Source organism: Scaptodrosophila lebanonensis, unplaced genomic scaffold (genome assembly GCF_003285725.1).
Source record: "Scaptodrosophila lebanonensis strain 11010-0011.00,11010-0021.00 unplaced genomic scaffold, SlebRS2 tig00001415-arrow-pilon, whole genome shotgun sequence".
Taxonomy (NCBI): domain Eukaryota; kingdom Metazoa; phylum Arthropoda; class Insecta; order Diptera; family Drosophilidae; genus Scaptodrosophila; species Scaptodrosophila lebanonensis.
The window spans coordinates 9,209,714-9,488,408 of NW_022060742.1; the positions used below are offsets into that span (position 1 = coordinate 9,209,714).

Below are 278,695 nucleotides of genomic sequence, written 5' to 3' on the forward strand. Positions count from 1 at the left end.
TAAATTTTTTATTTAGAATTGGATTAGAACTGGATTTTAAAATGGCTGCAACATTGAGAACTACTAAAAGAAGAAAATAATAATACTTGTAATATATTTGCCTAATATTTTTAATTTATAATTAATTATAGAAAACGTTGATATAAGGATTCTGAAGAAATAAAAAAGAATTTCAAATTTTATTTAAAAAACATTGAGTATATTATATTTGAAAGGTATATTTACAATTTAGAAACCTTAAATATATCGGTACAAGCAAACTTTTTATGAAGCAAAAATCTCTTTATGCATGATTGACTTTGAGTTGTGTGTTTACTATTAAATATTTAAAAACTGCTTAAATGGCTCAATTTTCTAAACACAATGACCATGGTTAATCATGTTGTAACCATTTAAATATATCTTTAAAGCACACATAAAGCCCCTATTTCTACATCAGTTGTTCACAGTTGGAACTTCTAAGCCAAAGTGAAATCATGCAACAATTGCAATCGTTGTGGCTGATGCTAATAGTATTGCTGTGGGTACAGGAATGTAACGGAAATTCCTTTAAGATTTCCAAAATACAGTGCAAAAGTTTTAATTTATCATTCTCCCAATTCAAAAAGTGTGAAATAAATCACGTAGGTGTCGCACGGACGGAGCTAAGCGTTCATGTGGCTTTGCTCTCTGAAAAACCTGTTGATGACGTCTCAGTAAGTATTATTAAATTGGAATTTGGTTGTTTCCCTTAACTTATTCATTGCAGGTAAGCCTCAGCTTTTTAAAAATTGCAAAAGCCTATCGCATAATAATGCTTAACGAGACGGTGGACTTTTGTGCCTTTTTAAATAATCCAAAGTCTCATAAATTGATTCACATAACGTTCGCCCCCATGATATCAGCTTCCAACGTAAATCATAGCTGTCCTTTTCAGGTATTTTTGTAATAAGCTCAAAGCATTTTTGTCTTTAATACCTTTTTTTTTAGCACGATATTATAGTTGATCGATATATTATTGATGACAACACCCTGAGCGCAATACCGGCTCCAAATGGTGCTTATATTTTCGATTTAAAAGTTGCTGCTTTCAAAATATGGCGTGCCCAAGTTAAAGTTTACGGAAATAAAGTCGATAAACTTTAATCTTTATTGTATGAAAAATAATGTATTCAAACAATTTTGCAAAAATTAAAGTTTAATAAATACGTTGCTTGCATGAGATTTTCAAATTTTAAATGTTCATATCTAGCCCGCCAACACACCCACATCCCAGTGTTGCCCATACGTTAAAAATTGTTTATGTTTAAGACTACCGAACGGCTCTACCCTCTAGTGGTAGCACTGGCACAGCTCATTTAATTTATCGATATGTCGTAAATAAACAGAGCGCATTGTGGCTTGCATGTAAAATATACTGTGACTAACTTTTATTATTAAGATTTTTATTTTGCTATATATTTGTATTGCCAAAAAAAGGTGTTTGTTTATTAGAAACGACCAATAACCACCGTTTCATGAATACTTACATATTCTTACTTTTCTGACTTCTTAACAACAATTAAAGTAAATTGAGAATGAATACAGTTTGATTCCCAACTGGTGTTTCTACCTGTTACTTCTTAAACCTAGTCACAGTTGGAAATATATCACAATAAAATACTAGTGAATAAGTCACAAAACGTATATGCCGTTCATCTCTATCGCCAACGCTCCTTCTTTCTGCGTAAAACATCAAAACCGAAGGTACGATAATTTTGTAGCTGCGAATAATTTTGAAAATATGCATAATTAGAAGCAAATTAATATGACAATTAGCTTGCAATCGGAGCAGAAAAATGCGGACCACAATATAGACCTCGCATTTATTTGGCAACTGTATTTTTTTTATAAAGTTTTCATTTGCGCAAGTTTCTTGTAAAATTCCACACGTGTAGACTAAATGCATGTAGACCTAACCTCAAAGTTTTGCATGCGGAAATTTAACATACGCTATGCACTCTATTAAATTAAGTGGTGAATTATTAAATTAAATGAGCGCTTTATGTGCACCTTACAGTGATCGGTTAAATTGTGGGAATCATGGTTAACGGCCGCATACCTTCGGTCTTTTCGAAGACCTACGTGACGCCACGTCGCCCTTATGAAAAGGCACGCTTGGATCAGGAGTTGAAGATCATCGGCGAGTATGGTCTGCGCAACAAGCGTGAGGTTTGGCGCGTGAAGTTGTCTCTGGCCAAAATCCGCAAGGCTGCGCGTGAGCTGCTCACTTTGGATGAGAAGGATGAGAAGCGTCTTTTCCAGGGTAAGTTTTAAGTCAAAACCACTGCTACATGCCTATCCTGATGAATTGCTTTTAAAAAATATTCTGACACTTCTTGTCTGAAAAGCCTTGACGTGAACAACTGCACACTGAGACACAACGTCAACTATACTTTAGTTCGCATAGATTTCAATGCTTTAGTAACATTCGCGTTTGATGTGTTTTTCAGGTAATGCCCTGTTGCGTCGTCTAGTCCGTATTGGTGTCTTGGACGAATCTCGCATGAAGCTCGATTACGTGCTTGGCTTAAAAATCGAAGATTTCTTGGAGCGCCGTCTGCAGACGCAGGTGTTCAAGCTAGGATTGGCCAAGTCCATTCATCATGCGCGTGTATTGATACGCCAACGTCACATTCGGTAAATATCGCATTGGCAGTGGCGTCTTCAACGATGCCCAAGGCAAATTCCAAAGAGTTCTCTGTATATATTGTTCAGTAAGACCACTTGAGAGTCGAACAAGCAATTCGTTCTGCTTGTACCGGCTCTCAACGTCTTGTGGTAGAATTGATTTCCCCTATAAATCACTCTAACCATAACGCAAAATTGCGTCGCGTAAGTTACACTGAACCTATTTTGTATTGCAGTCTGTATTGAGACTAAAGTGGCTTTGACTAATTATATTATTTATTTCATTTCGCTTTAGTGTACGCAAGCAGGTGGTCAACATTCCATCGTTTGTTGTGCGTCTGGACTCGCAGAAGCACATTGACTTCTCACTGAAATCGCCCTTCGGTGGCGGCCGTCCTGGACGCGTCAAGAGGAAGAACCTGAAGAAGAACCAAGGTGGTAGCGGCGGCGGTGGTGGCGCCGAAGAGGAGGAAGACTAAGAAGTAACTCCAAACTGCAGTTAAATAAAAGCTGTAAAAGCCACTTATGTATAAAAACAAAAGTTCTTAATTTTACAAAATATATTTGTGTAAAATTATCAAACATGCGCCTTTTATTTAAACTAAGCATAAAAGATAATTTATATGCAGTCCGTTCATGGAGGGTGGAGTGCGTACCAGCTGTTTTCGCCGTGCTGCAAAGTACATATCTGTCTTTAACAGCTGTAACCGTGTAGTGTTGCAAAATGCGTGGGTGTAATTTCAAAAATTGATTTGCTTACTTAATGCATAATCAAAGTAGACTTGCGTGTTGAAATAAGAAGTAGATTTAGAAAAGTCAATTTAATATAAATAATATAGAACACTCAGCAGATGATAGAGGAAAAGGGCAGCAAAAGGAAAAGTAGTTGGAAATTCGCCGCTCGCTGTTGCATTTGCCGGCATTCGTTGTAATCAGTCTCTGAGCGGCTTCCGACGAGTGCAGGTGCAGCTGTGGGTGCCTGTGTTGTTTTGGTTTATACTGGTTGGCATTCCAAATTGCAACGCGCTACGAGAACAATTTGTCGACATTTAAATTAAGCTTTAAATTGTGCACTTGCAAGATGCCGAAAGGCGTGGATAAGGTCAAAGTGAATGTAAAGGAGCGCGTTGACGATGACAGCTGCGATCTGAGTTTGTCGGAGCTAAGCGAAATACCAGTGCGTGACATTGTAAGTACGCTAATTGCATTGATTGCAATGCATAACTAATTAACAGCAATGGCAATAACTCCTGGCACAAACAATCCACCAACCACCCACCGCTCAATCCCAGCATTGCACAAACTTGTCTGGCAAATGTCTAGCCTGTGTCTATCTCGCTTGCGCAAACAACTCTTGTCCTGAGTCTCACCGTTGTTGTGCAGTTGTTGTTGGCTGGCTTGCAATTAACGCTGCCGCTGTGGCTGATGTGTTTGCTTGCTTGCTGCATTGCATTTACACATCAGAGAACTTGCAGCAGTGGCAATGGCAACGAAGGACTTGCACACACACACAAACATTAGCAAACATACATACATATGCTTGTTTGTTTGTGGTTGTTTGGGTAAGGAATATGCAGCCAAAAATGCTCGAGGGTTGATTTTTGGCCAGCACCACCATCACACACCCCACACTGTTGCCACCACCCCTCCTCAATGAGTTATTATGCCACCATCAGTAACTGGCGCGGTCACTGGCACGAACCGAACTTTAAGGCAATGCCGAAAAATAAGATTTTGAAAACAGTCGGTTTCCAGGCATTTGGGGGTTTCTTCTTCCTGCTTCCTGCTTAATGTGCAACTCATGCTCAGTTTTTCATTTGCAGGCTTCGTTCAAGCGCATTACCACTTTGGATTTGTCCAGCAATCGTCTCGTGACGCTCGGCGTGAGTACAACCCTCTCCTGTTATTATGTATAAGGGAGCGTTAATATATGAATTTTGTTTTATATTTTTACAGCACAACTTTACCACACTCACACGGCTTGCTAAGCTCGATCTGAGCAAGAATCAAATACGCTTTCTGCCCGAGGACTTTGGGCAGCTGGAACATTTGCGTCATTTGGACTTGTACGACAATCGTTTGGAGCATTTGCCAATAAGTTTTGGACGTTTGCGACGATTACGATATTTAGACTTGAAAGGAAATCCGTTAGCGCCCGCCTGGGAGAAAATAGTAGGACGCTGCTCCACGCTCAAGGATTGCCACCAGGCAGCAAAGAATACAGTAAGCCCAAAACACTATAATCATTTTTCATATTTTCTGAAATTAGTCCAGAACTAATTATATAAATATGTAGGGGTTGAATTTGGCAGAAAATTTTAGTGTAGTGGTTAATTCTATCGGTGCAAAAATAGAAGATTGAAGGTGTCAATTGATAGTTTTAACAATTTTAATGAGAGCCTATACAAATAGAAAATAAAGAAAAGAAAAAAAAGCAATAATAGTAGATTTTTCGATGGTCTTCAAACTTAATATTTCCCAATGAATATTTATGGATGGTCAATTCTTTTTTTTTTTTGCTAACAGAAGGACACTTTATATTCTGCTTCTTAAACAACGCTTTGTCTACAAAAGACCCATCATATCTTTACCTAAGTTTTATGTTTTAAAATCTACAGACTATATGTACTACTCAATTGGAGTTATCAAATCGTTTTTGTTTTTATAGAATAATTGTTTTTGTTCAATAAAACCCAAGCAATTAGGAGTTTTATTATGAAACCATACATTCAAAAAAACATTAAAAACCTACAATTGTTTTACCTATATTGTATACACTTCAAAATTTTTTCCTTCCAGGTCAGTGTTTGTGCAAACCTCAAACCCGAATTCATTGAACGCGAACGCTTAGCCCACGAACGTCAACAGAACGCAGCACAAATGGCAGGAGGCGGCGATGGGAGCAATTCCTCAGCGTCCCAGTCAACCCAGGCAAATGGTGCAGCGGCGAAAAAGGGGGCTGGCAAGCAGAGCAAAAAATCTAAATCAAAGAAATCCAACAACAGTACAGATAATGAGCTCACAATCAAACCAGTATTAACATCCACTAAGCCGACCACCCAGAAATCGAATCAGAAACGCAAGACCCACAATGTGAATTGGTTCGGGAAACTCAATGGGGCTGCAATGTTCTCACTGGTGGCCTTCCTACTGTTGTTCATCGTAAACGTGCTGCTCATCTATATGATTATGTTTAAGAATCCTGATATCGCGGAGAAACTCGTAGAGTTCATACCCCCACAATACCGCGATTGGATACTTACCAAGACGGAAATCTTTCGACTACGAGTCACCGATTGGATCTCTGAGTTTCGCACGCCGCCCGAGGAGCACTGACGATTCATTTATTTGAAGCCATAGAGCGCTGGGCTTCAAATAAATAAAAACACTAACAACAAAATAACCAACAAAATCGGATTGAAAGCGCGTGTGTGAAAAGAGATGATAATAAGAGAGAAAGTTTTCGGAAATGTGTACACCTCAACAAGTTATACGAGTGCGACTTTGATTTATACTGCCATATATATATTTTGTTAGACACTAAGCATTTACGTCCATATATTGGTGTAGCAAGGATTCAACAATTTTTTACCACACACACACACACAAACAGAGTCAACAATCACACACCTGCTGAACAACAACAATAACAACTACTACTAGTACTACAATTGTCAATACTATGAAGAAGTCAACTACACTCAATCAATCAATCACTAATTCTATCAAAACTCGACTACAATAGGCTCAAAACTCAACTCAATAGTAACTGAAATGCAGTTCAAAACTGCATCGGCTAATATATGTATAGAAACTATAGACACAGTCACACACCAAACCTCACACACACACTCGCACATATACACACATACACAGTTAAGCCCAGGGTCTTATTAGAATGTTTGAAAAAAGTCAATCGATCAATCGAAAACATTCTGTAAGCATTTCTTGTGCAATCTTGATTCTGTTTCAAATACAATTTATTTGTTTTGCAAAGGTTATAATATTTATACGAATAGGTAAATTATTTTGACAACGTTTGGGGTCAACTGCGTTTATTTATGATTCTATGCAGACAGATTTGAAATCTCATGTGTATAAGTTTAGAAACAGTAACAGAATAAGTTTAAGAAAGTCTTCACCAATTTATTTATTGCTGTACATTTGAATACAAAATGTGGTTTCACATAATTTTAGCACATATATATATAGCAACACCAATTGCATTAAAAATTACTTGTATATGTAATTTTTAAAATGTATAAACAAATACCATATTTGAACATTTTTGGAATAAAGTTTTACAATATAATGAAACAATCCGCTTTGGATCTTAAACGGATAAATATGTGGCAATGGGTGTTGGGAATAATAAAATTCTTTCAATCATTAGTTTTAGTTATGAGATGAAGAAATTATACCAACATCTGTTTTAAATAAATTAATGGTAAGTTCAATAGAGTTTTAAAACTGTATTTAAATAAATTCTTTTTTTAGTGACCTGTGCTGCTACTACTTTCTCAAAAAAATTTCAAAAATTTGAAAAACAAGTATTTATTATTTTACGATATTACCAATTTCATATTATCTGTAAATATAAATATGCGAAGTTAATATCGGACACCTTATTTTTCCGCTTATACGAGTATTTTAAAATATTCGACCATAAGTTCAACCCTCTTTAAAAACGTATTTTTGATAAAATCTTAAACTCGATCTTAAATGCAATGCCAATTAATACGTTTTAGTACTTCAAAATATTCTTGATTTTGTTGATGAAAACTTGTTCATATTTAAGCACTTATATAATAAATATCCATCCTTTAATAAGCGTTTGAATGCTTCGCTTACACTAGATATCCATTCAATATACTTGAATGCTTAATTTCTATGTTCTATGCACTGCTTATTCGTATATGTATGTACTATACTCATTTTAGTTCTGAGATGGTTATTTATGTATAGTAAATATGTTTTATATTTTCAAACACATTTACTGTCTTCATTTACATTTGAAGCCTGGGCACTTTATACAAGTAGTCAGGACGATTTACAAAACAAATAAAGTGGATGAAATATGCGCCAGCTTATTAATATTCAAATTGCCCGCATATCATTTTTTTGGGTATGTTATAACATAACTGGCTTATCGGCAAAACAAGCCCGTATTGCTGCCCAGTGAAGATCATGGGTACATACATACATACATACACATGTATACGAATAAGTAAAACGTACGATAAGTGCATCAAAACATGCCATATGGCTCTCTCGCAAATATTATTTACACGACTGGAAGGCGGCATAGTTAAATGAATGAATTGAAGTGTTTTGCTTCCAATAGGAGCTGCAGCCACAGTTAGTCGCTTTCTATGTACAAATGTGTTTCCCGCTTCAGTTGACTGGCGATCGCAGAACAGAGCAAACGGGGCGGCTGTATCGGATGTGAAGCTCACGAAATGGGAGCGACAATGAATTACCGGCGCATTATTTGTGAATTTATTTTAGTACTGATCGCTATTAAGGCCTGCCCGTCTGCGGCGCAAGGTCCACGCAAACGCTACGAACCCAATTGGGAGAGTCTTGATCAGCGACCACTTCCGAAGTGGTATGATGAAGCGAAAGTTGGAATTTTTCTGCACTGGGGGGTGTACTCAGTGCCCAGTTTTGGCTCGGAATGGTTCTGGACGGATTGGTTAAGTGAGTTTTGAATGGGCATGGCATAATTGCATCTTGTATTGCTAATGGTTGGTGTTGTTCCATTTACAGATTTGCGGTATCCCCAGTATATAGATTTTATGCAACGTAATTATAAACCCAATTTCACTTATCAGGAATTTGCAGCTGAATTCACAGCGGAGCTATTCAATGCCACACAATGGGCGTTGCTTTTCAGAGATAGCGGTGCAAGGTATGTACAAAGATTAAGTAGATCATATAAATACCTGATATGTATATACATATGGGTTTATACGTACGCAGATATGTGGTATTGACAAGCAAGCATCACGACGGCTTCACGCTCTGGCCCTCCAAGTACAGCTTTGGCTGGAATGCCATGGATGTGGGTCCCAAACGGGATATAATAAGTAAATATATTTCTTTAAATTTGAAGGACCCTACTGTATAATTCCCTAATCAATATTTGTAGAGGAACTCGCCAGTGCCATACGCAGCAATACGAATATTAAGTTTGGCTTATATTATTCACTCTTTGAGTGGTTTAATCGCATGTGGACCGATGATAAGTTACATTTGCTGATGCAGAAACATTTTGTGGACTATAAAGTGAGACCAGAACAAATCGATCTGGTAGAACAATATCTGCCCGAGATCATTTGGTCGGATGGGGATTGGGAAGCACCGTCCAAGTACTGGAAGTCCGAGGAGTTCATCGCTTGGCTCTACAACGACAGTCCCGTACGCGAGACTGTCGTTACAAATGATCGCTGGGGTTTTGGTACTGCCTGCATGCATGGGGATTTCTATAACTGCGCAGATCGTTTTAATCCGGGCGTACTTCAGGCTCACAAATGGGAGAATGCTTTCACCTTGGACCGCAAAAGCTGGGGGCAGCGTTACGACGTAACTCTGGCAGATTTTATGAGCTCCAAGGAGGTAATTAAAGGTGAGAGACCCTGCTCACAATTAGAAACATTATATCTATTTACAACTTTAATTAGAAATCGTCACCACTGTCAGCTGTAATGGTAACGTTTTGATCAATGTTGGACCCACTAAATATGGCACTATATTGCCGATTTTTGAGGAGCGCTTGCGCGATATGGGTCGCTGGCTGAAAACAAACGGCGAGGGTATTTATGGCAGCGCACCCTGGATCTATCAGAATGATACAGTAACTCCGAATGTCTGGTACACGCGTCAACTGGAATCTCAAAATGGCGGCATTACTATCTATGCATTTATTTTGGACTATCCGTATGACACAAATGAAATCGATCTCTATCCGCTCGGCAAGGATATTCATTTTTTCAACCATGTCATACTAAGCGGCTTGGATATAGCAACGTCGACCAAACCGTTAAATGAACAGACCACTCAGGTGGTTATGCTAGGCATGGAGGACACAACAATCGCGGTAACTTTATACATATAAGCATTTTCAATTTCACTTTGATATTATAATTATATTTTTCCCATTTGTAGTGGACATCGAGTGAAAACAAATTGCACATTGTTTTTCCTCCGAAGCATCATATAGATAGGCGCGGATTGGAATACGCCTGGGCGTTCAAAATAAACATAAGGTGACTTTATTTATAATATACCAGTAATTATCCATAATACTTATACAAGTATATTTTTATAAAGCATTTAAACTCGAATGTGTTATTAAAATCGCTTTTACCAATTTAAGTAAAGTCCACATATTAATTTATCAGAATATATGGGGTGCTTATGTTGAGGATTTATTTAAGCAACCTGGTTATCCCATCTAGATAGCTGAAAAAAGTATAGCAGATAGTGTATAGTACACACATATTTTCATACAAAAAGTTAATCGCAATTAATGCGAATTATTAAAGCAATGCATAATAACGAGACTTGGTTAAAAAGTTCATCTGTCTGAGAAAATGCAAGCTTTCTAATAGCTTATTATAATGCCAATATTTCATGAAATTTCCTATATATATGAACTATAAATCATTAAGGTTGCAGTCTACCTTTTCAATTAAAAATATGATATTAATAACCTAAAAACCATTCCAATTCGAGAAAAACTCCTAAAAAGCACCCTGTTTTTAAGGCCCTTAACGTTCCCATTTCCATACATTTGAATGGTATTCGTTTTATTTGATAAACGTAAGTATTTTATATAATAATGCGGCTTATCAATATGTTTGTGAGCTTAACTTAGCCTTATGAATTGATGTTAACCAGAACGTGCAATCATTCGCGAATAACAAAATAGATAAGATAGCAATATATTGATAATTGAAGGATTTGTGTTTGTCTTGTGCCGTTTGATTATTGTTTTCGATATAGTTTAACCAATATTCAAATAATCAGTCAAAGGTCTTGTATCTATTATCTATACATTTTATTAAACTGGGCTTAACTTGCCAGGTGTTGATTTATATATTTTGTATATATCCTTCTTAAAGGTATTATAGCTTTAGTCTGACGCTTGTAAAGGTAGATAAAATATCTTAACCAACCTTTCAATAATTAACAAATGAGCCTTACATTCTCTATGTGGGAGTTCCACGAACTAACACTTTATAGTTGAAATACTACTAATTTCGTATTCATACGACACTTCCACAGCTATGTCATTATGCCGATAAATAGTGATTTGCCAAATAGCTCGTTCGCATGTCACCTTTAATTGATTGTGACTTGCAATAAAGATTCTGCTTTGTACACCGTTATATTCATTATTTTTTTTACTCTACATTGTTGGTCAATGTTTCATACTTATCAACGCTTATTCTAGTTGTACTTCAGTAAAAGATTTTCATTTAACTTATTCGAAAATCAGTCTTTATTGGGCTCTACGTGATCCTCAATAATATCACTAAGCTGAAGTCATAGTTCACGTTTTTGCTGTCTATCTGACGACCAAGACGGGTGGCCATTTTTGTTGTAAAGTGTATTGTGGATTCATCGTAGAAAACATTTTGGATAATTTATTATTATCTATGAGAATTTCATCATAATGAGTAATATGTATAGTAGTTGTGATATGTACATATATTGTGGTGCAAATTAAAAAAAATTAGTGACGTAGATGTGTTTTCAACTTGGAATTGAAATCAGTCGTTAAAAATGCAATTCATGATGACTTCAATAAAACCTAGAAACCAAATGTATTATGTATTTTAAAAAATAAAATAAAATATCTCCGTGCTTGTTTTTAGTTAAGTGGATGAGTTTTCAAAATATTTAATCAATGAAATGTATATATTTTAGCCTATTAAAAAAAATAGAATAGAATACAATGTTGAGTAGCACTTTTTATCTGATGCAATGTTGGCAATATCTTATCATAGCGCAACGTTTGAAGGATGTTACGCGATATTGTCGCGTGTCGTATGTCGTTCGTCGATTCTGGCTTCTAATTTAGAGTTTCATGTTTCCGTTTCAGATACTTAGAAAGTTATACATACATACATCGTACATAAGAATCTGCAGCGCGGCCGGCAAATCGCTGATGACGCCACGAGGCAGTATTTCGTCAGCCAAAACCGGCCCTTGCCCTTTTAAAGTTTTATTCTCTTTTTTTAAGGTTAGAGTAGAGTAGTTAGAGATGCTATTCAGCAATATACATATCCTTCGCACACCTTGTGAGTTGTCCTTTGTCTTGATTATTGTGAGTGCGAGAGTGCTGCATACCCAGTGGTGAATTAAGCAGCGTCCACAACGTTGTTTGTGAAGTAACTTGAATTTGAATATGAGGTGCACTCTCTCACTGCCCCTCTCTCTCTCGCTCTCGCTCTCTTGCCTTACGAGTTTTTGCTTGTTCATCACTCAATTGGCGGTTTGAGATTGTTCGCTGCTTCTGCGCACAGAACTTCATGTATTTTCATACCCTGCACCGGTTGGGTGAAAGAGTATGCTAAAACATCTAAACGCCATGTAAATGTGATGTCCGTTCATATACGCATCGCTATACAATATGTTCCAACAAGTTTATCATTATTAATTGTCACCTTGTATTTTCCATTAAGTCTTAGCATAATCTGAAATCACATTAAAATAGCTGCACTATATCATATACATAGGTGGCATTAGAACGATTGGTACAAAGAAATTACTTTCTGTTAACTCTTGTGGATAAGGAAGCGGGTCAGGGCAAACAAGAGTCGGGCTGTCGCGTTCGTTCTGTTTTGCTTTCAGCCGCCTTAGAACATGTGCTATCGATTCAGCCGTTACTTTCAAGCACCGCTCTTTAAATTTGGCGCGCGCGCTCTTTCTGTGCACTTCTCTCTCTGCACATAGTGACTTTTGTATTTAAGGCGCGCGATTCAACGTTGACAGTTTCAGTTGCTGAAAGTTCTCATGCCGCGCGGTTCGGCATAATTTTGTTTTGAAACCTTGTGCGTTGGTGGCCAGCAGTGCTACCTTTTTTCTACTCGTTTGGCATATTTAGAACGTGTGCAGTGTGCGGTGTTTTTACATACAAGAGAATTACTGAACATAAAAAAGTATAAAAAAAACCGAACGCGCAAAATCCAAAAAGTGCTACTACGCAAAGCAATTAAAAATAACATTTTGTGTAAATTTGTGTCAGCAATACAACAAACAGATAATCACAAACACAAGTGAACAGAAGTAAGCGAGAAATTCTATACACATAGCATAAGAACAGAACAGAAAAAAAATGAAGGCAAAATGTCAAGCACATGGCACATTTTGGCTGCCTCAAAATAGAAACGATTGCATGGGAGCGACTCTGGGGTACGCATGTTATGTATTCGACTGTTGCATGATGATGGATGTGAAGGAAAATAAAATCGAAATGAAATGAAACAAGAGAGAACGCTACAGTCGAGCAAGCCCGACAGTGTAATACCCTGTACCCAGGTTAACTTGCGTCACTGAGTTATATGCGCCCATAGCAGCAGCAAAAAGAGGAAGAAGAAGAGCGAACTTGTTGCTGCAGTTTGTGGGGGTTGTACTGTAGAGAATTTGTTTCGCTAATAACTTTTCTCAGAATTGACCGAATTGGATAAAATTTTGAACAACAATAGACAATTATATATAAATTATGTGCGCAAAGTTTGGTTGAGGTAGCATTTTAAATGTGGACGCTATTGACGAAATTCTGTAGCGGGGGAAGGGGGGGAAAATTCCAAAAAATAAAATAAACTCGTCCTTACTCGGACCTAGGAGAATCTGGATGCCAACTTTGGTTATTCCAGCTTTTATAGTTTCCGAGATCCTTGCGTTCATCCAGACGGACGGACAGACGGACAGACGGACAGACGGACGGACATGTCTAGATCGATTTCTCTCGTCATGCTGATCAAGAATATATATACTTTATGGGGTCGGAGATGCTTCCTTCTGTATGTTACATACTTTGCACAAACCTAATATACCCTTTTTACCCTACGGGTACAGGGTATAAAAACAAATCTGAAAATTGTCTAATTAACGATGAATATTTGAAAATTACAAATTACACGAGCGTGCCTCACAAAAATTGATTCTGTACTTATGTATGTATATACATACATTCTACATATATGAATATATGCATATGTATATCAGGACAGGTGGTATCTGCTTTTCCGAATTTGGCGCAACAATTTGTTGTAAGCGAGTACAAGTCCAAGTGCACTCAAACTGCCAACTCTTTGGCAGCGACATGAGCAACAGCAGCAGTACAATAACAAAGGCTTAGTGTCAATTATATTGCTTAAAAGAGAAATAAAAAACAATGGGCAAAATTATATTTTTAAACCCTTAAAGCCGCACAAATGTCAAGACATTTTACCATAACAGACCAGCAACCTTCGCAGATGTTATGTGTTTTACACGTGTAACAGCAACAGCAGCAGCAGCGGCAGCGACGCCGACTGCATCGGCTTGTCTTCGTCTTCCTCCTGGGCTCTGCTCACCTACCTGCCGCCCGGCAGCGCAGCTACCGTTATATGCATTTCCTAGTACGCAAATGTTGTTGCCACTACAGATGTTGTTGTGGCTGTTGCTGCTGCTTTATTATTTACACTCTGTTGAGTAACAGCGGCTTCTTTGAGTCTTGCCCTGTAAAATAACAGCAACTTGTAACCTTTTCACAATTTTCAGTTTTCTTTGACTTTTGCACTACCAATTTGTTTGCTTATATAAGGCATTAACAATTTTCATCGGAAGTCATGAATAAAAATTTTCTTGCAAAATGCGTGCACGCTTTCGAAACCGTCCAACAATTAGTTACGACAAAAACAAAATCATGAGCTTTGTTTTGGTATGTGTTGTTGGCTTTGCTGTTTGTTGTTGTTCAATAGTTCAATGGCTCACGCTTTGATTAGACTTGTTAATATGCCACGTTTTTCTTGACTTTTCTATTTGGTTGTTGTTGTGCCTGCCTTCCAGTGCCTTGTCAATTTCTGATACGTAATTTGACTTTAATTAAGCACTGTTTTTGGACTTCTTTGGTCTTCCAAGGGAAAGTTTAAGACCGACCAACAATGCAGCCAAATTGGCGTTGTTATTGTTGTATTGGCACACCCACGACATCGACTACCAACGCGGAATGTGCGTCAATGCTGCAATTGGCACATCAAATACGAATAAAAACAAAAACAGAAACACAAACTCCTGCCCACACAATAAAGGCTGAGTCATCATCTAATGGTGGGTTGCTCGTTGGATAACAGGCATCAAGGACATTGCATGCAACTACAAGAAAAGCCAAATAATCCACAAATCGACGCTCATATACACTTTCGAAAAATTAATTCCAGTTCAGCTGTAAACTTGTAGTATATTCACCAAATTGGTGGAGTCTAATTTTAGAAACGTTAATTAACATATGTATGTATATTAAACATAAAACTCGCACCAACTCTTATCATTTGTTGTATTCCTTGGAAATATTTTCAATTACGCTCTTCTGTGAGCATAACAAAATGAATGGCCATCGAATGGCAAAGCTCTCAGGCAATAAATAAATAGAGTCCATTTGACTGACATTTTCCATTTTAGGTGTGCTAAACTATTACTCTTCTCACTTCTCCTGGCCCACAATTCTCACCACATTTTGTCAATGTCGACGCTTTGGTTATTGATTTTTGTTGTTGTTGTGCATAATTAACATAAAGAAATGGTAAAAGGAAACAACAACAAACATCCACTAACCCCACAACAGTCACAGACGAGCGGCTTAAGGCGTGCACTTTGGACATATCGTTCTAGTATACAACAGTTCTTTTCCTATGGTTTGTCTTCATATGCTTTGGTTGCTTGTTCGCTAATTTGTGGCCGTACACCAAGTTAGTTATTGACTAACGTCCCATATACTTGTATGTGTTGGTGTGTATTTGTTTGTGGCAATTGCTATGACCAATGGCATTAAATTTCCGTTAGTCAAGCATTACTGTAGTGCTCATTTCTTTCATTATCAGCACAAGTTCAACCATGACATTGGACTTGAAGTGACCTGATAATCTTCCACATATGTACATATATATACTCGTATAAGTACTAAAAACCTATTTTAAAAACATTCCACTCATTGTCTATGGACGCGCACTTCAACGCAACTAAGGAAGAGAATCAGTAAATAAATGAAAGAAGCATCATATTAGTTTGTTTTTGTTCTGAACGATTTGGATGCGTTTCTATATAAAGTGGTACTTAACTTTATATATGCAGAAGCAAATGAATGAAAGATTGAAAAGGAATCAAGGCAAATGAACGGTTGTTTTTTTCGGGATGTCTATCGTACTATACATAGGATTTGGGGACTTGGTTCCGATAGAGGTCCCTTTAAATAAAAACAAATTTAAATCCGTACCTGGTCTCCCCAGAGCCAATATCAGTTAATAATTGAAAATGTTTAATTTTTTGTCAAATATTCTAATTTAGTTTAATTTTTAGAGCTCTCACTAATTTTTTTTTTTGGCATTTTAAGCTGTTACTGATTAGTTGACACTTTTACGTTATTTAACATTTCATTTTATTAATATTTTGTTATTCCCTAACTTTTTGACCTTGTATTCCTTTCCCACCATTAGGCAACTAATGTACTATGCAGTTCTTATCAGCTAATGCTACGGCGCCTTAACTTATACAACACATAATTTGTTTACCTTTTTCGTTGCTTCTTTTGTTCCTGTTGTCTAGCAATTATAATTAGAGGAAAATTGTCTGTCATTTCGTGTATTGCCTTTGTATACAACAAACACGCAAAGTACATGTATAGTAGGCAATGTTATAAAAGCGCTCTGAAAGCCCAGCACGTGCCATTCGAAAATGATAATGATAGGCGTTGGACGCGTACCCTAAAGGTCCCATAGTAAGAAGCTTACTACTTATAAAGTTGCATTATTTGTAGCAGTAGCGTGATAGCAGTGTGAAGCAAATTCCGCCTATTTTTGTAATACTTAGCTGACGTCAATAATACTAAGAAATTTATACTGTCTAATACGAGATCATTGCGGGGCACTTACGCAAATTTGAACTGTCTATAAAAACAGCTGCTTCAACATTAATAATTATTATTTAGAATGGACTTTAAACAAATATACGACTTATATACATACGTCATTCATTTGTGATTAGAAATCATTTACAAATCAACTTGAACTGAAGTGTCAAAATCATTCAAAAGATACACTAGAAATCAAAAAAATAATCTATTATATTTTATAAACTTGGTCCACATTTAAATATTTTAAAGCTCCGCTGCAGCTATTTTCTGTTCTCATAAAAAAATCCGGTAAACAGATAATATAATTCTAATGTAATTTTTGATTATTTCGAATGAAACACTTTTTTATACGTTTTTAAAATAATTGCATTTTTTAAGATGGACTGATAAGCATTTCTACAATTGCGTGAGAGCTATGTTTTTAGTTTCCTGCAGCCTCAAATTAAAATTTTTCAGTGATATCTCTTTGCTACTGTATTGCTTTTTCTATCTGATTTCTTTTATAAATACATAAGAGTGTCTGCTACATTTCCTGTTTTTATTATCAGCACTTTTTCTTAGCGACATTGGAAATGTGATATGTTCAATAACATATACAATCATGTCATGGTCTGAAATCTAACCCAAACGAAGGTTTTGGATGTTTCCAATACTTGTATGTTATGACGGCAGCGTTTTCTTTTCTTTTCGAAGCTGACTCAGCAAACGGATACCCCTATAGTTTTATCCAACGACATGAATTCCTAGAACTTGGATGATGAAATTTTGGCCTGCCTTATGCTCACCATGAGTCTAATTATAAATACTCCCCATTTCTACAAATATAAATAGTGCTATTCAAAGAATTTTTATGACGATACAAAATACTTCTGAAATGCTTGTATTGTAATATGATTTGTTTTCATGTTTGTGTAAAATGGGGGAAATGCTTTGATAAGAAAAGTTAATAGTGGTTGTGGTTGATAAAACATTTAACATTGTTGGGTAAGGTTGCTAAATTACACACATTTTTATAATATATTTATGTATGTATATAAAAGTACCAAATTGTTGATAACAAAAAATTTACCCACGTGTGTGCCTTTGAGGTTTTTCCAAAAAGAGCAACTAAAAGTGGAAAAAAAAAAGAAATGCAAATATAAAAAGCTATTAAAATGTTAATTAACTGCACTGCAAATCAAAAGGAACGATTTTTCACTCAAAATTTGAAAAATATTTGTTATTTAAATAGTATTCTTATGTTAATAGGAATTGTAATATAGTTCCTAATTATTTTTCAATTGTTATACTCATATATATATACATATATATACAGCGGGATTTAGTCAATATCTTACTTAGAACTATGTATATACTGCATACATACTGTAAATACTATTTCGTAAAGCTTTGGAGATTGCGAATTTAAAAGAAAATTAGGCAAAAAGCAACCAGAAGCCGACAATGTTCAAAACATTGCTCTTGAAGCGCAATTTATAAGTATCTTGGAAAAATTATGAACCTAAAACCAATTGGTCCTAGTATGTTTCTATGTAATACATATTTCATATCCAATTTCGGGAAAGAGACTTTCAATTCACATAAAATATGTGATATGTTTTAATATCCAGATTTTAGGGGGCCCCAGTTCGTAGGGTTTTCCCACCACCTATTGACGGGTCTGGAAATATAAAGGCTTACTAATTTCAGCGAACTGTCACGCTAATGAGAGGCTTTTTTTAATTGTGGAGTCTTTTCTTAAATTACGAATTTATTTTCAGTGTATTTCACAAACTACATTTTTTGCACGAGCCAAAGTTAATTTCGCAAAACACGTGGTGCCGCAAACGACTTGTTGGGATTGGGCGCCATTGGGTGGCTTGTTCGCGTTGGTGTTGTTGTTGTTGCTGCTGTTGTTGTTGTTGTTGTTGCTGCAATTGTTTATTCGAACTCTCTCGCTGACGTCGGCAGAGCATGCGCTCGATAACGAGGCGGTCTGAAGGATGCTGCGCTGAATACGAATCGGCTCACCACTTCTGTATGAATGAGAATACTTGTATAGTACATGTGTAGATATGTTTATGCATAGGTATGTGTAGGTGTTTATGTATATTTGCCAGACATGTATGACGTCACATTTGCATCGTGATGTGCTGGGTGTAAAAAGAAATCAAACCAAACAACCGCCTGTTAGTTTTTGTTTATACATAAACGGCACGACCAGGAACGTGTTTGGATATGGAAGCCGTGACTCAAGAGCGCCTGTCTGGTTGCCTTGCCTGCCGGTCTCCCTAATGGGTATGATGTGGAAATGGCGCACCAGTTTAAATACAATGTATAGATTTTCTCTTTTGCCGGCATAAATACATATAGTTTATACTTTTTCTATTTATTTTCCGTTTATTTCTGCAGAATCTTCTCTACGTATTTTATTGTCAAACATTTTTCGTTTTTCAAGGTTGCGCTGTTGTGACAAATTAATGAATGGTACCTATATCTACATAATTATGTATGTAGGTATTTCTTTTTGGGATAGTGGGTCGGTCGGTTGACAAGCTATTTAAACATAGTATTGTGAGCAATATTTGTCTAACAAATAACAAAAACAGAAACCTGACTCACTGTACAAAGATCTATTAAACACTATTGTTTTGAAAAAAAAATGGCAACATGTTAAGGAGGTCATATTTTGAAAGAAAAAACTTAACGCTAAAGAATATTATCGAGCATAGGGATTGGCAAAAAGCGAATTTAATAGATGAACGTAAAATTTATAAACTATAATTTATCAATTAGATATGATGCTTTAAAAAACCTTTAGACGGACTAAAAGGAATGGTGGATGAGCTACCAGTTGGAAAATAGGTTTGCCTATTATTAAGGTATTGCGTTGAATAATTGTCAGATGTTTGTGATTGAGGCAGGATCCAAAATAGTGTGACCTCAACGATGGCTTATTATTTTTGAAAACTCACGTCAATTTAGCTCCTTAAACTTACAGAAAGTTGTTTTGTGATGTTGCTATATATCTAGATCGGATTTTGATTTGAAAGAACTTTTTCCACTAAAGAATTCTCTCATAAATAACGCCAAAGTCACGATTTAATTTAATCTTAAAGTAAAATATTTCTAGAAATCAAATTAAATAAATAAAACAATTCTTACGGTGCAAGCTCCCACCAACAAATATTAATATTGTTCTAACGCTTTCGGTACACACAGCTGAAAAATGTCTAAACTCACGCACAGCAACAGATGCCAAGAATATTTTGTGCGGTTCAAGGCAGCAATTAAAGAATCTAGATGGTGAAACGTACAAATTTCAAAGATACAACTGCCGGTGATGCAATATAATTCGAAGATTTCTTAACCGATAGTTTATTTCTCGGTACTTTTTTCAGCCTTGTCACACACGCAATAAACCACAACGAGGTTCCTCCTATACTTTCCGAACTATTATCAGCCGTTCAATTATCTGTTCATTTATCTAAAAAATGTTTGTGTTCTTTTTTGGCGCAACTTTTCATTACCAGCTATAACCGGTACTCTGACAATGTATACCATAAGGGCCGGCGGCAAATTGGGAAACTACAGAACTTGCGCATAAAAATAACTACACAAAAAAATACTTTATATAGTATCTAGAACATCAACCGGTGCTATATAACAGGGACTGCCAAAAACAAAACTGTGCCAATATGTATAGACTTTTCTGCGGTGCAGCGTCAGTGGGTGAAGGTTCTTTCGTTTTTATTATTTTGCCAAAAATACCATATAGTATAGGCTCTAACTAGGCTGTTTCTGTCAACTCGCACAACTCATTTCATTCATTCATGCATGTTTTTACGAATATGGGCGACACGATTTGATAAAACCTTATACATACTATACATACTTTGTAAGAGCGTCCCTCTCACAATTCTTATCTTATCTTGATAGCAGAGCATGCGTGATTTTATGAGTATGACGTTGGTATTTTTTGCATTTAGGACTTAACGAGTGCCAGCTTAACAACTTACTGCATTTATGGTCTGTTAATATAAACTTGAAACTACAGGGTAGGGATTTCAAGTAATTGATATTAAAGCTATCTTTATTAAATAAAATGTGATTATTTTCTAAAGTAGGGCTTTATTGTACTAAATCTGAAGATTGAGATTAACCTATTAAGGAGATTGAGATTAACTGATTTAAAGAGATTGAGATGAAAAGACTGAAGATCGTAATATTCTTGCAAAGACCACTCCTTAGCTCTCGCTAAGGGTTTCTATTTCACTTGATTGTTCTCTAATAAGTTGAGATAAGATTAAAATCCAGATGACATGAAAATGTAAGCGTGTGGTTGACTTAAAATTAAAGTACATATACTAGTAGTCATGGGTAAAGTTTTAGATATTCCCCATAATGAATAAAGTCGATCGAAAATTGCCAAAACGTTATACTTTTTTACCGTTGCTATGGGGTTGTAGGAAATCATATTTTATTCATAATCGTCTCTAGTTTAATCTTCATTTTTTAAATCTGTAATAACATTGTGGCGGATGGATTATAAAAAAAATATATTTCGAAGCGAGTTTTATTGGCTCTGAAGATTGGCTAGTTACACTATCTTACTTTTAGAAATTTCTGGAAGATTTTTCAAAACGTTGAGATGTCGGTCTTAATTTCCATCAACTCAAGCTTGTTTCCTCATCATCTGACTTCAGTTTATACCAGGTCGAAGCTCTAAATCGGGAGCTATTTCTACAATAAACTTCTCAGATATTCCGCACCTTTACGAGCTCCACCACACTGCAAGTTAATAATGAATACAATAAAATTGCCGGTAACCAACTGCTCGGTTCTTACATTGCCTTAAGCTATAAGTTTTGCCACTTGATACATTGTTATACAATTTTTAACAAAGCTTTTGGCATTAAAGTTGAATGAACCTTGTCTATAGAATGTGCACAAGTAAGCGAAAACTGGCCAAAATAAAGCTGTCGCCGCTCAACAATTAATTAAGAACACACAAAATTGACTACGCAAGCGTCTTGGAGCTGAAAATGAATGTAAATGGGCCAGACTTGGTATCAAATATTTCATTTCTCTTGACACTTTCTGCGCAATTTAACCCTCGGGCTGGCCTCGTTGGTTGCCTCTTGCTGGGCACATCATCTTTGCATTTAATTTTCACTTATTTAAAAATTAAATTGTTATCTATTTTTAGCCAAAACAAAGAACCGGTTTGCAAATGCGTCAGTGCGAAAAAGAAATGAGCCACGTTAATACTCACACGCCCACAACGACGATACATGTGACAGCTTTTTACTTGTAGCCTCGCCAGCTCTCGTGACAAAATTGTAGCGTACACAAACAAAAATCAATAATAATATAACACATTGACATTGACTTGGAAATTGTATAAATTAGCACCTTAAATACATGGGAGTACTTGTATATATAGCAATGACGTCACGAGGTAAAGCATTATGCCCAGCGAGCATGACTATGTCGAAATAAAAACACAGATGTACATGTATAATGCTTTCAATTGTCAAAAGTTCATCCAAATACTTCAAAGGTCGTTGATAGCGCGATATTTTTTCCTCTGTCCATTGAGTATGCGTGCCTGAGGGCCCAAAAAATAAAACTCATTTCAAAAGTTTGGAATTGTTGGACTCACTATTCGCAGCATTCTCTTTCAATTTGTCAGCGACACGACGACTGAAAATAAATTGAAATTAAACATAATTCACGTACTAATTGAACAATCGAAAAATCTCAAATCTGCTACAGCATTTATTTCAATAAATTAAATAAAATTGAATCGAAAGAGAGGCGTACAAAAAAATTAGACGTCGAAACCAAATGCTCAGAACTTCAAAGCAAAGCTTGAAAACTTGTGACAATCAGCTATCAGGGCATGGAGTCTAAACCAAGAATCAAGATCAATCAAACTGTCTGTTGATTCAATCAAAACTCATTTTGTTAAATTTTCACTATACGAGAATGAACATAGGTACCCAGAGGAATTCACAAAAAAATTTCCCTTAATATCAACTACTTGTTGCGAAATAAAAGTGATTCGTTTTTTGCACACAGGAAGCAGAGTTTCAATGTGAAGGACTTAAAGGAAGAATGTGTTACTTTTCTTCGAAGAAATCGAAAAAAAAGTGCTAAAACTTGCCAATAAAAATGTTTGAATCTGTGCTATATGGGTTGTTATCAGCATGGCAAAAGAAAACGAAGAACGAAACCGGAAATATTTCGGTAATAATTTTTCTTAGAATTGACAAAGTTTATTTACGTATGAAAACTTTATTTTGTGAACTTTTGGAATAGTGGAGTGAAAAGACAAAACCAAAGAAGGGGAAAAGATAGAAAGTAAATAAATAAACTTGTGTTGCCTGAAGATTAGGAGAGTCTACGTACCAAAAAAAAAGAAGCTCAGTCGTTTTCAAAATTTAGGCGCTTATCTAGACAGATAAAAGGAGAAAATGCTATTTATTTATACTTTATGTGGTAAGAGAGAATTCTTTCTTGCTTTGCACCGACCTAATATACTCTTCTTACTGTTCAAGAGTAAGCTTAAATGTCGAATTTATAAACTACAGTCAAGTTCTAAACAAAGGTCTTTTAAAGCCAAGCCCCTCTAACAACAAAAGCCCACTTAGCGATTCTTGTGTATCTTTAAACTTTCACAACATTTTTAAAACACAACTTTAATATATTGAATAAAACTAATTCTGAGCGTGTTCTTTTAATCTGTTGTCTTTCTCTTAAAAACATTGCAATGGCAAATCATATGTGAGTATTTGGATTAACATTTTTATGAAATACAGAAGCTTTTCGATTTATTGAAATCGCACATGCAATGGTTATGTTTATTTTTAAAGCACTACAAAACACGCTTTAAATATGAAGAACGCTTAACTATTTAACAAAAGAAAATTATACGTAAATTAGTTTTCTTTATATACTTTTTATAATCACAATTTTGAGCAAATTTGGCAGTTATGTTGCGATTTCGCACTTATTGTTTATTTCTGAGCACTAAAAGCACTTTTGTTTCATTTTTTCTTCAATAATTACAAAACTAACGCAACAATTTTAATTTGCCTTTATTTGCAGGTTTCTGGGCCTTTTTTCACTTCAATTATCGGACGTTTGACTTGATACTTACAAAATGGTCAACATAGTGGTAAGCATATAATGTGAAATATTGATAAACTCGGTCAAATACTAATACTATTATTCCTTATATAGGACAGCGGCGCTAAGCATGCGCCACAGGAAATGGAACAATTCTTGCCTGGCGATGGAGGCAAAAAGTGAGTACGGGGCGCGCAATTAAATGCAGACTTATATTAAAATAAATTAAGCAACACGATACCATAATATTTCGCATGTTTGCCAATTAAATGCTAGAGTTAAACTCAAATTAGCCAGCGATGCCGCCAACGACAATTGACTCGATTATCTATCTGGCTGGGCATGACACAAGTTTTGTCAGACACAGCCCTAGCTTATGTCATCCATGGGCAGAGATTTAAAGTTCAGAGAGAATTGCTCACAATTTTTAAATTGTATGAGTAGGTGGTTTTTTATTTTTTGAAATGCAACAAAAAGAGCTATAAACGTCATACTCATTATCATGAGGCCAAATGGGATCACAATGCTGAGCCAGACGATTTATATACACAGCTATATTTTACAGGAAAGACTTGAATGGCAGGCTTAGTTTCCAGGCAAAATACCAAGTAATTTTTACGTGCACATTTTGATAATATATAAATAAATAAACAAACAACTTTATAACCTTGTAATAATCATGGGCACTGTATAATTATGGCAGACTTACTAGACTAGCGAAACTACGACGCAGCAAAATAAATGAAAACATTTTCTATCGAATTACATGTATATTTCAAAATAGAAGATACGACCTGACAATACACTATGTATCTAATCATTTCGCAGCTTTATTTGTTACTACCGTTTTATAATAATTTTGAGATGAAGTTGTATTAAAAAATGTAATTTCTCTTGACTTCCTTTATCAATTCAACTTGTTTATTGTAATACAAAGAGTACAATGGTTTCTCAGTGGTCCTCATATAATTCTTATTATTCTCCTGTCTCCAGTCTATATATATTCTCTTACAATTTAATTCTTCGATTCTCCTTTCCTTTCAATACAAGTAAGTAGTAGCAGCAATGCTTCTGAACCATTCAAATGAATTGAGGAATATTTTTTCGAAGCCTCAAACACTTTTCAAACACTTTAGAATCGATCATATCAATAGCAGCTATTTAGTAAAAGTGAATTTTATTATAAGCTCTAACTCTATTTACTTATGAATATAGTTGTAAAGAGTCTGCACACAAAGTTTGAAAGATATAATAGCTTACCAGTATACAAGTAACAAGTTCATACAATAAGACAAACAAACTTGACAAACAATGTATTCACTGAGATGTTGATCAAATATATAATTAGTTGGTGGCTTTGTTTACACTCAATAATAGTTTAGACATGTGCGCATACTTCAAATGCACAAATATTTATATGCCCTAGTGCTGGTGGGAAAGGGGCATCTTTTCTATTTGTAACAACCTACACAAAGGTTCTCTCTTTGAAATATTTTGAAAAGCGCAACCGGCCTTCAACCTACACGGCATAAGGCACACGTATACGTAATATTTGCGGCTGTTCTGATGCGCATTTGTGATTAGGATGCGCCGCTTCTGCTGCTACCGCTCCGAATAGCAATGTTATTTAAATGCAAATATTTTTCTGTATATTGACGCTATAGCAAGTAAAAATGTGTAAACATTTATTGTAAATGAGGTAGCAATGCAGACTGTTGACTTTTTGAAAATTGAGTTGAAAAATAACATTTGAAATTGTATAGCAGCTAATAATAATTCTAAATGACTTGCCACTTTTGTCAAAGCGCTAGGACGGAAATTTGTTTACTGATAACTGAGCTAGATGTCAGCTCATTGTGCTGCCCTGCCACTAATGCCATGAGTGACAACGAACTAAATTTTTCAAATTGAGCCTATACTATATATAGATAGATAGAATGCTTAAACTTGAAATGAGTGTCTGGCCATAATGCTCGATTAGCTGCTACAGATAACCCAGTGTTAAGGTGGAGAATCGATTATGCACTGTACTTTGATATTCAATACAATATACAAGTATACATACATACTACATATACACAAATCAAGAAAAGCACAATCAAAAAACAATTGCAAATAATAAAGATGTTGTATAAGAATGTACAAATTGTGAGCATCACGAATTGCGAATGTTTCTTGAAGACAAATCTTCATTCCACATGTGCCCGCTCGCTCCAAATCTACTTCATAAGCAATTTTCGATATACATCAATTAATACATCATTTTCAAAAATGATTTTTTTCACTTGATTTATCTCACCTTTCTCAAAAATCTACATCTCCGAGCTACCAATTGTAAGGCGTTAAGTAAGGGTTAGGCAACAAATTTGCACATATCTATATTAGTAGAATTTTATGTAGCGATTTTCATCTGCCTTCAATGTAAAATCAGTAAAATATCTATGTATATGTACAAGTATACATACAAACACTCGAATTACAACAAACATCTTTGTAACTCACTTCAGAAGTCATTTTCATAAGAAAGGTACACCTTTTCCATCACTGTCTGTAGCTTACACTGATTACCACATTAGCGTTATTTTGGTCAATTATTTAACTATCTAATAATTACTTTTTCTTCTAAACTCAATTCAAAGAATTTAGTGAACGAAAATTCGCATATTTGTTCGGCGCAGATCGAACTTCTATAACTAAGCAAGAAACGCATTTGTTTTCTAGTAGAAGCTATCGCTCTCTCGGCAAGTCCGCTTCAAACTTCCATAAAAAATGAAGAAGAAAATGAAAATTGGAATAATTTCTCCATCCATCTCCTTCGTGATTGCCACAAACATTTCTTCAGAGAAACAAAGCTCTATTCACTGACTCGACTGGGCGGCTTAACTAAAACCACTTTTTAACACAGAATCGTAATGATATCGGGTGTATTCGTGAAATTACTTATAAGTATTCCCTCTCGTACTGCTGAATAGAATCATGGAACATGGAAATATATATACAACAAATGATGTACATACGTGAGAGGGTTACCAAAACATTAATACATGTATGTAGATGCTAGTTTGTGGGTCAGTTGTTTTTAAATTTATATTCCGATCGCTGTGAAGACACACCACCAAGGATTTTCCGACTCATTTAGGAGGCTGGCTTATACAGACTTATGCTTAATACAGAAATATAATTTTTGCTCGCTTCCAATATTGCGTTGCTTATGTGATCGATCTGTAATATTTATTGAGCTTCTTTAAATTTAGGTAGTACGAGTAATGCTATGAATTAATATTGATATTGTGACTAGGTTCCACCTAAAAGTATGCCACATCCGCACTGCAATCCATTTATTTTTTGCTGCATAAGCTCCCCGTATAGCTTATGCTTTTTCTGATGCAATAGGAACGATCATTCAAGTCAGTCTCATTTCTTGAGTCGCAACAGAAAGCAGAAAACAATTCAATCAATTGGCCAAAGCGATTTGTCTGCAAACGACTACCATCGTTTTCCAAATTCGGCAGCCGGTACGAGTACATACAAGTACCTACATATGTACATATGTACATATGTACAGCCGATCTTAGTCGTGTATCTGATAGAATGCACCTCGACAGCAGTTTTGGTGCGCCGCGCACTGGCACTTTGAATTACAAGTGTAGTATTATGAGACGGCATGCGCGGCGGACAGCCGGCGGTCAGTTAACGACTATAATTGCAGATGCAGCAATTCCGCTTATGAGAATTTCACTCGAAACGCATATAAGAAAATGTGGCATCAGGCTGGCGATTTTAGTTGGCAAACAACATTTGTGGCGGCAACATTTTCGAAGCACATTTAAAAAGAGTAGCAGACAGCGAAATGTGTGATTTAGAACCCGTAACTGTTGAGATGAGGTTGCATTCAGAACTTGAACAATTATTACTCGATTTTTGATACATTTTTTTTTTTTACTTTTTTCAGATACAAGATACAACCACGCAAGTCGGATGCTGAGCAGGCCTTGGCTGCCAATGACTTTGATCCGTTTGCGATGCGCGAAAATGAACATCCCACTACGTAAGTTTTGAACACACATTTCAACCACATCGAGTGCCATACGAAACTAATCGATTTCTCTTCTTTCTCTCCAATTAGCGACAATGAAACTTTGACGCATTTGCTGAAGGCCTCACTGGGCACGGGCATACTCTCAATGCCGATTGCTTTCATGTACTCGGGCATTATAATGGGCATTTTTGCGACCATCTTCACTGCTTTCATCTGCACACACTGCAGTTATGTTCTGGTGAGTGGAAATTCAATTATATTGATTACATAAATATTTACCGGAGTTGTGATAGTTCAGTTCGATTCACGCACTGCCCATAAAGGGGTTATGAAGCATCAAAACGCTTTTCGAAATTAAATAAAAGCGCTGTTTTAGAAAATAGTTGACTGCTTTGAAAGTAAAAAACAGCAAGTAATTTTCAATACTCCACAAAGTATATACGAGTATGCATGTAGCATGAACAATCCAACCCTATTTACACATTAAAAGAAAGGCGTTTCTTCTATCGGAAACCATATGTGTTAGAGAAACTCTCTAGTTTATCAGAAAACCAAAGGCTTCTGCTTAGTTTTCTTTTCTTCTTACGAACGAAGCAGTACCTTAAAAATTATAATACTGAAGTTTTTAAAGATATTATTATTTTTGTAGTATTTTTAGAACCCTACCCATCAATCGAAAAATAGTAAGTTAAACTTTTTCTTACTAAAATGCGAAAGGAGTTTTTGAAATCGACAAACCACCAAGAAGATCAATCCTATTTAGTTCAAAGCTATGTTTTTAAGAAAAAGAGTATAGATGTTGAAGTCCGTTTACATTTTCTGTATGAGACTAACTTTCTGAATACAAGTTTAATATTTTTCAAATGAAATAGATATTATTGTTTATAGAATTAAATCTAAAAACAAACTTTTAGTACCCTTTTAAAGAAATTTGATATTAAATTTTGAATTCAACACATCACATTTCATTAATAATGATGCCCAGTTAAAATAAGAATTTTAGGCAAAAATATAAATGTAAGCGAAACAAAGAAGCTTAAAACAAATTGAATACTTTGAAAGACAAATTCGAAATTATCTTTGAACTATTATAAGCTATGTCTCTAAGAAAAAGAGAATAGATTTTGAAGTCCGTTTACATTTTCTGTATGAAACTAACTTTCTGAATACAAGTTTAATATTTTTGAAATGAAATAGATATTATTGTTTATAGAATTAAATCTATAAACAAACTTTTAGTACCCTTTTAAAGAAATTTAATATTAAATTTATAATATATTAATAATGATGCCTAATTAAAATAAGAATTTTAGGCAAAAATATAAATGGAAGCGAAACAAAGAAACTTAAAAAAATTGAAAATATTATAAGCTATGTCTCAATTCAAAAAAATTGAATACTTTGTAAGACAAATTCGAAATTATCTTTAAGTTATTATTTCAAATGAATTTGAATATCTTTAAGGTTATCATTCTACAGCGTAGTGAACTGCAATTCGATATGTACTTATAAGTATATAGTAGATCTCTATCAATATTAATTTGTATTCCATACTTTGTTTTCAGGTCAAATGCGGTCACAAACTGTATTATAAAACGCGTCGCACAAAGATGAGCTTTGCCGAAATCGCTGAGGTTGCATTCCAGAAGGGCCCGAAATGGTGCCGCGGTTTTGCGCCCGTTGCTAAATTCTCGATACTCTTCGGCTTGTTCCTGACCTATTTCGGCACCTGCTCCGTCTACACTGTGATTGTGGCCAAGAATTTTGAGCAAGTGCTGGAACATTGGCTTGGCTACGAGGTCTCATTGCGTTTACTCATCATAGCACTGCTTATACCCCTGATCCTGATATCGTGGGTGCCGAACCTGAAGTATTTGGCGCCCGTTTCAATGGTCGCCAACGTATTCATGGGCTCTGGCCTGGGCATTACGTTTTACTATCTGGTCATGGATTTGCCGCCAATTCAGGAACGCGAATATGTCAACTTGTCCACACTGCCGGCCTTCTTCTCCATCACCATCTTCGCCATGGAGGCCATTGGAGTGGTGATGCCGTTGGAGAATAACATGAAGACGCCAAAGAACTTCCTTGGCATTTGCGGTGTTCTCAGCCAGGGTATGTCGGGTGTGACACTCATCTACATGCTGTTGGGCTTCCTCGGCTATATGCGCTATGGTGATGCGACCGGTGAGAGCATTACGCTCAATTTGCCCGTCCACGAGTGGCCCGCACAGGCGGTGAAGGTATTGATCGCTTTGGCTGTCTACTGCACCTTTGGTCTGCAGTTCTACGTATGCCTGGAAATTGTCTGGGATGCCATTAAGGACAGGTGCACCAAACGTCCCACTGTTGTCAACTATGTTCTGCGGTAAGTAAAATAATATGTTTTTAATAGACTGGTTTTCCCTGAACCCAAAGGAAACTTCTCCAAGTCTACGTTCTTATAGGCAGAAAAAGAAGAACAAGACTAAAATCACTCCAAAATCTTGAGAAAATTTAGTGCCAACGTATAAGGTATACAAACATATAATGTTTGGCTGGAATTAATTTTTTGAATAAATTTGTGTTAGAGATCGAAAACATCACATAAAATAAGTTGGCAAAATTTTGTTCATTTAGTTGTGGAATTCTTAAGCATGGACGAGACAAAACAAATCTTCAAAAATGAATGTTAGAAGAGCCTTAACTATCAACTTTTGCCTCATTTTGCGGATCAAGTATTGGAGTTCCTTCTATTAATTAAATGTCTTTCCTCAGATCAGATTACGCAGGGTACAGGGTATTCCAAAAATGTACAACTTTACACAATTTATTTGTTGCTAATTTAATTTCTTTTAAATTCTTTGAATAGCACTGTGCTCGTTACAGCCGCTGTGGTTCTAGCCGTATCGGTGCCTACTATAGCACCCTTTATGGGACTTATTGGTGCCTTTTGTTTCTCCATACTTGGACTCATCTTTCCAGTAAGTTTAAAGACTCCAAAAGGTGAAAATCATTATTAAACGACATTTGTTCTCCTTCTCACAGGTGATCATTGAACTCATTGTATGCATGGATACTGGTTTCGGTGCCTACAAGTGGGTTTTGTGGAAGAACGTTATTATCACAATCTGTGGCATTTTCGCTCTGGTCTTTGGCTCCCTCTCCGCCATCAAGGACATCATGAAAGTGTACAGCGATACGCCCGAATCGAAATAAGCGCAGAACACACAAAACCGGAAGAAGAAAACTAAAACAAGCAGTGCTATACCAAGGGATATATTTATTGTATACATACATATAAATACTATATAGAAATGTGTATACACGCGATAAATACTTTTTAGCGTAGTTTATAGCGCCGTGCAGCATGCACCACAAAACTTTTCCTAGCTTAGTTCAAATGAATCTAACTATGGTTAGATGTAAAACTGCGCGTCCTCCTTTCACACACACACACCCACACACAAACACACACACATACAAACATACACACACTTTGTATATTTCCTTTGCGCATGCATAAAATTGTATGTAAATGTTGTTTAGTGTAAGTTGAAAGAGAAACACACACCTCATAAACACTTTAAGGTTAACTAAATAATATGAGAGTGCCTACGACTTTAGCACAGCACCAATGCACGTTTCTAGCACGTTTTAGTACATTTTAGTACGCACTGTCAACCAAATTTTGAAGCACTAATATAATTAAATGCATGTACATACATGAATTGTACATGAATTTGTCTAAACTAGCTGTTAGTTTGCCAAATAGTAGAACAACGCAAATACTTTAGTTGGTTTTTAGTACATTTTTAGTACAATGCAATGCAAGGCGCTATGTTAATAGTTATCCATACATATACATACATAAATACAACATATATTAATATGTTTATAAAAAGAAGAAGCAAAAACATGTGTGATGAAAATGAGAATTTGTAAATGGAAAATAATTCCATTTAGCTCGTACGGTTTTGATTTCCCCTCCCATTCTCTCTGTTCTAAAAGAGTATTACAAGAGCCAAAATTGTAAACATTAAACAATTGTGTTTTTTTTTCTATTGTTTAATGCAAACTTCGCAACTGCATATAGTATATTTTTAGCATGTTTAGTTGTAAGCTTTCAAACTTTAAGCTTAAGGCGTTGCTATAACTAAGTACGAAACATTTTATTTATAATTTTGCAACGCTTTAGGTTACTCAATATAAATTTTTTATATAAAAAATTTAGTTGTTTTTTTAAAACATCCAATTAAACCGAAAATTATTAAAATGTGCGATATTCATACATACATACATATGTTATAAATATATAGTTTTATATAAAAACCACACATAGCCTATGTAGAAAGTTAATGAAAGTTAAAACAGAAAGGAAAATTAAGTGTGTAAAGCCCCAAAAAAGCCTAATTGAACGCAGATTTTTGCATTTAAACATCTGTACACTGAACTGCAACGAAACAGATTTATTTGTAAAAAAAAGTTGCTAAATAAAAGGTTTACTATTATATTGAGCGCCCGAGTTTGGTGCGTTGCGATACGTCAATTGAATGTAAAGAAAGCACAGCGATGGGAAAACATGAGTTGTATATATACCATATATGTATGTGTGTAAGTAATATATACTACATATATACACGATAAGCTGTTAAGTTGGCCAATGTATTTAGCAATGAAACTTGTCCATATTTCTTACACATATTGAGAAAAGCAAAGATTGATATAATTGTTTACTTTTTGGAAAACTGTTTAAATTACAACAAACCAAAAACAAAGTGAAAAAATATATAAATGTGTTTTATTCTAAAGTGTTCAGCATCGATTATGTACAGCATTTCCTCAGATTTGATTAGAAAAGTCCGTTTTGCACAACGAATTGGATGCAAATATTCTAAAACCTGTATTAACGAATGCGTTTTCAAATACAGCAATAAACTTTTTTGCAAATATTTTTGTTGAAAGAGCTGTGCATGAGCGTGCGTGATAGTGAAAGGTCCAAAAAGGTCATGCATTTTATGAATTGCCCAAAATTTCAGTGACGTTCTTCATGAAGATTCACAAAATCAATATAATTTCCAAAGTCTGTAAATTATTACGAAAACTAGACCACCAATACAAAATCGCTTTCGCAAAAGGGTATGTTCGTTGATAATGATATCAAATAATATATAATAAGAAAGTAATTTGATTATAACTCGGATAATGCTAAAAATAATAAAGTATAAAAATGTTGTTTTAAAAACTAAACATCGAAATTGAGTTCACCAAAACTTTCACTTAAGTAAAGATTATTCTGGAGCATCCTTCATTGCGCGAAAAAATTACTTTGGATTTGAAAAACTTATATATACTTGTATATATACAATGCAAATTGAAAAGGTGATCAAAATTAGGAAGGTAAAGGACTGTTAATGCCCCTTTCTCAACTAGAATAATCAAGATATCCTTTCTCGACACCCAGTACTGGAACTTACGTTTAAATAAAAGTATTTAAAATAACTTTTATTGAAATGGCACTTTCTTGTACTGCTAGATAAAATGCTAGAGGAAGGAAGAGAATTTAAAATCGTGAATGAAATTGTAAAACAAACACAAATTCATGCGCAGGCGTGACAGGCCATCACACAATCGGGAATGTGCCGAAAAATGTGGGTAAATGTGACTGCTTCTTTGTCGCTCATATAGCTCTATGGCTCGAATATATTTTGAGTAATATCTACGGCCTGATTATTGTCGAGTTAATAAAACATACAACATGTTTCAGTGAATCGTATTTCTTATAATTCAATCATTGTTTTGACACTAAGTCAAACAATATTTGACTGAATTGATAAGTGGGCATAATTTTATTAAAGCACAAGTATATAAGTACATGTGTAGATGAATTATGTTTTGCACTGCTAGGAAGGCTTTTGTTGGAAGCTACAAATCGAAAGCCGAGCTTTTGGGATACAGGAAGCTGGTGAAACCGAGTGTTAGATTGCTTTGTACCACACGTACATTGATGTCTTGGGGTCCCACACGCCTGACAATGCGTCCAAAATTTTGCCTTCCCTCCTTGAACGATTGCTCCGTAATGCTCTGAATATCACAGCTGCTGTCGACACCAATTGACCTTTCCATGGACTCTTCCACTGATTTGGGGGCATCTTCGTCGTTAAGTTCGTCACAGATCTTATGAAAGTACTGCTTGCGATTAATGAATCCCTTTGCAGGCAAACAAACAGACTTTTTCCCCATCATTCTTTTTTCATCATCCAAATTATTACTGATAATCTGACGGCAGAATCTTGGCAATGGTTCCTTAGCATTCTCCGAAGCGCTGACTCCTCTTCGACAATGACGTGTAATCCAATCCCTATCTTCGTGGCAGGTCACGTAAAAGTTTCTGGTAAATGGCGGAACGCGATTAGTAATATAGCCCGTTTTTGGATGAAAGATGCCCTCTTCTGCATCGTAGGTGCCGTTCTTGAGATGTCGTGATGTTGACTTTCCGGTAAAATAAGATGTGGGTCCTACCGGCTGCTGCCCATAACTCAATTCCCCGTGAAAGCGTCGATCGTAGTCAGACAGATATTTCCAGTCTTTACAGTTAAGATACCCGTTCTCGAAGGTGCCGTCCAAGTGCAAACCATCTTCGAACCACATATCCGCAACATTTTTCAGCTTGCCCTCAACAAACTCACCCTTTATCGAGAATCTATAGGGTGCTGCAAGTTTCAGTTGCCCATAACCATGGAACTTGCCGCGATGGAAATAGCCCCGATATTCGCTGCCATCTGGAAACCGATAGGTTCCAAAGCCATCCATCGTGTGCACCTTTTTATTCCAGGACCCTTCGTAGCTGCTGCGTGTCAGAAATCTATGTTGTGCGCCCTTATCAACCGGGCTTCGCCGAAAGAATGTTGAAGATGTGGGTGTCATAAGTATACTACGACTTCCAATGGTCGAGCCGATCACTGATGTCTGTGACCAGGGGTGCAATGTTATCATTTTTACTGTGTTTTATTGTGTTATAGTGTTATTAGAAACTCCTGACATCTGTATATTAAAATGATTTATCCCATAGTGACATCTATCGCCATGTTTTTCGTTATTAAGAATAGCATTTCTAAGCACCCAAATGCTGCCCAATATTCCCATTAGTGATCCCTGCCGAATACTAAAATTTATTTCAATTGGTTTTTATCTCAGCAAACAAACGAAGTTATCGTATAGGATTGTTTAGAAAGGGTGAAAACAAAATACAGTTTTAAAACCCCAAACTATCAAGGCCTTTGAACTTAACATCTGGTGGAGACCTGGATAAACAGGATACGCGTAATCAGTTGATCTTAAAGATAGGATAGTTGCATAGTCTGTTGCCAGAAGCATAAAGTCTCTGTCATGCCTAATTTCAGAGGACAGTATTACCATGACGATGAAGATGACGACTCTTGAAATGCGCGCCCTAGCCAGTCACTTTCGCCGGCAAAGCGGTATAATAAATATCTTGAAGAGTGGGACAAAGATGATAAAGATGATGAAGCATCTGGATGGAGTCAAATCTGTAGAAAAATAAGAAGACCAACAACCAAACTGAAACCATGTGTTAAGAGGCATTTCCAAAGGTAATGTGAACAAACGGTTATTTAATAAGTAAGTAGATAAGCCTCGTAGGCTGTTTAAAGTTTCAATGGCTTTCCGTTTTCACTATGCCACACAAGTCTAATGTAAGCTTTTTGTTCGTCTCTCCATCCGACCAACCAGATTCTTTAAACAAGCAGTTAAGCGTAATAAAATAACAATTATAACGTACTTGCATGACTTATTACAAACGTAAGAAGATAAACAAAATGATCATCATGCACTGTTAGATGAAAGGATCACGAGACAACGGCGTATAAAGAATTCTACTTAATCTGAACAAAAGCAACTCAAAAAGTCATATTATGCTGAGGGAATAAGATCGAAGTCGAACTTGAATAAAATGTTAAGTCATTATCAAGCATATTTGTAACGACTTTTGTGGTACAGCTGGTACTGAAATAGTATGGGTTAACAGGGGTTAACAGTTGAATGTAAAATGTAATATTTAATGTATAACTGTAATAATACTACTTATATATCATATATTAAATAGCTGCCCTCTGCCTTAAAGGGCGTTGAAATATAGGTATTTTTCTAAGAAAGTGACTTCACCTATTCATCAGAGGTATGATGGCTACGCTTTATTAGCACGGCCAATACTATATTGTGTCTGTGGCTGTTCATGTCAGCTGGCCGGGGGCCATGTTGCTCGATCACTGGAGGCATTACATACCCATTAATCAAAAACTGAACGGCAGCCCCTTGAACTTTCCCGTGTTGAAGCTTTAACATACATGATAAATGCCCTAAAGCTGTCAATGTCTGTCAGAAATGAATCAGAAAACAAAAAAGGGGGCCCGGGGCAAGCTCGTGTCATTTTTCGGAGTAATGCAAAACATATTGAAAATATGTATACCAATAGGCTGAGATCGTGCCATAATTGGCATTAAGTGCACACGCAGACAATTGCACGCACAAACGAATGCAAAGTTTAGGTGGAACGAGTTTGTATTGATTTTCAAATTGATTTGCAATAAGTGCGGCAGCAATTTCGATTTCATTTTCGTTTTCGTTTTCATTTTCGTTCATGGGCGTACTTAAGTAGTCAGCCACACACAAACAAACACAAACACGAGCACGAACACAATACAAAACCCGCAAAATGTTTGATTGCAAATTCAATCAAAGCACCAAATGAGTTTGCATTACAACCAATTGAACTTGCCTTTGAGCTCTGGGCCAATTAGGCAACCGCAATCGCAGTCGCAGTCGCAGTCAGAGTCGCAATCCCAGTCTCATTCACAATCGCTGCTGGCAATGATGCGCCCGCCACTTAACCCATCGCCGCCACACTTGTTACAATTGAGATCAGGCCAGACCACTCTGTCAATACTCGCTCAATACTTGTGTCGAGGTACTGCCTTGTCATTTCATGACAGCGGTTGTGACGAGCTAGTACATACAAGCTGGGACACAAACAACAACAAAAAAAGAAAGGAACGCTATCTTTGAATATCCGAACTTAACATGCTCTCGAAAAACTTGTCATCTCCCTTAAATGAAATGAAAGCAAATAGCTTTCTATCTATTTAAAAAATATATATCTAACAAATAGAAATAAAAAGCATCATTGTTTATTTCAATAATCAGCATATTTATTTATGTAAATATAGCCATATAACTATAAGAATATTTCGATTCTAAACGGATACTAAAACTAGACTAAATAATAACTAACTATATATACAAATAATTTAATTATAAAAGCAAAAAATTTAAGAATTATTAAAAATTTGTTGGGGAGAATCTAGCAGACAAATATAAACTAGTATAGCCTTTCACCCTTTGGGTGGGTACAGGCAATAAATATGATCCTAGTCGGATTGGTTTCAAAGGTTCTGACAGAAACTAATTTTAATGGAATTTTCTTAAGGAGGTCCCATTTGTGCTCAATGACAATATGTATCAAGATTGATCTAAACTAATACCGCCTAAAAGAGTAGAGACTTAATTTTTCGGGACAGATTTCCACAGAACCTCTCTTACTATGTAAACATACGTTTCAACAAACATTTATATTTTAAATTATGAAATGTGTTTTGGTATCGTTTTTAAGTCCGAAACTAATTACTTAAAAACTTTCACGTTTTATCATTTTTCATATTTAAGCTTAAATATTGAATTAGGTCTTACAATTTGAATGACAGAAAGCATATGATAAGAAATATTGAAACCCTTTCTTCGATCAATCGAATCATTTAATCTGTAGAAAGCTACAGAATGTTTTCACAGCAAGGTAAGTGTTTAGATGTTTCATAAAACATATTAACAGGAATTCGTCTATTTCAGAAAGGGGATAAGAAATCAATAAGATCTAAAAGAAACCTCATAAGTCAACTTGGATTAAGTGCCAGTTTTCGTGAGGGCTTGGTTATTAACATGATTATAAACCAAGTTGAAATTCCTTGATTTAAAAGAGTATTTAAAAAGGAAAGGCTTTGTACAATCGTGAGAATGTCTTTGGTCACATGCTGCTGGGCATTGTCGACTCAAACAAATCCTTGAGTTCACGAACTGAACTTTTCGATGCACTTTTTGAAAGCAGACGCGACGTGTCGACGGCGACGGCAACGGCAACGGCAACGGCAACTAACTGTAAATGGGTTCAAGGTGCACCCACAGGAATCTCAGAGCCAATTAGCGTACGACAAACGCAATCCCAGCCACAACTTGAGGCCTAACTTGAGGCTTGTGGTCAACTACATTTTACTAACAACGTTTAAGTTTGCTGCGATTTACAAGTACTTGCGCCAAAAATAAACAGAAAAACTAATTCAGCTGCCAAGTTGCTTTTGCCTACTGCTTGTTGTTGGTTTTGTTGTTGTTTTTGAAGTTGTGCCCAAGGTCGACGACGATTTAAAATAATTAATCTCGCTGGCAGTCTAGTCTTCTCAATGGATGCTGCTGCCTGCTTGCCACAACATCTTGTTTCCATTTGATTGAGTCAAGGTTGGTTTGTAAGACACACAAGCGCACACAAAATTTCTCAAAGAAGTCTTCCAACATTTGTGGTCGACTTGTAGTTTGTAATGTTTAACCATTGCGTAACGAACAAAGCCTACAACTCCACGCTATTCAATTCAACTCGACTCGACCCGACTCGAATCGGCATTGTGTCTGGCATTTGAATGGCCATCGTCGTACGTTCTTATCGCCGCCCAAGCCCCAACTATCTAGCTTTTAACTTTCACTAACAGACGAGCTACGCAATTGTTTTACATAAATACAAATAACTACGAGTGCTCAGACATTTTGTTACATATTTGACACGCACAAATCGATTTGCGTTTTATGCTTTATGACCAACGTACCCATGGGCGGAGCCGAGATCTCTTTCAAGGGGGTGAAGTTTTTTGCATCTTCAGACAATACAAGTATAGGTACAGGAGACTTCTAACCTATCTTGACACAGCATTACCTCTTTATATTCATTGATGATTTGCGATGAGTGGTTTATAAATATAGTAGCAGGTCTTACTCGACATTGATGGGCTTACAATTATAAGTTTATTTTAAAGATTATATTCCTCGTCCGACGCTGTCTAAAGTTTCTTAAGGTACTGTCAATAGAAAATTACTTTGGTATGTTCCGAAAGCTAGGGCATACATACTGTAACCATACACGTACTATTTACATACATATGTATATTGTGTGTATGTATGTAAATTTCTGAAAAATTGAATTTTAATATTTTCAAATTAAAATATGAAATTTCTGGTAAATTAAAAAAATATTGTGGGCGCCCTCCTCTGCGATTCTCATACCAAGTACCTAAGCGCTGGCAAATCAAGAATTAAATTGTGAAGTTTCTAAAAAATTAAATATTAGTGTTGTGAAATTAAATTGTAAAATTTCTGGTAAATTAAATAAAAATATTGTGGGCGCCCTCCTCTGCGATTCTCATACCAAGTACCTAAGCGCTGGCAAATCGAGAATTAAATTGTGAAGTTTCTAAAAAATTAAATAATAGTGTTTTGGAATTAAACTGCATTATTTCTGGTAAATTAAATAAAAATATTGTGGGCGCCCTCCTCTGCGATTCTCATACCAAGTACCTAAGCGCTGGCAAATCAAGAAATAAATAGTGAAATTTCTGAAAAATTAAATCATAATATTGAGGAATTAAATTGTAAAATCTCTGATAAATTAAAATATTGTGACCGCCGAACTAAATTGTGAAACTTCTGAAAAATTAAATAATAACATTGTTGAATTTATATTTCCATACATACTTATGTATATTTATTAGTAGATTAAAAGCTCTAAGGCTAAGATATTTGTTGAATTTACGCAACTGCAAAACATATAAAGGTGCATACATACATACTAACTAAGTTCTGGTTGCACTTAGAAGAGTTGTTGGGGAGGGACAACAGCGCGCATCTACCCTCTTCGCTACGTCCATGATCATACCCGACCCGACATCGCACTCCATGTTCAGTTGCCTGTCATTAACAAGACGCGAAAAAAATAAACCAAAAAAATTAAAATGCATTCGGAATTTTAAGTGCTCTTCTGCTTGCAGCCAATCATATTTTTCGTTTTTGCAACTACAGCAGCGTGGGAATAGTTTTCGAGCTGCTGAAACACATTTATGAATAGAAACACCATAATGGCGCTGTGCTACGAATTTTGAATATTGAATTGTGAATGAAAATTAAAAAGGCGAGGGAGTACGCAGTCGACCACTTATTAGAAACATATGAATTAGTTATTGTACATAGCGGGCGTGTTATGAAATAAAATGAACAAATGAGCTATTTAATTCGATAGACAGTTATATGGCATGATTAATGATTAAATATGATTACAGGTTCGAATGGTTGCCTCCTGCTGTTTCCAATTTCCCCTCACTTTAACGATCATTGGTGTATATAGTTCGCTGGATGGGCTGTCTTGGCAGATTTCAAATAACTTCTTCATAAATTCTGAAACAGTAATTCAGTAGCCAACGATTCGGCATGATCTTGAAAGTCAGGTTGTTATCAAGCCATCCTGTAAAATCTGCAACGATTTTGCCAACTTATCGATATTTCTGCAAATTGAATTGGAACTCAAAGCTTTCATCACTATCTGAATGGAAGAGACATTGAATTCCCGTTTAAAATCAATAAATTGGAGTACTATAGTATATTTTATTGGATAGAGAGGGGTGTAAGTAAGATGTAAAAATTAGTTCGTTTGTCTGATAAATAGTTAGTCAATAACTTCTCGGTAAAAGGAAAACATGGTTAGAAAATTTAAATTTTATTCTGGACGATGCCTTTACATGGATCTTTACCATAAAGCTCCATCCATCCATTAAAAAAAAATTATTTAAAAAGAAATCTCAATAAACGTCGAAGAGGATTGTAGTATTTAAATACTATTTGGATTCATCATATAATAATATTAGTTTCCTATAAATATTATAAAAGCCATCTTAATGTGATTTCATGTTATAATTTATTTTGAAAGAAGCCAGCTCCACAGAAAAACTTTTAGGCCAAATAATTTAATAAATAATTTATAATTTGTTTGAAATGCAACGCGAACTCCACAGCACTAATCTACAAAGAATTTCAAATTGTCCATAAATCTTATGATTTCTATATACTCTTATATTATCAGCCGGAAGGAAAAACTGTTTATCAAAATAAAAAACTTTACTTTCTTAGAGTAAATTGAGTTTATTGCTAATACTTCTCGGCTTGTACAGCCATTTAAAGCCTAGACATAGATATGGAAATAAATCAACCAGTTTGAAAGTTGTCGTCTGATACTATATACATACATATGTGTGCATGAAAATATTCCCAATTGATTTCACAATGAGCGTCTATCACTGAACAGAGTGTGCATAATACGTTCGGATCAAGCTTTTGAATCTTAAAATACTTTTTGCACAAGTAACAATGGAGTTGCAGTGAGGAAACAAACAGGTTACTACACCACGACATCGGTGGATTGTACATATCATTAGCTTTCAATTGTCTAAGCAGTTTTTTATTTATTTGTAAGCCTGTCATCAATCTATAAATCACGATGCTATTATCATCGAAGAAAACAGCATATGAAATCTTTCTTTCTTTGCGTTAATTTATTTCACCTTTTTATCATGTTGGGCTGTAGTTTCACAATTAAAATTAATACGTAAACTAATCAGGCATCTCAATTGAAATAATTCTACATAAGAAAAGGCAATTCCAACCTTTACTTTATGCATCTAAGTAATGCATAATTTGAAAAGAGTTATTTAGTTATTTCCAAAGAAGCTAAACAACCCGTACTTTTGGGTACCGCCTTCGCCCAGTTAACTGCCATGTTAAATTTGCTTTCAAAAGCATTTCAAGGCTCGCGCTTACACAACAACTTTTACAATAATAACTTTTCTAACAACACCAAAATTGAGCAAAATTTGATCTTCACTAAAGTGGAAATGAAACATAAATGATGATAATAACAAAAACAATCAATAAAAATAAAGCATTTAGGAAATGACGACTGAAGCGCAATCAACCACAAAAGTCAAAACAAATCGAAAAACATAAGGTCTGGTTGGAAACTGTGAAAAAACAAGTGAAATATTACATACACTCTAATACTTATTATGGTACTGCTTAATGCTTCTAATAATTATTTCATTTGGTGTTCATACTACATATTTAATGCAATTCTTCCAATTCTGCTTTTAAATATATTTGTATATGGTTTGTAAGAAACTTAATCTTGCATATGGATAAATCAAGACTACACGCTATGTGGGCGTCTGCAGCCTTAATGGTTCAAAAGTTCTCTGGGTTCATACAGACGGACGTGCCCATATCGACTTGTCTTATCATGTTGATTACATATATGAGTTCAGCCTGTTACATACATTGGGCGTTTTGACCTTTCTCACCCTTCGGGTACAGAGTAGGAAAAAGAAAGCCCTTTTTTTCAATCCATTCTATTTCAAAACTTCAACTGTAGTTGGCCCACTGCCGTCCAACTAATTCAAGTTTCTTATATTTAAAAAACATTTAAAGATTATATTAAAATGATGTAGTTTATGGAATGGTTTTTCAATTAAAATCAATTAGTAGGAGTACAAAAACTTTCTTTCGGACTTTCTTTTCATACCCATTCATAACCAGGCACATTTTTTGCAATTGTGGCTATAACTTAATGCCTCTCTACTTTTTTAGGCACTCGATCTTTTTTTATATTACAAACAATTTCTTTCCTTCACATTCCAATGACTTGGGAGAATAAATAAAAACTTAAAAACCCTAGAGCTTTTCACTTCAAGACGCTAGGGATTGTCAAATAAACAACCTAAGCCGCAATGCCCTTCCGCAAGGGCATTAAAAATACAGCACCACCAAATCCGTTCACTTTCAAAAGGTTTGCTACAAAAAATTGCCATGTCCGAAGCTATTGTAATTACAAGTATGGAATACACTACAGCAAAAAACAAGATGAACTCTAAGGTTGAAAGTTTCAACTCGAGCAGCAGCGCAATGCCCTAAAAAGCAGCAACGGGTCCAAGCCGTCAAAATCAATGATGAGGCACACCAGATGGAAGAAATTGCGGCATAAAACGACGCTGTCTATGTCCAACATGATTAATTAGGTAATTTGGCCAAAATGATTTTTCTTTCCGCCACCAAAACAAAACAAAATTAAAGACATTAAAGTAAAAAATAAATAGTAATATCAACTAATCTTGTGTTTAAGTTTAAAGCAATAACAAACACTTAGAGTTTCAAAAGCTGATGTGCCAGCTCCTGCTGTTGTTGTTTATCTACACAGTGAAAAAATCTACCTTATTTGCTGATCTGTGAACATATTTGATAACTGTATGGAAATATATAGTTAATATCTTTATTATTGCTTTCCAAGTATTCGCCATAAGAGCCTACGAACATACATAAGCCACCAATTGATCCTATCATCCATAACAGTCTAAGAGACCTTATGTTTGATGGACTCAATGGTGCCAGGAGAGCACAAAATCTAGAGAATATTAACTCGGAACCGCCACGCATTTCAGTCCCACAATGCCAAGGACTGGAACAATCTCACGCATACTGTCGCGACGATTTTCAAGCATAAGTTTCTTCACTTCATAGATTGGATGTTACAGATGAAAGTAAGCCATTGATGTCTTCACGTCCCATTAATCACTTTGTATCACTTGTAGACTGTACTTTGATCATACTTACGATTTCTCCTGAAGGCATTCTGCAACATTTCCCTACAACGAAACTAAACTATAAATATCTCACTTGCTAATTAAAACTACGAACTTCAATTCCATGAAATATTTTTATATTTTGTAAATTCATTTTATTTGCAATTTGTCTTAACCTAGACAATAAACAAATCCTATTAACATAAATTACTTAATTAACAGATTGTTTCAGCTCCAGTGAGACCAATCCGCATAATTCCATAAAATATGAAGTACAATTTTTAAACGGGACATCATGGATTTTTACAAAAATTGCACAACAAAGGAAATAAGACAATCAATTAAATAGTAAAGCCGTATGTATGTTTTCCTCTGTGTATGGCCTATGGCTTTTTGGCAAACAGTATTTATGCTTTATGGCCGTAAGATCGTGCTGGCTGTTTTGCTGCCGTTCGAAGCGATCACCACGTGACAGACAACAGTGTTGCAAAAAACGACGATCGCGAGTTGACGGAGCGTTGTCTCATCATCGGTGGCGCTGGCGCTGGCGTCGGCGTCGGAGTCAGTGTCGCTACTCATCCGACAGAGGGCTCAACAGACAGAGATCAGCGGGCTTTATGCATTTGCATTCATTATGTTGGCCACTGTCGACGGGCGAACAACGAAGTTGCGCACATATTTCAATACTCGAACCCATATTCAAAAAAACTATACACTCGCGCCTATTGTTGTTGGCAGGCGAACAAAATTGAACAAACCAACGGAAGACTTGAGACCATATTGTAACGCCACATTCGCAAATCTTTGGAGTTTGTCATCGTGTGTTGCAAAATCTGGTCGCGCGTCGCCCGCGACTCGAAAAATGTTTGAAATTTGTTTTTGTTTGCCATCGAATTGGTAACGTTTATTTGCCAAGAGCTAAGCAACACTTGTGAATGCCTCTCAATTGTTGTTGCCGATCGTGCTTTGTAATCAACTTGACCTTTCGCAGCTGTCGAATAACTGAAATTCTTGCCTCCAATTCAAATTGAAATTCAAAACAGTGCAACAGTGTTGTAAGCTGATCCGCAGCATCCAATGTGCTATAAAAAAAATAAAAATAAAAGCTAAAACGAATACCAATAAGAATATAAACCACCTGAAAGTGCAACAAACTGAATCAAGCATTGGCCATGTCCATGTCATCGTCATTTATGCGACACCTAATCGTGCCACTCTGTCTGATCGTCGCTCTCAGCTCCGCTGAAGACATATCCACCGCACAACGGCATCACAAGGTGCGTTCTTCAAATCTGATTAGGTGTGCTGTAAAATATTATAGAAATAATAGAAATAATGTAGAATGTTAGAAACATGCCATCCCTACTCTGGCATATCCTGTACCAACCGTTTTTTTCGCTAAAGTAATTCAACTACACTCACAAAGGATGTTTTCTAGAATTTAAGCAATCGCTTACAATTAAGGTCTAAGTTACGTTTTAAAAAATATTCTATTTTTAAGAAAAGTTTACTTTTTTGGATCACAGCATAAATTCCATGTTAAGTTACTTTCTTAAATTTCGAAAAAATTTGCTATTTTGGCTCCACGCTATACCAGGAAAAATGCATTTTCGTAGCTTTTAGAAAAGATTTGAAAAAATTGCTTATTTTTCCTTCCTTTCTAAAATTTAGAAAAATCATCTATTATGGCTCAATATTAAAAGGTGCCAGTTTTCTATTATTCTAGCTGCCCGTGACCCCCCTTTTCCGGGCTACACTAAGAAAAATGCATTTACTTGCATTTAGAAACGTTTTGAAAAACGTTCTTTTTTTGGAATTATTATTTATTAATTTACTTGCCAGCCTTACTTTCATATTTTTATAAACCTATTTTGTTCTATTTAGAAAAATCAAACTTTGTGTTGTGCGATTTCTAGTACATTGGATTTAGAAAGACAACTTTTAAATATTTATTTATTTTGCACAGAAGCACAGAAATAGTTTTTCTCGAGCTAAAATTGCACAGTCATTCAAAAGCATGACTTTTGTTGAAATCTTTTTATTACTCTTCTGTGAAATTGTCTTGTGTTTTTATTTGAAAATGCTTTACTTTTCTACCTAAGCGGCAACTTCGCTATCGAATTCAGTCTCAAGACTAGATATACTTGTATTCTAACAATTGTTGTCCTTGCTACAACGTGGTAGTCGTTTCAATTACTTGATGGTTATTGATGATTTCATTTCTGTCGGGCTGTGAAGAAATGCAAATAGTGTAACCATGGCCACCATACATTTCTATTTTTCTGAAAGTATTTCCAATTTTTAAAAATATTTTCGCAATTTCCAGTCAGCTTTCATAAAGAAGCCTTCTTTGTTGAATAAATGTTGTTGTTTTAAATGCTTCTATGGCAGTTATCAAATATGATATACAAGTAGTACACTAATAATAATAATTTTAACTAAGAAGAAAAAAATACATTTTTATTTAAGTTTTTTTATATACAAAACACCAGAAAGAGCAATTTTTTCCACCGATCGGCCCTATGATAGGCTATACTTTATGGTTTTTAATAAACTTGCTCTGCGTATATTTCGTTCCCCTTGCTGGTGAAGTTCAAACGGACGGACAATTGGACATATCTTTATCGATTCGTTTTGTCAGCACGCCTCATTCTACCCGTTACTTACATTTGAAGATTAGATTTTCTATTATTCCTTTAATATTTATTACCAACATAAAATTATTACCGCGTAGAAAAGTAACCAAGTAAAGTGATTTTTTATTAATGATCGTTACCACCGATAACAATTGCGACGCGCCATAAATTAATTAATTAATTGTTTCTATGCGCTCTACTTTTGAAGAAACGGCAAATTTATCGCGAACAAGTCTTGCCACATGCGGGTGGCAAAATACCAGACTCGGCCTTTCAAACGGATCGCCTCTTTTTGAATCGATTGCAAAAGGAGGGCATATCCGTGCCCGATGGCATTGTGCCAGAGACCCGCACACCCCAGGTAACCCAAACGACTCATTAACTAATAATCTATTAATATTGCGAGCCCATCTATCAGGTCTATCAATACTATAACAAGCCCATGCGTACGGTGTTCCACATAGCGCTCAGCTCCGATGGACGCTACACTGCCCGGGAGGGTCGCTTCCACTACCGCCAAGTGCCGACTGTGGAGACAACCTATCTGTATCCGCAGGCTGTGGGTCGGCCGCACGTTTTGGTGCCGCCCAAGCATGCGCTACCTGTCTACAATCAATTGCAGTTGCACAATCCGCTGCTCAATCAAGTGAAACTGCAATCGAAAAAAAGTTAGTATGATGGATCACAGTCGACTGACAAGTATTACTGAGACTCTTTCGCCCTATGCAGCGCCCAATTTCTTGGATCTGGCGCCCACAGTGGGCAAAAGCCATGCCACTAGCTCATTAAAGGCCGAATCCTATCAGAATGTGAATCTGTTGCACACGCCACTGTTGCCATTCAAGAAAACCCTCGGCGGCAGCCAGACCTATGTGGATAGTTATGGAACAACGCATGTAAGTTGCTGATGGCTCGCGATTTAGACAGATACAATATACAACCATTTAAAACTCTTCTCAAACTCCTCCCTTTCTACAGCTTTACAGCGAACTGGATCAATTGTTCAACAAATTCGATTTACAATCCACGGCGCAAAAATTGTATTAGTTTGATTAAGACTTGTTTATACTTATCATATGTGAAGTGTTGCACGTTTTAAATGCTTATGCCTTTAGTTTAGTATAATTCGTAGAATCCCACAAATCTGTTCAAAAACCCTGGCTGCCACACTCCACAAACAAACCATTCTTACTAACCAATTTTTTCTAATCGAGGACTCCAATAACGAAAGTTAAGCCAGTTTTATAGAGCTTCTCCGCGCCACTATTCTTCAAAATGGTGTGCAATTGAAGCCAATTGCAAGAAAGCCACTTAAAAGCAGAGCATTTTTATAAAGGTTTTAAAGAAGAACAGTACTTTAAGACGAAAATTATTTTTATCGCCGGCGTTATTGTCATCCAATAGGATTGATATATTTAGGTAATTTTCAGAGGCTTCTGCGACAAAGTTCTATCGAGCAATAATTGAATTGGGGATTATTGAAGAGAAGCATAATCATACACTAAATTATTGTTAATACCAGCCGCTTTTAATTTTTACAATATATAGTATGTATATTATTTATCTGCTTCCGCTGGCTTCCCTCTTAATGTTAATATCGACAATGCCCCGGCACAAGTTATTGGTTTTCCAATTGTGATCAATATTCGATGCATGCAATTTTCAGGCTTCCCTTTTTATCTTATAGAGCTGCGAATATATTGCATCCGAAAGTGTTAAGATATATTTGCTTTGGACAGCTAAGTATGTGACCAGTCACTACACTTTTGCAATAAAAGTGAAAAACTAGTTAAATGGTCGAAAAAAATAACCAAACTAACCCTACATCATACATACATTGGTTAAATACAAATACATTTTTTGTGAACATTTTCTCTAACATTCTAAGCAGTTAGATGAGCTATAAGCCCATTTTAGGTCGCACTTTATTTCATAAATTCCCTAGTCCTTAATCGCTTCTATTCCTAACCAAGCATCCACTGATAACACTGGAATTTGTTTTGCGAAAATATGCACAAAAGCAGCGGTCCCTAGTTTTAAAGTTTCTGGAAACTTTATTATAACTATGTATATTTGTAACACAAACAAACACATATGGCCGGTATATCTAATTTGCTATCGCTTTTAGCCTCTATGTTAAAGTTTCTGGAAACTTTATTATAACTATGTATATTTGTAACACAAACAAACACATATGTTCGGTATATCTAATTTGCTATCATAGTGAACCCCTGAAAATATTCCATAGTAGTGTGGCAACCCTATCCTATCAATCCACTCATTTGCCATTCCTTTGATCCAAATTAAACTGAATTGATCCCATCGCGATAATTGCTCCCAACCCACTAAGCGGTATCTCACATCCCTTCACTCCTATCCAAAACTCATGTGATCCCATCGCATTCCCAGTGATTTCGCCATTTGCTTACCACATTACCCAGCAATTGCATGTCGACTGACCATCCACTAACAATGCAACTCCTCAGCTGTCATTTCCCACTGACCAACCCCGAATTGCGAATTGCAATGGACGCGCCTTTGTATAATTTTAGTGTAATGTACATGCACAATATTTTAGCTACTTAAGCGTGAACAATTTGTATCTTACAAAATAAACCGTCTTGTACCACTTTCCCACAATCGAAGACACACACACACACACACATAGAGACACAGACATGCTGACGAACGGGCAAGAAAAACAAAGAAACACATGTATGATCCATATATCAACATTATGTTTAACATTTCAAATACTTGGAAACACAATACTGGCGAAACCAATTTGCCAAATTTGGTTAAAAAGCTTAGGAGAACAGCTTCCAACAATTGAAAGTTGCCTCCAAATCGTCGGCGTCGTCGTCGTCGTCGTCGTCACGCGACATGAAAGCGTAGCCAAAGACCAGGCCCGAAACTGAAACCGACCATGGTATCAACTAACGGTTAGTGGTACCCTTGAAAGCTCACACGATGGTCTGCACCGACGCGTCGATTGCCTCAAGTGGTGGCAGCTCGTGGGCTTGGAAAACTGCAACTCAGTGCGATTTTCAAACTCGAAGTGGACGGTTCTCTTCCCTGAATTGTTGGCTGGTAGGCGTAGAGCACGACGGAAATCTTAAGACCTCTCCAAATTGGGCGTTGAGTTGTTGTACTATTTAAACAAGATGTTTGAGCTGAACGCCGCTATATGCTATGCCTGGCTGTTGATGCTGCTGATTGGAGCAGCGGCAGCGATTGAAGTGCAGGTAAGTTAGATGCGATAATTATTACATCAAGAGCTGTAAGATGTGCTGCGGCCACGCAAAATCAAATCAAATAGATGCCATAGGCATGGAAATCTGTAATTATGCTGAGAAATCAATCAACACACAGCTCCAGAGCTTTGTGCGCATGCGCGGCTACACAGAGACATCACGAGCGAGCGACAACGAAAACGACAACGACGTCGACGTTCACTTTTGACCCAAAAATTGTAACATGCAATTGAGGCACAACTACAAAAAACGTAGACAGTGGCAGGCAGGCAGGCAGACAGGCAGGCAGGCGTTTAATTGTTTGCTAATAATGAGCGGCACCCAAACTGCTGCCAGTTTGGAGGCTGTGCAGATAACCGGTTCCGCTGCACCACATCCACATGTGTGGACGCGAGAGTGTCTGTCTCTGCGAGATTAGTTGCGCAATTGCGCAGCGTCATTTGAAACTTTAGTCTCCACTGTCCTCATCGAATTGCAGACATTCGGGCATCTGTTCCATCCACCACAACCGGAAGGGCATTTAGTGCCCAAGAAGGAGGAAAAACAGGATTTAAATAAAATACCTGGTGTGGCGGGCGTGGATTATCCCATTTATCACGAAGTCCCCCACACACAGTTCAGCTGCCACAATGTGCCCGCAGTGCCGGGCATGTATGCCAATGTCGAGACCGGCTGCCAGGCCTATCATGTCTGCCACGACGGCCGCGAAGGACACCAGGGTGCATCCTTTCTCTGCACAAATGGCACAATTTTCAATCAAAAGGAATTTGCATGCGATTGGTGGTACAATGTCAAGTGCGAGGAAGCCATCAGTCTCTATCAGTAAGTTTCCTTAAATGGCCCATTTGTTTTTATTTTCACTCATTATTTATTTTTTTCTCATCACTCAGCTTGAACGCCGATCCAGAACACAATCCGTATGTCCCAAAAAAGAAGCCAATACTGGAGGAGGAAGCGCATGGGCAGCATCACGACGCTGCTGGCTTTCTTATACATGCTTAAAATAACCGTCTTTACATTTTCCAAGTTTCCTTTTATTTAAGCACATGTTAAAAGTAATTCTCGTTACAAAAATATACGTTACAATTGATTTAATATACCCGTGCGTACTTGTATGTTAATTGTTTGTGCTTAGCACGATTATCTATATTACGTGAGTATACAAGTACTACATTGCAAGACCATGTTACGGTAAAAATATGTTGCTTAAACATTGAAAATCGCTTGTACTATATGTCAAAGCGTAGTATCATTAAAGTACTCTAGGTAGATATGAATCTAGTATGAAAAAAATTGCCCTGGAACGTCAAAAAATATTTATTTTATGTCGTCAATTGTACGTATTGAGCTTCATTTGAGTAAAACTTAAATTAAAAGCAGCGGTGAACCTTGAAGTAAAAGTTTATACTATCTAGTATCGACGATGAACAAAAGTAAAACAAACAACAATATTAGCAATATTTGACATTCATAAATACAAAATATGTATGTAGAGACCAAGAGTACTTGATTGTTCGAACATTAAGCAGCTAGTTGAATTAGATGTCGTATTAAAACTCATAGACATAAAATAAATAAAATATGTACATAAAGAACTATATGAATTTAAAAATTGATTTAATTATAAGGGTTTTGGGTATTCTTGCGAACCCTAAAAACCACAGCCGAGTGTCTACGTTAAAATCAATGAAAACGTTTGCTTAGTACAATTTTTTTTTTCTTCCTTTTCTTAGCAGTTACAAATAATAGCATATACAAAAAATTTTGGAATAATTGTGGAATCTAATCTAATCTCTATATTATCTGTGGAGCTATCGAAAATGCAGCATACTTTCTTGTTATTGGGGTAAAAATAGCTGTTTTAAATGAGGAAGAATTTGGAATATCAGAACCAACATTATCTTAGTAGTAGATCTGAGTAAAATGGGCGTAAAAATAATAAAATTAGCAGCACTGGTCAAAAGCCGTTATAATATTTGCACTTTATTCATACATTATTGTTATTGGTATATGAAATATGAATACATAATATATTTAATTATTTTTAACTTGTAATATATTAAAATAAATGTAATATTAATGATAAAGTAAAATACATTTAATTTCAAAAACAATAATAGTCAAAATTAATATATTGTTATAAATTTAGACCACGACCAGAAATTTTACAACACTTAACTTTTTTGAATTGGTAGCACTACGCATTAGAGTGGCCACAGATTTTGCTCACCTGCGTCACAAAACAATAAAGTTGCATCCAATATTTTCAACGTTTCAGTGCAATCAGTTCAATTCAAATATATACATGTTGAATTTATTAGATCTGCCCGATAATGTCCTCATGGATATATTCGAGCTATTGAGTTATGACGAGGTAGCCAAAAAGCGTGAGGTAAGACTTGTCTGATTACGATCTCATAATGCCAGTGACCTGAGTCAGTGTCTGGATGTTTCTAAAAATTAATAGGTATGTAGCCACTTCAACTACATTGGTCAGCGTGTGCTCAACGCAGGCTTCAACAAAATAATTCAGGAGCATGCCAAGCACTTCAAACGCATAAAGAGTATGCTACCTCGTCGGGAGTCAGAGCGACGGTGAGTGGAAAAAAGAGAAAATGAATTTTAGTGTACATATTACAGTTGCAGCAATCACTGCCTGGCGCGACACTCGGACATACTGACTTCCATTGAGACACGCATTTCAATGCTTACCATGACGTACTCCAAGTTCATTGATTTGGACATCTGCTGTTTCATCCCCGGTCGCGTTCTGGACGAGATAAGCAACATTTTGAAACTGCTGGCAACAACGTCACGGCAATTGCGCCCCCACGAAGTGTTGCAAGAACTGCGGGATATATCATCCATGGCCATTGAACATTTCGATGAAAAAATTGCGGTCAATTTCAAGATGGAGCATCGTTCCAAATTGTCAGAGTCGTCAGGCACGCGTGTGGTTGTATGTGGCGCTCTAGCGGACATCAGCTTCAGTGGCGTTAAACGTAGAACCTCCGTGGCAAGCAGCAACACTGCGACAAAAGAAATGCCTCTGTGTGGCAATGTACTCTGCATGAGCCAAAAGGCAGCTGCCTTTGTACAGCAAGCCCGCCTTCTGGCTAACGCCCAGCCCAACGCCAATCCGACTGCCAACGCCAACCAACCACCAAAACAAGACTATCTGTTTAAGCACATCAAAAAGCAATGCCAAAGACAGAAGAGTATAATGCTTAAAGTGCGTAGCTTGGAGAGTGCCCGCAGCCTTCAGGATCGTCGTCTGCAGGAGGCGCTCAGCACTATTACAGAGCTTAGCTCACAGGTGTCAGAATTAAAGAGACAAGTGGAGGATGTGATGGGCAGCAAACGTGGCCAATTATCGGTGACAGCAACAGGCAATAGTGGAGCGACCAAACGCCAAATCAACTCTACAGATTGCTTGCCGTCCGGGAAGAAACCGAAAGTCTAGTGCCCCCTGATGTAGTGAAGCTAGTAGCTTTTCAGTTACGTAATACTTATAGATAAGAACAATGCTTACAACTTTCATAATCACACCTAGTGCGTATAGAAAAATATTTAGGACAAATATGTTTAGGCTACTATTTCTATTGGCAGCTGTTCCTTAATTTCAATTACGGGAAAATTGTATTGTACAATAATTATATACATATATCGCAATAACCTTACATGTACATCTCTTAAAACATTCACACCTCTATCTTGACGGCTGTTGAATCTCTTTAGTGCTTGATTTTTTGTTGTATTCAGCAGTTTCTTTAAAAATTTTATGTTCTCGAACCTGTAGAAATCCCTTGTTTCTTAAATGAGCTACAAATATATTGAATTATAGGACATGATCTAAGATTTGCTTAAATGGGACTAGACTAGAAAGATAGTTATTGAAATAAATACATAATTATGTGTAAAAGTATTTAAATATATAAAAATATATATATATACCATGGAAACAACCTTAATAAAAACTTTAAAATGATTGTAAAAACTGCCCAATGTTTTGTAAAAATTGTAAATCGTGCACAGCTAATATTTCGAGTTAAGATTTATTGTTGCACTTGTTACTTAAATATGGTATTACAACTATATAAATACATTGAACATATAATATAAAAGTGATTTCCTCATTTTATTGACTCTAAGCCTTTTGCTGATGGATTTGGATGTGATTGTGGTTGGGAGCAGATAATGAAAGTGTTAAGCGAACTACTAGTGATAACTTTTCTTTGACAATTGCTACTGTGGGTGGTTTTCCAACTACATTCCGACAGATTCACAGCTTGTTTTAAAAAATGCGCATATAAACTTTTCCATATAGTAACTTTGAAAGTTAGTCTAGCAACTACCTTTTCAATATACTCTCACATCAATAAACTTCCTATTGTAATGCAAATACAACTTCATCATTACGTTTAATTGGCATCGTATTATTGACATTCATACTTTTTCAAATCATTTGCCCATGTCAGCTTAGCTCGAATCTAACAACTATTAAACGTTTTAAGTTTAGTATTTTATGCATCATTGCGTTTATGTCTAGTCTATAAAATGGTATAAGAAATTGCAACTTGTGTTATAGTTAGCCTTGTGTGTGTCAACTGAGACTGAGGGATTTAGTTTTTTGGGCTTTTTTTTTCTTGACTTAATCGAAGCTCTAACTACACATACACTACCACTAATTGTAAATTTGATTTCTTGTTTATATACAATAAGGGAAGAGAAAACAATAATATTAATAACGTAACAAAAATAAATGGAGAAAAAATGGAAAACAAAATTCATTGCATACGCGCGCTTGTTGCCTTCGCTTAAACATTAGACTAGCCTAATCGAAAACCTTGAAGAGAAAACATTGCCATAATACATTGAAGAAATGTTAATATGTACAATTTGCTGTATCCGTTGTCGTTTGCCGCTTAATAACGACGCCGACGATGCTACTTTTTCTTCACAGCCGTCACCGTTTGGCGCAGCTTTTGGTGAATCTTCTCCTGCAGCGTCCTTATAAGTTGCTGTATGTCATCAACATTGTACGCATAGATCAGTTTGCATTGCTTGGCCTGTATGTTGCCATTGTTGAGATTTTTCAGTGCATGTTGCAGACAGTAGACGTTGCCCTCCTCGGTCCGCACCATCGATATATACAAATTGGCGCGGCAGAGATCGCATTCGCTTTCGATTGACTTATACGGCGGCTGCTGTTGCTTCTTCGCCTTTTGACCTTTCTCCGATTGCACTTTTTCAGTGGATGTAACACCGGCAGCCTGTGCAATTATAAGAATATAGTAACAAATTTAGATAAAGATTTATTGCGATGATTATAGTATCTTTACTCACCCGCAGCTGTTCGCGAGCCGCCGACTCCTTCTCGCACACATCGTTCAGCATGGGCAGCATCTGCTGCAAGGTGTCCGAATTGACACGCTGATCGTAGCCCAGCGCGAACAGTAGTTGCTCCAATGAGAACATTGCTGGCTCACAGCTTTCGTGTATATCCTGCAAGATAAAACATAATTGAGCCAAAAATTCGAAATATTTTGTTAAACATCGTAGTAAAATTAACGATATGAACCCACACAAAAGATGACCCCATTTGTTATACAATTTAATTATAAGAAAGATATCTATGCATAAAATATGTTGAAGCTAACAAGCTTAAAAATTATTGTTTAATACTTTTAAATACAAAAATTCAATACTTAAAAACAAATTTGTCTACTAACGCTATTGTCAGACCGATATTTTGGTGTCAAATTATTGACCCACAAATTTGAAATACGAATTCTAAACTTGAATATAGACATCTGCTATAACAAACTTCTTTGGCATTGAATTTTAATACTAATATAATTGTCGGAATTGAATGTATTATAAATAAATATCAAATGATACTCATACTGTATGTCTATTTGTAAGTGTTCTTCCTATAGTTATTTATTCCTATATTAGTTTATTTATTTATATTTATTTTGCGTATCAACTCACCCTGAAATCGTCCTTAGCCAGATCCAACCACGACATTGTAGCAAAGTATACACTCTCGGATACTACATAGCCGGTTGCCAGACTAGATGTGTAGGCTCGTGGAAAGACCACAATAAACTCGCCGGGCTTCTGTTCGATGCGACACAATGAGACTCCCCGATCCGTAAGCATATGTGGCGGAACCATCACCGTGTCACAGGGCAGCCAGATAGTCTTATTTTGACAATGCGTCGGAATTAACGAAGTAAGGGCCGCTCGGAAGTTAGCGCTCTGGTCGTCGGGTATGCCATACCACAACTTAGAGGCGCCCGTATGCAGATATTCGATCCAGGAGAGACCATGCGGATCGCGATACCAACAGCAGGCAGAGAAGAGCATTCCCACATGAAGCGTGGGGACTGTTACGCCCATCACCGGTCCAAGAGATCGCAGCACAGAACTGGCATTATTAGTTAGTACTTTAAGGTTCCACGGATGACGCGCATAATTCGAGCCCTTGCCTTTGGGTCCGGGACTAGGGAAGCCATAGCCCCAGCCTGAAGAATCGATAGAACCAGAATGGACACACACATGACTGTCACGGACGGCAACATGGCGCCAAAACTCCGCCTCCACTTCGTTAACGGTGGGATCTGTGTTCTTGAACCACAGGGCCATGGTGTTTCGAGCGATACGAAAGAATTGGCTAAGGGGCATACTGCGTCCCTTCACAATGCACTCCATGGATACACCATCGATCTCCTCTTCGGACTCCTCATCCTCGTCAGAAGAAACATCATCTTCCTCATTCGATACACTCTCCGTGTTGACAAAACGATCCGCGTTCCGTCGCGCACGCGCCTCCCGTTTGGCCCAATCGGCCTCGACCTCATCGAAGAGCTTCTGACGCTCGGCAGGCGAGAGCGTATCATATGGCAGCAGGTACTTGCAGTATATATCATCTAGTTTGGTGACCCGATCCTGCGCCAACTTCGGTATGCACATTTCTTCAGCGACACGCGCCCATTTCTTCTTCTCGATCACCTCCTTGAGACCGCCGAGCTCCTGTACCGTGTGATAGAGTCGCGGCAGATCGACCTCCATGCCGCCAATCCAGGGCGGATGATTCATTACGATGCTCTGCGTGGCCAAATACTTTTTGATCGCACTTAGTTCCTTCGCACTGGGGCCCCAACGATGCAACATTTTGTGCACATATTGATTGTAGGCAGTGAAACGCATCTCATCCGAGATCCGGCACTCCGGTTTAAATGTAGCCGGCGGTACGATCTTACAGATGCCAAAACGTGCCGCAATAGGGGTTATGCGTTCAATGAACTCTATCGGATCGGCAAATTCTTTCTCTGTTGGTCGGAAAATGGGCGCTTCCACCATTTGTGTTGGATCATCGTGTCGGGGAAAAGCCGTATTATTGGCCATCTTGATGGGTGTGTCATCCTTGTACTTCTTGGCTATCGCCGCTGCCGTGGAGCTCGCTTGTGCCGCTGTACGAGATTTGGCGGAGCCGGAGAAGAGGGAGGAATTGGAGTTAACACGAACCAGACTGGTATTTCCACCTGCAGCTGCCGCCGATGTGCTGGGAAGCTCCGGTTTCCGACCCGTTGGTGCGCTCTTTAGACTATTGGAGGCGGACCCACCGACGGATTTCTTGCCACTACCCGCAGTCACATCATTGGTGGCGGCATTGAGTAGAGTCTTTACCAGCTCGTTAGTGTTAAGCGCCTCAGGTAACGGCTTGGAATTAGTATCCATTTGCGCTTTGGTGACAAGCGTCGCTTGCATTACCACCTTCTGATTAGGTCCGTCGGGTCCCTCGCGTCCCAGTTTGACGGCAACACCTTGTATGCCTCCATCGCCATTGCCTCCCACTCCCGCACCTTGTAGTGGTATATAGAATGTGGCACCCTCGGCATCGGAGTCGCCAGCAGCTGCCTCATTTTTGGTCACCTCTGACTGCACCTGTTTCTTAGCTCCACGTCCGCTCGCCTTGCCTTTATTCTCACCTCCTCCCACCTTGAGCAACTTACAGTTTTCGGTGGGACTCAGTGTCAGTTGCACTGCTGTGGCAGCTGCGGCAGCAGCCGCTCGTTTTTTCGTAGGCGAACGCTCGCTAAGCGCATTTGGTACCGATGCTGGTGGCGCCGCCGGATTAGTTTCTGGGAGGTTCTTGCGACGATTAGTTGTGGGCTTGGGAGCAGTTGCAGTCTCCTCTTCTTTGCCGAAGGCATACACGGAATCAGATGCTGCTGCTCCACGTTTTTGAGAAGCTGCCGTTGTGATGGCGTTTGCTGTCGCCTGTTGTTTAGCCGCTTCCTGAGCCTGTGCCTTGGTTTGTGCCTTTTGATTGTAAACGGGTGTGCGCTTTGGAGTAGCTGGCGTTGTTGTTTGCTTTTGGGTTGCGTTCGCCGAGAAGGCAGCGCTGGTGGGTGTCACAACCGCAGCGGTTGCGTTCTTCTTGTTTTGCCGATTTTGCTTAACTGGTGGGGGCGTTGCAGGAGTGGGCGTCACAGCGCCACGTTTACCCGCTACCTGCAGAGACTGTTGTGATTGTTGTTGGTGCTGCTGGTTCTTGGTATTGTTGTCTTTGGCGGACGTCGCCGCAGCTGTTGATGTCGTCGCAGTTGTCTTGCTTGCATCTTTGGCTTTCTTATCGGCCAGCGTCGCTGTCAGCTTCTTATCTGTCGCTGCGGCAGAGTTTGTTGTTGTAGTTGTTGTTGGTTCATGTACTGCCGCATTGGATTTTTGTGTGAGATTAACAGGCGTTGCTGCCTTATCGTAATCCAAATCATCTTTGGACTCCTCCTCTTTACGGCCCGGGGCCGCGACCACAGGCGTGGCCTTCAAAGAAGGTCCCTTGGCGGACCATGCGCTCTCACTCTTGCCCAGCTCTCGTGTATTCTTCGACGAGGAACTGAAAGTAGTGCTCTCCTTGTCGTCTCGAGTTGGTGGAGGCGTTGTCGATTGATTCGGCCTTAAGCTATCGTCGAAATCATCATCGAGATCGTCTTGTATTTCATCCGGATTAGAAGAGCATTCTATGAGCCACTTTTGTATTTGTTCATGGGTCATATTTACTTTGGCTTTGCGTCGCTCCTTGCTCGATAGCTGATCCCCAAAATAATTCTCTGTGGGCACCACTGGACCTAGAACGGGCTTGTGTATAGAGCCACATTTTCCCAGCGTACACTTTGTGTTGTCAGGGCCAGAGCTCTGGGCCAGACTTACACTGGCAATGCCAAAGATTTTACCGGACTCCTCTTTGCTGGGCATGAGATTAGCGGCCAAAATACTGCCAATGGCATCCTTAAGCGGGTCGGCACTGGTGGTGGTGACGGGTGTGTTATTGTTGCCGCTATGGGCGGGCGGTGGTGTGGGCACCGTTGCCATCGCGGAAGCCACTGCCGCCGCCGCTGCTGCTGATGTAGACGCTGTAGCCACGGTGGTCGTCGGTGGTGGTGGCGCAGTCGGCAACACACTACTCGTCGAATTGGACATGCTGAGATTGACGCTGCTGACCTGTGGCGAGACTTGACTTAGCACCGCCGGCGATAGAGGCGGTGGTAATGCACTTTTAGAGGTAAGTGCGGGATTCGCAATGGTACCGCTTCCTGTGGTAGCCACCACCGGTGTGGGCAAGCTAGTCAAGCCACGACCCGCATCGAATTTTACGGGGGAGGGTGACGGAAACGAGTTGTTGGCACGGGGCAGGGCGCTTCGCTCGTATTTGGGCGTTAGAAAATTTGGATTTATTTTGGGGCATTGGTAGGCCTCAATGGGTGGTGGATACGTAGTAGGTGGCGTCTGATATTTGAGGGGCGACTGTTGTTGTGATTGTATTGTTGCTGACGTTGTTGTGGCTGCAGGTGGTTTCGCAGAGCCACTGCTTCCAGGAAACTGGTGTGCCGGCGTCGGTGGCGGACGCACATAAGGCGTGTGGTAGTGCGGTGATGCCTGTGGCAAATACGAAGTCGTCTTCTGGAAACCAGACACACCGCCGCCGACGGTGGCCCCAAGAGCGGTGCCTGGTAGGGCATAAGTTGCGGGCACATTAAGAATTTTCGATGTGGGCACCGGTGACTTCTTCTCCATGGGCTTGATAGCTGCCGGTGGTGTAGAGGTGCTGACCAATGGTACAGGTGCATAGCTAGGTGGCGATATGGAATTAGCACTGACGGGCAGTGCAAGTGGGCCAAATTGTGACGGTTTTGCTGTTAATGGCAACATCGTCAACTGTGTAGCTCCTGGCGACGTAGTTGTGGTTGGATTGAGGGCAGGCATAGTTGCTGTTGTTGTTGCTGCTGTAGTTGTGCTCGGTTGTGCTGTTGTTGTTGTTGCTGATGATGATGCCTTAGGCAGCAACAGCTTTGTCGTATCTTGCGCTACATTGCCCGTAGCCTGTTTTTCAACACTTCCACTTTTGGGAGGCACCACTTTAATGGCCAATGGCTCATCATCGGAATCGCTGAAACTCTTCTCCAATTTTCGTTTGGTTTCGTTCAGCTCTTCGTTTATAAGAAAGTCTTCCTCCTCATCGGAATCGACTTTCTGCTGTTCGGACTTTGCTTTCGCCTTCCCCTGCTCCGATTGTTGCTGATGCTGTTGCACTGCATTTGTGGCTATTTTAGCAAGAGCGCCTTTCTTCACCAACATTCCTTCTATTTCACGTTTGGGTGGAGGCACCACGGCATTTTTTGTTTGCTTTGGGGGTCGTCCACGGCGTGGAGGTGTGGGTTTCTCTTCAGGCGCTGACGTTGTTACGGGTGTTGGCAGTTCTGGTGTGACAACTCTTACGGTCGATTGTGCAGGTATAGTTAATTCTGCTGCTGATGGTGAGGATTGTGGTGCGGTCAGCGGTGGTTTGGGTGACGGTTTGCGTGCATTCTTCGCTGCCGTTGGCCCCGTCGACGCCTCAGGCACGATCAACTTTCCCGATGCCGCATTCTTTTTAATCTCCTTCTCCATTTTTTCCATTTCCTTTACATTAGGAATGTCGGGAAAACTGCTGAGCGATAGATCATCGTCTTCATCATCGGCCAGTTGCAGTTTGTGGCCAATGATGCCCATGTAAATAGCCGCCGCTTCCTTGGTCTTGCGCGAAGGTCTCTGCGACCTTTGCGGTGGACTTGGAGAGCGCGCTTTCTCTGTGACTTCCGCCTTTCCTTTCGTCTTTCGAGGCTGTCGCGTATTTGGCGCATTTGCGGCTTTCTTGGGTGAAGGCGGTGCTAATTCTTCCTGCTCAGTTAAACTATCGTCAGCTTTTTTCTTTACCGTCTTGCCGCGCTTGGTAACAGGTGTGACAACTGGAGCTTTACCCTTAACCTCAACAGTCTTCTCCACTGTCTCTAGCGCTGCCTTTGCGTTTGGCGTTTCCACTTTCAGCTCAGGAACAGCTACCTCTTCTATTAATAGCGGCTGCTTTTTTCCCGCTGATTTACGACCACGTGTTGTTGTTGCCGCGGTCCCCTTCTTGGGACTGTTGCCCTTGCCACCTTTTTTTAGTTTAATGGCTTTGGCCAGCGGTTGCTCATCGTCGGAGGAGAAATCGAAGACGTTTAAGCTGTTCTTACCTTTTCCATCCTCACCACCATCGGCACCCGGACCAGTGCCTCCGTTTTCCAGGTGCTGTTTCGCATCTTTGGCATAAATACTGGAGTTAGTCTTCTCCTTTGTCTCCTTGGCATTCTTTGCCGCGTCATCAATCTTGGCATCCTTCTTTACAGCTGTTTTCTTCTCTAGTTCTTTGGGTGGTTCCGTTGGTACCTCCACTGATTTTGGGCTATCATCATGTGGCGGCACCTTGACAGGCTCAAAAAAAGCACGCTGTCGCGTCATTCGTCCCGAAGATTCAGGCGAAGGTATAAAAATGGGTGATTCACGTTGCCGCACACGCTTAACAGGCGCCTTATCCTTTTCCTTAACCTTTTCTGTTGCAGAATCGGTTGCTGCTGCTTCAGCAGTTTTCTTAGATGCTGGTCTGCCACGTTTGCCCGCCGATTTGCCCGCATCGCTGTCCTTTGAGGGCGTCTCCGATTTACGCAATGCCAAGGCTGCAGTTTTGATCATAGCTCCAAGCTTGGGATCTGCATTGACTTCTTCGCCTCCATTTCGTGAACTGGCATCATGCGCTGAGAAGTATTCATCTTCATCTTCTTCGTCATCATCTTCCCCACCATCTTCCTCAGCCTCCTCCTCGTCAGTTTCACCATCTACCATTGGTTTGCTCTCCTTAGTTGCCGCACGATTCGAACGTCGCTTTGTCTCCACGGAGGTATTGCACTTATTCTGGGTGGCCAATTTGTTGCCACTGCGTCGTCCACCTCGTCGATTTCCTTCGGTCACAACCTCGGCACGTTTACGAACAGCACCCGCAAGTATCGGAGGCATTGGTCTATCACTTTCTGGTTGTTCTGTGGTAGCGATTTTCGCAGGCGCCAACTGGTCCGACATGGTGGTCTTTGTTGCGACTGCTATTGCTATCGTGGGCTTTTCTGGCTCTAGAACCTTGCTGGCGACTACTTCCGCCTTACTGGTACTCTCTCCTCCCTTTGCCGGACGCCCGCGTTTCTTTTTGCTATTGGCAGCCGCTCTGCTATTGTTCTTTTTGTTACTATTGTTGTTACTGCTGCCTGTTGTGCTATCGGTTTCTTTGGATTTTCCCTGATTCAAATAGTCCAAATGGGGCGGCAGCGCTGGGGTGCCACGAAAACAGAGGAACGTTAAAAAATCTTGAGGCTTGGGACACTTATTAGGCAGTATCTCAATGGGTGGTTGGGTCTCTGCCGTCGATGTACTCGGCCCGCCTGCCGTCGTGGCAGAACTGCTGGCTGAGTTGAGGGCAGAACTGTAAGCACTGGAGGATGTGGGCGCGCTCTGACCCTGGGCGAATTTACGTTGTGCCTGCACCTTTGTTCTGAAAAGCAGTTAAAAAAAGGGAATTCAATTTTTAATAGAAATTTGATATGAAATATGCATAATAATATTAATTTGACAAATACATAGGCACGCTCACAAACAAAGTATTGCATTTTCAAGTACCTGCACACACACACATACACGTATATAAAGCTAGTGCCCCAAACAAATACGAAACACCCCTTTTGCCAGCAACGCCACGACGCTTGCTTATACAACTGAGCCCCCACCACCTGATCCCCCTTCCATATTTAAATGACGACGCTTGTGCGCGTCACATCTTTATTCAATTACACATATATGTACACACTTATATTTACGCTGATAAACTTCATTTTGCAAAAACAATTGAAACGTAGGTATACGCACTCAATTACACACAACACTAAAAGCACGCACATACACACACCCACAAACATTTACTCACCTTTTGGGCATTTCGGGTGATGACTCCACTGTCGCAGCTGCTGCCGCCGCCGACTGCTGCGTCGTCGTCGCTGACGACGCAGACGTTGGGGGCGGCGGGGTCTCTGTTTCCTTACGGCGACGCTTGTTGTCTTTCGAGACAACCATTTTGTTGCGAACTTTTCGCGCCTCTTTTCGCCCAATATTCACGTTTGCCTAATTTAAAATTGATTTATGCACGCACGTTTCTCAATCAATTATTTTCGCCTTCTCTGCAGTCTCTTTTATAGTTTCACCATTGCCACTTATTATATATAAGAACGCAATTGCAGTTGCGAATCTGCTGCCACTTTATTTCTACAACAAACACTGACACTGATTTTGTAGGTGCTGCTGCACGCAACTGAAATTGAATTTTCGCGTCATTTTTTCTTGGGCTTACATTGGCGTATTCTTTACAAAAATTACTCTAAAATACATATTATTGTCCTGGTGATATAATTCACATTATTCCACTATATTACAAAGGCTACAAATACACTAAATTTGTATTTTTGCGAAGGATTTTTCATTCTAGCTTGCACTTGCACATATTTTTTCTCCCCTGTAATGGCGGATAGAGATGAGGGATGTTAAACTATCGGTTACTTTGTCTCCAAGTCACAGCTCTGACAAATTTCATAAGCGCAATGTACCAGCTGTACATTCAAAATACTTGACATTGTCAAATCAAAAGCTAGGTTTTGAAAGTTTTATTATCATTGCTACTAGGTTTAAATGGAAAAATTAGAGTATATTAGCAATGGTTTTTAAATGCACCGTTTGTATCTTTTAGAATATGTGAGGAATACTTACAACAACGAAATACATGTTATTAAATTGGTACTCGATTAGCTGACATGGTATTTGTGAAGGTCTTGTAATAATTTATTTAATACCTTGGAAATACAATTCCCATATACAAATCACAAGATAGCTTGTATTTATGATAACGGACAGAATAATCTCAAATACAGGCAAATAAATAATATGGTGGCAGGGCTAAGCAAACAAACCAAAATTGACCAGATCAGAACAGAATAGTACCTAGGTGGCAGCACTCAACGCCTTGTGAGTTGACAAAAATTTATATCGGCAGTTTTTGTGGTTAAATTAGCCAATAAAGAGATAAATAGAAGGGTAAAAGAGCTGTACAACATGAGTGAAGGTGCTGGCAATTGGTGTCTCATAGAGAGCGATCCGGGTGTGTTCACGGAGCTGATTCGTGAATTTGGTAAGCTTGGATCAACTGCCGCGCTTTTCTGACGCCGGCTTTGGGCCAAATTGTTAATTATTAAATTGCAATTTTTATATCTTTGTGCATACAGGGTGTGACGGAGCACAGGTTGAGGAAATCTGGAGTCTGGACAGTGAATCGTTTAAGAACCTCGAGCCGATTCATGGACTCATCTTTCTGTTTAAATGGGTACAAGAAGACGAGCCTACTGGCAAAGTGGTGCTGGACAAGGATAACATTTTTTTTGCCAAGCAAGTAATCAATAATGCTTGTGCCACTCAAGCGATTTTGAGTCTGCTGCTAAATTTGGAACACGAGGACATCAAGCTGGGTGACACGCTCACGAATTTCAAGGAGTTCTGTCAGTGCTTCGATCCGTATAACAAAGGACTAACGTTGAGCAACGCATCACAGATACGTACTGTGCACAATTCGTTTGCGAGGCAGACGCTTTTCGAGTTGGACATGAAGAACCACAACAAGGACGAGGATGTGTACCACTTTGTTGGCTATATGCCCATAGGGGGACGTCTGTACGAGTTGGATGGCCTCAAGGAGGGTCCCATTGATTTGGGCGAGATAAAGCCCGAACAGAATTGGATTGATGTGGTGCGTCCAATCATTGAGAAGCGCATGCAACGCTATAGTGAGGGCGAAATTCACTTTAATCTTATGGCGCTCATTTCGGATCGCCAACGCATCTATGAGCAACAAATTGAAAAATTGTTGAATCCAGACTCCAATGCCATGGAAACAGGAGAGGATCGCCAGACTGAAATCAATAATTTGCGCACTTACATACAGTATGAAAAGGAAAAGAAGAAGCGATACAAGGTGAGAGCACATCTTCTTTTACATATTTACCGCGAATCATTCACTAATTAATTCTGATTTGCTACAGTTGGAGAATATACGTCGCAAACACAATTACTTGCCCTTCATTGTGGAGTTGCTTAAAATGCTGGGCGAGACGGGTCAGTTGCTGCCCATTTATGAGAAGGCCAAACAACGTGCGCTGGAACGGGAACAAGCGCAGCGCAAAAGCAAGGATTCCAATTAGGGATAGATCACATAAATCCGTGCATTTGATAGCATACTCTATGGTACTCTGTCTGCATAAACGCGTTCTTCGTACGCTACCATTTGGGCAATTTAAAATTGCCGAAACATCATCTTATTGGATATTTTGATATATATTATATGTATATTAAGTAAGCAATCTTTGGCAAGACATCGTCTTTGTGTATCGCGTGTAGTTAAGTCGCTCCATTAAAAACTGCCTTGTATTGTACTTTTTTATACCTACAAACATATATTCCAATTATCAATCTTCAAATTGTTCGCCAACACGTATAAACGGTTAAACAAAATATATAGTAAAAATTTAAAACGAGAGAAGCAAATAAAATCAATTGCCAAAAAATAAAAGTAAAACCATCAGAGCTCTGCTTTAATATATAATATATTTGTTAGGGTATACATATATATATGTATATATGCATGTTGTATATATAATTTACAGTTTCTATATGTATATTTGATTTCTGCGTTCCATTTTAATGCCTTTTCAATTACTGTATATAGGAATATTTAGTTGTTAATCATCGTGTTCGTTATATGTATATATATATATGTTGATTTTGCTTGCCATAAATGTAAGTATGTATGTACTACATATGTATGTATGTATATGTGTATATTTTGCCAGCTTACAATCTAGTCTATACGCCAGTTTTGCATAGTAGGGAACATTTTTGTCATCTTTGGGAGGAGGTCTTTGATTTAGTTTTTTGAATTTTGGTGTTGCAATTGCGCTTAATTTTTAGACGATAGTATTTTAGAAAACAACTTGAAAATGTAGTTTCGAAACCGAAGTGCTTAGGCTAAAGCATACATATGTACTTTTCTAATTCATATGTGAGTAGTTTTTGTATGTTTACTGATGTGCTCAGAAAATAAGGGGAAATTAACATTACCAGAGAAGCTTAAACATGGATTAAATATTTTGTTGGAAGTCTTTTTCAATTGCTTTTAAAAGGTACAATATTTAAATCTTTTAGATTTGAAATCAGTGAGACATTGCTTTGAGAAATGTTTGCAAACATATTATTGCAATAAATTTGGAGAAACAGAAAAAAGAAAATTTATTTTAAATTCTTTCTCAATTGTTCTTAAAAAGTGCAATATTTGTTCTTGTTTTTAGTTGAAATGCATTAATTTCTGATTGCTACAAAATATATAAGAAATGTAAATAAATTCTGAGACAGTTAGATAAGAAATTTGATCCAAAAACAAAAATATTTAAAGAGTGATACTCTATTATATTTAAAATGGGTTATTTTTAAAATTAATTCAATATACAGGTACATAATAATAGTTCGTTAAAATAATGATCTAGCTTAAGTTAAAATTTTCAATAATTCCCATAATGATCGATATTTTTTCCGGCCCCTCGACTCAATTTAAAACAATGAAGTTAAATTTGAATTTTTTTTTAAATAAAATTAATTTTAATTGAGAATACATCACCAGAATTTGTGGAAGACGATTCTGCAGAGAACGTTTCTTTTCAAAAAATGAAATAAAAGACAAGAGCACTTCCTGTAGAAGACATTATCAAGATGAGTGGAAGACAAACATGCTGAGAATGTTTCTAAGGACTTTAATTGGTGAATGAAAGATAATAGAACTTCCATAGAGAAGGCATCATCAGAATGAATGGAAGACGAATCTGCTGAGAAAGTTTCTAAGGCTTCAATTTTTTTTCGAACACAACTGTAATGTTAGTGCTAGGCATTATGCGTATATATGTATGTATGTATGTATATATGTAGGGGTGTTTGACGTTCCTTAAACTAATTTGCATGCATTTGCATATTTAAATAATAGTTAATAATTCTGTTTTAAATTCCAAAGCTACTGCTGCTGCCTGCATTTAAATTTATAATTTTGTGTTAACATGTAGTCTAGTTTTACTAATTTATCCTTTTTTAAAAATTTAGCACTTAGTTTTCATTAATTCTTCATAATTTTGCTTAACAATTTTCTGTTTTATTTTTTTGCTTTTTTGCATAATTTTTCTTTTGAAGACACAACAGTTACTGGTCCAGTTCCAGGAAGTATATATGTATTTGTTTATATGTGTTTTAATTGCGGGTAGATCTTTAGCTTTGCCTTTTACCGTGGCACGAAACTGTACTGCACACTGGGAAGCGACAAATCGTTGCATACTTCGTTGCGCGCTGCCCCTGTGGCCGTTAAAGCGGCAAAAGCGTGGCGGGAAGTCGCTAACGAGTTGGGCTTTTGCTGCTGCTGCTGCTGCTGTTGTTGCTGCTGTTGCTGTACTTCGTAGTTGGGCTGCAATTCCCCACTGGACGCTGGTGTTCAATATACATATTTTGAATTTATCAATTCGATTCATGGTTAGCCAAAGGAATTTGTTTGTTTACCTGCCGCATGCAAACGATTATAGAGATTTTTGCGTTTCTTCTTCAAAATGGCATCCAAATTGTAACTCTCCATGCCCCCTCTGTAAGACAAAAGATAAATGTTGTTGTTTAGTTCAATTTTTATAAAAATCCGACGGGCATGGAAAAACCTATTCGTATGTATATATTTTCCTAGATCTCGAAAATTATAAGCACTTGAGCCTCCAAATATAAGCATGTTCTAAATCAATTGAAGGACATCTATTTATCAATTTCATTAATTTCAGTCTTAGGGATGTCGAACTATTCGTAAGTAAGTACTAAGTAGACTAAAGTGAAATAATGAGCGTTTTCCAATACATTAATTTTTATTATCTATAATTTATAAAGGCTACAACTGATTTGTCTGCGCATCAAATTCTTTCTCGTTTTCTCCCAATTATAAGTATTCCTTCTACATATCAAGATCAATGATCCGTGAATCGGAAAATCCTAAGAAGTTCTGTAACCCTCTGAATACCGTACTAATTATTTAAGATCAACACTTTTTTACACAAAAAACAAGATAGAACGCTACAGTCGAGCAAGCCCGACAGTAAAATAGCCTGTACTCTCCACAAAAAAAGAAAAATTAAAAAAAAAAAATTTAAAAAAAAATTAAATTATTAAAAACAATTAATGAATTAATTAATTAAATTAAATTAGAATATATGTTTATGTTTAGTTTTAACAGCATACATTTACATCACGTACGTGTTTATATGCGTGTATGTATGCAGCACAAAGTTGAACCAAAGCAGCAACAACAACAACAGCTGCGGGCAGCGCTGCCGACAGAGGCAGCGCATGAGCAGCGATTTTACTTATGGCTATAACTTTCTTCAGAATTGACCTATCATGATGAAATTTGGCACACGGACACATTAGTACTAACTGGATGTACCTACCAAAATTGATTTCAAAATTCCGAGAATTACGGAAGTTATAAGAAAAAACACGAATTGCGGGGGAGTGGGGGGGTGCATCGAAAAAAAACTCAAACTCGTACTTTCTCGGTCTTAGGAGAATATGGAAACCAAGTTTGGTTATTCTAGCTCTTATACTTTCTGAGATCCTTGCGTTCATACGGACAGACGGACAGACGGACAGACGGACAGACGGACGGACGGACAAGGCTATATCGACTCGGCTTCTCATCCTGATCAAGAATATATATACTTTGTGGGGTCTGCCACGCCTCCTTCTGTGTGTTACATACATGCGCACAAAACTAGTATAGCCTTTCACCCTTTGGGTACAGGCTATAAAAAGGGAACAAATTATTAAGCTGAATCCTAAATTGTGAAATGTATGTTTATTCTATTCAGTAGTGGTTTCAGTAAAAAAAAAAGGCTGCAAAGCCAGCAATAATGAAGGCTAAGAAAGATTTATCAACATATCTGTCTAAATATTTATTTGCTCTAATACAAACATATTATATTAGTATTATAGAATATTGCTTTTTTATGTCTTTCTTTCTTATATTTGAAAGCCCATCAATTTTATTAATATTTTTTCTTTTTTTTTTAGAAAAATTTTGAAATTTTTAATTGAATTACTTACTTTTCCAAACGACTGCCACTGCCAAGCAGCTCCTTGAATGCCACATATATCTTGTTTAGCGTCAAATTGGATAACCCCTGGCCCAGATATCGTACAAATTTAAGTTGTTCACATTTGGATAAAGCGCTCTCGTGGAAGTCCAAAAAGGGTCGATGATCGGATATCTGATATTCCTATGGGAGCAAAATAAAATCAAAAGTATGTGATTAGCCAAAGCAGTCCCGATGGAGAAACCCGCCGAGAGTCTTGTTCTCTAAATGCTCTAAGATGAAGTGCAATTTTGAACGAATTCTGAATGAATGCTTTAACAGCAAATGCATTCGATATTATATTATATATAGCCGATCATCAATTTCATAAGTCTTTTTTCGGGCCAATTGATTAAGAACAAAGCTCTACTGCTTAACCCATTCGCTCGTCAATCTGTTTCGTTTGGTTCCGTCGTTGGACGCCGACACTTTTGCTCACATTGCAAAACTTGATGAAGTTCTCGATGATTATGTACTTTTCATAATTGCTCAGACATTGCTGGCTACTACTCTGTATACCGAACTGTTTCAATAGCTCCTGCTTCTTCGGTGGCAGGCGGGTGATGTGAGTGCAGACGCCGTCCTCGATCCGGTGCGTCTCGTGCACATCGAAGTTCTCATAGATGATCAGCTGTTCGAGGGAACGTGGCGGCGGCGCCAACGGTGGCAGCGGCGGTGGCAACAGCGGCGCCATTGAACAACCATAACGTGGATCAATCGCCATCGGAGGGGGTGCGGCGGTCGCAGCGGCAGCGGCAACTGCGGTTGTCGTATAGTTATTGTTGTTGCTATGGTTGTTGCTGCTATTTAGGCTAGTCGAGTTGATGGTATTGTTGTTATTGTTGTTGGTGTTGTTGCTGTTACTGGAGCTATTGTTGCTGTTGTTACTGTTGCTGCTACTGCTGGCAAACTCGAGAGTGCCATCATTGGCTGCTGCCATATTCTTCAGATCTAAAAGAGAGCGAGTAATATATATATACATATAGATGCATATCTATGAGCTATTGGGGGTAGGAGAATAGAAGCCTTATCAGTCCACTGAGCTGGAAAGTTTTCAGGATCAAAGAATCTACGTCAGTATTGTTTTTCAATAACAATCAAGTTTTACCAACACCAGTCCCTTAAATGTTAATGATGAAAAATTATAAATTTTAATATTTAAAAATTTGATATATGGTCTTTTTTACACGATTTTTTTAGTAACCAATCTACCGTGTAAAAACAGAATTAGGTGTATTTAGCTAGTAACTCACAACTGAGCCCAAATTTTTTTTGGTTAAATTACGATTTTCTTAGCGCTTTTAAAATACTGTATACAGCTGAAGATCGTAAAAATTCTAGTTCACTAGATATTCTTTTTCTTACCAGAATATTAATTTTTGGACTATGTACACTTGCCTACACTTTTGGTGCCAGCCATTCACATAAAACTCTTTGGCAATTATATTATCCAAATTCATTATTGAAACTATTCGCCTCGGATGCATTTTTCTTCACAAAATGGATGAAGCACTTTTAGTTTTGAGAACGCACAGATCGGAGTATGTTAAACTCTATTTATTAGGTACTCATATTTTTGGGAAATATCTTGGGAAATATCTTGTAACCTATACCTGAAGTGTAATACGGATACGAGACTGCACAGTAAAATGGAAGCATATACAATCCCGTAAAGTATTTAAATATATTCCTAATTAGCACGACGGATCAAATTGCTTTATAAAAAAAGGCCTGGAATTCGGAAAAAGCTGAGCAGACATTGACCAAACTTGATGTGCATACTACTCTCCGAGTTTTTTTCATTCCATTTAAATAAGAAATTTAAAAACTGCGCCGCTCAGTTCTTCTATTGCAAGTCAGTTTCTGGGAGAAGATGGGGGGATAGCGCAAATGCAGCATTTGTCACAGACAGGCAGTAAATAAAACGCCAGAATTGTTTTTTTTTTTTTTGGTTTTTGTTTTTAAATCGCTTAATTACAGTTTCTTGCTATATATTTTGGAAACAATTTTGTTTTCTGCGTATATATATATATATATATTCGTGTATATATGTTAATATATATACACAAAATTAGGATTGGTTTTTAAATACAATTTATGTTCATCATTTGATCTTGGCTTACTAAAATATATAGTTGTATGTATGTATTTATATATATAATTACTATTAATTAGCATTTAATGTACGTGTATGCTTCTCTATTATGTATATGTGTATGTCCTATATTGTTTGTATATATATGTATACGTGTGTGTGTATGTGTGTGGGCATGTGTTTGTTTGCTAAATTGTAATAATCTCTTTTCAAGGAATAACATTCATTACATAATCGAATCGAAAGAAATCGATAAACATAAAATCAAAACAAAAAATGCACAAATTTGGTAAAAAGCTTGTATAAAAATTAGTCTAAGCGCAAAACTAGAAACATGAGACACAGATAAACCCAAAAAAGTAGTGAGTTAGTGAGTTAAATAAAATAATAATAGTAGAAATAGCATCCAATGGTCGATTGCAGCATCAAATGGGTCGATTATAAGTGTCAACAGGTGGCGCCACCGCTGCCATATTTGGCGCCACGCCGACGCCAATCTCACATGGACGGCGGCAAGGCATGTTGTGGTGGCGGTGCCGCTGTTGGTGTTGGCGATGACGCCACATAGCCACCGCCCCCACTAGCAGCACCACCCATGGCCAGGTGGTGCGCATGTGGATGGGCATGCGGATGCGATGGATGTGGTGGATGTGGGGGAGGAGGCGCATGCGGGAGGCCGTAGGCATGATGATGCACACCAGCATGGTGCGGATGGAGGCCGGGATGTTGATGCGATGGTGGCGGTCCTGGCGCATAGGCAAAATGATGTGGATGCGGATGTTGCTGTGGTTGCTGTGGCGGTTGCTGCTGCGGATGATGGCCAAAATGATGGGGCGGCGGTGGCGGCGGCTGCTGATGTTGTTGCTGTTGCTGCTGCTGTTGTAACACATTGCTGTTCCAGGATGCAGGCGACATGGGCGTGCCGCGCCCAGTCATATGCAGCGTCGGCCCAACGGATTGTTGTTGTATGTGCTGGTGTTGCATGTGTTGTGGTTGTTGTTGCTGTTGCTGTTGCAAGTGTGAGTGTTGCTGATGAGTTGCTGCTGCTGCTGCTGCCGCTGCTGCCGCTGTGGGCGTGGCTGGCCGGGGACCCGTGTTGGTTGTGGGTGTGAGTGTGCGCGGCGTTGACTGCGCCGCCTGCGTCGTGTGTAAATGTGTGCTGCTGTTGCCTGTTGCGTGTTGCATGATGTTGTTGCTGTTGCTGTTGCTATTGTTGTTATGTGGTGCTGCTGTTGCCACCCCCGCCACCAGCACCGGCATTGTTAGTGTTGTTGCGACAGGTGTTGGAGTTGGTGTGTGTTGTGTGATTGCTGTTGTTGTTGCTGTTGCTGCTGCTGCGTCTGGTGTTGTTATTGTTGTTGTTGTTGTATGTGTGGCTGTTGTCGCCGCCTCTGGCTCTTGTGTCTGTTTCACCGGTGTGCTTGTTGTTGATGTTGTTGTATTGTTGTTCTTGTTACTGTTGTTGGTATTTTCGCCTATGAACAAAGCGTATGCGTGAAAAAGAAAGAAAACACAAACAAATTGAAGTCGAAAATTAAAAATGATTTTTACAGAGAAAACGTTTTTTTTATTATTATTATTTTTAGTTTGCAATTTTGGAAAATAGGCAGCCAATTTATCAGTTTTTTAAAATTCATTTATTTATTTAGCATAGAGAACAACAAAAGTGCATATAATAAACATATATAGTACAATTATGTATGTATGTACGCTGGTATACATGTAAATAGAGCAGAAACAACCGAAACCGAAAATATGCAAAATAGACAAATTATAAGAAAAATCAAAATCATATATAGAGCACATTTGTCGGTGTATATTTTTAAAATTTAGCACGCTCTGCCATTCTATTTCTTGTCTTTCCATCTGCCTGTACTGCCTGTTGTTCTTGTTCTAGTTCTTGTTTTAATATTTCTTGCTGCATTTGCACTAATTTTGAAATTCTTGTCGGATTTGCTATTCAACTTACCAGCTGTTGTGTTGGCCAGGAAGCGCTTGGTTTTGTCAAGTATATAAGGCAGATTGTAGCCCTCTTTAGTATACCTGTAATGAAGATTGAATAGTTTTGGTTATACAAAATGGACATTGCATACTTCAGGGGGTCTCCAGTACTCACATTTCCGTGCGTTTGGTGCAAAACAGATTTTTAAAGTTGCTATAAATGCAAAATAGCGTAAACGTTGGCAATCCTTGGCCCAAATAACGTGCAAATTTAATTTGTTCTGGTTTGTTTAGGCCACTTTGATTTAACGACAGAAATGGGCGATGATCCTTGATTTCATATTCCTGGAAGGCAAGAAAACAAATTAGAGAAAATGTTGTTAAATAACTTGCTTACAAAAACGCAATTTACAATGAAATTTCTCCAAATTCAGCCCATAATAACTGATTTTGCTTTCCAAATACAAATTAATCATCAAAGTCAGATTATAGGCATTTTAAATTCAAAAGACATAAACTACTTTTCTTACGTCGAAGTAAATGTACGATTTTGAACATAAAACGTAAAAAATAGAACATTTAAAATTAAGAAGTGTTCATACTAGTTTAACAAAAAATATTTTAAAATCACATCTCGCAGTAATCTAAAACTTAAGTTTTAACCTCCGCTCTTTTTATTTATTCATTAAAAAAAAACAGCAGTTGAAAATAATAAAAAAAAAAAAAAACTAGAAGTGTTCTAAACCCTTACAATGCTTTTTAGCAAATCAAAAGTCAGAGTTCTAGGCACACTAATCTTTCTCAAAAGTTTGAAAACTTATCAGCTATGAACACCTTGGGAATATCGAAATAAATACGGGGAATACGAATAAATATTATTTTGTCTGTACAGCAATCAAAAGCTGCTTGAAAAATTAAATGTCAGCTAAATGTCGTTCGTATTCGCATGGCCAGTCACAGTCCCTCGATTTCCATAAACTCGTTCACATGTCCGCTTTGCAAGGCATTTCCTCAACACCACCGAATGCGCACACCTTGACCCCAACACACACCCCAATGTGTTTATGCAACAGACACAGACATATATATACACATATGTATACTCGCACCGTAATTTCCTAAACTTTTTAGGCTGTCATATTCATAATATTAACGTGCGTATGTAAATTCGAATATGTATACCTCAAGCTCATTTCCTTCGCATACACACATACCAGTATATAAACATATTTTGTACATATACATATGATAGCCCAGGGACCAACTATATGGTAGGTAACCACCCCACAAACATATATACACACTTACAAAAACTTTCCCCACTACTAATCAAAACTTATAATTCGTGTACAACGAAAAGTTTAAAACGAAAATTTCACAAAAGCCAAAAACTTGCCGTCCCAAGCTCTCTAAAGCACTCACATACAGTCACAAAAGATTGCGCCTAAAAGTATGCAGCATACCACAAACCAAACTAAACCCAAATCAACCTCGAACCACCCCCCACCCCACACACACACACACACAGACTTACAATGTATATTTTATAGTGTAAAAATATAAAATAAAGCAAAGAAGAAAGGCAAACCAGCAGCAGCAGCAACAACGACAAAAGCGGCGTAAAGTAAAACCAAATAGAAAAGCAAACAACATTTTCAATGAAGCCATTTTCCACAATGAGGCGACGAGCGGCGAAACGAGAGGAAGGATATGGGGTTCTGTGCACTCACACACACACTTTGCAAACCTCAAACCTCCCAAATGAAAAAGGGTTGCCATATTTATGTCCATGTTCATGTATGTGTGTTTCTGTCTGAGGGTGTGTATGTGCGAGTGGCTGTACGTGTGTATGTATGTTTAAAATAGGCGCAGCAGCTTGATGAACGCCAATGTGTGTTTGTGAGTCTGAGTGAGAGAGAACGAGAGCGGAAGAGAGAGAGAGAGAGTGGAGCATCGTAGTCATTCGGCCGCTTGGTTGCTCTTCGTCGCCACCAACATCGTTGGAACTTATCAACATCCTCATAATCAGCACGATGCCAACGTCGCTTGCCACCCACCCATAACTACTCCCCCCCCCCCCCCCCCCCCACTCGCATCCCACAATTCTAAACATACACATGACAACGTTGTCGAAATTGTTCTGTGCACATGTATTGGTATATTGGACGCTGTCGCTGCGCCCCTATGTCCGCCTTTCTCTATGGAAGTGATGTGTTTTTACGTATGTGTGTGTGCGTGCACATTTTGGGTTTTGATTATGTTAAAAATCAATAGAGCAAAAAGGAGTGACGACGTAAACGCAACAATCCAAAAAGGATTTCAAATGGATCTCGAGTCATTCACTTCAATAGTTGGAGGCAGTGGCTAAAGCCAAAATCTTCAAAACACTCACACTGAACGCAGAAGATGACTGTGTTGGGTTGAGTGTGAATTTATGATGAGAGCAACGAATGTGTTGGACAAAGAGGATAACGAAAGCAGCAACGGCATGCAGCAAAAACAATTCAACGCCTTTCGAAATGGTGACGGCAACCACAATGAGGCGTGCGCGTCGTCACCTGTCTAAGGCAACACCAATAACAACGACTGGTTCAGCTCATTAACAGCAGCAACAACAGCCTGCTGCTTCATGCACACAGTAAGTGAATGAGCGAGTGTTGGTAAATGTGCGAAATGTGTATGTGGGCGGAGGCTCCCATTGCCTGTCAACTAAAGTGTTGCCATTTGATTGTTTTGCTGTCCTCTCTGTCACACAAGCAAGTGTGTTATGGGTGTGTATGTGTGCGTATATTTATATCGCCACAAACGCTTAACAGTTTTTCATAGCCCCCAAAAAGAGGAAATACAAAAGGAAAAAAGGAAAATGCCAATGTGTTGCCGCAACAACGGCTCTTTTTTTCGAATGGCATTTTTGCAACTTATTGGCATGGCACACACACACACAGATCAGACCAGACATGTTTGTGCGTATCTGTGCGTGACGTAGCCTTGCGGCTCTCTGCGAGTGAATTTGAATGTGTGTCTGCGTGTGTGTGTGTTTATTTGTATGGCTGACTGTGGGTGGTTGTGTGTGTTGTGTGCTTATTGCGGTTGTTGTCTGTGGTGTGATGCGGTTTGTTGTTGTTTTTATTGAGACAAGTGTGAATTGTTTTTCTTTTCGTGTGCGTGTGCAGTAACAGCAACAACAACAATCACAACAACTAGAACAAGAATTGTATGTGTTGCGCTTTCTGATGTTGTTGTTGTTGTGTGTGTGTGCGTTTGTAAAATGATTTTTTGATTTTTGAGGGTTGCGTGTCTGCCATGCGGCGGCTGTTTGCGTGCATGGTTGTGTCTGTCCTCATGTCTGTGTTTGTGGGGTAACAATTTTCACACTTTCACTCTTTGACTTCAGTGTTGCGTGCGAGCGTGCGTGCGTTTAACAGGTTTTTAACAACAATTTAACTTCAGCGCGTGCTGCCCTGAAAAAAGGGTTGTCATCTAAATAAATGCCTGGATTCTGGCCCTCCAAGGCAGAACTTTTTGGTGTTCCCACTTGGTACACTGCCCATTCGTTGAGCAGCTAATTTATGTTTTTAATTAATGCAAAATGCGTGAGCACATACACATATTTCTACCTCGCATGTACAAATGTTGGTTGATTTGAAATATAATACCATACCTCCAACCTCACTTTATCATGCACAAATACACAAACACACATTCAACAAACACATTGGCCTAAGCACTAATGAGCCTTTTTAGAATAAACACCCGTCTGCCGCCGCGTCTCCTCCTGCGACAACCACAATAAACAAGCTAACCCACTATTCCACAATTTTGCCAAAAATCAGCATTTGCACACATATCCCAACCAGCTCCACTCCACCCATCCAGTTCCAATTTCAGTTCGAGTTCCCGCACCACCCAGCGCCCTCGACTATGCTATACACAACACACAATAATTTAATATGGCCCCAAAGGCGGCAAAAGGACGATGCACAAAAGCTAAATATTTTATGTGCGCATATACCAACATATAGTATGTATGTATATATTAGTATACTATACTATATATAATATTGTATGTACTACACATGTCTGATTATACAGTAAATATCGCTAAAGGGGCAACCTACTCGGTACCATTCCAACCAATCGTCCAAAGTTTCGTCTTACAAAACCCAAAGTTATCTTTTTGGAACTTGAAGATAAAAGTAACGAAAAATAATCAAAACATTGTAAATGTTCGGAATGTTTTAATTCTTATCCATAAAAATAAACTCAAAATATTAAGTACCATACCTCATATACATACATATATTAAAGTTTTTGTGTTAACAAGTATTGGCGACACATAAAAACTCAACTGCAAATAAAACCAAAGAATAATAAAACAGTAGAATGGGACTAGATTCTTTTGTTTATCATCGTTGCTTTTCAAGGCTCAGCAGAGCTGTATTCTTTTAGTATTATGTATATCTAGATACGTGATGGAAATAATATAATAACAACTGCAGAGTTTTATTTATTTGGAATTACAATGCTCTGAAGAATTATTGTGTCAGAAATTGTCACTTATGGCATTTTCAATATATATGTATGTATATTCTCTTTAACATTTTTCACCGCATACATATTACTGTACTGTTTATGTACATATGTACATACATATGTATGTTTGTATGTGCGTATAAAGTCATCATATGTGTATACACAGCAGTGTATGTATAGTATGTATGTAGTTAGGTATAGGACTTACATATATAATTTTAAAATTATAATCAACGTCCGTGTGTGTGTGCGCGCGTAAATTGTGCGAAGCCGAGACACACACACTCGTTACCTGCCTAACCAGCCAGCTACCCACCCAAGCTGTCCCTTAGCCGCCCAGCAGGAACTTAGCCCTCTCTTCTCCCCACAGACACATATGCACGTGCGTTTGTGTGATTCGCTGCATGCGCACTTAGTAGCCTTCAACGCAGCCAGGGGGCAGCGGCGTCATGGCCTCATGGACACTGGCATATACAAGCTTACAGAAATACATATGCACACACATACACGCAATCACATAGATGTGTCCATACAAACCATGCCGCACTCAAAACATACTCGCAAGTCGAATGTGTTGATAAAAACTTATACACACACACACAAGTATCGGGGGCTTCGAAAGGACAATCTACGTTTTGGCCAGGCAACCAACGGACAGTCATTCACTCAGTCAGGCGCTCGCTCAACCGTCCTGAAAGTAACTTGATGATTGTATGCCTGTAAGCTTACCCACATACTTATACACACATACATGCATGTGATGTAGGTGGGCTGGCATATAAAATTACTCAATAGCGTCCCCCATCATGGAGCATCGTGCCTCTTTTTTGGGGGTTGGATGCCGCACTCAAAACTAAAGCAATACTTGCCTTATAGTTTGAGTGTCGGCTATTTCTCAAGTAAGTTGTGAGCGAAAAGAGCGCACTAAGTGAGTGGGAGAGAGCAACAATTTTGAGTTAGAAGCTAAACGAAAGTTGTAGCTGTTTTTCGGGTGGCAGAGTAGGCGGGAAAACGCAGAAGGTACTAAAGAGAGCGAGAGAGGGGGTGTAAGTTCCAAGCTTTGTCGGCGTCTTAGAACTAAAATGTTGTAATAACACGGCAGCCGGGTAAGATGGGGGGGTGGGGGGGGGGGCGAAGAAGAGGAAGGGAGAGCCCAAAAGCGAATGTGCTAGCAAGTACAACAACAAGAACAAGTGGCATGTTAAAATAAGGTTAGTGCTGTTGTTGCCGTAGCTGTTGTTGCTGTATTATGCCATCAATGCCATTTTATACACACATATATACGTATTTACACACATACTTGTTTGTGAATGAGTATGAGGAGAGGTGGAGCGTCCAAGTATGTATGTCTGTGTATGTATGGGTTTGATAAAGCAGGGCGTAATGAGCATGTCTGTATGTAGATAACTGTGTTTGTAACGGTGTTGGGGGTGGACTCGGCATGGTGTTAAAAAGGCGCCAAATGTAATGCGACCGTATGTGTACCTCTGTGTGTGTGTGTCGAGAGTTCCTGGCATGTGTTGGTGTTTAGAATCACATACACATAGATTCCATACATACAGTCAGACTAACAGACAGACATACATACATTGTGCACACATGATTACAGTTGTATGCTGTATTTGTGGTCGTCGTTTTGTTGCCGTCCTCTGCCAACAGTGCAGCTGACGGCCACGTCGACGTCTCTGCTGCTGTTATTACAATTTATAATGACATTTCTATGTGTGTGTATGTGTTAGTGGGTGGGTGGAGTGGTTGGTTTGGGTATGGGAAAAGGCGCCTCCTATAATGGAGTGAGAAATGCGCTTCTGTAAAGGATATATGCATCTAGTTAGGGTGCATGTTTTGAAAATACTTATATGCATATATATACTTATGCACATACATATAGTTATAAGCCAATATTCAATTTTAATCAGCGTTTCCATTGCCAAATGTGAGCAATCACATATTTTTGGAAATCATTAGCATGACATAAAAAATCTTGTTCTAGAACACATTTAAAGAAACAAATATGCTATGTAATTCGAAAACATAGAATGTTATGTGGCAAAAAATTAGAGTTTTGGAAAATAGGATCTGGAAAAACCCGACATGGGTAATAGATCCATTCTATTTGAATTACCTAACATGCTTGAATCTTTAAAAATACAGAAAGCACACAGACAACAGAAAATTTTATGTACTACACCATACCCGCATTTAAAGTTTAAAGGGTATATTTCCATTTGCACGATGCGGAATTGGGGCGTGTTGAACATGAATTTTAGCACTTTTCGTGCCAAGCATTTTAGTTCCAATGTAAGCCTAACCCCCAATTAAGGTTTGCAAATAGTTTTTGCTAATGCAGACCATTTACATTAACTTTGAAAATTTGATCCGGTAAATTACAACCAATACTGCAATCCCCATTTTAGCCAACATTAAATAGAAATAAAAATGCATATCTAGATAGGTACATGCACACATTTCTACGTGTATGTATATGTACACATGTGTATACATACTATGCATACATATGTATGTATGTACATATATATATATATATACATATATACATATATATCAACGAGCATGTGCAAATATTTTAAATTCAAAATGGAAATGAGCAAACTGACGTCCAACTGCGCTGCGTTGAAATTTCCACAATTGCGCTCAACACAATACGCCCGAAATTTGATGCGCGCCATCCATTCACAACCCTAACCCCACCCATTGCGATACTGCCCATCAACACCATCATCATCATCAACAACATCAACATCATAGGAACTCACCTCGCAAAACTTGATGAAATTCTCCACCACAATCGATTTGTCCGTCAACGTCATTTGACCCGTGAAGCGTACGCCCAACTGCTTGAGCGTGTCCTTCTTCTTTGATGGCAGCTTATTCATGTGCTGGAAGATTCCCTCCTCGACCTTGTGTGAGGGATGCACATCGAAGTTCTCATTGATCACAAACGTGCCGAGTAACTTAGGTGCATGTGAGGATGATTGGGATGAGGAACTGGCCCCTGTGAGTAGTCCACCAAATTCGCCCGCACTTCCACAAGCTGCACCCTCCGACGATGTGTTCGAATTTGAGGCATTGAGCTGAGAACTAGGGAAGGCGAGCATTTCTAGCGAAGACTCATTGGAGTTGGAGGAACCGTTTGAGGTCATGTGCTGCAGATCAAATATTGTCTGTTTTGAGTCATGATCGAAGACATCCAGTGCCGAAGATGAGGTCTCGAGACTGTTGGAAGCACGCGAAACGGAAGAGAGCAGGGCAGCCACCTTGCGTGAGGTGGAGCGTGATTTCTGGGAGGTGCTCGTGTCCAGATCAATAAGACTACCGCTGGCCGTGCTGCTGGCTGCAGGCGATTGGCACTGACGGTTGCCGGCTGGCGACGAGGCGGGGGTTTTGCTGGTCTTATCCGTTGCATCTCTAGAGTCGGGCGTAAAGTCCGTGGAGTGGCGCAGATACTTTATGAACTCGAAGGAACCATCGAAATGTTGTGGCACACTGCCCGGTGTCGTTGGAGCGTGTCCATTTGGAGTAGCCACAGCTGTGGGCCACCGATTGCTTCCAAGTGGTGGCCCTGACTGTTGCGCTGCTGATGTCACAGCGGCGGCTGTTGCTGCCAAATTATGTTCATAATGTGAAGCGGTTGTGGGCGTGGGTGCAGCTTCACGTAGCTGCGCTTGTTGTGACTGAACGTCATAGCCTGTGAAGTCGCCGCCGCCATTGCTGTTGCCACCATTTGCCATATGCTGCGGCTGCTGCTGATGTGTGTGAGAATACTGTTGTAGTTGTTGTTGCTGCGACGTTTGCGCGCCTGCGCCGCAGCCAAACACTTGAAATTCTTCGAAATTTGTGCATTTCAGCTCGCCATTGCTCAAGTACTTGGAAAACTCTGAAGGATCGTTCAACGAGTTGAGGAAGAATGAGCTAAAGTTGCTCGATATGCAGGACATTTTGCTGGTAGTAATGGCGGTGCTGGCTTGTGCTTGATGGTGGTTGGTGTTCTACTAATACTGTTGCACTTATCTTAATATTATTTTAATTAATTTTTATAATTTTTGTTTCTTTATTTGTTTAAAGCTTTCCTTTGTCGTTTTAGTTAGTTTGAAGTCTGAGTTTTTCTTGTTTTACATGGCACATGAATTTTTCTCTCTTTTTTACTTCTTCTTTATGTTTGTTTATCTTTTTTTTATTCAGTTGTTGCTTTGAATTTATTTCCGCATCTAAATGTTAACACACAAGCTAACGGCATGTGTTCGCGCTCGCCTTTCAAAACTTTATCGAAACACACACTCGTACGAAATAAGCAGCGCAGCGCACACAAATTTTCACTTTACTTTTAGTTTTCCACCATTGGCGCGCCCCCGCCTTACGTTTTTCGTTCACTTGTTGTTGTTGCGTTCATATTTTATTACAATTTTCCACAAGCTATGTGCGCAGCACTCACAGACACGCACACACGTTCAAAAGTACATTACTTCTTGCACATGTGTGTGTATGCCAGTCAGTAGGTATGTGTGTATATAAATTTTTCTTCTTATTATAGCAAAGTGTAATTTATTATTCTTATTGCTCGCTGCTCGCGTTGCTGCGCCTTTCGCTCCTTGCTCGCCTACTAGCCGATACTGCTGTCTTCTGCCTCTGCCGCTAAGACGGCCTTTTCACCGTATGTGGTCGGCGGTCGGCTCTGTTGTTGTTACTGCTGTAGCTGTCTTGGCATGTACGTGTGTGTATGTTCAATTGCCTGCCTAGCCACCGCACTCTCAAACTATCGCCTGCTCTTTCACACACACACTGACACAAAAGACAACGATGATGAGATGATGACGACGACGTCGACGAAGGCAGCGTGTGTTGTATTAGTATTGCGCCCTGCAAATAGGCTTTTCAAACTGGTCCGCCTGCCTGTAAGTTGTCTTTTAGCTATTCTATTATATCTTTAAACTATGTTCTTCACGATTATCATAATTTTCACTTGTTTCCTTACATTTACTATCTAGAGCAACTTTTTTGTGGCAAATTTTCGCACATAGAAGAAACGGTTATTTCAACTCTGTCTTTGTATATTTATCAACAAATGCCGCCACCATTCAAGTACACACACATTTGTTGTTTGCTGTTGCCTAGCGGAAAAATCTTGTTATTTACTTTACATGCAACGCGACAACAGCAACATAACCGTACCGCACACGAATGAAAACTGAGCAAAAAACGGCAGTGTGCTGCTACGAAGTCGACGCTGCTGCCACTGCTGCTGACTGCTAGTTAATCTGTGCTTGCTCTCTCGCTCCCACTCACACATTCATAGCAGCCGTAGCGACGACGCTCTCTCATTGAGCGCGTTTATATCAATTTAGGTATGTGTGTGTATTTATGTATGCGTATGTGTGCGCGCTCCTTGTATTTGTAATCAAAATCATTTGGCGTTGTTGTTGTTGCAACTAGGAAACGTGTATTTCTTCCTGCGACAGGCTGGCTGTTTTGCTCTTTTTAACCCTTCCATATAAACCTGATTTAATCTTTGATTATAATGGTTGTACTCTTGTTGTTGTTGTTTCTCTCTCTGCTGCTGCTGCGCTCACTATTGCCGACGACGAGGATTATTGTAGCCGTAGCTGTAGCTGCTTTGCTATTTTAGAAAATTCCACTAAATTATCCGTTGCGGTGCCGACGGTCGACCGGCGCGCATTTTTTGTACAGGTAAAACAGTTCATTTGAACAGGGTTGCCAGATTACTGTGCGCCTCTAAGGACCACCTGGAATGTGCATAAAGGTAAAAATTTATTACTTGAACGCAGATATTTTAAATTTTATTTACGACTATTTCTGCGCGACAAATTGGTATAAGGGATCACTGGTGCACTGTCATAAAACGTAAACAGAGCCTGCTGCTTAAGGACTGTAGAATGCAGGTAGAAATGCTAGCAAGGCCATACAGATACCTGTACATGATATTTTCCACTACAACTGGCAACACTGGCCACTAAATAGGATAAGTGTGGTATCCCCAGCGACCCCCCGCCAGCACAAGCCCCATACACACAAATATATACTCGCATTGTTCCATGCACCACAGCCCACAGAAATACTTAATACTTAAGCCGAAATGACTTCTAGCCAAATTTATGACTATGTATGTACATACATTCAAAATTTTGTGCAAAGAATTTTTATAGTTTCTGTATGTACATTATATGCATATGTATGTACGTAGATACACATACAATATTTAACTATGTACATATATATCCGAATGCATAGCAGATAAAGGGAGCGCATACATGTGTACATATGTATGTATAAATATATAATTGCCCCTGCAGACGTTTTTAATTATAAATATAGCGCGCAAGGAAGTCATCAATTAGGCAAGTATTCATAGATCTGTATGTACAGTATTGTTATTGCAATTACCTTCTGACCAATGAGCTTCTATTTTCTTGTTCTATTTGGCACAATTTCCTTTTCCAGTCTTAACGCGCCCGTGTATTATTAATTTTTTCTCCAATCAAACACTTTACATTTTGACGCTCATTCATGCATACATAAAAGTGGGCTTGTGTGTGTATGTAATTTTTCAATTAATTTTAATTATAAACTTAATTAGGAAATCAATGAACGAACGAAAACACACAATTGGGGAAAAGTCGACTACGCCAACAAGTGCGAGCGAGCCCGAAAATGCATAACGAAAACACTGCGGCAACAAAAACAATGACAATTCTCGAGTGCGCCGCTCATACAACCAACCAACAACATAAAAACATTAACATGGGGAGATGACGACAGCGGCGGACACAAATGAACACGCGCCCCCTCAATGCAAGCACGGCTAAATTTAAAAAGCAACTGAGTTGAGGCAGCGATGAGAATTTATAACAGGCTTCTCATTCACAACCAAAGTTATAAGGTGGCAACGCCAATCACAAGCCAATCGAATGGCAAAAATTCCTCTGGAAGAAGAAGAATGGTAAAGCGTGCTGCAATGAAATTTGTCATCAATAAACAAATAAGTAGAGATTCCGGCCGGCTGGGACAATTGCTTATACAGCGGGGTGAGGGGGCAGGCCAACTGCAATTAAGGACGCCACTGTTAATGCAAACTACTAAAGGCGGTAGTATTCCATACCTAAGTGGCAATGTTTTTGAATACGTTAGCAAGGAGCAGCAACCGTTGCTTCTGCAGCTCACACTTTCCACCATGGATCAAATGGCTGAGTCGTTGTTGCAATATCCGAGTGGTTTAAGCGCATATGTAGGCTACCCCGGCTATCCGAATGTTTTACTGTTTCGTGATCCTTGCGAAACAACCCCCTCCGGTGGAAATGACCGCGATGTGGTGCCATTATATACGCGACATGGCAAGGGTTCGATAACAGCACAACGGTATATGGAGCTGATGGACAGCTTTGCCCCCGATTTATATCAGGGACTTTGCGATGCTGATACTAATGCGGATAGCTCAAAAAAACGCGTGCAAAAATCTGTTGATCGGACCGAGCGCTTCATGGACTACTGCTATGAACAGCACGGGAAGCTGGACCGTCTATCCAAATCAACACTGTTGGCGCCGATTGTGGGTGGCTATAGCACCTACGCTCGCACCCAGTCTATTAAGCATGCTAGGCAACAGCCTGCCAACAGTTTTGGCGGTTATGTGCTGGAAGGATTTCATACAAATGGACTGAGCGCCACCCATCTAGAAGCCAGTAAATTACTGCCCATTGTGAAGCATTGTGTAACAGAATTGGACGATGAAAAGCCACGCATGATGTGCGGTGCCTATACGCCGTTAATGATACTGGAACTGGTGCGTTTGGGTGTAGATATGTTTGATACATCGTATGCCTACTGTGCAGCCGTAAATTATAAGGCACTGACGTTTAACTTTGAGTTAAACGATGAAAACGGCTGCCCAAAGCAGACACCTTTTTTGGACATAACGGACGACACACTCAAGGAGGATTTCAGGCCATTGGTAGCCAATTGCAGCTGTTTGGCCTGCCAGAAGCATACGCGTGCCTATGTTCATCATCTCTACAAGACCAACGAGCTCCTGGGTCCCATATTGCTAATGGTGTAAGTAGTAGTAGAACTTGCAATATTTCTGAAAGTCCTGACGTTAATCTTGTTTTAATTTGCTTTCAGTCACAATCTGCATCATTATATGGCCTTCTTTGAGACAATTCACAAAAGCATGGCATCAGATAAACTGTCGGAGCTTGCAAAACTTCTAAATGCCGATTCAACTGCAGACTATTCCATAGCTAAGAATGTCAAAGTTATTAACAAAGCAGGCATGGGGAAAGGCTTTGTGTCTGCGACCAATTAAGTGTACACCGAAAATTAATGTAAATATAAATGTTTTGTATATTTATCCTTCAGTTTGTGTTTGCTTAAATGGTAAACGGTTGTTCCCAGATGAGTGCGGTAGGAGAGTTGTTGACTATAAACTTGACCTTCCCGTAAACGGATTTATAAGCATCGCCTGATATATCACGTACACGTTCTACAACCATCTTCTCCGTTAAACTCTGTAGCTTTGTGTCATCTGAAATTGAAAGCAAATTTTAAAGAATGGCTTGGCCTGTTGGCGAATGTGTTTTGCTTTAGGGTAAAACAAAACACATTTACTTTTAATTGTATGTTTAGATGTGTACATTCTTATATAGTACAAAATTGTAACACTTTCGTGTTTTGTAACTAAGAATACCTAATTATTATAAAGATTTCATTCGGAATCACGCCTCCTTTTACAAGAAAACAAAGATTTATTAAGTACTTACCACCTAATGGTATGTAGCCCGCCAGTTCACAGAAACCGACATTGAAGTGAGCCAAATCCTTAGTGACACAGAACTTGCTGCGTGCAAATACATATACCAAGACTTTGCCAGGCTTGTTTAAGTCACGACGATCATGCGTGATGAAAAGATTGTGTGGCAAGTTTTGGTCGCACATCCATTCTGTTAGTCGATGTATATTTTCCACCTTTTCCCTTACCAACGCCTTCGTGTCGTTTGAATTAAATACAAAACAAACCGCCTCTGTGGGCAGTTTGCTGCTTAAACGATACGTATAACCATCGGCCAGATGCTCCAGTTCCACCTTATCTATATACAAGTCCTGTGGCATGTGCACGAGATGATAGTGCAGATGATTAACTGAGGCCAGTGCGCCAGGACTATTGTAGCCTATACGTATGTTGCCATCGTTTATGTGACGCATAAAGGTGATGCAGAATAGTAAGCTCTCAGCAGTAATTTTTTGCACCAAGTTCTTCTTAACATCCGGACAAATTAACGTGTGATATTGAGTGATAGGACTCTTGTTAACAATCATATGCACTTGTCTGTCATTGTGTTCAATGATCATTAATTGCTCAATCGTATTGACTTTATTGAAGTTGAAGTGGGAAGGTTTAAATTTCGGATTCAGATTCTCAATGGTTTGGGGCAAACGACGTTTCATACTTCGATCCTTATTTAGCTGCAGGTATGCACTTGTGACATTATATGCATTTAAGAGTTCATCCAACTCACCTCAGCATAGAAATTGCATTTGCCCGAAAGAACACGAGCTTTGGTTGCATTCAGTTCATAGCTAAAGACACCGGGCATACTATGGAGTTGCATCCAAACCATTTTTAGCGAATCTAAATATTCCTGCGCCCTCTTTTCCAACGTCATTTTCTTATTGCGATTAAGAATTGCTCCTCTCAGCTGGCCGCGTCTTACCTTCTCGTCCTGGCATTTTGTGACGCCAACGAAAACAAATAACAGCTGAGTGGCAGTATTGCTAACGCGGCCATTGGTGATGTTCGCACACAGACAGCGTTTAAAGCTTGAGCCACATACTAGACCTACACTGTAATTTTGTTTAAAAATTTGTTTTAAAGTCCTAAAGAACATTTTGAAGGCCAAGAATGTAATGTGTACATTTTAAAATGGTTATATTTGTCAACCATATTTGAATATTTCCAATAGCTGACAGCTCTATAAGTTGTGCCAGCTGTTCATCATTGTTGTTGTTCCACTTCACGTTTATTAAAGAAAAAGGCGACATGAAATTGCGAGGCTCTTGCGAATCTTTTTGTCCAGAAACGGAGACAAAAATGTTAGTAACTTATAGACATCGTTTATATAATTGTTTTAATTGAATTGTATATGTGTATCCAGGCGTATCAAGGAAAAATTGCTTAACTTCTACGAATATAAGAACGGTCAAAAAAATGTTCCTGGCTTGCTTGTTAAAGAGTTTACACGCTCTGCCGCCGGCGTTGTGACTCCCAAGGTTAAGGACATGCGGACAGAGGAGTGTCTCGTGAGGACCGTTGAGTATTTGTTCAAAGAAATTTGTCTGGACAAGAGAAAACCCTTCCGATTTGCATACGATTTTATATTTGATCGACTGCGTGCCGTGCGCCAAGAAATTGTGATACAGGAGTTTGACAGCCGCCAATCTGTGCGCCTAATGGAACCGATGATAATGTTTTTGGCTTATAGCCTATATACTTTGAGTACCGAACCCATAGATAACTTTGATCCAAAGATCTGTCAGCAGCATTTACAAGAATGTTTAAAACGCGTGCTTTGCTGTTACGATGATCTTGAGAAGGATCCACAAACTGAAAGTCTGCGCAATCTTCAGCGCCGCTACTTCATCGAGGCATTGTATCAAATCTTCAATTTAGGTGTTTTCGAAGCTTTATCTCGGGGCCTGACATTGCCATTGCATGTACGCCAAGACGAAGTGTTTAAGTTAGCATTCAACATATCCATGGATTATCATCGGGGTCATCTTTATAGAGTGCTACAGAATATACCAACGCTTCCGCACATCATGTGCTCCTTGGCATCCCTGAAAATGCAGACATTAAGACGTCGCCTGTTGGCACTTTTCTCCCATGCCTACCACAATAAAGTGCTCACAGTTCCGGTTACATACCTAATACGTCTCCTTGTACTTAAATCACCCAATGTACTCTTTCAGCAGTGCCGGCAATACAACATTACTGTGAGCAAAGATCGTACGGCCGTGCTTTTTTATAAAAATGATTATAACGGCGACATAAATACGTTGAAATCTATGCATGAGTCTTTTGTAAACGCTAAATTAGAGCGCATCAATTTGCCTGAAGTGCTTCTGCTAAAAAAGTTTTAGAATGCCCTTGAATATATTAATATAATTAGTACATATGAACATACGTCCTACATTTGTATATATAAGTACATAGCTTAATGCCGCATTTTCATATATGTACATATATATTTGTAAATTTTTCATTAGTCTAAATATAAATACATATATAAACATACATGTATTATAATTTACATGCTTGGTCTAATGTTAGTAAGGGAGGCGAATGGATATATACATATTTAGCACTTATCCTGACCGGAGTTCTATATCTATATAGCTGCCATAGGAACTATTGCCCGATTATTATTTATTTGTTTCTAAATTCAAAACTGTTGTACGATCATGCTTAAACGAGTTAAACCAATATCTCATGAATGCCATAGTCGGTGAAAAGTCCCCATAGGCAGCCTCCAACATCACTACTATTTTTTCATTCAAAAATGATCGACTTAGAAATATGAACAAACAATTGAAATGCAATGAAGTTGTAAAAATTGAAACGTGTGATGAAAGTTTAATTTCCAATAAAACAAATATTGTATTGTTTATTTAGTTATTACTTGTTACTGGTTAATGTAATAACAAGTAATAGTTTAAATAAAATTATTTGAAGACATTAATGAAAGGAAATAAGTCGTGTATCATGAACAAATGTCGTTGTAATTGCAAAGCTTTTTTTGCGCGCAATAAATCGATTTTGAATTCACATAACTAATGTTAATTTGCAGCGCTCTTATTTAATGAAATAGCACGTTTCAGCCCTGGTGAGTAAGATGACAACCCTGCCAACCTTCTGTTGTAAACGCGGACCGCGACGAAATAAAAGCAGCTTGGTTTCGAATACTAGTTCTTATTAATAAATTAGCATTGAAACGCTAAAAATATTACAGCTAAGTCATGTCTGACGTCTATATTGTATCTGCAGCTCGCACCCCCATTGGTAAGTGTCATCGGTCAGTTAAAAGTCCACGCCCTAAAAAAAAATTCTTATACCTATGATATACATACATATGTAAACTTTCTCTTGACCAACAGGTAACTTTAACGGTACGCTTTCTAAATTGAAGGCATCCGACCTGGGTAGTATTGTCATTAAAGAGGTGATCAAACGAGCCAATCTCGATGAAGGCAGTGTTAATGAAGTCATTATGGGCCAGGTTCGTTCCCCAGCACTTGGTTTCTTATCAGGAAACATTCGAAAAGTTTATCGTGTGCTTGCATAAATGAAATTTGCTTAACTCATCATTATGTAAATGTAAGCTTTACACCCATTTTAGGCACTCACCGCGGGTCAGGGTCAGAACCCCGCTCGTCAAGCTGCGCTGAAAGCTGGCCTACCTATCGAAGTGCCTGCCTATGGCATCAACATGCTCTGCGGCTCCGGTCTGAAGTATGACTAAGACTTTTATTTAAAGTTCTTACAAATTAGCTAAATTTGTATAACTTCCAGAACCGTTGCCCTGGCCTATCAGTCAATACGTGCCGGCGATGCTAATATAATCATTGCTGGGGGCCAGGAGAGTATGTCGCTGGCCCCACACGTCATGCTATTACGTCAGGGCATTAAATTGGGACCAGGCACAATGTTGGATTCCATGGTGCATGATGGCCTCACTGATGCGATGGAGAACATTCATATGGGCATCACTGCTGAGAATCTGGCCGAAAAGTTTAACATAAGTCGTGCGGCGCAGGATGAATTCGCTGTTCTTTCACAACATCGTGCCGAGGCGGCTCAGAAAAAGGGCTTCTTCGACAGTGAGATTGTGCCAGTTGAGATAGTCGATCGAAAAGGCACTCAAATCTTCAGGAACGACGAGTTCATCAAGCCAGGAAGCACTGTCGATGCTTTGCAAAAGTTAAAACCTTACTTTAAGCAGGTTAGTCTGATCAGTCTTCTACCTTGACGAGTCATAGAATATGCTCGATATTGTTCTCAGGCTGGCACAGTAACCCCCGGTAATGCCTCTGGTGTGAATGATTCGGCGGCTGCTTTGCTGCTCATGTCTGGCGAAGAAGTCAGCAAACGAAATGCCAAGCCTCTAGCCAAAATTGTGGGCTGGACGCAAACGGGTATTGAGCCGAAAGTAATGGGCCTGGGCCCAGTGACGGCTGTGGAAGCGTTGGTATGTATTAATTTTCTAGAGTTTTCCTAAGATCTGCTCTACTTTTATATCCACTGTTATAGATAAAAAATCATCACGATCTTATTGATTTTATAGTAAAATTATTTCTAGTATATTCAAATATGCATATTTTGATATCTGATGTGTTATCTATCTGTCTATATATGTTGTCAGCGGTTTCTGGTTAGAAAGATATCTAGCTTAATCTCTTTAGATATGTTGATAGCATTAAAAATATAAATAGGCTAACCACCCTATTAAATCCTTTGAACAATAATTTTAATTAGTATATTCCCTGTTCTATCATTGTGTATCCCCCCTCAAAAACGTGTGTACCCTTCTCATTTCTAAGTCACACTAATTTATGAATTTTCACAGCTCAAGAAAATCGGTTGGACACGCGATGACGTCGATCTGTATGAGTTGAACGAGGCTTTTGCAGCACAATCGTTGGCGGTTTTGGAATGCCTTCAATTGGATAGCAATAAAGTGAACGTGCACGGCGGTGCTATTGCGCTCGGCCATCCAATTGGCGCGTCCGGGGCACGTGTGCTCGTCACATTGCTGTATGCGCTGGAGCGAACTGGCGGACGTCGTGGCATTGCCTCCCTATGTATTGGGGGAGGCATGGGCATTGCATTGGCTGTCGAGCGGGTTGTCTGATTAACCGCAATTGCCATTTATTGTTATACAAATATTTATTTCAACTTCTATGTACTTATTGCGGTTTCAATGCCGTGTGTGGTGGGTGTAATGTTCCAAATAAATGCAAACATATTTGTCTATTTATTGTCAAGTAAATGTGAATGTTATTGATTGGGATTTACACATATACATATGTATGTAGATGGATGTATGTATATAAGCTTTGCCTGTGCTCTATTTTTTCTTACAACCAATTTTCCAATCGACCCGTTTACTTTCTAAACTATAGTTTTGTTAAAGTATTATAAGTCTTATCCAAATTATAGGCCATGATTTAATTTTAGAATAATCTAATCAAAAAACAATCACTTAAGATACTTTTTCTATAAGTATGTAAAGTATGAGGTTTTTATTGTTGCGCTTAATTGAACGGATTTTAAATTCGGACGACGCCAACTGATGCGTTCGAGCACAATAACAGCAGAATGTCTTTCGATTTTTCATTGCATTACTTCAATTAGTAAATATCTGGTACATAGTACATAGTATTAAATGATAATCCTTATCTTGCTTTGCAGAGGTCACACCCCGTTCGATTGCATCGCATTTTCGAGTTCCTTGGGCTGTGTGGGATAGAATCCATCTTTGGACACAATCAACTTAGAGGTTGAACACTGAGCCATTATCTCCATGGAAGGCACACACAGCTGTGCATATTTTGTAATTAGGCCGGCCCAGAGTGTAGGTGTGTCTTTCATACAGAAATATGAGCCCCAGAATCGTGACCCCAGTGCCTCTGGATAGGGATAATTGTTGTGCGCAAGCAGCATCTCTTCCGCAATGGCTACGGCATCAAAATCGCGGTGCTTTACGGGTGTGTACACATCCTGTATAATGTTGTCGCCAAAGTAAATAGCACGTGCCGAGGCAGTGTCCTTGTTCAGCATCTTAGCTATCGTTTCATGCAGCTGATGCCAATTGCCTTGCGAGTAAATGTTGCCTTTTTGCAGTGTTGTCCCCAGACTAACTTCACTATTCGGTAGCTCTTGCAGAGCCGTCGCATCCACACGCATGAACGGGCGTTGCATGGTGAAGAAACCCGGTTTCTTGGCATACGTCCCTATAAAATCGAACATTTGCGGCCAATCTTTGCCAAACGCTTGGGTGGCCGTCAAATTGGCGAAGTCTATGTTGGAGCCGGTGAGCAGAAAGAGTTTCTTGCCAGCAGCACGCAATTCTTCTAACCAGCTTATCACCTTTCCACTCGTGGGTAACACAAAACGCTCGGGTTCGGCACGCATGGCTGTAAAATAGGCGCTCTTGCCATTGCTAAAGTTATCGCGACTATAATTGTGCATTAGGCCAGCAAGAAGATCCGGCCAGACAGTGTACCCATTCTGCTGTCTGCCGGTTTCCTGATCTACGAGGTCGACTGCTTGTGCAAAAACGAGCGCACTTGGCATATCGAAGTAATCGAGTAACGCTCGCATTTGATCAGCTGCCGGACCATTCCACGTAGAAAGTGGATCCTCATAAAAAGCCGTGGTCACATCCCATTTTCGATTGCATCCATAGGCATCCTCAATTTCTGCATCGCTGAGCAGGCGTGTGCCGTGTGTGGCTCGAAGTATGACTGCCTCATTGCTGAGCTTCAACACATTGCCTCTGGGACCATCCAATACCAGACCTTTTTGCAAAAAGTCCATATCCAGTGGCTGATCCAACAACGCGCGCGAATAGCCTTTTTCATCTACCAGATACTGCTTCAGCACATTGTACACTAGCACTGTCATCTCCTGAAGATTGTAGCGCAGTAGTGTGCCATCCAAATCGAAGCCAACAATACTGTAGTCGTTCAGTACTAGATGCTTGTCTGAGGAACCCATTATTGTGCTGGCCGAATAGCGCGAAAATTGCCTGTGAAGTGTTGTGTTTTTATGCCGACGCGCCAGCTGATAAGAACTATCTACATGTGCGACGGTTGCCAATTTCAATTTCGTTCCATTTCCACTTAAATTATTACATAAGAGTAAAACATCTGCCGTCCGCCTGAGCACTTTCACTGATGACAGCAGCGTCAAGGAGAGACTGCTATTTAGCACGGGAAAACCGAGAAGGCTTTGCATTTTGGTTATTCACTATCTATTGCACATTTTTACAATTGAATTTGTACTAATTAAAAGATAATTCTCTAATAAACATCTACATATTTGCACTGTTTCATGCAGGTGCCATAAAGAATGACTTTGTGTTGATTCGGTATGAGAGCGAACTAGCTCATAAGAATGTTTTATTTAAAAAATCGATAAGTCGATAACAGCAAGTCTATCTGCTGTGAAATAGAATCGCATTGTCTTATCATCACTAACGCCGCCATTGGAAAGCAAGCGGATTGAAAATTATTTGATAGTTGCAAAAATTTGACAAAAAGTGTGCTAAAACCTAAATAATCTGCAGAAAGGACTCAACCACGCTGCATGCCATCATGTCTGCGTGTATCGAGATTCCCTTGCAGGATACCGATGAGGTAAGATTCCTAAATATTCATATTTTCTGTTTGTGTGGCGCTTCCATAATAAAAGGAATTTTTCGCAGGTCATCGAAGTGGACCCGGATCAGTTGCCAGAATGCTCGGAGGTACTCAGCATTCTACTGCAGGAGCATGCTCCATTGCATGTGTGGGTTAATGTCGCGGTAAGCTATTAATTTAATATTTTACTTTGCCACATGGCCCTTGACTGGAAAATTTGCTTTTCCATGCATTTGCAGCTGGCATACTACAAGCAAAAGAAAACAGATGATTTTATTACTCTGTTGGACGCGGCCCGCGAGAAGGGCACCAAAAACTATCGGGACTTCGAAAAGGACCAAATGCGTGCGTTGGACATGCTGGCGGCACACTATGTCCAGGAGGCGTACCGGGAAAAGTCCAAGGATAAGAAGCGTGAGCTGTTCATGAAGGCCACCAATCTGTATACCAGCGCTGACAAGATCATTATGTACGATCAAAGCCATTTGCTGGGACGAGCCTACTTCTGCTTGCTTGAAGGCGATAAAATGGACCAGGCCGATGCCCAATTTAATTTTGTCCTGAACCAGTCGCCTTCCAACATACCCTCACTGCTGGGTAAGGCTTGCATTGCTTTCAATCGCAAGGATTATCGTGGCGCCATGGTATTCTACAAGAAGGCCTTACGCACAAATCCCAATTGTCCGGCAAACGTACGCATAGGCATGGCACATTGCTTCCTAAAGATGGGAAATCCGGAGAAGGCCAAGTTAGCATTCGAGCGCGCACTACAACTGGACCAGCAGTGCGTGGGTGCATTAATTGGTCTGGCGGTGCTGAAGCTGAATCAACTGGAGCCAGAGTCCAATAAGCTGGGAGTTCAAATGCTCTCCAAAGCTTACACCATCGACAATGCCAATCCAATGGTACTAAATCATTTGGCCAATCACTTCTTCTTTAAGAAGGACTATCAAAAGGTGCACCACCTGGCCCTGCATGCCTTTCACAACACCGAGAACGAAGCAATGCGTGCCGAGAGTTGTTACCAATTAGCGCGTAGCTTCCATGCACAAAGCGACTACGATCAGGCCTTTCAGTACTACTACCAATCAACGCAAATTGCGCCTGCCAATTTTGTACTGCCCCACTACGGACTGGGACAAATGTATATATATCGTGGAGATACGGAGAACGTAAGAATACTTAAATGGCTTAAATCGTAGCGTATTAACATATTTTTTTCGTTTCATTTTAGGCGGCGCAGTGCTTTGAGAAGGTGCTAAAGATACAGCCGGGAAATTATGAGACAATGAAGATCTTGGGCTCGCTCTATGCCCATTCCAATTCGCAGACCAAGCGGGACATGGCCAAAACGCATCTGAAAAAAGTCACCGAGCAGTTTCCAGAGGACATCGAAGCGTGGATTGAATTGGCGCAGATTTTGGAACAGAATGATTTACAGGCTTCACTTAATGCGTATGGAACAGCATCGAGTATATTGCGTGACAAGGCCAAGTATGAGATACCTGCGGAAATTCAAAATAATGTGGCCTCATTACACTATCGACTGGGAAATCTGAAAATGGCAAAAAGCACTTTGGAATCGGCTCTGTCGCACGCCATCTCGGAAATGGACAAGGATGTTAAATACTACGAGTCTATACAGGTAACCATGAAGTACAATTTGGCACGTCTGAACGAGGCCATGAGCAGCTACGATGTGGCCGACAAACTTTACAAGGATATCCTCAAGGAGCATCCCAACTATATTGACTGTTATTTGCGTTTGGGTTGCATGGCGCGTGATAAGGGCCTTATTTTTGTGGCATCCGATTTCTTCAAAGATGCACTCAACATTAATAATGATAACCCAGATGCGAGGTAACTACACTCCCTAAATAACTCCCATAACTTTTTTTTAATAATGCATGCAATTTTTTTATTAAAGATCATTGCTTGGTAACTTGCATTTGGCAAAAATGCAGTTTGCATTGGGACAGAAGAATTTTGAGACAATTTTGAAAAACCCGGCTACCTCTACTGATGCCTATTCGCTGATTGCTTTGGGCAACTTCTCTCTGCAGACGCTTCATCAGCCATCACGCGACAAGGAGAAGGAGCGCAAGCATCAGGAAAAAGCACTTGCCATCTACAAGCAGGTTCTACGCAATGATCCGCGCAACATTTGGGCCACAAATGGTATTGGTGCTGTTCTCGCCCACAAGGGCTGCGTCATTGAGGCACGCGATATATTCGCTCAGGTGCGTGAAGCCACCGCCGATTTCTGTGACGTTTGGCTGAACATTGCGCACGTTTATGTGGAACAAAAGCAATACATCAGTGCCATTCAGATGTACGAGAACTGCATGAAAAAGTTCTTCAAGCACAATAACGTCGAGGTCATGCAGTATTTGGCCCGTGCTTATTTACGCGCCAACAAGCTCGTCGAGGCCAAGGCAGTACTGCTGAAGGCACGACGTGTGGCACCTCAGGATACCGTGCTCTTATTCAACATTGCCGTGGTTCTATCCCGCCTAGCCATGGCCATACTTAAGGACGAAAAGTCCACACTGGAAGTGGTCCTGCAGGCGGTACATGAGCTGGAGTTAGCCCACAAGTGAGTATCACTAAATTAAGAGCGAACTCTATACGATGCTGACTTGGTTAAGTAAAAAAAATACCATCAAAGGTTCAAATTATATATAGCCAACCGTAGAATTGTTATGTTTGTAGTAAATAGTAATTCTTTCAATATCTGAAATTGTCTCCAACACAAACTCATATGAGCAACCAAACCAATAACTGAAACAATGCTGCGAAAAGTGTTTTACAAAACTTTTAACCTTTTTACCATTACAGGTACTTTCAATATCTGTCCGTGCACGGCGATAAGGCACGTTTCAACATCGAAGTGGCAGCCATTGAGGCCAATCAATGCCAGGATCTACTGTCACAGGCTCAGTATCATGTGGGTCGTGCACGTCGCATAGACGAGGAGGAGCGCTCGCTACGTCGAAAACAGGAGGAGGAACGCGAGGCATTCAAACTGAAACAGGCAGAACAACGAAAACGACGCGAAGAAGAGGCAAAAATGTCGCGCGACCAATTGTTGGCCAAGCGCCAGGAATATGTGGAGAAAACGAAAAATTTGCTAATTATTGCCGATGCTCCGACGGAAAAAGAACGCAAAAAGGGAAGCGGACGTCCACGCAAGGATGACTACTTATCGGGCAGTGATAGCGATGATGGACCTAGAGATGGCGCCGAACGACCACCCAAGAAGAAAAGCAAAGGCGAGCGCAAAAAGGGAAGTGGGCGGAAGCGAAAGGCGGATAAATATGAGAGCGAAAGCGATGAAGAGCGTCGTGGTGGTGACAATTCCAGCAAAAAGAAGAAAAAGAAGCAACAACCCATTAAGGAGTCCAAGGAGAAGCTGTCGGCTAAGCAGCGTCTCAAGATTGTGTCGAAGGAAACGATTTCAACAAGCGAATCTGAGAGCGAAGGCGGTGGCAAAAGAAGTCGCAGTCGTAGCCGTAGTCGAAGTGAGAGTGGCAGCAGGAAAAGTCGTAGCGGCAGTCGAAGCCGCAGCGAAAGCGGCAGTAGAAAAAGTCGGAGTCGTAGCCGCAGTGAAAGTGGCAGCAGGAAAAGCCGCAGTCGAAGCCGAAGTGAAAGCGGGAGCAGGAAAAGTCGTAGCCGCAGTCGCAGTGGTAGTGGATCTGGTAGTGATAGCGGTAGTGATCGTGGTCGAAAGCGCAATCGCAGTGGCAGCCGAAGTGGCAGTGGAAGCGATACCGGCACTAGAAAGAAACGCGCTAGAAATCGCATTGAGTCAGGTGGCGAATCGGACGGTTCAAGATCAAAATCTGGCTCTCGATCAAGATCGAAATCAAAATCTAGATCACACAGTAGATCCAAATCAAAATCCAGAAGTCGCAGCAGATCTAGGTCCGGATCAAGATCTCCGTCGGGTTCAAGGTCACGTTCGCCCACACGCAGCCGCTCCGCGACGCCAGCCAGCAATTAAGACATTCATTTTCTACGAGTCCCGAAAATTGGAACTTTTAATCATCTGCCAATTTTCGGGCTTCGTAGTAAATAACAACATTTTACGTTTAAACTTAACAATAAATATAAATTGTATATTTAGTTTTGTTCACAATTGAAGTCGCTTCATAGAGCGCTACTAAATAAAATGCTGTTTCGACAAACGAAAGCAATATTTATGGTGCAAGTTCAGGCAGGAGTTGTTACATTTTAGAGCAAGATTCTAGGCATACGCTGGCTACAGGGCCGTCAACGCAAATTCTGCTGTATCATGCCGCTGACGATCTCGGCCATGGGTCGGGAGTGCCGTAACACAAATGCATGGTCGATGCGTTGGGTGTCCAGCTGTGCATCCACATTGGGAAACAGTCGCTTCAGTTGCTCATAATATGAAACCGGCACCCAGCCGTCGGTGGTGCCATAATAAAATTTCAACAAGTGCAGATTATCTTCGATAATTTCACGTTGTAGGCCACGAACTCGAGACATTTCATCGTCCGCCAAGAAAACAACTTTCTCAGCCACTGACGCCTTGGAATATTTTAGGGCTGTGCCCACAAACTGTCTTGGTATTGCAAACATCCAAAAGTAGATTTGTATGAAGAAAAGACGTAGCCAGGCGGGCAAATGATTAAAGAATGTAAAGAACACGTATCCAAACACTGAATACAAAGGCATTGCTATTTTGGTAAATACCCAACCATTCGGTGACTCCATCATTTTCTCAACAGTCGGGAAGAGCATGTAACATTTCTTGACGCGATCCCGAATGCTGTTCTCGCGCAACAGCTGCAGTATCATCCAGGCACCAATTGAATGTCCAATCAAATGGATTTTAACATTGCGTGGTACATACTTTTCGATAAATTCGATTTTGTGCTTAATCTGGCCATCGAGGTTGAAAATTTCCTCGTTGCCACTCAGCTGAGGCACCTCTCGAATGCTGGACTCGGGTGGATCATCATGACCGGCATGGCCTGCAAAAAATACTTTTTGTAAACACGTCAGATTATAGAAATATTTGTTCCTTTATACCTATGACCCACACGGGTAGATTTGCACCACCCCCACCAAGTTTCTGTTGCAAAGTGCTCCCAAATTCTGTGTAAAATCCAGGCAGTCCAGGATTACCAGTTATGCAGACTACAATTTCATTGACATCGTTCAAGGACTCCTCGATCCAGCGACCCCACGTAAATATGTGTGTGGGTATGCCATTAATGTTAACATAGGCCTCCTGCATACTTGATGTCGTGGCAGTAGTGTTTGATTGTCGATTTGGTTATATTAAACGCGACCGGTTTTTGTGGTTATGCCAAGTTAAAACTAACGAATTCGCCGGTTTCCTTATTTTGAACCTCTAAATTCGTTATCTTTTATCATGCGTTCTGATTGCGTCTTAATTTTATGGTATTTTTTGTATTGCTTCAACACAAAAAACGGGTCAGAGTTCAGCTGTCCTGATATAAAGCAACAAACAGAAGCATGCCAACTTGCGAAAAACAACTTTCGTTTAAGAAAGCAGCATGAGCTTTGATAGTTCATTTAATTTGGCATGATATCGATATCGACTGTGTCATCGCAAATTTAATGACCAATTGTATTTAGCGGGAGGGGCAGCGAGTTGTTGTTTTAAATGCTGCCAAATTGCGTGGCATTTGTTGTTATTTTCATTTTTGGTTCCCCTTTTTTATAAACATAATGTCAGCTGTGAAGAAAATAAATTTCTGATAGGAGCTACATTGCTTTGAAGTGAGACCACGCAACCACGTCTTATTATTATCAGTACCCCCCCGCTGGCGCAAAGCCTCTGATAAAAAGAGTACGATAAACCCATAAAAGTGCCTGTATGCCTGCCTCTGAGCATGCATGTGTGTGCGTGTGCATACGCGTGTGTTCCATACAGTTTTAATAACAAAGCGAGAGTGAAAAGCGCAGCCCACAAAGAATGTGGCTGATTTAGCTTTCTCGAATATTCTCAGCAAATTGCCAGTTCAAAAATATCAAGTTGACTAAAATAACACACAAGCAAAGGCGCGACATCAACCATAAGCACACGCCAGTTAGCATGGATTTATATTGCTGGGGCAACACTGCCCATGGCCAACTCGGCCTTGGTGGAATAGAGGCCGAACAGGTACGATTTTGCAGGCACACTTTGATATGCTTGTTTTCATCACGAATCCTATATACATATTTGATCACAGATTTTAATACCGAGCCTAATACCTTGGAAGCCGGATGCAGCTGTGCAGCAAGTCGCCTGCGGCCATCGACACACTCTTTTCCTGACGGCCAACGGCAAGGTTTATGCCTGTGGCAACAATGACCACTCACAATTGGGTCATGATCGCCCCACCAAAAGGCCACGTATGATATCGTCATTTCGTATGTAGATTAATTTCCATTCTCTTCATCTTTGTGCTACAATAACTTCCATTCCCAACCACAAAAACACCTTCTACACTACACGCACGCACCCATCCATCACTAAAACTAACTATTGGTTCTTTTTCCACCCGCACAGCTGTGCGCCAGCTAGGATTCTCCCACAAACGCTCACTCACCATCACTATATTTTTGTTGCAGTCCTCATACCGGAGCTGGAGGACTATGTGGTCACTCAGATAGCGTGTGGCAGCCGGCACTCCATGGCCCTGACGGAATGGGGTCAGGTTCTCAGTTGGGGTGATAATGATTGCGGCCAGTTAGGTCAGGCTACCGATCAAGAGATTATAGAGCTACCCAAAATTGTGCGTTATCTGGTATCAAAGACAGTGGTGCAAATAGCTTGCGGCAACAACCATAGCCTGGCTCTCACGTGCTGTAAGTGGTGGCCAAATTACTTTTATAGCTTTGAATCTCTAACACAACTATTGACAATTTCAGGTGGCGAACTATACTCATGGGGCTCTAATATCTATGGGCAGCTGGGCGTGAAGTCACCCCAAGAATTAACACATTGCAATTATCCCATGAGATTAACCACACTGCTGGGCATACCGCTAGCCGCTGTTGCCTGCGGTGGCAATCACTCTTTTCTAATATCAAAGTCCAGTGCAGTCTTCGGCTGGGGACGCAACAACTGTGGCCAGCTGGGGCTCAACGATGAGATGAATCGCGCATATCCCACACAGCTAAAAACCCTGCGTACGTTAGCGGTGCGTTTTGTGGCCTGTGGAGATGAGTTCTCTGTGTTCCTAACCAATGAGGGTGGCGTTTTTACCTGTGGGGCCGGTGCCTATGGCCAGCTGGGTCATGGGTATAACTCCAACGAAATGCTGCCGCGCATGGTCGTCGAATTAATGGGCAGTACTATTACTCAAGTGGCATGTGGCAATCGGCACACACTAGCGTTAGTCCCATCCCGCGGTCGGGTGTATGGTTTTGGACTGGGCAGTTCTGGGCAGCTGGGAACACGCAGCACAAAAAGCATTTCACTGCCCCAAGTGGTAATTGGACCTTGGGTAAGTGTCCAAATAAAAAAACAAATTCGATTGTAATGAAAATAATGATTTGTCATTTTTTAGGTCTCACCTAGCGGTTCGGCCCTGCTGCAGTCAAACGATGCACAGATCTCTGTTGTGATAAAGCAAATCTTTTCAGGTGGCGATCAATCAGTCGTTACTACGACACTCTTTGTGGATAAAATTCCACCACTAGATTGTCGCGTTTATGAGTAAGTTAAACGATTGTTTTAATAAATGAAAAATTAATAATTAAATTGATTTGTACGCAGCGTAAAAACTCAAATACTCAAGCTTACGGCGGAAGCTACCAAGAAATGCGCTTCAATCAAACAGGATGGTGAAAGCGATTTGGATCTGTTGAGCTCAATGGAATTAATCTTTAAGAGTCAGTCCTGTTTGAACGGTTCGTTTCTGCTGGAGAATGACAAACACTTTAATTGCTCAGCGCGTAATCCTGGCTTGGATTTAAAAGCCGCTCAACAAGCTTTCGACAATTTACGGAATGTAGAGAACGACGGCATTAAACAAGTGGTACGTGCGCTTCCTTTCGTCTTTTATATAAATATAATCTAATATGAATTTTACAGATCTGGGACAACGTTAAGGATCTTTTGGGATCGCTTGTGGCTTCGCCGGCAGACGTGGAAAGCATGCGAATATATCTACTACTGCCATTGTACCACGAATTTGTCAATTCCAAGCATTATAAGACATTGCACGTACCCTTTATTAATGCCATATTCAACCTCACTGAGAATCCCAAAAAGGTGCTGAAGAAGTGGTGGAGTCTGACGCCGCTGGACTACTTCGAGCATATGGTTAACACATTTATGCATGTGGTCGTGCATATCGTAAGCTTTAAGCTTGGAATTGTGGTCAATCATAGTGCGGAAAGGCAACCCCGGGTGAGTAAACTGTAAAGATGTGGCCAGGAAGGCAATTAATGTGCATACGAATTGAGAAAAGTGATTGATGCTTAGGAATTCTTCACTAAAATACACAGTCCTGTTCCGGTTTCCGATTACATTTCAACAGTAATTCAAAATTTAAAACCGCATAATTCTATCGTTTTTTGAAAAGTGGAACAGTAAACAATAATTGATTATTTTAAATCTTATTTTCTAATTTCTGACCGCAACATAAGAAATTACTGCAATTGCCTTTATGTGATGACTGATTTGGTGATCATTGCAGCTGCTGCCCTACAATAATGACTTGCATATGGTGCTGCGCCTCCTCGACAAATTGGCTCGTATTAACAATGAGCGGGAGGAGCGCTTGAATTACCAGCTCTTTCACTGGACCGATCTGTCGGACTATATTGATGTACAGCAGGAGTATATACGCTGGATTATGACTGAGAGCGTGTGTGTGACTGAATTAAATTGTGGAGCAATCAATTAATGATGTTCTATTTACAGCCTCTTGAGTTCAATATTTGTAACTTTCCATTCCTGTTCGATGCGACCGTAAAAACTGCCCTACTCCAGGCTGATCAGGCACTACAAATGCACTCAGCAATGCAGAACGCGGCGTCAAATGTAAGCGCAAGTATTAAGCATAAATTCAAATTCAGTAACGAATGATTGATCTCTTTAGGCATTTTATAATATGCTGAATTTCGGCCTTTCTGTGTCTCAATTCCTTGTACTTAATGTAACGCGAGAGAATCTTGTGCAGGATTCGTTGAGTGAGTTGCAGCGCTATAGTCAAAGTGATCTCAAGAAGCCGCTTAAAGTACGTTCATAAGACATTTTGTTATCCTTGGTTATATAAAATCATTTGTTTAACAGATAAAATTTCATGGCGAGGAGGCGGAAGACGCTGGCGGCGTGCGCAAGGAGTTCTTCATGCTGCTGTTAAAGGATCTCATTGATCCCAAATATGGCATGTTTAAGGAGTTTGAGGATTCGCGCGTGCTATGGTTTGCGGATGTCACTTTCGAAACGAACAACATGTACTTCCTCATTGGTGTGCTTTGTGGTCTGGCAATCTATAACTTTACAATTATCAATTTGCCATTCCCGCTGGCCCTGTATAAAAAGTTGCTAAAGGAGCCAGTGGACCTGAGCGACCTTCGTGAACTTTCGCCATCTCTGGCCAACTCCATGCAGTCACTGCTTGACTACGATGGTGATGATTTCAAAGAGACATTTGACCTTACGTTCGAGATATCGCGAGATGTGTACGGTGAATCCGAAACCAAGTGCCTTAAACCAAACGGTGATAAAATTCCAGTTACGAAGGAAAATAGGTATAGTTTTCTTAATCAAATCATTACAATATTGTACCTATTTATTTTGTTTTCAATTTATTTTCAGACAAGAATTTGTTGATCTTTATGTGGATTTTGTTTTTAATAAATCCGTCGAATCGCAGTATGATGCATTTCACAAGGGCTTTATGAAAGTCTGTTCAGGTCGTGTGATGCAAATATTTCAGCCAGAGGAACTAATGGCTGTTGTTGTGGGCAACGAAGAGTATGACTGGCAGGCGCTAGAAGACAATTGCGAGTATAAGCACGGCTATACGTCAGGCGATGAAACGGTAGGCAGAAGTAATTCGAATAATTCAATCAAGCTAATGTATTGTAATTTCTTTTTAGATCAAATGGTTTTGGGAAGTATTTCACGATCTAACAGAGGCGGAAAAGAAAAAGTTCCTTTTGTACCTGACCGGAAGTGATCGAATACCCATACAGGGTATGAAGGCCATAAAGGTGAGTTGTCTTACAGACTGCATTGGGACTACTAGTCTTAAAAACTATATCTGTATCTATAGCTGATCATACAACCCACGACGGATGATCGCTTCCTGCCCGTGGCACACACATGTTTCAATATGCTTGACCTGCCGCGCTACAAAACCAAGGAACGCCTCAAGTTCAAGTTACAGCAGGCAATACAACAAACTCAGGGCTTTAGTCTTGTATGAAATTTGGTTTGGTTTATCAACCGTTTTGCAATCTCTTGCAAAAGACACAAACAAATGCAGGTATTTGAAAAATTGTAAAAATATTCTTACTGGATTCAATTGGATTTACTAATGTTGTAGAAGAAATTGAGCAAGGCAAAAAGAAACAAACATTGATTAAATCACATATGATGTGAATGTTTTAGGTATATACTAACATTGTTATGGCTTTAAAATTCTGTAACCTAAGTTATTTAAAAATTGTTTATAAAATTTGTTGTACAATATGTGTGGTTCATGCTAGGCCATATATCTAAAATAGGTTAAATTGATAAATAAATGCGATTGTATAAATTTGAAATTGGTCACCGGCGCTCCCCATTCACAATAGGTACGAACTGTTATCGATAAGCGATGGGGGACAAGTTGGCAGCGCTGCTGGCATTGTTTGGGTTTTGCAAACTTGATGGCGGCAAACACAGCCGTTAGTTAAGCTTTGACTTTTGCAAGGTGCGCTTTGAAGGCGATCGGCGGCACTCAAGTTCGATTTGAGTTGTATCTATAAGATACAAGAACTTAAAGACGCGTATTTAAATGCGGCACACGTGCAAGTGCCAAACATAAGTGAAACAGTGTTAGCCCCAAAAACAAATAAAATACACATACATACATATGTAAGAGTTTGAAACCATACCTTCGCACGCGCTAAAACGTTTACAAGTTTTTGGCTATAGTCCCACGCGTCTCTGCCGCCGTCAGCGCCAACGTCGGTGTGACAGCGCCGGGTCAAGTTAGCGGTACATTCGAAAAAGAAATTCAAACAGGTAGAGCACCAACACACATACACGCACACACACACACACACTAAGGCATACACATTGACAAAAACAGGTACATGAGGGGTAGGCAGTTAGTGAAATTAAGTTCGTACTTTTATTTATGCATTGATTGGCTTTCATTTGACGAATTTCTACTTTGCAATTGGGTCTTAACTTCTAATCGCAAGTGGCAAATGGCTTTGAATCGCGTGGTCGTCACATTTGTGATTGAGTGGATCGACCGTCGTCCATCCAATTAGACTATCTATTAGTTGCCAAACGGCATGCACGATTAAGCCAAGCACCGCGGCCAGATCCTTGTGCGAAACTCGACAACACAACGACAACAACAACAACTGCTACTACAAGAAAGATAACGACAGCAGTCAAAAGTAACAACATGCAGCGAAGACAATGCCAGCGCGTAGAAGATATCGCAGGCAAGAAACCAAAAAGCTGTTCTGCCGGTTTGCAGCTAACATCGAATATCGTGCCACCACTGCTTTCTTTCCTTTGCACGATTTGAACTTGGACACCGGCAGGCAAAAATCTGGTTTACACGTCTAATAAAGTGGCGTTTATGTCGACCATGTGTTGCTGTTGTTGTCGCTTTTGGTCTTGCAACACCTATGGGCGCAGCTCTCCTTTGCTACAATTACTCACTTATAAACATACTGGTTTGCATCCGTTCGCGACACACACCACACACCTTGACATTAGTTATATTAAACATGCCATTTCCGATGAGTTTATGATGGGCCTGCAGCAGCCAATGTCGGGGGGGACTTTCGAACGCCATACCAGACGGCGGGGCATTAGATATTGTCGCCTGTCACTTGTTTTATTCCACAATATATTTGTTTTATTGCCTTGGGCTTTTAATTTTGTTTGTCTAGCTTTACAGCAGGAACAAACACCACACTGGCAAACAAAGAGGGTCAACTTTCGTGCGTGCACGACCGCCGCCAACCTAACCCATAAAACCAGTCTGAAGCCCAACGCAAATTGTTTTCGGGCAGGTTTCAGACAAAGCCACCAAATATGTACCTAATATTTATACAAACATACATACATACGTACATACATATGTATGAGTGTCATACCCAACTATTTACATACTACTTACAGTTATTTAAGTTTTTATTATAGTTTTGTTTTTGCTGTTTTCTTCTTGCATTTAATTGTGCAGTCCCTGATGGGTGTTTTGCCTGATAAGCGAGTTTATTCTCCTGTCCAGCTGTGAATGACAAGGGGTGGGCATGTTAATAGCAATGGCAGAAAATTAAACCCTGAAGACACTACCTCACATATAATTACTTTAAAGTATAGTATGCCAAATGTTTCTGCAGATAGTTAGTGAAAATGTAGCTTCAGTTGGCACTGGCCAATCAAGGCTAAACATATCTGTCCACACTGACTGGCTTATCCTGTTAGATTTCTTTCTTTAAACAGACCAATAAAACAAAGATATCAAGTCGTTTTCGTTTGCTCCGAAGCTTTATGGCTTTCACTGTGCCTGGTTATTTGATTCTTGAAATTTATTCCATTTAATAGAATATTTCAGTAGAAAACAAATTTTTACTTTATTTATACTGAATCCAAAGAGAAGTCTCTGAAAGATTCAGACCGATAGCTCTTGAGCTATTTTAGGAATAATGGTTGAAAGGGACAGGCGGATGAATGAATGGACGAACAGCCAGTCTTTGCTTTATGCTGATCACATACCATTCTACCTTCTGGGTGTTACAAACTTACACACCCAAAACAATATGCGCATATAGTATAATGAACTTCTGGCCATATTTGAATAATAGTTTCCTGCTGTGGGGGCTTAAGTAAAGTGATCGTAAAGTCTTACCTCAATTCAAAAGAAAACAATTTCGTTTCTAATTCTACCCCCAACCTTTACTAATACGTTCAGTTTTATAAATATTTTGACGCAGACTATGGCTCTAAACTTCAACAAACTGTTCTCAGGCGTTTTAAGTAAAAATGATGTGGGAAATTCTTAAAGCCGTTCACAACTACAGCTCGATAGACGTAATGCGTTTGTTGTTTACTTGTATGTTTGTTTGTTTTCTCTTAAACATAAATTTCATTTTTCCTTTCGTTTGTTATACTTATGAAGAACGTGGCTAAGTAATAAGTTGAGACTCAAGTATCTAAGTACATATAGTACTTATATGAGAATCAAGCATATAGGAAAGCGATCCGCACTGCGTAGCTTTATTCAATGAACCCATCCAACGTCATCGGATTGCCTTCTAATTGAAAATGTATCAAGTTTCATAAACAACATAAAATATTTATTGCTATGGTGCTTTGCTCTATTGGTTTGACCCATTTTCTCAATACATATGTATGTACATATATATCATATATATTGAGCGAGTGTTGAAGGCAATAAGCAGCTTAGCTTTGGCAATTGCAACCAAATAATCGAATCATTTTCATAACATGTGTGCAATTCCAATAAGACAACACCCCACAGCTTTCAATGTATTGACAAACTCACGTCATTGCAGCCTTGATGAATGGAACCACTGGCAAGAAATACTCATACCAGCATGATTTGCCAAACATCAGCTGCTCAAATAGCTTACCAGCTCCCCAGCCAACTCAAGAGCCCCGAAACCCTGTGAAGCGTTGCCGTCGCTCAATGTCATTGCCTCATAGACAAAACAAAAAAAAAAGAAACATAATAAAACATAAAAAAGTTAAGCAAGTGAGCGCGGAGAATTTAAAGTGAAGTTCACAAAAGAAGCTAAGAAAAAAGAGACCAAAAAGAAAAGAAACCGATCTGTATTATAATCGCATTCGTCAGCCAACGGCTGAGTAATGGCGGTATTTCTTTAAGTGGAAGCCTCCGGGTATAAGTGATGTAATTTTTGCATAAAATATAGCTCCACACACACCTCCACACAAACTCACACCTCAAGTCCAATCTGTGGTATGATCCATGAGCAATGCGATAACACTGACCAAGCAAAAATAAAAAACCGAACACACAATAAAATGAAATTGCACGCGTTTTGGTTTTGTTAATTGTTGGTCTGAGACATTTTCATTATCAGCGTCATGTTCTCCTCTTTTTTTTGAACATACATAAGTCTTGCGGTTTTGTAAGAATGTTCAGCAGCGGGTTTTAGATACATATAGTACATATATTTATGTATTTTGTATATATTTACTTGAGCAGAAGTATTCCAAGAATCGCAAGAATTGGACACCCAGAAAAGATTTCGAAAGTGTGAAAGGGTATACGAAAAACTCTGTAATGTATGCAACGGGCTATAGCTGGAACGTCCGCTCATCTGTCATCTGTCTGGAGATCGTGAACTTTTAAACCAAAACAGCTAGATACGCTAAACTTGACTTGTTCTGTTTATACCCAGTAGAACTTTATATAGTTGCATTAGGAGCTACCGTTTCAAAAACCATTCATAGTAGAAGATGAGATTTTTAGAATGTCCCAAAATACTCTGAAGTCCCATCAATATATTATGATATTCTAAAGCTATTTAAAATTTGCAGTAGCTGGTACAGAAGCAATCCATTTTTGTAGCAGCAACTTCTTCGTTTTCCTGCTGATATTTTATTGATTATATATAGTATACATACTCTACATCGTCGATAAGACCGATTAATGTGCACACCACTTTTATTATCAAAAAATCCTTCTTTATAACGATAAACAGAAATCGGCTTGCTGCTTAATTTTTGTTTATACAGTTCCTATCAGTTAAAGGACTTTGGTGGGGTCGGGCTTAGGGTATAAAATAGCCGGAATGGCTAGGCCATCGCTCTAGTTTTGTTGATATAAACAGCTTTTGTTTTATGACCAACATTTCCAACTGTTATCTGTTCAATTTTGTTATCTAGCTCATGGGTTCAACTGAATGTTACTGATAGAGCATTTTTAAAATTGATGACCAAATTACAGGGTGGCCAAAAGAATGTCTTTCTTCACCTTAGATTACAAAAACCCATAAATCTTTTTGCATAACAAAACCCCTAAAGAAATATCATAGCACTGGATTTGCTTTATTACAAGAAAGAGAGATATTGCAAACAGTTTTTGATAAGATAATGACATGTTCATATAGCAATTAATGCGAATTTGCTGACTGGCTGAAAGACTGACATATAAGAATGAACAACAAAGTTGGGGTCAACGCGAAAACATTGTACCCTACAATAAAAGAAGTCGAAGAATTATTCCAATGAAAATTTCAATACAAACGAACAGAGCCGAAGAAAAGAAGGGAATACTAATGACTGTGATTGATGCTATGATTATGCCATTATATACCAGTGTTTTAGATTTACAAATTGAACAAAGCTGTAGTGAAACAAGTGATTGTGAGTCACAATTCATTTCAATGTCCATATGCCTCATTTAGAACTGTACCGAAATTCCCACTAGCCGACAAATCGCTCGCATTTTAATAAAAATCAACTACAACCACGTACAGAGTGTTTTGATTCGATTTCTTAGCTGCATTAATGCCGTCTTGGATTCATTTCTGAAGCGACAGTAGTACGTGCTGGTCGGGATCGCTTTTAAAATTGTGCAAACCATATAAGCCACAAAGAAACAAAAAAAAAAAAGAAGAAAAATCGGCGAGTGCTTAGTAAAGTATCAAGTAAGGGCTTTTCGTGGAACAGTGAAAGCGAAAGAAAATTGACAAGCGCTTTCATTAGCTCGAAACAACAACAACAACAATAACAGAAGTGCACGTCAAAGGTAAATTGCAATGAAAAGAAATTACGACAGTTTGCAAATTATGAATCGGGTTCCGTGTGTTCCGTGTTTGAATATTTGCCATAGGTGCGAACAAGAAGCTATAGGCAATACTATATGTACCCGTGTATACAAAATTCTTAACAACTTGAGTGGCTGAGTGACTTTTTTACATTTCTTTACTTTACGGGCAATGCGTCAGTCCTCACTGAGATCTGGAAAATGAGTCATCGAATAAAGTCGCTGGCCGGCCAAGACTCAGGCAAAGCAATCAAATATTTCCAGATTTTTGTTTGCTTTTGAGGTCTCGTTTTGAAAAGGCTGAATGAATGAGTGCGATACGGAATGCAAAAGCAAACTTTGGATATATGTATGTAGGTGTGATATATGTACATATGTGTACAGGCCTGGCATTGGCGGGGCGTTGAGCTCGCGTTCCTAAACTTTTGATCATAACCGGCGCACAGAATGATAAGCAGAATATGCGATAGCTTTTTTTCACATTTCTTTTTATTTCACATGCAGTCAGTCCGTCTGTAAATCGATCGATCGTTGGGCTCTCTAAACTCGAGCTAGGTTCAGGAGCTGGTAGAGAGGCACAGGGCCGGCGCTAGAAATACCTGAGGCACTGGGATTCGATTTTCCTTCGATGTAATTGTTGCCAGCACTTAGAAACCCGGACTGGGGGAAGCCTTGAGCACGTCCATCAATGGGAGGGGGAAAGTCAGTTGGGCCACCTTCCTGTTGTCCACCAGCCGAGGTGCGGAAGAATGGGTAGTAGGGATAGCCAGGATATCCGGAATAGCCGTGGTTTCCTCCATAGCCAGGGAGATCCCAGCCTGTGTTCCAGCCCCATCCATTACCCCAACCGTTGCCCCATTGATTGTATGGCCACTGATTGTAACCCCATGCGCCGTATGGCCACTGTGGACGTACTGGTGGCGGTGGTGGTGGGGGGTGTGGGTGCGGCCAAGGACGTGAAGGCCAGGGTTGGGATGGCCACGGCTGCCTGGGATGGTTGTACTCCTCTGTGGTTGGAAAGTAATAATGGTGTTGGTGTTCTTCTTTGGTTGGTTTGGATGCGGTCTGCGACTCTCCTGATCCCACCACAAATTTAATGCCACCCTTACCGATTGTTTTCAACAAATGCTCTTCAATGTTGCGGCTAGAGGGTACTGGATCGTCGGTGCCCCCATTCTTATCGCTGCGCCCTTGAATCAAACTGGCCTGTATAGGTGCCTTCTCCACAAAGGGATAGGCGGTCCCAATAGTGCCCAAAATCACTGAAAAATACCATCACCAAAAAACATTACAATCATAGCTTGAAGCTGTGGACTGCGCGCTGACTTACCCAACAGAAGTAAACCTCCTCGATAGTCCATCTTCATCTCTCGAATGAAGTTCTGATGCAACGACCAGACCTTTTATACCCAACATCGGACATTCTATTAATGCAGCTAGCCTGCATATTATTTCTGGTTTCTTATCTCATTTTTATGTTAATGTTTTTCTCATTAGAATTTTCTATCGGCTTTTCCTACGCATGCATTTTATGTTGCATCCATTGATTTCTCATGTCCCAATTCATTTGGTCCGAATCTGGAATCACATAAACCCGCCCTGCTTTATTATACTTCTTCTTTTCTCATAAAATTTTAATATCCATTACAAACGCAACACGACATATTGTAGCGTCTGCTTTTCCTCTTAGCTTGGTTTTTTGGTTCAGGTTGCATGCTGGTTTCGTTTGCCTAATACCTTTAATTTGCATATTAATACTGCTTGGGATCCGATGATGCCTTTGTTCGGGCCGAGCATCTTGTAGCGTCGCGCTCTCAAATTAGAATTCTCTTTGTTCTATGCAGTCAACGATCGCCCACGGTAGTCTAGGAGAAAGGTTATTCGAACCACTAACCGGGTTCAATAGCCCGCAATCGGCCTTTTGGATCATCTGCATGTCCGTCTCTAATTCTAAAAAATTACGTCATTTATATGCTTAACTATCAACGTTGTGTGTGTGTGTGTGTGTGTGTGTGTGTGTGTGTGTAAGAAATAGGCGAGTGAGTTGGTAAACATTGTGTCTGATGGAGTTCAGCAATCGACTCTTTGCTGAATCTTTCAAAAAGTTAGAGACCGCACTTGTAAGAAAACATATTTTATATTCAATATATTTTATTTGCTAAAGGACTCCTGAAAAAATGAAAATAGAGAAAACAAAAGTATTTTTTTAACGTACTTAGGAAACCTTAAGACTAAGGTGTTTATGTATAAACAAATTCTACACAATTCAGTGGACAAATATTTAATTGTTTAATACTGGAATAAAAGCGCTTGCATTCAAACTATTTTAGAAAACTTTCTATTCATTACAAAAAAAATAGTTATAAAATGTCTTTTTGAAAAAAGATAGAAGTAGGCTTCCCAGAACTCAAAGCTTCACTACTTAATAATAATAATAAAGCTATGAAATCTGGTGATTTTATTAAATAATCATTATTTCTAAAATCTAAACTGAATTCATACAATATTTTAAATGTTTCACCACACTTTGATTGTAAAATAATATAATTAATATCTATATATTTGATGTAATTTGCTGCATATTATTGTCCCATATAGCTAACAAATTATTGAATAGGTATCATGCTGGCCCAATAATAGTTATATATTAGTAACGACACAATATAATGAAATTTTCATCTTTATAATTAATTACAGTTAGTCTTAGCTGAATACTTTATGCTATTTTTGGTGTATTTACTTGTGATTTATGTTTATTTTACATTTTCCTCAGTTTAAGATTGTACAGATTGTTAAGAAATATGGATGTTTTTAGGTCATTTAGTATGGTAAAAAGTATTAATAAAGAGGCCAATCTACTTCTTTTTGAAGATCATAATATTGTGACACACTGTTACTTTCATCTGAGGTTCTTTGGTTTCCTATTGGTTGTTTTGTTTTTTCATTTATTCAAACTGAGGTGATATACATATTTGGTTTCCATAGCTTCTTGTGCTGGCTCTATAATGTATATTGTACCCCTACCAACAATTTCAAATCATATTTTAGATGAAAAATCCTGCAGACATTTACGGCCCCTCAGCCCCATTTTTCTACAGTTTCAAGTCATGTCCAATGCTAATAAAGTTAATTAAATTCAATAGCCGTTGATCTGTGTTAGAAGTAAAAAATAATGGAGATGACTAACTGACCAGACGACCAATTTCATCGGCTCTCAAGCTTGATATATTGATTGCGAGTGAGATTTGTGCCCACAATTCCTTATAAGCCAACTAAATAGTTAATGCGCAACGAAAGTTTTATGTTTGGCCATCAAAAGCAGCTTCAATTAAAGAGATTTTGTTTGCTGTCATGTCATAAAACGATTGGATAGGAGTCGAATTTCTACTTCCCGATGTCAATGACTTTAAAATAGAGTTGTGCTTCTCTAAGATTTTTTTTGTAGAGTAATCTTAATATTATTGAATTCAAAATTCGTTCCTTTTTCGCAAAACCTCACAAGCTAATGTGTCTTCTATGGGTTGTTTATAAGAATTCGTATTTTATTTAAAGCCTTTTCAATAAGCTAATCTTTAAATGAACTCTATAAATACATCCAAGTATCCAAGTACATTTTTCTCCTCTTCCTTTTTTGAGTTCATAAATTTGTACTTGAAAATGTACACAAATTTAAATTCTACTTCGCTATAAATAACATCTGGTTTTTTATTAATATTGTAATATTAATAGGTTGTTCTTCTATAAAAATGTAAGCACATATTCGTATTAAAAGAGTTTAGAAGTTTAGTGGTTTGTGGCTCCAAAGATATTTTGAAACATTTACGAATCAGTCGAACATTGGCTACTCTTTGTATGTCTTATAACTATATTTGACTTCTACACCTGCTATTAAACACCAGATGGTAATAACAAATAAACACTCGCTGTTTCTAATTATATCCATCCAAGATATTTGAATTGACCAACTGAACACTCAATACATATACAGATGCATAACCCTGTGTGGATCGTGAGTTCAGTCACGACACACATCTTCGCTGAGCAAAGAGTGTTGCATATTTTTGGGCGCAACTTTTTCATTTGTCCGTTCAGTTAATCTGTTATGCGTCGGTAAACTGAATACCACATCTGTACGTATTTGCTATTTTGATTCTGATGTTGAAGACGTGCAAATTACAAAACGCATTGCTGTCAAGTGATGTTCTTTTTCTCAACAAGACTCGAATATCGACAGCGCTATTACTATATTCTCGAGTAATGTTGGTATTTTCTTTGTGTGCCGACTCGCCTCGTTCTTGATGGCTCCAACATGCATTGTGTAATTAGCCAAACATGCGCTTTGTTTGTACATAGCATGGGACGTGTACATAGCGACGACGTGCATACATAGTATGTGTATAAATATGTCTGAGCTCATTTTCGGAATATGTACTTATAACGAACGCACAAAAACAAAAGCATATTGAACCATTGAGTAAATTGAATGTATTCACCAGTTGACATATTTAGCGAACTGATAACAGAACGCTAAGTGATGTGCAGATGCATGCGATGCGGTGTTCTCAGTTCTCTGCGAAACTGGCTCAGGCGCAGTCAATGGATCACACAATTCCGAGGTTTAGGTACATACATAGGTATACACGTAGGGCCTCTGAGTTGCTGGCTGATGTTTGGCTGAGTGCGTACTCAAGTTGGATCGAAAAAACCAAACCAAACACACTATCTAATCTGAGATATTGGCCCAGAGTGTGCGGAGAGCAGAGCACTAGTTGTTAATGGCTTATTATCGGTGACATACTCGTATATAGAGTGCCAATTGATATGCATTGATGGTTAAAACGTTTCGCCAAACCGTCGTTTCAGTTAGTATGTGAACGGAATTGCTTACGCGCGGAATATGTGCAAAAATTAGTTTAGTTTTTCAAAGTTCTCAAGTGTTTATAAAAGCAAGTAAAGGACAAGAAATTGAAGTACCTACAAGTGCAATTATGGCCAGGTATATACTGTGTGTGATACGAAACATATACCTATAATTACTGGTTGGGTATATCTGGAGCCCAATGTTTATAGCTAAAATATGTTAGTGGTATTATCAGCTTTAATTGAATGTGTTTCATTGACAATTGGTTGATTGCTGAAGTGTGGAACACACCTATCTACCTGATGTCTTACATCATGCACTAAAAATGGCACTGTTCATACATATACCTGCGACACGCCCAAAGAAACGGATTTTTCCGATATAATATACCCACCACTATGTACATGGAGTGCTTTTTTTAAATGGGATCTACTTTCTCGATTTTAATAATTAAAACACAAAGTCACGACACAGCATTGCGTAATCGTCATATATGGATTTACCATCATTCCGTTCTTATCAAACCAATAACAATAACACAACAACAACACCAACAATCAAGTACAATAAATACTAGACTCATAATATGCTGCTCTCCTTGCCAAACAAAATATGACCATTGCGATAAGGAACTATAAATTGTACCAAACCTTTATCGCCCCATCATTTATCCATTTGCCACGAATCTATAAATATCTGGAATTTTAGGCTGCCGGCCTATGATGATGCTTCATTTCTGCATTTTTCTAATATTCCAATTAGCAAGCCATATCTCTTCCGTTCAAAGTGCTCGCCAAACTCTCATTTCCGTACAATCGTCGCTGTAAATTAACTCGAAGTGGGTATAAGACTTACAAATATCTTATCAATTATGGCTCTATGTATGATTTGCAATAGCATATAGGATTATCGCCAGCGGGCCTAGTTACCAATGAGTGTTGGCCCATTGGAGACCTTAGCCCGATTAGGGTAAATGAGATAAGAATGGAAATAGTTTAATTGGAACTACATTTTATGGTTACCTATAGATCATTAATCGGGGAACCATATTGCAATTTACCAATGATATCGCAATTTCGTATACTGCATCTATAAAATTAATATATACGATTGAATTACTTTTTATTATCAGCAAAACATATACCAGAATGGAGACGGGTTTGTACGAGCGCGATCGCGCCGGCGTACAAGACTTTGTGCTGCTTGAGAACTACCAGAGTGAGGATGCGTTCATTGATAACCTTAAGAAGCGTTTCCAGGAGAACCTTATCTACGTAAGTTACAAGCCAATACCATTATAATATGTGTATTGTATTTAAAACAAAAAATTGAGATTGGCTTAAGGACCAAATAATATTCATTATATTTGTAAGATACAAATTTGATTTGATTTATGTCACGTGCAGAGTGCCAATAGGTATTAATATCGGTACCTAATCTTTACTTAAATGCTTTAAAACTTTCTCATACGTTTTTAATGAAAAAAAAGCTTTTTTACAACAGATCCTATACTTACCAAATCTAGGTATTTGTAGAATTCCATTCGAATGCTGTGAGTTATAAGACTGCTATCAAATGCCAGCTTATGTCACGTGCAGAGCTCTAATAGGTATACAGATCGGTACCTAATCTTTACTTTAATGCTTTAAATATTACTTTTTTAATGATAAAGACTAGGCTTTTTTTTACTTATAAAATGTATGTATTTGTGGTATTTCCATTCAAATGAAGACTGCCATCATCAAGCATAGATTGATATTTTTATGACATTCTGCGTTCTTTTCATTATAGACCTACATTGGTCAGGTGTTGATTTCGGTGAATCCCTACAAGCAACTGCCTATCTACTCTGATGAACACATCAAGGAGTACAGAAACAAACATCTGTATGAGATGCCACCACACGTGTAAGTATATTCTAACTCCTACAAGCTACTAAGGATTTTTCTATAAGTGTGCGCGCCGATTTGCAGATTTGCTGTGACGGACAATGCCTTCCGTTCGCTTATTGAGGAGAGTCGGGCTCAGTGTGTTCTCATCTCCGGTGAGAGTGGTTCGGGAAAGACGGAGGCCTCCAAGAAGGTTTTGCAATATATTGCCGCCTGTTCGGGTCACCAGACGACTGTGGAGGGCGTCAAGGATAGGCTGCTGAAGAGTAATCCTGTGCTGGAGGCTTTCGGCAATGCCAAGACGAATCGCAACGACAACTCCTCGCGTTTCGGCAAGTACATGGACATACAATTCGACTACACGGGTGCGCCAATCGGTGGTAATATCCTGAATTACTTGTTGGAGAAATCACGCGTGGTCGGCCAGAATGCCGGAGAGCGCAACTTCCATATCTTTTACCAACTTTTGGCGGGTGCCGACGATAAGCTGCTCCAGGAACTTAATCTGCAACGTAATCTGAACAACTATCGATATTTGAGTGATGGGGTAAGTAACACGCTAGAGAGATGAGAGTCAGAAACAGAGTTAACTGTTTGATTTAATAGGGCAAGGGTACGGTGGCAAGCATCGACGATGTGGAAAGCTTTAGGATTGTGCAGCAGGCCTTGGGCGTCATTGACTTCAGTCCGGAGGAGCAGCGTGAGATCTTTAGCATTATAGGCAGCATTCTGCATTTGGGCAATGTGAGTTTCAACGAAGTCGATGGCAATGCTGAGGTCGCCAAGCGCGATCTGGTGGTGACAGTATCACGTCTATTAGGGGTTAATGCCACCGAGCTGAACGCAGCACTGACACATCGCACAATTGATGCCCGTGGAGATGTGGTTACTTCACCACTTAATCATGACCTGGCCGTCTATGCACGCGACGCCCTCGCCAAGGCTGTCTACGACCGCCTATTCTCGTGGCTGGTGCAGCGCCTGAACATATCCCTGCAGGCGAAGGATACACGCGGAGCTCGCAACAAGGTTATGGGCATTTTGGATATCTATGGGTTTGAGATCTTCTCAAAGAATAACTTCGAGCAGTTCTGCATCAACTTTTGCAATGAAAAGCTGCAACAGCTTTTCATCGAACTGACCCTAAAGTCTGAGCAGGATGAGTATCGCCGCGAGGGCATTGAATGGATACCGGTGGAGTATTTCGACAACAAGGTCATCTGCAATTTGATTGAGGAGAAACACAAGGGTATTATCTCCATACTTGATGAAGAATGCTTGCGACCGGGTGATCCCACCGATTTGACCTTCCTCGAGAAACTGACCCACAAACTGGCCACTCATCATCATTATATTTGCCATGAGAAGGCACCCACTCAGGTGCAGAAGATCATGGGTCGTGATGAGTTCCGTCTGGTCCACTATGCTGGTGAGGTTACCTACAGCGTCAATGGTTTTCTGGACAAGAACAATGACTTGCTCTTCCGCGATCTCAAAGAGACGCTCAGCAAGGCCGGTAACAGTATAGTCCGTACATGTTTCCCGGAGCAGGAGTTGCGCAGCAAGAAACGCCCCGAGACGGCCGTAACGCAATTCAAGGCCTCTCTCAATAATTTGATGGATATACTGATGTGTAAAGAACCGTCTTACATTCGCTGCATTAAGCCAAACGATCTGCAAACCCCAGGCGTCTTCAAGGATGAATTGGTGCTGCATCAGGTCAAGTATCTGGGTCTGATGGAGAATCTGCGCGTGCGCCGTGCTGGCTTTGCCTATCGACGCACCTACGATTTGTTCCTACATCGCTACAAGTGTCTGAGCAAATCGACTTGGCCCAATTACAAGGGCTCTGGAGGCTCTAGGGAAGGCGTTAAGCTGCTGGTTAAGGATCTGGGCTATGGCCCCGAAGACTACCGCCTGGGTACAACCAAGCTTTTCATTCGTTGGCCACGCACATTGTTTGACACGGAGGATGCCTATCAGGCGAAGAAGCATGACGTTGCGGCTATTATACAAGCCCATTGGAAGGGTCTTGTTCAGCGTCGCAAGTATTTGAAGCTTCGGGAGCAAGTGATAAAGCTGCAATCCTATTGTCGTCGTGTGCTTGCCAAGCAGGCTGCTCAGCGGCGTCGTGAGGCAGCGGACAAGATTCGTGCCTTTATCAAAGGCTTTATTACACGCAACGATCCACCCAATGGGTTCAACGAAGATTTCATCGCTAATGCCAAGCGAATGTGGCTATTGCGTCTGGCAAAGGAGCTACCTAGCAAGGTTCTGGACAAGAGCTGGCCTCCAGCTCCCGGTCACTGCCAAGAGGCATCCAGCTACTTGCATCGCTTGCATCGTTTGCATTTGGCTCGCATCTATCGGTTAAAGTTGACGCCTCAAAAGAAGCGCCAATTTGAGCTAAAGGTGCTGGCCGAGAAGGTGTTTAAGGACAAGAAGAGCAACTACTCAGCCAGTGTACCAGCCTGGTTCCAGGAGGATCGCATACCCAAAGACCATATCCAGCGCGTCAACGATTTTGTAGCCAGCAATTTTGGCAGTGAACAGCTAAAATATCAGTCACCCTGCACTAAGTTCGATCGCCATGGCTACAAGTCCCGCGAACGTTTCATTCTGCTTAGCAATAAGGCTGTCTATGTCCTTGATGCAAAGACATACAAGCAGAAACATCGCCTGCCGCTGGAGAAGATCGACTTTACGCTGACCAATCACAATGATGACCTGATGGTGATACGAATTCCCCTCGATTTGAAGAAAGATAAGGGCGATTTGATTCTGATCATACCACATATCATTGAGTTTAGCACCTACATAATCGATACGGTCGGCACAGCCGACATTGTGGCCATTGTGGACAGAGATTCGTGAGTAGAATTTTTCGAATAGTCCCATCTTATATCTAATATCGTATATTACCTTCCAGGCTTGAGCACAATACAGTCAAAGGCAAAGGTGGCGTAATAGATATTCAGACGGGCTCTGAACCGGGAGTTATGCTCGATAAGAGCGGCCATCTTGTTATTGTAAGTGCATAATTAAAAGCGATTTCCCGTATCTCCTGTTAATTCTATACTCAATTTTCAGATTGCTGGTCAATAAAGGAATTTAATAGAGTTAAATACGACATGGCTTTAAATCAAACGACAATTGTTTTATTTTAATCGTGTAGTTTATATTGTATGTACTTACATAAATCTTTATTAATATGTATTGTTACCGAAACGAATTGTATAATTTTTTGACTTTATGTACTTATAACTGTGCTTGTTCCAATTAAACGTATTGCAATGTTTATATATTTTTTAAATACGTATATGAAAATAAACACATGAGAGTAGAGTTTAAACCATATAATCTTGGCCTTCATTTAAATTTGCGAATCACGAGAATGCGATAGCAAAACGGAAATGAGTTTAATTATACCACTTGGGGCGTGGCGAGTTTGTTTTGGCTTATGACATTTCAATTTAAAAATAACTGCTCCTCGATACTTTATCGATATGATTCGATTAATTGCATAGATAACGTACATTTTGTTGACAAGTTGGCAGTGTCGCGTTTTTGACGTTTCTCTACTCCTTGGCTGTCAAAAATCACTTCGGTCGGTCTCCAGAACTTTTACATAATCTTGCACCTTAAAATTCAGTGTAAATGTCGTTCAATTCCATTGTTTACAATATTTTGACTACATTTGGAACTCTGGCACTCATCCATATATCTTTCCTTTGCAGGAGAAGCATCATGTCGCTCACACAAATTGCGCGTAGCTGCGGTCGCCTGGCGGTGGCGATGAAAACAGTGCGGGTTGCAAGCGCAGTTGGCCAGACACAGTTGCGAATGCTGCACAGGATTGCTATGCCGGCCGTGAGCACTCAGCTCTGCCAGGTGAGAAAAGGAATTGTTTACAAATATAAGGAGGCTAATAGCAGGGAGAAATTATTGATTGCACCCTAACCTCATTAAAAACCTTTAAGCCCAGTGGCTGATAACAGCCATCAGCCATTGCTGTGTATGGTGGACTGTGGTTGGTGGACTGGTCAGCTCTTACTGCATGCGGCGCGCGGTATGGTGTGGTGTGGTACAGGCGATAATTTCACAGATAGTAGCATCACCATTGCTCGAAATATACATATGTATATATGTATGTATGTACATATGTAAATGTATATAGCAAAACAAGCTTATGTCTACAACCTCCAGCACAAAAAAATGTCATTAACTCCACATAATTGCAGAAGTCTTGCGTGGAAAATAAGATCACACAGCGTAATTATTCAGCTAAAAGTACCATTGAAGATATCAAGTGTCGTGTTTTGAAAGTCGTCTCCTCTTACGATAAAGTGACTGCTGACAAGGTAACGTAACCAGGACTCGATTGCACTAACTCGGTTTTTTGTTCTTTTCTTTTTTGGGCACTCGCTCCAGGACAGCAGATGTAGCTGGCAAACGCAATTGGTGCGCAAATACTCGGCGAAACCGCCATTGTCCCTGAAGCTCATCAACGAGCGTGTGTTGCTTGTGCTGAAGCTGTATGACAAGATCGATCCCAGCAAGGTAATGATCAAGCAATTGATGAGGTTAAGCAAATAGTCTAGGCGTAAACCAGAATTGCCTTTGCCAGTTGAATTAACCGATCGTACCCAAAAAAGAAAATGAGCCAAAACGCCTGACCATCTGCAGCTATAGTATATACATATCAATTATATTAATGGTGTGTTTTTCATAATTCTTTTCGACAGCTTAACGTGGACTCGCACTTTATTAATGATCTGGGTTTGGATTCCCTGGACCATGTCGAGGTTATTATGGCCATGGAGGATGAGTTCGGCTTTGAGATTCCAGATTCTGATGCAGAAAAACTGCTTAAACCTGCCGACATTATTAAATACGTCGCCGACAAGGAAGATGTGTATGAATAAATGTAAACCATGAAAAACATAACACTAATTTAAAGTAGAAGGGTCAAATTCAATTTGAACAATTGAAAATAAACATTTAACGTTAAACCAAAAAATTAAAAACAAAGCCTTTCAATAAGTTGTGATCGAGTCGGTAACTATCGATATTTCCAACGATAGATGTCAATGCAAGACTGATTGTCTATTACAATTCGAAATGGCTGAGGTGATTGATGAAATGTTGGCGGGCCTTGGTAATTATAGAGCGAGATATGATCCATTCAAGCTAATTTAATTCGTATCGCAGTCTCGCAGCGCGTAACAATGGACGGGCAAGTGGATAAGATCGGGGCTATCATGGAGAAATCCAACAAGACTCTTTTGCACATTGAATCGAAGACGGTAGCACAGTTATCCGCTTCCCAGTGCAGCTCTTCAAAAGCCCACAACGTTACGCCAGGTGTTGAACTATCATTGGTTAAAATACTGGAGAACTTTCAGCAGATGATGCAGCACAGCACTGAGCCCAACAAACGCATATACAGTGCGTTAGACGGCTGCTTGGCTTATCGGCAACGCGTTGAGAACTTGGGCAGCAGTGTGCGAAAATTGGTTGCACTACGCGATGGAATTAAACAGATGAAGATCGACCTGGATGAGTATCAGCAACAGCAAGAGGAGGGGGATAACGAATTGGAAGATGATATTGGCTACTAATGTAAATAAATTTTATTGAGCATCAAACAATTTTAGGGTTACACTATTAAAGAATGTCTATAGTCAGGCATTGTTGTAGCAGCCGATCTGCATCAGAGTATAGGTGAGCACCTCTATCAAGCTCTCCAGCCGTGCTATTGTATTGCCACCAGTGGCAATCTCATTGGGACTCTGAATATATAGACTGTTTTCACGCAGATAGTTCAGTTGCTGCATATTTTCGGCGATAGTTGTAAGCATGGCCTCCTCTTCGGTGGTAAAAGCATCCTGCGCATCACGCTCGGCTGGCATTAGCTTCTCCAGTTGCTGTGCAAATGTGCGCAATTCACCTACTTTTGCCAGATACGCATCCTGTGCCTTGTCTGCGCTAGTTGCCTCCTCATAAACACGGCGGAGCTTCTGCTGAAACTTTTTAAAGTCCATATAGACTTCGCTGGCACTTCGTTGCTCATCCGATCGCGTCAGGCAGAGTGATGCCGAAACATTTATTACACCGGCTGTACTAATGTCCACACTACTAGCATCAGGAGCTCCAGGTCCCTTCAAAATTGACGAATTTGTGCGTTGTAAATCTCGCTTTTTAGGCGCCTTTTGTAGATTAGTTGGGTACTCCTCGAATATTTTAAAAAGCTCAGCATAGTCCTCTACTGTTGACTGCTCTTTGGCTTCCTGCTTGTTGTTGCGAGATGCGATAGTCTGCATTTCTTCTTGCAACGACTCAAAGAACACCGTTGGCTTCATCACTGATTTTGTGAAGCAGATATCCTTTAAGCTTCGCGCATGATGTAAATATTTTTCATTCAATTTCGCTGCACATACGCTAAAATCTATGTTTCCGCCGTCATCCATACTTGGGCCTGCTCTAAATTACGAGCAATTTTTAAATGACGTGCACAACACATAGTTCCATGCAGAATAAATCGACTATCGATCAAAGATTATCGGATTTTTAAACAGTAGCTGTTTTGTTACAGTAATCTGTTTATTTAAAAAAACTAAGAATAATGAATGAATAATCAGACTTTTACACGCTTATGTTTATAAGACCTTATCGTTATCAGCCATACTCTGACTGGATTGTGAGCGAGAACTGGCCCTTGGGAACTGTGTTGGCATGATACCAAATGCGTGTGTCAACCAGCACTAAAATGGGGGAAAACACTAAATAAATTAACCAAAACATTAGGGTTTTAAGGTATTTTGTTATGTACCTGCATCCCCTGGCTCCACGTAGAAGGAAAATGATTGGCATTGATGATCGCACTCTGGCGCAGGCGCCAGGAACCAACTCTTATTACCCTGCAGTTGGGCTTGCCACATTAAACGAGGTATATAGTCAAGCTGAAATATGAGGATTTATTCGAGATTCACTTTCTTTAAGGGCTCATTACTTACATGCATAACAGCACCCTGTTCATATCCCATTAGGATGAAGTCCGAGTGCGGCATTTCAGCATCCACGGGCAAAAAGTGCGGACGCGGATACAGCTTACGGAGCTCGGCAAGCAGATCAGGATTGCAAACACTCCATCCTACAAACCAAGGTGCGCCTTCGCTTAGGTTTGCACGTTCTTTTGGCATGCGAAAGACATCATGCAGCGATTTGAGATCCGAATTAAAGTGCTGAAATGGGCAATTGGTATCCGAAGCGCCGGGAACACTGGCATACAGATCTTTCAGATAAGCATAGTTGAGTCGTCGTTTGGCTGGCCAGTGAGCCACGGATTGTTTCATTATAATGGGTAGAGACGAGTAAGCGTATGGTGTAAATTCCTCTCGCGTTAAATTGCGTAGAATTAGTGGGCCCTTAATGCCCTTGCAGAATTGGCAATCACTGATGGGACGAGTGGCTTCCCACACGAGATTGTTGTTGGGCAGAAAGCAACGCACGCCCAACAGAAATGAAATGGTCTCGTAAAATACGGGTGTTGCAATCATTATAAACAACATGATACCCAGCACATACCAAACCATATTCAGTCTATTGGGGTTGCGTTCCATGTCGCGAGCCTTACGATATGCCTCCTGCAGATCATGTCTGGACACCAAATTCGTACGCAATGCACCCAGGTGAAGCGAATCCAGCTTTTCCAGAAACTCTTCACCCAAACGTTCACGAACATTTTGCATGCGATTTCCCAGCGTCCCCATGGGACGTGTAAAAAACTAGAAGCCAACATGCACAAAAAAAAATTTGAATACACTTTGTTTATTTATTATCGTTGCTTACCAAAAACATACTACGCTGCTGGTTTACTATTGTTGTTCCGCAACAGCTGCCGATTGAACTCCAGTCAGCTGGCAGTGCTAGGTGGCGCTGCACCGATTTAGGCGATATCGAGTATTAGCTAATAGGCCTATCGAATATTTTACCACACATGCCATTGCAGCCAATGCCACTTAGCCTGTGCAGTTCTCTTTGCTCGGACGTAGTATCGGCCAGCGAAAATCCACTTGTTTTTTTCAATTGGATTCAGTACCGATTAGTACAAAGTCATCGTGACAATAATACAAAAATGTGTGTTCAATAGTGCATTTAAGTTTTCATTCATAGCCTAACTGTCCCAGCTGAAAACGTGCTCAACCAATTCCCTCAACCACATACTATATATCTCGTCTCTCTGTCCTCGCACTTTCACTAAACATACTTAAAGCACTTGGTCAGTATACAGGGTGCAACGCAACGAACAAATCTACGCAAATAAGACAAAGTTTATAGTTAAAAAACAAAAGAAAAAGTTGTGCAATAAGACGGAAAGATGTCAACGGCCCAGCAGGAAAAAGTCATACGTGTTGGTTCACGCAAAAGCGAGGTAAGGTCTAGCGAAAGGTTATATGAATGTACACATTTTCGATTTAAGTCAAGTACATTTTGCCTTCATTTGAATTTCAAGCAGATTTATTCACTGTTTTGAGTTTTGCTGTTGTGCTCGCATTTATGCAAGACTTGTTGCTCTCTGCTGCTTGCCAGTTGCTGTTGCCACCGCCACCGTCGTCGTTGATGTTGTTGTTATTGACGCTCATGCGTTGGTATTAGTGTTTTTTTGGTTAATGTTATACAATCACCGCCAAGCCCAGCGTTGTACAAAGATCGGCGTCCGTCGCACGCACTCTTGATCCGTTGTTGAACAAATGGCAGCGGATGTTGTTGCTACGGATGCGGGCAGAGGGGGCGGCATCAGCAACTTAAAGTTATACGTACAAAAGCGTGTCTTGCGGTGTAGACACCCGTAGTGTCAGCCGTCAGCCGTTTGATTAGTGGCTTTTTAATTACACCGTCAATGGGCCTAACACATAGTATATTTTTTTTACCTTTGCGCACGAAACCAGTTTCAAGGCCACACTCGTTCAGCGACATTTGCACGGCCAATTTACAAGTTGCAATAAATGTTCGATTCAGAACGTAATTTGGGGCGGTTGCTTCTTATTTAGTGTTAATTACTTTCAATGCCAAATTTTAAAACCAAACTTTATAATACTATATGCCCGGGAGTAAAAGCATAGCCGGATGTGACAAAGTCAATGTTTAAAGAGTTTTCTATGAAAATCGGTTTGTTTTTCTAAAGGTTGATAAATCATCCTTTTCAATACTGTTGTATTAGAAATTTCAATATAATAAATAGTTTTATAAAGTACTATTTAGGCGTTCATACAACCAAATAATAGAGTCCTCTCTGCTTTCCTTTTATATAGTTAGCCATGTTTTCAAATGAATTTATTCTGAAATTATTGACCACCTTTGCCATATATGTATATGTAAATACTTATGCATATTTATTCAAACGCTGTGCCAGCTCATTGGCTGTGTATTACTTTGCATTCAGCTGGTGTCACTCAAATTGCCGTTTCACTTAAATGTATAAATTAGAATTTGAGTTTGCATTGCAATATCCACACTCCACTCCTTGCCACTTAATTGCCTTAACAATTGAAGTATTTAAGCAATTATACATACTAATAACTAATTTGTTTATCGCAATTATCTTGCAGTTGGCGCTCATTCAAACCAAACATGTCATCGGACGATTGCAGAAGCTTTATCCAAAGCAAAAGTTCGAGATACGTAAGTGAAAGTTAACGTCATGCAGTTTTTTAATATAAACAAACTGAGAAATATGAGTACATACATATGTATGTATGAATGTACATACATACGTTGTATGCACTTCAATTCGCACATGTGCATACGACCTGAAAAAAATAAACAATTATTAAATGCACTGGACTACTTAGAGTTTTACCTAAGTCATGCTTCATATGACGATATGATTGCCCGTATCGGCATGACACACGACATTTTAGCGTACCGAATTCCCTATATCAGTAGACAGATAATGAAAACGCGTGCTGAAGATAGTATTAAATATAACCGAATGCAGCAAACAGTTTCCTCCGGGGTTAAATTTAATTAAAATGCAAACCCATGCGTATTTCACATTCATATATACATATACTCGTATCTATCTATAAGGCATACACATATACGCGTACATATGTACGTATAGTATACGAGTACATACATTTGTATACATTTTGGGTGAAATGATTGTGGCATGCCAAAGTTTCCAACTGATTACTGGCTATTGTTGTAGCTCTTTTCGTGCCTTTGCCAAACTTTGCTCAATGTCAATGTCTATTTGTTGTTTTAGCTGTTATTTTTATATCTTGTTGTTGCACGGATCGGAAAGAAAAAACTGAGCTTTAATCGTGTCAAATTCTGGGATTACACAGTCTGGCTACAATCGCAATTTCGCTTCTTCTTGTTGAAATCTCAGATGACTTAATAAGCTTGGTGGGTGAACTTTACTCTCAAGCATTAATACAAATAAATACGTACATACGATCAATGGAAAAACAAAAAAGGTCAAACAATTATTAAATATTATACTTATATTTATTATACATACATATATTATATTTGAGTTCAAGTAAGTCTTTGGATGGAAAGTGAATTAATTAAAATGCAGGGAGATGAATAGAAAAAATGTTATAAGAATCAATCAATAGCTAATGTTTAAAAATGGGTTTGACTGTAATAATATCTTTTACAAATAGAAAGTATTGGGATATTCCCAAATTCCACTTTCAATATCAGTAAATTGACTTCAATTTGTTATATTAATCAAATTAAGTATTTGTGACCGCTAATTCTGTTTGCAATTTGAATATAATTTTAATATTTTCGTTTTGTAATTCCTGTATACGCTACCAAAACATTTTTTATTCTGAACGTAATAACATCCTAGTATGTACATACGATTTTATATAGATATGCTGAAATATATTACCTATCCAGTATATAGGTATATATAGTAGGTAATACTATAAGAACGTTTGTGTGGAATGGTGTGTTACAAAATTCCAAGACAAAACACTTGCGATGATAAGCAAAATAGTTGACTCGACTTCATTAGCATTGCGTGCTGATAAAATGTTTGATATGAATATATGTATACTTGTATAGTGGTTCAAGTTAACGAAGAAAATGTGAGGGAGGCAGCGGAACTCGCGTGCTTGTTCCTCTAAATTGCTGCCATAAAGACTAGGGAAGTCTGTTTTTATTAGAACAATACACACAAACACTACCATTGTGAATCCGTCATTGTGAAAGATAATTGATTATATGTCACCCCTTCTATTCGCAGATACGATGTCCACCATTGGGGATCGCGTGCTGAATGTTTCACTGCCGAAGATAGGGGAGAAGAGCCTTTTTACCAGAGATCTGGAGGATGCATTGCGTAATGGTGGCGTTGACTTTGTGGTGCATTCGCTCAAGGATTTGCCTACTGCATTGCCAGTGGGCATGGCTGTAGGCGCAGTGTTAGAGCGTGAGGATGCTCGCGATGCGCTTGTCCTGCGGGAAAACTTTAAGGGTCACACAATTGGTACTCTTCCATCGGGTAGTGTGATTGGTGAGTTGTTATAATAATACTTGTGCTGCCTAAAGTAAAATGCAAAACTCTTTCAGGCACTTCCTCTTTGCGACGCACGGCACAAATACGCAGACAATATCCGCATCTGGTGGTGTGTGATATTCGAGGCAATCTGAATACGCGGCTAGCCAAACTGGATGCGCAAGATTCGAAATTCGCTGGCATTATACTGGCACAAGCTGGACTTGTGCGCATGGGTTGGATGAGTCGTATCAGCCAGGTGCTAGAGCCGACCGATCTGCTCTATGCTGTGGGCCAAGGGGCATTGGCCGTCGAGTGTCGCGCAAACGACACTCTAATACTGACCATGCTGCAAAAACTGATGTGCTTGTCCACCACTTGCCGGATTTTGGCAGAACGCAGCTTTCTGAAGACGCTGGGTGGCGGTTGTTCCGCTCCAGTGGCCGTTTGGAGCAATCTTAAGGGTGGACCCTTTAATGACAATGCAACGGAGGACATTGGGTTATCACTTACGGGTGCTGTTTGGAGTCTGGATGGTCGCATCGAAATTCGCGAGCATCTGGCGTGCGCCCTAAATGAGTCCCAACGACGAAAACGTGCTGCCGATGCAAATAATACGTCGAATGAAGAGGAGCTGCAGCAGCAGGAGAACAATGGCAATGCGAATGGAAATCACAACGGCAACGACAATAGTAACAGCTGCCACTCACCGCCGGCTGCAAAGCGTGCTCGCAATGGCGTTGGCGCCGGTTCTGGCTCGTCATCTAACTCGAATAGTCCCCGACAGCAAGGCAGTCCGCCGGTCATCAACGACGACGCTGATGTCGTCGGCTATAATATGGAGGCTCTGATTGAGCGGCACATTGATTTGGCGCGCAAATGTCCCGTCGTTGGTGCTGCCGACGGTAGTAATCTGGCTGGCGGTGATGGTGGTGGCGATGCGGACTCCAGCAATGCCAATACAGCTGCCCACTGCCCGCTCCAAATCGATGTGGGTCAGGATTTCATGGGCGAGTGTCCATTTGTTAATAAAGAGACGAAAGTCTCATATGCCATGGCAGGCAAATGCCCTGTCACGCACAACGCAGCCTTAGCGACAAATAGCAGCAGCGGCGATGAACCAGATCGGTCAGCAGTAATGGCAACAACAACAGCACCAGCAGCCGCATCAAAATGTCCGTTTGCTGATCTGCATCAGGGTAGTGGCATGGAATTTTCCAAAAGCAGCAATGAGAGTGGTGCGAGCACCAGTCACGGGAAATGTCCGTTTCTGCAGAAAACCGTGAAAATGTTTGACTATGCGGATGAGGAGCAGCCCCAGCCACAACAGCTCTCAATGTTAATCGAGGATGTGGACAATCTGTTCTGTGGCCTCTATCAGCACACCTGCCACAGTCGGGAGCTCTATGTACGAAGCAATAATCTGGGCCAGACTTTGGCCGAGGAATTGATCAAAAAGGGTGCCTTGGATGTTATGAAAGTTGCCCAAGCGGAGATCCACAGTAAAGCCTCCTGAGCGGCAGCACATGACAGAGTACTCCTGCGATCAGACAGGAGTCTCCTAGAGCTTTAAGTTTAGCTATCCTATTGCAATAAGTAGTAAAGTGTAATTAGAGAAACTGTTATCCTTGTTGTTATTACTCCATTCACCACTCTCCCACCCTTTTTGAATATGTTCCATATGTTACCTCATTTTTGTGCTTCCAATTTTTGGGTTAAGCTTCATTATAATTTTTGTATAGTGTTCAGGATTATGGAAACTGGTTCTTATAAACAATTTATAACTGAAAAATCGTGTTTTGTTGGAGGATATAATGAATGTTGGATATAATAAATGGACAATCAGCAGAAATGAGTAAGAAAATCATTTCTAGGAATGAGTTATGCTACAGCTAATACTGATTATCTTTGGTAGTTCTTTGAGTTCTTTACAGTAGGCAGTTGTTTCGCAATTGGGGCTTTGTAATGGATTTGATTCATAAGTAATAACAAATTAAATTATGATTAACTTCCAATTATTGAATGCACTTTATACATTTGGTTACAAAAAGAGGCAAAAATGTAAAATTTAATTTCATTGTTTTTATTGTTGAACAAATGGTTTTGTACCACGTGATACAAACAGAACTAAAACTTAAATCGGAACTAAAATAACAGAATTGGAAAATGCTTATAAAGCATAGTTTTTCTTGCTTCGTTATCAAGTTGTCAGAGCATTTAATTTATCTACGTGTATGCTTCAGATGTGATCGTGCTTCTTCACTAGGTGGCCGCTCAGATATTCGGAGCCTTCAAACACCTTCTTGCATTTCTGGACACCACAAGGTAAACCATTATCTGAATCACAGCTGAAGCTAAAGTGTGCGACATATTCGACCCTTGATTTGAAGAGCTTCTTGCAAATGGGACATTTGAGGATGTTGCTGTGCTTTTTCTGGACGTGCGAGTCAAGGCGAGAGCGCGAGTTCACTGTTTTGCCACAAATGGAGCAATCCGATTCCTCGACATCTGAACTCAGCAACTCCTTTTTATGAGGATTTACATGGACATTAACTTCATCGAACAAATCGACGACTGACGATTCAGAATATTTCTTCTCCTTTCTCTTTTTCTTGGATGGACTTCCGGGATACCCTTCATCAGCCTCTGGCTTAGTCAGATTTGTTTCGGGGGCTACTGGCGATTCGACTACTTTCTTCCACGAATTGCTAAGGTTGTTTTCATTTGGTTTCGCTGGTGATGCTTCAGTTTGGTCAATTCGCTTAATTATTTGTGTGAGTGAAGTATCCAGCTCCAGACTGTTCTCATTAGCTTTACGCTTTCTGGCCTTTTCTGTAGTAGGAATTGAATCAGCAACGCATGCATTAATTTCTTCTTGCGCTACATTGAAGGATGTCTTCGCAAGCTTCTGCTTTGGCACCTTGAAAAGAGCTTCTTTCGCTTCTGGTTCCTTCTTGCTGGATGAGGCCAATCGCATCTCCTCTACATCTGAGTTCATGGCTTCAATGACATCGGGGCTTTCGTATCCCTTTTCACCGTTTGCACTGGTATCAGGTGGGTCTGCTGCTGTAGCCATATGTTTTTTGGTGCAATGTTTCTTCAATTGTTGGTTCGTTGAAAACTTTGAATGGCACAATTCGCATACAAATAATTTTATGGCGGATATTTCATGAGCCGATTTCATGTGCTCTTTCATTGCTTTAACAGTCTTTAAATCCGAATCGCATATATCGCACTTGAATTCCAAGCCGCGTCGTGTTCTTTTGGAAGGGTTTGGAGTAGAGGAGTCGGTGCCATTGACAGCAAATGTATATTCAACAGTCTTTTCATTCTCATGCAGTTTTTCCTTAGTTGGACTCTTGACTGCCGCAGACTCCTTTTCCGGATGGGAATTTGTTGTACCAACTGGTGTTTTAACTATTTCTGGTTTGGCCACGTTGGTTTTTGTGAGTTCACTTTTATCGTGGGTAGCTAAATGCTTTTTTAATGCTTTTTCCTGTCCAAAACCTTTCAGACACACAGTGCATTCATGGACGCGAGTTCTTTTCTGACCGTGCTCCGCCATCAAATGCTTTTTCAAGGCCATTGAAACTTTGGTTTGGAATTCGCAGAGCTTACATTTGTAAAAAGAGGGTCTTTTAAACTTTATCGAGTTATCCTCTTTTTCAACAAACTCGTCCTCACTTTCAGTTTCGTCCATAATGAAAGCCTTTGTCGGGGCGAAGAGTTTGAAAACGGCAAGTTTTTTATTTTGGTTCTCTGATGTAATATTGAGGTTTTCCTTGGACGGTATAATCTTGACGCCATCCAGCAGACTTTCGTCGCATGCCACACGCTGATCTTCGGATTTGCTTTTGTCGGCAACACTTTTCGTCATTTTTTGCTTGGAAGGAGATTTTGGTGGCTGTTCCGCAGGAGATTTTGGTGGCTGTTCAGCGGAAGATTTTGTGGGCTGTTTAGCCGATTGTGATGACTGTTTAGTAAAAGATTTTGATGGCTGTTTTTTGAGACTAATGTTCAATATCTGGGTCCTCTCTACAACCATACTCTTTGATCTCATTTTTCTTGGTTTGAGCTTGGGCTTTGCTGCAGTATCAGTAACGACGTCAACTACTTCTGCAAGTGGTTGTTCAGCAGGAGATTTTGGTGGCTGTTCAGCAGAAGATTTTGTGGGCTGTTTAGCCGATTTTGATGGCTGTTTAGTAACAGATTTTGATGGCTGTTTTTTGAGACTAATGTCCAATATCGGGGTCCTCTCTACAACCATACTCTTTGATCTCATGTTTCTTGGTTTGAGCTTGGGCTTTGCTGCAGTATCAGTAACGACGTCAACTCCTTCTGGAAGCGGATTTTCTTTCGAGAATGTATTAACCAATTTCTGAAACTTTTCAATTAAAGTCGCAGTGCAGAGCAACGATGAGGTGCAGGGAGTGCATAGCTTAACAGGTATGGAGAGCGGTATCTGAAGTAATGTAAAATTTGTTAAACGCTATCTCTCACGTGTACATGCGCCTGTACTTACGCTTCGATGTGTTACAGTTTGAAGAATATCCAGCACTTTTCGGCCGCCAAACGCTTTCCGAGCCGAATACATTTGACTGGGTTTGACTGCATCTTGGCAATTGTCACAGTTGAGCTCTACCTTTTCGTCGGCGCCCATGTTTAATTAATAAATCATACAAATTTAGGCGCACAATATAATATTGGCAGCGGGCTTAAAATGATAAACGATGAAAACGATAGCACCGGCGTGGAAAGTGATCGAATAAATGAACTAGATCTTTTCAATAAACTACATATGCATGTGTTTAGTTGCCTTATGGTGTGGTGGGTTACAAAATTATCGATGCATGCACATAAAAGCAACTGCTTGAAAGGTCTTAGCGACATAAAATAATCAAAATTTGAAATATGCGATTATATTTAAAAATTTTTTCTTTTTGTAAAACTCAGAAATAAAAATTATACAAAACATTATATTAAAGTTCGATTGCCAGGAAAATAAAACAAAAATTATATATATGTATATATTGATCAACAAAAAACTTTTTATCTTTTCGTTACCAAGTTGTCAGAGCATTTAATTGATCTGCGAGTATGCTTCAGATGTAATCGTGCTTCTTCTCTAAGTGGCCACTCAGGTATTCAGCTCTGTGAAACACTTTCTTGCATATCTTGACACCACAAGGAAAACCTTTATCTGAATTACAGCTGAAACTAAAGTGTGAGACATATTCGACTGATTTGAAGAACTTTTTGCAATTGGGACATTTGAGGATGTTTTTGTGCTTTTTCTGGATGTGCGAGTCAAGGCGAGTCCGCGACTTCACTGTTTTTCCACAAATGGAGCACTCCATCTCCCCGACATCTGAATTCAACGACTCCTTTTTATGGGGCTTCACATCGATATTAACTTCGTCGGGCAAATCGACGACTGACGATTCAGAATATTTTTTCTCCTTTCTCTTTTTCTTGGATGGGCTTGCGGGCCCTTCATCGGCCTCTGGCTTATTCCGCTTTATTTTGGGGACTACTGGCGATTCGACCATTTTCTTCCACGAATTGCTAAGGTTGTTTTCATTTGGTTTCGATGGTGATGCTTCAGTTTGATCAATTTGCTCAATCCTTTGGGTGAGTGATGTATTCATATTCTCACTAGTTTTACGCTTGCTGGCCTTTTCTGTAGTAGCAATTGAATTGGCAACGCATGCATTAATTTCTTCTTGCGCTTCATTGAAGGATGTCTTCGCACGCTTCTGCTTTGGCACCTTGAAAAGAGCTTCTTTCGTTTCTGGTTCCTTCTTGCTGGATGAGGCCAATCGCATCTCCTCTACATCTGAGTTCATGGCTTCAATGACATCGGGGCTTTCGTATCCCTTTTCACCGTTTGCACTGGTATCAGGTGGGTCTGCTGCTGTAGCCATATGTTTTTTGGTGCAATGTTTCTTCAATTGTTGGTTCGTTGAAAACTTTGAATGGCACAATTCGCATACAAATAATTTTATGGCGGATATGTCATGAGCCGATTTCATGTGATCTTTCATTGCTTTGACAGACTTTAAATCCGAATCGCATATATCGCACTTGAATTCCAAGCCGCGTCCTGTTCTTTTGGAAGGGTTCGGAGTAGAGGAGTCGGTGCCATTGACAGCAAATGTATATTCAACAGTCTTTTCATGTTCATGCAGCTTTTCCTTTATTGGACTCTTGACTGCCGCAGACTCCTTTTCCGGATGGGAATTTGTGGTAGCAACTGGTGTTTTAACTATTTCTGGTTTGGCCACGTTGGTTCTCGTGAGTTCATTTTCATCGTGGGTAGCTAAATGCTTTTTTAATGATTTTTCCTGTCCAAAAGCTTTCGGGCACAGAGTGCATTCATGTACGCGAGGTCTTTTCTGACCGTGCTCCGCCATCAAATGCTTTTTCAAGACCCCTGGAACTTTGGTTTGGAATTCGCAGAGCTTACATTTGTAAAGAGAGGGTTTTTTATACTTTATCGAGTTATCCTCTTTTTCAACAAACTCGTCCTCACTTGCAGATTCGTTAACATTTATATCGTCGTTCGAAGCGTAGGGGTTAAGAACGGCGAGTTTTTTAATTTGGTTTTCTGATGTAATATTGAGGGTTTCCTTGGACGGTATAATCTTGATGCCATCTAGCTGACTTTCGTCGCACGTCACATGCTGATCTTCGGATTTGTTTTTATCTGCAACACTTTCCGACATTTTTTGCTTAGCAGGAGACTTTGGTGGCTGTTTTTTGAGACTAATGTCCAATATCGGGGTTCTCTCTACAACCATACTCTTTGATCTCATGTTTCTTGGTTTGACCTTGGGCTTTGCTGCAGCATCAGTAACGACGTCAACTCCTTCTGCAAGTGGATTTTCTTTCGAAAATGTATTAACCAATTTCTGAAACTTTTCAATTAAAGTCGCAGTGCAGAGCAACGATGAGGTGCAGGGAGCGCATAGCTTAACAGGTATGGAGAGCGGTATCTGAAGTAATGTAAAATTTGTTAAACGCTATCTCTCACGTGTACATGCGCCTGTACTTACGCTTCGATGTGTTACAGTTTGAAGAATATCCAGCACTTTTCGGCCGCCAAACGCTTTCCGGGCCGAATATATTTGACTGGGTTTGGCTGCATCTTGGCAATTGTCACAGTTGAGGTCTATCCTGTCGTCGGCGCCCATGTTTAATTTAAAAAATCATACAAATTTAGTCGCACAATAAAATATTAACAGCGTGCTTCAAAATGATAATCGATGAAAAAATGCTATCGTTTTTCGGCATGGAAAGTGATCGAATAAATGAACTAGATCTTTTGAATAATCTACATATGCATGTGTTTGGTTACCCACCACACCAAGGGTTTCAAAATTATCGATGCATGCACATAAAAGCAACTGCTTGAAAGGCCTTAGTGACATAAAATAATCAAAATTTACACTATGCACTATTATATTTAAATTTTTTTTTTTGTAAAACTCAGAAATAATAATTATACAAAACGTTGAATTAAAGTTCGATCGCCATAATACTTTTTGTATAATTTATAAGAATGAAACACCTAAAGGGGAGAATACTTGATGTTTGTAAAATTCCTGTAAAATAGAATAACCCTTTTACATACTTATGTACTATGTATATGCATATGTATATGCATATGTATATGAAAGACGTCTAATTTAATCAAATTGTTTGTCACAAATTGTTCGGTCTTATCGTTTTTTAGTTTCTCTGGCCTCTCACGAATCGAATTAACGCCCTATTTAGTGTGCGAGTCGTTGGACTTTTCGAGGCAGCGGTGAGCGTTATTTGCATTACGTACGGAATTTAGATAATTTTTTGAGTCGGACAGTATTTCAGAGTAATTACGTCCGAAACCTCAAGTTCGCACACATATTTTGCAATGAAGGTCAGTGGCATGTTTTCAGTGCCTAATACCTTTTTGTTATTTATCTGTATACAACAATTCGTTGATTGATTTCGTGCAAACACCAAGAATACACATTTGAAATCAATAATAATACAATTACGGTAGCTTGACTGAGTCAAATTGTTTTACCCCATTGCCAAAAAAGTATTAAAAATTTGCGAATGCATTTGAAACCAAACGAGCAAATTCCAATTTAATTTAAAAACAGAGTTTTCAAAATAATTTGTATGATGCTGAAGCGTTAGTGTATTGAATATTGCTTTAATTCTTTGAGAAATATTTTAATAAATCATTAGTTTTTAATACAAACGGTGGTTCATGAACTAGTAGTCGACCAAGGCTCATAAGAAATTTATTTAATAATTTTTATAAATCCAATTGATTTCCCATCTATGTATATTGAACACTTTATTTGGTTAAGGCTATCCCAAGGATTTCTTTTCCTAAAGTCTTGGTTCTGAGCTTGTATAAATTTTAAAACAATGTGTTTATATATTTCCTGACGGTAGCCTTCTGAAAATTCTACGATAAAGTACAATGTACAGTTCTAATATCTTATTTACCATATTTATGATCATATTTATTGAGATCAAATGGCAGAAGTTTAGGATTTAGGTTTTTAATCAATTTATAAATGTTTTCTTTTTAATATTAAGTATTTCAGATAGTATTATAAATCAATATGTTGAATTGCTTACACATATTAATTTATATGCTTATTATTAAATTACATCCAAGAATTAGTAATTAATATAAATTTTACTATTTTTGGCTTATGATTTCTTTTTGAATCAAATCTGATTTGATCGATAAAAGTACATAAATAAATTCAAAATTTGTATTTTGTATTTTATTTTTAGTAAAAATGAATAATATCAAGTACTTTAAGACCCCTCTGACTGAGAATTAAATGTATGTGATATACATATTAATATTTTCAAAACCTTGTACGTTTGCAACTACCTGTAAGAATAGACACTTAAGAAAAGATCCTTTGTATAATTTTGATCAAAAATATGTTTGGCTTAAGTCTAATTTACGTATAAATTGCTTCATTTGTACATGTTGAAAATTGTATGACAAACACAAGAATGCTAAATAAATAAACATTTAATTGAGAAACTAAACAAATTTTGACAAAAAATAGAAATCACAATAACTAGGCTTTATAACATTGATGAGGCAAGGGTATTAAGGTTTCGATGTGTTTTCTCAGGCATAAGTAAGTAGGTTTTTGTTTTATTTTTGTACATATTTATTTTTTCGCTTTGACAATTTGTGCAGAATTTTTTTAGTAGACGGTAATATTTGTTGCCGGTTTCTGCCGTTTCTTGAGCATTTGCCTTCAAATAATTGTTGTACTTGAACTCAGTTGCTTTTTTGCTTTTTTAGTATACTTACTCGATGTATGTATGTTTGTGTATGCGGCTGTAGTTATTGCCTGAAGTGTTACGCTCTTTGAGGCTCAAATTAGAAATTAATTCGTTTGGCCTGGCGTTCACTCAACGCTGACATATACAGGCCAAATGAATCAGATTGCCGGTTGGCCTTAACGCCTCACAACATTCCGTATACGCCCCGTGTGTTGCACCCGCAGTGCAAAGGAAAGATATCGCCGGGTGACGGCGCCTTTAATTTTAATTAGCTTTGCGATTTTTATCGTTTCATATGTACATCGGCTACCGGTGTGGCTGTAATTAAGGCATGGAATTATGCCCGACTTTATAAACTTGATTCGTTCAACTCGATCGGTAGCTCGTACGACAACAACAATATGACCTCCAGAGGTTCTTCTTGGTGTTGTTGCTTCTTCTGTTTCGGTTGTGGTTTCAGCTTTTTTGGGTGTCTTATTCTGTGGCTTGCATTGTGTTAAGCAGAATGAACTAAGCCAAGTTTTCCGACGACTAAGCATGGCTCGGACTGTGGGCTGTGAAATCTTCTAGGCAGTGGTCGCACTCGAAGGTCAAAAGAATTACACAATGGCTTCGCACTTGCCGATTGGATGGCGGACCGGCTAATTTTCGTTCATTCTGTTGGGGTTTCCATTCGTTCGCTATAAGCTCTTTTGTGCCATAATTGAGTTCATTATCATAATAACCCATTGACCAACTTAGCAAGCGTCGTCAGCCGACAGCCGAAAGCCAAGAGCCAGAATCCGTTTGGAGTGGTGGGTGTCGATCACCGTGTGCTAAATGGAGTGTCCAATTCTGGGTGTATGCTAATTAGCCTTAAAATAAATACCAATGTGGCCCACACCCAGCTTACTTTCGACTTCACTTCCAATTGGCAATTAGCTTTGTCAACAGCTGGCCATTTGATTTATTACACGCCTCCAGCAGCCAATGACTTCAAAGTTTAAACGCTCACCTTTAGCAATAAATTTTAATTAATACAATTAAACATTTAAGCAATTAATGGACATGTCATTTGTCCACACGTGGCGCACTTGACCCAACTTTTGTTTGTTGTTCTTTTTTTTTTTTGTAACAAGTTCTGATGTAAAAAGGTCAATAGGTATATTATTGTATTGGCATCGAAATGGTTAAGGTATTGGAGGAACAACATTTGATTTTGAATATTGGAGATTAAATACACTGATATAACACATTTAGGCTGAACTTTAACTTCATCTGTAATAATGCGTGTTATTTCAAATTCAATTGAGCTTAGGCCCGAGCCCCAAGAGACTTAGTACATACATAGCATAACTTTGATAATCTGGCAAATAAATTTAAAATGTAATTTTTATATGTTAAATCATTCACTTAACTCTAAGTATTTCATGTTTTTAATACTCCATATAAATAATGTTTAAAGGAAGTATTCCTTACTAGATGTTGAGGCTTTTTCTACATTGTTTTACAAGTATATTTACAATTCACGAAGTGACTTTCCATTCTTTGAAATTAATGATTTATGATAGGATAAATGATTTCTTAATTAAATCAACGCCAAATGGGTTGTATTCAGCACACTATACAGACTTTGTGGGCTCTACTGGACTATACTGTGGTACAACATTATGAATTGTTATTAGTATATAGATCTTAGGCACTAAAATATTTTCAAAAATTTGCTCAAAACAAAATTGTAATACAATTTAAATGTTAAAGTATGTTGAACACTGTTTCGGTTTAAATACAAATTGTCTGATGTCTCTGATTTTGGTCCGATTTTTAATTAGTGTTCTAATTTTCAATAAATGACCTTTAAGTGGTTTAAAAGCAAAATATGAAACGTTGAAAAGCTTTGAGTTTTATCTACTAAGTATATTACTATATCTACTGATATTATTACATATATATAATTTAAATATATTTCATGGTCATCTGTCTACCTTATTAACAAGTAGTTGTTGTAATATTTCAGAAGAGTTTGTTTGTCAGATTATTGGGCTATTAACTATTTAGCTAAGTAGAGGAACTCCTGTAGTTTTTTTAATTAAAACTATAATTATAACAAAACAAAAGTAAAAATAAAAAATTTCAATGGCTCAGTCACTTGTTAGATTGTTTGACCTAAAGGAGATGAAAAATCTACTCTCCACACGCAAGGCTCAGCTATATTTATGTGTGTACATCTATCTATCGGTATGTCTATTTATAGACACATAAGTATAAGTTCTGTATGATTGGGGCAGGAAGTTTTCATTTTCATTTTTGTTTTCGTCAGTTAGAAGTGAAGCAATAAAAAGTTATGATGGGCATTATACAATCAGTTTCTATGTAAACGCGTGTCATGCCATAAACACTGCGAGTCTTTGGCTTCCTACAGTTTTCAAAGTTGCGGAAGCTAATGACACAAACTAACAAATACTCGGAGACGTTCCTCTCCAACAGATAATTGTATGCTATTATGTCGAGCATTTAAAAATAAAGTCATAATCCGGCTTTGAGATTTATTTTTAAAAACATTCTAAAAATAAGTCAAAGATTATTGTTGTTAAGTCGATGGCATATATAAAGCAATGAAACGAAATTAGCAAAATGATTTCTATTTAATTGCATATTTTGGCCAATTTATAAAAGGTAGAATGATAAGTCAAATGAAAACATGTTTCTTTATAAGTATCTCAAGGATACTTGTTCTGTGTAGATGTTTTTTACGTTTGGGCGGCTGCTTCTTTTTATTTCGTCACTGGCCAAATGGAGACCTCTTTTCTCAACCACAGCCACAAACAGTTAAGTATCAATGATATCGATAGTATAACTTTTCTTAAAAATGTTTGATACTATTGTAATACTATAAATACAAACTAGAAATTTATGTATGTACGTATTTAAAACTAAATTAAGCCCAATACATCTAATATGAGATGAACGTAGGCCTCCGACAAAGCAAGCGATGCTTATACATATATCGAATTCAATACACCATTTTGGCAGATTTATTAGGTCAAAAATGTATATATTCGTGTATATGTTAAATTCAATACACCATTTCTGCAGATTTATTAGGCTAAAATCAATAGATATAGTTATCAGCAAAAACAACAGAACGTTGTTTGTATTCATCGTGTTCCCTTTTTAATGATTTTGAAAATGGAAACACTTTGCATCTCAACCATATCGCGTATAAACATCTATAGATTTGTGTTTCTATTTTCCATTTATTGTCACCTAATAAAAAATAAAAAATTGAAATTTAATAATTGAATGCGGAAGCTGAGAATAGAACTCGAAAACTTTTATAGATGAAACAGAACTACTTTGTAATGGGATTTAATTAATTTATTATCTGCATTAAAGACAATAAGCCGAAAACACTTTAAGCAGACAAAAGCTACAACAACAACAATAACAACATAACAAAGAGCACTTCAACACCATAACCAAAAGAATGAAGCATAGAAAAATAGAAATAAATAAAAGCACTCAGCAAAAAAATCAATACCCCTGATGTCGAAGCAGCCACTGTCAATAAATCGCATTAACAAATGAAAAGAACAATGGCGACAACAACATCAACAACAACAATTGTAACCAACAACAACAACACCATTCAATAATTGCCAGAGTCACTTCACAGCGATTAATGAAAAGCAACACAGCCACCACAGATAAGTGAAGCAAGTGGCGCAAACTCTAAAAAAGAAGAACAGAATAATTTTTATATTATATACTCGTATGTATGTACATGTAAGTGTGAGTTAATTACTGTACTATATGCATTGATTGTTCCGAGGCAAAGGCAACATCGCAGCTACTAATGGCAAAAATAATGACAATGCTCCGCAAGCGTTATACATAAATATTGGTATGTAATATGCTAAGTAATAGCTACACGCCACCAATAACAACAACAACAATAGTGGTAGCTATAATGGACACTGTTCATTGGGGCGTAGCTGATGGAGCCGTACACGCACTATTGTATGCAACAACAACAGAAACAACAATAGTCGCTTCTTTGGCCCGCTTCCGGGTCATGCCCGAAGGCGGTCATCAATGTGGCGTTAAGTGCCTGATTTTGATGCTAATCTGTGTTTTACATTTTGAACTTTATACACACACGCATACACTAGACAAAATAAGTATTTGGACAAAGCTCACAGCAGACTTTCCGATGAGATATAGATTTCAAATTTTGCACATAGCTAAAAATGCAAAGGGTCTCTTTAAATTGGAAATTCCTGTAATAAATTTCTTTAAATGTGCTCATAATATAAATCAATTTATGATATTTATCTTATCTTAATTAGACTTTGATTGCCCCATATTATGATCCAGTCTAAGCAAATTTAGAGAGTTTCAAATTCGCAAAATTTTTGTTCATTAATGACGCATATTATTTGGAAAAGTTCTTTACCGATTAGTCTAAAAATAACATTTCGCAATTTCTACGCCGATTATAACAAATATCGAGAAAAAATATTTTTACTAAACAGGTTTAGCAACGAAATAACGTTTTTTTGAAGTGAAATTTGTTTGATTTATAACTTATTGAAATATATTAATTAGTTAAAATATTAGGTGATAAAAAAAGGTAAGCATTTAGAAAAAAGGGCAACAAATTTGTTGATTAATTTTTGTGTTGTCGCAGTTAAAAAATAAACTTACTTAATAAGCAAGCGAATTATCATATTTCGTTGCTTATAAGAAGTGTTAGAATAATAGAATAAAGTTAAAATAGAAAAGAAGAGAAATGCTTGTATCTAATTACTAAATTTGATTTTTTGAATTTTTGTCAAAAGTAATTAACAAACAGAAACAAAAAATACATAACTAAGCGAGATCTGTTCACTCTTCTATTCTTTACATTTGATTCTAAAAAGGGCACGTGTTTTCAATGTGAAAGACTGGATATATTTCGGGACATATTTATTTCAGTGTTTCTGAATAGTTTTAATTACAACAATTTAATGCAAGAGTTAATTTAGAGTATGGTAAAAAAAATGATCGCTTTTAAATCTCCGTCCAAATGCTTCTCAATGTTCTGATTTGTGTTTAATTTGAGTTATTACGCCTAAAAAGTTCAGGGGCTCATGTGTAAATTACGTTGTTTTGTTATTTGTTTTTCTTATGTCATTCAATGACAAATTATTTGTAGTATTTCGCATTTTTCCCCGCACCCAACCACAGATCGCAGAGCTCCAAATCGTTGACCACCAATGCGGCAAAAGTGTGATTAATGATTTTGATTTTTGGCCTGATGCCAGCATCCAAAGATACCCACCACGAGAACTGGAATTAGTCTTAATTGATTCGAGCGCGTCGCTTACTGTCATCATTAAAGAACCTGAGCGCTAAAGTTGCCGCTAAACGTCGAACGTCGAACATCGAACACCGCACGCCGAACTTTGAACGCTGAAGGCAGAACGCCAAACGCCCGTTCCAGGCGTTTATTCTGTGTGCTTTGCTAATTTGCAGCATCTTTGGCGGCAGCTTGATCGAAGCGTTTGGTTCCGCATTGCTGGCCAGGCACAACGCTCAGATCATAAATCATCGGATGGCGCATGGCAAGTGACAGCGAAAGCTCCTTTCGCCTTTGCCAACGCTGCGTATGCGCAATCCCCTTGGAATGCCACAACATTTCTAAGTCTTTCAACTCTGTAGAGATACAACAATTGTAGCGAAAAACGTTACATAATGCTGCAAGTACGTTTTGTTGTTGTTAAATTTTTGAGCTACATTTGAATTCTTTTTTATTTCTGTCGCGCTTTAGAATTCCTAATGAGTTGTGGAACCTTCGGCAAGAAATAACAATAACAATAACTAGTTTTATTTTTAGAACAAAAGTATTTGCTGTTAACTAAAACTAATATTTGTCTAATGATAATGAAACATAAACAGAAACAACTACAACAATCTCAGCGGCTATAACAGAAGCACAATTACCTACATTTTGTGTGTTGCTTGTTGATTATATTGTTGTTATTGTAGTTATCGTTGCTGTTGTTGTTGTTGTTGTACGTACGTGCTATATCGCGGGAATGGGGAAGTTCAATGTCGCCTACTCAACGACAATTCTAAATGGCTACAGGAAGCAGCAACGAAATTGAATGAAGCTAACAAGAGAAACACTTAAAGTCTACATAGTCGAATGTGTAATACACTGTACAATCTTTTCGTTTCTTCCGTTTCGAAAATAACAATATTTTTAAATAGTCTGCCAAAATCGACATTTACAGACAAACATATTTTTTATTTATTTATTAATAAAGGAAAAAAACTTTTTCCGTATATTTATTTCTACATTAACTACAATATAATAATGGCAAAACATTTTAGTCATATGATGAGAAACTAGCACTGTTTCATATATGTATAATTCAATAATTTAAGAAAAATTATAATTATTGAAGAGTCACAAACTCCAGAGAGTTAAGTCTTGTCATCAATGCGGATTTGACATTTTTAAAAAGAGAAAGTCATCTCTTTAAGCCTCTAAGGAAACTATATAACACTGTTGAGTGTTCAATTTAAACAAAAAATTAAAAATAAAATGTGTATTAAGAAAATTAATTGTGTTTGTCATTAATGTGACTTGACGACTGACTTTTTGGGGATTGTGCTAAATCGGCCACAAAATATCCGAAGATTCTAATTTTAAAGGAGCTGTTTATAAAAAAAAATGTTTGTTTCATATCTGCGCAAGGAAGACAATCATTCGACATCCACACATATGTAGTATATGAGATTTTGGATGAACATTGTCTGTCTAATAGATAATATATTACGCCTTTCATCCAAGGGCGTACGCAGCTTTTACCAAAGAGGGTCCAACAAAATTAAAATTTTGATTAAAGAATGCACGGTGCATTTAATTAATAAATTTATGCACATGATCAACGAAAAAACTTCAACAAATGTACCTCAGTTCCATTTTAAGACGAAATAGTGCGCCATAATAATGAACGTGTGGTCGACTTTATATAGCAACATTGCTTCTATCTGCTCCTTCATAGGTACAGCCATTATAAATTTTCTCAACGTCTTGCCGAATATATCGATTAAACATCGATAGGTCATTGTTGATTTTATGACACGATTGAGCGTTTCAAAGCACTCTTATCTTCCAGAAATCTACTTGTAAAAATATATAGCTATATCGCACTATTGGCTGTGTTTTGTTCTTATTTTATTCCATTATTAATTTTTGGGGCTTCAACTGTCAAATGAATTGGCATTGGGACAAGGCTAGAAAGTTATCGGACTTTGACAGAAAACAATCCATCATTTTATTTGAGAGCCTCAGTTGCTTTTTGCAATTAAAAGTGAAAATTTGAAATTTTCGTTCGTGAAAAACTAGATGTTATTATGTCGGCAGAAGCAGCGACATCCAAGTATAACACGGGCAGTGTGAAGAAGTCCCAAACTGGAATAATGAACTTCAAAAGCACGGAAAACGTTACGCAGTTTAACGGCATAATGACGACAGAAGAAGAGCGGGAATCCAGAATGCATTTGATGAAACGCGAGCATTGGGGGGACGAGCAGGAGGAGGACGGCGAAGAAGATCCAGAGGAAGTGAAACTGGCAAAGATAGCAAAAATGGTTTCTGAAAGAGATGAACAAATTGATTTCGAAGAACAGTCATCCCATTCGGAGGACGAAGAGCTTAATAAGGGGGCGTACGAAATAGTTAATTATGAGGAAACATTTCCAGCTGAAGAGGAAAAAATGGAATTTGACAGAGATGAGGAGTCGGATGTCAGCGGTAAAGAGTCTGACGATAGCGATGATTCATCGGACGATAGCGACGACCCATTAGACGATAGCGATGACACATCGGATGACGGAGATGAGGAGTCAGATGATGGGCAAGGAAATAAGCAGCATTATAAAAATCAGTCCAATTCGTCGAGCGAATCAGATGATGACGACACGGAATCCAAGAGTGATTCTTCAGATTCTAGTACAGATTCCGATTCTGATGCCAAATCCGATTCGCCAGCTAATGGCACAAAAAAGATGAAAGTCAAAATGGGAGCGAGCAAGCCCCCAATACCCCCAGCAGTGGCCAACAAGAGACTGGAGTAAGTAAACAATGCCAATGAGGATGTTGATTTTCTCGAAATACGTTCTTTTTGCAGACAAAATAGTATTTCCGTGGAGGCTGTGCGTCGCGCCTTAAAACGCAAGCCAATGACAGCCACTCAGCTGATTGCCAAATTCAGAAATAAAAGAGCTGGCATGTCAGGTACTTATGTGGTTCAGATGCTGCACGGCATTCTAATGAAAATAGACCCAAATAAAGAAATCATTCAAGGGAAAATGTATCTCTGGATTAAGAACGATACGGAAGAGCCCACAAAGCACTAAGTAGTAAGTATATGAACGTCCAGCCCCAACTGTGCATACAACAATCAATTTTCAATAAATATACTCTTCAAAGCCAGCAGCAAAAAATTATACAGCTCTCAAGTAAGTCTATAAATAATATACATATATATTAAGAAAAGGGGTAAATATTTCACGCGTTTTCTGCAGATTCGACAACTAAAGAGCTATGATCGGAATACCACAGACTAGATTTAAATTTAATAATAACAATAAATACTCTCACAAGGTATGTGTTGCTGATAAGTGACAGCCAAAAATGCTACCGGTCTTATATTTAATGAGACTTGTATATGTAAATTTTTGTTAATTATATAACTCATTTATTCAATAGATTCGTTTCACAAGCCAAAGCTAACAGATTAGCATGAATACCCATACAACAGCATCATACTTCACACTGGGCAGGAAATAAGCAAAGTAAGTGTAGAGGGGAATGATTTAAATATATCTATTGTTATCAATTTCAATATTTTATAGAATTATAGAATAGAATCAGCAAATACGCCCGCAACTAAGGAAGGCACAAAATATGCAACGGCATTATCTAATGAATGGAATCTGAATTAGCCGATGCTAATATTTCTAAAAGAATAAAAAGACTGACTAAATATATACAAGACAGAATGGAAACTGTAAACAGTTTTCCAATTGATTGTAACATAAGCTAATGCAATATACTTAGTTCGATTATTGTAAATACTTTGAACAATGAAGCTTAACTTAAGTCTTAGTTTATGAGAAATCGAGTTGGTATTCGAACGTATTTCTATTATCTTTGTCCCAAGTGTAATATGATAGGGTTTCTTTCTAAGTGTTTAATCAAAATATGTATGATGTGCCAATTTAGTGCAGCTTTAGTTAATCGGCAGACTCTTCAAGTTGTGAAGCAATAACGAAATTTAATAGGAACCTTTAATAAACATGTAAATAAAAATGAACTTATTAAACTTGATTATTATTAGTTTTTGCATTTCAAGTCCGTCTACGTCCGAACATACTAAGAAATAATTGTTATCTTATGTCCATAAGTAGGAGTAATACTATTATTTTTTGTGTGTGGCAAAAATGTTATTAAGTTGTTAAATAATGAAATCTTAATGATAATTGGGAGTTACCAACTTACATGCATAACTATAGTAGCCCTTAGGGTAGTGTATAAAATTCACGCATATGCAGCTGATGAGCTCCGTTTTGTCCTTGGCATCGAGAGGCGCTACTGTTGTCATTGTTGTTGTTATTGCTGTTCTACTAGCTGTTGCTCCTTTGTTTTTGTTTCTGTTTCTGTTGCTTAGCAGCGAACCGTCATCGCTGAAAATTCTTGAGCGTTTGCGCATTTAAATTGAATTTTTAGTGTCACTTAACGCGCTTGTTGTCGCTACTGTATTGGCTCTAGCTCCCTGGCTAGCTCTGTGGCCCGAACGCCCCCGCTCCCTCCCACGACTTTGCTCCGATTGTCGCCTCTGCAGCATTGGCCGCGACGCGACGCGACGTGCTTGCGGTTCGATTTCGGCGCTAGCATAAAATTACTGTTGAATTTCGCATAAATGTTCAATTAATTATAATTTCAAGTGTAGCGCGCAGAAGTTTTTATTGTACCTTTTGTTTTTGTTTCTCGATGCGTCAGCTGTTCGATTCTGCACAGATCATTAATTTTTAATTTATGAATGATAGTCTCGATTCGCTGGCTGCTGTTGTGGTTTTCAGTGCTGTGCTCACAGCTGAGTTCGCCGATCAAGTTTTATTTATGCACTGCACGCGATCACGTAGGCCCCTTTATTTGTATAATGTTTGCACTATTCGAGCATGATGTGATGTGGTATGGCTTCGATAATGGATTTGCCTGCCATTTATGGTCAGATTCTAATCGGCGTAATCGCTCGAGTGGCAAATTAGAGCAGACGTGGAGTGGAGTCTGTTGTCAACAAGTACGAGTATGTGTAGTTCTTAGATTAAAGCTCTAAGCAATATATTCTTAGAAATTATAAATGAATGTAAAAAAATTAAACTATGTTCAGTGCAGTCATGAGTTAAGTAATAAATTGAATAATAGTTTTAGGAACAAACATTTTTTAAGTATTTGTCAATAATAAAAAAAACAATGTAGCACATAAGAAGGTTATTTGGTTAGTCAATTAAAAAAATGAACTGAAGAGAGTATCTCAAGATTAGACTCGGGTGATCTTCTAAACAGTACAGTCTTCTAGGGTTTCATAAGTCGATTATAATGATTTAAAGTGTAAACTAAATGCATTTGTTCGATATTCTCTAAACAAGGATGTTATACTTTTGTTAATAAAAAGGTTTATGTCTTTTTTAGATGTTGCCTTTTCATTAATAAGAAAGATGTCATTAAAAAGGGCATAGAACAATTTCACTTATACCCGGTTTTATCCGTAAAGAAGATGTCTGATATAGAGAAAAGATTTTGCTATAAACTAACACATTTCCAAGTAGTTTTACAATTCGTTTCATTTAAAATCTTTAACAATTTACCGCTTTTATTCTTTGTCACGTCTACATCGCTCTCTATTTTCTTATATCTAAGGAAATTCTTTTATGACTGTCACGTTCGGAATTTTTGTATTATGCTTTTGAAAACAACTGTGGACTTGTCACGACATGGGAATAGTTTTAAACAATAAAGGTCTATATTCTGCAATCAGCGTCTTGGAACATGGTATAGGTTTCATCTTGAGTTTTACCTGTACATTTTTTGTCTGTCAATTTCCAAGGGTCGAAGACCCCATAAAGACTGTTTATCTAGATTCGTTTATATTAGATATGTTGGAACATTTTTTAACAAATTATAATCATGTATGTCCATCCGCATTTATTTTATTAACTTACTAGCTTCTGGTACCTACAAGAGTAACTATTTGGGACACACTGTTTTATATATAAATAAATTAAAGAAATAAATTTACTTTCTTGTATATACATAGATAAACTTATAAAGTCTTAGTGCTGTAGTATAGATTTACTTGTATGTGTATCTGTGGCTGAATACAATCCCAGACATTACATGGAATTTTGCACACATATTACAGTTGTTATATGCAGTAGAACCTTTCCGCTCATATCAAATCGAAGTTCATGCTTTAAACGTATGCATAGACATGCATCCACGTGTGGGTATATAGGAAGATCTTAGCGTAGCGAAAATCCAATGCTGAAATGCCAGTCAAATGCTTACGACTTCCGGGAGTGCAATGTAATGTGAATAAACAGACATTCCAAGCATTTGGCATCGGCTATTGTGCGTATATCGTTGCTTAAAACGAATGACTTAAGCAACGAACTTGGCACTTGCTAGACGCTTCGATGCGAGTTCTACGCTTTGAGAAGCACAAAAGGCACGTTCAAGTCCCTTGTGCGTTTGACCTCAGCGCTAAACGGCAGCTCGTTGAACGAATTTGCGTGATAATTGGGAAAAAATGTTCAGCAGCAGCAGCAGCAGCAACAACAATAACAACAACAACAGCGTCGGCTTTGGCACGTAAATCGAAACAAATCGAATGGAGCAGCGTTGAGAATCGTTGGCCGGCAGGTACGTGACACGGCTGTGGCTGCCGATATTTATTTTTTGTCACTTAGCATAAGGTACTGACACACACACACACATAAACATAAATAAGTATATACGTACATAGGCAGACATAAATATGCAACACATCGTTATCGCATATACATGCAAGGCATAAAGAACGAGAGTATGTATGTACATTGAAAAGAATTCGTCGTGCCTCAAACAGAGCCACGATTTTTGGCTGCCTATCAGTGTTGCTGCCAAAGACATACTTTGGGAAAAAAAGCTAAAAAACTTAATTTTAATACGCAAAAAACATTGTTTTACAAAAAGTTATCCTTAGAGCTAATGTAGAAAATTTGTATTATTTAAAAACACAATTGTGGGAAAAGGCCATAATAAATCTAAAATAAAAGAATTAACTAATTTTGAACGCAAATCTTAAGAGCAAAGAGTATTTTCAATTGTTGGGGAAAAGGGGAATACGAATCTCAAGGGCATATTTCTTGAATATTATTTGCAGGCCATGGCAACTTTATTGAACTTCAAATGACAATTGGTATGTAATGCTTTCATTCATATTTTTAGACAACATTTTACAAAGATGCTTTGAAAATGCAGATAGTTTTTGTTTTTAAGTTAATTAAATTTAAAAAAATTACCTTTTACAACAAAAAAAATCGTTAAACACTATTTTATGTAAGAACAGTATATGTGCTTAAAAAGTGAAGGCAATCTGTGATGATAATAATTCTTTACTTATACTTCTAGCTCGTATAATTACTGTGTTAAATAGTTTTGACTTACAACTTAAATAAAAAATCTTTACTTAAATCCGATGGATCACCATTCGCAGCTCCAAATAGACCGAAGTTTGTCTTTGGTTTTGCCGGATTTTGGAGTTTAGTTTGGAAAAAGGATTTTTAATCGTGACCGATTAATCCGATCAACTTGTTTTGGTAATGCCGGAGAGCAGCGGAAGATTATTTTTGCTTCTTCAGTGATTTGTTGTTTATTGGTTTGTTATTTTTTGGTGGGGGAAAGTGTCAGAGGCGGTGCTCCAGCGCTTTGAACGCTTCTAAATTCTTCCTGCAATATATACAACTTTGCTTTTGCTTTAAATAATTTTTGAACATTTGGACAAACTACCAGCTTGAAAATAAACAATAACTTGTCGATGTAGGCTTTAAGCCAATTTTCAGATGCTATTTGTACATGCCTCTCTTAAATGGGTATTAGAAGCACGGGCAACGACAAATAAATATGTCCGAAAAACAGTGAAAAAAGTTAGATTTAGCGTTAAAATAAACGCTAAATAGACAACACTGTAGCTGCCTAGACGCCCACGCAAACATTACGAAAAATGATCACAGGAAAGGGGAGGTACGAGTGAAGGCAGCGGCGGGTTCAGTGCACGTAGCTAAATTTAAATTAAATGAAAAATTGATGAACTGCTAGCAGTCAACAGACAGAAAGGCAGACAGACAGTCAGTCGGAGAAACAATCAACGGAATGCCGAACCTCAGTCGCAGTTCAGTGCGTTTATTTGGCCATTAAACGCTTCGTCTGTCACCAGGCTGGACAGTCGTCAATGTTGGTCGTCGTCAGCGGTTCAGGCTCATCATCAATTGGTGCGCGCGCGCATTCGCAAACACACGCTGAAAACTTTAAAAAATATATATATATACTTGTATATATATTGTTACAGTATATACAATATATTACGAAACATTGCCAGGCATTGCGTTGACATTGGCATACAAAAAAGTGCATAAAGTTTGTAAGGTGTGAAAAGGTAATAACAATTTGGATAATTTCGATTACCCCAAAGGCAGCTGCAAATCGAACAAAGAAGCAATTTGGCCAACACAGTGAGTATGGAGTGAACAAAGAAAAGAATTTTAAAGTGCCACCCACAACCGAATACGAGTACAGACTCCATGCATAGTAAACAATGTTTGAGTGCAAACTTTGGACAGTCGCATTGTTCATTAGCGGCCATATTCATAATTGAAATATAACTTTTATGGTCACTTGGCGGCAACAAACGGCAAACAACTTCAATTATTGAGTATACGCCGTGTGCGCAAACAAAATATGTATAACAAAGATATGTAGAATAATAAAGCCAAGCATTTGCTGGTGTTCATTGACCAATAACAACAACAACAACACCGCCAACAGCGATAAAAACGATAATAACAACAAGATAAACAATAACTAATGCGTCACCACCATAACAATAAAATGCTGTATAAAATATTTTAAAGCAATTTATTAAACCAAACTGAAATTCCTTGGCGCCAGCTGCCAATTAGATAATTTCGCAAGAATTCATTCAAGCATTTCACGAAAACACACAAAAAGAACACAAACTGCGAAAATATTTTGTTACGCATAAATTTGCATTTTTTTTGTTTGTTTGTGTTTTCATTTCATGTGTGCGTGATTCATTTCAGCGATAACGTGATCTGTGCGTGCGCTTCGAATTTCTCACGGTTAATTTTTAATCAATTTAATTTTTTTTTATAATCCAGAGGATAAAAGTACTTGAGAAAGTCACGCGAATTTCGTTTGTTTTACACTCAAAATTTTAATTTCAAGAAAGCTGAATTTGTTTTAATTTCCATTTTAAATAGTAGCCCAAAATATAGGTAGTTATTTATTAATTAAAAGTTATTATGCTAAGAGTAATATTTAATCCGATTGCAAAATAAATAATGCTGCTATATAGTTTGTAAAAACCTTGGGTATATTTAAGACAAGTCTATTACCTAAGTGTTGGTGTTCTTAGCATCTATGATTCAAAAGATCTTTTCTCTCTATAGAATACATAAAACGAGCTAAGATGATCGCTCATCCACTGTCTTATATAAAAGGGACCTTTATCTACAACATTTTTTTAAATTATTTAAAGATAAACCACATCTTCAAATAAGTATATAAGACACTTGTCGTCATCAACTATTTAGTGTTACATAATTTTGAATATATTCCGTCAATGCATATGTGCATATGCATCATCTATATCTAAAGGGAATGTATAATAATACTTATATAATAGCTTAATGTATATTACAAACTTAGAATTAATTATTGTACATGTGGCGTCAATCATCGTGCAATTGTTTCATTCATTGTTTCAGCAGCCACTGGTTTAGTATTTTATTGTGGAATATGCTAATATTTTAATTCGAATCAGCCAGTATAAATTTATTTACGTAGAAACACAATCGTCAATCATGTTGCATCCTTGATATCCTATTTAAAATTGCCGAAGTACGTAATTTAACAATTTAGGCATCCAACTAACTTGAAATGCCATTGAAGAAGAAAAACAAATCAAACAGATATAGTATAGCCACACAATTGTACATACATACATATACAATGTTTAACATTTCAGGGCCATTTGCATTAGAAAACTGCAAAGAATAAAAAGTTCAAATTAAAATGACACTAAAAAAGTTAAGCTGAAAATTACACGTGAGGCTTTTAACGCCGAAGTCATCAGACAACAACAGCAGCAGCCAACAAGCCAGAGTTAAAAGCCATGATTGATACGTAATTTGCACATTGATTGCCATTGCCAACGCTTGCCATGGAGCGTGGAAGGGTGGGAAGGGGGAGGGGAAGGGCGAGATATTGCCAGAAACGTTCTGGTTAGATAAACGCCGCCAGCTGTCGACTGTCTATCTGTCCACTCCGTCCACTTGTCTTGCCTTTTTGCCAGCCATGTGTGCATTCGGTCACAGCTCAATCAAATACTCGTGGTTGTTGCTTTTTCATACTTAGTTGTTCTTATTTTTGCTGTTGTTGTTGTTGTTGCTCCAGCTATAACTATAAATCTCATTCAAATGTGCACAGCTGTGCCCTAGACTCGCCGCACTCCCTAACCCGCCAGCCGCACTTTAATTTAAGACCAATTAACGCTAAAAAAAAGGGTAACTCATGATTATCGATCGTCAGTCAGTGATTACACTCAGAAAAAAAACCCAACCCGAGCAAAGGCAGCTAACACTGCTCTTGAGAAAGTTGATGTCAAAAATGTAGAGTTGTTTTATGAAATACGGAAACAAGAATAATATTTTAAACACGATGCATCGATGGTTTTGTTTTTTAATGTTCGAATTTTCGATGCATCGAAGATTCAGCTTATATGGTAGCCTACTTCAGAATGTTCATTGACAAGTTTGAGAACAATTCCACTAAATAGTGGTTAAGTATACGGAATACGCCTCTTCACTTCTTTTTAAAATTCAAAACGAATGACAGCTTCTCAATCGGCTGCTTGCTTTTTTGAAAACTATGCTTTCGATTTTAAAGCTAGAGCTGCATAAGCTTATTATTCTTGCGAGCATTCAAAACTTAACTACTAATAACGATCAGGTTTTGAAAAGGATTTTTCATAAAAATTTGTTCTAAAATAAAAGCTAGAATCCATTTAGGTGAATTCCCAACTTTGTAATTTTGCGGGTGTTTTCTTTTTTTTTTTTTAAATGAATAAATTAACTTATTTCTAAAATTTGCATAAATGTAGGTTACTTTTTTCAAATCCAGGTGGTTCTTATTTAAAGAAATAATTCATTTTTCCAAGTGTGACTGACTTACTAACTAGTTAGTAGCCCGACTGACTGACTGACTGACTGACTGACTTAATTAATGCAACAATGCTTATAATGAGGTCCACAAATTTGCTGCGTCATTGCGTATAGAGCATAACATTTAAATATGTAACTTAATAGATAGATTATAGCTAGATTAGAGGTAAGTGTGTTTTCAAGATTTGTATATGTACATATATATGCATATGTATACCATATATATATAGTTATATATACGTATATATATATTGCACACTCGCCGATTGCCATGCATATTTCAAATCGTGTATTTGCGGCAATCGTGTCTAATTTGTATTTCTGTTTTTGCGCCCATCTGTTTCAATTGTTGTAGCATTGTTGTTATAGCATTATTGTTGTTGTTGTTGTTGCTGTTGCTATTTCCAGTGAGCTGTCACTGATGCACTACATCGATTGCACCGGCAATTGCATTTGCATTCATAATTTAACAGACACAGATGCGCATTGTTGAGCTCACAATGACACATTGCGAATTACACAGTCACACTGTGCTACCAAATTGAGATTCAAATTAAATTCATTCCAGCTATTGTTCTGCTGATTTCACATAAATCTCGCACTGCACACGCTTGCAGTAAATAATATGACTTTTGATTTGAGTTCAAAAACTTACTTACTTTATAAATGCATATGAATTACAATCACTGTTTATGATAATTGGGGAAGTCAAGTGCTTTAAACGGTCCTAACTCTTATTGTAAAATTAATAATTGTAGATAATTAAGTATGCTTTCAATAAGGCTACATCGTATGAAACAATTATCAAAAAACCGTTTTTTAAGCTTCAATTCTTCATTTGTTGATTTCTTTTCTTTACTACATTAAGCCACTATAGTATAAGTTTCTAATATCCACATAGTATAGCTTAATTTATGAAATTGCAACTTTCCGATACATCCACAACTCCAATTAGACAAATCTAAATATTAAATTCACTACCTTGTTCAAAGTTGTTATTTAAAGCAGTTCCATGAGTTAAAAATAAAGAAGAAGACTTCAGTGAATATCGTAGTGAAAATTTCTTTGTTTTTACGGAAACAGAAGAAAAGCTACTTGTCTTATTAAGATATTCGTATCTATGCAAGATGCGGAATGACTTGTGTGAATCATGACCTCTTTCTTTTCATTCGATGTTTCGAACTGGATTTATTCCTATTTGCGAAATGGGACAAACACCTAATTTTTGTGTGCCTTAATGTAGCTGTCTTACTATAGTCCTTTATAGTTCACTCTGTTTACGTGTTGCGTTCTATTTATTTATTTATTTGTTTTATTAGAACACTTACTTGTATGTACACCGATGATGTGTAACTTAGTGTATCATAAGACTCTGTCTATAGCATTTGTTTGCAATTTGATACGAACTGCATGCATCAAGTTTTCTGCCGCTTGCTGTTTCAATTATTTTTCCAAAATGAGATTAAAACATACGTGCAAAGATGTCATCTTCTCCAAATGTTTTCATTTTGCAAATCACATTTAAGCTTCCAACGTTCCGTCTCCCTCCCCCCGCTGTTTTAAAAATACTGCACAACATAACTTATTTTGCTGTAGGACAGTGTGAGTCATCACATTCGATCCCTCGACCCCTTGACCACCATCCCAGCACAGCCGTAAGAGCAACAATTAAGAATTTGCAACCCAACTAATTTTGCAGTATTTCATTGCGCGACTATTATGAGTGGGCTGTTGAAGGAGGGGCTAAGGGGAAAGAGGGGCAGACGAAAGTTGGCATAATTACCGTGATTTGCCATTTTTCCAATTCGCCTCCGCCACTTAACCCTTTTACGGTGCGTGCCCGCAACGCCGTCCAACCCGTAGAGTCCCACAAAACCAGAGTCGCGGTCTAATTACTCAAGCGCAACGAACAAGCCAACTATGCATATTTATTGTGTATATAGCAGCAAATCGATTAGTTGAGTTGAGTTGAGTTGAGTTGGCAACAGCAACAGCTGCCCGACGGATGGACTGAAGGACTGATGGCATTGCACATCTGTTCGGCGTTTTGCAAATTGGCAACTCGAAATGATAATAAAGATGAAAATAATAGCGCGCGCACTCTTAACTCTTATTATAAACTTGAACTTGTCTAATGTTTATTTATAAATGTGCTCGAAGCTATTCGCTGCTCGCTGCTCGCTGCTTGCTGCTTAGCAGGCAGGCAGGCAGGCAGGCAGGCAGTTGGGTCGGCTCTAATGAATACATGTGCCTCTAATATCGTGTGCTGGTTTGGTATTTCAAGTACTGTCTGCATTAGATAACCCACAGATCAATATAGAGTGATTGAAGGAGGAAGGGAGGGAGGGGGAGGGGGCTGCAAGTCAATTCTAATTTAAGCAATTGCAGCGTGGGAATCACGACTACAAGTATATGGAGGCAATGATATCAGCTCGTCACTAATCGATGTGCTTTGGTTGCACAATCAGTTTTTTGTTTTTTGTTTTTTAATTGAAACGAGGAAGTTGTTTGCGCTGCGTTCTTGGCTGGCCCACACTTCTGAAAATATGTGTATTACATTACCAGTAATTAAGACAAAAGATTTGTAATAAATCACACAAACAAACAAACAAACAAACAAACACACATGCATGCATACATGAGACAAAGACAAAATAGCCATAACGAAGACAAAGACAAAGGCATGGCAACAGTGTCTGTCGCCTGCTTTGGCCAAAAACTGAAACTTCCGAGTGAGCCACGAGGCAAGTTGCCAAGTTGGCGGCCACTTCCAGTTCCGTGTTGTGGCCAATTGAGTGGCGCCCATACCTACGAAGGTCATCAAGCGCAAAATATGTTGGTTGTGTGTGTGCGCGCGTCTATAATTCCATTAACAATTCAAACTAAACTGAATTGAACGAAATGAAATGAGATGGAGGAGCGCTCGCACTCCTCATTTATGGTTCATAAAATTTGCCATTAGCCACAACAAAGCATTAACATTAAAAGCCGCACACTTAAACAAAGAGCAGGAAAATTCATAAATGAATTAACAGAACCGTAGCGGCCGTGCTTCCAAATAATTAAATTTAAAATAAAGCTGCTTCAAGAGTTCAATTAAGATTTGCAAATTGCGCCAATTAATCAAAAATCACAAAAACACACCTGCGCTATCAATGTCGCATCGCTTATCGGCTATTGACCACCAAATACCAATCACCAACCATTGATCACTGACCACTCAGAGGGCCCCAAGCAAGAAGCAAGAAGCGGCCAACGAAAATTCCAAAGTGTTGCCAAATTTTTTATTGCAGATTTGCCGCACATCGAATCGATTTGAAACGCAGTTCTGCGTATTTGATGCTGGATTTAAAGCGAATCAATCAATAACAAAAACCGACAGCTTGCATAAACATTCAAAACAAGTGACGACTAGCTGGCAAAGCGCCTCCGGCACAATCCAAACTATTGTCGCTCACAATTTTCGGTAGCTTCGCCAAATTGTGAATAATAGGACTCAATCAAAACAATGGAAAATGCATAAGTACACATACATACTGGTATTAAACACTGTTGACTTAATTGACTTGATTGTTGAATGTTCAATATGACTCTATGAATTTGTTTAAACGAAAAGGGATCTAGGAACTATCTTGAATACATCAACGAAAACTTCGAACTATTATATAATTATTTCAATTTAGAAAGTCTACATTGTTAAATATATAAACAAACAAGTTGAATGAAATTCTAAAGATCTAATATTGTATATGAGAAATATTTATATACAGGAATTGCTTGTATTTCAATTTGTAAAGCTCCTCGACTTAAATTTTACATAATTTAATTTACGCATCAATTAAATACTTTTAAACCAATTAATAAGCATAAAGAATCAAAACGACTACCTCTGAGATTTTAACTCTAAACTTGTCATATCACCATATCCCTAATAGAAATCGAAAATATCGGAATTAGTTACGATGAAAACAAACAGGCGACAAACATTTGTGTTGTGTGCGTATAACAGAGGCTAGAATACAAATAAATGTTTGAATTAACGCTTTGCCCGCGAGATTTCTAGCGAGATTGCACTGTACTTTTTATTTGTGCCTTTAATCCTCAATTGTAGAGCATAATAAGTAATTTCAAATATTGAATTAAGTTTGTGCAACTAATTGAGATAGTAAATAGAAACCAGTTGACTGTAAATTAAATAAAGTGCTTAGACAATATTTTCAAAATGTAGAAAAATATTGTTTATTTGTATAATTAAAATTGCATAACGCGCTGCTCAAATATTTTGCCATAGCTACACATAGTGCAAAACCTAAAATGCATTTATTAATTTATTTTACATTAATATTTTAGAATGTATTGATTAGTGTTTGGAATAAAAGATGATCGATTATGATTATGCTATTTGCAATGAAGGACTCCCAAAAAGGAATGGTTTCTTGAATGTATGTTTAAATACTACAAATACTATTTGAAACTTATTATCCACAACGAAACTACTGCAGTACATTCCAATCGGAAGTATTCGCCAAAAAGAAGGCAGTGGAAGAAATGTCCTGTCGAGCAGGGAGGATAATACTTGATTCCCATTCAAGGGGTAATTAAATTCAATGAGATAGCTTACTCTTTCGCAAAAAAAAAGAAGCTAGCTCAAGCAAGCACTAATGACGTGATAATCTGGTTAAGAGTGCTCTGCAGTAGATACAATAAACTCATTCCAAGAAAATAAGTATTGCAGACTAACATCTGCCTACTCAAAGGACATTGCTTGGTAGCCGCCTATATCAATCAGCTGTATATTAGAACATACAACAGGGAAGCAAGCTGGAAATGCATGGTACTTGAAACGATCAAAGCGTTGCAGCTCCTCCACTGCCACTGTCCAGAGCTCGTAACACATGTAATTGATTATAAATTATTGCAGAAAGTGTACTGAAGGAGGCTGAAAATGCTCTGACGGATCAAAAAATCACTCCCTATTGGATTAACTTAATCTAACGTGACATATCTACAAACTATCTTAATAAGTGCATGAGATTAAAATATCATCAGTTGTTAAATAATGCCTATTTTTTGTTTTAATCTGCAAATGTATAGAACTTTTTATTGATTTCATGCCCGGAGTGCCTCGACTATTGGCTTTGCAATCCTGTTTGATTTATTTGGATTGCGTGACTTCTCCAGAAGGAACTTAACGTATTGGAAATTTCGTGACTGTTCTCATTTAGCACGAACTCATTTTTCATGACTTCAATTATATATTTTAAAGTATTTATAGCAACAAATGCTATTGTAAAAGTTCAAGCAGTATAGCCAAATAAAGTTTTCTCGTTTTCTCGTTCCCAACATTATTATTATGCAAGTTGGGTTTTATAAAAAATAAAAAATAAAATAAAAAGCACTCGATGCTTATTTTAGATTTACTTTTATTGCAGATATATCGCAGCTTACATATTTGGCATTATCTTGTTAGCTTTATATGCACATTATGCCAAAAATATTCAAGTACGGCCTCTGGCAATAAAAGCCACATCATTACGAAAATTCAAGTTAAGTTCCAGCTGATGCTGCCACGCCTCCCTCCCTCCACACCCGCAACACACACCCGCAGCCGTCGTCATTGCCAGCGTGTTAATTCATCTGTTTATCTTTTTTCGAATTATATACATACTATACGTGTATATACTTGTTATGGCTGTTGCCAACTTGATTTATTGTTGTTGCTGGTCAGTTATATTTTGTTTGGCAATGACGCAGCGTATTTTCCAGAGCATGCCAGCGAGCCGCACGTTTGTATGCCTTTTTATTAGTTAAGCAAATTAATAAAATATTTTTGTGTAAATTCACTTAAATGGGCGACATCTCGCCCTCGTCTCGTCCTTAGCCTCGCCAAGCTGCCAAATCCAAACAGTTGGCCACTTGCCACTGTTATTGTTATTATTTTCAATATCTTGTCGCTTAAAGAGTGTGTTTAGCGTTTAACTGTCAATTGTTGCTAATTTCTATGCGTCTGCGCCTTAAACTGTTTACAATATTATTTGCACTTTAAACTAGAGCAGAGGTTCGGACGGTATGGCAGGTATGGCGCCAATGCCATATCGCTCCAGAGGGGGAGGGAGGGAGAACCTTGAGGCTATTTATGCAGAAAGAGAAAAAAATTGTCAAATTAAAAATAATATTTTCCTTAACGTGCCGGGCATTAATGTCAAACGCGATTTACTTCGAGCTGCTCGGCAAATGCCATTCAGCCTTCGTGGCGGATTAGCTTCGGCCGCGACTATAGTTCGCTGCTTTAATTACAGTTATTCTAGCTAACGGCGCTTGCTCGGCTGGCCAACTGGCCAAATGACATTTGCATTAAAATCAACAGCAATGCTGTGCGCCCCTCCCTTCCCTTGGGGTAGTCCCAATTCAACTAATCTACCAGCCAAGCAAGCAATAGCAGCTAAATGAGCAAAGCCAAGTTCGTTGCCTAAGTCTTTTGTTTGGTGGGACGCCCGCGCCTATTGACGACGACAACCTTAAATTATATTTAAGTGCACAAAGCCCACATTGTTTTTTGTTGTCATTTTATTGTTGTTTTTCTTCTTTTTTTGTGCCCTGGTCGTTGCACTCGCACTCTTCGTCACTCGCTATACGCGTAGAAATGTGTCAAGGTCATGCGTACGTGAGTGCATGTGCGCGTGCGTATGGCACGAGACAATTTCACAATCTCCGAAAAGAGTCACTCACCCATCGAACAAATTTCTGACAAGCTCTTCTTAGCTTTGTTTGAAAGATTTCCAAAAAATGAAAAATTGCTCTTGCCGATTTTGAAGGTCTTTGAAATAGTTATAACTTGGTTCTGTGAACTTGACATTTAATGCAGTCTAAATGGAAATTGAACTTAAAATGGTTGAAAATATATTTCGCACATGTTTTTGTGCTGAAAATACAATATCCTTGATTTACCAAAAAGTGTAAAGTGGCAAGAATTTTCGAAATAATTAAGATTTAATTCTTTAAATATTTCATAAAAACTACTTTTTATTAATACTTATGTACATAAGCGCGGAGGAGGATTGTGTTGTCTACTAAATCGTATAAATTAGTTTAGATAAAATAATATGATGAAAGAAATGATTGGTATTGCAGATAGACGTCTGGTATTGGTCAGCAGGTTACTGACACCATGAGTAGATTAAAAGTAATCTTGTAATCTAATTATGCAATCTGTTAATATTTCAACAAAATCATAGATTTTTACACCGCCTTATTTATTTAAAGGTAAAATAATATAATAATATATTTATATTTATATATATAAACTTTCATTTCTATGATTTTTGATGTTTGTAAACAAAATTTGTGTTTGTTAAGGATTCGCTGCTTTGTAAATAACAACTTAATTGGATGACTAGACCATTAAAAGCGCATTACGCAATTATGCACGGAATATCGTTTACGCACAACCGAATAAAGGCCAGAAAACCAGAAGCGAATTTCCTCAATGGTCGTTCGTGCCTGGTCATTGGACTGTGCAGTGACCTCCACAGTTCTGTCGCCTGCTCTCTACGCAGGTCTGCCCCTGCAGTCACCGAGTGAGTAAGTCAGTTGGGCCACCCACAATGAAAGGGCAGCAGTAGCAACAACAACAACAGGTGTCAAGCGAGCAACATTGCAGCTCTAAATGGAACTTGTATTGCCTGCCACTCTAACACAAAGTTCAGACTCGGAGCCGACAAGCGACAACCGACAAACGACAACCAACAAACGACAACCAGCCAGCCAGCCAGCCAGTCAACAATAATGTTTAATTTTTTAATACTTGAGCCGACCTGCGGCCGTAGTTGGAGTTAGTCTGAGCACAGCCGCAACGGAGTGTGCACGCGCAGTCGCAACAGCAGCAGCCATCGATTCAGCAAGAGCCTCCAACAGCAAAAAACTGAACTAAAAACGCACGCGCGTTTTTCAAAAGCCGAAAACGTACAAAAAAATATGAGACAAACAGCCGTTAACGACTAGTTTTGTGTTTTAGTTTTTGTTGTGGAGCGTGTTCGTCGGAGCCGCTGAGTGTTGCAAAGTTGGCAGCCGCCAAAAGATTTGACAAACGTAACGTGCAGCAATTGTCGACAATAACAAAAATCAGCAGTAGCAGCAGCAGCAACAACAACAACAGCAACAGCAACAACGTTGAAATTGCAAAATTGCACATTGCAGCGATCGGTTGTGTTCGTTGTTGTTTGTCAAAAAGTAAAAACGCATATTGCAAAAGAAAAAGCACAAAAAAAAATAGAGAAGTTATTCTGAACTGTGAAAACGTTTTTGCGCTTGGTTTTGCAATAATTTTACAATTTATTGGCAGACAGCAAAATAAATTTCAAAACTCAAATTTGCTGAAACATTTTAGAAAAAAAAAACAACACACACAGAGCATAAGTGGCGTGCGCGAAACTAAAATACCGATTGACATACATACATAAACAGCTCAACAACAGCAAAAATAAAAACGAAGAAGAAAACAACAAGTGTGTGTGTCTGCCCTTCGAAAAACCCAAAAGCGTAAACTGCACAAAAATTGACTAAAACCATAATAATAAAAAAACGAGAAATAGCCGCTTGTCCCAAAATTGCCTGACTACGACATATTTGTGCATTGCAAGCAAACGGTAATTGGCAATAACAACAACAACAACAACAACACGCACACAAAAAAATACAGCAACGATGGATGCGCCAAAGCAGGTAAATGTAAAATCAATTTGACAACTCAACTGGGAACAAATAACAACAATATTAACAACAATATTAGCAACAACAACAAGTGCGTGCCGCCTTGTTTGTGTTCGAGTTGTAAAAGCTGTTCGAACAAGACTTACGCACACATACAAATGGTATTAACAAGCCATTAACCCACCGATTACCAAACAAATATTTTTGTAGGGGGAAAAGTTATAAATATAACTATTATTACTATAATTTAAGGGCCTTGCAGTATTACGACCAGAAGATGTCTGTTGTTGATATACTCGTATTGCTGCTGGACAAAACACCTTTGTGTTTCATTTATTCTTTATCTACATAAGCTTTAATTCCGATCTATATGTAGAAGTGATAAGCAAATTCTCCTGAAATTCCATGAGACAACGGCATGACATTTCAATGCAACGATTCATTCGATATTGGACTTAATTAACGTAAATTAAAATCATTCCAATTGCGCCAACTACTGTTAAAGCAATTTAGAGCTTTAAATTAAAGAACTAAGGCTAAGAAGAAATGCTGCATATATGTATAAAAAGGTTGCTAACAATGGGAGTATTTTATGAACCCGAACGGTTATGTACCATATTCAGAAGGTGGAAAGGAATGTTAGGATAAAGCTAGATAGATACATTAATTTTGTTCATTCATATTTTTCCCAATATTCGCTTGAATTATATATTCCTATTTATTGTTTCCAAGTACAAGCGTACTTGTATTATAATTTCAGGAAGAATATCAGCAATTGTATTTATCTGATAGTTTCTTATTAGATTTGTTGATTCTTTTTGCCTATTGTATTTTAACCCTTAATGCTGCTATTGCTCTTCAAGATCGCTATATTTTAATCTATTTTTGGAAATTTCCCTGAACGCAAAATTGCTGAATCCTCCAAGCTTTTAGTTCTGAAAACTGCCTTTTTCAAGTGTTTCCTCCTAATGATAGTCAATAGTCTAAAAGGCATGCTCATTTTTAAACAGCTTTAAAAGAGTCTCTCTAAAGAGTCTCTCCCATTGAACTTTTCTTAGTTATTAGCTAAAAATCGTTTTATCTTCGAAAACAATAAATACAGAGCTACCAGCAAATACATAAAAGAATTATAAATTAGATTTAAATCATAAAGCCAGTTAGTTTCAATCAATCAGTCACATACCGAATAACTCATCGGTCATCTGTGGGTTAAGCGTGCCTGCAACTCTGTTGCTGTCTTCACTTAATTGTCACTTTGAAGACATTTTTGCTTTTGTGCCTTTTGCTTCCTAAAACCTCATCGATTGCCCATCACGCTGTGACCCGTTTTGCCTTTTGCTGTCTTTGTTGTTAGTGCCCAAAAATTGTTGTTGTAATGGGCAAAGCACAATAAACTAGACAAGAATAAATGGCCCAGAGTGTTGGCCAAAGTTAAAAGTTAATGGCCAAATTGCAATCGGATATTAAAATGCCGCGGCCAAACAAAAAGGCTTAAATTTCAATGCAAACTTTAATTGCATTCAATTTTTTTTTCATCGCCGTTTGTTATTTGCTAACCTTGTGCACAATTCTCAAAAAATAACAACTACAACAGCGAAACACAACAACAAAAATTAAATATGCGGCCAAAGTAAATGTTAAATGTTGAGTAATTTTTGCCCATTTTTATGATTTTTTTATTTTTGGCGGTTTTATAATTTGCACCGCACGCGATTTCTGACTTTTAATAACTTTAATGTAAAATCTGGCAAAGTAGCGCAAAAATAATGTTAAATAATCAACACAAAGGCTAAACCCAGAGGCCCGACAATTCTCAACCTACATCGCTTAACATAATGAGCTGCCCAAAACACAATATTTGACAGTTGTGTGTGTCTGTGTGCGGGCGTGTATGTGTGTGTGTGTGTGTGTGTGTGCTTGAAGTGTCAGCTCATGGCAGCTATGAAACATTCGAATCCAATCATTAACAGGGCAGAGCAGAGCGGATCAGCGCAGCCATAGCTTCCAAAGTACACACACACGTGTCTCGCGCGCCACATCGTCGTCCGTTACATTCACTTCTATGGCCTGGTCTTGTCTAGCTGGCTGTTTTCTTGACTGGTTGGCAATCGGATCAAGCCAAGTCAAGCACTTAAGATTTCTGAACGCCTACCACATTTATGTCAACGCCGCGACACGCTCGCAAAATTTGTCCAAACTGGAAATGACAGACACACATAAAGATACTCGTACTTGTATATTCGTACATAGGGGGAAGCATCAAATGGCAATGCTGCGAATATAGAATGCGGCAGTAACTAACGAGAATCCAATTAAAACACATTGTAACAGATACAAACACACACACACACACACACACACATGCTGAAGAGGCATTGAAGTTCTTTTTTGTGCAGTTTTGATTTTCACTTTCGAAAAACCAATTAAAACTCACCGCACCGTTCCCCCATTCATTGTTAGCTGCCGCTGTTTGTGTCTTAAGTCTTTTGTTTTACATTTACGAATACGAGTACGGCGCCTTTGGCTTCACATTCAAATTTTAAGCTTTGCATTTTAATCTGATCAGCCTAACTCGACAATTGATATGGGTCAGATAAGGGCTGTTCGTAGTTTATTGCTATTTAATGGCCATTCGCTTGAACTTTTTCAATTTCTAGGTCAACCATGATTTAGATCTCAGAAAATGTTGTCCACTAATGATCTGCATATAATTGAAGGATTTCTCTGTCTGCTGAGCATATCTTGAAAATGCATTGTAATACGATCTGTGCTGAAGCAATTTAAAGAATACTAGTAGATTCAATTAATTTACATAAATGGTATATAAATAGTGGCTGTTGGGATCTTAGCCCGCTAATTTGCTTTAATGTTTTCAATTTCTTGGCCGTTTATAATTTAACTCTCGCTAATTTGATCAATTAATGAAAGCATATATAAAGAACTTTCTGTTCGAGAAGCTAGCCTGAGGTAAATTAAAGAATTCAAGGAATTTAATCAATTATTCTAACATAAAAGTGACTTTAGGAGGAGAAGTAATTGTCCTAATTTGTTTAAGAATCATGCTTAGACGAATTTAATCTCCTCACATGTCTTGATTTTTAATCGGGAATATTTTTATTTTGTAATAACTTGATGTTACCTATTGGCCAATTGTAATATGGTGCTTTTATCAGTTATATGTATAATTGCTTCTGGGTCAATAAATAATGTTACCGCATTGCTTGAATTTGGATTTAAAAACAGAACGTATCTACCAAGTTTCAGGATAACTTTTTTTGCTTTTTCATAGGACGGTTTTAGTAATCCGATGCTCTGTCGCTACTTTAACGTCTCTGCATTGACACTGACATAATTTTTTTGGCCATAACTAGCCACAATTTCTATACTTTTGTCATCCATTTCCTTACTTTTTGTTTAGTTTCTGTCTGCAGTTTGGTTTGTTGCTTTTGTTATATTTATGTTTTCCTATTTTACTTTGAAAAATCGTAGAAAAAAAAAATCACAAATATAGTAATTAAATTTCACAATTTTTCCACTAAATTTGGATGAAATTAGAATAAACATGCACAGCGTACACACATAATCTTTCTTTGTGCAAAATTTTGTCTTTTCATGCTGATCAAGAATATATATATAAACCTAAAATATACTCTTTTACATTTCATGTACAATGCCCTAGCTTAGACTTAAACTTAAAAACCTTGCCTATTCGGCATAAGAAATTAAAAAGTTAAACCATTTTAGTTCGTAAAATGTGTGCCAAATAGGCCCATCATTGGGCCGTTTTAGATTAACACAAACACTTTTGGTGCGATCAAATGTTAAACTTAATATGCGATTCATTGAAATTAAAACAAAGCCGCTTTTAGGATTATGTTAATTGAAAGGAAAACTTGTTCGCAAAATAAACAAAGTCCATAAATAAATTAGAAATGTATATTATTGTTAGGTTACTAATACCGTATAAACTATGCAGATATGTCTGTTTTTACCCCAAAGAACCCAAATAACAAAGTATTTTATTGTGCCCCCAGAGGAAAGCCGTTTCATTTAAAAACCCGCTTGATCTTCCTAGAGTTTCCAAATAAGTTCAATATTCAAGGCCCACGAACTTTTTCAATAATTGTCCTTTTTTGTATTAAATATATATTAAATAAATAGACAATTAAAACAAGAGAGAACGCTACAGTCGAGCAAGCCCGACAGTGTAATACCCTGTACCCATGTAAACTTCCGTCACTGAGTTATATGCGCCCATAGCAGCAGCAAAAAGAGGAAGAAGAAGAGCGAACTTGTTGCTGCAGTTTGGGGAGGTTGTACTGGCGAGAATTTGTTTTGCTAATAACTTTTCTTAAAATTGACCGAATTGAATAAAATTTTATACAACAGTAGACAATTATATATTAATTATGTGTGCAAAGTTTGGTTTAGGTAGCATTTGAAATGTGGACGGTATTGACGAAATTCTGTAGCGGGGGAAGGGGGGAAAAATTCCAAAAAATAAAATAAACTCGTCCTTACTCGGACCTAGGAGAATCTGGATGCCAACTTTGGTTATTCTAGCTTTTATAGTTTCTGAGATCCTCGCGTTCATCCAGACGGACGGACAGACGGACGGACAGACGGACGGACATGTCTAGATCGATTTCTCTCGTCATGTTGATCAAGAATATATATACTTTATGGGGTCGGAGATGCTTCCTTCTGTATGTTACATACTTTGCACAAACCTAATATACCCTTTTTACCCTACGGGTACAGGGTATAAAAATTTAATCTTAAAAATTTGTGGCCTAAACAAATTAATCATGATTAAAATTCTGATAAGCCGCATAATTACATAAGCTTTATATGATGGCTGCCTCTTCAGTTCTTGTTGTTCCTAATAACTATGCAAATCTCGTCATAATTATTATACCCTATACTTATGTACATGTGTATGTATGAATGTTTATGAAATTAAAGCAAGACCGTTTCTTCATTTGAATAGGAGACCATTAAATATATACTTTTTATTGATACAGCAATAACAAACATTAGACAACATCTTCGACTTTGTAGTTCCAGGCGAATGCATATTTATGAAGTGGCAACACGTGCCACGCCAAGTCTTTGGCTTAATGCACGAAATGTGTTAGGGAATTAATAAAAGAAATTCAAAAATTAGCCAAGCAAAAAATTGAATTCCATTTCAAATAGTCGTATTAATTAAGAGCTTATTGTCTTTGGGATGATCGTGCCAGCCAGCATGGCACTCAGTTAAGTGCTAAGTCGTATGGAGCTGGCGATGAGTCAGTCGAGGCGGCGCAGGGGCTTTGATCATGCTGGGATCAGTTGGGCTCCTGCGGCTATTGTCCCCTGTTGCTAATCAATCGCCAAATCGCAGACCTTCTCACATCGAAGCACTCAAAAATCAAATTAATGAGGCTCAGGCAGGCAGGCATGGGTCCCATCATTAGAATTTCTTATGAGTTGCCATGTGGGTGGGAGCGAGCATTTGTCGATTCATGCTTTAAATGAATATGTATGTACAGTCAGGCCCCAATTAATTGGACAGTTGAGATGTACAATGTTAAAGAAGGGATGGACCTTAAATACTTTTATATTTTATAGTACAAGTTCTAAAACATAGTTAGAGTTATAAAATATTTGTTGTCAAATATTTTAAAATATAATAGAAATAAAAATATATAAATATATTTATACAATATTTGATACTATTTACAATACTACCAAAGACGCATAAATACAAAATTTATGTTAGATATCTTCATAAACAAAAAAGATTTTTAGCTGAGCCAGTTTTCTGCATCGAAAAGTTATAAAAAAAAGCCTAGAATTACTTAAAAGCTAATTTTAAAAAGAAAAAAAAAGTGAAAAAAAATGGTATCTCAGACGCAGTGGGGGGAGTTTTATAAGCTAGTCCGGCCGTTGCTGGACAGAAATTCCGGAGAAGATAAGATTTGTAATACATTTTTCTCTATGTATGGATAAAGCTAATACAAATTCTTCAAACATGGTATTCAACTTTGTTTGGTTAAAAAGTTATTTGTGTTCATAGGGACGGATTTCCATATTTCTATCTATTTCTATCACATACATATGTACACCTAATTCTGTTTTTACACGATCTTTTTATGCACAGTTTTGAATTAACACAGTTTGAAAATTAAAACTGTTATATATGGTTGCACGACTTTATTCCATTTAGCACGATCAATTTTGCATATTATCAATGTATTTTTTTACACCACTTTTTTAGGAACCAATCTATCGTGTAAATGCAGACTTAGGTCTACTTAAAGAATGGGATCTGTCACGCGTCCTCCTGCCTGTTACATAAGTTTCGCTTTTATTCTCCCATTGGTTTGATTTTACTATTTGATTCCAACGTAAAAATTGTGTAATTCTTAAATGTGACAATAAATATAACAAAGTCCAAAATTTGTTAAATTCTACAATTTAAAATGGATCTGTTAACACAAGAAGATTTCTTTAGTTTCTAAATTTAAAACAAATCGAATAAAGCGAATTGCTATACCCTACATAGATATGTATGTACATATGTGCTATATGTGTACTTATGTTTGTGTAACCCCAAAAGTTCGCAATGCGAGAATCGTGCCGCTTTAAGCAGAGCCGGGCTTCTTTATTTATTATTTTTTTTTTTTTTAGTAAGCCATTGCCATGTGACTGCCGGCAACGGTGTGTGACGATAAGGCTGGTTGGGGGACGCAGATGAAGATGGAGATGGCGATGGCGGTGCTGGAAACCGCGAATCTCAGACGCGCTTTTCAGTTTCTGCCGTTGGCCCGCACTTGAGTTATTACATGAGCCGCCAAGTGTGTGAATACACACATATACGTATACATATGTGTGTGTATGTGCACATGTGTATGGTTTTTTTGCGGCCAGAGCTTTATGGGCACCGGCATACATGTAAACCTGCATGCACGCCCGCCCGCCTGCCGACGCGTCGGCTGCGGCTGCGGCTGCTCTCTCCCTCTCTTCTCTGCCTCTCTGTACCTCTCTGCTGCCACTATTTGTTTGCTTTTCAGTTATGAAACGAAATTGTGTCAAGGTCAAATTTGCATGAACACGCTAAGCACAGTGGCAACGGCGACAGCGGCGCCAGCAGCGACACTAGCAGCGACGTTGACGATTCCCCAGACCCGGCACCAGCTGTTCTGCGGCTGCTTCGCAAATAGTTGGAACGCTTTTTTTATGGCTGTCTGCTGAGTTGTTTGTACGCCGTGTTATGCAAATAACGAGACAGTCGAAGCAAACCAACTTGAAGGTGTCAACGCAAATAGAAAATATTTTCTAAAGCAAATATATATGCGTACATAGCCTAGCAGCTGACTGGAGAGGTAGAAATAGGTAGACATGTACATAGCTACGCATCTATGTAAATGAGTTACGCTTGAGATGGGTGCGTGAGCTAATTTGCCGTTTATTAAATAGGCAGTTAAGTTTATACAACATTTGTTTCGTTGTATCTATCTTATTTCAATCTAGCAAGCATGTGCAAATTATTTGCCTGTCTGACCACAACTTTACACAGCTTCAATTCGTAAGAAATTACAAGGAAATTGTTCAAAGTAACCAATAAACAGTTAATTTCATAACATTCTGTAGAACCAGATAGTTACACTTTTTTATTATATATGAATAATTTGATGACTTGGAGAGTCATACAAATTCTCAGATCTTTCCCTAGTATATCTAAACTTTATATTCTAAAGTAAGAAGAAATGTATTTCTAATTCAATCACTGCGATGCTCGTAAAAATCTTAGCAAAAAGCTAGCTTACATATTTGTTAGTACAAAAATGTTTGCCATTTTTGAAATTTTAATTAAAACACGAGATAAAGTATTTTAAATTTATTTTCGTGTCACAAATTGTATTTTTTTTTTTCATTAAAAATGGATAAGTGCACATTAGTTAATCGAAATAATTTGAATCGAATAATTGGCATATAGGCTTTTGCATGGCATGAAAGAATTAAAGTCTCCCAAATATCTAACATTATCTGTAAGCTCAAAAAAGGCTCTCACATATGTACTTAGCTTTTTATTCCTGCCTAAGTCGTGAGTCAGTTCAGTGCCAGGTTTTTACTGACAAAAATAATGATAGATATTAATCACGCTCATCTTTGAATATATTTATACACCTGGCAGGCCACGCCCTGGCATGGTTTTTATTTTATTTTTTGTTGCATGTGAATCTTTAGCTGTCTATTTGACTTTAAAGTTAACGGCTCGTTGTGCCTACCTGAGATACTATATGTACGAGTATGTCGCGTGTTTTCATGACTGCGGGACATTTCCCATGAAATTTCCATATTGTAGTGTTTGCAGGGCATTTCAGTTTGCTTTCTGGTTACACAAATATCCATAAATTTTTTATCTACATACCTACGTATGTACGAGTACATAGTATGTATGTAAGTACAATTACGCAAGCTACGTATTTCGAGCTGTTTAATTAAATGAGCATCTCTAGTCAGAGAGGTTGTGTGAATTGGGGGCTTACTTACTTGCACTTGCCCATCAATTAGTGACATGCATGCATGCATGGAAATTAATGACAATATTTATCGAAAAGTGTGGGAATTATTTAATAGAAAAACACAATGACTAGCTTACTTTTTACCTGTTGAACTAATCAGTGCAGCGAACTCAGAATAATCGCACCTTGAACATAAAAACTTCTTGATAACCGTGTCATTTGGAAAAGCAATTCATAGTTTATTTAGTAAAGTAATGGATGTCCACATATCTAGTCAGTTACCAAAAAAGCGGGCCAATAGTTTAAATTATCAATTAAATAAAAGTTTGAGTTGAAATGATCACAATGGAATGGAACTGTAGTCTACTCAGACAGCTATATTCAAAGTATAATTTGGTACTATTTGAGAACGCTTAATCCACAAACATGCCGGATTCCCACTATATAGATGGCATAGAAATCTTCGACAATTGTCTTGCAATGAGTAGGCAGAAAGGTCGTTTAACACCATCTCCAGATATAATATATTTTAAATTACTTGGGATGTACAAAATATTTGACCTCAACATACATTTTAAATCAATGCTAAAGTTTACATTTTGTTTTTAAAAATATAATTTTCTACATTGCCAAGGAAAACAAACATCGTGTGGTTAAGATTTAAGCTCACGATTTATACAAAACAATTCCATCCACTTGTACATATTGCAAGTCTTCATAATCACCAACCGAATGGACTTAAGACTATAAGAAGAGCAACGTGATTCTGAGCAAATGGAAAGAGTATTAAAAACTATCTAAAACATTATTTAAAATAAAAAGTTATAAACGAGGAGAAAAATAGGAAATCGCCATAAATAATTTATCATATGCAGAACTCATAAATGATCATTAAAATAAAATTGTAATTGTAACAATAGATAAGCATCGTTTATAGCATTGCGATTCGACTTTTACATTAAACGAATTAATTAACTAATATTAGGCAGTGAAATTTACTTAAGTCGTTTTTTTTTCTAATTCAAGCTGGATATGTGATGGATTTATAAATCCGATCTATCCAAGGTTATCATATAGATACGGTAGCAGGGCAAATTATTCGAAACATTTCTAGCAATAGAAACCAGTAATTATATTGATGATCACTTATCAGTAAATTTTATGAACACTGATTACTGATCAGTTAATATATACTGAGTACTGGGCAGGTTTCATTCAACACGGAATTAATGGTTTTAAGATGACTATTCATCAATAATCAGTGATTAACAAATCAATTTGATTGAACAAAGACCATTTCAAATAAATCAACATTACACAAATTTATGACAGTCAAAAAATTTGATTGGAATATTTAAACATTTACAATTTGACGATCACGATATAAGTTAGAAGTTTAATAAAAACGAAATTCCACGTCTAGACTCTTTCAGTCGTCGAACTCGTTCAATATAAATCAAAACGTCGCCTCTCTGACATATTTAGCAGTGCAAAATACTTATAATGGCAATAAATCGATTATAGACCCGCGCATTAGCATTTAAATAAAGTTTCGCCTCGCGCCATAGGCTGCATTGATTTACGCCAAATAAGAGGAATGTGTACATAAATATTTAACAAATGGGTATCGATGTTATATTAATGAACAATAACAAGCGATAATTATTCATAAGAATGAATTTAGCGTGGCAACTTCCATTCTTTTTTCGACCATTTTAGCCACCCACGGGTTTCTTTTTTTTTTTTTCTTGCAGTGACGCACAATTTGTTGAGCTGAGTTTATCAAAAACAATAATCTAAAATACGGGCCCAATAGCCGCCCGCACTCAATTCAGATTCGGGCACTCTAAATTCCACGAAATTAGTCATAATTCAGATAAAGCCTAGCCGAAAAGAGCCAATCAAGTGTTCAATACATACATAAACTATATATTTATTGGTAACAGGCCGCTGTGCAGGCGGCTCTTGCATTGAAAGGAAAATGCAAATGCGATTTGGATAGCTGGCCATGTCGACTAATTGCAAATTCCTTAAGGCTGCGAGAAGAGAATGGGAGCGCCAGCAGTTACAGATACGAGCATGTCTTGCATAGCACATGCAACCAAATCCGGGAACATGCCCCCTACACACACATACTTACTTACTAATACTTACAGTCACCAGAAAAGTAAGCGGCGCTCGGTGGGCGATGTGGTAAAGTGTTGTGAGCCGGATATTGACATGTAAATCACAGCTCTTGACACTAAGAACGACGAGCTGATGAAATACCAATGCGACTGAGCATAATCCAGCAATATAGTCAGACAATGAAGGCCTAACGGCATAAATCTCCGCCACACTCAGTGCTGCACATCTTTGCCACTTTTTGCATTACATTTGCATGCAAAAGGCGAACCTCAGAGCGAGGCAGACGAAAAGCAGACGCCTGCCCCACAGACATTGTTGGTTGACGTTGACAAGCCCACCAAGGCGACGACTTTTGTACAAGCCTCCAAAAAAGCCAACCATGACGGAATGCTTGGCCGCCGCATAGTGGCTCGAAAGAGATTTTGATTCTGTCCTAACATTCTCAATAAAGCGAAGCTATTGAAAACCTATTGATAACAATGGTTTTCGTTATGAATAAATAGAAAAATAATTTAACTTTTTTAAAAAAAATTTTTTTTAAGCTTTAGATTAACATTTTTTTGTGCAACACTTAACAATAATTATTAAGGGCGATTTTCTTATCAAACAAATTAAATGTTAATATGAAGATTTATATACTTATTTTTGGTGAAATAAATTCGAATAAATTGATAAATATTTGAGATAACATTTTATTATTAATGCCGATAAGACATTTGAATAATTCCGATAGCATTGATTCGAGATATAATCTTGCTTGCCATGAAATATATTTGAATTTTTTCATAAAATATAAGCAATATAGTATATGAAGAAATTAAATCCCAAAAAATCTGTTACAGCAAAAAACTATCCTTCAGTTTATATTTATTATTGACAAACTCCTAAAAGTGCAAATGATTTATCTGTCGGCACATAGCTGAAGACTATGTCGAGAAGGCTTCAAGACTGATTTTACGATTGAAACAACCCTTAAGCTATATTTTCAAGCTAAAGTATTTATTCAGATGATGCTATCGTCAAAAACTCGATTTACTTGTCTTTGCTTCGCCTACAATTCCATTATAATAACTGGCTGTGGACCCACTGTGCTTGGATGCTTGGGTAGGTTGGTCGACTCGCAGACACTCACAGCTGAGAAACACTCCCAATGTAACGTGATTCAGACATTTACTGTTATAGCCAGCATTGTGGCCATTGCAGCGCCAACCTGGTTTCGCCGTTTTGGTCTTTAGCGGCTTGTAAATTGAGTTAATTTTATGTTGTGGGCCGGGCGGTCCCTCGGTCGCTTGGTCGCTCGGTCGACCGTAGGCCGACCTTCAAAATGTCAGCTGCCGTTTTGGCTTTAGCTTCGTTATTGTTGGTTTTGTTGTTGCCTTAATGGCAGTGGCGAAGCGTCGCTGTCAGCAATGCGTGGCGTCGTCTGTCTGTGGCAAGCCGCGCGGTTGCAAATCTTTCCCAAAGTTCATAGTATTATTGGGTGAAACATTTAAATGCAAAGCAGCCGCTTCTAAACTTAAACCATTTGCTGCAAATAATGCAGACAAGTTTGTTGCCTAAGTCTTTTGTTTGCCGCACGATTTATGGTCACTTTGAGTGGAGGGGGGAAGCATTAAAATATCAAAATGATATGGGAAGATACGCCGAGACAAGTCGCAGCATGACGCCAGCAAAAAAAAAAACAAAAAAAAACTCAACAAGAAAAAATAATAATAATAGAGGCGATTGTTCCAGTCTGCTACAGTTAATGGGGTTCTAGACGGAATTAACGAGACTTCAGGCTAAAAATAACAAATGGGCCTCAATTATAACGTAACCCACGCGACGGTGCGCCGTCGTCAATGGGAAATAAAAAGCTGAGAACGCCCCAAAGGAGTTGTCGAGTGAGCCGCGTCGAGTGTTGACCGACCAACTCAAAAGTACCAAAAAAAAAAAAATAATAATAATAAAAATAAAAATTAAAAAACGTTTGATTGCCATTATTTTTAGAAATATCACAACGGCGGCCGTCTGGCTTGGAATCGGAGGTTGGGGCTGCGACCCGGCACTCGACAGTCGACCGTCGGCACCCGGATTTGTTGTTTATGGCATAACGCACAGCGTAACAAATTGTCATTTCTTATAACATATTTATTTTTATTGATTTCTGCCCCACCCGCGCCACCTCCACCGCCGCCTTCTTCGTCATTTTATTGGCATGATTCGTAGTCGTGTATTACCGATTCTATCAAAAGTGCGAACACCAACAGTCGATGGCGGCTATTTCTGGACTTGCAGACAATTAACAAACATCATCAGCATGTGCGTCATTTAACAGTTCAATTGATTTCAATCATTTCTCATTCGCGGGCAAAAGAGAATTATTTTGTTATTTTTAGCCTTTTCTTCTTTGGCTCAGATTTTGAGTGGCACCTGTCGGGTCCGCCTTGCGTGCTTGTTGTTCGCTGGCTTGTTTATCTGCCTGTCTGCGCCGCTGTCTGGAAAGTCCCCATTCCCTAACAAGTTCAAAAGCCGGCATTGCCGTCTTAACGGTTTTTTTTGCAAACGTGTTTGTCTTGCTTATCTAAATGATTTGTTTTCATAAGTCTTATTAACGCCTCGCATACAAATTGCAGGTGGCGTTAGAATTTTATTATTATAGTAAATGTAGTTCGTAATCAGTTAGAAATCTGTCAAAAGTAATACGTAGTTGTCATAATATTGGCAAAACTAATCAACAAATTATTTAACGCCACTACAGAGAATTCTGTACAGTATTCCGTGATAATGGCACGCTAGTTGTGGTCGATATTCTAAGGTATTTTTTAAGGATCGCTAAATCCCTCAGAGATTGTTTCACTTATTTGAAAAAGAAGATCTCTAGATCTTCACCTTTCCTTTTCCATTAACTTTTTTTTCATTATGAAATTAATAGTATAGTAAGTATATCTAAAAGGGTGTCAATGGAACCTAAGCTGACATTGCTAAAATCAGGTCTACCCATTCCACAGGAAGTGCTAACCTCTCGTTCAAGTTGTTGCCTTATATGCCACAAGAAATTAAGACTACGATATTGCTAATTAACAATGTTGATCGACGTCTTGTTAAAGTGATCATATTTACAGAATAAGCTGATTATAGTTATTAAAAAGCACTCAGTTCAACTGATTACTCATTGGATAGGCCAACGCTCCCCAGAATCTATTTTAAGACAATATTGCTGATGCCCTGTCCATTGTTGTTGTTGTTGTTGTTGTACCAAATGTAGTCTAAAGAATTGCAAACTTTTTAAAGGTATTTGTGCCACACACACACATTTCCCTTCCACTCACCTTAATTACGATTTCCCTTGACAATCCGGAATTCAGATCATACTGTTGCTATGCCAATCACATACGAGTAGGTATGTAAATGATATTGTCTGAATGGCTCGCTCATTATACAACCCCTTCACGTGACTTATGGCTTTGTTTACGGTTCTTAAAGTTGCGCCACCGATTAATTGATGTTATTTAATGGCATTTGTTCGATTTGTTCGCTTTCTTTCGCCCCATGCCGGCAAACGGTAGCAACTTGAATGAGCGAGCGAGCAGTGGAGCGCGAAACCGGTTCGGCTCAGTTCGACTGGGTCGATTCTCCCAATTCTTTAATTGGCAAATTCCGAGGCGGATACTTAAAGCATTTGAAAGCAATTTGGTACTTTCCAATTTGTTTCATCTACCAGAAATCCGGTTGTTCTCCTTAATGACTGTTATGAGTTGTGTGGCCAAATGAATGACTCGAGCAATAATAATTTGTTTTATTTTTATTCAGCCAGTTTTTGCACTTACACACATGCATACTCGTATATCTTTTCTGGGGGCTGGGGACCCATCTTCAACAGCACCCCCGCAATTTTTAACAATTAATATTGTTTTTTCTCCCGCTCTCCCATAGCAATGATTAATTATTTTAATTAGTAATTAATATAAGCATGAGTTTATGACACACAAAAACACACACATCCAAACCCACGCTGGGGAGTTGCAGATGAATATCCAAACATTTTGGGCAGCAACAAGTTTGTTGCCTAAGTCTTTTATTTGCAACCTCAAGCACCCATTGTTCGGTTTCCATTAATTAGTCAATTATTTTTCGCGGCATGTTAAACACAATTTATATATGTAGTATACTATATATATATATATAAACATTTTACTTAATTAATGAAGTAATAGTCCAACTATTTGCCCACACACACACACACCTAATTATGTTGTGCGGCCAAGTCCAACAAAATGTTGGCGCGTGGCCCATCAAGATTAGAGTACAAGACTCGAAATGGCCGAGTCTGCTACCAAGCTAGATAAAATCGACAAATTTATGTCGATTGTAAAACCAAATTGGTCTGTTGGCCTAACACTCAGCAATTTATGCAAAGCTCCAGGAATCACGCGTTCAAATCAAAAAGCCGCAATTTGTTCGGAAGAACTAACCGAAAGGGGCCAGTTTTTCATAAGTAGAGTCAATGTTTATGTTTATGGCGAACCTTAAAACAAGTTCGGACCAGAGACAGAGCAATGACCCAAAGAACTACTGAAGGGAATTTACACGCCCTTGCCCTCTTACCCGTTAACGACCACTTTTAATTCATAATCGATATACGACTATTACGTTTATGCAAAGAAATTCAAAACACACGTTAATTCGAAATCAAGAAATTAAATATACTCCTGCTTAGCTTTTTAGATTGCTTGCAGTTTGGCAGCAAAACAAAGTATTGGAAGATGAATGAATATTTTTACTTTAGTTCAACTAATATTATAGACTTGTTCCATCATTCATAAAGGAGGACTATTCATCAGAGCATTGTCGAATCCAGTGACGCAAAATTCCGAGCCCTTCAGTGAGAAGATTTTCTTCGCTTTCAAACCATTTGCTCCATCTTGCAATTATCTATTCACATTTTAAACACCACTTTGCTGTATTGCTTTAATTTTTTTCCACGACACCTGTGAAAACAGCTGCTGGACATGAAACTATCATTAAATTACTTGGTATTGGTACGGGTTCGTATGCTTCATGGTAATATTAATAAACAGCGCAGCATGAAGCTTACGACCTACATATAGTATGTATGTACCTCAATGTTTAATGGTGAGAAAACCCGCAGCTAGGTCTTTTGCATTTGGTCGAAGCTACGGCAAGTGTAAAAAGGTTTGAATTGGTTTTAATATGTGCTTTTCTGTAGTCAGGCTAAAATTTGGTTAAAAACTTGTCACCCGCATGCGTTTCTAGTACTGAAGCTGTCCGTTAACGCCACTTGAAAGACAAGTGTAGCAGATCTTGAATTATATGGACTTTTATCGGTCAGAGCCGCCTTTGTTAAAAACTGAGTGTATTACCGATTCGGTAAGGTTGTCAATTAATTAATTAGCCGCATTAGCTGTGTTCGCTTCAGCAGCTCATAGAAACTCAATATTAAGATTTTGAAATTGGATTCCCTGCCAACGGTGCTCGCATAAACGTAGTTATAGTAGAAATGAAATGCAAATTAATATTAATTCGAAATTTAATCGCAAGTATGCATGCACAATGCAACGACGACAAACAAACGAGCAACAAATTAGCACAAAATTAATTGTGTTTGGTATGAGCGGAACAGACAGAAGCAATAATGGCTTTAATCGCTGGGATCGCACCGATCTAGCTTTATCTGTGTCGTGTCATTGCTTTGCCTAGCATTTTATTTTTATAGTCTGCACCCGAAGAAAGTACCCTCCATTGTGTACATAGTACGTATATACAAGTATATTCTTAAATTGAATGTCGAATAAAATTGAATTGGAAGTGTACTATACATACTTACCCGAATGAAGAATGTATATATTCTGTCTCTATGAACGCCTTAATTTGGTAAACGGCCGAGCCCATATTGACCAAACTTGGCATGCAGACTCCTCTAGACTAGTCTCTAAGCAGCATGACATCTCAGGGAAAGAATCGCAGCAACGCCTTCGTTGTTCATTTTGCTTAAGCTAAGCGGATTTCGTTGTCGCGGACTTGCTCGACTCCAACATTTCTTATTTCCTAAAATATACATAAATAGTGATTCCGTTCGCTTTCACTGCTCGGTATTAGCATAGAAGTCAGATAAATCAAAAATATACATAATATATATACATTCAAATATACATGCATGGTATGTATATTCCATAATATTGTTATTATTATTATTTCTTTTATTCAATACATTTCAAATGTGTAAAATAAATGATTAAAGTGCGGCGTGTAGATTCAAAGCCAAAACTTAATTAAATGCTGAAGGAAACTTGTCTGGCACTTAACTCTGCCACTAATTGAATTTGCATTTGGAGAAGTCCATTTCCGGATGCTGTTGCTTGAATCTGCAGGAAAACCCAACCAATGAAATAAAAGGCATGATAATAGTAGCTGGCCACTTACTTTTCGAGTATGTCCTGCTTTTTGCGATCATCACTGGTGGGCAGACCCATTTCCTTTTGACGCTGATCGAACATCATTTTCTCGACCATGCTGCGGGTCTCGCCATCCAAATCGGACAGCTTGGAGGGCTCTGGATTTATTTTGCGTGTGGAGATTTCAGGATCGCTGGTCACTAGACGACTCCACCAATTCATTTTGTTGACCTTCATAAATAAATTAGTTATATTCCTTTAATCAACAGCAGATTAGGCTCACCTTTTCCAGCGTAATGAGCAACGTTTTGCTATCTTGCAGCACCCAGACGGACTCATCCTGCTTCACCTCAGCACAGAGCTCGCCGTCAATAATGGGCTCTTGACCTTTAAGGCCCACTTTCAGCGACTTCTTGCCAATGCTGACCACCATGTCGCGGGCACGCAAAGCGAATGTTACATTGAAGGGGATTTTGAGCTGTAACACAAAAAATAAAAAAACAAACAAACAGAATTACAACAAATTGATTACAATTGAAAAATAATAACAAATTAGTGCTTGTAAGCAAGCGGCCAACAACTACAACTACAACAACAACAACAGTTACTGCTCTATAATCAGTTGGGTGCCGTTGCTCAGTCATTGTTGTGGCAACCTTGAGGCACGTATCTGTATAGCGGCTAATTCAAGAAACAAGCACGAGAAGAAGAAAAGGTCTATAAATACAACCAACCACTGACAGAGCAGCAGTCAAGCCAACAAGCCCACCTATCCACCGATCAGAGAGTCATCTGCAATCAGACAATCTTTATGCCCTTCACCAGCAGAGCTCTCAGAACACGCATAGCTTGTTCAAGGATACTGCTCGGATTCAACGGGAGTTTAGTTTAATTGCAGCGCAGTTCAAGGACGCAAAGCGCTTGTTTTTCTTAACAGCCAACCAACCAGCCAGCCAGCCAGAAGAAATCCGGTTGCAGGATAGGGCGGCTGTCCGTTTATTCATTCGTTCGTTGGTTCGTTCGCATATGGAATGCAGCCCAACAGGTTGCACGCAGACATTATGACCATAAAGTGGCCAAGCAAGCGGATTGGATTTATTGCACCCAAGCAGCCAGCCGCCAAGAAGCTCGCCCTTGCCGGTGGCTGACAAGTTCAATTAAATCAGCGACAAAAGATAGTGTTGCCGCAACCACAAGGCATGCCATCCCCAGAGGCTGTTGTGGCTCATTTGTGGCTGCCACCAAGTTCAAAGCCATTACTACACTGACCAGCACAATTGCTGCACACACACTACTTCAGCAGTGGGTCATTAGCAATGCATAGATTGAAGAATCCTACACTATTTTGTGGCTTTATAATTAGCTAGTATACCCTTTGGGTACAGGGTATAAAAAACAATATTAAAACACCAATAATTCAAGCTCCACAAATTTCAAAAAACAAAGAAGTAGATTTTGGTAGAATTTGTTTTGTATACAAACTAAGTTTGAAGTCGATCGGTTGAAAAATTCGGTTTTTTCATACAAACTTTGGAGTCTCGAATTTTCCAAAACCCCTTTTTAGTGGGTACCTGCACTATGAAAAGACACTTGAGTCCAAATTTCTAGCTTTCACCGTTTGGGCCAATCAATAGCTTTTATTGAATAGATTATTATTAAATATTAATTGATCACAGTTTGCGTGCAAATTATTTGCATGTCTGACCATATCTTTAGTTATTAACACAAATCTTCTTCCAAGCCATCGATATTGGAAATTGAAATCATCAATAAAAACCTAAAAGTGGTTGGCCACTCTAATTATGCAGCACATTTACACCTCTGGTCATTAGCTCGAATGAAAATTAATATTATTGGTATGTGGAGTCGCATAATTAATGTGCGCTGAGAACAAAAAGCAATTGCAACAACAACGAAGGCAAAACTGCAGCTTGCAATTAATTAGTGAGACCCACTTGCACACTCACACTCACACACACACACACACACTCAAACACAATCACACACATGCAACTGCGTTTGCAACCGCATATGTGAGACTTGAAAACAATGTTAGACGAATGTTTAATTAAAATCTCACGATGTGCTAGTCAAGGACGCTTTCGTTTTTTTTTTTACGCTCGGCAAAGAAGCGACGCTCGGACGAAGTGTGTGGGCAGCCAAGGCAGCTACAACAACAACTCAATTATAGCCACAACTACAACATAAAAAGTAGTAGCAACTCATCCAGTACTGCACTTGCTCAGCCGATTTGCTGGCATTAGCACTCGAGCGCACTTTTCAATGACATTGCCAGCTTGGCTTGGAACTGTGGAACGTGGGTCGTCATCGTCATAGTCATAGTCGTCTTCGTCGTCGTACTATTATTGAAACATAACATTTGTGTCAAAATACAAAAAACACCTGAACTGAACTGAAGCGGATGTCAGAAATTGGGATTTGAGAAGTGTACGCGGATGTAACCGCTGGCAGAGTCGAGTTTTTGTTGTCTTCGGACCAGGTGGGCGACAGCAGAAATTATTCCACTGCCCATTTGGTGATGAATTTATGACAAGTAGCTGTCAGTTGTTGTCAACTAGAAGTCTTCACAAATACTCTCATATACTTGTATATGGTGTATAGATATAATGATGTAAGAGTTATGCCAATGAAAGGCAATCAAATTGGATATTTAATGAGTTACTCTAGGAAATAATATACCAATTGGATTATACAGAATTATCTCTGCATATTCAAATCTACCAGGAGAAAATGCATCTGCTAACGAAGCTTTTTTTTAATACAAATTCTCTTTACGAAAATATAAAGCTCTATTCTGGTGGATGGCTTAAAAGAATGTTGAATGCAAAAAAAGTGTGTTTTTTTTCCGAATTAAATCTAAAAGACATTCACAATTACGTTATTCGCTAATTAGCTGAAAGAGTAATGCTCTGGAATGTTGAATCGTAAATATACGTTACTTTACAAATAATATTGTTAGAATCGATCATTTTTCGAAGAGCAGAACATCGATGAATAATAATAGCGATATCAACTCTTGATCGGTTGAAACAGAAATGGTGCCAAGTATTAACGCATTTGATTGACGAATACTCATAACGAATTGTCGAGTGCTATGGTAATGATTTTTTATTAGAATAATCAAGAATAAAGCAAAACAAAGTAGGTTAAACATTTTATATTTGTTAAGAGTGTTTTGTTCAAATAATACTACTGCCTGTAGTTGTTCTATTTATGCTTATCAACTTGGGTTTCAACTAGATGGAAAATTAACAATTACATTTTCAATGTTCACAATGTTTTATTCTTTCAAATAATGCTCTTCTAAATAAACGGACGCTACAACATGGAGATACACATATTAATTGTTTAAAACTTTTGCACGAAACACAACTTCAGCGTGCACTTTAAAAAATGAGTTTTCGACTTCAAAGGTCCACCTCCCCAGTATGCCAAATCAAATTGCCAAAAATTCCGTTTTGATAATCTTATTAGAAATCTTGATACAAATTGTGAAAATGTGTTTTAATAACGTTTTATTTACATACATTACATAAGCTGTGCTTTTTACTTTCGCCACTACATAGACAGACGCTCATCGAGATTGGGACAAAAACGTGAAATACCATTGATTGAGTATAAAGAAGTAGAAAAGTTTACACACTTTCTGGGGCTAAAAAACTTGTAAAACCCAATTTTTGGCAAAGACTTTACAGTGTGGTTTGTTTTATTCCCTAACCGCAAATGGTTGGAAAGAAGTCAACTAAATTTTCTTTTGTGCAAGTCGAGTGGGAATTTGTGATGACGGCACTACCTCTTACTGTAAATGATCTTCAAAATAACACAGATCAGTAGACAATTTGCTCTTATTGCGAAACACAAAAGCTATTTTTATACCCTGTACCCGTAGGGTAAAAAGGGTATATTAGGTTTGTGCAAAGTATGTAACATGCAGAAGGAAGCATCTCCGACCCCATAAAGTATATATATTCTGAATCAGCATGACGAGAGAAATCGATCTAGACATGTCCGTCCCTCCGTCTGTCCGTCCGTCTGGATGAACGCGAGAATCACAGAAACTATATATATATATATAAACTATACTAGAATAACCAAAGTTGGCATCCAGATTCTCCTAGGTCCGAGAAAGGACGAGTTTATTTTAATTCCCCCCCCTCCCCCCCCCCCCCCCCCCCTTCCCACGCTACAGAATTTCGTCAATAGCGTCCACATTTCAAATGCTACCTAAACCAAACTTTGCACACATAATTTATATATTTTCTACTGTTGTTCAAAATTTTATTCAATTCGGTCAATTCTAAGAAAAATTATTAGCGAAACAAATTCTCGCCAGTACAACCTCCCCAAACTGCAGCAACAAGTTCGCTCTTCTTTTTCCTCTTTTTGCTGCTGCTATGGGCGCATATAACTCAGTGACGGAAGTTTACCTGGGTACAGGGTATTACACTGTCGGGCTTGCTCGACTGTAGCGTTCTCTCTTGTTATTACTTAATATCAATATTAATGCATTCGCTGTCTTCTAAAAGAATTCAGTTTCGCCCTAACTATTCACTTAGTGCGGCTGAAAACAGTATCGTTAACTTTTGTTCACGCTCCATTCATGTTTCACTTCAAAATTCAAATTCAACAGCAGTTCTCAAATAGTTGTGTAGTTGCAAGTCTGCTATTGTAGTTGTTGCTGTCTATTGTTAGCCCAGCCATTGAGCTTGCAGTTTATTAATAGTCTTTTGTGTGTTTGAAGGGAATAATGTGCGCATAAAAGCCACTCGAGCGCACTTGGTTCAGGCAGAGCTTTCACACATTAAAGATGTCTGCCTATAGAGAGGAGCTGCCACTCGAGAGTCTGCAGAGGTGTTGCCATTGTTGTTGTTGCTGCCATATGAAGGTTACAGCACGCTTTACAAAACACACTCACACACACACATGCAATTCTATTCTACACCATTTATGAGGAACTTACATATAAAATCATGAGGTGAGCTGACAGAGACGGCCATTCACTGCACATTAAATCATAGAATCAAAGCAAATAATAGTGCCCCATAAGCTTCATGTACGGGTAAATGGGCGTGCTAAGAGCTGAAGAACCATCGAGATGATGCGGCAAAAATATGCAGATAAAGACAGCAGTTCGATGCTTCGAAGAGTCAAAGGTACAAGTCAGCCTAGACACGGTGGCAGGCCTGGCAAGTCAAGTCTCAGAGTTCAGGCTATGAAAAGGTGTCGTGAATTAATGAATAATAATAATAGCAATAGCAGCCAGCATTCATATTGATTATGACTTTGAGCCACGCACGACATGGCACACTTATTGATGTCGATAGACAGCTGATTATGCGCATAACTAGCATATACAGACATACACACTATACATACTATAAATCGGTTGAACCGTTGAACCGGCTAGACAAAAGCGCCCTCTAGCGACATCTCATCCTCAACATATGCAAATACTTCTAGTTAAGATTTCAACTTCAACATGATAATCGATCAAAGATAACAATTCTGCACCAATTCTGCGCGGGCCAACGGAAGATTTTTGTCCAATTCCAGACTCCAAATTCGTTTTCTACACATTGACAGTATCTACATGTGTATATACTATTTAGTATATACGTCTGTATGCTAATTTGTTAAAGTGAAAGACACTTTTATGCGACCGATTATGTTGAGTCAGTTTTGCTGCCGATTTGAATATTAAGCATTTATTCTTGTCGCGCTTCTTTAGTCAATTTGATTAATTCTATGTATTTGAAAAGCATTTTATTTTCTCAAACACATACTATATAGTATATATGCATATCTATAAGTATATATAGTATATGTATATAAGTATCTACGTATGTAGTTTAATTTATGCTTACGCTCGCTCACAGCCCGTTGTCGTTGTCGTTGCCGGTGCCTGGCACCGAAAATATCAAAACATATACCGAAGTAGCAGAGAAACAATCAAAGGCTAAAAACGAATTCAAAAACTGGCCAAACACACTTCCAGTCTCTTTAGCCAGTCGCTTCAAATCGCGTCGAGTCGAGTCGAGTCGACTCTATTCAAATGGAATCGTATCGTATCGAATCGAGTGGTCTGGAGTGATTTTTATTTGCTTTGCTCGATAATGTTATCAAATTAAATTTATGACAAAACGCTTGGCCCACAATTAACGATGTGGGAAGTGGGCAGTGGAGGGCTGTATTTCTAAAATCAGCTTAGAACTGTCTGGGATTGCTGCCTAAATTTGCTTATTTGTTACAGAAGTTGATTGCAGACAATAATGAGAGACGACAACACTCGAAAGACACACGCACACACACACACACTTGTGAACAAATTGCCGCAAAATTCGTTGCCACTTCAACGTGATCGTCCAATCACGCAAATCTTATTAGGTCGCTTAAGTTGCTAGAACAAATCTGTTTTTATTATTGTTACGAATATTTTTTTGTTTTTGTTTTTTCTAAAAACTAGTTCTTTGTTGTGTGTTGTGTGCTTGGGAGGGAATAAATCTCCCCACTCAGACGTTCGCTGTTCAAGTGTTTGTTGCTAGATTTTCAACAATTCTTTGCGTATTTTGCATTTAAATCGAATAAACCAAAGCTTTATTAATTCTCCGACTCGGATGTTATAGAAAACTGGATAAATTTGAAAGAAATTGCGAAAGTACGGCACGTAGGTGTAGAAAACAAAGCGAAGAATATGCGATAAGGATCTGCTTATTAGCATCTCAGTAATAAATATCAGAGTAGGACGCGATTCAGTTAAGGCAGGTTTTTCTGATTCGCATAATTTAATTCTGTCTTTATTAAAAACTACAAAAAATGTTGCCTTCATAAAAATTAACAATGTATGTTAATAAGAACAAAATAAAATAAAGCTATCAGTTTTACAGCTCTGCCTTTTTACATCGACTATAATAGCTAAAATGCTTCAAATTATAGATTTCTTTGAAATGATAAGTCAGAAGCTAATTTCACACGAAACTTATGTGGAAGTATGTTGTTGAAAAAGCAGATATTAAACATATCTTGAAATATGAGTCAGGCACACAAGAGCAATAAAGCAAGTCTTTAATTCATGGAAGACTTCTAGATTCCTTTTTCTATTTTATATTTTCATATTGTCAGCGAAAAGAAATCGAAACTGAAGGTGATGGTATAACTACCATCATACGTTACTATCTGCACTAAGTTCTATTTAAGTTTCTGATTAATATCGTAGAAACTTAAATTTTGAAGGAAAAACTATGTTTTTCAGTTTTACAACCTAGCGAGACTAAAAGTAATTGATTTTTACTTTCTACGAATCTATGATCAATATTTGAGGGATTTTGGAACCACTGTTCCTATTTCGAAGAAGTTTCTGAAATCGCAACATGAGAGACACAAACATTTATTGTATAAATATTATTAAAAATCCCTTCTTTTATGTTTGGAAATATTTTATACATAAATATATATAATTTGGAGAGTTATTAGAAACATTAATTGAAAACCCCGTCTCTAAAATTTTAAATGTACTTGTTTGTTTCCTAATTTAAACAAAAAAAAAAAAAAACAGTTAGAACTTGTTTCAAATATTACTTTAACAGTAATCTGAAAAGAATGATTTTTAATGCCGTATATTATTAAGTGACTTAATTATCGTTATATTATTCTTAGAAATGCTTCTCTACAATTCTTTCAAGTCACGCCATTTTAAAATAATTGCATGCTTTCGGTTGGAAATTAAATTTGGTTTGTTCACATTTGTGATGTGTTATTAACCTTTTAGCAAAAGTGAAACTTATTAAACATGCTGGAATGCCATTCGGTCAACAAAAATTTAAAATTTTTAGAATTTTAAGAACATACTCATCGCCGTTTAATTAAATTATTTACTACATTAATTGGCGCCTCTGGTTATTCACGCATGGTGGAAAACCACAGAAACGAATAAAACCGCAGAAAATATTGCTCAGGCATGACTAAGAGTTCGCCAACAATGACCAAAAGTTGCAGACTCCTGAATTATATATAGTATATATTTATTATTTAGCAGCTCTTTAACAAATACCGGCAGAATTATATTGTGTGTACCAGGAACCAAGAAAACAGTCAAAGAATTTGTGCGAGAAACGGATCTGTGGCCATGCGTTTAAAGCCAAGTTCATTTACCCAGTCGAATTGTCGAAGCGTTTCCATTGTGGTCCACAAAGAGTGTTGTTCGATTCTGAATACGTGTATGAGAGTCTAAGAATGTTTTGTGCAGATTGGCTTTTTATCGGCGTTTATTGTATAATTGGCTTATGCGAAATGAGTGTGGCAATAATTCATGCAAAATGCTTGGGCAGTCAGTCACAAGTGGAGCCCCTTTATGGCACCACTATTAACCGTTTATGGGTGGGCATTAAACAGAAACCAGAACCAGCATCAAAAGCCGAGCTTCAAAGTGTTAAATGGTAAATGGTAAACGTGTTGTGGGCATTAAAATCTTTTCAAATGTTTTCATGCAATTGTCCACATAAAATTGTTCATAGAGACTTACGAAATTGTTTCGATTACCAGGAAAACATTCGCAAACATTCAGAAAAACCAGCTGAAGCTGAAGTCATCGAGAATTTCAGCTATTCCGTTTGATGAGTCAGAACGGGACGCTTAGTTTAATGCAACAATCGAGTTGGGGCCGCAGGCCAACTATTCGGAATAACTTATAACACACTCTCACATTCAACAAATAGATTTATGCTAAACAATCTTTTAATAGTCGCAATCAGCGCGCCCCTTAGGGCCTTCCCCTGGACGCGTGGCATATGTCAGTGGTTGGATCGGCTTCGTCGCCAGTAAGTCTGCAAAAGCAACAATTTACAACGGAGCCCACGGGGTATCTTTTCGTTCGAAATTCATGAAAATTATTAATGAAGTTGACATTGGTTGTTTTTGAAAAACGAATATATTGGTAATTAAAACTGTGTGTTTGGCTTTCATTGCATTTCGTTTCGTGGAATTATTGCTGTGTGCTTTTTCCACTCCTCTTTTGAATGAATTAAGAATGGATTTCAATTCAATATTTGAATATATCTTGGGGAGTCCGCAAACCGGCAGATTCACAAAGCCGCGACAACACGACGAGCGTCACAAACTCAAAATCTAAACTGTTTTGCATTTTTGATTATATGCAAAAATGTGTGTTGTTTGTTTTAAAGTTGAGCTGCGAGAAATACAGACGATGAAAAAGCAGATGAAGACAAAAAAAAAAAATCACATCTTGGACCAACGTCAATATAAAGATGCTAGAGCTGAAGTAGAAACAGAATCGAACCAACTCGATGGTGAATGTTGTTGATTTTAGTTGTTTGTGGTTGGTTGTTGCCATTGTTGTTGTTTATTTTTTGTTGTGTATTAAACTGCCTTGCTCTACAGCAGCACTGCTGCTGCTTCTGTTCAAGTACCAGGCAGACCGCTCTCTGATACGTTGTTATTGTATTCAACTGGAGTGGCTCTGCTACGTCTTTCTGATTCTCTGATATTCGATGGTAACTGGTAGTGTCAGGTAATCTTCCTCTAAACAGCTGATTATAATGACTACGCGAATCTTTTAAGCACAAATTCAGAGATACACGTTTACGAGTATACGTGTATCTATTGGAAGTAAACCAAAACTACACACCCATGCAGACATAAGACTTAGGCGGCCGCTCACTTGTCTCACTTAAAAGGTGATAACAAGATGCTTGACAAATATTTGTTGTACCGCATAATACAGAAAGACGAACAAAAACACCAACAACAAGAGGATCGAGAAACGCCACGGAATTTCGTGTCGGCTACTGAAGCTTAATTTTGGGCTTGATTAATCCACTGGATGTCTGGGCAAAGGCACTGAACCATCAAACGAAGCAACTTTCAACTAAATTGTAACAAATTTTGCGCGCAATTGCTTCACGCACATAAAATACAAGTACAAATATATACATAAATAAATATGTATATATGTATACTTCCACATACATACATACATACATACATGTAGGAATGTAGAAAAGAACTTGATTTTTAATTTGACTGACACTTGATTCAACGATTTTGTTTTATTGAATTTGCTTTATTAAAAATTATAGTTATAACAAAAAATATTGCAACAAATAAATCGTTATAAACATTAAACGAAACTTCCACTATTATCGAGTAAATTTTTACTTGTATAGCTAAAAAAAATTGCGATTGTTGCTTTCATTGTTATATTTCGCAGCCCAATATGTTATTCGAAGACGTAACCAGTTATGAACATATCTATTATAATGAACAATTTTTAGTAGACTGCTGGAGAACTTGTATTTTACATTTTTTTTTCCTCACTTGTGGGTTGAATTTTCACAGCTTATAAAACAAAGTGATTCTTTGAAACCATTTACAAATTAAATTGTTTCCAAATTTTTTCTATACAACAGATTTTGATTCTTAATTTTACAATTTAGTTGCTCGTCTTATACCGAAAGTCGAAAGTGTTTCTCGGGAAGGGGAATCATTAACTTTAAAAGCGACTGCATTGAAACGCAAGCAAAATATGTATCAATTACAAATCCGATCAGATATATCATATTTGTACATCAATACATTAGACGTACGTAGGCGTAACTGACAGCCTATGTACGCATTCATATATCTACATACAAGTATATAAGTATATTTTCATGCATTAAGCACCACTGTGCGCACCTATTTTAATTCCAGCTGATTATTCTTATTCCTATTTATTGTTCTTCTGACATTTGATGTAGAACTTTGGCAATGCATTTGGACACTAAATGCTTTCATTAAAATGCCAGATTTGAGATGTTTGAATAAAAACGTATAAGAAATAAATTGAAACGTATTTTAACAAAAGCTGCCTAATCAGGTAGAAAAAAAAAAAACGTCTATACATATGTAGATTCTGCTGAAATAGACTTTTAAAGATTGCTGGCTGGGTCATCTTCACAGCTAATAATTACGATTAGGATCAGCTGACGTCAAAGGGGCGTGTAAGCGCACTTTTTGGCCCCAACAATAAGCGAACGACCGACTTAGCAGAAAGAATAACAAAACATAATTTGGATTTTCCAAATCGAATCGAATCGAATCGAATTGTATCTAAGCACTGAAACGGATCTTGCAAACGCACACTGAGTGCGCCCACGGGGTGCCAAGAACACGCCCACGTTGTAGGCAGGCAGTTCGGCCCTTGTGAAATCACTGAACGGCCTCCCAGTTGGCAACCACCTGGTCGGCCGGCCCTAAATCTCAAGCAATTTAAAAATCGATTAAGGGAACAACATTTACAGTACAATTTACGAGAGTTTGAGTTTGCGGATTGTTGAATTATTGGCCTGGGGGTTGGCAGGCCCCCAAGATAACATAAAGCACAAAAAAGGGCACATCGTGCCAATCTAGGCGCGTGTATGGCTATTTTTAGAACTGCCAAATTGAACGAAAGTAGGCGCAAGCACATCATCAAAGCGGCAACATCAAATCAAATCAAAGCGAACAGCTGGGAAAAAGTTGCGCGGCATCTTCATCAATCGATCAGCAAACTTGTATAAATATAGCACACACTCAAGAGGTACAGAAAAAAGCGAGCAGAAGTGCAAAAAAAAACTTATTAAAATGTTTAAAAACGAAACAAAATGAATGCTGAAATGTATGCAAAATCCGGCAAGCAGCAAGAAAGTCGTTCCGAGCAACAGCAACAAACACACAAAAACGTTTGCGCATTGAAGCAAACAACCTGTCGACGCGACGCTACGTGACGCTGACGTCTGCGTCGGCAGAAGCAGCAACGGCCGCAGCGACTCAAGTTGGCCAACAAGCTTAGAGTCAGAGTTGGCGTGCGTTCGTGCATTGCTTCAGTCTGATTCTTGACGCTGTATAGATCGGTTCTGATCTTCGCGTGCCGCACATTACCCCCAAACTTGGTCACAATAAAAAGTTTACAAAATTAACGCTCAATATAAACAGCAGCTGCCAGCCAGCTGAGTGTTAGTTAGCCAGGCCAAGAAGCAAAAAGTGCATAGCAAAACAAAAAAAAAAACAAATTGTTGAAATAACAACATTAAATTTCAAATCGAGACTGACAATTTTCAACACCTGATTGACTTGTGATATTAATTAGTTAATTAAATAATTCAAAAAAAAAAGTGTGATAAAATTAAATTAATTTCAAGAATTAATAAACGCATACCAAAGTAAGTAAAACAAAAAAAAAAAGAAGCTGCAACTACTTGTGTTGTATTTTAAACTAAAGAAAAAATAAAAATAAATGAAAATTCAAACAGAAAAAAACTGGCCGAACAGCTTGTTAACAAAAAGTTGTGGCTGCGCTGATAAGACTTCCGCATGCCTCAACAATTTTTACACAAAATTCTTTCAACACACACAGAGACACCCACAGTATAATCAAAAGCTTGTTCGTTTCGTTTGGTGTTTGTGTAACAAACAAAAGACTTAGGCAACAAACTTGTCCGAAAAATAACGATTGTTTTTATGTTTATTTCATTTAAGCCCACTAATTGAGTTCATTAGAAATTGCAACAATTAAATGTACAACAACAGCAAAGACAGTAACAAATGCTGCCACAAATTTGCAATTTAAAATAAAAATTCAAATGCTATTAAATTTAAACCAAACCAAAAAAAAAGAGAAAGGCAAGAAAAATGACATTATTATTGTTCTTGTTATAAGTTGCCCCTTTTAGCAGCAACAACAACTAGAATAAATAATAAATGAAGTCAGGCTTTTGCCTAAAAGCAGCCGTAGTCATAAATACATTTGTGTGAAACGAGTTGTTGCCGCTTTGTGCAAAAAAAAAAAAAAAAAAAAAACGGATTCAACACCACGTCCCCCAATTCCTCACTTTTGTCACCAAAGCTCGCGTGTTTAGGCAGCTTTTTTATGGATTGGAACACCAAAGTTTTAGTTGGCAGTTAATTTGTTTGTGGCATATTGCTAATGCTCTGCTTTTCTTTTTCTTCTATGACTTGTGTCTTTTTAGATGCACGACTATTGGCACATACCACGCGCCTCGCTCTCCTCCTCCACATCGTCGGCCATATCATCGGCGAGCTCTTCAAAGTCTTCCAATCGTAGTAACAAATCGCATTCAAATCCGCCAACGCTCTCGCAACGTGGCGCCGGCGCCGGGGCAGAGAACAGAGAAGCGGCGCCTGGAACGAATGCGGCAGTTACAGCTGCAGCTGCCGCTGCTGTGCTGGCGGCTGCTAAACGCGGTTCACGCTCCTCTCAGGGCTCCAGTGACAGCAACAACAGCACGCGGGTGAGTAAGCGCGCCCACACATACACGCACACAACGTTTGACTCATTCTTTAATTAAATTTACAGAGCGCCGCTTCCGGCTCACTGCTACTAACAGCAGCGAATTTGGAACGCTTTGCCGAGATACACAAGAAGCAGGAACGCCAGCACAAAATGCTAATGAACGAACTGCCGGACGTGCATGGCAACAACTATAACAGTAATCTGACTCTTGCACACAACAACAACAGCAATAGCAGTGGCAACAACAAGGACGCCGTCATACCTATCGACCCGAATCTGAATTTCATCAAAACCAAAGACCTCGACACGGTGTCCATTGCCAGCTCCATGCATTTCACAATGGTCAATGGAGAGGGGGGTGCCACAAAGAAGCCCAAACGTGGACTCTGCGATCGTGGCCGGCAGGTGACGGTGCTGATTGTTAGCATGAGCACAATTTTCTTGTTGCTCATTATGGGCATGGTCTATGCGCTAGAGAGTGAGTATTAACAGCCTAACATAGATCGAACATGTTAACTAACAGTGCAATGTTACATTTCGTTTCGTTTACAGTGCGTGCGCGTGACATGCCGAAAAGTTAACAGCGCTGCGAGTAGGCAGACAAAGATGGGCAGTCCTTTATGGGGCGTTGTCGTCGCAATCGTTTAGCTTAAGCATTTATTTATTTTGCAAAATGTTTTTGTCAATTATTGTTATGCATCTGTAATTGTCTTTGAGCTAGTTTTAATTTATTTATTAAATTTGTTTCAGTCAGTTTTCGTGAAATTCGTGAAAAGCAAAAGCTACACAATAGCAACAATAGCAAAAATATAGGCGTGCACCTCGCCCTTGGCCGCTTGTATTAAGCAATTGCAATACATATATTTATATTTATAATTAGCTGTTTATTACCATTAATTATGTATGACAGTCACGCACACGTTGTAAACCATTTTACATTTAACAAGATAACTGAAGCAGAAAAACCAACAACAACATCATCAATATCAACAACAACAACAAAATCTTGGCTACGACATTAAGCAACGAGCACATTTCTAGATCACAACTTTGGCGGTTGCAAATCTTCGCTTCAAACACAACAATCTACTATTTAAGAAAGAAATCGAAATACTAGCAAATCCCGCAAAGAAATACCCATAAATGTATGCATGTTTGTAGATAGATGTAGCTTGTATATCTTGCATTAGTGGAGTAGCACAGTAATTGTCTACATTATGTATTTTCTGGCATAAATTAAGCTATTTATCCCTGTGATATGTTTAATAAAGAGAATTTAAAGTTTTATCGAATTGTGTTTTCAACTGAGGGGAAAACTTGGCTATCAGACAACTCAATTAGTATCAGGAAATTTTATAATTTTCTTACCGTGGAGCAATACTTATGAATGGAGTAGAAGCTTTGGAATACAAATATCATAGATTTTATCAAATTACTTTAATAGCAGATGCCTTAAAAACCTATTAATGGAATTTAACAATTTTGTGACCTAATTACAAAATTGTTAAAAACGGTGTCATTTCAGTAGAGTTTATTGTGTCCGAAACATTGGATGGTCGTGATCGAATACATATTGTAAGATCGTTATAAAACAAATCCTCAGTTCTCAAAAAACGCTCATGACAATCCATCAAAGAAAATGTTTGATTAATGCTAAAAGGGAAATGGATTTCAGGGAGAATATTTAAAAAATAATAAGCCCGTTTTCAACGAAAAATTACTACTTTTTACACAAATAGGCACATAATATAAAAATTCTTCTCTCAATAAAGACAAAGAATGAAAACCAAACTTATAATGACTTCATAAGTATAACATCTGGAGGAGTGTAAATCTAAACCAGACATTAAAATTGAAAGTTCAAACATAAGTATTTTATCCATAAGTGGTAAGAATAGCAAGATTAGCTAGAAGTACGATATTGGTTCTTAGAATACATACTGTCATTTTAAGGTATGTATATGCTCAATAAATTACTTTTATGTACAGGTAGGTATTACAGCCTTCTTAATTAATCCATAATTATAAATCATAGATTTGTGGAAAATGTATCATGGCAATAAGATAATTTCAATTTCTGTAAAATGCCTATTCTCACTCTATTTTAAATAAAAATTTGAGCAGAAGCGAAATACACCTGCCGCCGTACAAATAGTCGCCCCTAGCAACAAAAACCAAGCGGAAGAAACAAAAGTCGACACCCCTCAACATAACAAGTTACATACGTTTGAGCACTTACCTCAACCTCCTGCAGTGTTTGTGTCCATATGTATTTGTCCAAAGTACAGCCATTACCGGCATTGGGCTGCAATTTGCCAACCTCACTCTTTTCGGATTCATCATCCACTTTCTCAATGGGTTTTGAAATATCTTCGTCGACTGCTGAAACTACTGTTGCATCGCCGGCAGCCCCATCCAGCAATGCCTGTCGTTTCCTAGAACAAATAGATAGGTTGGAAATATATTGGAGACTGGAGATCGGAGAACATGGTTACGCACTTGTCCTCCTGTTCTTTGATAATGGCAGCAGCTTCCTCGTCTGTTATATCACATATTTTATTCTCACTCATTTCCTTTTGGCGTGCAGTGCGTTCAGCACGTTCCTTCTCCTCCTTCAATTTCTTTGCCGCCTCACGCGCCCTCATCTTCTCATCATGATCGGCCATAGCCACTTTTGCCTCTTTACGGAACACATCCAGAACCATTTTTTCCCATTCGGACTGCTTGGCGCCCGTGAAGAAATCGGTTTTCCGGCGCAAGAAGCTTGCCAGCGTGTGCAGAAACTGTAAACAACGTGTAGCGGATTGCAAAATGTGATGATAAACGTGCGTCTTTGGTACTCACGTCAGGCACGCCTCCACGATGCTTTTCGGCCATTGCCAGCAGGATATTGTCGTATTGCTCTTCCACAGACATTTTAACAGCAGTTGTGGAAATATATTTGTTAAATTATTAGTGTTTATTCCAGAACGTTCAGACGAAACTCGTAGGCGCACAATGCCGGTGACAAACTAATATGACAAGCTATCGATAGTTGTCGACTACAGTTCGATATGTTTAAAACAATAGCTCGAGAGTACGAGTTTCGTAACAAGAAGCCTTAGACACGGCGCTGCACTATTGTAACGGCATGACATTTGTATTGCATACCATTCAGGGTGTAAAACTCAAAAGAACAATTTTATTTTGCAACAATTTTATTTAAAATGTTCTTTTAGGCAGTATTGCTCTCTATATATATTTTCCATAAATGGGTATCAATAAAAAATTTATATATGTATAAATATAACTACCAGTTTCAATAAATATAAAGCAGATGCTCAAGTGCATAGGGAGTTGGGTAGAAAGCTCGCGCCAATAAACGCTTTTCGCTCATTTTACATGTGTACTGCGACTTGAGTCCTCCGCTCTCTCAGTCTCGTTCGGTCTTCTGGAGGAATCAGACGTATTCTGAAAAAGCGGACTTTAGAGCAAAACACGAAGTAAAAGAAGTGTTAAGGCAAAGAAAATATATATCCGAATTAATTTCAAAGCTATATTTGTGAGCAATTAAAAATATAAAAATTGTGTAAAGTGATTTTCACATATAGAAATTGACATCTAGTGACAGTTTAACTGCAGCAGATTAAAACGCATGTGAAAAGTAATAAAAAATGTTTATCTCATTATTTTTAGTACAGTTAAATATAATCATTTATTTCTATACTTCGACACACAATCACTCACACCGATACATGATAAATATTTACAAAAGTTTAACCCACCATACAAGTGCAAAATAAGAAAAACAGCATGGAAAATTGTTAAGAATCGCTTACTTCGCAGGAGTTTGTGCTACCAACCGTGTGCTTTTTGTATGGGTGTGTGTGTATACGAAAAAATCGATAAATATTACATAGCAGCACACGCACACACACTCGTACTCGCTCAGAGATAGAATCATACACTGCTCACATTCCCGGTGAGCAGAAAGAAGTAGGAAACGAAGCATTCAGAACAGCCTCAACTTACAGTGCCGGGTATAAATAGGAGAACACTTAATGATTTCTATACACTACGTGCCTGTAAAGAAAGTGGTTGGCTATATTTCTATATCTATTATTTTATATTATTTAAGAATTTTTATTAAGTTTGATTGCAATCGAATATTGTAATATTTTTATTTAAATATTATATATTATTTATTTATAAATTTATTTTTCATATTTTAATATGGACATGAAAAATCTTACAACGAAATCAGGCTACAAAATTGATTTCATCAAACATATCCTTCGAGGTTTTTTCATTTATAATAAAATCAAATTAGCCACAGTTTTTTGTCCAGCAGTGTCATCGCAAGCTTTGCTTTTTCCCTGCCTGACGCAAGCCTCCCGCCATTGTCGTGGTCTTCCATGAAGTTCTGCGCTGTGCGTTTGGCTGCATGTGTGCGTATGTGTGTTTATGTATTTAGCAATGTTTATGCTGGCCCCTTGCCTGTTTGCTTTTTGTGCGCTTCATTTTATGCTTTTCTATTTTGTTCTCTGGCATCGCCACGCAACTTGTTTAACCGTTTATTGCCCCCTTCATCTCACGCGCGCACACGCACACACACACACACACACACACAATTTCTGCAGCTTCCTCTAGACAGTCGGTCCGCCAGCTGCTCTACTGCTCGGCTCACTCTTCCATGTTCATACGTATTATGCTCCGCTTCAAGGTCACAATAAGGTTAGCTCTGCGGCGGCGCTGCTCGGCAGCCCAACTTTGATGCTGCCTGCCCAATGAGCAAGGCGACTGTGAGCGAGAGTTCCGTAAATAAGCGATGTTCGGTTGTGTTTGTCCGTATCCTTGCTCGGACACTTTCTGTGTGTGGCTGTCCATTTTTAATTAAATCTGTGCGTTTGTTGTTTTTAGCTATGTCGCAGTCACAGCCTCCCACGACGCCTGCGACGCCTGCGGTGCGAACGTGACTTGGGCGATAAAAATATGCTTAGTGGGGGTGCGAGTGTGAGAGTGTTTGTCGTTTCTACGTCACTGGCGTTAAACCATGCTGCCCTTTGACATTTACGCGTTTGTTAGGTGTGGATATACACACATACATACATACTCACATCCATGCATATATAAATTTGTAGTCTATTCGAAGGAGTGTGTATTTCTGTATACTCTGCTCTTTACATAACAAAGTTACATAATCAGCAGCACTTTTCGCCCTGTTGTGCATTATTTCTAAACGTCTTTACAGACACTTTCGAGTGCACTTCAATTTAAAGGATTCGCTGCAACAAAAAGAGGCAACACTCGTCTTGCTATTGTTGTTTGCCGGTTACTGTCTGTGGGTTTGTGCGTATACATAGTCTTGTAACAATAAGTGCCATAAAGTCGGCTTCTTGTAGCCGATTAAGTTAACGACTTGTTTATCTTACGCTTTGGGCTGCAGGATTTAATATGGGGCTTTTTTCATTTCTATCTTTTTGTATGTGCTGTGTACCGAATGGATTTACCTAATTGTCAATGCAGATTTAGAAGGTTCCCAAGAAAAGACCCTAAATGTGTATGTAAAAGCTTTTTGTCTAATTGGCATCGTTTGTGCGTGATTAGCATGGGATCGCCCACAAATGATTCCTTAAGGGGCGGCTTCAATAGCTTTGTGGTACCTTTTATATACACACACATATACATATATCTCAGATACAAAGGTATCTAACTATAGCGTGTCTAAGCCACTTTTTCTTCAACAATTCCATTAGGATCTGCATGTAATGGCAATTTGTGAGGCATATTCAATGAGGAACGTGCTTCTACAACATAATGAAATAAAATGTACAAAATATCAATTTATTCAGTTTTCTTAAAAGCATGAAAAAGGTAAAGATATCTTAAAGTTTAGAGTACAGACAGCTTAGCCTTTTCTACTTAAATAAACAAAATGGAGAAACATAAAAAGTGAAACAACAATCGACAAAATTTAGCAAAATTATAATCAGGAAAGGCAAATTAATGGAATTAGCTGGATTACTTCTAAATAATACTCAGGGTTAACGGAATTTGGTTTAACTTCTTATATATGTATATGTACATAATTATTTCATTGTTTGAGATAAAGATTTTATTAAAACTTTTAAACCAGTTAATCCCTAGGCCATTAGGGCTAAATTCTCTTTTGAATCCCAGTTAATTTATGTGCTTCTGTTGAACTTAACTGTAATAAGAATTATTATATATACATTATATTATATATTCTTATTTCATGGCTTTATTTATATATGTATATATATTTATATTATGAATTTTTTTCTAAAAAAATTCCAGGGAATAACCCTTTTTGAACGTTTTCTAGAAGTGATTGATTCTATGTGATTGGTGCCTTATCTCTAAAGAAATATATATGAAATTTATAAATTTCCAACCGTGTTAAATCAAAATCGTGTAAAAACAGAATTATGTATCACAATGTGTCTGTTGGTAATAAAATCTTTTTGCGTGGCTGTCGAATGGCAGGCGCCTAAGCCGCAGAAATTTCCATAGTTGGGTGATTTTCTATCAGAAATATTCAGAATTGATTTATTCCGTTGTTGGAAATTGCGGAGAATTGCGTCGTACGACGAAGCTAGAAATTGTCGGTGATGCGGAAAAATCCGAGAGCATGAGAATTGAAATCGGTTATGAAATCGCACGGTGAATTAGTTCGCCAGGTTAATGGATGAATGAAAAAACGAATGAAAAAGCAACAATGTTATGATAATAAGATACTCTTATTGATTTTGTTGTTCTCTCCAAGCGAGGTGCATTCGCTTATAAGTAATATTATATTGATATACATATACAGAAATGTGTATATGTGTGTGTGCATGCATTACTCTTCGCGCTATTTTGCTGCACATAATGCGTCAGCAACGATTAAATTGCGGGCAACAATAATTGTTTTCTTTTGGGTGACGCTTGATCGATTCGATTCAAAGCAGACGGCCAGGGGATTAGCAAGCAAACTGATAAGCAGTCTCTGCTTTATTTTGCTTTATTGAGAAATTTTCCGTAAACGCACGAAATCAAATTACCCGACGTCGGACTGCAGACGATAGTTGAGCAAGGTGCACATAATATTATCGTCATCATCACCATCATGTGGTGTCGCGTCAGGAGGAAAACACAAAATAAATAGTTTAGAGGAAAAATTGTAAATTAATTTGTTGAAAGATGAGATGAGCCTTTTAATTTTCCGGGTCTGTCTACTGCATTCGATGTAATTGATTTTTCAAACAAAGTATGCATATGAAGACTGCGATTTATATTTTGAAAAAGGAGAGCAAAAATAAAGATATTCATCGAAAACGGGTTTATTGTCTTGCATAAACAATTTTTCCACTCAGAAGACAGTCTGAAGACAGTTAGAATACAAGATTTTTACAGGCTTCGACGGCTTTTCAAGAATCAGAAAGGGAGACCTCATATTTTTTTGTATCGGAATAACTCTCCTTTGTAAATTTGCTCATGTTGAGATGAAGAATGCCCCGACTTTGATGGTTGGCTTTACTTCAAAAACTAGTAGATAACAAATGGTTGTGTTTATAATTGACTGTGCTACGATTTTCTAATGACATCATTTAGGAATGTCTAGATTTTACGAATAAAATTTGCTTGGAATTGCTTCGATAGAGAACAATATACCTATGTTTTCAATTTTGTTTCTGTCTCCTTGACTTAGATCCAAGTTGCGTAAACGTGTTTTGAATCATGATTTTTGAGCACCAATCTCTGGATATTATAATGATTATGAACAACCTACCTCAAATTCCGATACGGAGGATTTTGATAAGCACGTCTATGGTGCGTCCGAACACTCCATAGATGGCACCACCATACACCACCCACCACCCTCTCCTGATGCGCAGTTGAGTCCGCCGACTGCTCTTACAACTTAACAAATATGGCAAGCAATTGCAAATAAGTAAACTGGAAACTAGAAACTGCGTTGTTTATTTACTGCAGTCGTCTAATTGGCGGGGTCTGGACGGGCTGGAGATGCTTTGACCGCACCTCACGCTCTAGCTATAAATAGCTGCAAAACTTATCGTATTATATTTGATAGGAGGGTGTATAGCGGCGTGGAGAAACAATTTGCTGCACAAACATATCGGTCAGGCGACACTGACAGAAATTCTGTTGCACTAACACTACTCAGAATTATGGAGCGATACATTAGCTAGTATTTTAATAAGCAAGATATAAATACACATAATATTAATCATTAAATTGCACCTTTTGAACATATTTGGAACTCTTGAAATAGATGTACAACTTTGCGTATTTATTAAATATAAAAACATGAAGAAAAGATGCACTGCCTTTCGTATAACTTAAACGCTTTTATTTAGCATATGTTTTAAAATAAAAATGGGAGGTAGCGGCGAAGGTAAAATACGTGCTTTAATAACAAAACCATTGATATTTTCCTTCCAAAAACTGGCTCTTAAAGTTCGAGAACAGGTTTTTTTGCAAATTATATATAGCCCTATTATTTTAAATAGTTGTCACTGGACCTATCCGTGCAAACATACTCTTTGTACCATACACTTCGTGAACAATATTTTTTAGTTTTTTATAATGCCTCACAATATTCAGAAATCTTATCAGAATCTGAGCACTTTATACCACAACTGCAATATTCATTGCCATAATGTAATATTATAAGCAAACAATTATTGGTTTATTGCGATATAGCAACAAAACTTGTCATCTATCAGTTTCTGATATTATTGCCTCACTCATTTCCCCAATAAAAATATGAATGTAGGCCATATGCTACTAAGAGTGATTTATTACTTAATAAACAATTTTTATTCTTTGTTTATTGCGATATCCACACCTGAATACTTAAATACCCTAAGCTTTTTATTACACACCTAATTGTGTTTTTACACGTTTTTAATTTAAAACGGTTTGAAAATTATAAATTTTATATATTGTTACACGATTTTATTCCATTTAGCACGATTCAAAATAATAAATTAAATGATTTAATAAAATAAACATGAGTTCTTGTTTTTTCACTGATTTTAATCGATTTTAGAGATAAGGGACCACGGGGTTACACGGTTTTTTCCAACCAACCAATCTACAATTAGGTGTATTAATAAAATGGCACTAAATATCTGGCTTTATGCTAAATGGCTTTTAACATGAGAAGGGAATCGATTTAAAGGCATGAATAAGTCCGAATTTTGTCTAAAAGGTACCTAACTCGAAATAATAATTAAAATTTCTGATACAAAGTTTTAAGAACTTGAATTTCTTAAACTATGCCATATTGATCTACAAAATCTGTTTATAAGAAAAGCATAATGGAACCCAATTGTATATATGTTTATATTTCCGTATAGAAATTTAATTATGACATGCAGTCATAATTCTGAAGCAGACAGATGTTGTTAATTTGCTCGTTATTAGCGCTTCACATCTAATCAGTTCTCTAAATATTAGCACGTGCTCATTAAAGTGATATTACAAAAACATTCGTGATGTTCGTATCGTGTAAGCGACTTACATTTCACAATAGAATTTTTTGTGCCGTGTATGAGTTACATACGTAGTTTCGCTGCCCTGAAAAATTTGCACCAAGTGCTCGGAAATGCTTAAACACACATACACAGAGGCAACACAAATTTGTAATTCTTTCATCGTAATTTCAAAACGAAATTAAAACATTTACGAAGAGGTCGATCTATGGCGGGGGTGGTGATGGTGAAGTGTATCTGTGGATTTGCGTTAGTGCCGCAGATGTTTTAATTGAAAAACCGTAGCGGAGCTGTCGACAATGAAAATAAATTGCTGCTATTTTTAAATGTTTGTATTCTCGGCTTAATTGGCACACTTCACCTAGACGACTCGGTCCACCCCATAATGCCATGTACTCGTATTCATCGCCATGTACGGCAGCGCTTGCAATTTCAAACTTTTGTCATATAACACATACCCATGAAGTGGGGACTACTCGAAATACGCGACGGCCAGATAAGTTACGGTTTTTATTGGAACAGATAACTGCATTCTATATTACGAATCGTAAAGACTAAATTTATAGCCAGCACTATTGTAGCTACTGGGCAATAGAGGTGGATGTGTGGAATTGCGTGTTCGTGGTTTGAATTCTGATTTCGTACGAGGTCGTATTGGTTCGAAAAAGCACAAATAATTATTTAAGAAACTCGTCTCGTTATTCGACAAAATATTCTCTGCTGGGATGAATGCAAATATTATAGATGCATACTTTAGCAGTTAAATGTTTTTACCCGAGTTATCTCTTTATATAAAACAGTTTATCCTGACTGACTTATGCTTTCATAGTGTAGGTTGGCGATAAGAAATTTGGTTTTGGAAAATTCGAGCTCCAAAGGGGGGAAAACAGGCTCCAAGAAAAACTGAATACTTGGTTTTTAGAAATTTTTCTTGCGGACTGAAATATGGGAGTATTCCTGAACAAAAAATGTTGGGGCACAAAAGAAAACCACGACAACAGCCCACAGCCCAAACGGCAAGAGCTAGAAAGCTGAAATGTGCGCAGTATCCTATCATATCGAGCTCCAAATTAGGAAAAACGAGCTCCAAAGTTTGTTTGAAAATTCTGCAATTTTCCAACGATCAACTTCAAATTTGATTTTTAAAATCTATAAAAGAATACATAGAACAATACAAACTGCAAATAATTAAAGCAGGAAATAAATATAAATAAATATAATATAAAAATAATTATAAATTGTTACTCATAATTTATTTGTTGTCTCTTTTAGATAACTTTTCGATATATACTTATACATTAAGGTATACTCGTTTTTAACGTAATTTACACATTTTGTTAACGATTTAGTTTTCTTTATGTATATACACAATTTTCGTGTTGGGCCGTGTCAAGAATAATTAGGCAAACAACCAAAACTTCCGACCCCTGACCAACCCTATTGGATAACGAGTCAGCGATTTGTTTGAAACAAAAATCTGGGTGGTACCATGGTCGCAGTTATTGACATTTTGCTACAATTATAGCGACTGACACGGAGCTAACCCAATGCGATAAATCTATAGGTGGATACATTACAAGTAGACACTAATAGTTCTGTGACATGCTCCACAACAATATACTACATACATAGTATATGTAAGATGTATGACAAAACCATTAACGCCAGTTCTGAAAGGAACAGTCGAGCGGTATTTAGTATGTACAGGTTTATTTTTAGCAGACCAGGCACGAAACTGAATTGGTGGCCTCCAAAACAAAACTATACCGTGCGTGTTTTTGTTTATCGCAAATGATATTATGGTTTCTCATATTTGATGTGGGGTTATTGAAACTTGTTGCTTCCACTACCAAAGCAACAACAATAACAACAAAAATAATGCCAGACGGCTGGGAGGCAAACACAGCGTTTGTTTACATTATATATTATAGTCTAGATATCGAATGTATACACTTATATACCTCAATGTGCCATAACGTACGGACTTTGAACCCCTTGAAAGAGATGCGCAAAGCAAAGATAGATAAAAAAAAAAACATTCCAACAACTCTCTGTATGCCTAGAGAGTTCCATGGTATCTCGAGACTTTTTCTGACTAATTGCTCCCCGTTGAAAAGACGAGTGAAGCTGTGCAGATATACTTATGCCAACAACGCTTGGTTGAAGATATGTACCTAGACAGTTCCATTTCATCTTTAAACATTTGCCCAACACACATTGAAATAGAGCTCTCTGTATGAGTTAAGTTATCTAAAGATATCTGTGTTATTCTTATGGTTCTTCTCAGTTTCTGCCTTTCAGCTTTGTAGTAACCAACTCTTCAACATTTTTGTAAAGTCATTGAATACATCACTTTTATATTATCTCAAAACTTTAGCCGAGTAATTGCCTCACCATTCGAAAAATGGCCAAATCAGAAAATATTTAGTTGGGGATATATATATATATATATATATATATATATATATATATATATATATATATATATATATATATATATATATGTAGCTTTAATCATGTGCCTATGACTTTCTTAAAGATCGAAAAACTCTCTGTATATGAGTAGCGTGTCTTTAATGTTGGGGTTTTTTAGTAACCACATCCCCAACATTGTTTTTAAGCCAGAGTTCAATTACGCCTTAAGTGATGTGATTTTGAAATGTCAAAACAATTACAGATAGCTTCGCATCTATTAGCAAATGGCAAATTGTTTGATTGTTCAAATATACGCATGGAATTTATTTCCATTTATTTATTATTGCCGTTGTTGTTGTTGATGTTGTTTTTGGTCGCCAAGCAGTGTATATAATATTGTATTGTATATTATGTTATATAGCATCGTTGTTGTTGATTTTGCTTTGCATTCTGAAAATAGAACATGCCAGGCATTTGGTTGACGCATTGGAGAAAGTTATGCAAGCCCTGAAAAGTCGAAAACAAATCTTGTAGAATTGAAGACAACATTCAAAGTTCAAAATGTTTTTCTGATATTAGCAAATTTTTTAGTTACTTGTGATTATTTGTTCTGGCAAAAACATTTTGTCATCCAAAGTCTATGCAATAAAGTCATATAAGTATGCAATAAAGTCATATATATATGCTAAACTGCGCTTATCGGCTTACACAAAATAAATCTCTTGAAATTGCAGCACTTGATGTGCCTCACAAAAATTTTCCACTATATCAGACCAAGTTTGACAGCCAGTAGTCATGGGACTCCAAGTTATGGCTTCCCATGACTCTTATCAATAGCAGATTATTAATTTCCACTTTCATCGGTTTGTTATAATCGGAGACCCCCTCATCATTTCTTCACACCACGCAAGTAAATCGTGCAATGAGAGTTATAAATTTGTTCACAATATCCGTGCTATTAATTACATTTGCTGGATCCTGAGTCGGGCATGATTTGTTCCGATCTTTGTACTGGATTCTGAAATTCCAGTACTTATCGGCTTGCAGTTTGTACCCATTGGCAAAAAACTTTCTTGTCATAGCTTTTGCGCATTTTGTTAAGCCGATGGTCAGTCACCGCTCTCCCCATAGAGTTCAGTGGGCCAACAAACCTCCTGCTTAGAAGCTTATCTAACTCGTGCCGAAAAGACTCTTATCAGGAAAGAGAGGGCGGTTCGGGGGCAGAGGCGTGCCAACCCAAACCACAAAAATAAAAATAAATAAACAAAAGCCCTCCCGACTCCACCCCAGGCGTAGACACTCATTCGGCACATGTTAGACGACTGATACTCGTACCCGACCTATCAGACCAAAATTCTCGACAACAACAACAAATTGCAAATGTTATCGCCAGAGAAATTTTTGACACTCACTTATCTGCCAGAACAGGTTTGGCTCATTTGGAATCTTGCCTTGCCTTGCCTTGCCCTTGCTCTGCTTTACCTTACCTAACCATGACTTGCGTTCTGGCATATTATACCCTACATAAAAACGGGTACCTACCATTTCATTAAATTCTTGTTTTCTTGTGGAGCAAATTAATATCTTTAACATAAGCATGATCGTGCAAATGCTCAACTAGTCCAAAATAAACTTCAATATATAAACTATATTAAAGTCTGATTCAGGGTTCAGGATCTTTTGATTCTCATATCTGTTAAATAAACATTTAAATTTCACTCATATTTGTACGGCATTTTTTTTCATTTACACAAAAGACTCTTTTTAGGCAAATCTTCATTTGACTAAAGAAAGATTTTTGTTTGTTAAATAATTTTAAATACTCTCTGAATTATTTTTAGATCACTCGGATCAGTGAATCAGCTGATTTGGTAGAACCCTACTTAAGAACGAATCGAGAACCTTACTTCACATTTGAAAAATATTTGGTAACCACTAAATTTTTATTATTATCACTTCTTTATAGGTTATTGAAGATGTGTGAAGAAATAATGCCAGCTTCATACAATTGTAGACATTCGTATTTTTCTTTTTTTGTCTAACTATTAAAATATTGTGGGATTTTTTAAAATTGAAAAGTCTGACAAATAGCCTCAAAGAGTTCAGTAGATAGTTTATAGTTCTCTTGGAATATTTTGTTCATTATGTATTCTCACCTAATCTGTTTATAGGAAATATGTTATTTCACATGTTTACATTTCCTTATCTCTGTTTTCACAATCTTCTAAGCAAATGTTGGATACAAATATTTTTAAATTAGATGAAAAGTGAGAAGCTTTTTTTACATTTTCAAATATATACTTAGTATGTATGATAAATTATGAGCAAATATTTTATTTTATCTTGGAAATCTTTAAGCTACTTTTAAAAAAACAAATACAGTAAGAGCGAATGAGATACTTTTGTATAACTTTGTTTATTTTAAGTTATTCTTATACGAGTAGTAGAACTACTTGATATTTATTTTTTATTTTAGTGGGCTATTTGATTTGATTTAAAATACCAAATTATAATTTTAAAAAATGTGCAATTGTACTTAAATTTTACCCTAAGAGCTGTATTAGTTAAGTCATTCCTTGTACCTCTCTCTCACTCTCTCGGTCTCCCTTAAGTGTGATTTGTGGTAATTTAATAGAGGAAACCCGCTTCGGTCCTACAATGCGCAATATTATTTACTTGAATGCTGCTCAGTTTTATGTTTCTTGTTAATTGTGATGATAACAACTGGCTTTATTTCGCCAATGTGTCACCCCGTCCGCCGTCCCATCGTATGTGTATGTGCCATGACGTAGAGAGGCAGATAAGGTCGCTAGCTTTCTAGCCGGCCGGCGAGACTTTGTCCAATTATAATTTTCATTAATTCATGTATACTAATAATACTACTCTTCGTTTTTATTGAGCATCGCATGATAAGTGTTATTGTATGTGTGGCAGGGAAGTGATTTCTATTGTGGACCCACACGCGTTCTCTAAGTTTTTTTTTTTTATTTCGGTTGGTCAATAGACCATTGAACTTGGCCGCTTATCATCGTTTGAATTGATTGATTAATTTATGTTCTCTATGTATGTTTATATATATTATGTATGTATATATTTTTTGATATCTTCAATTCAACACACGCACGGACACACACACGCACATTTTGGAATCTCTGATTCGCAGAATAGTTTTGCACAACGAAGGGGAAAAATTTCTATTAAGTGATAGCAATTTTTGTATTTAAATAAATTTAGAGGCAATGGGAAGGCAAGCGCGTGTCATGGAAAATTTTGGCAGCTTTTTTTATTGAGCATTTTGTGCAGTGAACGAATTTGCATTTATTTATTTATTTCATTTTTTTTAGCTTCAACGCGTTCTCGCATATTGTCTTTGAAACATTCATACTAAACTTTGAACATTTCGTAAATCTGTTGAGTTCATACAATACTTCGCTCTATATTCCAAAAATAACACATGTTTCGAAATGCAATTTATATTTAACAATTTCTCAGTCACGCGATGCTTTGGAGAACTTGCGGTGTCCATTCAGAGAACATCTTTTTGAGAGAGATCGGTTTTGTTTTCAACCAACAAAATTCTTGACTGATCTGCGTCAAATGCAGGAAGGAAGGAAGATATAGAAAAGAGAAAGAAAATATTTTTTCAATGGCATGGCTCTTGGGTACCAACAAATCTATCTGTTTAAATAAATGTTGCGTCATGTTGAAAAATGCCAGGTTCAGATGGTGCAGTTGTTGGACTTAAGTTAAGATTTTTAAAATTTGAAGTGGGATTGAGAGCATTAGAGAGTTAAAATATTGACAAATGCGTGAAAAAATATTGTTCGTTGCGCAAATAAATAGGAGGCCTTCTAAAACCATTTCTGACTATTGGTCTCAGTTGATTTCCCCAACTTATTTTCTACCAATACTAAATTTTAAATCTAATTGCAATTGGACTGCCATTTAAACTAAACTTTAATAGTTTTTCTGCGAGTATATACCTCGTAGGTGATTAAAATGGGAACGTTCGTTGCAACACAACAAATCTTAAAATACCTGGGCCTGATTTTTTATACCTTGTGGTTCCAACAATGCCAGTTACTGATAAGGTATACCTACATTTATGCACGTGCGTACCAAATGAACTCAATTAAAAAACTTGTATATTTATCGCGCAAATATAAACAACGTGTAATTGCATTTTGCAAATATCATTGCACGCTGTTTTATGGACTGCCTCTATGAACAAATCTCTTCTATAATAAAGACTAGTATTTTTTAATTGTTTGACTTCTAGCACAATCTAATTTCGCTTTTAGTATTTGCTAGCCTCTGGGCGATGAATATTTATTCATTATATAAGTTTAATGTATCTCTTAAGCCGTTTCACTTTTGCTTTTTCTTAAATAAATAACACGATCAGTGCTCGTCAAAAATATAAAAACTTCTTGCTAAAATGCACGAAGCACAGCCATATAATCGAAAATAATTTCTAAAATAAGCGCTACAAAACAGTTGTCAAATCTGGCGATATTTATGTGCATATTTTAAAATAAATATTAGACAAAAATAAAAAAAAGTGAACAGTAAACAGTAAACAAAAAATGCAGCTGGAAATTTTTAATTTGTTATTGCAAGCTGTCGTGAATGTGTGTTTCCATGAAATTGAAATTTTTGTTGGCTGTTCAGGTATTTGGAGGTGTCTTAATATTTGCACGATCTAATTAAATTCTTGTTTATTGAAATTCAATTGGCGCGTTCTGTGGCGTGTTCACAAGGTGCATTTGTTTATATGTGTAGAATTGCACGGACTTAAGAAGCATTTATGTACTATAAATACATTAGTGGATTTACAAATAAGAAATGGGATAAACAAAGATAATACATTCTAAAGTTCCATTTCACAAATGTTTTTGCAAAATTATTAATGCAGCAGATACTATTCAAAATTTAAATGTTTGGAAATTTGTGTGTTCAATTCAAAAATATTGAAATATTTGATTTAAAAATTTCCAATTTTGATCAAATATAACTTTTGGATTGCTTTACTGCACTAAGTATATTCCGTAAAATTGCTAAGAATTCGGCTTAATTTTTATACCCTGTACCCAAAGGGTACAAGGGTATATTAGTTTTGTGCGAGTGCACATGGAACACACAGAAGGAGGCTTGGTAGACCCCACAAAGTATATATATTCTTGATCAGCATGACAAGCCGAGTCGATATAGCCATGTCCGTCTGTCCGTCTGTCCGTCTGTCCGTCTGTCTGTCTGTCTGTCTGTCTGTATGAACGCAAGGATCTCCGAAAGTATAAGAGCTAGAATAACCAATCTTGGTATACAGATTCTCCTGAGACCGAGAAAGGACGAGTTTGTTCATTTTTTCTGATCCACCCCCCCACTCCCCCCCTATTAACGATTTTCTATAACTCCCGTAATTCTTGGAATTTTGAACTGAAATTTTGGTAGACACATCCAGTTAGTAATTTTATATCCGTATACCAAGTTTCATTATGATAGAATGATCGGAAAGAAAGTTATAGCCATATAACCAGGCCCAATGCACACATACATACATATGTACAAGTACACAAACACGCATAAGGCACGATTCTGATGTAAATGTAAATGTATCTATGCATGCATGGAATATTTAGTTAATTAATTAAATTAATTTAGTTAATTAATTAAATTAAATTAATTAATTAATTTAATTAAATTAATTTAATTACTTTTTTGTGGGGTGGTACAGGGTATTTAAGAGTTGAGCCTGCTCGACTTTAGCATTCCTTTCTTGTTCTTATTCCGTAACAAACAGACTGACGAATGGAAAGATTAAATGAAATAATTCTCCCATAGTCGCTTTATTTATTTATTTTTAAATATATAATCAGCTAACCACATATTTTACTAGCTCTTTGAGAGGGAATTGTCATACTTATATCACTCATATTTATGATGATAACAAATACTCACAGTAATAGTTCCTAAATTGATAAAAAACGCAACAATAATTTAGCACAATTTTTCAAGGTCTAGTTAAGAGGGCTTTACGAGAGCCCCACACACATGTGCGTACTCATAACAGCAGTGGGATGATTTTAAATTGTTTTACAAATAAATATCTAAGCATGTGCACATGTACATACATACATACATACATACATGCATGACTACATACTTGGGCATATGTATGTATGTGTATGTATATAGAATAGCTGCTGTTTATCGCTGCCGAGTGAGCCTTTATCCAGTACTCAAGCGAACTATGTATATACATACGTATATATGTATGTATGTATAACAGTTTATCCCCCGCAGCGGGACGAGCAAAAACCACAGTTGTAGCTTGAGTTGCTATTTATACACACACGCATGCGTACATATGTACATATATATGTATGTATGTATGTACATAGAAACATTTCCATATGTTCATTTTAAAAAACATTCGTATGTATGTGTGCTCCAGCAGTTATGTAAAATAAAACTGAACAATAGAATTTATATATTCAATTATTTAATATGAGTTGAGCTGAGGAATAACAACAAATTCTTACGAAATGTTTAGAAAGCGTCGTCTATGAAATTGCGACTTAATTAATTGCGAAATTCTAGAGCTGCCACTGCAACGGGAGTGAATGTATGTACATACATACATACATACATACATACATACATACATACATACATACATACATACATACATACATACATACATACACGCATATGTTGTTGGGTAGGGTTTCGATTCAAAACTCATGCATGAATCAATCGATAGCACATAGAAACGTTGATAAGAATTCCGCAAGGTGTGGGAGGGGGAGGGGCCAATACAAAAGTGCATAGGGTGCGCAATAAACTGTTTGCATTTACAGTAAACATCTGCTGAGTAATGGGGAGCATGTAAGAGAGCGAGTGAGAGTGCGATCTTTTGAGCGAGAGTGCGCCACGAGCTGTGTTCCACTTATTGAGTGTCAAAATGGCTACATCGGCCAGAAATAGCTAAATTAATTATAATGCAGGTAAAAAGCTTACTTTTCGTCTCATTGAAGTAAGACAAGGTTTCAGCTTTTATTGTTGGATGTACATACATATTTATTATATTTTATTCAGATAAGAAATTTGGAATCAAACATAATCAAAAAGTTTTCACACGAGACTTATTACTATTCGAATGATTTAATCTACCATGCTGTTTTTACTATATTACTAATTCTACTTCTAAATATTATAAAATAAATCTATAAAAGCAATTCACAATATGACAAGGAAATACGGCAATAAAAATGCAGTTGCTCTAGATCTTAGTTAACATTAATACATATACATATGTAAATCGTTCGTTAGTACATTTATTGCTATTTTGGAATTTTTGTTAGGTAAAAAATACACCTGAACTCCAATGACGGTATAAATCACAATATCCAAGAACTGGCGGGAAAATAGCTAAATAGGCAACACTGGCGGCTGTTGGCGCTTTATGCACGCCTTGCTCTTCATTGGCCGCTCATTCGCTTGTGAGCAGCCGTCAGTGTCGCGTGTGCCCCAAAAGCGTCGTGTTCTAGCAAGATAGTTTGAGGCAAGCATTTAATTTAAAAATGAATTTACCTTACGAAAGTGGCAGGCATGTAATCGGTGATTGTGTGCATGTCAAAGACATTTGTGCATATTTGAATACAAATTTAATGTAAAAATAAAACATAGTACACATACACCTATGTACAAGTACAAATGTTAACCAAATAGTTTTTGACATGCATAAATAAAATGCCAAAGTGGCTCTCAAGTTCAATGTAGTAGAGAGCAGCGCTTTTTTAAAATCGTACACGTCTATTATTTAAAATAAAATACTAAATTGTGCTGCTTTCATTTTTTTTACTTACAGATCATAAACAGATTTTGCTTCTGTGTGTTAATTAAACTGTTATTGAAAACTTGTAACTGAATTTTCCAACAAGTGAATTTCTCTTAGTGTGTGTGTGATTAAAACAACAATATTAAGAACTGATAATCAATTGAATTGTGAATTTAGAAAACAACACACACAGCGAACATTTTTAATAACTGCAACGAAAATCGTATAATGGCACCAATAACCACTGACAATTACGAATTAGAATGTGCAACTGCAACTGTTGATAATAATACCATCAACAACGAACATTTTGAGCATTTTGTGGAACGTGTGGAGGAAGGTGTGGAACGTGACTTCGAAGAAGAAGAATCTGGAAACGCAGTCAATGAATCGCATTTACTGAGTGCCGAGCACGATGATGACAATGAAGAAAAGGATAAGCAAATGCCTTGGGAGGCACCCCGAGCACAGGGACTGTACGATCCCCAGAACGAGCACGAGGCCTGTGGCGTCGGCTTCATTGTCAATATCGATGGCAAGCGCTCTCACAAGGTGAGCACGCGATGGCGATCTGGATCCACTCCCCTCCCCTCCACTAATGAGTGTCCTGCTCTTCCATTTTGCCACAGATTCTACGTGATGCCCAGACCCTGTCAGAACGGATGAATCATCGCGGTGCTTGCGCCTGTGACAATGACACTGGCGATGGCGCTGGCGTTTTGGCTTCCATTCCCCACGGGCTCTATGCCAAGGCTCTGTAAGTATTTGTCTGATAAGAGAGGGGAAGGGAAGGGCCATACATATGTACAAATGTTATGCATGTATCTACTTGGGATACAGCCGCCCCTTGACAGATCTCGGTCTTGGCAATATGTCAGCTTCAGCCACTGCCAGTGGCGATGCCGGTGCCGGCTGCCATTAATGAATGGCATGCATTGTATCATCAGCTCCATCGCAGGCTGATCCGGGAGAGGGCGGCGGTGGCCGCACTGTTGGCGATACCGTGGCGATCTCGTGCGCGAAATACGAAAATAGTCTGCAGCTGCCGTCTGTCTGTACATACATACATACATACATCGGGTACACACACACACACACACACACAGCTTTCTGGCTCAGTCCCGCCATTCTGGTCTTCGTCGTTAGCGAGTGTACATACATACATACATATGTACGTCAAAAATAGTTTGCTGTCCATGCATACGCTGGCGTTACCTCTCGAGTTCGACTCTCTCACTGTTCCCGGCCTGACCCATGTTTATTTTGCCAGTATTTGGCACGTATTTCCATCTTCGTCACGCTTTGCCGCATTCTTTATGTACATACATATGTATACATACATAAGTATGTACATTTGTGTGTAAATACTAGCACTTGTTTAGAAAGTTTGTGCATACATTTGTTTTTTCTGTGTATATTATTCCATAATTCTGTAATTGCTCCCAAAATACATTAGAATGGAAAAACACGCGAGACTTTGAGATAAATCGTAAAAAATATAAAATATTTTATTAGATTGGTAAAAAAAACGTAAGGTTTTGTTTATGACAAATGTTCTGGGAATTAAGAAACGAGTTATGGCGGGTGTAAATGTTTAATGGCCACATAAATGAATTTTTATACTTATAGCAGATAAAGTTGTTAAAAAACGTATTATTCAGTACGAAAATGGAAAAAAAATTAAATAATTATATTTTATATATGTGTATGGGCGGATTATATAATTTATATATTTCAAAGAATTTTGAATGAAGCGATTCCGGTTATAAATTTGTATAATTAAATTGTTATTAAGAATTAAAAACATTTTTTTAAATAACGAATTTTAATACGGTAGGACCAAATATTTGAATTCATAGGCTTTAAAATAAAATAGAAACCATTTATCTATTTTGGCAGATTTGAATATTGAGATTTGCTTAATTGAAGCTTATAAATAAATATTTGGGTATAAGTTAATTTTACTTTCTTAAAACACGGAAAACTTATGGTGATCGTTTTCATCCAAATTGGAAAATTACCAATAGTAATAGCGTTTACAGCAATTTTATTTGAGATATAATTAAATTAAATATCTACAATAGAATTCACTTATTATTTTATGTGTGTATGTAAAATTAAAAAATTATTAGGCAACATTAATATTAATTTTGAATATTATACATATTTCTGCAATTTAAGATTTGTTTTTGTCAGGAACTCAAAATTGTTTGACAACATTAGATTTCTTTCCAGATTTCGACTGAGAGGCATCATTTTTAGTCTTTCTACTTTGGAATTAGCGCAGTTTTCAATATTTCATAAAATACTTCGATTTTGTAACTAAAAGGTGCTTAAAAATGAAAACACACTATTATCGAAGGGAAATTAAAATCTATTTATTAATTTGTAACAAATTTATCCTAAATCCTTAAATAAGCGTTCCAGAAAGCAAGTCGAATAGACTTTTAGAGTCCTAAAGTATTTAAGTTTCTTATGTAGTTGTTCAATTTTTGGTAATAACTTACTCTAAAATCTCCCGAAATATCAAATTACTGTAACCACAAGTACATCATAATCCCAAAAACTGAATGTATTACCCGTATGTACTCAGAGTATATATATATATATATATATATATATATATATATATATAGCTTACTAAAACGCATTAACAATTTTTATTATTAAGAGCTACACAGAGATCGCGTGCAAATTATTCCAAGTTCAACAAATTTGCTGCGCAAGCCAATCACTAAAATGCTTTCGACGGCATGTAATCAAAAGTACAAACCAACAGACAAATGTCGGCCGATCAGCCGAGTAGCCAGCTGTCTATAAAATCTGTGGACATTTGGGGGCATTGGGGGCGCAATTTGTTGTGACCAGGCCGGTCGTAAAACTACGTAATGGCAAATGATAGACTCGACACGAATAAGAGCTGTAAATCTTGTTTAATTAGCGTCTAGGCAGAACAGTTTTGGGCATTCGTCGAGTCTGATTGAACCGATAACAATCAGGTCGGCGATGCAAATCCATTCGGAATTGTGAAATATAATATTTTCTAATAACGCGTTCGTAACACGCACGTGCCACATGATTGGCGCTCCTGATATGTATGTGCCAGGGCGTGTTTTAAGCAAATTAATATGTGTATGGACATATGTAGGTACACATGTACTATAGGTGGGGTCAGCAACAAGTTTCCGATTGCCAAGTTCAGGGACCGCATTAAGGCGACAATAATCGCCAGATATGCCTCTCAGTAATTTGCATTGCTGCTTATGAGTATAAGTATAGTATATATGTATGTATAAGCGTTGTGCATATATGTATATAAGCCCCCCATGTGGCCCCCAGCATTGCGAGATACGACGTAGTAAGAACAAGCTTATTACACTTAAGATGAGACGTAGGAGAGCAGACGTACGAGCAGCCGTTGACAGGCATTGACAGTGACAGCCGACTTGAGATATTGATAAGGTGCGACTTGGTTCGTCACATAAATCGGGTGGTATAGGTTGATAGACGTACGGGGGAGGTATAAAAATTGCACAGCTGAGCGAACGGCCCATGAATGAATATGGAATTTATTTTTATTTATTTATTTATGTCAACAAACATTGACTGTCGACATACAAGTAGGAGGAAAATATATACAAATTATAAAAAGCCTCTTGTAAGCTAGAAAAGCCTAAGAAGGAGAAATCTAATCAAATTACAATAATATCTAATTAACGCCTCCGACCCGGTGGGGGAATATTATTTGCCCTTCGGCTAGCCGTGCCCCGTCTCACAACCAAGTGTGGTTAGAGGCGTCAATAGATCTACCGGTGTGAAAAAAAGAAAATCTTAACAGAGAAGAAGCTTAGAATTACTTAAAAGCTAATTTTCATAAGAAAAAAATTGAGTCTCAGGCCCGGTGGGGGAAGATTTTTTACCCAGTCCGGCAAGCTATGCCCCGTCTCACAGCCGATCCTGGGCAGAGATTCCGGAGATGGCTGAAAAGAGAGGCTTTTATTAAAGGAAGAGACAGTTCAGTTGAGAGCAGGTGAAAATACCGATTATAAGATGAGCATAAAACCGTAAAAGGATTGTGCGATGCATAATCAATTGTACACCTACTAAGGAAAAGGGGAAGATGATTTCTTGTCGTTCTGGAAGGAACTGAGAAATTAAGGCGAACTTAAGAACGATCTCGAACTAGCAACTATGAATAGCACCCCGCAGCGTCTATAAATCTGCTTCAATTAGAGTCTGGCTCAGCGGTGGTGCCTCTTCTAATATATCAACTGATTAAATTGCGTGCCAGTACTTACGCCCCTCCCCCATGCCTTCTTCACCTATCGTTGCAGTGCCGCACAAGGTGTGACCTTGCCGGAGCTGGGCCACTATGCCACAGGCATTTTCTATCTGGATAACGCAACGCATGCGGCTGCTGAGTCCGAATTCGATGAGTTGGCCAAAAGTCTGGGTCTGGAAGTAATTGGCTGGCGCACCGTTCCAGCCAATCAGAATGCCATTGGCACAGTGGCATTAAAATCTGAGCCATTGTCCCGTCAGGTTTTCGTAGGCCGTGCGGCCGGCACCGATGAGAAGGACTTCCAGCGTCAGGTGTTTGTGCTGCGTAAACGCGCCAGCCATGAATTGGCTCGTCAGGGCCGTCGTTTCTACATCTGTTCGTTGTCAGATCGCACCGTGGTCTACAAGGGTCTCTTTACATCCGATCAATTGTGGGACTATTACACCGATCTACAGAATCCGGAATTCGAGACCTATCTGGCTTTGGTCCACACGCGCTTCTCTACCAACACCTTTCCATCATGGGAACGCGCCCATCCACTACGTGTGCTGGCACACAATGGTGAGATTAACACGCTGCGCGGCAATGTTAATCTAATGAAGGCTCGTGAGGGAGTGATGCAGTCGGAACTATTTGGGGAGGACCTGAAGAAGCTCTACCCCGTGGTGGAGCCCAATCTATCTGATTCTGGCTCGTTCGACTGCGTGCTGGAGTTCATCACGATGGCTAGCGATCGCACGCTGCCTGAATCGGTAATGACTATGGTGCCCGAGGCTTGGCAGAATGACAAGACGATGCCTCAGGAGAAGCGCGATTTCTATCAGTGGGCTGCATGCGTCATGGAGCCTTGGGACGGCCCGGCATTGATCTCCTTCACAGATGGTCGTTACATTGGCGCCGTACTAGATCGCAATGGGCTGCGTCCTTCGCGCTTCTACATAACCAAGGAGAACGTGCTGGTCATGGCCTCCGAAGTGGGCGTGTATGATGTGGATCCATCGCAAGTTACTCTAAAAAGTCGCCTCAAGCCGGGTCGTATGTTGCTCGTGGATACAAAGGAAAAGAAGTTTATTCAGGACATTGAGCTGAAGTCGAAGATTGCCAAATCGCGTCCCCACTCGGACTGGTTGCAGCAGAAGGTAAGTGAAAAGATATATGACTGCTACCACTTCCAGTCATCCATTTACAGTCATCCAAAGCATATACACAATCTCCACTAATCATCTCAGGCTGTAGGTCGTTGTTAGCCGAGAACCAAGTTCGAAACACGAGACACACACTCGTAATCAAAATTCTTAATTAAATGTATAAAAATTTGTCCATTTCTCTCTCACGCTTTCAATGTGCCCCGTCCCCCCAAAAAAATATGTTTAATGTGGACTAACACAGATGGTGAGTTATTTAGACCCCACGACGGCGACGCCCGTGCCTATGTTGGACTTTTGCTTTGCGATTTTTTGTAGTTTTGTTGCATGCCCCTGCATTTGTCCTTGTATTATCAACCGAATGAAATAACAATCGTCCTTTTTGCCTTCCACCCGAATCAACAGATAACGCTGGATGAGATACGCAATGCAAATGTCCTGAACACACCTGCTGAGGATGTGCCACAGTTGCCGGCCTCACAGCGTGGCATTTTCGATCCACGTCTCTCGCTCTTCGGTTATACCACGGAGACTGTCAGTATGCTGCTCATTCCGATGTTCAAGAACAAGTATGTGATAAGCAATGAATAGTTACGGGAGACAATTGATCCTAGCGCCTGATTCGTGTTTCGTATTTGCAGAAAAGAAGCGTTGGGCTCGATGGGTAACGATGCTCCTCTGGCATGCCTGTCCGCATTTCAGCCCGTGGTCTATGAGTACTTCAAGCAGCTGTTCGCACAGGTCACCAATCCGCCTATTGATCCATTCCGCGAGAAGGTCGTCATGTCCATGCAGTGTCCGGTCGGACCCGAAGCCAATCTATTGCAGCCTTCGGCTCAGCAGGTGCATCGCATTTGGCTGCCCAATCCCATATTGAGCATTCCAGATACCAATCTGCTAAAGCGCAACACGCACCGCGGATGGAAGACCAAGGTCTTGGACTTAACATTCCAATACAGCGAAGGTGTAAGCGGCTACATCGAGTGCATTGACCGGATATGTCGCGAGGGTGTAGCTGCGGCCAATGCTGGCTACCAGTTGCTTGTGGTGTCCGATCGACGGGTTGGCAGTGGTGGTCGCGCTGCCGTATCGGCTCTGCTGGCTCTGGGTGCGCTACATCACCATCTCATCGAAACTCTGCAACGCATGAAAGTTGGCATTATTGTGGAGACGGCTGAGGCGCGAGAGGTTCATCACGTATGCGTTCTGCTGGGCTACGGTGCCGATGCCATCTGTCCGTATCTGGCCTTCGAACTGGCCCAAGCGCTGCGAGACGATGGAGTAATTGACAGCGACGTCACTAATAAGCAGATTTATGCCGCTTACGCTCAAGCTATCGACACTGGCATAGCCAAAGTCATGGCTAAGATGGGCATCAGCACATTGCAGTCGTATAAGAGCGCGCAGATCTTCGAGGCTGTAGGTCTGGGTGGGGAACTAATCAACAAATGTTTCCGTGGCACACAGAGTCGCATTGGTGGAGTTACTCTGGAAATACTCGCCAAGGAGGGCCTGGAGCGCTTCCAGCTCTCGTATGGTAAGGTATCGCCAGATACTCGCATCCTACGCAATCCTGGCCAATATCATTGGCGTCATGGTGGCGAGGCACACATCAACGAGCCCTCTTCCATTGGAAGCCTGCAAGAGGCAGCAGTTAATAAGAACCTTAACGCCTTCGAGGCTTTCAAAAAGACCACTCTGGATAGTGTAAAGAAGTGCGCACTACGTGGACAGCTGGAGTTCGTAACTGATCGCCAGAAAATTGATCTGTCCGAAGTTGAACCGGCCAGTGAGATTGTTAAGCGGTGCGTGTACCTACAAAGTACAATTTTTTGCAGTAGATTTCACGTTTTTTCATCTATAGTTTCGCAACTGGAGCCATGAGCTTTGGCAGCATCTCACTCGAGGCTCACCAGACTTTGGCCATTACGATGAATCGCATTGGTGGCAAGAGCAACACCGGAGAGGGCGGCGAGGATTCTGATCGCTACCTGAGTAAGTTTTAAGAAGGCCGACTTGGTTTCATTGTCTCAACCATATGGTGTTACTTCTTTTACAGATCAAGTGCCAGAGCACAGCCGGCGCTCCGCCATCAAGCAAGTAGCTTCTGGGCGCTTTGGTGTAACGGCTTCGTATCTGGCTAATGCAGATGATTTGCAAATCAAAATGGCGCAAGGTGCCAAGCCAGGCGAAGGCGGCGAGTTGCCGGGCTATAAGGTAACAAAAGACATAGCCAAAACGCGTAAATCCGTACCAGGAGTGGGTCTGATCTCGCCACCACCACATCACGATATCTACTCCATCGAGGATTTGGCTGAGCTTATATATGATTTGAAGTGCTCGAATCCTAATGCACGTATCAGCGTCAAGCTTGTATCCGAAGTAGGTGTTGGCGTGGTGGCATCCGGGGTTGCCAAGGTAAATAAAAGATGCTTCTTTTCCGAAATACTGGTCCTTTAAAATATCATGATTTCTTGCGACAGGGCAAGGCTGAGCACATTGTCATTTCTGGCCACGATGGTGGCACCGGTGCCAGCTCCTGGACAGGCATTAAGAGCGCAGGTCTACCCTGGGAATTGGGTATCGCTGAAACACATCAAGTACTTGTCTTAAATAATCTGCGGTCAAGGTAAGCTCCCGACCAACACCCTCCCTTTTGTTACTAATCATAAACGAAACATTACTGAAGTGCCTGGTTATCCAGATGACATCGTTGGATTTTGAGATTTGCGCATTGAAAATATCCACGAAAAAATGTTGCGAATTGAGAAAAAAAATGTGAAAAAATGAGAATATTTCGTTGCATTGAAAGACGAAGAGTAACCAATACCCAAAACAATCAACAACTATAACACTAGTTGGAATAATTGGGCTGGTCCTTGGTCTTGTTGGCAGTGGGAAGTGGTTTCGCTTGACAATGAATACGACGTTTCACTAATACACACAAAAACACACCCAGACCCAAGACAGAAACCCCAGCGAACCAGCGGGAAGTCAAATGGAAATGGAATGTGATGATACGCAGTCGCAATCGCGGACGCGGATGCGGACGAAGATGATGACGATGATGATACAGATAATGATGCTGTGTATGTCGCAATTGTCTTGTTGTGTATCAATAATAAATTTTAGAAAAAATAATAATCGATCAAAATCAGAACCATACGCACGAGATGGTCTCGTATGCTTCTTCTCTCACCTTGCTCCTCGTTATACGTCGTTCCAATTGTCACTATTTAAGCCAAAGCAAAGCAACTCAAATGAAACGAATTGAAATCAAATCAAATCACATGAAATGAATCAAATCGATGGGTCCAGTCCAACTCCACCCACTCGCTACTCACTCAGTCGCTCGCTCGCTCGCTCGCACGAACGTTCGAAAACGCCGCGCTGTGCTCCATTAGTAATTTCTTCTCATTACTTATACCAAAGCTATGAAAGATTTCCTAACATTGCCTCCCTTTCTATGTCGTGTCTCCCTCTGCTTCTGCTCCTGCTCCTGCACCTGCTTCTTCTGCCCCTGCACTCAATTCTCCAGAGTGGTTGTGCAAGCGGACGGACAACTCCGCACCGGCTTCGATGTGGTTGTTGCCGCACTACTGGGTGCGGATGAATTTGGTTTCAGCACAGCCCCGCTGATTGTCATGGGTAAGTAATGATCTATCAATATATTTGCACCGATTATAAAACATTCCATTCAAAGGATGCACCATGATGCGCAAATGTCATTTAAATACTTGCCCCGTTGGTATTGCCACCCAGGATCCTGTTTTACGCAAAAAGTTCACCGGCAAACCCGAGCACGTTATCAATTTCTTCTTCATGCTCGCCGAAGATGTAAGCATCGAGTTATGAGGTGTTGCCTTAATTAAAATAACCTATCTCTGTGGTAATCTCTTTCCCTGAACAGATTCGCCAAATCATGGCCAATCTAGGTATTCGCAAGTTCCAGGATCTTATTGGTCGTACCGATCTTTTGCGCATCACCAGTCAACGTGGCAGCAAAGCCGGAACCCTAGACCTGAAGCTGTTACTTCAGAATGCCCTGGAGCTAAGGCCAGGCACCAACATAGTCGGCGGCTCTGTAAAGCAGGACTTCCAGTTGGAGAAGCGTTCCGACAACCTGCTTATAGCCAAGGCCCAGCAAATTTTTAATGGCACCGATGATAATGTATCCATCAAGATGCATATACATAATGAGGAGCGCGCTTTTGGTTCCACACTGAGCTATCACATTGCTTGGTAAGTGTCCAGAAGGCGGCTTTTCCACATAGAGCATTTCGTCATTTTGTTCCCTTGCAGTAAATATGGTGAAGCCGGATTACCTGCTGACAAGAGCATAGACATCTACTTGGAGGGATCGGCCGGACAGAGCTTCTGTGCGTTTTTGGCGCGCGGTGTAAACGTTACACTGAAGGGAGACGCCAACGACTATGTGGGCAAGGGATTGTGTGGTGGTAATGTGGTTATTTCGCCACCAGACAGCTCACCTTTCGAGTCCCACCTGAACGTCATTGTGGGCAACGTTTGTCTATATGGCGCTACCGAGGGTACGGCCTATTTTCGAGGTATTGCCGCTGAACGCTTTTGTGTGCGCAACTCGGGCGTCACAGCCGTCGTGGAAGGCGTTGGCGATCACGGATGCGAGTACATGACCGGTGGATTGGTATTGATCCTTGGCTTGACAGGTCGCAACTTCGCTGCGGGCATGTCTGGCGGCATCGCCTATGTCTACGATATCGATGGCTCCTTCAAGCCCAAGGTCAATGCCGAGTCCGTTGAGTTGTTGCCGCTTCAGCTTGAGCAGGATGTGGATAAAGTTAAGGAATTGCTTCGCGACTTTATTGAGAAGACTGGCTCCAAGGTTGCCAAGGATATACTTAACAATTGGTCGGAATCTCAAGCGAAGTTCGTCAAAGTATTCCCATACGAATACCAGAAGGCACTGAAAGATATGGAAGAGCAGCAAACAAATACCGCGCTGGTCAAACAGCCTATCAAGAGCATTGAGAATGGTAACGGCAAGCACGAGCCCCACATCAAGGACATCGAAGAGGCCATACAAGACATTGCATTGGAGCAGAAGCGTGCCGATCGTGTGTTGGACAAGACACGCGGTTTTGTAAAATACAAGCGCGAAGCGGCACCTTACCGTGACGCAGAGCAGCGCCAACAAGATTGGGATGAAGTCTATAACTTCCCACATGTGCGCAAGAATCTGAAGGTGCAGGCAGCTCGTTGCATGGAATGCGGAGTACCATTCTGCCAATCTAACTCCACCGGTTGTCCATTGGGAAATATAATTCCCAAGTGGAATGATTTGGTATTCCACGGCGAGTGGAAAGAGGCACTGCGCCAGCTGCTACAGACGAACAATTTCCCCGAGTTTACGGGTCGGGTGTGCCCTGCCCCCTGCGAGGGCTCCTGTGTTCTGGGTATTTCGGAACCGGCTGTGACCATTAAAAACATCGAGTGCGCCATCATAGACTATGCTTTTGAACAGGGCTGGATCAAGCCCGAAATACCGGAGGTACGCAGTGGCAAGCGTGTGGCCATTGTAGGATCTGGTCCCTCTGGTCTGGCGTCGGCTCAACAGCTGAATCGCGCCGGCCACTTAGTGACAGTTTTCGAGCGCAATGATCGCGTGGGAGGTCTGCTCCAATACGGTATACCGACAATGAAGCTGTCCAAGGATGTAGTAAAGCGTCGTGTCGATTTAATGGCTGAAGAGGGTATAGAATTCCGCACCAATGTGCATGTCGGCAAAGATTTGAAGGCAGATCAGTTGCTAAGCGAGTAAGTACCACCTCTGGTTGTTGCCTTATTGGGGTATACCTAACAAAAACATTGCTTACAGATACGACGCAGTGCTGCTAACGACGGGATCGACTTGGCCACGTGATCTTCCGCTAGCCAACCGCGATTTACAGGGCATACACTTTGCGATGGAGTTCCTTGAAGCACAGCAGAAGAAGCAATTGGGCGGAAAGAAGGAGATCATTTCGGCCGCAGGCAAGGATGTGATTATAATTGGTGGCGGAGATACGGGCTGCGATTGCATTGCAACCTCATTGCGTCAGGGCGCCAAGAGTATTACCACTTTTGAGATTCTGCCAGAACCACCGCAGAAGCGAGCCGATGACAACCCATGGCCGCAATGGCCGAAAGTATTCCGCGTCGACTATGGACATGAGGAGGTGCGTGTGAAATTTGGAAAGGATCCCCGGCAGTATTGCACCACAACCAAAGAGTTTATTGGCGAGAACGGTCACATTAAGGGCGTCCAAACCATTCAAGTTGAATGGACAAAGACAGAGACTGGCCAATGGCGCATGCAAGAGGTGGCTGGCTCAGAGAAATACTTTGCAGCCGACCTAATACTGTTGGCTATGGGCTTCCTGGGACCAGAGAAGACTGTGCCCAATGAATTGGGCCTCGAGCTCGACCCTCGCGGCAATATTAAAGCCTGTAATGGTAATTACGGCACTTCCAATTCGAAGATCTTTGCAGCAGGAGGTAACCTTTAGAAATTTAACAACCATAAAGAAATGTACTTATGATTCACTCTTTATTGCCTTCTATAGATTGCCGTCGCGGTCAGTCACTTGTCGTCTGGGCCATCACCGAAGGTCGTCAGGCAGCGAGACAAGTGGATGCCTATCTAACTGGAAAACCCAGCGGTCTGCCGGGCCCAGGTGGTGTGGTTGACCCATCGTGCAAAGGTTAAACACTTTCCGTGGCTCTGCCCGATGTCCCTGTCTTGTGAGCGTCTGCATCATCGTCTAATAATAGAGAAATTCGTTTGTTTTCTACAGAAAACCAATTTGAAATTTGTGATTTTTATTTTTCGCGATTTTAGTTTAGTGTACACTTAAAAGACTTTCGTTTTTACACCATTAAATACGTTTATATTTAGTTTTATTCTTTACAACTTTGGCCCAGACGAGCGCAAATGCTCACATGGCCTCGACTTGACTTGCCTGGGGTGTGGGTGGAAAATATAGTATATTCATGAAATGCCCTCCAAAAACGATGCGCTAAAGCTGTTGTAAGAGTCAATTAGAGTGCTTGAAGAGTGAACAAAATATTATAATTGAACGAACCCGAGGAGAAAGCAAACAAACAGTTTCATAAACTTATATCCAAATCCAAGGACAATAACTAGAAATTTAACTGAATCTAAATCAAGTTTAGAAAACAATATGTTTAAATGTTATACGTGTTTGTGTTCTTTAACAAAAAATTAAATTGGTATGCTGATCTCCTATACAATGATACAAAAATACGAAGCTTAACTACAGGGTGCGCCATCTTTTATGTCGGTATGTAAATATTGAATAAATTTGTCATTAGTGAACCGATTGACTTGAGGAGACCAGTGTTCAAAACCTCACTTCAAGAAATTGTACAGAACCAAATTAAACAAAAATATCTCATACTTGAAAATCGGTTGTTTATTTCCAAAGATATTCAATGTTTACATACCGACATAAAAGATGGCGCATCCTGTACATATTACAAATGACGGTACTGAACAAACGTAATAATCTCAGTCGATATCGAAACGCATTTTTTAGGTGTTGCTTGTGTTTTCAACTTCTTATAACCGATCGTTAATATAGCAAACAGATATATGTATGTACCTAAGTGGTTACACATTATAATTATATATTTGGTATTTGTGAAGCAACATGTTAATGTCCCTTTGGCAGTTATAGACCTACCTATATACATACATACATCTATAACATATATACATACATATATATCTATATACAAATACATACATATATAAAGCATTAATATCTTTGAATAACATTTTATGAAATAAATATTCAACGTATTGAAGTGTTGCAAGCAAACAATTTCTTTTAATTTTTTTAAATATAGGAGGGGGAAAAATATACATACATACCTAGAGTACACTTGCGGAATTCTGCCCGAAATACATTTCATTATCATGTTATTTAAAATCAGACGTTTTCAGGAACGTGTTTACAATATATACGAAATTGAATTTCGCTCTTTTCCCATCAAATCTGGTTGTTTTAAAAGGCCGATTGCCGGAGAAATTTGGGAATTCTGGATTTTATAGAAATGTGTTTGGCTTTTTTTAATTAATAATTAAGACTTTGTCAGGTTACTATGCTGCTTTCAAGTCGACCACACGTTCATTTTGAAAACGCAATATTTCGCCTTAAAATGGATCTGAGTTGGATTTGTTGAAGTTTTTCATTGATCATATACATACGTTATTTTTTTAAATGCATCGTGCATTATTTATCCTTTGGTAAAAGCTACCTACGCCCTTGGCTGCTTTGACTACCAAGTGCTTAATAATTATTAACGGATGATCGGTATGTAAGCGAACCTCGCAGAACTGGAGGTTAATGTAAAATGCATATTAAATATCACCTTACAACAAATAAATTGATAAAATCATAACCATTTTTTTTAGGGTTTGTTCTGAAAATTCCATCTAGTTAGAAACAGCTTTCTCAATTTAAAGTACTGCACACACACACTACTCTAAAGCGTTTTAATACTTATTCTATAACATTTGATTTTTTATAAATCCACAAGCACTTCTCTTCACTTTCCCCAATTCAATGTATTTATAATTTCGGGACGGCGCGAACGCCATTCCCGGCTAACAAAAATTACACGCACGAGTTATTCGCATTAGGAATAATCGCGGAGGTCAACCCCACCGAGGTGCAATGGCAGAGCCTCACTCCGGGAGAACCACCTTCGTGATCATGGTTAACTCCTACGCCAGGTAAGTATGCTTTTCTCATCTAAGCAAGTAGAGAACCTATTGCGAGCTGCTCTAACTGGTTGGGAATTATAAGTGAGGCAAGTGCAAAAAATGTCTTTCATATATGAGTGCAAATTGGGGTGGTGGAAATGTTATGCCGATAACATGCTATCGATAGCATCTCAGAAAAAAACATACTTGTGTTGCCGTCGTAATGTTCCATCTCTTTTCGCCAGAGGGCGATACTTTTACACTTGTGTTGTCATAGCACGCGTATTTTTGTGCTAATATTTAAAGAGAAATTGATAGACAATTTTTGTTGAAAATAGTGCAACACACAAGCAACCATGGCACAATTTGATTTAACGCGGATTAATTGCCAATATTTGGACCGGCATCTCACTTTTCCATTGCTAGAGTTTCTGTGTGGCAAGGAGGTTAGAAAATTTTGCAGCGGCTGTGCTGCTGCCGTGTCACAAACCATAACTGCTTTCCTAATGTCTATGGAAATTTTTCATTGCTATTTCGTAGATCTATAACCAGCAGGAGCTGCTAGAGTATATCTTGGAGACGGTCAACAAAACGAACATGATTGATTATACCATGGATACGCGTAAACGTCTCAATCTCAGCCAGGAAATGCCAGAAGAACTGGTGCAGCGCAAAGCCGAGGTGCTGGCTACACTCAAGCAGCTACAAAACGAAGTCGCTCCAATCATGAAGGCCACGGACATATTGAAGAACGGCGAAAGCATGAAGGACTCGAAGACATTCGTGAATGCTCTGCAGAAGGACTATAACTTCAAAGTGGAGCATCTTGAAAGCGCCTACAAGTTAGCCAAGTATCTGTATGAGTGCGGCAACTATCAAGAGTCCACCTCGTATCTGTATTTCTGTCTGATCGTCATGTCGCCCAACGATAAAGTGTGTATTAATATTATCTTATGTGTTCGTAATTCATCATCCGAAATTTTTCATCCAGAACTACCTAAACGTACTGTGGGGCAAGTTGGCTGCCGAGATTTTGACTCTGAACTGGAATACTGCGTTGGAGGATTTGACTCGTCTACGCGATTACATTGATAGTGCAAATTTTTCGACCATACAGGCGCTGCAGCAACGCACCTGGTTGATACACTGGTCCGTTTTGGTGTTCTTCAACCATCCCAAAGGACGCGATCTTATCATTGAGATGTTCCTGTACAAACCTTTGTATCTGAACGCCATACAGACCATGTGCCCACACATTATGCGCTACTTGGCCACCGCTGTAGTTATCAATCGGACACGTCGCAATGCGCTCAAGGACCTCATCAAAGTTATTCAGCAGGAATCTTACACATATCGCGATCCCATAACTGAGTTCCTCGAATGCCTCTATGTGAACTTTGACTTTGAGGGCGCGCGTCTTAAGTTGCACGAATGCCAAACCGTCATTTTAAATGATTTCTTTATTGTGGCATGCCTGAATGAGTTCGTTGAGGACGCGCGTCTTATGATCTTCGAGACATTCTGCCGCATCCATCAGTGCATCACCATAAGCATGTTGGCCGACAAGCTGAACATGAAGCCCAACGAGGCTGAGTGCTGGATTGTCAATCTAATACGCAATGCTCGGCTCAACGCAAAGATCGATTCAAAGCTTGGCCACGTCGTGATGGGCACGCAACCATTGAGTCCTTATCAGCAGTTGGTGGAAAAAATTGACTCATTGTCTATGCGTTCCGAACATTTGGCCGGTCTAATCGAGCGTAAGAGCAAACAGAAAAATCAAGAATCCATCGACTCCTGGAAGTACTACTAAATCTGAAGCTGCTACGTGTTAAATTAAATTTGGGTAGAAAAAACTAAGCTAACATTTTTTGTACCAAGTTGCAGGCAATGTCTGCACGTATTCAAACTGTAAAGAATTCAGCCGTGGTGCGAATAAAACAACATCTTTATTCGCATCTTAAAACTCCAATTATGACTCTTTCTTTCTTTGTAAGAGCTTCAATATAGGTGTTGTAAATGAAGCCGGTCGGATTTTGCAGGTATTGCCAAGCATTGCACAGAAAACAAATGTAATTGTAATGCTGCAGGAAGCAGCCGAGAGTCAGTACCCCTTTCCTTTTTAATCTAGAATCTCTTCGGAAAAAAATCGGAAAATCAGTATTCAATAAGAATTTTTTGATTTTATTTCCCGTGGAATAATTTACAATCACTAAGAGAGCGAAATGCATTAGCTACAAAATTGTATAAATTGTTTATGGATTGGTTATTTCTAGCCTAGAAATAGAATGCGAATAGTCCTACTAAGAGCTTCTTGTACACACGATGTCATTCTTCTAACACATTTCAGCAAGCGACTAAACTAACAACACAGCCTAGTGTCAGACCATTAGTTGCTACCTGTGATGACGTTTCGACTTAACGACCAGCCACGATCGTGGTGGCAAATTTTGCAGATAGAGGATCCATTTACGCACCACCATTAGCCAGATAATGCCGTATACGACACAACCCACCGCTTCCATGTAGTAACCATCAAAGGTAATCTCACATTTGCCACCAGCAGTGGCACATTCCTGCTGCTCTTCCTTATTCGAGCAAAGATTGTCCGCAATAGCTTTCGCATGTTCGTTGCCGATTGAGACGCACTGCCGCCATGTGAGCACATCCACCAACCAGAGGATCACTGTGTTTGGCCAATTGCCGCCCAGATTGCACAATGTATTTAAGAATGTCATATAAGTGCCACCAACAGCCGGATCGGATATTTTTGCAAAGAACGCCATCGCTGCCACAAACATAGCGTAGAGGAACACCTGATAGAAACCATAGCTAACGATTAACAGCACGTAGTAGGAGACGGGCACAGTGCCCCCGGAAATCAGGTAGGGCGTGGCATATGCGATGATTGATGCCACGGCGGCGAGCACAATTCTATATGGTATTGCCTTTAAATAAACTATCATGGGCCGGGGCCCATTTGTGTAACGGCCCACAGCCAATGGCAGAACAAGCTGCAGCGGAATCACCGGAATAGCAAGTAACGCCAGTTTCTCCTTCGGCACGCCTGCATCGATTAGTTTAAGTGAGGTGACAGCATCGGAAGCAGCAAATGAGACCTTTACAGTGAGCAAAATGGCCGCCAGTATTTGAACGGGACGCATGCGAACCATGTCCCACAGAATCTTGTAGCTTTGTTTAATATTCAGATTATGCTCCTCCGTATACCGCGCCTCCATGTGTTCGTCGGCAATATCATTTTCCCGCTTAAAAATGGCCACAAGGGTAGTGGCCACCACAAAAACGATGCCCCAAAACCACAAAAAACGCGGCAACGTTACCATGCCTTCTGCGCCATGCTCACTCCTTAGGTATGTGTTGCAAAAATCCTTCGATTCAAGTGCAATGAATACTACATATCCAAGGAAATAACCGGCCGTCTGACCCACACTGTTGCATGTGGACGCGTACCCGACGTTACAACGCTTGAGCATGGTAAGTGCCCATCCGTCGACGGCAATGTCCTGCGTGGCGGCCAGGAAGTTCAGCATAAAGAAGAGAAGCGTCAAGAGCGGCACGTTCGGCTCTAGGCCATTGCCACCCAGCCAGCGATCGACATGCTGCGATAACAGAAGCATGAAGGCACCGAGCAAATACTGTACAGGAACCAGCCATGACTTCCGGCGTCCAAATCGACGTACATATAGGGAGTCTACAATGGGAGCCCACAGAAGCTTAATACTAAACGGCCAGTAGGCGAATGAGAATTCCGCCTGCTGTTTGTAGCTGGCTCCACGATTTTGTAGCAACATTGGAATGGCGGCAATCAGGCCGATTGGTATACCCTGCAGTATGTACAAGAACAATAGTATGGCGATGTTGCAGCGATCGCCACGAAGGTCTGGCTTTTCGTGAGAGGACTCGTGAGTGGATTTCAAATCCATTAAATGCCGGCCATCATCTTCGGAGCTGCGACCACGGCGACGGGCTTCCATGTTTATAAGACTGAAATTTATTGACCAGTAAAATATGTGCGTTGCATTTAAAATAACTGTCGACTTACCTAACGCGCGCTCGCACCTGTGCTAATCAAAAAACAAAAACAAAACAGCTGGTATCGGAACAGACAGACACGTCAGCCAACCAGCATGGAGATGGCGAGGATAGTGTTTACAAGATGATAAGACTTACACTCACTTTCCACTTTAGCAAGGCACAGATTTGTTCATTTAGATTGAACTAGTAGTTGAAGTCATCTGGTCTTTAATTCATGTTTCAAGTTTAGTTTCTTATGGGGCTGATCAGATATTTCTTCTTTTTCCTTTCTATGTTTTTATTAGTTTCCGTTTTGAAGTAATTGGCTTGTTGATCCATGCAATTTTCCTGTATATTTTTAAAAGTTGCTATAAAAATGCAACATTATATGTTTACAAATTGGAAAACTTTTTGTCAACGTTGGGTTTTTCACATTCAAGAGCTTCACCCGATTGTTTTGCGCAGTCGCATATCGAAGTATCGTTTATTTATGTAATCGATAATTAGCTGCTAGTTACGGCTCACGAGCTTAGGCACCTCAAGCTTATAATCTTCATTAAACCGATATTTAAAATGTAAATGAAATAATGTGAAATATATATTCAAAAAAAAAATGTTTACAAGCAAGCAATACAATTATTTCAATTTTATAAAATTATTGCTTTAAATTACGTAAAAATTGGAATTTGTAAAATTAAGGCAGCTTCACCCCACAACAGACAATTAAACAACATAGGCCTGCATTATTTAGTCATATGAAAACAACCCACGCAATATACAAAAAAAATTAATTACGGACTAAATACACCACTTGACTTTTTCCCCCGATTTGGCAGATAAGATATGAACACAAAAACGTACGTTAGCTTTGCGTCCGGAGACTCATATACTCTTGTAAAAATACCTCTTCGTTTGTAAATAACATTAGCTATATGGAAAAGTATAGCGAACCATTAGTATTCCCAAAAAATTTTATAATTTCTCATTTGGTTTTTATATCTTTAAAAGGAAAAAATTTATTTTTTCAAGTAACCTCTGAGAATAGTTTTTAGATACAGACCTCCTTTTGGATTCTATAAGCCCAATAAATTTTGCTCGCCAAACCATGCCTTATTTGACTGTGTCTCCTGCAGATACACACACTGTATACTATATGTATTATTTAATCTTAGCATATAAACTCACATACGTTAATAAGAATTCGAATTTGTTTATTATTAAGTATGTACTTCAATTCGCAGTATTTGTTTTCCATAAAGTAATCGGGCATTTGCTTGCTAGCTGATTTTGAATGCGAATGAATATGTATTTAAAAATAATTAAAATTAATTACTGATACAGGCTCCAAATCAAAAACACAGACGTCGCACTTTAATAACAATTTACATTTTTCATGCAATTTCATCATAAGTTTCCAAAACTGGTTCTTGCCTGCTTGCTTGGCTTTTCAAAAAAGTCAAACTTTGTGACATTCGTTTTCGCTTAGCTTAATAAATTAATAAAGATTTTTAATTGAAACTGGCTGGATGTGTGGCGCGTTCGTTTTAATAATTTCGCTTCGTTTCTATTTCATGTTCTTCGTTACGAGCATTTTCGCCACCGGCAACTGCGCTATATTTTTGCATTTTTATTGTTTGTATGTGGCGTGTTCCAAATTTTTAAGTAATACACAAGGCCAATTGCCCCTATTTGGCAGGCGAGCCGCAAAAAACAGGCTCCTCCCATTTGTGGTGGACCTCCGGCGTCAAATTGCTTATCTGCACGTGCACGGCCTGATGTTTCTCATACTTGGGTGGAATGGCGCAAAGGCGGTATTTCACCTCATCTCCCGGCATTGGCACATATTCGCCTTCGATGCTGTTTAAAAATAGGCATATAAATATGTTATATGGATATACATGTGTGCGGGTATGCGTGTGTGAAGGACAAATGCATTATTCAGCAACTTACTCGGAAACATGGCAAAAAACGTCCTCGCCACCGGCATTGGGCGTAATAAAGCCGTGTCCTTTGGTACGGCTAAAAGATTTCACAACACCGGTAACCACAGGATTTTCCATTGCGCGCGCCGAACTGTATATGTAAGTATGTATGTGTGCGTGTATATATATGTATGCATGTAGTGGTTGATGGTGAAGGAGGAAAGGAAAGGTGGCAATTAAATCAATGTCAAGCATTGCGGTAGGCAAGACAAGGGCAAGATACTTACGTGGAGGCCGTGCGTGTGCGCCGCGTGATGATTGGACTCGGCAGCTGTAGCGAAGCATTGGGGCTGTGGCTATTGTGGTGATGGAAAACTGGTGGTTTGGCAGAAAGCATTTTCTTTGGAGTTTTTGGATCGGCCATTTCGGCTTCGAAATATTTCACAACTTTCGGTTAATAAAGCCTGCTTTAGCAGAAGCGACGGAATGTATGTATGGCAAGCGGACTTTCGTTTCTTTGCGCCTGGTTTGCGTCAGCGCGTTAGCGTCGGTCAGTGACAATGGGATGGATAGGAGCCAAAAATTCTGTTGAGTTCAAGGGCAGTGGGTTAGTCGGCAAATATTGTTGCGCGTGGCGGCGTATTTGCAATGTGATTTATCATTTATAAATTCTCTATGTAAGCGTTTGAAAATTCAAAGTGAGCAAAAAACTTAATGTCAAGGAAGAAAACTTTTGTACCTCTGCGTCTTGGCGTGCCTTCTTCTTCTTGGCTTTGCTCCGCACTTACACACACACACTGTTGCAAATATTTTGCCGCTATTGGACACAAAGGCCTACCGGCAATTATATAGGCTTACCAACACTTGAAAGGATGCAAAGATTAATTCCAACTGCTCCTTGACCCTTTTTATCGTTTTATTTACTTTCGAGGTGTTCTGTTAACAATTTGTTAAGCTATTTCGCAAAAATTTACAGAAACGGCATCAACTTCTGAACTGAGTAGAAATAGTGATGGTAACTGAACTACACGATATCTTATTTCGCGGGAAGTCGATTCATCGCTTATTACGAATCGATATTTGTTTTGCATAGATGTCATCGCTAGCGTAGATGCGAACATTTAAATAGAATTGAAATTGACAACTCCAACTCATGAACGAACACATTAAAATAATTAATTAAGAAGCGCTCGACATGAGCGAAGAACGCGAGCTTGACCCGAATGGAGTTCTCCTCGCAAGAGGCGTTCTTATCTTTGAGGGCGGTAACTATGATAGCTCGCAGGATAATTTCCAGCCCGTCCTGCGCAGACGTGGACGGCAACGGTTGGGTTCTACACAAGATCACGATCACGATTACGTCCATACGCCACCGGAACAAGAGCTAATTATATTGCCCGCCTCACAGCGCCGCAGTGTCGATGTAATTCCTTGGCAGGAGGAAGAGGAGCAATCTGAGGATGAAGCGCAGCCAGAGCCGGAGCCGGAGCCCGAACCTACACCGGAACCACCTGTAGCTGACCAGCCAGTTGAGGTGCCAGATGATATGATACCTGAGGATTCTATTGAAGCCATTCCACTAGATATTGACGAAGCTTCCAACTCAAACGAAGCACAAGAGCCCGAAGCAGCCGCTGAGCCTGCAGAAATGGAAGAGACTGAACGCATTAATTTGGACACACCCTCACCGCCAAAGAAGCGCAAGCGTATATCCAATAGTGCTACCAAGGCTGGGAGCACGCCCATTGCAAAACTACCAACCAGTGATGACGAAGACGACGGGACGACATGCCCAATATGCTTGGACTCGTGGGAAATGTCCGGCGAGCATCGACTCGTCTCACTTCGCTGTGGCCATCTGTTCGGCGAAAGCTGCATAAGGCGCTGGCTGACAGAGAGCATGCGTCAATCATCTGTGAAGGTGTGCCCTCAGTGCAAAACAAAGGCTACTAATCGAGACATGCGCTACCTCTATGCTCGCAGGTTGCGAGCTATTGATCGCAGCGAGGAGCATCGCTTGCGCAACGAGCTAGATGCGGAAAAGCGTCGCACCCAATCGCTAACTACCGAACTAGCCGCTGTAAAAATGGCCCACACCCTAACCTTGAATAAGTTCCATAACCTGGAGATGGATAATGCGCGACTACGGGACTTGGTACGTGCCGGCGGAGGTCGGGGTGCATTTACCGAGACAGCAGGCAGCCAGAGCAAACCGCTTGGGTTGCTGCCCAGCTACAGACTGTACATGGAGAAGAACTTTGAAATAACACGTGAGCCTGGTTGTCGGGTCCTGCTCTATTCGTCCCAGCATTCCACTTTGGTTGCGTCGCAGAGAAGCTCGCAGAGTCTATTTCCTGGCTACGGGATGCGCTTCATCGATCCGCCCACCTTTAAGCCGCTGCATTTCCTGCATACCTCGGCTATGCAGGTGCGCGATGTTTGCTTCAGTACCGATCAGAATATGTTAGCCGTGGCCAGTCGTGAGACGCGCGTTAAAGTTTTCGATATACGTTCGCGTCAATGCAGCGCCGTCTTCTCGGCGAACGATAAAATGCTCTGGTCGTGCGGCATGGATCGCAACGAGCGCGAGAATTTTCTATATTTGGGAGACTCTAGAGGCGTTACCTACGTGTATGATGTGCGCTTTCCCGACACAACGATTAGTGAATTTAAAGCTGATGGTAAGTGCCCACCATTATTTTCTTCTCTTAACACTTTATACATAAAAACTTTATTTCCAGATTGCCTAAGTCCTGTGATAGATATAGCATCGGTGCCGGCAAGCAAGACTTTTTGCAACGGCGGCTTTCTGGTCTGCCAATTAACACTGCTCACCTTCTATGAGTACGAAAATGAGACGGCTGTGCCGTCCCGCCTCAACATTGAGGGTCCTTTTTTATCCATGCACTATGACGTGTCTCAGGACACGGTGCTGATTTCAGTGCGCTCCAATGCCCAATATCCGCAATCGCGTTTCATTCTTGGTAAACTTGCCAAGATCGATGGCACGCCGGTATTTGAAATAAAGGCAACGATTTTGGGCGCTAAGGCCACTCCAGTCATGACCCGGGCCACCCAGCTGGGTGTTGAGTCGAATACGTTGGTCGTTGGCTATCTGCAGGACAGCAAACAGCTGATATTGCACGATGTGCGGCGTGAGGAGCGCGTTCAGACGTTACCAGTGAATGAGGTGGTCTACGATATTTGTCCTGTGAGCACGCCAAGTGGTTCCTATCTGGCAGCTTTGACAGACAATAAATGCCGTATCTACAAACTCAACTCCTCAGGGGGTAAATAAGTTATACAATTTTCTGTGAAAATGTGCGTCAGTCATTTTTTGTTATAATCATAAGATACTAGACTTTAGTAAGTTGATTAAGTTATTCCGTAGCATGTTAACCTGTTTGCCTTTTAAGTGAGTGCCCCGGTAATTAAATTAAAAGATCTTGCAAATACGTTCTTTTCCATATACATATATTTGTATCACTTTACACTTCGAACAATATGCTGTATTTAATAGCGAGATTTTTGATTTCTATCGCTTTCATTTTGTGTTAAATTTGTGTGCACGTTGAACTTACTGATCATGCCTCACCATTTTAGAAAGAACTCTACATACATGTATAATTTGCAAACTTGTATACTATGTGAATAAATAGTTTTTTAAATTTTTAATAAAAGAACATCAATACAAAAATTGCCGTTTTTACTGCTTAACCATTTTAACTTTTCTTGTATTACCATTCTCATATTTTTCCTGATGGTAATCTTATATTATTAACATACATATAAAGCTATACAAAAATGTTATGCATAGTACATATCGTGTATATAGAGGGCGTGGCTGTACGACGTTAGTCATTGTTGATTTTTGCGCAGACATTTGATTTAGAAATTACTACACATATTTTTGTTATGTATGTATATATATGTGTAGAGTATATATATTTGAATAAAATTTAAATTCATAAAATGTCCATTTTACTCATCTATTTTGTAACTAATAAATTGTAGCCTTGACAGTCTCAAATGTTAATAATGCAGCATTCCAAATTCATCATAAACGGTTCCTCCGAATCCCAATACGTGCTTAGTAGATAGATTGACAGATTTTTGAAACCCATCAACACCATAATCTGAACTTCTATATTTTCAGTTATTTAAAAGTTTTTGCTTTTGTGTTTGGATCCCTTCCTCTCCGCTGCCAGCAAGCAACTAAAACTAATGTTTGATTTTCAACTCACTCGAGTCTTCGTATTACTCCAGCGTATAAATGCCTGTTAAATAGTATATAAAATCATCGTTACTGCTTCGTCTAAGCGTTTTGGTCTAGATTTTGAAAATATTGTAATTTTAGTTACAAAAAAAAAAAAAACAATTTGGCTTTCGTTTTATAAATGCCCATTGATTTCGTTTTCATATATTTATGTATTTAGTTGAGTGTAGTTGAGTCGGCAAAAGTAGTTGAAACCACCAGATTTTAGAAATTCAAAAACTATTTGATATTAATCGAGAAATAAGCCCAAGCTAGCAAATGCCGGATTTTGTTTTTAGAAATTCCAAACTAAATGTGCCGACTAGTGTAGTTGAAAGACGCCGATTTTGTCTATACTTTTCAAGAATTGTTCATATATTTTGTTATGTTTTTATTCGAGTTTTTGCGTGTGTATCAGTTTTGTGTATTTGTGTGTGGTGTGTGTTTTAAAATTACATTAGAAAATACGTCAATATGCATAAATTACACATAATCAAGAGCTCTCTACATACATATGCAGTTGTGTGCGTGCCATGTATGCAATACATATATAGTATGTACTATATGTATATCATTTTGTAGAGTTAGCAATGCTTAAAAAACTTACAACTTAAATTGTCGCACTTATTCGCAAAAGAGAACTAAATGTACAGTTTTATATATGTATATAAACACTAGATTCACTTAAGCTAAACTAAACTGACGGGAGACGAAGTCGAACGTAGAATTCAAATCTAAATTGAATTTCAATTATAGACAGTGATAGGATGAAGAGTGAAGGGACAGGATTTTTAAGGATAGATAGATAGCAGAAAATGCCCCGAAGAGGTTGTGAAATCGAAGTCGACGGTTTAATCAATGCGCGCATATCGCGGCACAATGTCTTTGCTGATCCAAAAGTTGCAATGCTCGTGATCCTCCTGCGAGAGCGGATCTTGTCCCACAATAAGGACTCGGCGACGGGAATCGTATTGTGGCACCGTGCCATGGGAGACGTAGTAGTAGAAGAGCTGCTGCATTGAGGACACAAAGCGTCGTTGCTCCACAGTGTGTGGCTCGTAGCGACCCAAAATCGCTTGCACGTCCGCATCGACGGTGGCCAGCTGATCCTCACCCTCGCCCTGCGTCACCACATAGAATGGCACACTGGGCTGCAAACGAGCATTTGTCAGCAGTGGGCAAACGGTGCGTATGTCGGTGATAATGGCGGCCAGTGCTGTGTAATTGGTGGCATTGTAGCGGGCCACAATCTCATCGGTCAACCCCAAAGCACCCAGCTGGGAGCCATCAATGAAGGCGCGGACCTCCTCGGCGGTCCAATTGCTGTGACGTTCACGCAGATTCAGAGTATGCGCCTCGTGGGCTGTGGTGCCCATTACCAGCAGTGGTTTGCCTATGTGCTCACGCTTCCACGACTCCGAGGGGTGCTGCTGCAGAATGTTGCCATCAAGCACTAGCCACTCATGACGCTGTGTGTTCAGCGATTCCTCCTTGGTGGGCACATCGGCGGGGAAGTGCAGCCAGGTGTCTGGTGTGGCCGCCCACAGCTGTTCGGTAGAGGCGGCACGTAGACAGGCAACATCCTTGCAGTCCAGCGTGCTCATTATAACCTCGTTAAGTTTCTCGGATTCCTGCAGCGTCTTGCCCGGGAAAATGGCTGACGAGGAAGAGGCCCAGGCGCGTGTATAGAGCCCCTCGAGTTGTGGGGAAGTGACCAGAGCAGAGACCAATGTAGCGCCGGCACGATGTCCCAACAATGTGACGGACTTCGGGTCGCCACCAAAGTGCACGATGTTCAGTTGAATCCACTTGAGAGCGGCTACGATATCGGTCAGAGCATAATTTCCGGAGGTGCGTGGATATTCATTTTTGGTGAGAGCATCCAATGCGAGAAAACCAAAGGCACCCAAGCGGAAGTTTGGACGCACAAAGATAACATCGTGGGAGCGCGAGTACCGCGCCGACGGCCGCAAAATACCCGGCGAGGGTCCAGTTAGGGTCTCGGCACCAATCAACACAATGACAGGCAGTGGGTTGTCATAGCGGACATGCGGCGTTACAATGTCCAAGTACAAGCAGTCCTCGTCGCCCACAATGGTGCCATTGCCCAGACGCTGGGTGCACAGCACACTGCTGTTGTGCGTCTGCAGCGTACCATTCCAGCAGTTATCAATGTCCTTGATGGGCTGAGCCCCTCGCCAGCGCAACTCCTCAACGGGTGCCAGTGCATAGGGTATGCCACGGAAGGCAAAGGCGCCATCGTCCTTGACGCCCTCCACCATTCCACAACTGGTCACGGCCGAGATGAAACGGCCCTCGCGTAACGGCGGCGATGTCAGCGTCTCATGTGTCAGCACATAGCCAATCACTGCCAACAGCAGCACAAAGAGCAATATGCCGAAGGCAATGAGTGCATCGTCCACACTACACTTATAGCCGCGCAGTCGGCTTAGTAGGGACACGGGCGCCTCCTCTTCATCGGTCAGTTTCTCATCGATGGGACCGCCAGCGGCGGCTGCTTGCTTGATTTCGCCACTTGGTGACTTCTTCAGCTTGGAAATCTCATCGGCGCCATTTGTCTTCAGGGGTGCCTTGTCTACAGTGTCCTGATCCTTGAGTGAATCGTCCAGCGTTTCCATGGAAGCCAAACCAGCCTTGCCCAGGCCCAGTTCGACATCCTCGCCGGCCTTCTTCTTGGGTATCATGTTGGCTATGGGCAGCTTGATGGCATTCAGCAGACCGCGCTTCTGTGGCGGTGCCGATTCCGATTGATCGGCTCCCTCAGCGGGTGCAGCTTCAGCAGTAGCCTCTGTAGAAAAATGAAATAAAATATAATTTTACTCGGTAATCTAGCAAAAAGGCCAGGCGGGAACACTTACCACTCTTGGCATCTGCATCGCCATTGGCCACTTGCTTGGCCTGTTTTTCGGCTGCGGGCTTGCGCACAAAGAAATTGCGCAAACGTTCGCCAAAGTTGCTGCGTGGCTTCTGCTCCTCCTTCTTGGGCGTGGCAGCAGCAGCAGCGTCGCCATTGGGCTCCTCCTTGTGCTCCTTCTCTAGCAGCTCGCCCTCGGCACCATCACCTTCGGCCTTCGGTTTGGATTTCATGAAAAAACCTGGCAGCTTCAGGCCACCGATCGGTATCTTCTTTGGCTTCACTTCGCGCTCCTCCTTGGAGATTTTCTTTTCATCGCGATCGTCTGGTTTTGTGCCATTCTCAGTGGGTATGTCTATGATCTCTTCGCCGTTGACCTTTTTGGGTTCACCAGCAGCATCAGCTGCCGCAGGTGTCGGCGATTTTTTGTCTCCAACTGGTGTGCCTGGCTTCGAAGCCTGTTTCTTATCTGCACTGGGGCTGGGCAATTTTTCGTCCTTTTTCTCCAGCATTTTGTCCGTTTCCTTGGGCTCTTCGAGCGCCTCCTGTTGGTGTGCTGTCGTCTCGGTCGGTGGTGTATCCTTCTCGTCAAGCTCGCCCATTTTTGATTTGAGAATCGATAGTGTCTTCTGTGATTTTCTGTTTTGGAGGGTTGAGTTGCTTCAAGTCTTTTGATTTTTCAGTTTTTGGCTAATTCAGATCGTCTCCCCGTCTCGTTCTTTAGAGAACTATCCAAGAATTCTGTAAATAATAGAAGATAAATTATTTAGGTTTATTTATATGTTAAAGTTTTTTTTGAATTAAAATTATCTATCAAAGGACCGCAGTTGTTTCGCACCTGAAATGTCTCTGAAGTATGAACCAGATTTATTTTTATCTTTTACACTTCAAAAACGCCTATCCATTGGGGCTTATTGTGACCCCACTAAAAAGTCTAGGGTTAATCAATAAGTACTCCTGATTGAAATAGACGTTCCATCAAAATATATATATATATATATATATATATATATATATATATATATATATATATATATATATATATATATATATATATTTATATATATATATATATCCCGACAGTCGCTATAAATTAGCTCAAACTTTCACCATCACACAAAAATACGAGTATGTCGCAATTGAATTAAATATTTTATTTGGACTTCACCTTATAGTTGCTTTACGGCTGCTAGAGATCTAGGATCTATCACGTTTGCGGGTAGGTTTCCTTCTAGTTTCGCCTGAACTACCCGCTCGTGTTTTATAAGGAAATTCCGAAAGCTGAGACGCGTCACATGTCAACGCTGCTTGTGCAACTATTGTTCGCCCTTTCGCACTATTTTTCCTATCATCTCAGGTATCCCGACAAGGCACACTCTCGACCTATCTACCTAGAAAAGCGCCTCAGGTAAACGCGTGAAGAATTTTCAGAATTTTATCGCTGACATGCACCGCAAATATGTGCTGTGCATTTCCTCGTCCATTTTCGGGGCGGGAAGACCGCAAATTTATAACATTAAGGAGCCAGCTGTGCGTGTTCGTGACCCTGCCTACCTAGGATATGCACGAACGGTCCTTTAGGTATGTGCGCGCCTGCGCATTTCACACATTTTCCCCGCCTGATATTCCCTTTCTCTTTCTCTCACTTGAGCTGCGCGACATTTCTTTTAATTAGCGGAAAACTGCGCAAGCGGCGTCCCAACAGTTTCAAAAATATCTGCGAAGGACATTTGGTGCTTCCCTAATCATTAGACCTGACGCCGCTCAGCTCATGCGAGCTTGAAGCCTGTAACTTTTTAGTAATATTTTTATTGACTACTGTCTATCAAGCCAGAGTAATAATGGCACAGATTTGTCGAAAAGAATACAGAAGTCAGCAAAAGTCAGAAAAAATTGCAAATGAAATGTTTTTTAACTACAGCCATCAGCTTTACATTAGGCGTTTATGACAGGCCCTTTAGATTTCTTAAGAAATGTATTATGAATCATATAAAACCAATTAGTTTGTTAAGAAATTTTGTAAGAACTGTAATGCATTTCTTTAAGTAACGAGACAGACAAATACAAGTAGTAATTTAGTTTGTGGAATATAAGAAGCTTGCCAATCATATAAGCAGACTTAATAGAGCAGTGGCTCAAGATAGACGATAATATTCCCGATAATTCGTTTATGGTTAAATCATTTAGAAAGCATTTTCAAACAAAATAGTCTAACATGTAAATATTAAAAAAAAATCAGTATTCAATTAATAAAAATGAATGGACAAAGATACAAAAATATATAGGAAAATGTTTCAATGTATCAAAATTTCCCTAACATTTGTGACGCTGTCTACAGCATTATTGTTGTCGAAACTTTTGTTCTAAGGTAGAGAGACCTGGTCAGGCTGAAAAATAATTTGCTCACAAGCTTATCGGATTTTATAAAAAATTTAATAGTATTCTCTTTCAAAAAGATACTTTCTTTTACGTAATGAAGCTCAATGAAATGTTGTTTTCATGGCTTCATTTTGAAAATTTAAAGGATTGATAAATGAATGTTCATTGATTGATAAATGAATGTTCATTTAAAAATAAACTACTTAGGAACTCTAGTAGAGTTGGTATTACTTATAAAAAACAGTTTGAAGATTCTATTAAATATATCAGATATTTAATATTGTAGTATGGAGATAAAAGATCATATAGATATGAAGCTATATATTTTGTGAAATATTCGTCTTAAAAATATTAAAACAAGCACACTATTAATGTTCAGCTGTGAAAACGGCCGGGTTCTGGTAGGATAGGAAGGTATGTAACATCAGCTTTGGCAAACGTGTCAGCTGTTCCATGATCTTGGACTCATTTCCACAAAATCTATAATCAATTTCGATCAAAAGCAGTATTTTGCCAAGCTTTCAAAGTGTGTACATTTTAATATTTTGTTTTATTCAAGAGAATTCATTCATTTTCGAGATAGGAGTTCTATGAAATGGGAGTAGCCGGCCATCAAAATATTTTGAGATTATTTGACTATGTAACTAATTAACCGGGTACGTATATTAGTATAAATTTCGAATATTACACAAACTTCGAAAAATAAAATTCTTATTCTACAGATAACAACTTTTGTGGCATTACTTATCAGTTTTGCAGTCGCTTTTCATTGCACAACATTAGTCAGTGGAGCGTTTTTAATGCAGCCTAACCGATTATAATTACGACATGTTCATACAAAATACCCGACAGAATTCAGAAGTCATCCGATGGAACTGAACACAAGTAACGCCAACTAATGCCGCACTACAGCCATGGATGCAACACATCAAAAGGCAGAAAGACAACTAAAAAAAACAGACATGTGGTATGTACATACATGGTGGAATGAAACGATGCCAAGTCGTGACCTCAGTCATGTAAATCACCCCGAAAATCCATTAAAATGTGAACTTAAAGTTCAAACCGTTGCGTGCCATAATCTCGACATTATCAGTGAAAATGTTTGGTCAACTGCAACGAAATTGTTCAGTGCATCGGAAAAAGAGCAGCACAGTGGACGAGAACTAGGAATTGGGACACATCCGACACACTATATACTTATATGTACATACATAGTAGTATATGTGAATGTCCCCTCCTCCTGGCAAAGTTGACGATGTTGCGTATCGAGAATGAAATAAGTGTGACATGGCAGAGGCGACATAGAAATAGAAACAGAAGATGTAAGCAGAAATGAGCAACAAACGCAATGGAAATCCAATTGAAGCGGATTTCAAAGTATTAAAACGACAGCTCAACAAACCCGGCACTGGACGGCGGCATGGAGTGGGCGTGGCAGATAAGGGGGCGTGCGGACGGGAGCTGATGGCAATATGCTGCAATATGGCGAATAGCAAAGCTTCCTTATTGTTTACTGCTGCTATTGGTGTTGTTATTGTCTCGTTAACAGAAGCGGGTCAAAGTAATTACACGCCAACACTCTCTTGTCTACAAACAGTGCTGGTACTTTCAATAGAAACATTCCAATTTCTTCATCAATAAAAGAGTATATTCCCCGCTACCAAGCGCCAGAGTCCTTCAGTTAAGATTAATTTTGTTGCAGCATTCCTTTCTATGGCTGATATAATGCACCGATTTCGCTAAATATGAAAAACTCATAGATATAATACATACTTAATGGCGATATCTCGAAGTTTCTGGTATATTACTTAAGCTATTCTGCCCTAATACAGCTATATAAAATGATGAGACAAAATAAGTTTCGTATTTAAATTGATTTTGGATTAAACTGGTCTTTACAACAGGTTTGGCGGGTCAAGCTATAATGACTCGAAAAATCTTGGAGTTCATACAGACGGACGTCGCATATCGTATAGGGAATAAAATTTAATTTTATTTTATTTGGTTTAAAGTGGAAGTATAGTAGAAACTTTCTAAAATAGGTCATAAGCTATTTCCAATTTATTCAGCATTTTTAAACAATAAACGTTTTAAATGCTGACCGCAAAAATTACATCTATTTTTCCTTCCATTTCCTTCCATATTTCTAGTCATGTTTCGGATGTCTAAGATCAAATTTTTCAATTTTTTTTAAGGAAATGATAATGATCATAATTAATTACTTGAAATGATAATTTTCATTCCTTTAGCTGCTCAGTTATGTATGTGTAGTTGAATCACAGCAAACCTAGCGATACATGTACCGGGGCATCAGTCTGTAACTCATTCTAGCTCTGGTCTCTTTACAATTTACACAGCATACAAATATTCAACTAAATACAGTCAACATGAGTAAATTGCATTCGAAAACGGAAACTAAAGAGACTGGTTCCACTATACGAACCAGAAGTATACTAATGGCATCCACTTCTACGTCTTTCCTTCGACCCTCTAAGGTGGTTCAGGAACCGTTGCAGAGCTTTTTGACGCATAGCAGCTATGAGGGGTCCTGGAGCAACAAAGTGCACACCATGGATGGCTTTGGCTGCTATCGTTATCCCGATGGCAGTGAATATCGGGGCTGCTTTCAACGCGGCAAGTTTCATGGATACGGGCAACTGAAGCTTGCAGCACCCTACAAGTTCAATATGAAGGGGCACTTTGTTGAGGGAAAACTAAAGAATATTTCGGATATGTGGTTTGAAGATGGTCTGCACGTAGAGGGTACTTTCGAGGACGGACATCTTAACTGCAAGAATTGGAAATATCTGTCGGAGAGTGATCGGCGTTATCAGGGGGAGTTGACCTATGGCCAACAGCCGGTGGGACCAACCTCGTACTTGACAAAAAACCCCTTGGCGCGTTCCCTCAATACTGATAACTATGATGCGGAGGAGGGTATGTTCAATTCAAAAACGGGCTGGCTCACTGATCGCAAGCCGCCATTCAGTCAAACCTTCTATGTGAACTGTGACGAGGATAAGGCATGGATAATGCGCCATTGTCGAAAAGGATGCGATACATCCACTAATTCCATGGAGCCTGAGGCACGATTCTGTCGTCAGATTATAAATAACAATTTGGAGGATGAAAATATTAGGCAGGCCGAACTCTGTCTATTTTCGCCAGCCAATAACCTTGATTTTGATCGTAAACGCTACTTTCACAAGCTGTGTGAACAAATTGACGAACAGTCTTCCAATTCATCTGACGAGGCAAATTCCTCTAGCACCGAGTCCGATATTAATGTCGGGGATAGCAGTTGTGATACTCAGAGTTTCAGCGACGACTCGCTTAGTGAGAGTGTGGATAAGTCCGTTCACGATATCGAACGCATGGACTCTCGTGATTTCAATTTGAATGTGGTGCAAAGTAATCTCACACGTGGTCCCATAACAGCTGTGAACACTCAACATTCGACTTTTCAATTGTAACGTTCCATGATGGGTTATTTGCGATGGAAAAATATTTCATAGTATAGTACTCTTCATTTGAAGTCATTTGAAATTTGTCACAGGTTTTTCGAGTTTATTTTGAGAAAATCTGTTTATTTTTTGTACAGGAATGATTGAATTGAAGAAAGCGTTTGCCCAAATAGGACCCATTTTTAGGTAGAACCCTAGTTTAATTTCATGCGAAAACTTGTCCATCCAGAAAAGAAATAAAATATAAAATTTTAAAGATACTTGTATTTAAACTCCTACTGACTATATCATTCTTAAATACGAATTGTTCCTGCAAAAGACTGTAAAACTTTATTGGAGCACTTTTCTCCCTAACATCAAAATGTCACTCAGTTGAAAGTCTGACCACATATGCACATATAGTAGTGCTGTACCTATTTATCAGAGCATAAGTGTGCACATGGACGACTATCTGTCGACATTCTTGACTGTATCTTTGCCTCTGGCGCACTTGCAACTGCAACGCGTGCAGATATTGAAATGTTGCCACTCATGCAGCCCATGCCAATTGTCCATGCACAGCTCTATATTTAGACTGAAGATGCATTCCATATAGTCATCATAGTACTTAATTGCGAGAGCTTGAGAATTGTGCAGAGGTCCGTTCGCTTGTCTGGCCCTTCTTGACCGGAGAGGCCAAAGTTGATTGGCGCATATGACAGACGCAGCTGTCGACACGCATATCCACAGACCATATATTCCATAGAAAAATGACGGAGTAGGTACATATGTGTACGCATGTGTCGCCACATAAATGTGTTAGCTATAGGCTTTAATTTGTCTCAGCTCATAAATTAAATCAAATGTGAAACTTGCGTTTGACATGCGATTGTTTTCATCTCTTACTATGTTTTACTGCCACGCGAATAGAAATTGCCGTTAAAACATTAAAAAATGACCGCAAATGTGGCCATGTGGTGCACAGTGGTTGGCAACATATGAGTTACAGAGTGTAATTACAATTTGATAGGCTCGTAAAGTATTAATGCTCATTCGAGAGATGTAGAGCATTTGCGATAATATAATCATTTTTCTGTAATTTTTTAAGGCAATAAAAAGGGCACTATTATGTGATAAAAAGCTGATGAATTTTAATTTTATGTTTTTGGTATATTTATGAATGATGATACTTTTTCTAGATTATTGACCTGTTAAGTAATCGTTCTAAGTGCACCTTTGTGGTATTTTGAATTATTGTGAAATGAATACTACTTGAAAAAGTTGTAGTCATTAAATAATATAAAGATTTTAAGCGAAGTGCTCAGCTCTCTATTGGACTGCACAAATATATTTGGTAATATATTAGTTATTGGACGAAAGAGTTCTCACTTGAAGGCCTATTTAATATAATAGAATATTTTATTATACAAATAAGATTTGTGGTATTTTCTGTCTTGTGAACGAAATCAGCTATTGTATTCACTAACTTGTGTAATTTAATCAATCGGTTCGCTCATTTTATTTACTCCCACATTATATTGATAAATGATTCTTATGATTATCTAACTTAATCTTATCTATTTGGATGGAATTTACACTTAAATGGACATTTAGTGGAATTAACGTGTTGGTACTTTGTTGCGTTTCATCAATTTGTGGAAAGTTTTATAGTTGCAGCCCACTATGCGTTTCCTAAAAGCATGCAACGATAAAAAACGCAACTAATTGGCTGCACGCACACCAACAGACAGCAACCTATAACTTCAGATATATCGGCGTACACCTACTATAAGTTATTGGCCAACATAAACGGTGGATAAAGAACAAGCGCTTAGTTCTAATCAACTAATAAATTTTAGTATCCTTACTATTACAAAAGAGAACACTTTGAAACGCATAAAAATGCAATTATTGTGTGCATTTCGAATGGACAATTTGGTAGATTAACCAAAAATATATGTATACGAAGAAAGGTAAACCCAACCCCTAAAGTCCAATGGGAAAAATGCGAGTGTTGTGTTTCCCAAAGGTACAACCTGTATGGCCCAACTAACTGCACTGAACCATGAAATGGAACGAAAAAAAATGAGTAAAAAAATGGGAAGAACCGACAACGGCAGGGCAGTGAAAAAGGAAACAAATGCTGTTGTTGTTTTGTTGACTAACACACGCGTTTTTGCGGCTTTTTCCCGCCAGCCAAGTATGAACCTGAATTATGGCGGCAATAGTTGCCACCAACACTCTCACCTCCCGGGTCCCCCCCCATCCCGTCGCCAACGGTGTGCGTGTTGACACGCAGTAAGGCCCGGAAACGGCTTAGGGCGGGGGCAGTGGCAGGGGCAGGGTCGAGGTGTGTTTTGACATGTTGGACATTGCCACAAAGCGCATTTGAGCAAGTTGCAAGCGTTAGTTTCGGGGGTTCGACTAAAAAGGCAAGCCGTAGTGTGGGCGTTTGTTTATGGACAATTAAACAGGATATTAGAAAGCGGCAGGACACCAAAGCCCAGGCACCTAGTATTTGAGTCGTGGTAGTAGTGGTGGTGGAAGTGCCAAGGCTGGGCGGCATTAAAAATCATGAGTGCGATAAATTTGAAACGTTTCTGGATTGGATTTTAGTGCAAACAAATGCTTTTGATCGGTCCCGGCAGACAGATGAGAGGCAAGTAGGTATATACGCGGAAATTCGTCTAGACAGCAGCAAAAAATAAACAGCAACTACCACAAGAACAAAGCAACTATAATTATTGGTGGAGTGGAAAGGAAAACAGCGAATGAATGCCATTAACACGCGCTGAACAATTTGTGGGTGGATTGGCAAGGAGTTGTCTGCAGGCCTGCAGTTACACTGCACCAAAAATTTAGCGTTTCTGTTTATTACATTCTCAATTAATTCAAATATAAATAAATAGAAATATAAATTATAGTGCTGCCAATATATCACATATTAGTAAAACAATATTTAAAGAGTTATTTAAAACAAAGTTGACCCAAAATATATCCCAACTTGTTTCTATAAGTCTTTACCAATCTCCAGATAGCCCACAAATAAAGAAGTACATGCTTATATTAAAAGAAAAATTCACATTTTTAACAGCGAGAATTACATTTGTGGAAGAAGATCACTTTGCCAAATGAAAGGGGTTTTATCCTTAAAATAATTCTACATGAATTGGCAACTAACCGTTATAAAACTAATATTTCGAATTTCTCTATCCCAGTTTTATGATTTTGTGCATAATTCTTATATAATATTATAGCCCGCTCAGTCATCAGAGGAACTATTTGTGCCTTTTTGTGCCAAGCTGTTCATTAAACGAAAGAGCCTTTTTAGCAAAATTGAGCTAACAAACTATTCGATATTTTCGCAAGGAATTTATAAATTTTAAGATCGTTAACTATAGTGTCAGTTTTTATTATTTTAATAATACCTTGTCGGCACCATTTTAATCACTATTAAATGGTAAGTTGAGCAAATGTAATCCCAATTATATATTTAAAAAACTTATAATATTAAAAATAAGTTAATAAGAGCATTATGCATGATAAGGTTCCAAATTTTATCTTTTCTAGCACCCGAGCAGAAAAAGTTCATACTATCGAACGGTAGAACATTCATCGCTAAATGGACACAGCTTTTGATCCATAATCATGGCCATACGGATTTTCAGGCTGCCCAAAGCGACTTAATCTCCATTAATATCTAGCCTATCTTATTTTCTTCTAAGTGTTGGGGGATATTGCAAAATAAATTGCAACTAAAAATGGCTTCTAGGCATTGCCACCTTCACCAGCTTCCATGATAACTTGCTCAGCTATGCAAATATATTAACTATGACCATGCTATAAAGCAATCAGCGCCGCATTCATACAACAACCTGCGGCCACAGTGTTCAACCATTTTTCAATTTGCGCTTAATTTTTCATCCCAACTTCTAACGAAGTCAATTTGTCATCCGGCAGACCGAGCCGATGGTAACAAGCGGCATGATGGCCAAAGTTAATGGCTTTATGAAGGGCCGAAAAACAAGTCAACTAACAAGCGAGGCGAACCAAGAAGAGACAGGGATAGAGTGGGGAGAGCTGACAGGTGGACGTACCTATGGCCTGCCATATGCTAACAAGCAAGAGTTCAAGTACTTACGAGCATAGAAGCGGCAGCCGCATAGCCTCGAGCCCATTCGTGTGTATCTAACAGATACAAAACTTATTAAACGTCCGTTGCGATGTAATGACGCCCGCTCCATAAGAAACGAGCCGCTTCAAATTAACTTTTAACGTTCTGCCCCGCTGATGTTCTTGTTTTATTGTTAATTTTATGCCGATTTATCAGACAGCCAAGCACATGGTAATGAACTTGAGCGTTCGTCGTTCAATCAGTATGGAAAATGCGTGCCCCGAACCCATCAACTGAACTTCACATCTACCTTTGCGTTCTTCGTGCACGTGTCATGAAGGCACACTTCAATTTACGAGCTTACCCATCCGTGGATTCTGGCCGCGACACACGCACATATTTGCGAATATTCTCGCACAACCGCAAAATCCACGCGGTTCACTCCACGTGCCAAGTACTCAGGTTCCCATTTATATTTATATTTCTAATAGATGGTAATCAGTGCGGTTGCTAGCTGGATGTGTCTACCCCAAGCAGGTGGGTGCTTTATATGCCGGTCTTCCTGGATGGGGAGGGTGAACCATGGGTCGAAAAACACTGACAATTGGAGAAGAAATGACGTCATTTCCACTGTTTCAGTTTTCGTTTTACAAAAATAAGAGCGGTTTTATTTTAAGTTTGAATATCGCGCCTTTTTCTTATGCTTCAAGTGACACGTAAATGAAGCTAGTCTCAATTTGTCGATCAAAGTTGTAGCATGTCAGAACTAAGAACAACATAATTTTATTCTTTAAACTCTGCCAACAACTTTTATAATCATAATAATTTTATCACTTTTAATAATGTTAAATTGACATTTCAACTATATACGTGTAACTTTATAAATATATATTCAAAAATAAACAAGTATACAAATAGTTGCTATAAGGAATGCAAAATTCAAACAAAAATAAAGAATGTCTTTATTACTTAAAGCTTATTGATCGCGTGCACTCAAATGTAATCCGATTTGAAAATAATAGTGTTGGTTGTACGATAATCACGAATATGCTATCATATTGCACATTGATCGAAACGCACAGAAAACAATATAATTTCATTATCCAAGTGAAATGTGATATAGCAAACAAATAAATCAATTTCAATTGTTTAACTAATTTTCAAATTAGGTTTTTTTTTTTGTTAATAACGGCTAGTATTGAAAACATCTTAAATGTTAATTGAAGGCTATTCATTTCTATATCCATTTATCTGATTTGTTTTTCTTATGTTAAAACTGAGACGATTCAGACACTGCACGAAAAAATATTAATTTAGAAATTGGAAACAACGAAATCTGTACAAACAATATAAGTTTAATGATTAAGCAGATGTAGATTTCAAGATATTCTATAATAATAATAATAATTGCTATCACATCGTAATCAGCTCTCAGAAGAAAAGTACATAATCGGAAAAGGAATGCTCAGATGTGGAGAATTAAATGCCTGACTTGTTCCCAAAAGTGCTGGAGAAAAGTTCGAAATGGAATTTTAATTACAAGTACGAATATGTCCACAATAATCCACTGCGAATGATCTCTTTCAATTGTTTCCTAATATTTAGCCCACAGTGCGGCGCCTAAAACTTCAGAGCGTGAAAATTGTTGTATGAAAAGGGTGTTCGAAGCAGATTCCCACAGGACTGAGGAAATCACACATGCGATTTCAGTTGGGAAATGCTTGCAATCTGTATGCCGACAACCGCTTCCAAATTTTATGAATTCGAAATTACATCCACTTTAGAGACAGCAACATAAAAAAGAGCAACAAGGGTTGGGCCCTGTTGTAACCTTGGTTTCTGGATTTGAACAAACACCTACCTACCTTGATGTGACTGGCTGTGGCGTTATCTCGACGACAACAGCCAGTACGAGTCGAATGTAACGTACAATTTTTTATTGCGTACTTTATCGCGATTCGGACAGCACGGCCTGTTTACCGCCTACCAGCCTAGTCGGCCTAAGGACATGACAGTTTTTTCTAGTTTTTTCTTTTAACGAGAAACATTTGAGATAAGGGCGCAAGATTCTGAAAATTTGATAACTTACAGCAGCAGGCAGAGAGACCGAGAGAGAGAGAGGAAGAGAGATGTATGTGCGCCACAGGATATGGAACAAGGTATATTCGAAATTCTGCTTTATGACCCAAGCGAGCAATGCAATGTGTGTGTGTGTGTGTCTGTTTTTTGAGTTTGAAATTTTTGGATAGATATCCAGTCCATATTTGTTTTGTTTGTCAACAATGAAATTTACGTTATGGCGGTGCACCATGGTCGCCTCATTAGTTAGTGTCAATAGAGCCCATTGCTCGTTCGATTCTATGGGCCCATTAGTGGGCACTCGAGATTACCCATGGCGGGGATGGCGGGGCGTTGAGTGATTTAAGGCGCCCGGAAAAGCACACTGAAATGAAACATTTGACCGTGAACCGAGCAGCAACTGCACTTTGTTTGTCTTCAGTGTGCTGTTGAAAGTATTATTGTTTACCCAAGAAAAGGAAAAAAGCGACTTTCCCTTTGTGGGCGTTGTAATCAAACTTCTATTTGCTTGGAAAATTGAGGCGCAACGTACGTCCCTCTAATTGTTTTGTTGTTTACATTCGAGTGAAAGCCATGCTGGGACAACAAAAATGGTGAGACAAACGTGCCGCCATTACATAACACAGATATGTATTTCAAATTGAAAATTGTTTATTACACATCAGCAATAGCAATAGCAGTAACAGCAGCAACAGCAGCAACAGCAATGAAATTGTTACATTTTCACGGAGCGTTTTTCTTCTCTGAGGCAATCGAGTGAGAAAGCACAGACAATGGTCGACATGGAACATAATGTTGAAGCCAAAAGCTGAAGTTGCCACATTCGAAACGCTTGCCGCTGTTGCCCCAATAAATTTTCCCTCGCATGCAAATGTTGCGTCATGTCGTCGACGCGTTGCCAGTTTTCCTCGCTGTCAATTGAAGTTTTTCCCCAACTGTATTTATTATTATTTTTTTTTGGCCATGGCGGTGTCGTTTGTTATTTTTTTTGTACTTTTGTTTTAGTGCCTTGCTCGGCTGATTTTACATTGGACGTCGCGTTTTATCTTCTGCTGTTTTTGTTAATGATTCCCGGAAGTCTCTTGGGCGGCCTATATTATTCTCTTTTCTTTTTTTTTTTTTTTTGCTTCCTCTCTATCCCACAGCGGCACAACATATTTGTTCTTCTTTTTCGCTTTAATTGCCTGCGCCTATTAATTTATTATTATTGAATTATAGCGCAGCTTAAAGTCCACAACACACACACACACGTGTTTGTTTAGGATTTCGTTTTTGGATTTATTTTCCTCCCAACTCCAACGCGTACAGCGTTATGCATATTGATGAGCATGCTATTTTTGGTATAATGGCGCGAAAGGGAATTATTTTTATCATTCATATCCATATACATATTTGGTGCTGCATTTCTACAGACATATTTCAATTATGGCCTTAGCTCTGCTTCTCAAAAAGGGGTCCCCCCATTCTTATTGCTGATGGATGGAAATATTTCAATGACATTTGAGGATTAGTTCGGAAATGTTTAAGTTTGCGCAATAAATTTGATCAAGGATTTCAACCGAATGCGTTTATTTGCTTTACAATTTGATGTGGCGACAAAAATACATTCACAAATTCATCTCATTCCTAGTCGTAGAATAAAAATATAAAGAAAAATGGTAAGAGTACTTCTGTAAACCAATCCCAGAGATTTATGATGGCGTGCTTAAACCAAAAGTAAGCGACTTTGAAATCTAAACTAAAAAACTGGGTTATAGTTATATTACTAAAGCAGTAAAGATAATGCTTAGAAAGTGGACTACAGCACGTTTTATTATTGCGGATGTGCAGGAAATTAAATAAGTTCTAAAACTCTTTTGAGTTTTCTTTAATATCATTAACCCCAGCTTGAGGCTTGAGTTTTTCCATCTTCATATGTGAGCTTTGACATTATAAACCACATTTGTAAAAGGGAGTGCCAAGGTGCTTAGAAAAAGGAGTTAGGGTTTCCGTAAGTTGGAGATTTCAATAGAAGAGTACGACAAATTCTCTCTAGATATTAGATATGACATGATAAGTCCCAGCCGTAAATCCTGGTGCTCAGAAAAAAAGTTTGTAAATATAAAAAAGTTTGTAAAGGTGTTATTATTTTTTTTTGCTTACAAATCGATACCATTTAAGACATAATAAATTATATAAAATAAGTTGTTTTAAATGAAAGAGGACTCCAGATATTGTTGCGACAATAATAAACCGAAAGCTGTTTGGAAACAGACTATTGGTATAGCATTTATTTATGGTACATCGTTATATTAGATATGGTTGTAATAATATCTTAACAACATCTCAAGATTATGAAAACAATGCTAATGTTTTTGAATATTTCTTCATTCACCAATACGGGGATTATATTGGTTTTAAAGAAGTTTATATTTTACGCTTCTTTCAAGAAGTCATTATATGATTTAAATAGAATTTGTTTATGTTACAGCCCAGATAAAATTAATACCATTGATATCTGCGCAGCTTATCTCGTTAGTTCTTTTCTTGAAAGGAATTTGATCCCCAATAATGTTTTCTGTTCGAAATAAATCACCAGCTAAATGTCAATATTGGGTAACTGAAGACGAAAGGAATGCAGATCGTTAAAATCAGTACATGAAACTGATACGCCTAACACTCAACACTTCTTTCGAGGTATATCCCTTCGTCAGCACTTGAGAGGCAATAAAAAAGGCACTTGAAAAATGCTTCGCTCTACAAAAGTTATTTTCAATATGAAAAACAATTTTAGTTCAAAGTTTACTTTATTACAGAGTAATACAATTCCTTTAAATTGTTGGTAAAAATCACATAATTGATTTATATTTTAATACGTTAATGATTTGATCCTTACTTGATTCAGTTGGCGCTATGGAGGAGGCAGTCAAACAATTTGCACGTTTGGCAAAAAATATGGCATATAAAAATAATCCAATTATAAATTCCGAGCATGTATACAGCCCGAATCCTACAGGACTTAGGTGTGTATATATTTTGGATGCGCGCACAAATTTTTCGCGTTTATTCCTGGGAGATAAATCGCACTCACACACACAAACACACACACACGAATGTTTCACAAAAAATTCACCGAATTTTCTTCGTTTCGTTGTGGTTTTTTAAAAATTCTTTTCTTATATTTCAACACAAATACAAATTCATGCAGCGTGTGGGCGGCCAGTGGGGATTATCCTTTATCAGCTGCTTCTTCTTTTTCTTTTTTATTTTTCCTACAGTTGGCGTTCAAATCGGAGAGCGAAATTCGCGTGTGGCGCCCGTTCGAAACCAAAAAGCGTGCGGCATGTAGCAGAGCGTGGCTCAAACTGTTCGCCGGCGCATCCACGATGGATGCGAGTCGCGGCAGCAGCGACGGCGCCGGCGACGTCGGCAGCGTTTGTGGGCAGAGAGCGGACACCGCTCTCACAATGGAAAATTGAAGTGAGCTGAAAATTGAAGTGCTGTTGTTGCTGTGCTTCTTCTTCGCGTGCTCGCTCTATTTGCGGCATTGTGTATGTACGTGTGTCGTGTTGCTGGAAAGCGCCGCTCATGCCTCTGTTGCATGCAACAAACTGTTTTCGTGCGGCATAGGGGTTGTCTGTTTGATTTCCAACGGCGTCGACGCCGACGATGGCAGCAGCAGAGCTGTTGGAAATAGCGCAAGCAGGGCGAACGTGCGATTGTCTATGTGTGTGTGTGTGTGTGTGTGTGTGTGTGTGTTTTTGTTGTGTGCAGGGATTGTGCATTGCCCGTTACAGGCAAATAAAGAGAGAGGAGAGGGACGCAAACCAATATGGCACATGGCGGCGCATCGCTTGTACAGTAAATGCAAAATACAAGCTATGAGGACTAACGCCGTGCAGCGCCTGCCGTGATTGTATGTACATATGTATGTATACATACATATTTATATGTACACTTAAAAAAAATAAAAGTATGCAAACAGCTTTTAAATATTTAAATCAGACAGTGGAATATCCCGCACCCAAACAAATTGCGCATATAGCAGGAGCAAATGGAAGAAGAAGAGCGCGCCTGCTGCTGCATTTCAGTTGCAAAGTACTGGAAATAAATTGTTTCGCAAATAACTTCTCTTACAATGAACCGATTGTGCAAATTTAAAACAAACGTTGAGAAGGGCATAAGAATTGAGTATGGATAGCTAAGTTTATGTAGCATTGGGATTATGGACGAAATTCTGTAGTGAGGGGAAAGGGCAAAATTCAAATAAATTTTGCCTAGGGACTAGAGAGTACTCATTTGCGCTATGTGGGCTCAGCCGCTTCCGAAATCCTGACATCAGGATGGATGGGCATGTCTACACTATATGTATATGTTCATAATATATGTATACACTTTTTACACTTTGGAGTAAATATATAAATATATATATAGAAATATGTACATTCTAACAATATCTATCTATCTATCTGACAATAGATATTAAGCAGCCCTTGAATATTTGAGTGTCATTGAAAGTTAATTGGATTTAAACTCGTAAGAATTGTAATTGTAAACACTTTACTTTTCAACAAGTTGTTCTACGTAACTTTTGTTGCAGATCTAACCGTAGCTTTACATTTTCTAGTGAGAGATATAATGAAGAATGGTTTTCCAATGTTTAAATTGCTTATTTGAAATAAAATACCATGTTTTATTATATAGTTTTGTATGTGTCTTTCTTTCTGGTTTCAATAATGAAAGAGTACACTTAAAGCGCAATTTTTTCGAGTGTACGTATAGTTGCTGGCCAACTATGCCAACTAAGGAACCAGGCGCAATTCCATTTACCTAATGGCAAGTGTTGAGCCATCCGCTCCCTACGAGGCGCAGTTTTATTTTTTAGGAAACATCTGTCACTGGGAAATCACTTTGATGCGTCATTACGACGAGTATTTTACCCTCCACCCGTTCGTTGGTTCGTTTGGCCACTCATTCCACCCTATTTGTGCTTCTGCCAAAGTCGCGTCCTGCTGCGTCAAATTTTCTCACAAATATGCCAAATACATTTGTTGTTGTTTTTTAGCTGCTACCGCTTTTTGTTGCTGTTGTTGTTTTGCCATTTTTCATGTCAGCTTTTCATGAGGCGCAACTTCTCGACACAAAGCCAATAAACTGTGACGCGAATTTAAACTAGTCGTCGTCGTCCTCGACCTCGTCGTCAATGCTTTTCCTGCTTCTGGGCTTATCCAGACAAATCGTGGGATCTGTGTGTCCTTAGAATTTGTCACAAAGGCACGTGTGTGTGACGAAACACACACACACACACCAATACCAACACCCACAACTCACTACCCACATGTCAACAACTATGGACACAACTTTCACGCCTGCAGAACACAAAATCGGATTTGGGGATAGGGGCTGTTTCAGCGCCTTAAACTGAACTCTAAGTAGTTATGTATGCTCTATTCAAATTCAATTAAAGGCAACACAGGCCCTTTAAAGCTACTGAAGCATTTCATTGAAATCGTTGAAAGCAGCTGTTAGTCTAACACAGTAGCAAGTATAATTATATATATGTGGGCGCATGCAGTTCACCCCGACAAATAGATGAACTGATAGATACGACGACTTGAGGTAACCGAGAATGTATGGCATATGAAATAGATATCGAATTACGCACCGAAAATATAAACTTGACGTATGCCCGTCACGTTCGCGTGTAGGACCAATGAATGAATGCCAGATGATCGCATTGAGGAAACCCACAAAATGTGGCGGGGGCGTGCTTAACGTAAAATGCAATCGAACACTGAGAGAAATGATGTGTGGTAAGTACAAATAAAAGCAAACAACGACTTCATTCTATTTCTATGTATAGGAACTGCAGTTAGAGAGTGGTCTGGTTGTGTTCGAATATATCAAGGCAAGTTTAAATCCAAATGAATAATCTCTATATATATAAAACAGTTTGTCCTGACTGACTGACTGACTGATTGGCAATCAACGCACAGCCCAAACGGTAAGAGCTAGGAAGCTGAAAATTGGACACATGTTGTCTTCAATGGTGTACGTGAGCACTAAGAAGCGGTTTTGGAAAATTCGAACGCCAAAGGGGGGAAAACGGGCTCCAACGTTTGTATGAAAAATCTCCAATTTTCATCCAATTAACTTCAAACTTAGTTTGTATACTCTCAAAAAGAATACAAGAAAAACTGTATACTTGGTTTTTCACCATTTTTCCTGGGGCATGAAAAAGGGGGGGTTTTCCGTTGAAAAATTGAAACACAATCAACACCCCACAGCCCAAACGGTAAAAGTAAGGAAACTGAAATTTAGGCTCAAGTATCCTGTCATAATGTAGGTGCTCACTAAGAAGGATTTTTGGAAAATTCGAGCTCCAAAGGAGGGAAAACGAGCTTTAAAAAATATTAGTTATAGTGGTCATGTTCGTTTAACGAAATGGCAAGAACAAAAATGTAACGGACTACTGAACATGTTCATTTAAATACCTTAAATGCCTTCCTACTGGAAACTTATAAGGTGAAAACATATGGGTAGGTTATGCACACACAAAATAAATACAATTGGAAACATTATATTGACGGGCAATACCTGCTAGTCCATGATAAAAGCTTTCTTGTACTTTATTGCTATATAATTTAAATAGTGGTATAGTATAAAGCTTCAACTGTAGAATTGGTGATACTAGCAATAAAACATTTTTTTCCTACTATATGTATACATAATATGGAATAGTTTCAATACAAAATGAGTCCAGGAATTGTTAGATAGGGGTTACAGGAGATCTTATTAGAAGGGCTTATCTTAAAGGCATAGGGCACTCACTAAAGCCCTTTTACTTCTGAGGCTGTACATCAAGACTTTTAATATGCGAATTGATGAAGGACGGAGATAAGTCAGTACTATTCTGGGAACTGGATTAGAGTGTGCAAAAGAGACGTTAATGTGGGAGCGTGTAAAACACATAAAATAGTGTTATATTCCATCGCTAGACAGTACTACCGTCAGATGTTCCGCTTTTTAGTGCATTGTAATCCAAAGAAGTTGATTTGCCTTTGTACTGACTTTAATGTGAACCGAAGAAGCTACAGTGTTCGTTTTATGTGTTGGTGTTTATGTGCAACACGTTTCCTCAAATGTATGTGGTTCTTGTGAATTAATTTCTCAACACCATCCATTGTTTGTGTAAATTGATCTCTGCTGAAGGAGCTCACAAAATTGATTGTCGATGATAAAATGCTTGATTTAGTTTATTCTTAAATAATAACAAGCCTATTGGATCGTTAGACTTTCAATAAGCATCTATTTTCGCCCAGTGTGTGCCGCATGACAGCGCAAAGGGAAGCGTGTCAGGGCAGACAAACAGATAGACAGTCAGACATTTAGACGACAACTGAACATGTGTTTCTTCTGATCGCTCTCTCTTTGCCGATGACGATGCCTGGTTACGTTTGGCTGATAATTAAGGAGTCCTTCTTCCCAACGAAAATTGGATCAGTAGCTGGACGCGAAACCGGAAATCGTTCGCCAATGTACACAAAATGGTAATTCAATAGCAAAATGTCTGAAATTTCAATATGCTGTCAAATCCAAAGGCTTCCTTAAGAAGCGACAGCGACATGCCAACCCTCAATAAAAATGACTGGTTCCAGCAATTTTGGCCAAAAACCGAAAATCCGCTTAATGTTTGAGCTCAATTATATGGCTTTGTGTGGCGCCCACACTCCAATTTGTTGTATTAGTCGTAAGTTGTGTTGCTGTTGTTGCGCCTGTAAGTAGGCTATAAAAAACCAAGCAAATACATGCAATACATAAAATGCCCCTTTACGCCAAGAATTATTGTCATGGCACAGCAAGTTGAAAGTTGTCTAGTTGTGGCGACGTTTTATGACCGACCGTAACCAACCGCGATGTTTGCGCCCACTTGGCCCAACTTCACAACCACCCACAACCAACCACCTACAATAGACCAACGACTGCCGACCACAAGGCGCACAAAGTTTTATTTACTCAAGTCGGCTGTGGCACATGTTCATGTTCACGTTCCTGTTCGTTCTGGAGACACAGTAGCTAAGTGTCGTGCTTTGTTGTGGGCTGTAGCTGGCCATAATGGAGTCATGTTGCTTTGCAGATAAAACATGAGACGCTTTTAAGTGTCCCTCAGAGTTGAGGTTAAACACCTTGGAGGACACAGCCAGGCAAAGGAGTGCTAAAGAGCCCTGTTTCATGGTGGCGGTTTCTGAAGGGGTATCTCCCCTCCTTTTGGTAAGTGTTTCTCTGGTACGGCATATGGGCGCTATTATTTACTAGAATATGCAAGAGTAGACGAAAATAACTAAGTGGACTGATGTGAAGTATGTATGTTGAATAGGTGAGTGCGCTTTCGAAAATGGAAGCAAGAGTTAAGAGTTGGAGCTTTAGGTTATTTGTAAACACTGTATTAAATGGAAGTTTCTAATAAAGGAGTACAGAATGTATCAAAAGTCGTTGGAAACTGGTCAAGAGTCTTAAGTCTGTATTCCGACATATAAACTTAATTATACACTCTTATTAGAATGTAAAGAACATGTGGCTTATTTTCCTACCTTCGCTCTTAGTAAGAATATACTTGATTTTTTGTGGGGTACTTTCATTCCGAAAGGGGAAAATTAATCTATTATTAAATTTACTAACTAGAGGATTTTTGAGTATAATATGATTAAATTTGTTAATATGGAATGCTGCTGTTTTACATGCGTGGGAGCGTAGAACTGATGCAAACCGATTGGGATAAAATATAAAAAGAAAGTAAGAAGTTTAGTTTATGTGGAAATGTGGACAATATTGACGAAACTATGAAGCGGGAAAGGGGGGCGAAAATCAAAAATGTAAAATAAATTGGCGGGATTAGAAGAGATTGCAAACCAAGTCTGGTCAATGTGGGTTCCACTGGTTCCATAATCTAGGCGTTCATACAGACGGACAGACGAACGAACTTGTCTGGATCGATGTCTCCCCTCATGACGATTAAAAATTTATACAATTTATGGGTGCACAAAGTTTAACTTGAATCCGATGTGTTTGTAATATGGAGTTGTTTACTAAAACTACCGAAATGACATTCAATAAGGGATAACAGGGCGATATTAACAATTTAAGGTATTAAACAGTGTTTCTTAAATTAGAGCTGAAAGAAGATTTCTTAAATTTCGCTTAAAAGTTAGTTGAAACATAATTTTGCAACCTTTTTTTTTTAACTATTCAGAACAAGCATAGAAAGTTTTATGAATGTTTTCTGTTGACTCCACTACAGATCCTGGTTTCACACCCAAACTATCTGGGACTGTCATCTCAACCATCAGTAGTTTAAACGGGGGCTACGCGGATGTTTCTTGACCACTTTGAAGGTGAAGTAAAGACGACTGATCTTTTTTTTTTTTTTAAAAAAAAAAAAAAAAACATTGCATCCCCTTGGGTACAATTCTCAAAGGTCAATTGGGTCTTTTGTGTGCGAGTCAAAATAGTCGTCATTGTCAGATTGCGGACACGAGCTGCTTTCTCATTTTGTTTTTTTTTTTTCGTACTGTCTTCTTTTCGTTGTGTGTGTTTATTTCGACACATTAAAAGACAATTTGGCCATAGATCGAGGGAGCTCAACGGACCGAGGCCAGACAAAGGTATAAACACACATACCTAGTTGCAGAGCAACAATGTAACTTCTAGATACTACTTCAGCATTTCTCTTTTATGACACAAAGGCAGTTGAGATACAAAAAGGAAAAACGAAATAAAACTAAATGCATAAATGAGCATGAGTGCGGGATACATGAATGGATCGTTCCATGGTTGGCTTGCATGTTTGAGCAGACAACAAGAACAAAAACAACTACAGCAACAGCAACAACGGGCACAAAAGATACAAAAAAGACACAAAAAGCGACGCCCATTAAAAGTTACTTAAAAATTGACAACAAACCGTGTTCGCCAGCTCGCCTCAGATACATAAGCATACTCGCACGTTTGCGCTCAAGTGAGTGGAAATAATCACAAACAATAGAACATGCAAGAGTAGTTACAACAGAAACAGCAACAACAACAACAACAACAGCAACAACAACCGCCTGCAACTTGCCGCTGCCGTTGCATTTCTCTGCCCCAGCCGCCGCCCTCGAAGTGCGAAAGCAACTTGACAACGGTTAATAATTGACAATGCAGCTCCTCTTGGTTGGCGCACGAAAGCAAAACGGAGATTAGGCAGCCACGGATTAACACTCGGAAAAAACTAAGAAAGCCATTGGTTGAAATTATAGATTATACAAATATTGGATTGCTTTAAAACTTTTCCCATGAGAATATTGTTTAGGAACAAGTTTCTTATTCAATTTTAAATAAGGATTCAAAGTTGATGTAAATTTGCATTTAAGATGACACTTGATATGATATATGCTAATATTTCGAAATCTTTCAAATTAAAAATGGATGATAAAATACGGAAAGCATTCAACAGTTTTTTAATAAAAACTAAAAGTGAATAAAATGTTATTTAATTTCAGCTTACATTAAAGTTCAAAGGTTAACTATTTAAGATAAAGTTTAGAAACAATTCAAGGGGTTTTTAAAAAGAGTAAAAAAATTGTTTATACATTGTTATTAGCTCGCATTCTTAACACCAATTTAGGGATTTGTTCACTGAAGATGGAAAAATGTAATCCAAAATTTAAAAATAAAAATTGAATTAGCTTGATATATGTACTATATATTATATAGTTCACTATTTAGTTAAATAGCAATATAAATTATTTTTGAAAAAACAGCCTGACTGATGGATGAATGATTCATTTTTTCAAAGACTATTTCCCAATTAACTTAGTATTTGTAAATATTTTTCCGAGTGCAGGCAACGTCTTCAAGAGTCTGCTGCTGCTGCTTCAAATGCATTTTTAAAGTGTTGCGCATACTGCACTCGACACCCACAGGGGCAGCTGCAACAGCGAAGAAGCAGCAGCAGACAAAGATGAAGCAAATGACGAAGACGACGACGATGTTGAACTTCAATTGCAGCAGCGTAAGATTAACAGAAAATTGAAGTAAGTTGCCGTTGTTGTCCCGTTGCCCGCCATTGCTGATGGGTTGGGCAGCAGAGCTTTAAAAAAAATATGGAAAACAAAAAACAACGCCTGCACAGCACACTCGACAAGGCAGAAAACTGCAGCAGCAGTTGACATTGATGTGCTGCAACAGTCGCGGCCGCAGGCATTGCAACTGCGACCCAAGGCAGCAGGCAAATGCTTTATAATATATTGTTGTTGTTGTTATTGTTGCATATATAGCATATATGTATGTACTTATATATTTTCATGTGGTTGTTGCCCATAAAGCAGCGTCGCAGCTTGCAGCTCGCACCTCAGGCCCCCTCAACGACTGCCACTTGTGTGGGCGTGAAAGCCACGAAAGTTTGTTGCTTGCTTCAATGCTGCCCCATCAAGAGGCAGGCGCTCACGCATACAAATAATGCAGAGAAGAAGAAGAAGAAGAAGCAGATGAAAAAAAGAAAATATTATTAATGTCAACTTCCTACAATTTGAATAACGTAAATTGTGCCTCAAAGATGCTAGTACGAGTATGCTGCCTTACTTGCCAGCCCGGCCACTTAATGCGACATAATTGATGCACAATGTGCGCCTTCATGAGGCAGCAGCATACGAGCATTGTGCCCATTCAGTATTCATTATGCATGCAATGCTCTGCTCTGCTTTGCTCCGCTCTGCTCAATTTGATTAACAAGATGTATCTGTGAGATACCATTTATGTTGAGCTTTGATCCGGAGGTTGGTGTTCGTTTGGCGACCCGTACCCGTACAAATTAACCTTCTTTTTCTGCGAAGGCGTCCAAATATGACTCAACTTACTGCCAAAATATCGATTTTCTCGGCAGTTAAACGTCGCTTACATTGTATGTCACATGTGGGCGTGGCCGAGTGGGTATCTGTCTGAGCAGCTACATAAGCTTCAGGCCGTGTGGGCGGCATTTTCATTTTCAAGGAAGCCCTTCAAAGTTTTTTTGCTTCATTTTTTATGCTACGTGGTCTGTCTGTCTGGCGGGTCTGACAATTATCCGCTTAACGTGCCGCCTGCTCTTGTTGCTCTTGTTGCTGTTGTTGTTGTTTGGGGGCAAAGCGGCGTTGCACGCCGTTACTTAAAGTATCTTAAAGATACAATTCAATTGCATGCTGCCCTTGCTATCAAATGCGCAGCCATAATTAAATGCTTTCAACGCACAAATTGAAATGACAGCTCAAGCATATTTTCAATTTAACGGCCATCAAACAAATGCTAGAAACAATTGCTTTATCTTAAAGATACAATGCAGTCGTAATGAACTCGCTTTTGTCGCTGTTGCAGCTGATGATGATGAGGCAGCGCATTTTCATGGTTTTATAATCGAAATGAACACAGCACAAAAGCTGCAGCAATAATTACTAGTATCTATCGGATAGGTGGCGGATGGATAGCGAAAGCTACATGACGCTCAGTCGACAGTTGAGCGTTGAAAACGAGAAATAATTACAAAATGCCAATGCAGCACGAGCCATTGAACTTTTCCATGGCAAAGCACTTAGATACTCTTCTATCTTTTGCAGCTGAGCAGGAAATTGATCTTTTATTAGCACTGCGGGTGGGGGCCTGTGAAAAAACCGAAAGATACAAAAGTATCTGTGCAGTGCATGCGCCCGATTAGAGCTCATTTCAAATACATTTGATTCAGTGCATGTGGTCCAAGTGTAACCGCAAAAAGTCAAACAAAAATTCGAGGCCGCCAGAGTAATCGGACCCAACCGCAGACACTACTCTCAAGGCCCGCAACACTGCAGAGATTGCTGAGGTGTACACGAGATAAAGCCTTCAAAACTATAAACAAAATACTGCAGAATTGGCGCGTCAAGTTGCCAGCGCTTCAGTTGAAACTAGTCAAGTACGAATAGCTATGGATGCTCTGCAAATAAATTGCAATTTCTTATCTCCCAGATAACTAATCGGCATACAGTTCGGATCAGCCTAAACAAACGGTAAGTACACTTTTAAGTTAATCATAGAATTAAAATCAAATTTTTTTGGTTTAATTTATGATGAGGTCATTGAAGATGTAATGAAGAGAGTTTAATTAAAATTCTGTTGCTTTGAGACACTATGTGAGCTTAGTAAAATTATCTTATGTAGGATGCACAATTAGAGAAGCTAAAGTCGAGTGTCCCGACTTTGAAATGCTCTGTACATATGTGTAGCATAAATAAAGAAATTATAAAAATTAAGACAATTTAAAAACAAAATTTACCTCAGTTGGTATTTGAACTCACGTAAAAGGTGTATTATTAGACATTTGCATAGGAATTGTGTATATGTGAGTGGATGCATGTCTATGCGTGTTTATTCGTGTCTGTGTGAGCATCTTTGAGATACAGGTGTTCATACAGACAGACGGACAGACAGACATAGATCGACTCTTCTTGTCATGCTGATCAAGAATATATATACTTTGTGGGGTCTGCCACGCCTCCTTCGGCCTGTTACATTTTTCACCTCTCGTAAACCTAAAATACTTTTGAACACTTCATGTACAGAGTACAAAAATTGCATCTAGTTGTGAGAGTGCCTAATTCAGTATCTAGAGAGGATGGGAGTGTTCGCGACAAAGTTGATAAACGTTTGATGCGATGTTTAAAAGTAACTCGATGCCGCGCAGCGTCAGCGAAGTCATCCCAATCGAGTTAATATTTGTCTTAAATTTGTAACGTAAATTCATACATAATTAATATTGTAAAAGGCAGCGCTCTTGCTCATCAAAGTCTAGTCTAGTAGTCTCGTTTTAGTTGCTCTCCAGCATTCGAAGAGGATTAATTCGATCTCCCTTGTTTGTGGTTTTAGGCGAAGCAAGACAGTCGGTCAGAGCCACAGCCATAATATTAGTACTTAGTAGTTGACAGTGGAGATTTAAAATAAATAAAAATAACGTTGTTTTAAAAAACCAACTTAGTTTTATTTGTGGAAAGCAAGTCTTGGCTATAATTTTCAAAACAGCTGCCAAAAAATATTGGAAGCTCAACAAATTTTATTTTAGACAGTTCTACGATTTTAGTGAAGCACTTCAACTCTGTGTTTTTACTCGTAGTACGGCGCTAATTTATCGTCATACTTTTATCTGTCTATATATAAATAATTATTTATATATATGTACATGTTTTATGAATCATTTGTTCCTTTCCCTTGTTCGGAGCCATTCAAATGCAAGAATCTCATGTAGGAGGAATGCCCAAAAAGATAAATATAACCATACAAAACTCCCCATTGGTGCGAAAGTTTAAGATGCAAGGACAATTATGAATGATTTGTGAGATTGGGGAGCTACTGGGCGTTGGTGAGAGCAAACGATGCATGCCTTTTCTTTGGCGTTACGCATTTTATGTTCTCGTTCTCGTAGAAAATTTGCTGATATTTCGTCTATATCAGCGCCCTTGACCAGGCCACTATATTAGTTCATGCAAACAAAGTTCTGGTGGAATGGATCGATATATGTTATGAATAATTTGCTAAACACAATCTTAAAATAAAAAGAAATAGTTTCCGAATTTATAGTTTAAGTTAAAACAAATAATTTTCAGTCCGTCACTAGTCGATTATTTTTCAGACAAAGTATTGCTTTAGTACCAATGTCAGAATAAATGAAAAGTGTTCCTGAACTCAGCCCATTCAATAATGGGCAATTCTTAAAACTATTTATAATTCTAACTATATAAATCTATAAATCCCAATTCCACTTAATGATATTACAAAACACTTCATAAAAAAAACAGATTCAGGAAGGGCCATTTATGGGTTACACATACTGTCTACAAACTGCATATACTCTTTAGCCGAAGGGCATTGAATGCTGAATTTGCAATACGAAGCTAACAGTTTTGCGCCAAAGGACGCTGCTGGTGGTCCACGCTCTTAATTAAATTGCTCAATGGATTATGTGGCTGACGCCAACGCAGCAGCTTGGGAATGAATATAGGAACTGACTGGCATTGAGGCTGATTTGGCTTTTTAATAAGCAAGCAAGCAAGCAAGTCGGCGGAAGTTGAAATCTGTTATTAGAGTCCATTCAGTGGCTGGTTCCTTATCTCGAATTGGTCAAAAGAACCGTTCTAATAAGTGCACCGAGCGCATTCAAATGTTAATTTTAGTGAAGTTTGCTGACTTGGCTGGACACAACACGTGTGGCTTCACACAGCGCCCGCTAAAACTTGAAATAAAAGCTGAATGTCATTAGCACTTTGTCGCCTCGGGGTCTGGCTGTGAGTCTCAAGCGAAGCGTGCGAGAAAAACTAACAAAAAGCCGCTGCAGTTCGTTAGCAGTTGGGGGAATACAACATCCGTAAGTGCTTGTTGCCGCTGCTTGTGGCTCGATGGCCGGAAACGGCACTAGTTACATGTGCGGACTGGCAAAGCAGCTAACACCTGAGCCACGCTTCGATTCACTGGGCTCCGACGAATTGGAGTTGCAGACCCAACCCAACCCTGGCCCAGCGACTAGGCGGCACTTAATGACTTGGTCGTTGCGCCTCCAGATGGCATGTCTTGGAAATTGATTGCCTCGACCTGGCAGTAGAAAACACCCACACACGTCAAACACAAAATCGAATTCAGTGCAGCTGCATAGAAATGCTTAAAGTCGTTTCAAGTTCATGGCAATTCAAGCGCAAAAACTGCGCACCGAGTCCTCCAACTTGGAGCCAACAAATGGGCCAGCAACATGCAATTTTCAAATCGCAGATGCAGCAGCAAAAGCAACAGCAGCGTTTAAATATAGCAACATGTCACCAGCCAGCAAAAGCAAAAACAAAAAAAACAACAACAGCAGAAACTGCAACAGCATCTTTGCGGCAATGAAGCAGAAACAGCGCAGCACGGCATGATTCACACAAATGCTTAACGAGATTCAATTTATGGAAGCCACAACGAAGCAGAAATGCTCTTTAGAATCCGTACTTAAGAAAAGAAATAGCTTTTGTATTGGAAAGAATTTCTCAGTTGCAACAACCAATGCCGCTCAATGTCTTCAGCTCTTTAACAAATTTTATTTGTAAATACAAGTACACCAAATTCTATGGTACACGGTTTTAAAATTAAAAATTTTATTTATTTTATATATAAAATTTTATATATGGACTTGATTCCATGTAGCACGATTCAAAATAACATATGATCAATGTCTTTTTTTACACGATTTTTGTTTTACACGACTGGAACCAATCTACCGTGTAAAAACAGAATTAGGTGTATGCTCTTTTCAGGGCATATGCACATTTCTGATAATTTCAATTTTTATTACTGTCACAAGAGTTATCAAAATGTTATATATATATTCTATATATATTATATTATATATTATATATTCTATATATTCACTTTTATTGATTGCTCACCTATTGATTGCTTTAAAATCCTTAAGTGGTTTTGAATCTGCAAAAATAGAATAAAAGTGCAATTAGAAATGGGAAAATTTTAATGGAAACTATTAAATTTTAAGTTGGAATTATCAAGCCAGCTTAATTACGCCTAATTCTGTTTTTATATGTTTTTTTTACACGATTTTGATATAACACGGTTTGAAAATGAAAAATTTCTCTTGAGATAAAGAACCAATCACCTATTTTTGCATATGATCAATGTCTTTTTTTACACGGTTGTTTATGGAACCAATCTACCGTGTAAAAACAGAATTAGGTTTATATAACGCCAGATATACCCTGATTGAATGGGAAATGTTTTCAGAGGCGTTCAACAAACATTACATGAGCTAATAGAAATATCGTAACTGCCATTTGGGGGAACATTTTTTATTCAGTATGAACAATTTTTTTTAGGCATACGGAAAATACTTTAGCAACGCATTGAAGCTTATTAGAAAGCATAATTAGTTTGGGAACACTGATAACGTATTTATTATTTTTTTCTAAATCTTTATTCTTTATTAAGATAATTATTGGATTATATGGTAGCATTGGATTTGTTCAATCATGAAGTGAAAATGCAATTTTCAATTGAAAAGCATATTTTGTATTCCTCAAGATTTTGGCAGCACAAGCTCATTTCTCTTTCCAAGTTTTAAATATGAAATATAAAATTAACATTAACTAGTCTATGATAAATTTTGATGAAAACTTTAACTAATTGAATGCCTTGAAGTCGACGACAAGCAAATGCCTTCAGACATGTGAAATACCCTTTATTGGGTGCATGTCGAACTATTTCAGTACTGTGGAAGACATCACGATTAACCATGCGCTTTCGATGGCTTTGATAATGCGCCAAATTGGCCAACGGAGGCGGAGGCGCAGGACAGGCCAGGCCAGCCGAGGTGAGGCGAGGCGGTCACGTTGTAATTTTGCACCGTCATTGGCGGCCAGCAACGATTAGAAAGGATGACAAAAACAAAAACAGAGACGCTGACGTTGACGCTGATTTTAGTCGAATGCGCCAGCGATAGCGACAGCGGCAGCGCCGGAGCGAAATGCCAAAGTAATCAACGCGCTTCTACGATTATTTGTGATGCAAGGTGGTGGTGAGGGGAGGTGGGTGGTATGTTCAGCGTGTGCGTGATGCGCATGAGTGGCGCATCATTGCGCCTTAAATGGAAGCAGAGCAGAGTAGGGCACAACAACAGCAACAACAACAACTGCACAGTTGACGAGCCCTCTGCAAATACTGACGATGACGATGTGCTGGAAATGTGCATCACGTGCATCAAGGGAGTGAAGGGAGCTGTGCTGCAATTTTTAGACATTTTTCATTGTATTGTCGGGTTTTTTGCTTCAGAGCGCAGCGATGCGTTTATTAAGGACAGCGCACCAACAGACAACAATAATAACAACAACAACAATAACAACAACAACAAGAGCAACAACAACAACGGCGGGGGTGCTGTTTATACTTCACTCGACGACTCTTAGCGTGCGAAGGGAGCGAGCAACGTCTGAAATTGTCTTTCCCTTTTTTGGCAGGCGAATTTAATCGGGGACTGGAAATCAAAGCGAGCATACAAAAGTTGCATGTGGGCCAACAACAGCAAAAGCAACAACAGCAACAACCATAATAATAATAGTTCTTCTTCTTCCTCTTCTGAAGACTATGCACTTTGGGGTCGCTCTGACAGCCATAACTCTTCTGGTCTGCCTCGCCATGTCGTCGTGTTTCGTTTCCTTTTGTGCATTATTGAAATTGCGCAGTTTGCGATTGATCTGCCTATGTAATTTATCGTTGTATAGTAATACTATACTAGGTATACGAAAATGTAAAGGTATGCATGTATAAGCCATTCTGGGTGCAGGTCAGTGTGACTGGCAGGGAAACAATCAATCAATCAATCAATCTGTAAATGGCCAATAAGGTGCGCTACTGGTCCTAGATTTTTCGATGATGTCTTAAACGGATTTATGACAGTCGCACAGTACATAGCAATGGAATAACTTAGGCTATGGTCAGACGGGGAAAACATTCGCACACAAACTCCTCAAATCTTACAAGTATCCCAATTCAGTTTTTCAAAGTAGAATTTCATGATATAACTGTGAAAAACTTAAAAAAAAATTAAAATTAGTAACGACTTTAGAAATCAATTTACTGGAATAACTTAGGCTATGGTCAGACGTGGAAATCACTCACACACAAACTCCTCAAATCTTACAAGTATCCCAATTCAGTTTTTCAAAGTAGAATTTCATGAACAATATGTGAAAAACTTTAAAAAAATCAAATTATTTACGATTTTAGAAATCAATTTAGGTTTGTAGTTTTAAAAGAAACATAAAAATGTGCACTACTGGTCCTAAATATTTCGATGATGTCTTAAACGGATTTATGACAGTCGCACAGTACATAGCAATGGAATAACTTAGGCTATGGTCAGTCGTATCCCAAGTCAGTTTTTCAAAGTAGAAATTCATGAAAGAAATGTGAAAATTAAAAATTAAATTAGTTACGATTTTAAAAATCAATTTAAAAGGAACATAAAATGTGTTTTAATTGAAATAGATCGTTCCTGTTTTTATTTCATGAGAAATAGATCCAATTTGAATAAAAACTACTATTTCTACTGATGGGTATAAATTGGTGAAACTTTGAAAGAAACTTTTTGAAAGACTATTCCTAAGCTCAACCCTGAAACATCTTCATGTATAAGATGCGGCTTAAGATTTACAATTATTTATCATATTTGCGATAATTAAATGTTATAAAGCTATGTTTTGTTAGTCATCGGCGTATCACCTATAAATAGAATAACTTCGTAAATGAGCTCAATGCGTGCTGCAATTTCAGATGTGGATTATTTTTCACTTTTTATTCCTTTTATATGTATGTATACCAGCCCCCCAAGTAAACGATGCCATCCCAAAAACAAAAAATTAGACCAAACAAAGGAAAGAAAAGAGAGAATTTTTGCGCTGGCTAAAAATAACAATTTGATCCCCTCAGAACGGGAATTCCGTGGAAGCGAAATGAAAACAAACTGCGACGTGCGAAGGCGGCTATGAAGAGCAACTCACACATGAAATGGGAAATGTGGGGAAGCTGTGTTTGTGCCGGCGGCCCCATTCTGATTAGCAGCCGGAAAGTCAAAGAGGAAGAACTGGGGAACAAGTGCAATTAAATGTCTTGAAAGTATTTGCGTGTTCGGCAATAAAAGAGAAAAGTTCGGAAACGCTGTAAATGGGATGTAAACGCCCCAGGCGAGAGTATCCCCTACACACAATGAAGTGACCAATTATGTCAAATTTTCAAACGCATGTTAATTCGTGTGCGTGCGGAAGTTTGTCCAAAGCACTCGAACTCGTCAGCGCCATCATTTCCAGCAAGTAGTCGGGCAAACCTAAAACTTCAAACCCAAACCGTCAAGCTCTCTCTGTCAACAGCAAGTTTGCCACGCATTGTTGACCAATTGCCGCTAATGACGACGCTTTGTCACACGCCCCAGATGCCCCAGACGCCGCAGTCGCCACTTCAGATCACATATCTTCAGTGTAGCTTGACATTTTTGTGTTGGGGGGGAGGTGCGGCGATGCATTTTGTCATTTATTCCGTCCGCCAGTCAGTTCTGCAGTCAGTTTTAATGATTTTTAAATCGCTTTTTATGTTTAATTGCTGCAGTTGTTGCTCATATTTCAGCGCCCAAACCGCACTCCCTGAACCCCATAGAGATGTGATTATTTGAACTAGTAGCTCAAAAAACCATGGTTTCAATCCAAGTGGAAAAGTCAAATTGAAGGGAAAGCATAACTCGAACAAAACTAAATTCAAATGAAAAAAAAATTGTATACAAATATTTTTATCTTTTTATATAACACAGATTGTGCTAACGGGCTGTGCTTTGGCCAGAAGTTTGGTTTTGGAAAATTCGATCTCCAAGTGAGGTGAAATCGCCAACAAAACATGTATGAACATTTTAATATGAAACACTCTTTCTTTTGCGATAACTAAAAACAATTTATAGAGCGTTTACTGAAGCTTGAGAAGAACGTGTACTTGTATATAAATTTGATTGTTCTTACAGATAGATGGGACTATATCGCACTGTAAAGGATATATATATATATATATACTCCACCCTTTCGGGTAAAGGTTATTTAAATTAATCTCACCACAGATTAAGCCGGGGTCTGTTCGAAAAACTAGCATTACTTGGTGTACGTAATTTTTAACCTTAAGTCAATTGAAGTGATTAATTCTGTAAGAAGTTCACTTGGCGTATCAACCACGATTGGTAACGCCGTTATTATCATTCTACAGGGTCAAAAACAAATATGTTTGAAGTTGCTTGACCAAAATGTAGACCACATCAGGGTCTGAGCTCCCAGCTCAATGCAATAATTTGAATTCTGCTATTAGTTAAGATTTAGAATGAAACCACATGGCGTCCATGCAATAGAATTTCGTCTATCGTTTAACCTACATTCGACTAATTTCCAAGTTCACATTGTGGGTCAGCAAAACTAATTTCATGCTGTTCTCCCGCAGCAGCCAATCCCCGAACTGATGCTCGGTTGCTGCCCGCCTGCCCGGCCATTATCAGCAATTACCTGGCACAGCGTTTTCACGATTTTTGCGCCAACAACTTCCACTTCGGGTTAGCTGCCCCACCTTCGCTCTCCTTCGAACGATGAGTGGCTGAGCTTAGCCGCTCCTTACAAGTGGAACAAATTTATTTGCCCGTCCAAATGGCTATTAACAATTTTTCTTGTGACTAATCTTTGCATCTGCCTAATGTTTTTGGCTGCTGTTGCTGCAAAAAATTATTAGAGGGAAATCGCCACATGTTTCCGTCGCCATGGAGCGTTATTCGGAGCCATAACTCCTGCCAATAACCGTTGGTCATGTTCAGGGGCGAAATCTGATCGCGACGCTGAAGCTGCTTTCCTGCCTTTCCATTAGGAAATATTGCTGGAAATTGCATATGGAAAAATGCAGGTACATATAAAAATGTCAAAGATCGCATCGACGTTGGCGTCTCAGTCTCGGTCCCGGTCCCGGTCCCAGTCCTAGTCTGGGCTCCACTCTCCGCCAAATTAATGATCATGCCCGTTGGCGACGCTCACTGGCTCCAGTTTGGTAGCTTACTACCGCTGCTTTGGTAGCACGCCATGTCTAATGACGTCATTATAGTGCCCAGCACGTGTTCAGTTGCCATAGTCCATAGTAGTACTTACCACTTCTGCCTGCCCCCGCCAAAGTCTGCCTTCGGGAAATGTTCGTGCGGTCGACTGGAAATCGACGCGCTGCAGAATAAATAAAAATTCAAATTCAAATTTTCTGCTCGCCGCGAGGGTGTCAAGTTTCATGAATATGCAAATTAGTGTAGCTTGCTTTTTGGTAGATACTTCCTTAGTTGCCGGGAGCAGCTCGAGTGAGGGGGGGTGGGAGGAAAAAAATCGACATGAAATATATGCGCGCACTGAGAAATCAACGTGCGTGAATTTTAAGCAAATTTATTGCGTGTTCTTCGCTCATATCTGGCCCATGTCTGAATGAAAGTATAAAATGTTGTATCGTCGTTGGGTGTTGACGGCCCCCAAATGATACAAAATAAAATAATAGCTACAAGGGATATTTGAATATGAATTATGACTGTGTCTATGGCTTGGCAGTTCATTTACAATGTCCCTTTCTAAATAAAATAAAAGAGCAATTATGGTTGGTGTGGCGCCCATTTAACAACAAGGCAACAAATTAATAATAATTGTAAAAGAGTTGAAGAATTGAATGGGGCCGGAGATTTATTGAAGTTTAAGAACCACTTAGGAGGAACGAATTTTAAATCTGAAATGCGATTTAGTTAATATGTTTTATTAACTAAGTTTATGTACAGATATTTAGGTAATTCTTTAGAGCTGAAGAAGTTTTCTTTCATTATAATCCAATATCTATCGAATGGTCTCTGAGAGATTTACCTGTAAATCATAACCATGCATAAATAGCAATGAAAGGAAAATAATTGTTTCTAATGAATGCCTCGTACGTAACTCAGACGAATTTAAGAAAAAAATTGCCTACATTTAGAAATATCCAAAAAGTAGATGGTATAAGTTTTTCCAACAACGAAAAGTCTGTTTTCGATATTTATTAAGGGAAGCCCGATGAGTCTCACTATTTCTTCTGTTCGAAGCAATTTAATAACGCTGGCAAAACTGAATCGAAGGAAAGACTTTGCACAGGAAAAAGAATATTTTATCCCAAATTATGTTCATTTTCTTCCTAATGCTCTCTATAAACTCACAGAAACTTAAAAACAATGTTGTTTGTATTAAAAATATAGATTACCAGTAGCAACTACTTGCCTAATTACCACTATAGCCTTTGTGGTAAGCATAACATTTTCATTGCGATGCATTCCACTTATTGAAGCACATAAATTCCGAGGATCTAGACAGCCTCTGTGCAAATTCCTAAGTCTTAATTACAAGTCTATAGCAGCAGCAGCCGCAGTCCCAGCAGATCTTCATACTCATGCCTCGCTCCATCTGGTATTTCAATTACAGCAGTTCGTACGATAAAACTAATTGATTGACTGCATCGAAAGCCTAAACGCATCGATTCAGAGGTGCTGATAATATTTATACGTATGGCAGCGCCAATTTAATTGCATTTTCCACACAATAATAACAACAGCAACAGCAACCCGAGAGAATGTGTTCGGCTTAAGGAGAGCCAATGTGGAGTGCCACATCAGAAATTTACAACATTTGCACGAGTTACTCGTAATGTTGCAGGCGGAGCACGTTTCTCCACGGCTTGTCTCGCAAACTTGGCCATTACATAAACCATAAGTATCGGGCCGGCCAGCGTGGAGGCCTCGAAGAATAGAGACACAATGAGCAGCTGGACGCTGGACCGCATTGGATCGGCGCGTTTGTTTATGCCACACCATTTTGCCAATTTTCACAGCTCGGTTTTCCTTTGTGCGACGGTCATAACTTTGGCCAACATCGGCCTTTCTGTGGCACAAAGAAAACTCGAGGTAAATTACGAATAGGCAACGGTAAACATGCCTGGCTGCCAACCTGCCTTCCTGTCAGCCTTTCAGTCTGCCTGCCACGTAGCAAGTGCAACTTGGCATCAATTTTAGTTTTAACTTGCCACACGATTTTCACCCAAGGGGGTCGCTCGCGAAAAACCTTTCAGCAAGTTGTTTAGCAAACCTGATTTGCCGGCGAGTGGTGGTGCAGTGGCGGACAGTGGCGGTGCGGCAGGTAGCTAAATGCAACTTTTTTAATGGAGGATTATCCGCAACACCAGCAGTAACAGCAGAAGCAACAGCCACAACAACACAAACAGCATCCATCAACTGGAGCGCCCTTACTTTGGCGTTGTCAACAAACTTTCCAGGCACAGCAACAAGGAAGCGAAAAAGAAATCACTGAAGCACCACCACCAACAACAAAAACAACAACAACAACAACAACAAGAGCAAGTTGAATGAACCCCACTGGTTGCTCCACTACTGAAAAATTGTGTGCTTTTTTATACCCTGTATTCCAGAAATGGGCAAGTGCAGTCTTTTCATTTCCAACAAGTGAATGTAACGCTCTAATAAATAGCTTTAGGTTGTGGTCAGACAGGCAAATAATTCATATAATTTTAAAAAGAGGACAGACAAAAAATGTTGCAGGGATTCATTGTGACGGGTAGATTGATTTTCTTTTGATAGAATTGTTGTCTCTTTTATGAAAGTTGGACCAGAGCTTTAGAAATGGAAAGATTATTGTTATTAATTAATACTAATTTTATTAAACAATGTTAACGATTCGCATGGAAAGTGTTTATGAATGGATTGGGTTTTCCTTTTAACAAAAACAAAAATTCCTTAGACATGTGATTTGTGAAAAAAGTTAGATTTAATAAAAAAAATGTTTTGTTTAATTCAGGTAAGATTACTTGTAAACTTTGACAAATTAATGGGAAATTATTTGTCTATCCGAGTTAGGAAATCCTTAAGAGGCCGCTAAAGCGTCACGAACTACGAAAGAACAAATCCAAAACATGAAATCTATCTGATATATTCAACTATTTTTTTTATGAAGATTGTTTTTTTTTAACTGGTTAAAAAATTACATTTAATCGGTACTAATATGTCAAGTTAATTGGTAAAGATATTGTATTTTTCTTTTTAAATATCCAACGTTACAGGTTTATTAATAAGAGATAAAACTAATAAACCAAATTAACTTCAAACCTCGCAAAAAAAAGAAACTGCGTCGAATACATTTTTTGTTAGAGAGTAAAATTATGTTTCAGTAAACCCGTTAACCACAAGGCGCAAAAGGCATAAACATTTAATAATCTTCGATTATTTATAGTATGAGTCAAATCTTATAGTCTGCAGAGTATTGAATAGTTCTGCAGCTGTGGCTTTAAAGTGCTGCTTGTTTTTATTTTTTTGTGGCTGGAACTCGGCCGTAGGCAGGCAACCTACTGCTGAGCTCCTGCTGTTGTTACTGCTGCTGGTGCTGCTGATGCTGCTGCTGTCTGTTGTCGCTTCAGGTAATGATGATGTTTGCGGCCTGGCGTTGCAACTCCCCAAAGAGCGAAGCGCTGCTGTCAATTGTGACGGTCTCCGAAAGGAAGCGCAAAGCGCACAACAGCAAAACGAGGCTAGACGTGCAGCCGGGAGGGAGAAGAGTCTGAGAGGTTGGCAGGCAAGCAGGGAGCCAAGCAGACAGCAAACAGAACAAAGCGGCAGCAGGAAACGAGCTACAATAGACATACAGGACAGACGCCCGCTCTCCTTCCCCCCAGCACGCTCTTTCTTCTTAGCCTGCGACCCGCAGAGTTTTTTAATCCAATTTCAAATAGAAAAATCCAACAGCGCGTCCCAAAAAACTTATGAACAAGCTGCACATTTCCGCAAAGTATTGATAATGACGTTTATTGGCAGCACCGGTTCCAGCAGATGAGAAGGCGGACGGACGTTAGCGGCCCGATTTCAACACTTTCAGCCAAGTAGCTCAAACATATTCATACATAGCCGAATACACTAGATAACACAATATTTAGGAACTTTTTTTTGTCGCTACTGATACTGGTTTTGGTACTTGTTTGTGAAATATATATGTATAATATATGTATAATAGTTTCGATTTTGTATGTATATATATTCTTAATAAACGTTATTTCAACAAGAGGTGTAGGGTTGGAAAGTTATATAATTTGAAAACTAGTTTAATCATTCATGCTGATAATTGTATTCATCCCTTCTTCAACCTTCAATATTGGTCATCTCTGTTAGGAAGTCATTTCTTCATAAGAAAATTATCCCTAAATTTTTAAATAGTGTACCAAGGGTTTTCGCTAGTTTGCTGTCTCTCTCTTAATATTTGTTAATATCTATCTAGTAGACTAAGAGCAACAGATGCTATATGACTGCCAGATGATGTGCTTATAAGATGATGGCAATAACATGGAAAATCTTGTAATCATTAAAACTTATAATTATATTCATCCCTTCTTCAACCTTCAGTATTGGTCATCTCTCTTAGTCATTTCTTCATAAGAAATTTATCGCAAAATTTTTATTTTTTAATAGTGTACCAAGGGTTTTCGATAGTTTGCTGACTGATCTTTTAATATTTGTTAATATCTATCTAGTAGACTAAGAGCAACAGATGCTGCCAACATGACTGCCAGCTAGTCGTACTTATAAGACGATCGTCTAATCTTGTAAATTTAAAAAATCTAAATTTTTATTTATTCTAGAAAACAG

The 278,695-nt window shown here is 38.7% G+C and overlaps 38 protein-coding genes and 1 non-coding gene across 52 annotated transcripts in view; 23 read left to right on the top strand and 16 right to left on the bottom strand.

Annotated features, from left to right (window-relative positions):
* Window positions 1-1,696: 1,696 nt before the first annotated feature.
* LOC115632550 (40S ribosomal protein S9) lies at window positions 1,697-3,231 on the top strand. The gene is made up of 4 exons (XM_030529765.1): window positions 1,697-1,725; window positions 2,039-2,284; window positions 2,472-2,658; window positions 2,945-3,231. The coding sequence occupies exons 2-4, from the start codon at window positions 2,062-2,064 to the stop codon at window positions 3,126-3,128; spliced, it is 594 nt and encodes a 197-aa protein (XP_030385625.1). The 5' UTR covers window positions 1,697-1,725; window positions 2,039-2,061; the 3' UTR covers window positions 3,129-3,231.
* A 285-nt stretch (window positions 3,232-3,516) lies between these two features.
* LOC115632549 (leucine-rich repeat-containing protein 59) lies at window positions 3,517-6,966 on the top strand. Its single transcript, XM_030529764.1, has 4 exons — window positions 3,517-3,838; window positions 4,473-4,532; window positions 4,606-4,872; window positions 5,449-6,966. The coding sequence occupies exons 1-4, from the start codon at window positions 3,731-3,733 to the stop codon at window positions 5,983-5,985; spliced, it is 972 nt and encodes a 323-aa protein (XP_030385624.1). The 5' UTR covers window positions 3,517-3,730; the 3' UTR covers window positions 5,986-6,966.
* Window positions 6,967-8,108: 1,142 nt separating this feature from the next.
* Window positions 8,109-9,951, top strand: LOC115632767 (putative alpha-L-fucosidase). The gene is made up of 6 exons (XM_030530016.1): window positions 8,109-8,349; window positions 8,419-8,560; window positions 8,632-8,738; window positions 8,801-9,277; window positions 9,333-9,748; window positions 9,817-9,951. The coding sequence occupies exons 1-6, from the start codon at window positions 8,109-8,111 to the stop codon at window positions 9,919-9,921; spliced, it is 1,488 nt and encodes a 495-aa protein (XP_030385876.1). The 3' UTR covers window positions 9,922-9,951.
* A 2,732-nt stretch (window positions 9,952-12,683) lies between these two features.
* LOC115632547 (proton-coupled amino acid transporter-like protein pathetic) lies at window positions 12,684-32,691 on the top strand. 2 transcript variants are annotated; one of them, XM_030529762.1, is made up of 8 exons: window positions 12,684-12,945; window positions 23,864-23,933; window positions 23,999-24,063; window positions 27,837-27,932; window positions 28,011-28,161; window positions 29,489-30,291; window positions 30,775-30,886; window positions 30,951-32,691. In XM_030529762.1, the coding sequence occupies exons 2-8, from the start codon at window positions 23,919-23,921 to the stop codon at window positions 31,119-31,121; spliced, it is 1,413 nt and encodes a 470-aa protein (XP_030385622.1). In that variant the 5' UTR covers window positions 12,684-12,945; window positions 23,864-23,918; the 3' UTR covers window positions 31,122-32,691. The 2 variants fall into 2 exon arrangements, with proteins under 2 accessions (XP_030385622.1, XP_030385623.1); XM_030529763.1 differs by lacking the exons at window positions 12,684-12,945; window positions 23,864-23,933; window positions 23,999-24,063 and adding an exon at window positions 27,715-27,769.
* Window positions 32,692-33,827: 1,136 nt separating this feature from the next.
* LOC115632770 lies at window positions 33,828-34,898 on the bottom strand. The gene has a single exon (XM_030530018.1). The coding sequence runs from the start codon at window positions 34,896-34,898 to the stop codon at window positions 33,828-33,830; it is 1,071 nt and encodes a 356-aa protein (XP_030385878.1).
* A 9,964-nt stretch (window positions 34,899-44,862) lies between these two features.
* LOC115632771 lies at window positions 44,863-47,373 on the top strand. Its single transcript, XM_030530019.1, has 5 exons — window positions 44,863-44,967; window positions 46,535-46,687; window positions 46,745-46,994; window positions 47,056-47,222; window positions 47,305-47,373. Exons 1-5 carry the CDS (start codon window positions 44,863-44,865, stop codon window positions 47,371-47,373), a joined length of 744 nt encoding a protein of 247 aa, XP_030385879.1.
* Window positions 47,374-49,490: 2,117 nt separating this feature from the next.
* Window positions 49,491-50,616, top strand: LOC115632772. The gene is made up of 3 exons (XM_030530020.1): window positions 49,491-49,571; window positions 50,059-50,402; window positions 50,471-50,616. Exons 1-3 carry the CDS (start codon window positions 49,491-49,493, stop codon window positions 50,580-50,582), a joined length of 537 nt encoding a protein of 178 aa, XP_030385880.1. The 3' UTR covers window positions 50,583-50,616.
* Window positions 50,617-51,832: 1,216 nt separating this feature from the next.
* On the top strand, window positions 51,833-53,482 carry LOC115633019 (F-box only protein 28). The gene is made up of 3 exons (XM_030530343.1): window positions 51,833-51,972; window positions 52,048-52,175; window positions 52,227-53,482. The coding sequence occupies exons 1-3, from the start codon at window positions 51,886-51,888 to the stop codon at window positions 53,041-53,043; spliced, it is 1,032 nt and encodes a 343-aa protein (XP_030386203.1). The 5' UTR covers window positions 51,833-51,885; the 3' UTR covers window positions 53,044-53,482.
* A 134-nt stretch (window positions 53,483-53,616) lies between these two features.
* On the bottom strand, window positions 53,617-63,473 carry LOC115633018 (mucin-5AC). The gene is made up of 4 exons (XM_030530342.1): window positions 62,914-63,473; window positions 55,575-62,484; window positions 54,927-55,085; window positions 53,617-54,853 (listed from the first exon to the last, which is right to left on the bottom strand). Exons 1-4 carry the CDS (start codon window positions 63,057-63,059, stop codon window positions 54,527-54,529), a joined length of 7,542 nt encoding a protein of 2,513 aa, XP_030386202.1. The 5' UTR covers window positions 63,060-63,473; the 3' UTR covers window positions 53,617-54,526.
* A 494-nt stretch (window positions 63,474-63,967) lies between these two features.
* LOC115632438 (ubiquitin carboxyl-terminal hydrolase isozyme L5) lies at window positions 63,968-65,607 on the top strand. The gene is made up of 3 exons (XM_030529582.1): window positions 63,968-64,164; window positions 64,259-65,001; window positions 65,069-65,607. Exons 1-3 carry the CDS (start codon window positions 64,089-64,091, stop codon window positions 65,225-65,227), a joined length of 978 nt encoding a protein of 325 aa, XP_030385442.1. The 5' UTR covers window positions 63,968-64,088; the 3' UTR covers window positions 65,228-65,607.
* Window positions 65,608-66,516: 909 nt separating this feature from the next.
* Window positions 66,517-84,612, bottom strand: LOC115632193 (putative uncharacterized protein DDB_G0277255). Of its 2 annotated transcripts, XM_030529239.1 has the most exons (8): window positions 84,216-84,612; window positions 80,573-83,557; window positions 73,438-73,607; window positions 73,291-73,364; window positions 69,666-70,177; window positions 69,198-69,370; window positions 67,617-67,696; window positions 66,517-67,544 (listed from the first exon to the last, which is right to left on the bottom strand). In XM_030529239.1, exons 2-8 carry the CDS (start codon window positions 81,752-81,754, stop codon window positions 67,345-67,347), a joined length of 2,391 nt encoding a protein of 796 aa, XP_030385099.1. In that variant the 5' UTR covers window positions 81,755-83,557; window positions 84,216-84,612; the 3' UTR covers window positions 66,517-67,344. The 2 variants fall into 2 exon arrangements, with proteins under 2 accessions (XP_030385099.1, XP_030385098.1); XM_030529238.1 differs by lacking the exons at window positions 66,517-67,544; window positions 67,617-67,696; window positions 69,198-69,370; window positions 69,666-70,177 and adding an exon at window positions 71,309-72,796 and having other exon boundaries at window positions 84,216-84,611.
* A 174-nt stretch (window positions 84,613-84,786) lies between these two features.
* On the top strand, window positions 84,787-86,178 carry LOC115632307 (queuine tRNA-ribosyltransferase accessory subunit 2). Its single transcript, XM_030529409.1, has 2 exons — window positions 84,787-85,880; window positions 85,950-86,178. Exons 1-2 carry the CDS (start codon window positions 84,787-84,789, stop codon window positions 86,131-86,133), a joined length of 1,278 nt encoding a protein of 425 aa, XP_030385269.1. The 3' UTR covers window positions 86,134-86,178.
* LOC115632309 (GDP-D-glucose phosphorylase 1) lies at window positions 86,148-87,698 on the bottom strand. The gene is made up of 3 exons (XM_030529410.1): window positions 87,344-87,698; window positions 86,588-87,290; window positions 86,148-86,352 (listed from the first exon to the last, which is right to left on the bottom strand). Exons 1-3 carry the CDS (start codon window positions 87,488-87,490, stop codon window positions 86,198-86,200), a joined length of 1,005 nt encoding a protein of 334 aa, XP_030385270.1. The 5' UTR covers window positions 87,491-87,698; the 3' UTR covers window positions 86,148-86,197.
* Window positions 87,699-87,864: 166 nt separating this feature from the next.
* LOC115632775 (germinal-center associated nuclear protein) lies at window positions 87,865-89,002 on the top strand. Its single transcript, XM_030530021.1, has 2 exons — window positions 87,865-87,917; window positions 87,980-89,002. The coding sequence occupies exons 1-2, from the start codon at window positions 87,865-87,867 to the stop codon at window positions 88,962-88,964; spliced, it is 1,038 nt and encodes a 345-aa protein (XP_030385881.1). The 3' UTR covers window positions 88,965-89,002.
* A 741-nt stretch (window positions 89,003-89,743) lies between these two features.
* LOC115633056 (acetyl-CoA acetyltransferase, cytosolic) lies at window positions 89,744-91,870 on the top strand. The gene is made up of 6 exons (XM_030530401.1): window positions 89,744-89,883; window positions 89,979-90,100; window positions 90,221-90,333; window positions 90,394-90,823; window positions 90,884-91,069; window positions 91,448-91,870. The coding sequence occupies exons 1-6, from the start codon at window positions 89,841-89,843 to the stop codon at window positions 91,730-91,732; spliced, it is 1,179 nt and encodes a 392-aa protein (XP_030386261.1). The 5' UTR covers window positions 89,744-89,840; the 3' UTR covers window positions 91,733-91,870.
* Window positions 91,871-92,089: 219 nt separating this feature from the next.
* LOC115633055 (5'-nucleotidase domain-containing protein 1) lies at window positions 92,090-93,968 on the bottom strand. Its single transcript, XM_030530400.1, has one exon. It carries the CDS (start codon window positions 93,838-93,840, stop codon window positions 92,296-92,298), a length of 1,545 nt encoding a protein of 514 aa, XP_030386260.1. The 5' UTR covers window positions 93,841-93,968; the 3' UTR covers window positions 92,090-92,295.
* Window positions 93,969-94,082: 114 nt separating this feature from the next.
* On the top strand, window positions 94,083-98,463 carry LOC115633054 (RNA polymerase-associated protein CTR9 homolog). Its single transcript, XM_030530399.1, has 6 exons — window positions 94,083-94,241; window positions 94,310-94,408; window positions 94,484-95,416; window positions 95,479-96,104; window positions 96,172-96,840; window positions 97,083-98,463. The coding sequence occupies exons 1-6, from the start codon at window positions 94,200-94,202 to the stop codon at window positions 98,245-98,247; spliced, it is 3,534 nt and encodes a 1,177-aa protein (XP_030386259.1). The 5' UTR covers window positions 94,083-94,199; the 3' UTR covers window positions 98,248-98,463.
* LOC115633057 (lipid droplet-associated hydrolase) lies at window positions 98,335-99,726 on the bottom strand. Its single transcript, XM_030530402.1, has 2 exons — window positions 99,303-99,726; window positions 98,335-99,244 (listed from the first exon to the last, which is right to left on the bottom strand). Exons 1-2 carry the CDS (start codon window positions 99,508-99,510, stop codon window positions 98,517-98,519), a joined length of 936 nt encoding a protein of 311 aa, XP_030386262.1. The 5' UTR covers window positions 99,511-99,726; the 3' UTR covers window positions 98,335-98,516.
* Window positions 99,727-99,931: 205 nt separating this feature from the next.
* LOC115632177 (probable E3 ubiquitin-protein ligase HERC4) lies at window positions 99,932-105,011 on the top strand. Of its 2 annotated transcripts, none has more exons than XM_030529211.1 (14): window positions 99,932-100,404; window positions 100,475-100,637; window positions 100,857-101,093; window positions 101,157-101,734; window positions 101,798-101,946; window positions 102,007-102,268; window positions 102,325-102,642; window positions 102,932-103,102; window positions 103,159-103,278; window positions 103,337-103,474; window positions 103,531-103,991; window positions 104,059-104,284; window positions 104,343-104,456; window positions 104,519-104,671. In XM_030529211.1, exons 1-14 carry the CDS (start codon window positions 100,336-100,338, stop codon window positions 104,669-104,671), a joined length of 3,159 nt encoding a protein of 1,052 aa, XP_030385071.1. In that variant the 5' UTR covers window positions 99,932-100,335. The 2 variants fall into 2 exon arrangements, with proteins under 2 accessions (XP_030385071.1, XP_030385069.1); XM_030529209.1 differs by having other exon boundaries at window positions 99,933-100,404; window positions 100,475-100,655; window positions 104,519-105,011.
* A 363-nt stretch (window positions 105,012-105,374) lies between these two features.
* Window positions 105,375-120,296, top strand: LOC115632682 (unconventional myosin IC). Of its 3 annotated transcripts, none has more exons than XM_030529918.1 (7): window positions 105,375-105,474; window positions 116,227-116,368; window positions 116,886-117,001; window positions 117,068-117,530; window positions 117,590-119,853; window positions 119,913-120,012; window positions 120,074-120,296. In XM_030529918.1, exons 2-7 carry the CDS (start codon window positions 116,243-116,245, stop codon window positions 120,086-120,088), a joined length of 3,084 nt encoding a protein of 1,027 aa, XP_030385778.1. In that variant the 5' UTR covers window positions 105,375-105,474; window positions 116,227-116,242; the 3' UTR covers window positions 120,089-120,296. The 3 variants fall into 3 exon arrangements, with proteins under 3 accessions (XP_030385778.1, XP_030385777.1, XP_030385776.1); XM_030529917.1 differs by lacking the exon at window positions 105,375-105,474 and adding an exon at window positions 110,052-110,215; XM_030529916.1 differs by lacking the exon at window positions 105,375-105,474 and adding an exon at window positions 115,115-115,229.
* Window positions 110,774-111,594, bottom strand: LOC115632777. The gene is made up of 2 exons (XM_030530026.1): window positions 111,564-111,594; window positions 110,774-111,495 (listed from the first exon to the last, which is right to left on the bottom strand). Exons 1-2 carry the CDS (start codon window positions 111,592-111,594, stop codon window positions 110,774-110,776), a joined length of 753 nt encoding a protein of 250 aa, XP_030385886.1.
* A 262-nt stretch (window positions 120,297-120,558) lies between the features above and the next one.
* On the top strand, window positions 120,559-122,010 carry LOC115632560 (acyl carrier protein, mitochondrial). Of its 3 annotated transcripts, XM_030529774.1 has the most exons (5): window positions 120,559-120,636; window positions 120,721-120,874; window positions 121,225-121,329; window positions 121,415-121,543; window positions 121,729-122,010. In XM_030529774.1, the coding sequence occupies exons 2-5, from the start codon at window positions 120,731-120,733 to the stop codon at window positions 121,906-121,908; spliced, it is 558 nt and encodes a 185-aa protein (XP_030385634.1). In that variant the 5' UTR covers window positions 120,559-120,636; window positions 120,721-120,730; the 3' UTR covers window positions 121,909-122,010. The 3 variants fall into 3 exon arrangements, with proteins under 3 accessions (XP_030385634.1, XP_030385635.1, XP_030385636.1); XM_030529775.1 differs by lacking the exon at window positions 121,415-121,543 and having other exon boundaries at window positions 121,225-121,344; XM_030529776.1 differs by lacking the exons at window positions 120,559-120,636; window positions 121,225-121,329 and having other exon boundaries at window positions 120,724-120,874; window positions 121,729-121,908.
* An 80-nt stretch (window positions 122,011-122,090) lies between these two features.
* On the top strand, window positions 122,091-122,631 carry LOC115632675 (augmin complex subunit msd1). Its single transcript, XM_030529909.1, has 2 exons — window positions 122,091-122,141; window positions 122,195-122,631. The coding sequence occupies exons 1-2, from the start codon at window positions 122,105-122,107 to the stop codon at window positions 122,602-122,604; spliced, it is 447 nt and encodes a 148-aa protein (XP_030385769.1). The 5' UTR covers window positions 122,091-122,104; the 3' UTR covers window positions 122,605-122,631.
* Window positions 122,594-123,453, bottom strand: LOC115632674 (augmin complex subunit msd5). The gene has a single exon (XM_030529908.1). It carries the CDS (start codon window positions 123,451-123,453, stop codon window positions 122,668-122,670), a length of 786 nt encoding a protein of 261 aa, XP_030385768.1. The 3' UTR covers window positions 122,594-122,667.
* A 114-nt stretch (window positions 123,454-123,567) lies between these two features.
* On the bottom strand, window positions 123,568-124,856 carry LOC115632530. The gene is made up of 4 exons (XM_030529726.1): window positions 124,835-124,856; window positions 124,000-124,770; window positions 123,816-123,945; window positions 123,568-123,747 (listed from the first exon to the last, which is right to left on the bottom strand). Exons 1-4 carry the CDS (start codon window positions 124,841-124,843, stop codon window positions 123,662-123,664), a joined length of 996 nt encoding a protein of 331 aa, XP_030385586.1. The 5' UTR covers window positions 124,844-124,856; the 3' UTR covers window positions 123,568-123,661.
* A 166-nt stretch (window positions 124,857-125,022) lies between these two features.
* LOC115632529 (porphobilinogen deaminase) lies at window positions 125,023-130,293 on the top strand. The gene is made up of 4 exons (XM_030529725.1): window positions 125,023-125,417; window positions 126,595-126,667; window positions 128,250-128,519; window positions 128,576-130,293. Exons 1-4 carry the CDS (start codon window positions 125,364-125,366, stop codon window positions 130,015-130,017), a joined length of 1,839 nt encoding a protein of 612 aa, XP_030385585.1. The 5' UTR covers window positions 125,023-125,363; the 3' UTR covers window positions 130,018-130,293.
* A 352-nt stretch (window positions 130,294-130,645) lies between these two features.
* On the bottom strand, window positions 130,646-133,155 carry LOC115632394 (zinc finger protein CG2199-like). The gene is made up of 2 exons (XM_030529524.1): window positions 133,024-133,155; window positions 130,646-132,963 (listed from the first exon to the last, which is right to left on the bottom strand). Exons 1-2 carry the CDS (start codon window positions 133,093-133,095, stop codon window positions 130,741-130,743), a joined length of 2,295 nt encoding a protein of 764 aa, XP_030385384.1. The 5' UTR covers window positions 133,096-133,155; the 3' UTR covers window positions 130,646-130,740.
* A 97-nt stretch (window positions 133,156-133,252) lies between these two features.
* Window positions 133,253-135,768, bottom strand: LOC115632283 (zinc finger protein CG2199-like). The gene is made up of 2 exons (XM_030529372.1): window positions 135,557-135,768; window positions 133,253-135,496 (listed from the first exon to the last, which is right to left on the bottom strand). The coding sequence occupies exons 1-2, from the start codon at window positions 135,692-135,694 to the stop codon at window positions 133,604-133,606; spliced, it is 2,031 nt and encodes a 676-aa protein (XP_030385232.1). The 5' UTR covers window positions 135,695-135,768; the 3' UTR covers window positions 133,253-133,603.
* A 9,426-nt stretch (window positions 135,769-145,194) lies between these two features.
* LOC115632928 (general transcription factor IIF subunit 1-like) lies at window positions 145,195-146,922 on the top strand. The gene is made up of 6 exons (XM_030530220.1): window positions 145,195-145,918; window positions 145,976-146,207; window positions 146,278-146,306; window positions 146,373-146,451; window positions 146,557-146,642; window positions 146,703-146,922. Exons 1-2 carry the CDS (start codon window positions 145,200-145,202, stop codon window positions 146,202-146,204), a joined length of 948 nt encoding a protein of 315 aa, XP_030386080.1. The 5' UTR covers window positions 145,195-145,199; the 3' UTR covers window positions 146,205-146,207; window positions 146,278-146,306; window positions 146,373-146,451; window positions 146,557-146,642; window positions 146,703-146,922.
* A 32,944-nt stretch (window positions 146,923-179,866) lies between these two features.
* Window positions 179,867-196,393, bottom strand: LOC115632449 (nuclear migration protein nudC). Its single transcript, XM_030529599.1, has 6 exons — window positions 196,247-196,393; window positions 195,902-196,185; window positions 195,642-195,837; window positions 180,380-180,574; window positions 180,125-180,327; window positions 179,867-180,066 (listed from the first exon to the last, which is right to left on the bottom strand). Exons 1-6 carry the CDS (start codon window positions 196,316-196,318, stop codon window positions 180,015-180,017), a joined length of 1,002 nt encoding a protein of 333 aa, XP_030385459.1. The 5' UTR covers window positions 196,319-196,393; the 3' UTR covers window positions 179,867-180,014.
* On the top strand, window positions 192,067-194,627 carry LOC115632450 (putative uncharacterized protein DDB_G0277255). Its single transcript, XM_030529601.1, has 4 exons — window positions 192,067-192,311; window positions 193,119-193,400; window positions 193,466-193,880; window positions 193,955-194,627. The coding sequence occupies exons 2-4, from the start codon at window positions 193,119-193,121 to the stop codon at window positions 193,981-193,983; spliced, it is 726 nt and encodes a 241-aa protein (XP_030385461.1). The 5' UTR covers window positions 192,067-192,311; the 3' UTR covers window positions 193,984-194,627.
* Window positions 196,394-213,190: 16,797 nt separating the features above from the next.
* LOC115632953 (glutamate synthase [NADH], amyloplastic) lies at window positions 213,191-225,499 on the top strand. Of its 5 annotated transcripts, XM_030530250.1 has the most exons (15): window positions 213,203-213,709; window positions 213,787-213,914; window positions 217,492-218,578; window positions 218,829-218,831; window positions 218,990-219,153; window positions 219,226-220,389; window positions 220,449-220,579; window positions 220,644-221,002; window positions 221,068-221,213; window positions 222,123-222,232; window positions 222,288-222,421; window positions 222,495-222,826; window positions 222,887-224,380; window positions 224,442-225,100; window positions 225,169-225,499. In XM_030530250.1, the coding sequence occupies exons 1-15, from the start codon at window positions 213,386-213,388 to the stop codon at window positions 225,309-225,311; spliced, it is 6,378 nt and encodes a 2,125-aa protein (XP_030386110.1). In that variant the 5' UTR covers window positions 213,203-213,385; the 3' UTR covers window positions 225,312-225,499. The 5 variants fall into 5 exon arrangements, 4 of the variants coding, with proteins under 4 accessions (XP_030386112.1, XP_030386113.1, XP_030386110.1 ...); XM_030530251.1 differs by lacking the exon at window positions 218,829-218,831; XR_003996309.1 differs by lacking the exons at window positions 222,288-222,421; window positions 222,495-222,826; window positions 222,887-224,380; window positions 224,442-225,100; window positions 225,169-225,499 and adding an exon at window positions 221,274-221,987 and having other exon boundaries at window positions 213,191-213,709; window positions 222,123-222,199.
* A 1,707-nt stretch (window positions 225,500-227,206) lies between these two features.
* Window positions 227,207-227,371, bottom strand: LOC115633172. The gene has a single exon (XR_003996322.1). It is a non-coding gene; the product is annotated as a U1 spliceosomal RNA (small nuclear RNA).
* Window positions 227,372-227,588: 217 nt separating this feature from the next.
* LOC115632294 (eukaryotic translation initiation factor 3 subunit E) lies at window positions 227,589-229,305 on the top strand. Its single transcript, XM_030529386.1, has 3 exons — window positions 227,589-227,779; window positions 227,874-228,266; window positions 228,325-229,305. Exons 1-3 carry the CDS (start codon window positions 227,690-227,692, stop codon window positions 229,144-229,146), a joined length of 1,305 nt encoding a protein of 434 aa, XP_030385246.1. The 5' UTR covers window positions 227,589-227,689; the 3' UTR covers window positions 229,147-229,305.
* Window positions 229,306-229,496: 191 nt separating this feature from the next.
* Window positions 229,497-231,785, bottom strand: LOC115632270 (acetyl-coenzyme A transporter 1). Its single transcript, XM_030529351.1, has 2 exons — window positions 231,397-231,785; window positions 229,497-231,338 (listed from the first exon to the last, which is right to left on the bottom strand). The coding sequence occupies exon 2, from the start codon at window positions 231,326-231,328 to the stop codon at window positions 229,730-229,732; it is 1,599 nt and encodes a 532-aa protein (XP_030385211.1). The 5' UTR covers window positions 231,329-231,338; window positions 231,397-231,785; the 3' UTR covers window positions 229,497-229,729.
* Window positions 231,786-232,558: 773 nt separating this feature from the next.
* LOC115632562 (cold shock domain-containing protein CG9705) lies at window positions 232,559-234,291 on the bottom strand. Of its 2 annotated transcripts, none has more exons than XM_030529779.1 (4): window positions 234,149-234,291; window positions 233,578-233,875; window positions 233,319-233,441; window positions 232,559-233,225 (listed from the first exon to the last, which is right to left on the bottom strand). In XM_030529779.1, exons 2-4 carry the CDS (start codon window positions 233,712-233,714, stop codon window positions 233,054-233,056), a joined length of 432 nt encoding a protein of 143 aa, XP_030385639.1. In that variant the 5' UTR covers window positions 233,715-233,875; window positions 234,149-234,291; the 3' UTR covers window positions 232,559-233,053. The 2 variants fall into 2 exon arrangements, with proteins under 2 accessions (XP_030385639.1, XP_030385640.1); XM_030529780.1 differs by lacking the exon at window positions 234,149-234,291 and adding an exon at window positions 234,030-234,046.
* A 164-nt stretch (window positions 234,292-234,455) lies between these two features.
* LOC115632446 (E3 ubiquitin-protein ligase RFWD3) lies at window positions 234,456-236,946 on the top strand. Its single transcript, XM_030529593.1, has 2 exons — window positions 234,456-235,971; window positions 236,032-236,946. The coding sequence occupies exons 1-2, from the start codon at window positions 234,486-234,488 to the stop codon at window positions 236,586-236,588; spliced, it is 2,043 nt and encodes a 680-aa protein (XP_030385453.1). The 5' UTR covers window positions 234,456-234,485; the 3' UTR covers window positions 236,589-236,946.
* A 790-nt stretch (window positions 236,947-237,736) lies between these two features.
* The window catches only part of LOC115632432 (neurotactin), a 45,647-nt gene continuing 4,688 nt past the window's right edge, over window positions 237,737-278,695 (bottom strand). The window contains exons 2-4 of one of the 2 annotated variants that reach the window (XM_030529575.1): window positions 268,869-268,905; window positions 240,425-241,161; window positions 237,737-240,354 (exon numbers count right to left, since the gene is read on the bottom strand). In XM_030529575.1, the coding sequence (XP_030385435.1) occupies window positions 238,397-240,354; window positions 240,425-241,022 (2,556 nt within the window). In that variant the 5' untranslated portion in view covers window positions 241,023-241,161; window positions 268,869-268,905 and the 3' untranslated portion in view covers window positions 237,737-238,396. Of the gene's footprint in view, window positions 240,355-240,424; window positions 241,162-255,313; window positions 255,471-268,868; window positions 268,906-278,695 lie in introns of those variants that run through there. The other variant, XM_030529576.1, reaches the window with a different exon arrangement.
* On the top strand, window positions 245,187-246,522 carry LOC115632434. The gene has a single exon (XM_030529577.1). It carries the CDS (start codon window positions 245,190-245,192, stop codon window positions 246,273-246,275), a length of 1,086 nt encoding a protein of 361 aa, XP_030385437.1. The 5' UTR covers window positions 245,187-245,189; the 3' UTR covers window positions 246,276-246,522.

What these genes read in the sequence shown, in the direction of transcription:
- LOC115632438 (XM_030529582.1), top strand. Translation starts at nt 64,089, where the DNA reads ATGAGTGAAGGTGCTGGCAATTGGTGTCTCATAGAGAGCGATCCGGGT. An exon ending in GGAGCTGATTCGTGAATTTG is followed by an intron (nt 64,165 to 64,258) that starts GTAAGCTTGGAT and finishes TTGTGCATACAG; the next exon opens with GGTGTGACGGAGCACAGGTT. An exon ending in AAAAGAAGAAGCGATACAAG is followed by an intron (nt 65,002 to 65,068) that starts GTGAGAGCACAT and finishes GATTTGCTACAG; the next exon opens with TTGGAGAATATACGTCGCAA.
- LOC115632307 (XM_030529409.1), top strand. Translation starts at nt 84,787, where the DNA reads ATGAAATTTGTCATCAATAAACAAATAAGTAGAGATTCCGGCCGGCTG. An exon ending in GGTCCCATATTGCTAATGGT is followed by an intron (nt 85,881 to 85,949) that starts GTAAGTAGTAGT and finishes ATTTGCTTTCAG; the next exon opens with TCACAATCTGCATCATTATA.
- LOC115632547 (XM_030529762.1), top strand. An exon ending in GAAAATGAACATCCCACTAC is followed by an intron (nt 27,933 to 28,010) that starts GTAAGTTTTGAA and finishes CTCTCCAATTAG; the next exon opens with CGACAATGAAACTTTGACGC. An exon ending in GTTGTCAACTATGTTCTGCG is followed by an intron (nt 30,292 to 30,774) that starts GTAAGTAAAATA and finishes TTCTTTGAATAG; the next exon opens with CACTGTGCTCGTTACAGCCG.
- LOC115632675 (XM_030529909.1), top strand. Translation starts at nt 122,105, where the DNA reads ATGGCTGAGGTGATTGATGAAATGTTGGCGGGCCTTG. An exon ending in TGAAATGTTGGCGGGCCTTG is followed by an intron (nt 122,142 to 122,194) that starts GTAATTATAGAG and finishes TTCGTATCGCAG; the next exon opens with TCTCGCAGCGCGTAACAATG.
- LOC115632294 (XM_030529386.1), top strand. Translation starts at nt 227,690, where the DNA reads ATGGCACAATTTGATTTAACGCGGATTAATTGCCAATATTTGGACCGG. An exon ending in AGTTTCTGTGTGGCAAGGAG is followed by an intron (nt 227,780 to 227,873) that starts GTTAGAAAATTT and finishes GCTATTTCGTAG; the next exon opens with ATCTATAACCAGCAGGAGCT. An exon ending in TCATGTCGCCCAACGATAAA is followed by an intron (nt 228,267 to 228,324) that starts GTGTGTATTAAT and finishes TTTTTCATCCAG; the next exon opens with AACTACCTAAACGTACTGTG.
- LOC115632777 (XM_030530026.1), bottom strand. Translation starts at nt 111,594, where the DNA reads ATGGACTATCGAGGAGGTTTACTTCTGTTGG. An exon ending in AGGAGGTTTACTTCTGTTGG is followed by an intron (nt 111,496 to 111,563) that starts GTAAGTCAGCGC and finishes GGTATTTTTCAG; the next exon opens with TGATTTTGGGCACTATTGGG.
- LOC115633056 (XM_030530401.1), top strand. Translation starts at nt 89,841, where the DNA reads ATGTCTGACGTCTATATTGTATCTGCAGCTCGCACCCCCATTG. An exon ending in TGCAGCTCGCACCCCCATTG is followed by an intron (nt 89,884 to 89,978) that starts GTAAGTGTCATC and finishes CTTGACCAACAG; the next exon opens with GTAACTTTAACGGTACGCTT. An exon ending in ATGAAGTCATTATGGGCCAG is followed by an intron (nt 90,101 to 90,220) that starts GTTCGTTCCCCA and finishes CACCCATTTTAG; the next exon opens with GCACTCACCGCGGGTCAGGG.
- LOC115632771 (XM_030530019.1), top strand. Translation starts at nt 44,863, where the DNA reads ATGTCCATGTCATCGTCATTTATGCGACACCTAATCGTGCCACTCTGT. An exon ending in CAGAGACCCGCACACCCCAG is followed by an intron (nt 46,688 to 46,744) that starts GTAACCCAAACG and finishes CCCATCTATCAG; the next exon opens with GTCTATCAATACTATAACAA. An exon ending in ATAGTTATGGAACAACGCAT is followed by an intron (nt 47,223 to 47,304) that starts GTAAGTTGCTGA and finishes CCCTTTCTACAG; the next exon opens with CTTTACAGCGAACTGGATCA.
- LOC115633057 (XM_030530402.1), bottom strand. Translation starts at nt 99,510, where the DNA reads ATGCAGGAGGCCTATGTTAACATTAATGGCATACCCACACACATATTT. An exon ending in TCTACCCGTGTGGGTCATAG is followed by an intron (nt 99,245 to 99,302) that starts GTATAAAGGAAC and finishes TATTTTTTGCAG; the next exon opens with GCCATGCCGGTCATGATGAT.
- LOC115632309 (XM_030529410.1), bottom strand. Translation starts at nt 87,490, where the DNA reads ATGACGTTGGAAAAGAGGGCGCAGGAATATTTAGATTCGCTAAAAATG. An exon ending in AATGCAATTTCTATGCTGAG is followed by an intron (nt 87,291 to 87,343) that starts GTGAGTTGGATG and finishes GCATACCTGCAG; the next exon opens with CTAAATAAGGATCGAAGTAT. An exon ending in GGGCTACATACCATTAGGTG is followed by an intron (nt 86,353 to 86,587) that starts GTAAGTACTTAA and finishes TTTCAATTTCAG; the next exon opens with ATGACACAAAGCTACAGAGT.
- LOC115632770 (XM_030530018.1), bottom strand. Translation starts at nt 34,898, where the DNA reads ATGATAACATTGCACCCCTGGTCACAGACATCAGTGATCGGCTCGACC.
- LOC115632775 (XM_030530021.1), top strand. Translation starts at nt 87,865, where the DNA reads ATGAAATTGCGAGGCTCTTGCGAATCTTTTTGTCCAGAAACGGAGACA. An exon ending in CCAGAAACGGAGACAAAAAT is followed by an intron (nt 87,918 to 87,979) that starts GTTAGTAACTTA and finishes ATGTGTATCCAG; the next exon opens with GCGTATCAAGGAAAAATTGC.
- LOC115632449 (XM_030529599.1), bottom strand. Translation starts at nt 196,318, where the DNA reads ATGTCTGTGGAAGAGCAATACGACAATATCCTGCTGGCAATGGCCGAA. An exon ending in AAACACTGCAGGAGGTTGAG is followed by an intron (nt 180,575 to 195,641) that starts GTAAGTGCTCAA and finishes TTTGTGTTACAG; the next exon opens with CTCAAAATCCCCTTCAATGT. An exon ending in AAGCAGGACATACTCGAAAA is followed by an intron (nt 180,067 to 180,124) that starts GTAAGTGGCCAG and finishes GTTTTCCTGCAG; the next exon opens with ATTCAAGCAACAGCATCCGG.
- LOC115633054 (XM_030530399.1), top strand. Translation starts at nt 94,200, where the DNA reads ATGTCTGCGTGTATCGAGATTCCCTTGCAGGATACCGATGAG. An exon ending in ATGTGTGGGTTAATGTCGCG is followed by an intron (nt 94,409 to 94,483) that starts GTAAGCTATTAA and finishes ATGCATTTGCAG; the next exon opens with CTGGCATACTACAAGCAAAA. An exon ending in AATGATAACCCAGATGCGAG is followed by an intron (nt 96,105 to 96,171) that starts GTAACTACACTC and finishes TTTTTATTAAAG; the next exon opens with ATCATTGCTTGGTAACTTGC.
- LOC115632529 (XM_030529725.1), top strand. Translation starts at nt 125,364, where the DNA reads ATGTCAACGGCCCAGCAGGAAAAAGTCATACGTGTTGGTTCACGCAAA. An exon ending in TTGGTTCACGCAAAAGCGAG is followed by an intron (nt 125,418 to 126,594) that starts GTAAGGTCTAGC and finishes ATTATCTTGCAG; the next exon opens with TTGGCGCTCATTCAAACCAA. An exon ending in TCCATCGGGTAGTGTGATTG is followed by an intron (nt 128,520 to 128,575) that starts GTGAGTTGTTAT and finishes AAACTCTTTCAG; the next exon opens with GCACTTCCTCTTTGCGACGC.
- LOC115632928 (XM_030530220.1), top strand. Translation starts at nt 145,200, where the DNA reads ATGTCGGCAGAAGCAGCGACATCCAAGTATAACACGGGCAGTGTGAAG. An exon ending in GTGGCCAACAAGAGACTGGA is followed by an intron (nt 145,919 to 145,975) that starts GTAAGTAAACAA and finishes TTCTTTTTGCAG; the next exon opens with ACAAAATAGTATTTCCGTGG.
- LOC115632177 (XM_030529209.1), top strand. Translation starts at nt 100,336, where the DNA reads ATGGATTTATATTGCTGGGGCAACACTGCCCATGGCCAACTCGGCCTT. An exon ending in GCTGGATTATGACTGAGAGC is followed by an intron (nt 103,103 to 103,158) that starts GTGTGTGTGACT and finishes TTCTATTTACAG; the next exon opens with CCTCTTGAGTTCAATATTTG. An exon ending in ATCTCAAGAAGCCGCTTAAA is followed by an intron (nt 103,475 to 103,530) that starts GTACGTTCATAA and finishes TTTGTTTAACAG; the next exon opens with ATAAAATTTCATGGCGAGGA.
- LOC115632562 (XM_030529779.1), bottom strand. Translation starts at nt 233,714, where the DNA reads ATGGCCGATCCAAAAACTCCAAAGAAAATGCTTTCTGCCAAACCACCA. An exon ending in CGCACACGCACGGCCTCCAC is followed by an intron (nt 233,442 to 233,577) that starts GTAAGTATCTTG and finishes TTACATATACAG; the next exon opens with TTCGGCGCGCGCAATGGAAA. An exon ending in GTTTTTTGCCATGTTTCCGA is followed by an intron (nt 233,226 to 233,318) that starts GTAAGTTGCTGA and finishes ATTTTTAAACAG; the next exon opens with CATCGAAGGCGAATATGTGC.
- LOC115632450 (XM_030529601.1), top strand. Translation starts at nt 193,119, where the DNA reads ATGCACGACTATTGGCACATACCACGCGCCTCGCTCTCCTCCTCCACA. An exon ending in ACAGCAACAACAGCACGCGG is followed by an intron (nt 193,401 to 193,465) that starts GTGAGTAAGCGC and finishes TTAAATTTACAG; the next exon opens with AGCGCCGCTTCCGGCTCACT. An exon ending in CATGGTCTATGCGCTAGAGA is followed by an intron (nt 193,881 to 193,954) that starts GTGAGTATTAAC and finishes TTTCGTTTACAG; the next exon opens with TGCGTGCGCGTGACATGCCG.
- LOC115632446 (XM_030529593.1), top strand. Translation starts at nt 234,486, where the DNA reads ATGAGCGAAGAACGCGAGCTTGACCCGAATGGAGTTCTCCTCGCAAGA. An exon ending in TAGTGAATTTAAAGCTGATG is followed by an intron (nt 235,972 to 236,031) that starts GTAAGTGCCCAC and finishes CTTTATTTCCAG; the next exon opens with ATTGCCTAAGTCCTGTGATA.
- LOC115633055 (XM_030530400.1), bottom strand. Translation starts at nt 93,840, where the DNA reads ATGCAAAGCCTTCTCGGTTTTCCCGTGCTAAATAGCAGTCTCTCCTTG.
- LOC115632560 (XM_030529774.1), top strand. Translation starts at nt 120,731, where the DNA reads ATGTCGCTCACACAAATTGCGCGTAGCTGCGGTCGCCTGGCGGTGGCG. An exon ending in TCGTCTCCTCTTACGATAAA is followed by an intron (nt 121,330 to 121,414) that starts GTGACTGCTGAC and finishes CACTCGCTCCAG; the next exon opens with GACAGCAGATGTAGCTGGCA. An exon ending in ACAAGATCGATCCCAGCAAG is followed by an intron (nt 121,544 to 121,728) that starts GTAATGATCAAG and finishes TCTTTTCGACAG; the next exon opens with CTTAACGTGGACTCGCACTT.
- LOC115632550 (XM_030529765.1), top strand. Translation starts at nt 2,062, where the DNA reads ATGGTTAACGGCCGCATACCTTCGGTCTTTTCGAAGACCTACGTGACG. An exon ending in TGAGAAGCGTCTTTTCCAGG is followed by an intron (nt 2,285 to 2,471) that starts GTAAGTTTTAAG and finishes TGTGTTTTTCAG; the next exon opens with GTAATGCCCTGTTGCGTCGT. An exon ending in ATACGCCAACGTCACATTCG is followed by an intron (nt 2,659 to 2,944) that starts GTAAATATCGCA and finishes ATTTCGCTTTAG; the next exon opens with TGTACGCAAGCAGGTGGTCA.
- LOC115632767 (XM_030530016.1), top strand. Translation starts at nt 8,109, where the DNA reads ATGGGAGCGACAATGAATTACCGGCGCATTATTTGTGAATTTATTTTA. An exon ending in TTCAGAGATAGCGGTGCAAG is followed by an intron (nt 8,561 to 8,631) that starts GTATGTACAAAG and finishes ATACGTACGCAG; the next exon opens with ATATGTGGTATTGACAAGCA. An exon ending in TCCCAAACGGGATATAATAA is followed by an intron (nt 8,739 to 8,800) that starts GTAAATATATTT and finishes CAATATTTGTAG; the next exon opens with AGGAACTCGCCAGTGCCATA.
- LOC115632674 (XM_030529908.1), bottom strand. Translation starts at nt 123,453, where the DNA reads ATGGATGACGGCGGAAACATAGATTTTAGCGTATGTGCAGCGAAATTG.
- LOC115633018 (XM_030530342.1), bottom strand. Translation starts at nt 63,059, where the DNA reads ATGGTTGTCTCGAAAGACAACAAGCGTCGCCGTAAGGAAACAGAGACC. An exon ending in TGGCTAAGGACGATTTCAGG is followed by an intron (nt 55,086 to 55,574) that starts GTGAGTTGATAC and finishes TTTATCTTGCAG; the next exon opens with GATATACACGAAAGCTGTGA. An exon ending in CGGCTCGCGAACAGCTGCGG is followed by an intron (nt 54,854 to 54,926) that starts GTGAGTAAAGAT and finishes ATAATTGCACAG; the next exon opens with GCTGCCGGTGTTACATCCAC.
- LOC115632682 (XM_030529916.1), top strand. An exon ending in TATGAGATGCCACCACACGT is followed by an intron (nt 117,002 to 117,067) that starts GTAAGTATATTC and finishes GCCGATTTGCAG; the next exon opens with ATTTGCTGTGACGGACAATG. An exon ending in ATCGATATTTGAGTGATGGG is followed by an intron (nt 117,531 to 117,589) that starts GTAAGTAACACG and finishes TTGATTTAATAG; the next exon opens with GGCAAGGGTACGGTGGCAAG.
- LOC115632953 (XM_030530250.1), top strand. Translation starts at nt 213,386, where the DNA reads ATGGCACCAATAACCACTGACAATTACGAATTAGAATGTGCAACTGCA. An exon ending in AGCCCCGCTGATTGTCATGG is followed by an intron (nt 222,233 to 222,287) that starts GTAAGTAATGAT and finishes TTCCATTCAAAG; the next exon opens with GATGCACCATGATGCGCAAA. An exon ending in CTGAGCTATCACATTGCTTG is followed by an intron (nt 222,827 to 222,886) that starts GTAAGTGTCCAG and finishes GTTCCCTTGCAG; the next exon opens with TAAATATGGTGAAGCCGGAT.
- LOC115633019 (XM_030530343.1), top strand. Translation starts at nt 51,886, where the DNA reads ATGTTGAATTTATTAGATCTGCCCGATAATGTCCTCATGGATATATTC. An exon ending in AGGTAGCCAAAAAGCGTGAG is followed by an intron (nt 51,973 to 52,047) that starts GTAAGACTTGTC and finishes AAAAATTAATAG; the next exon opens with GTATGTAGCCACTTCAACTA. An exon ending in CGTCGGGAGTCAGAGCGACG is followed by an intron (nt 52,176 to 52,226) that starts GTGAGTGGAAAA and finishes TTACAGTTGCAG; the next exon opens with CAATCACTGCCTGGCGCGAC.
- LOC115632530 (XM_030529726.1), bottom strand. An exon ending in AACAGGGTGCTGTTATGCAT is followed by an intron (nt 123,946 to 123,999) that starts GTAAGTAATGAG and finishes CTCATATTTCAG; the next exon opens with CTTGACTATATACCTCGTTT. An exon ending in CGTGGAGCCAGGGGATGCAG is followed by an intron (nt 123,748 to 123,815) that starts GTACATAACAAA and finishes CCCCCATTTTAG; the next exon opens with TGCTGGTTGACACACGCATT.
- LOC115632270 (XM_030529351.1), bottom strand. Translation starts at nt 231,328, where the DNA reads ATGGAAGCCCGTCGCCGTGGTCGCAGCTCCGAAGATGATGGCCGGCAT.
- LOC115632549 (XM_030529764.1), top strand. Translation starts at nt 3,731, where the DNA reads ATGCCGAAAGGCGTGGATAAGGTCAAAGTGAATGTAAAGGAGCGCGTT. An exon ending in AAATACCAGTGCGTGACATT is followed by an intron (nt 3,839 to 4,472) that starts GTAAGTACGCTA and finishes TTTCATTTGCAG; the next exon opens with GCTTCGTTCAAGCGCATTAC. An exon ending in ACCAGGCAGCAAAGAATACA is followed by an intron (nt 4,873 to 5,448) that starts GTAAGCCCAAAA and finishes TTTTCCTTCCAG; the next exon opens with GTCAGTGTTTGTGCAAACCT.
- LOC115632193 (XM_030529238.1), bottom strand. Translation starts at nt 81,754, where the DNA reads ATGTCCTGCATATCGAGCAACTTTAGCTCATTCTTCCTCAACTCGTTG. An exon ending in ATTTCATCAAGTTTTGCGAG is followed by an intron (nt 73,608 to 80,572) that starts GTGAGTTCCTAT and finishes CTTGCCTTCCAG; the next exon opens with GAATATGAAATCAAGGATCA. An exon ending in TGCACCAAACGCACGGAAAT is followed by an intron (nt 73,365 to 73,437) that starts GTGAGTACTGGA and finishes TCTTCATTACAG; the next exon opens with GTATACTAAAGAGGGCTACA.
- LOC115632434 (XM_030529577.1), top strand. Translation starts at nt 245,190, where the DNA reads ATGAGTAAATTGCATTCGAAAACGGAAACTAAAGAGACTGGTTCCACT.
- LOC115632283 (XM_030529372.1), bottom strand. Translation starts at nt 135,694, where the DNA reads ATGGGCGCCGACGACAGGATAGACCTCAACTGTGACAATTGCCAAGAT. An exon ending in AAACTGTAACACATCGAAGC is followed by an intron (nt 135,497 to 135,556) that starts GTAAGTACAGGC and finishes ACATTACTTCAG; the next exon opens with ATACCGCTCTCCATACCTGT.
- LOC115632772 (XM_030530020.1), top strand. Translation starts at nt 49,491, where the DNA reads ATGTTTGAGCTGAACGCCGCTATATGCTATGCCTGGCTGTTGATGCTG. An exon ending in CGGCAGCGATTGAAGTGCAG is followed by an intron (nt 49,572 to 50,058) that starts GTAAGTTAGATG and finishes ATCGAATTGCAG; the next exon opens with ACATTCGGGCATCTGTTCCA. An exon ending in GAAGCCATCAGTCTCTATCA is followed by an intron (nt 50,403 to 50,470) that starts GTAAGTTTCCTT and finishes CTCATCACTCAG; the next exon opens with CTTGAACGCCGATCCAGAAC.
- LOC115632394 (XM_030529524.1), bottom strand. Translation starts at nt 133,095, where the DNA reads ATGTATTCGGCTCGGAAAGCGTTTGGCGGCCGAAAAGTGCTGGATATT. An exon ending in AAACTGTAACACATCGAAGC is followed by an intron (nt 132,964 to 133,023) that starts GTAAGTACAGGC and finishes ACATTACTTCAG; the next exon opens with ATACCGCTCTCCATACCTGT.